The 288358-nt window shown below is 37.0% G+C and overlaps 1 protein-coding gene, 1 long non-coding RNA gene and 1 pseudogene across 2 annotated transcripts; 2 read left to right on the top strand and 1 right to left on the bottom strand.

Moving 5' to 3' along the window:
* Positions 1-24559: 24559 nt before the first annotated feature.
* LOC118581199 lies at positions 24560-39985 on the bottom strand. The gene is made up of 4 exons (XR_004944669.1): positions 39889-39985; positions 33034-33128; positions 30684-30777; positions 24560-24641 (listed from the first exon to the last, which is right to left on the bottom strand). It is a non-coding gene; the product is annotated as an uncharacterized LOC118581199 (long non-coding RNA).
* A 111236-nt stretch (positions 39986-151221) lies between these two features.
* Positions 151222-273319, top strand: Dph6 (diphthamine biosynthesis 6). The gene is made up of 9 exons (XM_036183196.1): positions 151222-151361; positions 154739-154833; positions 157551-157744; positions 228244-228317; positions 230829-230947; positions 253249-253310; positions 267295-267389; positions 271053-271140; positions 272956-273319. The coding sequence occupies exons 1-9, from the start codon at positions 151339-151341 to the stop codon at positions 273007-273009; spliced, it is 804 nt and encodes a 267-aa protein (XP_036039089.1). The 5' UTR covers positions 151222-151338; the 3' UTR covers positions 273010-273319.
* On the top strand, positions 222552-223081 carry LOC118581256 (annotated as a pseudogene).
* Positions 273320-288358: the final 15039 nt, after the last annotated feature.

Here is a 288358-nt window from a genome sequence, read left to right as displayed (position 1 = left end):
ATATAAATCTTTGTTAGTTCCAAGCAAATCACCTAAGTACACTGCCTATCAATAGAAAAAGATTCCTTTATTTTTCTAATTTTCTTTTTTGCTTGTACTAGTGACAAGTCTTTACTCAATTTATCCTTTGGGAGGCAGACATTGTAATCCACCAAAAAGAGATTGATTCCCTGATTAAGTTCTGGCTGGGTTTCCTTTTAGTTTCTTGATGAACACAAATTAAACTTGCAGTTATATTTAGCCCCTCAAAAAAAAAAAGTAGACCTATAAAATTTGCTATTTACAATCCTACAGGAATGGTTAGCAGGCAAAATGTTTTACAGATTGTCATGGCATTTACATAGGTTCTTCTATGATTTGTCTTGGCCTCTATGCTAGTAAACAGGAAATAACCCAACAACAGTAATGAATTAAATCAGAATTTCAGACATGGAAACTGTTGATCTCAATAAAATATATCCAAGATCCATTTCTGAAGCTTTTTAATTTTTTATTGAGAAGCTATGCTCCCAGCTAATTTTCATGTCATCTTAGATTTATTTACATTTAAAAATAAAATACTGATACATTTGTATTTATTTATGGTGCTAAAAATTCCACTTAGGTCCTTCATGTTTGTTAGAGAAAACACTCTATGACTGAGCTCCAAAATACGTTATAAATATATATTTCCTTAAAATGAAACATACACATTTCCAATCTCCCTTTTCAGTCAAATGGCTATTTAAAAATATGACTTTGTCAGCAATTTGCCAAAATTTTACTCTAAGAAACATAAGTATAATATTTGAAAATAATGATTCAAAGGTAATATCTAATATTGAAAATAACCCCCCAAAACTACAGCCTTATCTGAGTGCCTAAAATAGGTATTACCTATTCACCCCATTCTAGGGTTTCTTGTTCAATTTAGAACATGGCCATGAACTTGCCAAACAAAGGAGACCATGCCAAAAACTTAATTTCTCTTAAAACACTTTCTTTCTCCTGACTGAAAATAAAAGATGTCTTTGGTTGGGATTAAATCTTCTTTAAGGGCCTTCAGAGACACTTGAAGCAAGGATGAGCGTTGTTATAATAGTGGAGGTTGGACTAAGTCAATCTGGATGGCGACCATACACTTCAGGACCCAAACTTGCTCATCAAGGGACAAATTGGATGCCAAGTAAGTTCCAGCAGAAGCTGAATGATCTACCCAGACCAGAGAACTACAAAAATGGGCCTGAGAATTTTTTCACTTTGATTTCTAGTCAGACTTCAAGCAAATACATTTTCATTGCTTTCTGAACAAGTTCCTTTTCCAAATTCCATCTCTCAATCAAACCTGGGCACATGGAACATCAAATCCAGGGTCCATTGACTAGTGTCTTCTGATTGTTCAACACTGGGAATTCTAGAGAAAATAAAACAGGCAGCGTATGAGCAACTGGGGACCTCAAATGAAGCTCAGAACTGTGTCTTAAACAGTGCAACATTTGCTCAACAAACCATTCTGCAATAACATTGGGAATTTTATTTATAGCTTTACTACCTCTCAATGTTATATTCCAGAAAATAATAATGAAGGGAAAATATGTAAGTTGCTTTATTTAAATTTGTGTTTGCATTTATTTCATTTTTCTGTTATTGTAATTCTCTTATAAGTGAGGGTCAGAAAGTTTAGCATTTTCTAAGAAGTAGAATTTAAATCAAATAGTATTAAACTTATCTATGCACAATTGCTCTACAACCTGATACCTTAGATTTAGTTATTTTATAACCAAAATATAGGCAAATTACTATAAATTTGTAAAAAAAAATACAAAAAACAAAAAACGAACAAAAATATCAAAACTTGATGTTTGAGTTTGAGATAAACTATTTTTTTTTAAAAAGTATGTCTTACCCTGAGTAATATGCATGTTTGAATAAGTTAAATATTTTCTTCTCTCTGAAGCTATGAGAAAGTTTTTATATTTTGGTTATTTCAGGTAATATCTTAGTGTAGGGTGGCAGTGTCTCCTTCACTGTCACAGTGGCCTAAATATTCTCTATTAAAGCCATTTAACATTAAATTTTATTTTAAAATTATTTATATTTTTTGTGTGAATGCATCTTAATGAAAAAAGAACTAAGTCTCACCTTTTTTAAAAGAAATCATTTTCTATAACCCTTAGCTTATTAATAAGATTACCATGTCTTTTTAAAAAATGATATCAAATTTAGGTTCCCATGAAAGCCAAACAGATACAAACAGAGAAAATAGGATTTGACTCCTTTGGGGATAGTTTTCGTAGCAAAAGTTCCTATTTGTGTTTGATTAATTGCTTCCTATGGTGGTCTTAAATCTGAAAAAATGCAGGCTTTATACATTTCATCCTCAAGAAAGTACATGTATTTCCTACATATACACAAAGATTCATATTATATCAAATTCGGTCAAATTATAAGACTTTAGAAAGTATGCTTTTTTCAGAGAGTAAGGAGAGTGGGCTCCTGAAAGTCTCTCAGATAGATAGCACAGTGGGAGGGAAACAGAATGCCCTTCTGTTTTCCATTAAAGTTATGTTCTGCACCAAGTTTGATTGCTAAACATCTGGCAGTCTTTTCTCTGATAACATACTTAGCTCAGTAGGATGGACAGTGCTCAGCCTTTGAAGCTCCCTATAGCCCTTAAGTGAGGAGAGAGAGAGAGAGAGGGAGGGAGAGAGAGAGAGAAGATGATAAGAACTCTAGGTTTTCCCCTTTTATCAAAAGATGTTTATGACTTTTTCTTACTTTATCTCTGTTGTTCCACTGTTCCCTGTTCAGTGAACATGGGATAGGGAAACTGTTCAGGACAGTCACCAAAACACTTTGTCCACTTCTGATGTCTAAATCCAAGCCTTTCTTTCAATGCTGGAAAAGAACCAAAAACATGATGGAAATTTTTGATTGTGTCTTTAAATGTCTGCATTTGCTGAGAGTATGTGGGATAATGGGATGAGAGAAAAAAACAGAACCATCAGAAATGAGAGGGTCTGAAGGCTCTATCTATTTTGTTTTGATGAGATTATGCACCATTTGTTTTCTAGGTAGTATTTCCAACCTTTAATCACGTTATCATTTCCAACAGGACAAGAAAAGCTTATTTAGATTAAGATTAACTTTTGAAACTCGAAGGAAGTGTGCAGGTCACAGACTCAAATTCACATTTTGGGTAAAGAGTTACTCACTGGCATACAGTTCAATAAGAATATTTAATGAGGTTTTCAAGAAATATATAGTAACTTGCTTTTTATGAATAAATGGGTGTTTATGAAAGCAACTAATACTAAATATATTGATTATAAATTTGCTTTTGAGATATATAGGAATCAATACAAAGAAAAACTTTTTTTGTTGTCCATTGATAAAATGAAAGCAGCCTTAAGAAGCCTGTGGCTTACAGTATGAGTCACACCTAGCACAGATGAATGGCTAAGACAGTAACTTTTGTGGGAATTACATTATCAAATAAATCTATGACATGCACAATTGGCCAGAGAGGTGGCTCAGTGGAAAAGGTGCTTGCTGAACAATCAGAAAGACTTGCCACATGAAAGCTAGGCAAGCATAACTGCTGCCTATAACCCCAGTACTTAGAACATAGAGACAGGGGATCCCTGGGACAAGATGGCTAGCTGGATCAGCCTAGTCTGAAAGTTCTGTGCAGAACTGGTAGTCTCTGCTTCAACAGATGAAAGGGGAACTGTCAAGGATGAGACATAATAGGAACTTCAGGCTTCTGCATGCATGTACATGCATGCACCCACATGCACACATGTGCGCGCGAGTACGCGCGTGCACACACACACACACACACACACACACGTGCACACACCACACACATGGGGAAATGATTAGTTTTTTAATGTCATCTATAGAATATGATAAATTGCAGGAAAATTGTGAAGGACTAAAATAATTTCACTCAAGTGTACTGCACTGAATTCTGTCTTCATACAGAGAGAAAATTTTAATTTTCATGGAGGAATGGACAGACTTGAGGTCTTTTGGTGTCCATTTAATGAGTATTTATTCTTTATCAGGCTGTAATTACAGGTTTTTCACATGCATGAACCAAACTCATTCTTCCAGAAACCCTCTGAGCTATCCACTATGACTTCCCACTATACCAACAAGGAAATCAGGTGCTTGACTTGCCCAAGTGCATGTAGCTAGTGAGGGCAAGAGGCCTCTACCCTAGCTCCAGAATCCTAAACCTCTATGTGCTATTAGCTAGTAACAGTGCCGCTTGCCTCTCTGGCAGGGCATTCTTCTCTTCTGTGTGTCCTGTGTTCATTCATCATGTCTCAACCTCTACAGCTATAAATGAGCAAATATTGATGCCAAATCACTATGGTTTTATGAATGTATGGTGTTGTCTCCCAAGCTGTACAATAAATATAACAGAATCTTATTTTTTTTTTTTAGGCCCCAGATCCATGCTGTGGAGAAACCTCTTTTCTAAACCAATTTTTGCAAAAAGCAATCAACCTTTAGAAATGCTGAAAAGGATGGTTTTCTCCCATCTCTGTAGGAAAATGGAACAAGAAATGCAAGTCAAGTTCCATAGCTTGCAGTGAAATAATTCACCATAGAAAAGGCTCCTGACACCACAGGGGAAGCACTTCTGCTAACACTTCTAAATGTCCCTTAACCATGCTCTCTCTACTTACTTTGTAATGATTGCATGTTTTCCCTTTGGGCCTACTAAAGTATTTAATTGCAATTACACTCATTTACATAGCAGATGAGGCTAATTGCTGGTATTAGTTACCAAATGTATGCTTGTATTGTGAGGGTAAAAAAAAATGCCCTACAGAAAAGAAAACGACTGTGCCTTTAATTAAGGAGTTATGAAGTCAGAATGAGCTGGTTCCAAGATGTAAATATGAAATTGAGGGCTTTCAGAACTCTATAATGGGTTTTTATTACTCCATCTCACTTCCTTGATTACACACAATGTTTAGAGACTAAAGATAAATACAGTGCAATGTTCACATGGCTGACCTGATTGCTAGGCATGTTCTCTCACACATAGATAGAAATCAATGCCGTTGTCTTGTGAGCCTATGATAAATGGTGGGTTATGAGTACCTGGTCTTCATTTACTTGGCTATTCAGTTGCTAATCCTGGCTTCCCTCGTTACACAGCAATGCTCATCCTCTAGTACACACAATTCAATTTCTAGGCATGATTTTTTCACTTGCAATGTCAAATAAACAAAGACAGTATGAAATTGGGTGAAAATTCAATGGGAAAGCCAAAAACTCAGAAACCTAGTTTGTTTTTGTTTTTTTCTTTATTATTCCTTAATCTTCCTTGACTAATTTCTCTGTTAGAATCATAATGTCTAAAAATGAAATTCTGTGGGGACATTCCTTAAGGAACGTGATAATCTCACTAGAAGACAGAATTATACCTCTGAAATGTTCTATATCTGTGTGTATGTATGTATCTATGTATTCACAAACAATGCATATACAACACACTCTTTCTCTCTGTGTATACACACACACACACACACACACACACACACACACACACACATACACACACAGGTGTTCACTCATGTGCACACACACATGCTCCCTACCAATTTTATGCCAGAAAGAATTTACAGCAGAGTGGTAGCCAGCACTAAAATGTGACAGTGTTTAGTACTAACTATAAACCAGTTCAGGGAGTTAGAGAGGTGAGTTGTTGGAAAGAGGAAAAGCTTCTAAGAAGTCCTTAAAGTGGCATCATTGCTTAACAAAGATTTTCAGGGAACAGACAGACCAACTCTCACTCTACAAAGTTGCCCTGGCAGTCAGGTGTCTACAGAAGCTTTTGTCTTGCTTCTCATTCCCTTTACCTCTTAGTTCTGGCTCTCCACCATCTCTCAATCCCATTTTAAAGATAAAATACTGCTTTTAAAAGGGAATGAACTTTTCTGGTTCTAAAATATACTTGCTGTGTTAATTTTCTACTTACTGAATGCTTAGCTGTAATAATATTAGACTGTGCAGTCTATGGTTACCTACACAAGTTGTTTCTTGAAATGAATCTGGCTGTCAGCCAAGCCCCCACCTCCTTTTCTTTTTGAAGGAAAAAAGAAAAGAGGAAGAAAGGGGGAAAAGGTAGGGGGGAGAAGAAAAGAAGGTGAGAGGAAAGAATGGAGAAAACCCTCCCGACTACTGAGTATTGCATTCCTTGGATACCATGCCCTCACCCTTCTTAGAAGCATTCTCTTTGGTAAACCAGTCCCAGGTGGTATGATGACAGGGTCAGCTGAGTGTTATTTTTTAAACTTGTGTGAAAATTCATTTTGCATTCCATCCTATTCTCTGGGTACTCAGGTAGTGCAATCATTAGTCTCTGGTGCCAAATGTAAACAGGATGTCCTTTCAGATAGGGAGGGCCAGCTGTCCAGAACACACACCCTCTGCTTTTTGCCCTGTTTGGGAAAGCAACCCCAGTCCTTTCACAGAGATGCTGGAACAAGGGAAACCTGTCTTCCTCTGTGTGCTGTAAACAGAATCTTTGAGAACATCTTTTTATCCCCATTGTTTTATGTGTTCCTTGTAATCTCTTAATTCTTCCTATGCCACAGCAGCACCTGCAGGCTAAAATTATCATGGATTCCAAGGGTTGTGATTTGTCACAAAGTTGTCATGAACTGGGGAAAGGCTATGGCTTACAGTTCACCAGGGACTCAGAGAGTATGAAGGGCAAGAGGACATCTGAGATCTCATCCAGTACAGTTTCCTGATTTTGCAGCTAATAAGAGGGGTGGGAGAACAGAGGAAAGGCCCAGCCTCTGATCTTCAGATCCATTGTTAGCCTTGGTCCTCTTAGCAGTAGTGGAGTCATAAACAAAAATGAAGAAGCCTTCTTTCAAAGATTCCATCTCTACCCATACATATATATTCCTATCATATTTCTCTACATACAGTTAAAAATACAATAAAAATTTTAAAAAGCCAGGGCTCAGTGCACTAGGTACAAGTGAGAGGCAATATAGGCATTTAGAAGTGAAAAGCATTCATGAGAAATGAAGTCAGGAAATGCTTTCTGGAGTGGGCTGTTTTCATGGTGCCTCCCATTTATATTGACAAAGTAGAGGAAATACTCCACTAAGTTTAAGAATGACTGATCCCAACCCAGATCTATACAAAAGTTCTTTTATTTCTGCTGTCATTTATTTCCTTCTCTTTCACTTTGTTCTCTCATATCCCCTACTCTGTTTAGCCCCACTTCAGGCTCTAGGAGACTACTTTTGGGCATCTAGTCTACTCAGTTGAATGTCTCTTTGGAACCTACTCACAGAAGTTGCTTCCCAGCATGACCAATCTGTACAAAGAGAGGAGATGACATTCATCAAGGATGAATAACCTATTCAAGTGGGAACCAACCTCTGGTCCCAGGAATTGTCTATTGGGTGATAATGGAGTTCAGTTACTCTACACATTCAACCAAATGAAGGAAGCTGAATGCTGCAGGGTGCTCTGCACAAGCCACATATGGTAGAAAAAGAGTATCACCCTGGCTGTCCTGTTTTGAAGGTCAAGCTGTACTTTGCTCTCAAGTAGCAAATAATGTTTCTAAGTTTTCATAATAAGTCCCTCAACTCTGTCTATGTAACTGAATGATTTTCCATTGATGGGAATCAGAATCTTAATTAAAAATCAGATCCTGGACTTGAATGGCTTCCTATTATCTCTCTCTATATAGATGTCTCCTTTCCCAGATTATCTATTTAACTCTAAAACTACTCATTCCTAAGTACTAAAACCATGTTCCTATCAGCTCAGCCCATTTGCTTCTTTTACTCTGAAGATCAGTAAAGTGAACTACTTGGTCAAATTCAAATAGGATTTAAGAAGTTTTAACTAAAATACAATTCATCCTAGTAGTTTTTAAACTATCAGTTAAATTCAAAGATGTGTCCTTTGGAGTCTCCAGTACAGTTTATCAGCTAGGGTACAGACTTATCAGAACAATCTCATTTTACATAAGATACGAAATAATAGTGGCTCTCTCTACACTTACACACTGACATTTATATGATTTACTATGATGGTTTTATTTTTAAAAAAAAAGAAGCATACCCTTACATATAATGTGGCCTAATAACTTAAAGTAAAATATTTACAAAAGTAATATTTTGTTAGATTCCTAAGAAGACTCTAAGCATAGAAAGGATGGGTTGGGTAGGGTTGATTTTGATAATTTAGAAATGGTACAAAACCAGGATGTTCAACTACTCCACCAATACACATTCTCAGCAGTTAAGGTAACACCTGGAAAAAAACCATTTCATTCTTCCAGTGCTAACAATGCTGTCTCTGTACGTTCTCAAAATACACATTCTTCCCACTCCCACCCCCACATTCCTGCATGGCCAACACCATGCTCAACTTCACCACTCTCAACCATAGCTATTTGCCTTTCCAAGTCCTCTTACCTTAAGGCCCTGATTCTTGCTGATAAAATAAACATTTAATTACTACTAATACATTAATTTAATAACCCATAAAGATAATTGTGTTTTCATTTTAAGAAAGTTTCTATAGCTTGGCATGGTGGCACATACCAATAATTCCAGCAGTGTTACAGGCTAGCTTGGGGTACAAAGGAAGATATTTCAAAAACACCAGGTCAAAAACACAAATACTTCTGGAAATGTTTATGAGACAAAAGGCTAAAAATCCACTTTAACACTCTTCTACATATACTAAAAAGGGCAAAAATGGTGCAGAATCCATTGATGATAAATATAACCATAATTCCAGAATAGAATTGATCTAATGTATTGTTATAGTTGTTTTCCCAATGTCTTTCCATCTGTGTCTCCTCTCTTCAGCATATCTATGTGTACATCACAGAAGATGTCACATCAGCCAAAGTGCATTTGACTACAAATAAAACACACATAAGATATCTAGAATTGATTATCTTGTTGATGCATTAGGGTCCCATTTAAGGCATTTGGATATATTTCACCTCAGTTTCCTCCTCAGTCAAATAGGGACATTACTGATCTATTACTCCCCACTGGTAACCACTTGGGTTTTATTTGTTTCTTTTTGCTGTGATTTTTGTTGTTATTGTTGTTGTTCAGATTGTTGTTTTATTTTAAGATAAAGTCTCATGAAATGCAGGCTGTCTTTGAGTTCCCAGTTTCCCTACCTTCACCTCCCAAGGTCTGAGGTTACCAGTGGAGCCAGTACCTCTGGCAGGGGATATTCTATCTGGCTAAAACATTTTGGAAAACTTCCAAAACAACTGTCAGTAAGAACACAGTATCTACTATTCACATTTTGAAAGACTTATTGTGCTTCTATTGAAAAGAAAACATTGTATTATCTGTTATGGAAGATACAAACATGACTAATAATTTCTGACTTTAAAAAATACCTATACAATCTACTGAAAAAATTAATAATCTAGGTTTTTATGTTAATGATAAGATCACAACATAAGCAATAACATTTCTTTAGCTATTATGGGAAAGAAGGAATTATGACTTTTACTTATCTTTTAGAATTCCCCACAAAAGAAGAGATATTGTGAAAACCTCATAAGCCTTGAAAAAGGTGTGACCCAAATAATGTTGGCAAGTATGGAAATAATCTCCTGAGTCTGACTAGGGTGCTGAGCCATTGATCTTGTATCGTCAGAACCGTCCATTGAATGCCATTTGTCTCTGCAGACTTCAGGAATTCACAAGAGAGCCTTGTTGCCAGTGCTCACCTTTTTAACATTAAGTATGAACTTTGGATGCTGCTGGATATGCTCAAGGGGCAATATAACACAGAACTTCAAAGCCCAGGAGACAGCTAAAGAGAAATGAAGATAACAGTCAAGCCAGCAAAGCTGGAAACCTTTCATGGCTCCAGGCAGAGTTCTCCCCATCCACCCTCAAGCCAGCAGAAGGTACATGACGTTGAAGAGCTTTCTGCACAGTGATATTGTTTGATTGTTGTAGCAAATTTATTAACTTGAAGTGGGAGTGTGTTCTACAGAAATGCTGAAATGTTAAGGCTTCATCTACTTTCTCAAAAACACTTTATAAAAATACCAGAAATTTTAAGGTTAAATATGCAAGGGATGTTCTCAACATTTGTTAAAGTTGCCACTGTTAAATCTCAGATAATATGTTTTATTTCTAGTTCCTACTGCATGGAATTAATATATTTCTGAAAAGAATGCCTAGTAAGTGTTCATTCCAAAAAGCAAGTGAATTTAGGGTGAAACATATTCCCTCATCCAGGACTTGGAACCTAACCTTTCAGTTTCTTGCTCAATGCTTTAAGGGGAAAGGATTTTCTTGTTTATGAAAGCAAATAAAAGCATCTGTTGGTTGGACATTTTCCTCTTTGTAAGTCATAGTTTTTCAGTCAGGACATGGACCTCACATCCAGTGCAGCTGCTGAAGCACTAGGTGTGTTCAGGAAACGGCAGTGACAGGGAAGGACATTTTCAGTCTCTGGGAAGGCTAATGGAAAAATTTTTCAAGAATTTTATAAAATGACAAGTAGAGTCAAATGTCTGGAAGTTGGGTAAAAATTTAAACCATGGAAATATACAATGAAATTACTGAGGCACAGAAAGTCTTAGCTTTACATTTAGAGAGGTTAATGCTGTGTGTGTGTGTGTGTGTGTGTGTGTGTGTGTGTGTGTGTTATACTAGGGAGCCATGAAAACATTTCAAGCCTTGGAAAGTTACATTATTTTGTTTCTTAACAACATAAGCTCACATATATTTAATTTAGAAATTTAAATAATTTTATCGCTTATTAAATATGACCTTGCCAGAAATGGTAGGATGAATGAATGAATAAATAAGATTTTCCCCTCTATATTTCCTCTACTCTGTGTTTTCTATGATTATCTCTCTGGCCTAGGACTCCCTATGTTTTTCACTGAGTCTGCTTTACAAATTCAGCACACTATGTTGCACTACTGACTTCTGAATTTTCAATAAGTCATGTTGCATCCTTGCAAAGTAAGGGAATCTGGTTTACTTAAAAGTAAACTCACAATAGCTGGGGCTATAGTTTAGTGGTAGAGCACTTGACCTGTATGCACTGACAGTCTAAGTTCAATCCCTAATGTGACCAAGATAAATAAATATTTGTATACACACACATGCACACACGCATGCACATGCATGCGCATGCACACCACACCACACACACACACACACACACACACGATTTTACCTCAGGAAACAGCACTCAGTACTCTCAGCAGAGATTGCCCCTTGCCATCACTCTGTCTTAGCTAGCTCCCTATTTTTATGATGACCTGGTCTGCAGATGAATTTATAGTGTCAGAATAGCCTGGAGTTTTCCAAAAATGTTGCTAGTCTCCTTGTGTATCTGCTCCTTGTCCCATTCTATCATTTTGTGTTAAAATAGCCGGCTTGTCAAGTGCTTTGGCCTTTCAGAGATAAGCACTAGAAACACAAGAATACATAGATGTCTTTTTATATAGGCTTTTTCTTGCCAAATTTAGCTACAGGGGGATATGAAAGGCAAATGTGTTGACAAATGACAAGATGTTATGTACTGTAAAAAATACTATTTCGTGTACACCATTTCCTGTTATGGTGCATATATCGATTTCAAGTTTGTTCAAAATGAGCTGCTTATTAAGAAAAACAACTTGCCTTTTGAACTATTCAAGTTTGATTTTTCACATTCTCTAGAAGTAGCTGTTAAAAAAACAAACAAACAAAAATCCTTGCCTCAAACTTCATAATAACAAATCGATGTGAATTTCTCCATGAGAGACCACAATTTTCTTTTTTAAAGAAAAGGTTTTATTTGGATCAGAAGTAGGTTGGTTAGAAATAGGTAAAAATTTTCTGGCCTAGCAAGTGAAAGATGACTCCCTGGAGATACGCTGAAGAGCATAACTGCCAACCTCTGCTAAAATGAGTGTTCTTCAATAATGAGGCACAGATAGACACATGGCCATTTGAATTTATTGTCTATATTTCACTTAAGTCAAAATCTTTAAAGTTGAATTTGGCATCGGAAATATCATTCATATTGGCCCTTGGAAATTTGAACATCCTAAGTGTTAATGTATAATTGATTCTAATCTATTGATTATCCAAAGTATATTATTGTAGTTCCAATATCTATGAGTGATAATAAAAGGAGCATACCGTCCAATTTCTTCTTTAGCTAAATTGGATTATCTTTTAATATACAGTATTGGATATTGAAAATGATGTAATCAGGAATTCATATGCAATTGTTATTTTTCATCAAGCCTCAGCATACTTAAATCTAGGTTAATATTAAATCACATGACCATAAGGGATGAACCAAGTTGTAGCTAGTAACTGGAACGAGGAACACTATGAACAAATTTGAACATAGTTTTCTTAAACACTCCAAAATTTTCTAGAAAAAGAAAAAAAAGAAACTAAGTAGGCTTTTTCTTTTTCATAAATTCATGACAAAGAAGGCATCAGATCTCAGCTAAAGTTATGACCTAAATGACACACTCTATGGAGCTAAAACACTTAGGCTCACATAGTGCCCTGTATCTCTAACGCTAATTGCAGTTGTCCCTGCATTACTACCTCTGAAAAAAAGCACAGCAAACAAGCATGTTCTGGGTTAGACAAGGCACATGGTGGACATAACACTGAGCTCATGGTCCAACTTTGGGCCCCAGCCTGGACCAGTCCTAAGTGTGTTTGGCAGAACCACATGTCTAATGATCTTTCTCAATTGAATCCAAACAAGAGGAAATGGACGGAGTTCGTCAAGTCCTCCGTATTCTCGTGTACCCAAGAAAGAGGACCACTACTCTATCCAGCTTTTGAAGTGCTCTTTTTAATCCCACATTTTTCCTACTGCCTTCCCTAGCCTGCCTGTCTATACCAAATCCTTTTCTGTTTGGTCTTCAGGGTAGGGATTCTGTTGAGGTCAGTATTTCAAAGCTTGATACAGGATATCCCTTCAGCTCTCTGAATCCTGGCTCAGGGAAACTACTGATAAGCCAAGCTTTTGCTCTTGATTTCCCACAGAGATGAAGAAGGAAAAAAAAAAGTCTAGCTGAAGTGACTCAGGAGAAATGGGTAGAATGTATTTTCCCAGCCTAGCAAGTTCCTCCAGCCCTCCCCACCGGCTGCACCCACAATGCACTCCCACACACCATCTCTGTTTTTTTTTTTCCCCACTCTTTGGCTTATGCTGCTCTTTTTTGGTCTCTAGCCCTAGTTTTGACAGTTGATTGGCAGAGCTGGCAGTTCCCCTAGTGCCTGGTTAGGCAGAACTCCTCATGGAAGGCTAGCATACAAAACAAAGAACAGACAACAGTGGAGGAAGGAAGACGGAAGAAAACAGAACCGGGAGAGGAGCAATATTGTTTGCTGAAAATATTTTTAAATTTTCCAAAAAGAGGGAGCAAACCTTTAAAAGATTGTTTGAATCATCTGCGGCCCCCCACCCTTCTAACCGTTTCTTTATCCTCCCACAGACACACCACTGTTTGGCTTCTATCTCTCCATCTGTTTTCTTCCTGGTAATCTTATATTTTTTCCTTCACTCATACACTTTTAACAGTAACTTCTTCCTACGCCTAACCTTTGCTAGGGCCAAGCATTCTTAGAGCTTACTTACTTTCTGCCTAGACAGTAGAATTATGATGAGAACAAGTAAAGTCAACATGGCATCATTGTAGGTCTCTTTTTATTGAAAACCTTTCTTCCAGTCTTCCTGAAAACAATATATTATGCTGATCCCAACGCCACCATTGTGCAGGGAACAGCACCCTCTCCATAAGAGACTGTAACACTCTCATGTGATAGCTGTCCTTATTTTCCCACTACTTAAACATCTGTTGAGTGAATCATTTCCCTCACACATTCAACTAAGTTTTCTATCTCATCTCAAAATGTCAAATTATTGACCACTGAAATGATCTTAATAATTAAAATGGTATCTTTGTTGGCACCAGTATGCCTGGTAATGTTACCAAGCTAAAGAAACAAACATCAGATGACAGGAATTCAGGCCTTATGTGCTATTGTCTGATTCTATAACAAAGGCTATCATTTATACTGTTTAGTGTAAAGGTCTTTGTCTTCATAAGAGACAGAATCTGTCTTATATTCCTCCATCTTCTTTGTTCCTGGTAATTCAGGGTACTCTTGAATCTCCCTTTTCATATACTAATGTGTCAAACTCTAATTCAATGCGTTTCTTCTGCCCATTTTCATGTGCTTGGTTTTCTGGGTTTTAAGAAGCCACACCTGCTCCTATAGCTGTTCTAATTTCACAGGTGATTCCAGTATTGTTTTAACGGTGTTATGGTCTGAATCTGAATCACTCATTTGCTACCCCTGATCTTTATTAGGGATGAGCTATTTACAGAAGCTATGGAATGGTCAAGGGCTGAGCCTGCATGGTGGAAGTAGGTCCTTTGCGGGTAGACTTTGAAGTTTATATTGGCCTGGGTCCTACCATTCTGCCAACTGGCCAATGTGATGAAAATAGTCTCCACTACCTGCTGCTGCCACCATGAACTGAGCTATCCTGCCATGCCTTTTACCTGCATCAAGCATACATGGAGAGAGGTCTTAGGCCTCAAAGCTGATGAAACCAGAAACCTTTTGTCAAACTGAGGAAAAATGAACAGATACTCTACCATAGAAGATATACATGAAAATTTAGCACACAAAAAGATGCTATGTGTTACTAGTCATTGTATAAATGCAAATCAGAGTCATGAAATGCCACTGAAGTAGTCAAATCGATAGTATTTACCATGGCAATCCTGCCACAGATGCAGTGGGACTAGAAGTCGCCTGCACAACTGGTGGGAATGCAAAAAGGCCCCGCTTTCAGAAGCAGCTTGGCATTTTATTAAATACATACTTACTTTAAGGTCTGTCTGTTCCATTTCTTGGTGTCACTCAAGAAACATGAAACAATATGTTCGCACAATAACTTAGTAGTGAAGGTTCATGACAGCTCTACTTACAATCACTTCTAATCAGGAACACGCAATTGTCCTCACACAGGTGGATGGATAAACTAATTGAGACAGCTAAACAGCAGAATATTATATAGCCTTTAAGAACAGCAAGGGCATGGAAACCTTAAACTCCTCTTGAAGTAAACAACAATTTCAGCTGTATCTCTGAAATGTTACACTTGTTGTCTAGGCTTTGGGGAGACTCTCATCATCTAGTTATATCTCAAAGGTTATCTACAGACTTTAATGCTTTTCTCTATATGTGTTCTTTTGTCTACTTTTGTACAGACTTGGGAAGTTCCCAGGTCTTATATTTAGGATGGAAAGCAGACTGACACAAATCAATAAATTCCATGCAGTGACAACTTGTTTCAACTGTAAAAATTAGCAGCATTTAAGTAGTACCTGGAGGCCTGGCAATAGATTGTGCAACTTAAGCAGATATCAGAGAATTAGAAGAAACAGGACTACAAATAATTCTAAGATTTTTGGTTATAGAACTAACAGAAGCCACAAAATGGATTAAGTATGAGAAACTAGAGAGTTTGGAATAGGAGAAGAGCTCGGGATTAAAAATGAAGTTGAAGAAGAGTTTGGCAGCCTAGAGAGATGCTAGCTGATCCCTTCAAAACGTTTGTGGGAAGAGAAAGGAGCAATAAAAGAAAGAGGACATAGACTTCCAGCAGCGTGCTTGGTAGGAAAAGAAAGAATCAGTGCTTTTAGTTATAAAGAGAAAGCAACAGGAAGAAAGCATAATGAAACAGTGATTCTGCATCACCAGAATTCGTCTGTGGAACACTTCTAAAATGTCCAGCACACTTTGCTTGAAGTTCATCCATGCACTGGTTACATAGAGCTTATAAAACTCTTAGTGAAGATGCTAGGCAAATAGACCTGCTTAATTATTAATTACATTAGCCATCTTGAGTTGGTTGTGTCAGCATTGAGCACTCAAATATAAGCTAGTTGATAAAATTTAATCCTGTAAGGGATGTTAATCAAATGTCTGTTCTATTTTCTATGTGTTTAAATTGAGTCATAAAAACCATAAACAAGTTGGGGATTTAGCTCAGTGGTAGAGCACTTGCCTAGCAAGCACAAGGCCCTGGGTTCGATCCTCAGCTCAAAAAAAAAAAAAAAAACATAAACAAGAGGCAAGGGGGACAGCACAGTGGGGGGAGTGATTGGCAATGAGTATCTGAGTTCAGAGCCCCAGCAACCACAGTTTTGTGAGAGTGATGGCAGAGATAGGTAGATCCAGGGAGCTTGCTTGTCACGTGGCCTATCCAAAAATGTTGAGCACTGGTGAAAGACTCCATCATAATAAAGTAAGTTGGAGAGAGGTAGAAGACAGCTAACATCTCCCTCTCCCACCACAGGTATGAGCTTTGGTGATCACATCCTCCCAACAGACACACTTAGTAAAAACAGCTTGTTTAATCCACAGCTCATTAATAGAAGATTCCCCATTAAGATGCAGAAGTGTCTAGACTTCCAGGTATCTTTTTACTTGAACAACAAATCACACTATTAAAAACATAAACATTTACATCCTTAGGTTAAAAAAATGAATCTATTTGGTCTATCATAGAAAGGAAGAGCAGATGTGCAGCTGAAACCATTTTGCTACCAACATCTAGAAGCAATGGAAAAACACACCAAAGGTTTACCATGTATCTGAAAGGTAGCGAGTCAAAGTCCCAGATGACAGAAACAGGGAAACTGAACACTCAAATTCTAAGTACAGGAGCTGACTCTGCAGCAGCCTTGGGGATAGACTTAGGGCTTCAAACCACACTTAAAACAGGTGTCAAGACCTTGGGTGTATGTGATGTTAGGACTTAGACCTGAAATTGAGCATAAAGTCAGACCCTCAGAGTCACAGGCTCAGAGGAAAGGAGAAGAGAGAGAAAATAGTCCACCACTCAAGGCATATGATGAAGAAGCTTGTCCATAGTCTCCAGGGAGAAGAAAGTGCAAGCCAGCAACATGTGCAGATCCAATACCAGTCTGAAGTCACAATCTTCATAGATCAGGATTTCCTACAAATGAGAAATGAACTTTTTAAGTTGTGCTTGAACCATAAGGCCTCAGGAAAGGTAAAATTAGTATAGATTGATATTTTGTTAACTCCAGTAGTTTTAAACATGCACACATATCACCACTGCTGCTGCTGCTGCTGCTGCCACTGCCACCCCCCCCCACCACCACCACCACCATGGAAGATGAAATTACAGTTAAATCTTATGAAACATGACAGTAAGCAACAAAACTTGCTAGTCTATCAATTGCTCTCCTAGTACACCTTAAGCCTTAGATTTTACCTTTTTATGTTCATGGTCACCTCTTAAAGGCAGGTGTCTGTATCTTTGCCTGGGGCTTCTTCTAAAGGAGCAGCAGCAGCAGCAGAAGTTTTGCCTACATCAGGCTCCTCAGTTACAAGGAACTAACTTCTCCAGAACAGCCCTCATCCAAAGATTGGTGCATCCCAAGGCCCTCACTCCTGCACAGGGGAGGGACGGGTGATAACTCTGAAGCATGCCTCCTACACTGTTTGCCATGTTTCCCTTGCCTCCCAAATAACACACATGGATGAATCTTCTCAAGGTTGATCTGAGGACACCAGCTTTAAGAGCACATCAGACAGCAATGGGATCTCATTGTGAGACAAGTATAAAGTGTCAGAGGGAGGAAAAGAAACTTGAGTAAAGAAGTAAACAGGAAACAACAGAAGAAATACATTCAGGAAAAAAATGAATAAAGGTTGTAAAATTAAACCTACAGCCACTGAGCCCTCAAGAGATAGTATGAATGAAAGATACAACATAGCCAAGATTCAATGAATGAATAATAGCATAAATCATGGGAAATTATGAGTAATAGCAACGGGACTAAAAAGAGGAGAGGGATATGTGATCAGAGTGTTCTTCTATGCGAATGTATAAAAATATCATACTGGAGATAGTGCATGTGCAATGGAAAGAATTAATACTATAAGTTCATTTTTAATAAAGGTCATGAAAAATATGAAAGGAAAGATAAAAGTTAGGGGAAGGAGCCAAGAAGGCAAATGCACTGATAGAGATTATTTAAAGGAAATGCAATAATGAAAATATTCAAAAATGGAAATGGCCTGATGTATTCCAGATTTAAAGAAAAAAATCCCAATTCAAGATACCCAAGTCCTGAGCAACATAGATAAAATAAATTTAGATTAATAGATATTCCTTGTAAAGTTGCAAAAAATGAAACTCTGAAAGGCAATTAAATAAAGCAGAATGCCTATGTGGGATCATCCAGTACAAGCACTGCACAAACCTCTGGCCACAAACAAGAAGCAGAAAATAGTATGTCTGAAATATTAGGAAAAAATATTTGCCAATCATGAATTCTATGCCCACCTGATCTATTGCTAATAAGTAAAGCCAAAACACAATTGATCTTCAGATAAATAAAACCTGAGAGTCTGCCACTCCTCATCCTTTACAGAAGAACACAAAAGTTAGATTTCCAGAGAGAAAGACATTATGGAAAGGAGAATAAAAGACAGGAAACAACAATTAATAAGGTGATAAATATGCCATAAAACTTCAAGTAAACATTTGACTATAATTACTAAAAAAGTTGGAAAGTATTCCTTTGAAATTAACAAAAGAAAGATAGGAAAGTATAATTAAAAAAAAACTTTGCCAATCTAATATAGAAATCAAGGAAAGAGAAGTAATAATAACAATGAAAATGGAGAACAAATACCATGAAAGCTGATACACATACCCATACATCATTGATCACAACAAAAGCCCATGTACCAGAAACACTTGCAGGCTGGACTCTCAAACCTGATTATTACATTTAAAATACACTAAAAATGATAATATGTGAGCGATGACAACTCTAACAGTAATATGGCAGATTATAAATATATTACCATTGATTTTAAAAGGACACCACTGGAAGGCTAGAGAATATCATTGTTTGTACCAACTAGCTACTGTTAATAATGATGAACCCCAAAATTTACTGGTATAAAATACAAGTATGAGTTTCAGGTTAGATGGGAACATCTACTGATTTTGCTCATGATCAGCTCACCCAGCTCCCTCATGCACTTGTTTGAGGAACATGTTGTCAGGATTATTGTTCTAGGTTGGTTTGGTTGCCATGCTAGCCTTTGGCTGACAAGGAAGAATTTGCAACTTGGCCACAGGTTTCTTATCCTCCAGGAGGCTGGCCTGAACTGTTATAGAATGCTAAGAGAGAAAAGACATGGGGAATGACTCTCCAGGTCTATCCTTAAAGAGGTACACTGTCATTTTTGTTCACTAAATTGGCCAAAACAAGTCACAAGAGCAACCTACATTTAAAGGGTGGTGGAATGGACCTCACCTTTCAAGAGGGGGCCACAGAGTCCTGCCCAAGTCCAGGAATATCCTCATAGATATTTATCAGAGTAATTGATGTAATCAAACTATCACAGAATAGCAAACGCTAACAAATATGATGCTAATGCTGCGCCAGTGTCTGACAAATGAATTCTTAAGGTTAAGTGCACAGTTGAATAGTCAGAGTCAATATGTAATATTAAAAATGAACATGATATCTGAAGCTAAAATAATCAAGCCTACATTTAACAGGATAATGCTAAAAATCTCTCTGGATTACATTAGAAGTATTATAAATTCACAGCTATTGTGACATATGTTAAGTACCATACAAGCTAAAGAAAAAGATGAAGTAATAGGATGTTTAAGATATAAATAACAAAGCAACATTGTTACAATTATCTAGTTAACATATATGGAACTCTAAAAATTAAAGTGTACACATTTCTTTTGAGCTAACATTGAAACATTTATAAAACTGACTGTGTATTTGGCTCAAAGCATTCTTAATGAATACCGTGCAGTTTATATTATGCTACCTGTATCATATCGCTGATCATATTTCACAGGTGAGGAAAATTATAAATATGTATATGAACACATTTCCTCAATATGAACTCAATATTAGTGCTCTGTATAATTTCATTTAATCTCAGAACAGTCCATTGAGCTAACTACTATTATCGTTATCTTTGTTCAACAGATAAGGAAATTAAATTTTAGATCATCATTCATTTTATCAGGCTTCTACAGAGATAGGATTGAAACACAGCCACTCTTAGACCAGCTACCATGTGTTGGGGTATCCTAACTCTGCCTCTCTCTTTACCTTTCCCAGCTGGAAGGAGGCATCCTCTGCCACAAACTCCCACATCATGTACTGTTTCATCATGGCCCCAAACAGTCATAGCCACAGACTGAAACTTTTCAATTGATTTTTCTCAGGCATTTTTGAAACAGCAGTGGAAATCCTACCAGCCTTGGAAGAATCATACCAACATTATGAAACATAAATACAGAGTTTACGTGGTGGGTGGGGTAGGAAGACATGCTCCTTTCTGAAATGGTTTCATGTGACCATTTTTAGACATGCACTTGTTTCACTGCCCTCACACATTCCCAATTACCTATAACATATCCATTTGAAAAACATCTCTGATCCTATCTTGTGTTATATCTCATGGAAGAGGCTTGGTATATGCATCATTTTAGAGCTCTGATGTGTCCCCCTCCATTAAAACATTTCTAATTAAGGGTTCCAACGTGTTCCAAAATTGTTACCATACTTTCTTGCTGCTTTTGAATTTAATACTTTCAATTAGTCTGACAGTGACAGAGAAAAGCAGGTAAATTCACCAGATAACTATACCTTGGAGGCTCCATATAAAATTAACATTCTTACAGACAATCAGAGCATTGGATGGATGAAATAGTTTCTGAGAAACAGTTCAAAATAGCGGAACTTATTAGATTGAATTTTCCAGGTATTTAACTCAGTGAGGTATAAAAGAATAATGTGTAGACCGCCAAGAGAAAATCATCTTTATTAATCTGCAAAATCCTGTATGATTCAGGGGCGAAAGAGATGACTCATAGTTAAAAGCATGTTTGGCTTTTGACGAGGATTCCAGTTCAGTTCCTAGCACACCTGTCAAGCTGCTCACAACCACCTGTAACTCAAGCTCCAGAGGGATCTGCTGTCTCCAGCCACCTAGAGCATCTTCTCTCACACTTGTATACCTAAACACACACACACACACACACACACACACACACACACACACACATACACACACACACAATCAATCAATCAATCAATCAAGCAAACATATAATTTAAAATAAATATATCTAAAATTTATGTGATCCATTTAGACAAACATTAATAATAGGGAAAATAATGGGGAATATTAAAGAAGGCAATTACCCAAAGCATTGCAGAAACCCAATCACTTTGATAAATTCTACAACAAGAAAGATTCCCACTTGTGTTTTCTAATAAACTTTTGAAATGGGAACAAAATACAAACGCTCCAGGTTGGTAAGAAATAGGACAATAGTGACTCAACCAAGGTCATGCTACATGAATCATTGCCTCTATTATCAATCAAAAACAAACCAACAGATCTCTTCTCCTAACTCTTGAACCAATTTATACAAGTACAAGTTCAACTCCATCACTTAGAATCTTCTCCAAGTCCTATGTTTGATGGCTGAATTTTCAAAGTATGAGTTGCACCCAAATCCCAGACTCTTCCTCAATATTTTTTAAGCCTGAGACAAAGAAAGAAAACTAATTATCTAAATAGCTTTTTAATATTCACTTCAAATTAATGATTTTATTTATCTAGTACCAGCAGCACATGTATGTGGCCAGAGACAAATAACACATTGTAAAAAAAAAAAATCAAATTTAGTAGAGAATGCTTTTTTGAGATCCTAATAGAAATATATACTGAAGGAATAAAAGGGAGAATTCATATATTGATTTAAATTTTTGGCAATAAATTACATCTTGGGCTATTTATTTGTAGATACCTAATCACCTCAATGCCCCTTCTTACTACAAAAATAAGGTGGAACACTGCTACTTATAAATGGAAAATGCCTATGTAAGTTCTGTTTTCTGGTGAAAGGATACACAGGACAATTGACAAATGTGGTGTGGATAGTGGGGGAAGCAGGATACTAGTTTGCTTTTCCCAGAGAGGCTATCCTGGGACCTTACCACTTTTCTGTTTGCTCTTTCTATGTTAAGCTAGCCTTGAGTTGAATATTGTGAGATTATTAATAGCAAAAGACACTCAAAATGGTTAAAGTCCAGGACCATCAGTCAAGAATATACTACAGAAAGAGAAGAGAGAAATCAGAGTATGGACTTGTTGGAGGATAGATCTCACACACACACACACACACACACACACACACACACACACACCCCTTTAGAGACCTATTGTCTGTGATAACAAAATATCAGCAAATACAGAAGACTCTGCATGAACCTTAGATTAACCATCATCATGAAGTGATAAACAGGGTTCACATTAATTTTAGTTTTAATATGAGTTCATCTTGATGGATGAGGGGGCAGAAAGTTAATGCACATATTTTGTTAAATGAATCCTTCCCCAAATACACTTTTGGATCATTTGTATTCTAATAAGTATGATTAGCCAAGTATGGCTGATTATCTGGGACATCTCCCACTTTAAACGTATACATTTGTACATAGCACACTATCTTTCCAGGCCTGAAGCATATATCACTGAATCTCTCAATTAGGATTTTGTAATGATAAGACCACTAAGCTGAGCCCAGGATCTCATAGACAGTCTGTGAAAAAGAGATCATAGTGGGTGACCATTACATACAACAATATAGTTACTAAATTTCTTTCATGAAAATATCTATAATTTCATTTAACTGACATTTTTATTTATAATAAAGTATATAAAAATTATAGTTAATCCAATATTCTAGTTAATTTATTTGACAGAGATCACAAAAAATAAATTAAAAAAAATTAGACACTGCATTGCAGTTATAGAAACCTTAACTCATGTTATTCCAGACACAAAACCTATGTAAGCTATGAAAATATAAAGTAGAATTTTGATACCTGACCATTTTAATTATAATAGTGTGTCAGAAAATGTTGGTTAATGAACTCAAAGTGTATGCTCTAAAAGTTTCTTTCTTGAATTTCTTGACTGAAAAGTATAAGCAAAGCATACGGCTCCCTGCTGTTTCTCATAGCCAAGGTGGATTTGATGATAAGCTTCTCTGCATTGCGACACAGAATCAACTCTGTTGAAGAAGAATTTCCTTCCATAATAAAAGGGTGAATTGTCATAGGGGGATGCCTTCTCCATTTCCCTGCTTAGAAAATCACACGGAATGCCTAGAGAACTGGTGGGTGCTGCAAAGTAGTCAGCACCCGAACAAGAGAAGGAGGTATTCTCAGAGATGCAGCCCTGGAGCCGCAAAGCACCCGAACAGCACTTCCACAACCCCGGCCTGGCCTCTTGTGTGGTTTGCAATATCAAATAACCCAATCAACATCAGTTTTTCAGTTTTCTTTCTTTTTTCTTTTTCAGAGTATTATAATATAATAGAACATAATTATTTGATCCCTCACATACCTCAACTGAGACTCTCTTATCAGGTGACTCTAGGCTCTGTCACATTGACAACTAAAACTAACTGGGACAAGCATCCTGTCTAAAGCATCTTCTGGAGTTTGTTAACTCTAAGTTTCAAAAACAGCAAGACACGTCAGTCTTATAATTTAGTAAATTCAAATACAAGTAACACCTAATTTTTTTAAATTATTTGGAATTATGTTTAATTATTTGTAACATTCGAACTCATTTTTTCCTCAGAAACATGACTAAGGCATTTATTTAGGCATACTTTTTCTGTATATTTTAAAGAGATCTCTCTTGCAAGCAGCTCAGAGAGTGGGTGAGGGGCCTTCTTCATGCTCTAGCATTTTTGCCACACTTTGCTGAGTTCTGTCAGTTGTGTGTGAGCCCAGTGAGACTTTCTCATACATCTTTGTCATGAGTGAGCCTAGCCAACTTCAGATAACATTGTAATGTTTTCAGCAAAGAAGCCTTTAAAAATTGCTTTAAAAATTTTTTGAAAACTATATTTTATTCCTTTGCAATTTCACATGTATGTATAATGCATTTTGATCACATTCACTCCCTTCTCTCTTCTATCCCCTGCCCATTCCTCATGGACTACTCCTTCCCAAGTCCCTCTAAATTCATGTCTTGTGGATATGTGCCTCTCCTTCAACTACCTCTCCAGATTCTGTCCACACCCCATACTTCTGCCTCTAAAAGAACTTTTGAAAACACGCTGAAGGGCCACACTGCACTTGGACTTGGCAATCATGGGAGCTGGTACACAAGCAGAAACCTCTCTTTGTTAGCGTGTAAGAACAATGAACCTTTGATACTCTTTCCCCTCCCTGAACAAAAAGAGCCCACAGGGTATATTTGATTTTGAGTGAAATTATTGGCAGCTCAAACACAGGTAAATTTTATCAGTTCATGCAGCACTATTTAAATCCAGGTTATGTTATGTCTAAAACATGAAAAATATTTCCTCACTGTCTAAGACCTCTTTATGTCTTCCATGATCAAAATATTGGTAGGTTAAAAAGTACTCACCTTCACATGCACATGTTTTTGTTCTAGTATTCAGATTACAATATGTCCAGGGGTTAACGAAATTGTTAAAAACTGCAACCTAGAACCTCTGAAAAATAGCAACAAGATTAATGAATAACCAAAATAGATTTTAAAAATGAAACACTGTTTATGAAATGAAGTTCTATGTTTATAAGGCCCCCTGAACTTGGCCTTGTTGTTTGCTATTCTAGTGTATTTTTACACTGGGACAGCAACAAAATTATCCACTGTTCACAAATGGCTATTTGCATGTTGAATTACTATATGGAGGGGAATGTTCTCTGTCTAGTTATCAGTATATCCAGTTCTACCCAAATGGTTTTGCAAATGGCATTTGTCCTTGTCTCATTTTGACCATCATCAGTTTGCAATTCTATCTTTTTTTAAATGTCTTGAGCCATTAGATCAATGCACAAGAGGAAGTAGAGAAAGAAAATTGCAATTGCCATAATTGTTTCATGAGTCTAAAAAGTCACCTATAAGCACATTTTTTGTTGAAAAATTCAGTTACAAAATTGGGGTTGGATGTGGTTAAATTGCACATGTTTGGAATTATTTTATATAAGGCCACAAAATTGTGAGCATCATCGTTCCTTTCTTCCTTCTGAGCAAGCAAGATCCCCAAAGTAGCTTTGAGGATACTTTATTTATGGGCCTGCTAGTTCAGGAGCCACACACCAATTCATCATGCTCCTGCTTTGTGCCATCTGTTATAAATAAATATCCCTGCCTGCAACTTTCTGTCGGGGCATGTGTTTACTGTTATGCAGATGAATGCAATATGGGAAGACATTAAAGTTAAAAAAGAGAAAAATTGCTTATGAAAATGTCTATTGAACGTATATATTCCTACTACTTGTATACAAAGGTTCGCATCACACGGAGGCCTCTAGCCAGAGCAAGCATTAACTCACAGCTCCTCCTTTACCTTGTAACTAACTACCTCGGGGTGGCAAAGAGGCTGGGCCAACACCTCCAGGTTAATAAAGAAGTGTGCAGCAAGCACTCTCTTCCTCTGTCCTTTTAGCCTTTCACACAAAGTACTGCTATGACTTTGCGGGAGGAAGGGCAGAGGGGTCACAAGGGAACCATGTTCGAGTTTTGAAGGCAGCAGTCAGCATCAGAGCTGAGCAGTCAAGAGGGAGAAGCCTCTGGAGGCTCGGCGCAGCAATGGCATGGCCAGAGCTCTCAGGAAGCAAAACAGTTTTGAATAAAAAGTGTAGAAATGCTTGAAGTGGAAGGAGCAGGGGAGGCTGGGAATCAGGCCAGTTGGGGGAGGGGAGGGCGCATGATGGCAGAAACTCTGGGCAGAAAGCACTGTAAAGAGCTTCCACAGCCTGTTACTGAGTGTCACTTAGGACAGTGCGCGCTCTCCTCACAGCATCTTAAGCCTTCACTCTACCATGTTTATGTCAATCAAATATGCTCATTTGACTTTTCTCACATTTTTTACTTGACTAAACTTAAGCCAAGACATTTGGCTTGATTATTTAACTGGTTGATTTTATAAATTGGGTATTAAATGTATATATCAATTGTTATTTCATTTATAGCTCAGTTTATATATGAACTTGCTGTGTTATTTTTCGTACCAATGGTATATAATTAGAAAAATATTGTTTTCACCAGAGAGAGAGAATTTTGGTAACTATCCTAAAAATCTACTTAGAATTATGATTTGTTCTTCATGTCTTATTTTTTTAAAGCTGTGTAGCTTGGTTGTGAATTTATTAGAGCTACTTATAGCCCCGGAAGAATATTTTACTTGATAAATCTATGTGAGGAAGAATACCTACAAATTAGCATAAGAAAATAAATGATTTTCCGACTTCAAGATAAACCACAGCCCTCCTCCTTAGGGTGCCAACTAACTAAGACTTAATGCATTTTCCAAAGAATATTTCTATCAGTATTTGGTATTCTGTGATGTTTTCTGTTAGTCATTTTATTATTGCCTTTAAAGATTTAATTCAGTTTTCTTTGATGTGCTTCTCAGAAGATTAATTACTCCCATTACTTATCTTTAGAGGATTTCTCCTTGAGAACAGACGTAGGTCTTGTCCTTTATTAAACTTACATATTGTTAGTTGAGAATCAGGGAGGTTTCACCAGAATTTAAATAGGAAAACAAGATGCCTTGTGTTAAATAGGGGTTCCATCACCTTAACCAATTTGTTTTGCTCATGGCGTTTTCTAATTTTGAAAATGTCTTGGAAGCTAATCTTAAACTGCCTATTATCAAGAGCATGTGGATGATATGAGTATACTTTTATCGGCTCACTATTTACCGAGCTGTTCAATTCAGAGTTAGCCATTGCTGAAAGTAGTAAACACCAATTAAATGCCGAACAAATAAATGCTTAGTTATGTTTCACAAAATTATTGATATCCAAATAGATGTACAGGCCAAGAATCCAGGCATCGCTGCTGCATTCCTCCAGTTAGAAGTTAAAAGCCCTCTAACAGCTTACACACTTGCAACTTTAAAGTGAGAGAATGAATTGCATACTTCACTCCATTTATAACTGGAAGTGGGCTTTGCAATGAGCAGATTCCATGCTTGGATGAATAAGGTTGAGTGTGCAGCATTAAGTACACAAGGCAGAGCCCAAGAGGGTGGTGTGGAAGGAGGCTAGAACTTCCAGGTCTTGACATTGTCTGCTTACCCGTCAGGCTGTTTCTAATTCTTTTCCACGTGAACTGCTTACCAGATAAGAGATGGCAAACGCTGGAACTGAGTAACTTTCCAGTGAGTCAGAGCAGTCCCTTCTATCTCAAGGGGAAAATGTCAGGTCTGTGAAAGCCAAAAGACCCAAAGCACCCAAGAGGAAACACTGCAAGTGACTCAGCACCTTGGTCCCCTCCCAGCCAGTCTTGTGAGCTCTCAGTTTGATAAACAGCCTTTCCTTGCCCATGAGGTTATAACATGATAATGTCATTCAATAATGCTCACACCCTTTCCTGCTGTTTATCCAGCACAGGAAACCAAGGATTTTCTTGTCGTGTGGACACAGAGGAAATATCTAGCTAGCAAATACCAGGCCCTTGCATGCAAACAGAGCCATATCCTCTTTCCGTCTGACAACTTCCTTCCTGCATGCTAAGAACAATCTACCCTTCACTTTTTTTGCCCCCGGACTTTATACTGACTACCCTGAAAACCCTTGGAGAGGCAACCAATGTAAACTTCCACTCAACATTTAGAGTTTTCAACCAAAATGTTCGCATGGAACATTGGTGAAGGTATTGAAGATGCCCTCTGCTTTTGGCATCATTGCACTGACAATTGCAAACTCACCACAAGAGAGATGTGTGGCATAGGGATGAATATACTCATTGTTTTATACAGAATCAAAATTTTTAAAAATTCTACCATTAGCTGGGAAGGCCTCCCTAGCTATATGACAGAACTGATGTTATTCTGAAATGGTCTGCAAAGCATGGGATGTCAGAATACAGACATCTCAATCTGGAGAGGAAAAGGCAGTAAATCTTAGCCATGCAAAATGTGAGATGAACACATTTTGATTAACCAAGAAAAGTAGGGTGGCCAGAAACATAGATGATCACTATGTCTGAGCTAGACAGTAAAAGCTGCCTGGCTCTTTAACTTCTTGATATTTATTAGACAAAGCCTAGCACAAATCTAGAGAAAAGGGAAAAGACATATTTCTAAGAAGCATTAGCATCCTCTTTAAAAAGAGATCCTTATATTTTGGTAGTTTATAAAGAGAAAAGCTAAAAAGCTCATTAAATATTATTGTCAATATTTCAACTTGGTTTAGAACATCTTATGTCCTGGTCAAACCTAGTACCAGGGCATGCCTCTACAACTAAGGAAGGAGGAGGAAGAAGAAGGAGAAGGCTATCCAATACCTCTGAAATAATAATAATAATAATAATAATAATAATAATAATAATAATAATTTTAAAAATGAACAATATTAAATTCCAGCACTCAGGAGGTAGGTGTGAGAGAATTACCAAGCATCTGAGGCTAGCATGGGGTACAGTGTGAGACCCTGTCTTGAAAACCCATGTGAAACAAAACATTAATAATGGCAGGATAAGACTAGGCATTGCTACTTATTTAGCATAATTGTTGACACAGAAAGTGATTATTTTCCCCCTGTTGAACTTTTATGTTTATAAACTATTCATCACAGTTATTTAAAGATATGACAGTAAGGGCAGTTGAATATTATTTTAGGTGTTACCACCAGCATTCTAATAAGAGAAGAACTAAAACTCACTCTTCCAAGCCCCAACCAATGATTTATTTAATCATACATTTCATTACCATGATTGGATTTTAAAATTCTAATAACATGGAAAATATTCCAAACCCTTATAAAGCATTTGTTTTGTTTGAAAAATACTGTAAGACTCTTACGTAGATGATCTCATTTAAACCTCATTGTAATCCTAAAATGCAAGAATTGTATTAATAGCTGACATTTCATGAGCATTTACTATGTATAACACAGATTTTTGAAAAATCTACTGAGTTAGTCCTAGCAAAACCCTTGTGATCAAAGTGTTATGCAAACTTTTACAGATAGGAAACAAAGGCATAAGACATGAAACCATTCGATCATAGTGTGGTGATCCAACTAGTGAACAATGGGGCAGGATCTGGAATTGGGGAACTAGAACTTAATCACTAAATTTTGAGCCTACAGCTTTGACCTAGTCACTGGGCTTCAGGTCTGAAACTACTCTAAAACTAAGTATCCCTTCCTCCTCACAGGAACATCATCCATAGTCAATGGGAGAGAGTGTGTGAGTAATTAGCATGGAATTTCCCTTACCCTTAAGGCACACAGTCTCATAGGACCAAATGAAAAGCTGAACATCAATTAAACATAAAAGGCACTTTTGTTGGTCTTGTGGCTTTTTGTTTTCACACTTCCTTTAATAATTTCTGACATTTTCACAAGCATGTCCAAATAAAAGGGAACCTTGCCATTCTAAAAACAAAGAACAAATCACTTCATAGCTGATTGGATAGAATGCCAAGAGAAAGAAGAAAAGTATTGGCTATAGCTACAAAATGACCCAGCATTGCTTGAATAGAAGTTACTTGCTTAAAGATGCTGTTATACCAGGTCTAATATTATCTTTGGAAGCAGAGAGGTACTTATTGGCCAAATTTAGTTCAAGGGTTCCTGAGGGAAGCCTGATGGTACAGGGAAGGTGTGGGAGTAGCAGAAGCACTCAGTGTCTCCAGACCCAAATCCTAGGAAGGCTCTTGCACATACTCAAACACAAGGCCCCAGATCCACAATTTAGGGGAACCATCAGGACCTTCACAGGAGCAAGGAGAACAAATGTGCATATTCCTCTGAGGGTTCAAAACTTGATAAAATGAAGTAGTTTTTGGAGACAGAGAGGAGAGAGTTTGTAATTCCACACATCATCTTCCTCTGTTTCCCCTTCCACAAGATGACTTCCTCTTCCATAAAGTGACAATAAGTGATGCTTATTAAGTGACCTCTAATGTGAAGCCTTCTATGAGATTCACAGTATCCCTCTCAAGTCTCAGCACACACTAATGTGGCTAATTCTAATCCTAAATAATTAGGAATTTGAGGAATTCCTCAATGATTTCATGTTGGGAGACTAAGTATAACTTACAAGTGACAGGGTTGTGATAGGAACCCATACAATTTGGTTCCTTGCTCTGAACACTGGGAATCAGTTTTGACACATATTCCTCCCCTTCCACACAAAGACAGAAGAAACAGTAAATTTATTTCATCAGTAAGCCAAAAGATAGGTGAGGCATATTATGGGTGTAATAATGAGCAAGACAGACGTGTCTTATCTCTCAACATGGAGCTTCCCATATAGCAGAGAAAACAGATCTTGAAGTTACAATTTTTTAAGTGCATTGAATCTTCTTCAGAATTAAGGATCTTTATTAATAACTGAAATGGTATATTAAATGTCCCACACTGGTCCTATAATATGGGCTTTATTACCAGCTGATTAGATCATGATAGTTCTGATCATCTCATGAATGGATTGAACCCTTCATGGATTCATAAAATAAGATGGCATAAATTAGTTAGACCTAATTGAAGAAAGTAAGTCTCCAGGAACATACCTTGTAAAGATGTGTCTTGTTCTCTGCCTGTTCTCTTTGGTTCCTGTCTGCCATGAGGTGAGCAGTCTTGCCATCTACACGTGCCTGCTGTGAACTGAAACCATAAGACAAAATAAATGCTTCCTCTTTTAAGTTGAATTTTCTGAGGTATTTGTCACAGCAATGGAAAGTCTGACTAACAAAATCCCACCAACCAACAAAATCAAAACACACCATGAAAGGCTTCAGTTTAGGAAATATCTCAGTTCTTCATAAATGGAACAAGCAAAGACGGTCAAGGAGTTAAATAAAAGGATAGAAAAGATATAAGTGCCTTTCAAAGGCTAGTCTAGTGTGAGCATGTGAGGAGAAATAGGAATATTTTCATGAGATCAAATTTCATATATCTATCCCACATATCATTCATATACAAGTGTTCTGAATTATATAGAGATGTGCAGGGTTATGCTATCCCTTTAGAAACCCACACTCCAGTGAACTCCATATATAAATAGAAAGAATGTAGAGTGGTTAGCTTAAAGAGAGGCCAGAATATGAGGCCAAGGAAGGTATGGAGGAATCTTTTAACTAGTCCTTGAAGAATAAGAGAATGTACTTCACAATGTCTTTTCCACTCAGTGGGAAGGGGGCAATAGCCCAGCAGTTGAAAGTTCTACAACCTCCAGGCCCCTCTTCTGTCCTGAATGTGAGTCAGACCCCAGCTAGGAGAATCAGAAGTCACTACTAAAAGACAAGCTGTGGAGATGGCAGCAGAAGGAGACTCACCAGGAAAGAGGGCTGTGCTAAGTGAATTTCCGCTATTTCTTACAACTTCTTTGTATCTCCTAAAACATGCGGTGTGGGAAGGTTCCAGATTAAAGACAGAGGCAGAGAAGTGACATCTGCATACCATGCAGCAATGTGAAAAGAACCCAGAAAGTAAAACATAGTTTGAAAAAACACCATTGCATTTCAGAAAATAATAATAATAGCAAAAAAAAAAATGTTGTCTGAGGTTATTTGTATTTGAGAACACAAAAGCCATGAGATACAACTAGTCACTGAGTGTGGGGTGTGTGTGTGTGTGTGTGTGTGTGTGTGTGTATGTGTGTGTGTATGTGTGTGTGTGTGTGTGTATAAACATCACAGAGGCAGAAACAAGAGGGGAACATGAACACAGAAAGGAGGAGGTAGCTGCAGCAGTAACCTGTGACTAATAAATAATTATCAACTGCAAGCATAACATACTGTAATAAATAATAAGAGGCAGAAATACACCTGAACAATATGCATACAATAAATAATAATGAATAAAAATATTTGTAGAATTATTTATAGCTCCTGAAGCATGTATTTTGACAAATATTTCAACTAATCATTTAAAGCACCTTGTAAGATAAATATAAATCATGTCAAAATGGAATGCCAGTAGATACTTATCTGTGGAGAGATAAATGACCAAGAAATAAGATTCTAAATGCCTAAATCCTTTCCTAGATCATTCAACCCTTGACAACTTCCCTAGATTTAAAATAAAATGTTCATGAGAGCAGAGAACAATTAATTAGGATCTGAGCCTTGACCTAAGTGTGACACAAGACTGGAATTTCTGTGAAGGGCATTGCTTGACTTAGCACAATAGACTCAAGTTCAGAAAGCCAAAGGAGTGACATATATCACCTCTTGCTACTCTAACCAGACCCTGAATATGTGCTCTTTCTATTACAGTAAAAGAAAAGACCAATTAAAACCCAGGCCAATTAAAAACCTATGGGTTTCAGAGAGTTGTAGAAATTTTCAAAGCAAAGTGTGGCCTACATCTCAGTCTGAACATTAGGAACCTCTTCAAGTCACCCTAACTTTGACAGCCTTACGTCATTAAGAAAACACGTGTCCTTAAAGAAAACTCATCAGGAGCAGGTGAAGGTCATTTGAAGGAATCTCATTAATGTGTGCACCAATCTTTAGCCCCACACAGACTTTTGCACCTAAAATAATTTATAGGTACATTACTTTAGGAAGAAGCCCTCAGGGGTTTCCCTCTATAAAAATACCCACCAATTTCCCTGCCTTATAACTAAGAACATATAAAACTTGTTGAAAAGTGAAAAAAAATGGAATTGAGATCTTCAACTTTGGGCTAAATTAGAACTTTGATACTTCATTAAACTAAATCTTTATGATTTAGTTTATATGTATTGTCAAGTAATCCCTTTGTTTCCATAATATCAACTTTAAAATTTTAAAATTCATTATTAGCATGGATATGTCAGCAGACAGGAAAAAAAATCAAACAGTGATATACTCTTCTTTGAAACATGATTATCCAAGGAAAGACTTGAAACTGAGGACTACAACTCTTGACACTTACAGTTAACTGCTGGTAAGGCGCAGGGAAGCCAAAGATTCAAGTCCACATGTGCTTGGGGAATCTCAAAGCAGGGTTCCAGTTGCCAATCTCAACACCTTTTCAAATGTCGGGGAAAGAATCAGTGTTTGAAAATGTTTTGAGACAAGCTCTGTATGAAGGGACTGAGCATGACCTGCTAACAAGTTGATGGATAAGTTTTGAATGTCACTTTAATCTAATGTTTCACCTCACAAGAGCCTGTTTGGTTTTAATAAAACTCTTCAGTATAGATGGATTACCCTGTACATCATCTCACTTGTTTCTAATTTAATAATTTGATACATAAAAGGATAGAGAGTGTGAAGGAAATGGATCGTGACCTTCTGACATTTGGCACAATTTGTGAGGCTAGTGTCACAGAAGTTCACAGCTACTATCTTGCCAAATCTTATCAAAACCTGAAAGACAAAAAGATTTTTAAATGTACACACATTATAATTGACATCAAAAAGGAAGTCACTTTATTTTTAGTACATTTGCTTTGGAGAGGGAGCCAGCAAATTGGAAAGAGTCCATAATTTAACCAACATCAGATCTTATTGCACTCCCTATTGAAAGTTAATAAATGTTAGTTTCCAGATTTACTGACTTTACAGTTTTCTCCAATTCATGATCAGCAAGCACCTTTCATTATTTTCAGTGAAAACAAAATGAAGACCTGAAACCCTGTGATCATGAATTGATTTCTGGCAGAGAAGCAAAATTGTTTGGTCTATTTTTATGGTTGAAATAATTGTATTCAAAACCCATAAACAATGTACATCTACTTCAATACTTTTTCCAGCTCGTCTTTGGTCATAAACTTTAATTAAAGCAAAACATCCTTTAGGTAAATCAAAGGAAGTTCCATTGAAATAATATAAACACCCAAGAAAACCTTGGGCTCTTTCCACACTCAAATCTGATTAGATGGAAGAGCACCAAGCGCCTGTGTCAGTTGATCAACCAATGGAGTTTGTGGATAAGAGATCTGCCTCTTTGGGCAGAGTTCACGGGAAAAGCTGTGCCAAATTTTGCTATTCCAAGAGATGGTTTTCCACTTGGAAGCTGCTGTATCTGCAAAGGCTATCTATCCTGAGGAGGGTGGCCTCTATTTCACTGTCAGAAGGGCTGTCTGTCACAGAACTTGTATTGTCTGTCCCATTTGGCTGATGGCCGAAGTCTACACTAGAGTTATGGGAGAGAGAACATGTTTTCCATTACGCTCACAACAAAGTGTTGATTAAGGTGGCACATGGTGTCAGACAGGGGAGTAGCCAATGCTGAGGAGGAACAGTATAGACTTTTACAGACACTGAAATTGTTTCCAGAAAGTTCAGCATCCCACTTATCTTTTTGTTCTTTCACTTGGTTGGTTTTTTTTTTTTTTAAGCTAGAAAAGAATCCACAGACTTTTGTGCTGATTTTTAAGCGGGTGCTTTAATCATGTCTAATGTTGACTTTCTTCTGCCTTATTCAGAAGTTTCTGTTGTTTGTGGTCAAGGAATCTTTTGAATGTTTACCATGGACTCAATAAAAGGAAAAGGTTTCAATTTTTATTTGAAATCTGGTGTTCTTTGTAAAGATACTTTTTAAGAAAAATGCTCCTAACATTTATAGGATGCTGAGTGACTTGAAAAAAAAAATTATCAAAACTGTGACTTCTTAGAAAAAAAACTGTAAAATCAAAAACCATATCTGGAACAATTATAGGTCAAAGGGCTTTAAACTAAGGACTTCTATTCTAAGTAAAACCACTACTACTACTGAAAATAATTATAATAAAAGCAATGGTAATAGTAATAAATAAAACAGCTAATAGGCTGAATTTTTACTAGAGGTAGGGATAAGAATAAGATCTTTTCACAAAACATAAACACTGATTTAGACAATGGTGAGGAATTGTTTGATTTTTCACAGTCTAAAAATGTGGGGGAAAAGTCAGAAATTATGTGACATGCCAGCCAAATCTTATGCCAGAGTTCTAAATAGAAGAATGAACTAATTGTAGAAGGTATTGGTTATATAGGACCACCTGTCAAAGTTGCATTGATTTTCTTTGCCAAGATGACAATGACTAGAATTGCTAGTATTAGTAAATAAAATAGTTAACACACTGGTAACTGGTAAATAGTTTTCAGCTTAAATATGTACCAAACATTCAATAAAGCAGCTTAAACTACAGCTTACACATTTAACTGCAGCAATGCTGCAGTGATCCAGTGATTAACCAGTCAGGACACTGGTTGCTCCTGACAGTGAGACCTCTTTTTCTAATACTCTGTCAACAGGAAGTAGGGAGAGTTACTGCTAGATCACACAACACCGTTTCACTGGACTCTTGGGTTGTCATTAGCAAATGCAACCTGAAATGATAATGTCCATTTTGGACATTTTTACCCTAATTATCTGATTCTGATTCATTATTAACTCATTTATTATTTTTCTTGGTCCCAGAAACTTACGTATTTGGCCATCTCATTCCTATCTATTTTGAAATGTTCAATCTTTCTTTGTATGTTCCATCAACCCATTACTACAACATTTACTCTAATGACCCTCAAATCCTTGTTGCTATTTTTTTTTCTGAGTTTGGATTTTTTTCCAAATTATTACTATGCCTTTTGTCAGAAATTAGCTTTCTAAATTCCAATGTAAACCCACCACCAAACACTTATGCTCCCTTTCTTATTTCATGACCCAAAACTATAATTGGTTAACTAAAATCTGCATAACTATATATGTACAACATCTCCATTTTCCTAAACACTGCATATCTTCATTTCCATTTCTTTTTACTGAAGTTCAGATTCTCACATTCTGTTTCTTATATTGTTGTGTTAGTCTTAGATTCAATTCCCTACAGTCTCTTGTCAATGTAGTGCATCTATATCCTGGACACAATCTTCTTCTTTCCTATTCATTGAGTTTCTACAATGGATATACAAAAATAGTTCAATCACTTTCTGTCCTCAAGAAAGATACACTCACTAGAGGATGCAAAAATTATTGGCTCAGGACAGAATGGCATGGTGTACAATATGTTATCATATAGGTGACTATGAAAGAAAAGAGTCCCTCATATCTAGAGGCAATAACTCCTAAAATGAGTTTTATATTAAGTAACCATTATCATCAAACAGAGATGCTGAAGTTTCAGATAGAAAGAAATACTACATGAAAACATAAGTTGATATAAAAATCACATTTTCAGATTCAGTACATCTGAAATACAAGATTATATGGCATCAATTTTAGATTGTCCAGGTTGGGAATGCCACATTAAGTACCTTGTTCCATATACAAATCAATGTAAAGTCTCAGGGCATTTTATGCAAAATGGTGGGATGATCATTTTGTATGATAGTTTCTAGGTAATGAGTGTGGACAATGATATAGCAATGGGATATTGGAGGGACCCAGGGTGTGGCAGAGTCACTCTTGAATCAGTAGTATAATGATCTAAGATAGAGAATCAAGAGCTATTTAGAAGAATGTAGCTTACTTACTAATGGGTTCAATGTGGAAGATAAGAAAAAGTATGTCTTTGACTTATCAAACTTACCCAGTTTTTATTGCCTATAGCATTGAGCTTTCAACCACAGTCTGAGGAAATGGTGTTTTTATTTTGTAGAAAGATCATAGAAACAGTTCTGGTTGCCACAAAAAGAGGAAAAGAGCCTTAACTACTAAATCAGGGATGGACACAAAACAGCTCCTCTCAGCGAAGTTTTCTGCTTTGAAATGTCCCAGTGCTGAAGCCTGTGAGAACATTCTTTAAAATGCTTTACCAACCACTTTTTTTAAACCATCTTCCTATCTCTTTACAAGTGTTCTATATGTCAGCAAAACTAGCCTATTTCTGGCATTTTAAATGTGCCTCTGACTTCCCACCACAACAATTTCCCTTTGATTACTATTAACCCCTCATCTAGGGACATTTCCCCCTTAATCCGTATTTATGTGTCAAATGCTTTTCCTTCCTCCAACAAAAAGTTTTGCATTATTTTACCCCTGGATAAACTCTCTCCCTCCTTTGTGTCTCATTTTGAGCATTCATTACACTTATCTTGTAAATATACCTCTGGAAGATTGGCTTTATCATATTCTCCTTCTTGAAGCATATGATAGGACAGACAAAGTGCCTTCCACAAAGTATTCAAGTACTGTTTGTTAAAAATTAAGTGTGGCCAGGTGATGGTGGTGCATGCTTTTAACCCAAACACTTGGGAGGCAGAGGCAGGCAGATCTCTATGATTTAGAAGCCAGCCTGATCTACAGAGTGAGATCCAGGACAGGCACCAAAACCACACAGAGAAACCCTTTCTCGAATCAACAACAACAACAAAAAATTTAAGTACAATTTGTTAAAATGAAACATTGACTTCTCTTTATGCATATGGGAAATTCAGAGTAGAGAGGTGCTTATGTATAAATGCTAAGCCATATAGTGAGCTACAGCCACTATAGAAATTATCTTTGCTTCAGAAATTAAATATGCTTATCACCACATCCTATGAAATATATCAGAATTATGTCCTTGGGTTCTTGGTCTCATCTATTTGATTGGAAGGGAAAATGGTTAATATTCCTTGTACATCTTTACATATTGATTTATCTGTCTACCAGGTATTCTATATTGCCCTCCAATTGGTCATTTAAAGCTCTTTAATTCTGCAATACATGTTTCAGTGCTGAAATCCTTAGAATTTTTTTTTGGCCTGGTAAAATAAAATCTGCTCCTTATCAGTTTAATAGATGCCACTAAACAACTTCACAGAAATGCTGGAGAATATGAATGGCATTGGTGTCAAGACATTGCTTCTGGATTTTTACCCTACTGCTTTTTGACTTTCAAAAAGCTTACTTACAAACAAGAACTAAATATTGCTTTGTCTACTGAGAATGATGCATTCAGGACCAGTTTTCTGTGTGTTCATGAAAAAATGCATTTTTCAACATCTCTGAGATGATTTGAATTGTTTCCTAAAATTTCTAATGTTCTGCAAAATCTAAGAAACAGAAAAGAGGCCATGAATCACTTTGCTTTACATATGACAAGGATGGACCTGGCAGTGTGGTTGCTGCCGCCAAGTTCAGCAGTGGGAGATGGGAAATAGTCTCAGAAACAGGGCACGGACAAAATCCATAGCAGGAAAGACGATTTAAAAAAACAAAAACAAAAACAAAACAAACAAACAAACAAAAAAAAACAGCTACCTTCTGAATTATAGGGACCTGTCTTTGTTGTACTCAATTTACAAAAGGGAAAAAATGTAGGCAAAACATACTTTTACCCAAAGTGTACGGTTTTGAATAATCTGCATCAAGATTACCTGTGTACCCAGAATAAAAAGCAATACCATGTCTTCTCTATCCCTAGCTGTCCAACCTTTGTGAAAACTGGTTTGAGGAACATAGGCCATTTTGTAAGGCACGTGGTGAAGGATGAACTCAATTTTATTGTTTCACATCAGTCTATAACTAGTGCCAATTAATACTTTAAGAGAACAATTAATTGGGATTGAATGGTATAAAATAAAGCCTAAAGAAGCCAATTTTTCATGAGAAGATTGAAAGTTAGAAAAGTCGGATGACTTGATATTTCCTTCAATTACTTCATCTTGTCAGAATTATACATATTTTATATTCTTCCTCTTCCCTCTGTGTTGCCATGGTGAAGTGCTTTATTCTGCTTTATACCTAATCAAGGCGAGTGTACTCCACCAAATACTCCACTGCAACAGAATCTCTGAAGACCTGTAATCACTGTAATCCTAGTACTGAAGGCAGTGACAGGAGCATTCATTTGGGAAGGGACCCATTCAGTACAGCCAATCAGTGAGTCCCAGGTTCAGTAAGAGACCCTGTCTCAAAAGAAAAAGGGCTAGGGGCAGTAGAGAAAGACACTCTGGTATCCACATAGGCAAGTACATACATGTGCACATATATACACACAGCATACACCTAAATATATACACCACACACAGATAATTATAAAAGCTTGTAATTTCAGGGTTCTCTTGATCATTTGAGGCTCCTTGGAGCAACAAGTAAGCAAAGGAGTGAGCACGCTGACACTAGACCTTTGTAATGAGTAGGAAGATGCCCTTTTATGGGGAATAAAAAGGATGAATGCATCTCCCATCTAGGTGAGACATTTGTTTTCCAGTGATCAATTAATTCAGTGATAATTGCCAAGCACTCCAGTCACAGCCTGGAGTTCATAGGTTCATAACTGAATCTGCTCACCATTTGGCGTAACCCAACTGGCCCAACAAAGTTGCTAACTCATGGTGAGAGAAAACCTTGATGTGTGTACTTGATGACAGTTGAGCATGGATTTGAGTCTATCTCTCAAAACTAAGATGATTGTTCTTGCAACCTTTTCCTTTAAAGTGGCCCCAAGTAGGAAACCAAACAAGTAAGGTGAACTGACTGGATGGACGGATGTGTTTGAGTGGCAGTATGCATTGCCCTAGATGTTATTACTCCCCTGATCTCCTGTAGAATGAACATATTTATTTAACCCCCCTCAAGGTTTGTTCTTGGCTGCTAGGACTTGTCTCATTTTATGCCCTTTCACTGGAGTGTCACCAATGTCTCTATGTATACATGGGCATATATTCTGATTCCAATGACGTATTAATATAAACCCATGATTGTTCAGTCCTATTTCCTCAGTTTGAGAGTGTCATACCATCAGAACCACTGTTGTGACTGCATCACACTTTTACTCTTGCTTTTGCACAGCTCTGCTTCCTTTTGTTAGTCAATAAACTGCCTGCAACAAACCAGACAAATAAGAGTCTGCCTTCCATCACCTGACATTCTTACCTTTGACAGCCAGGCAACCAATCAGATATCCCTTCATCCTTCATATTAGACATCCATAAAAGATGCAGAATTTGTTTTCAGTTCTTTTGGGTTAAAATTTTCCATTCCTGCCACAGACACAAAAGCATGAAGTCAAATGACTAGCTCTTTTCACTCTGATGATTTCAGCTCCTGGATTATGAGCATCTGACTTATTAGAAAACTGACTTTACCATTATTCAGCTTCAATTTCATCTTATGCAGCAGCTTTTTATTTTCACAACAAATATTTTATAAGACTTGTCTGCCTGCTGACTCAGAACCTGTGTGGCAGCAGTCTGACAAAATAGATTGTCATGATCTATTAAATCAATAATCCATGCACTAAAGAAAATTTACACAATGAGCTGCACTCTGTTCTCAACTATGCATGACTACAATGCTAGGGGGAAAGCCAGCTGCTGCAACTGGTGCACAAAGTGGCAATTTCTAGGTCGTTTTTTCCTTAGAAGATACCAGAATCAATGAATGGAATTTAGTCCTAAGGCAGTCTAGTCAATCATACCAAACTTTAGCATCCTAGGACTAGAGAGACTTCAAATTGAATGGGACCTCAAGAGACCAGTTTATACTCTCTGACTCAAAGTGAGGTTTGCTTGAATTATTTCAAATGCATTCATTTTGAAAGCATTCTTATAGCTCTCCGAAGTTACTCATTCTGGAATTCCAAAATCCTCACTGACTAAATTCTTCCACATGTAATAACAGTGCTTTTTCGTTGTTCCTCTCTATTGTATTGAAAAAGCATCTGGCCAACATCTTCTTAATCACCTTTCCTGTGTCTGGAAAAGGGAAAAGATTCTTGAAGTTTGTCTTTCATTTTGTAATTACTTTTATTTATTTATGTGTGTGCTGGGGGAAGGGAACATGCGTGCCACAGTGTGAGTTTGGAAGTTGTAAAATAACTTGCAGGAGTTGGGTTCTCTCCTTCTGCCACATTGTCTTGGGGGAACAAACTTGTGTCATCAGGCTTGGCAGCAAGTTATCTTGCTATTATCTGTCCAGCTATCTCTCCAGCCTGAGTTTCTTTTCATCTACCCTTAGGTGGTGTTTCCTGAGTGTTCATCTAAAATGTTACGTATAGTTAAGTTAGTCATCTTCCATCCAGACCTGTGGCATCCCTTTTGGGATGAAAGATAACAGGAATCCATGAAGGCAGTGATGGCAAGCGCTAAGGTGCAGGGTGGATGATGGAGTTTGCCTTTGGCATTGCCACGCATTGCTCTTCATGAAATGATAGCTTGCCGACTTCGGGTAGATGGGAGGAGAGGACTGTGGCTAGAGAAAATGTTTTCGGTCACATCAGCCTTGAGCTGCATCTGTATTTTTACTGGACAGCACCTTGTTTCTATTCATTGCGACATGACAATGGGTGAGGCAAATAAACTGAAGTTCATGCAGGTTATTTTTCCTGAAAAAAGAATTAGTAACAAAAGCAGTATCTTTCTTAAAGAAGAATTGGTTTTCGGGACCCAAGTCCTTCCTAACATGGTTAGTCACCCATGACTTCTCCTATGACTTCAATTCCAGTGATAAACTGGCCAGATTCTGATGTTTACTTTGTAACCACGGAAGGCAGTCATTCCCAATCTCACTCTGCCAGTGGTACCCATGTTTGGGATGGTACCCCTCTCAGCATCACTGTGACCTTACCCCATAAGCGGCATTGACTTCTCAGGCACTGTCCTTTGATGGAAGTTCCTCATTGCTTAGGTTTCCATAAACAAATTTACTTAAGAATGTGAAATATGAAGTTATTAGAAAAACATGATTTTTCCCCCTGTGGTGATTTCTTTCAAGTATTTTCACAATTAAAAAGAATATACATAGAAAAGGGGACAAGAAAAAATTGGATGGGGAGGGGCAGGGAATAAATTACTGCACAGTGTAAAAAGCTAGATCTGGATTCTTTTAAGCTTTATTGGAAGAGGTGCATATCCCTGAGCTTGTAAAAATATGAGCCATGTCCACTAAAGTTTAATTACTTTTTAGTGTTGACAATGGAAGCAATTAGAATTAGTTTGTTGAGAACATTTAGCCTGTAGTGGTCTTTGCTAGGTTAGGTAAGGAAACCTTTCCTGCTTTGGAAGATGAGCCAAACTGGCTTTATTATAAGGATTCACAGAACACAAGTCACTCACCTAAAAATGCCATTTCATGAAGTATTACTTTTAAAGGATATTATAGTAAAATCACATTATAAGTCATAATTAAAATATCAGTAACATTTGGAAGTTGATCTCAGTTGTAGCATAATTCAACTGGAAGATGGATGTAATTACTTGCCAGCATTCATCTACCTGCCTTCTTTGTCCTTTATGAAATCATCACAATTCTCCCTTTTATTGATGAATTCACTGACTTTATTGAAACATGTAGAAGAACCTAGTTTTTTTCCCAAGAAAACTTTGTAAAATATCATAATTAGATAACAAAAGATGACAAACTCTCCCAAGATTGGTGGGCAATTTATTAGACTCAGACCAACTTAAGGACAAGTTTGTACCCTGCCCAATTCCATCTACAGACTACATAATGAAAAACCTTCTGACAAGTTGATTAATAATACTGAGCTGTTAAAGTTCAGCTGAGTGAGCAATTAAACATTCCAAACAGCAATGAACCTTCAGAAGGTAATTTATGGTAATTTTATGCACAAGAGCTCAGTGGCTTTTTAATTTGATAGAATGTTAGTAGCGCGAATTTCTAACAAGGGAGTGTCAGGGTTCCATACATCACTGAGATTACTTAAACATTTCAAACGTGGCTGATGAATGAAGTTTCTTGAGATGTGGGGAGATACAGAAGGTATTGGAAGGTTGAGATTATTCATCATATCAATTATTGAGAGTGGATGCGCTGACATCATACTCCCAGATCATATTTTATGTTCACAGTAAAGATAAGTCAAGCTTGAAATAACAGACTTGCCTAACTACAGTGCTGCAGGTAATTCAACTCCCTTTACTTGATCCCCATTCGTCCTTACACCTTTCTTCAAACCCATTACCAAGTGTTTAATTCCTACCTAGACTTTTAAATATCCAGATTCATTACTTAGAAAAAAAATCACAGTGAGATGACTGAGAAGAAATGCCAGGATAGAACAAAAACGGTCAAGAAAGAAAGCAAGTAAGAATGACTAAAAAGCCAGAAGCCATTCAGAGTCAGAAAGAAGTCAATGAGGTTACTGCCATTTACTGTTCTCCTTTTCACCAACCCACATATACACATTCACAAAGCACACTTTCGTCACACCACACACACACACACACACACACACACACATCCCAAACAGAGAAATCTCTATGCAACCATAGTCATGGGTACCAGCCGGGCTTAAAAACCCTGTTCTTCAATTAATACCACACCAAATCTCTGTCAGCCTTTCTCATCTGAAAAACAAACTAACAAACAAACAAACCAGCATGATTTGTTTATAGAAAAGGTGATTTTTTTTTTTTTCCTTACAGCAGATCCTACCCTAGTGTCCTTGAATTTTAAATTATATGAAGGTCCAGGAGATTGTTTACCTTGAGGCCCTCACTTTTAGTTCATGGAGCCTTTCAATATGATAATTTGACCCTGCATTTTGTCTTAACTTTTAAAATTTTTCACATAAATGTACTTCTCACGCTCCCACAGTCCCTCCTCCTTCTCGACAACTGGACGCACGGAGCTTCCCCTGGAGCCTGGCTAAGGATTTCTGCATCCACTTCCGTCAGTCACTGGATGAGAGTTGAGCCCAGGATTGGAAAAAGCACAGGGACGAAAGGCCAGACGAACAGAAGCACATGAATTGTGAACCAAAGGCTGTGGAGCCCCCAGCTGGATCAGGCCCTCTGAATAAGTGAGCCAGTTGAATAGCTTGAACTATTTGGGAGGCCCCCAGGCTGCGGGACCGGGACCTGTCCTTAGTGCATGAGCTGGCTGTTTGGAACCTGGGGCTTACACAGGGACACTTTGCTCAGCCTGGAAGGAGGGGACTGGATCTGCCTGTACTGAATCTACCAGGTTTAAAAGAATCCCCAGGGGAGTCTTGGCCCTGAAGGAGATGGGAATGGAGGGGAGGGGATGGGGGGAACGTGGGTGTGAGGGCGGGAGCGGGGAGGACAGGGGAACCCATGGCTGATATGTAAAATTAAAACACAAATATAATAAAAAATAAAAGGGGGGGGGGAAATGTACTTCTCACAACTTGAAATCAAACCGAGCTTCTTTACACACACACACACACAAAATCTATGTTTCTTGCTTGAAAAACTGAAGCATTGGATGCTCCTGATGTGTGTCCCTCCATTCCTGTGTCATAACTGACTAGGGTTAACCGTGTCTTCCTAGTCAAAGGAGCAATGTTTTCTTCAGCAGGTCCTAAGCCCAGGTACCTACTTGGGTCTTATACTTGGGCAGGGTTACTCAAACAAACCCCCTGGGCCATTCAGGGATCTCAGTCTGTGATCCTTGACTAAGATTAACATCTTTGAAATACAGTCAAGAAAACAATGCTAACAGTAATAACACCACTTTAACCAATGTCACCCAGCTACTTAGTAGCAGAACAAGGAAGTCTTTTAACACTTAATCTAGTGTTCCTTTTGTTACACTGTAGCGTTAGCTCCCTTATGTTTCTCATCACTCTGGGTATCTTCTTTTAGTGTAGAAGCAACATCATCAAAACACAATTAACCTGTTCAGAATATGCTGTGCTTCTACACCAATCTCCATCAGCTGAAATAATAATAGGGTTAAACCAAGTGGAATTTCACAAACAGGAAGTGCATGCTTTGGACTCTCATCTTTTGCATCTTCTCATTTCACTGCAGCTCTGATAGAGAATGATAATCTTTGTTCTACAAAGAAGTGTAGTAATTGGAAGTCACATCATTTGAGTAGTAACAAGTAGGAACTGCTTTTATACCTGTTTTTGACATCTGTATATGTTATATATAACACACAAACACCTCAGCTAACAACAACAGCAGAGAAACAAACAGTTCTACTTCTGCTACAAATACAGTGACTCAATACAAATCACCAGGATGATTTCCTAATGCTTTTATTTTATCAAATGGGTTGAAAAACAAAACCAAACAAGAAAACACAAGCTCATCTAGCTATCATTTCTGCAGATGTCATTTCTTGGTACTACGCAATTACAATTCATGTCAGGTAAACAGTCTTTGAGATGAAATCAGAAATATTTGGGCAAATTTCTTCATACCACTCTGGAAAGCTGTTTCCCTCACATGGGAAACTTCTAGAAAGAGCACTGTTTACTGACGCCACGTGCCTCATAATCCTCCTCCGCCTCTTCCCCTCTCTTTCTCCCTCTCCCTCCTCACCCCCTTTCCTTCCTCCCTCCCCAAGCATATGTTTTAATGTTAACACTCCCCCATCTACAGCGACCATCTGCTTATTAAAACAAGTGTTCTTCTCCCTTCTAAGCCAGCTTTTCACATGGAGATTCCTTCCTTTCTGTCAGTTCCACAGTCCATGGATTCAGGGAGAGGGAGAAGACTGAGATCTTCAGGTACAAACAAAAGCATTTGAAGACAGGTGGGAGACAGGAGAAGTGAAAGATTGTTATACGACTGGAGAAAGACAAGGTTTCATCTGATGAATATCTGAAGTTATATTTTACCGATTCCTCCTACAGCTGGGAGACAAATCTTGATGGCCATGTCTGTCTGTATCATGGTACCTAATCCTGCAGGTTCTAGTGTTTAACTTGCAATCTTTCACCTGTGTCCAACCTCACAAATATAGGCTTTGTGGTGATGGGATGTAGATTTTATTGCAGTGTCCTCAGACTTGAAAGATGAACAGGAATCGGTGAGGTCTATAAAAATCACAGTAGAGAAATAACCCTCTGCTCATGCGCATGCATGATTAAACTCGGGACACTCATGTGCACACATACTCTCTCTCTCTCTCTCTCTCTCTCTCTCTCACTCTCTCACACACACACACACACACACACACACGAGAGGGAGAGAGAGTGCTTCAGAAGTGCAAGCTCAGCAATACTTTCTGTTTCATATATGCATACAATGTGTTTGGGCATATTTACCACATTACCTTACCTTGTCTATTTTCTACTCCCACTGAGACTACACTTCTCATCTAGTCTCCCTTCTACTTTCCTCTCCCTCTCCTTTTCCCCCTCCCTTCTGTGAGTGTATGTGCTGTGTGTGTGTGTGTGTGTGTGTGTGTGTGTGAGAGAGAGAGAGAGAGAGAGAGAGAGAGAGTACACGTGTACATGTGAGTGATTCAGAGTTTAACCATGCATGCTCATAAGCAGAGAGTTATTTTTTCCTTGATGTCTTTAAAGCTGGGCCTTCATATAAAGGAGAAGCAAGAAACAAGTGAGAAAGAACTAGTGAAGACATATGAAAAACCTCATAGATACTTAACATTGTGAGCAAATATTAACACCTGAGGGGTGAGGGGGCAATTTACATTTCAGAGATGGAGAAAGAACAAGGTAACTACTGTAGCAACCTTGATTTGGGAGACACAATCAGGAGAATAATCTTGGCACAAAGTCATTTTCAGAATTGTGTGTCCAAGTACACAGGAGTACTGACAAACCTCAGATAATGTCAACCAGACTGTCTTCTCCCACATCTACCACAGCTGCTGTCCCCCAGGGTGTCTTCTACTTCCGCCACAGCAGCTGTCCTCATCTACACTCTTCTCTCTCTGGAAGGATGGGCTGAGTCAGAAAGTTTCATAGTGTGATCTAATGAAATTTCTCTATGGGAGGGCAGTACCCACCAGAAGTTGAAATGAACTTCACTATTTAATAAAAATTAAAAATGGGGAATGGGAAGCCAGTGTGCTACAGAGATGGAAAGAAAGGGAGCCATGTCTTCTGTGGATCAAACCTTGTATGTGCCCCTCTAGAAGGAGAGCAGTGGCCAGGACATGGTACAAAAGCAAGCTGTTAGGATGAAGGAGGTCAATGACCTGATCCAAGGGTACAGTGCAGCTAAGAGAGGAGCTTAATAGCTGGAAGTGGTGAACATGTGGGGAAGCTCCATTAAGAATCACAAGTTAAAGCTGTGGGAAAATAGGCATAATTAACACTCTGCCCGGTGCACAATGGCAAATGATCACCCTTCTAAAACAACATCTGAATTTAGAAATGTTGTCTCCTAACTGATATGTCTTCACTAACCTAGTTCCTATCGCCACCATTTTTCTGCCTTCTTCAATGAAATCATCAATAGCACTATCTTCCGGGGATTTAACACAGGAACCCAATTCTCTTCTTGTTTATTTTAGGATTATATTTACTTTTATTTCATGTGTATGAATACTCATGTACATATCTTCATGTGTACCACATGTGTGCTTGGAGGACAGAAGAAAGAATTGAATCATTTGGACCTGGAGTTTCAGATTTCTGTGAGCTAATATGTGGGCACCAGGAGCTAAACTCCAGTCCTCTATAAACGCATCCAGTACTCTTTAACTCTAAGCCATCTCTCTACCCTCTAAAAGCACAATTTCTTCCTTAGCTCAACTGCCAGCATTATTCTCTCAATGAATTCCCTTAAAGTTTACGTGAATGTTCACTGAACTTAGAAGAAAATGCCAACTACTAATTAAAAATGTCTGTTTAGGAATATAAGCAGGGGCAACCAACATAAAAGGTCTTTAAAAACCATTTGGAAATCTATTACTGTAGAAGAGTCCTAAAAGCTATACATATATGAAAGGAATTTAAATGAAGTCACTACATAATGAGGGAGACAATGACCAAACTAAACATCTTATGTCATCAAGCAAACCCTACGTTGCCAGGAATGGGTTACATCTTATTGAGTCACTGGCCAAAGGGTTCCTATAGACCACCCCTCAAAACAACATAGACTATTGCTAAGAATATTGGTTATTCTCCAAAGTCTGATGGTCAGGCTCTATTAATGAAGATACCACTTATTTATGTCATTGAACATGGAGAAATCAAGATGGTACCCAAATGGAATCTTCACCCCTACTTGACTAGCTCTCTTGATACTAGAAGATACACTACATATTTATGGAGGAGAAAAGCAATAATTAATACCACCCTGCTATAAACCCTCTGATATATAACGAGCAGCTTGAAAGATATGCAGGTGCAACAGTGGCACAAATGTTATAGGAATACACAACCACTTTTTTTTATTGGATTTTAGGCCCACTCCACACAATGGAACCCAAGAATCTGAGACTAGGTATGTCATGGACCTAATGAAAAGCTTCCTGTTATTATTGTGCTAAAGGCGCAGAGCAATAAAATGGCTTCCAACAACATACTGACCTACTGCTATACCCACAGATGGCTACATTGCTCCATCCACTCATAAAAGGTTCTTCTTTCAGCACTTTAGAAATAACACAGAAAACCACCAGGGGAAAATGTGCAGAGAGTAAGAGACAATGGCACATCTGTCCTAAATGGGATGTCTTCATCAAAACCTTCCCCTCCTGGCTCAGAAATCTATATGTAAGAGGAGGTAAAAAAAAAAAAAAAAAAAAAAAACTGTAAGAGTCAGAGGTGGTTGGTGCCTCTGAGGAAACATTATCTTCCAGATACAAGACTGACACACAGATGGACTCACAGAGACTGTGATGGCATGCATACAGACACCAGACAAAAAGCCCAGAACTAAAAGAAAGAAGCTGACATAAAGTCCCACTCCTACCCAAGAAGGTTTTTGCAATTGATAGCTGCTGGAAAAGGGAAAAATCAGTTTTCTCCATGAAGGTTCACTGGGTCTATCAACACATTCTGGGAAGGCCCTATGCTTTGCAGTAGTTGGCCAACACAAAACACATTTCATGTTTTTTTCCCTGTGGGCTTTTTGTTTCCTTTTGGTAATTTTTGTTTAACTAACTTTTTGTTTGTTTTGACTTTCATTGTTTTGTATTTTGAGAGAGAGCACATCAAACTAGGTGGGTAAGGAGGTAAGGGAAACTATGGGGGGGATTGTGAAAGGGGAAACAACATGATTGAAATATATGGAATGAAAATAATTAAATAAAGTGTCTGTTTATCTAGTTTAACAGTTTTCTCACCTTTTTTCTTACATTATCTCTCTTTCTCACTAGTAAGAAGGACATATTGTGTTGTCTGTGCCCAGTTGTCTGTGATCAAGCCTGGTGTTTTTTAGTAGGTACAAAGCTGCTCTTTGGACAAATGTTGACTGTCAACGTATTAGGCACTTTCCCACTACTGGACCCTAGCACTTACGATTTAAAAAAAAAAGAGGAAAGGGAAAATGAGCTTCTATTCCCAAATGCCAGCAACTAAACCATGACCAAATAAATTTCTAAGGACAGATTTTTTTTTCATCTTCTTAGTCTTTGCTTTAATTACCTTTCAAGGTTTTCAAACCTCTGACAAGAAGCCACACCCTAAAAGATGATGGAGAGTCAGGGTGGGGTCCAGTAACGACTCTCCCCCTAAATCCCTGGACTTCATTCCTATCTCTAGTGTTTCAGAGACATCAGCTTGATATACTTTAAACATGGCTAAGAACCAAAACTGGGGCCTGCTGGTGGATTTCTCATAGCTCCAGGCTAAACATCTTTAGTTATCTGACAATCAATATGCACGAATGTAATTATTTGTTTTCTAGGAGTTAGACGAGCAAGATCATTCTAAATTCCTATTATTAATACATGGTAATGAAAGTGAAATATTAATGACTTAGTCAAGTGTATTAAGAATTTGAAGTGCTGTGCAAACTGAAAACTTGCATCTTAGAGAGGGAAAAAAAGCTCAAATGCACCAGATGGCTTGGTGACAGCCATTTTATGTAGTGCAGTCTCAGCAGACATGTTGATGGCCTTCAGGAAAGGCCAGCAACTCTGCAAGGGAGGGTGCTGTACCTGATTATCTGAGAGGGCTCTGCCCAGTGAAATCAAGAGGTTGGAGCTGAGCTTGCTTCTTTGTGTCCCTAGAGTTTGGTCCTGAATGAGATATGAAGGTGTCTCAAGCCATCAACCAAAGACATCTCACTGTCTGATGTTTCACCCCTCCTATGAACTGAGGTGTCCTGCAGCTGGCCCTAGAGTAATGATCTTCCTATATCCTAGTATGTGATGGAGTCCAAAGTGTCATAGACTAGCAGTCAGCAGAACCAAGAGAGCTTCAGGCAGCCCAACTGTGCAGTAGCTAAATGGCCTTGAACAAGCAAGATCATACCTTTGGATAAAGTTTCTTCATCTGTGACCTAAAGACAATCACAACCATGTCTCTGACTTTCTGAAACTACTAGGAAGGTTATGAAAGATAATATTTTATGAGTAATAATAAACAGACTTGCAAAAAGCAGAAGATCCAATTGTTCATGGCTGCCCCCAATTAAATTGTATTTATGTATTTGCTTTTGTGACACAGGAGAGAAGAATGTCATTCAATAATAGTTTCTTCTTGTAATCAATATTTACTCAAAAGCTGTAACCTTCCAATGACCTATACCAGGCACATATGTGTTTACATATGTGTATGCGTATGTGTGTGTGCGTGCGTGTGTGTGTGTGTGTGTGTGTGTGTGTGTGTGAGCACGCACGTGGAAATTCTATCATTTTGATGCATTAGCCTTAATTATTCTGCCTTACAATTTCAATATTAAGAGTATAGAAGTACAATGATAAAAAATAAAAGGAAGATGATGTATATATGCATTTTACTCCCACTAAAGGAAAGCAGTTAATTAAGATATACATATTCCCCTACTCACATCTGAGGCCACAATTGGTACCTTCCACAAACCACCTGCAACGTTGGGTTTCCCCACTGAAAATGGAAAGAACTGGCCTCAGACATATGACAGAGAATGGAACACAAGAATGGCTGGAAATATAGTCCCCCCCCCCTTTTTTTCCATTGGAAAACTGTGTCCCTTCCTTATACTCTTTATTATGCTACCAACTCCGTGGAGCAATGTCATAGAATATCATAGACAAGAAGTTTCAGATATGAGGACACACACCCCCCACCCCGCCCTACGCGCGCACACGCGCGCAAATAGCTGACTTGATTGGGGATTCTTCAATGGATGAAGCCTAGTAAGTTCATGAGAAGATCCTGACAAATTCTTATTTAAACACACATACATTTCCTGATTCTAAGAAACTACAGAACCAGCCGGGCGGTAGTGGCGCACGCCTTTAATCCCAGCACTCGGGAGGCAGAGCCAGGCAGATCTTTGTGAGTTCGAGGCCAGCCTGGTCTCCAAAGCGAGTTCCAGGAAATGCACAAAGCTACACAGAGAAACCCTGTCTCAAAAAACCAAAAAAAAAAAAAAAAAAAAGAAACCACAGAACCAATTTAGCATTCGTTATTAACAAGAGCATTTGAAAAGTAGAATTTCTGCTTGTTCAACAGCTTTCATTTGCTAATTTGGGATTAAAGGAGTGCCACCTCACCTGGCTCTTTTTGCTACCTCTTAATTCCTTTCCCTTCAATAAAATCTGCTTCTCACTCTGGGTTTATTTTATGTACTTCTGTATTTTGTTATCGGTTATTTCCACTGGTGCTGTTCTAATTGTTTTCTTCTGTAGCTGTCTCTACTTCCCTATTTATCTGCTCAGTGCATATTTATGCAGAGCCCAAGCCATTTCAGTACGCTGTGTGCTGGTCTTGGTACTGAGATAGACATGAGTTCAAAACCTATACTCCTAAAGATTTAATAATTAAGTCAGGATTAATATGGTTCAAACAGCTTTAATGGCCTATCTTCTCATCAACATATACAAATAAAATCAGTGTTCTGCAATAATCAGTATAAAAGTGTGATTCCAGAGCCAGGAAAGCTGGAAATCAAGGAGACTTAACACGGTGAAGAATGGCCATTCATGTCACAATATGATACAGACTTCATGGCCTCTAATGTCAATCCCATAAAGTAGACATAGGTTTCTTGTGATTTAACAGTGTTGTCTCATAGTCTTTTATTCAAGCCATGGAGCCATAATCTCTCTCTTGCTTCCAAGAAGAATGAGGCATTGTTCTTTTTCATATTCTATTAGTGTTAATTAGTCACACTTCACATTACTCAACTAAGATGTATGGAGCTTTGGAAATACTGAAGATCACATAGATTTACTAGGATGTTGACATTTCCTGATGGAGTCTTCTAGGAGAAATATGAACAAGCCCCAGACTATCTATCATCTTACTTCATATTTTACAATATACTTAAAATATTAATTTACATGTATGAACTAATTTATAACATAATATATGACACATATGAGGAGTTCAACAAATTTTTGTGGACTATAAAAAATAATAAATAATGGCAGTAGAATAATATTTTATATAAATATCAAGATATGTATGTCACAACAAAATGTCACAAAACATAAGAAAAAAAAACCATTACATCATGTTAGAGCTCCCTTATTCTAAAAGCAAGTTGTAAAGATAACAGATACTTAAGAGACAGGAGCAATTACCCAGGACTAGCATAGGCAAAATGTTATGTTGTTTTGTTTTAAAATGATAGGAGTTGGTTGAAGAATGAGTGAAGATTTAGACAAAAAAAAATTATATCTACTGGAGAACTTTGTGAACAAAGTAGCAAGTATAGGCAATGATAAAGTCTATATGAGAATGAGGGAGGCCAAACAACCTGATTTGGAGGTTGTGACATGACTGTAAAAACTTATTGAAAGAGATTCTAAAATTTAAGAGTAAATGACTGCCACACAAGGGTTTGGAGTAGAACAACTGCAAACTGGGACAGGATGTTCTAGCTCCTACACTTGCCATCAAGCCCTTTCTAAATGTAGTCTTCATACCCAAGTCTTGTCTTCAAACATAGCTCGAGCCTAAGTACAATGAAAGCAGAAGACCTGCACTCACACATCACGGCATTTGCACATATGAAATGTATGGGAGCTGGTAGAAGGAGTAAAGACTTAGCCAAGGAAAAGGGGTTCTGACAGCAAACACAAGATCTGTGTAAAATCAAGGCAGTATAAAAACCTATCATGGATGAGGAAGATGGTCATAAAGTTCCCCTCCTAGCTGAGAAGCTATTAGTGATTGATGACTACTGAAATAGGGAAATTCAGTTTTCTTCATGGATGAACCCCTAGATTCTACCTATGCTCCAGTCAAGGTTCTATATCCATACAAATACTGGCAGTGCTGACTGGACTTGCTAGGTGAGAACAACACAATTAAAATAACAAAACAAAAGAAAATAATAAAATCATGAAGTTAGAATGGAATAGTAGAGTGTTGGTTCTCTCCTTTTACCATGTGGGTCCTGGGGAGCTCAGGTCATGATTCTTGGCGGCAAGTGCCATTACCCAAATGAGAGATCTTGAAGGCAACATTTCTTCTTAAATATGATGGATTGAATTTGAAAACCTGTATTCCCTAGCCATTTGTTGGAGCTGGATACATGGTTCAGTGGTTAAGACCACCTGCTGTTTTTCGTAAGCCAAGTGTTCAATTTTCAGTACCCACATGGTGGCTGATAACTTTGTGAAATTCTGGTTCTGTGGGATCTGATGCCCTCTTCTGGCCTCCACTTGCAGTACATACAGTGAATCCATACACATAAAATTGAATTTTAGAAAAAGAGGAAGAAATTTCTCTCTGAACTCAGATAGATCTATCTATTCCTTCTTGACAGAACAAGCAAAACTGGGTCAGTTTCATTTCATTTATTATACTTACTCTATTTTTTCCCAAAAGAAGATAGATGTTGTCTTTGCTATTTTTCTTGTATGGAATACAACTGAAACTCAGTTCTTTTTGGACACTGCCTTCCTCAACTGGCTTCACTTTCTTGACCTTAACTTCCCTAGTGCCTTTCTGAATAATTTGTTCCATTCTCTGTTTTGCTCCTGAGTCCTAGAACTTTTTTTTATGAATTTTTGCTAATGACTGGGAGAGAGATGGATTCATTTAAGATCTTTGCAGAGGTAGTAAGTTAGTTAACTGTCTCCCTTCTTTACTCTCTGTCATTTACAATGTGACACCAGCAGAGAGTTTCACTCATTGGTAGTCATCTCTTCCAGGGTTCTTTCACTAAGCAGTCTTGAATCTAACTTTCTCAACCTTTCACCTCCCCTGCTTTATATTCCTGTCTATTCTGCTGGAACAATTCTCTTTCTATACTGTCCCAATTCATTCTTCACTGACCCCTGACCTAATTCATTCTCTCTAAATGTCCATTTGCTCTTAGTTCTCAAGGATACTCTTGGCCTTTGGTAAATCCTTCATGTTCTCTTGCCTCACTTGACCTTTCTCCTTGGCATCTGTTCATGATTCTTGATTCTTCAATTTGAGAATGAAAGCCCTGTAGCTATCCTCCTTCATAAGTCCCTTCAGATTTCAGCAGAGTATACACTTTTTTCTCTACATTATTCTCTATCAACCCCCTCCCTGACCAAAAAAAAAATAGTGACCCAGTTTAAGCCAGATTTTTTATTAAGACAGCTTTTTTTTCAGTTGTTGAAATATTAGCTACTTTCCCAGCAGTTATTTCACTTTTTACAAAGTACTGAGCAAGACAGTATAATGTAATAAATATGAATTCTCACACTAAGATAATTAATTAAATGGTGATTTGATTCAGCAAATTTTGACATTCAAAAAAAAATTTATTTATAAAAGGTAAACAATACTAGTTAGTAACTTGGAAGTTTTGTTTCTCTTCTGGGCACTCAATGGTTAGGTTTTGGCTATTTCTCCATTTGTGGGGCAGGTATATGCCATAGAGCACCATAGTACCCTGATTGCAAAGTAGGGCCATGACATTCAGAAAAGAATCACAGTCAAGCAAAAACAAGACAAAGACTTTTCAAATTCTTAAACTGTTGACTATACTTTCCTTCTCTCTACATGAGCTTTATTTCTCCCTTGTCTGTGTGCTGTTTCCTTAAAGGTAACCCTCTCATGTAACCTAGATCACTATTGACCTGCAAAGACAAATCTGGCAGCTTATTAGTTACCAATGTGTTAATGACTTCAAAGTGTTACCGCTCTAGAGATACTGATGGGAAACGAAGAGTAATGTTTAATTCAAATGTGTTACCTTTACTAGGAAAGCCAAGAAATGCATCAGTAAAAATAACAGAAGCAGAGGAGACTTGCATTGTGTGATGCATGTAGTTGATGTGTGTAAGATCACATAAATATGACCAAGAGTCCAATTTGCAAAAGACTTCATTCACTTGCCTCTACCATGATAGCTATATTCCAGAGAGTTTGCATTTCTTATTAGGCATGAACATCCTATTTCCTGTTACAACTTACCCCTCTACAAAAATCTAAGAGGTACATAATCCTATAACTTGGGTATAGTGGAATGTAGACAATAATCTTCTACAGGATTTGATTAACATGTATCCTAATTATTAATTCTGTCATGTTCAATTATTCAAAAAAAGTAATAAAATAGACAAAAGGACATGAATTCCACATAGAAAGAAAGCAACAAAGGTTTGTAGAGTTTTACAATATCCATGTACCATTAACAGTCAATATATAATTTTACTGATGTAAGAAATTCTCAAAGAATAAATTAAAATATACGTAAAAAAAATCAAGAACTGAATTTGTATGTTGTGAATGTTGGTTTGAATGTCAATTTGCCACAAAAAAATGGGGTCATCTGAGTAGGGAAATTCAGTTAAGGAACTGTCTTAATTGCCTTATTTGATGTGGGATGATCACCTCAAAGGTGGACAGTATCTTCCAGTAGCCAAGAATAAAAAGGGGAATGGCAGAAGGAAGATTACTCACCTATTGTTCATTTGGCCTTCCCTCTCAGGACCAAGTGAGTTTAGGCTGCTGCTGTTGCTGATTCTTTCACTGATGTCAGAACCAGTGTTTCTAGGCTTCCACCATAGGTAGACTGAGGACCAGCAGCTCTTCAGGAACCTCCAGGCTTTTAGCACCATTAAGGAACTGTTGAAGGCAACCAGCTCAGTGGACTGAGAAACAAGTAGGTTCTCAGCCTCTCAAGTGTAGTTTAGTTATTGTTACTGTTCCAAAGCTGATTAAATACACACACACACACACACACACACACACACACACACACACACACACACACATATATATATATATATATATATCTCAGTTCTTATCTTCTCGAGAACACTGACTAATGCACATGCCCTTAGGCTTATGCCAGAATGGCATTGGAAAATGTACCTGCGGTTACTAGTTTTAAATTCTGGGTGAATCACTGGTGCGAGCTGTACCATACTATCATTCCTCTTTAATAGAAAGTTTTAAGTATCTGGAATTCACAGGAGTCTGGCTGGCTTCTGTCCAGGACAGGAATGTAGAGGAGAGGTAATCAATATGCCCTAGCCTGTCCTGCAAGGTTTATTTTAAAGATTACTTTGAATTATGGTGGCGTATTTGTGAAATAGATCATCCTTACAGGGTAAAGCATATCTATGGAGGTGTCCTGCATCGGTCTTCAGGGAACCAGAGCAAAATGTCAAGAAGCTCTCAAAGTCTCTGTTTTTATTTTGTGAGGGGTAGAGGATCGATAGCAGTGATTGATAGAGCCCAGATGATGAAAAGGTCTATAACATGGAGGATGCTTCTAGCCATGATTGGCAGAGGGACCAGACTGCAGCTTAGAGGCAAGAATTAAAGTTGCATAAGCAACAGGGGCTAAGCACAAACACTAGATAATCTAGAAATAGCTTTCAGATCAATTTCGGTTGCAAGCGAAGCCTCGTTTAAAATTTCAACTTGCTATATACTAAACTATGATAGATTCTTCAATTTTAGAAAATTGGAGGCAAATTCTTAGAAATACTCTTGTGTAATTGGCATGGTTGACTTCCAGGAAAGTAATGAATTGTCTGTGTAATGATGTGGAGGAAATGCACCTACATTGCTGTACTACAATAGATTTCTATCATTACTCTAAAGGTTACTATTGTTAGGTAATGTAGACATTCTTACAAAGGTTTTTAAATAAATTCTGAAGCAGTTACCTTTCTGGGTAGTACAATATCTACTATAATATCAATGAATTATCTCAGAATTTAGAGTTTTAGTAGATTAGAGCTTTTGATGGGCTGGGTAGTACAATATCTACTATAATATCAATGAATTATCTCAGAATTTTGAGTTTTAGTAGATTAGAGCTTTTGATAGGCGAGACTATATTCTGTGACAATTGAAATAACAAAACAATTATAATAGTTCTGCTTGAGGTGGTGAGAGAAGCAGATGGAGATGATTCAAGTTCTATTTGATCCATGATCCTGACCTCATACATGTAAGGGATATGTATACAAACTTAATTTGAAACTCTAAAAGTAACTGCCTCATGGAGAAAGTGTTTTGGTTCCATTGTATCTCTCATAGCATTTCAACTTGAATCCCAATGCTTCTGCTTTTCTATTATATTAAAAAGTTTTATATATGTAAACTATATTTGCCTCTCTTCTTCTCCTCTCTCCTACCCCTCCTGCATCCCCTTCATTTCCTCTTCTCTCAAATTGAAGCCTCAATGGGGGTTGGAACTTCCAGGCCAATGCTGGCATGGCTATCCACTACACATGGCCTCTTAACTTATTATCAGTATTGCTTAATATAACACATACACACACACACACACACACACACACACACACACACACATGTATACATAACCTAATAAATACATAGATGTATATTTTTAGGCCTGGCTCTTCTATTGGATAAACAATTAACCAATCAGCAGCTCATCCCTAAGGAAAACACATTATCCCCTCTCTGTAGCCATTAACTGTCTGTAGATCCTCATCTATGGGTAGGGCCTTGTGAGGTTTGCCCCATCCATGTTGACATTCCAACTGGTGGTCTTGTTTAGGCAGTCATATTGTTGAGATTTCATGGATGCCCTTTTCTGTCATATATAGAAAACAACATCAGAGAAATGTCCTGGTCCTCTGGCCTTAAGAAAATTTCCATAGCCCTTTTTAATGATGTTCCTTGAGCCTTAGGTGTGGGGGCTGTGTTATAGATGTATCAGCTGGGGTTGGACATCAATTTTTTTTTTTTTTTGGTCAGTTGTGGCTTTCTATAATGTACTCCCATCTGCTGCAAAAAGAAACCCCTTCAATGATAGGTGAGAACTACACTGAGTACAAGGAAAGGTACTAAGAATTCAGTTAGAGATTATACTGGTTTAGGAAAGTGAAATTAGCAGGTTCTCTTCTAGGTTTCATAGCACAGGTTTCCTCTTACAGAGCTGGCCTTAAGTCAAATTAGATAGCTGTTGGTTGCAGCCAAGATAGAAGTGCCACTATTGCATCATTGAGGCCATCTTGCTGTGTTGAGTCACAGCTGGGGCAGAATATTAATTACTTTTCTGCATTGGAAGCTTAATAGCTCCTTCCTAGACTGAGAAAGGTGGACCTTAGAGAGGAAGCAGAAGAGCTTGTTTTTATCTCTCATTTTGCAAACTCCTCCCAGATCCTGCCCTTCCTTGTCTGCAGGGGTCTAACTCACAATCTAGCTTGCTCTGATTTCAACTTCATCTGCAGAATAACTGCTACTCCCCTTTGCAACTCTCCTTCGCTCCATTGTCCCACAGTGACCAAAGCTCTCTAAGCTCACTAATCATTCCCTCATACCAATCTTTGAAAGTTTGTCTGACATTTAATGTTATGTAATGTCTGACTCACTATTGAGAGCTGTTTTTTTTTTTGTTTTTGTTTTGGTTTTTGTTTGTGTGTGTGTGTGTGTGTGTGTGTGTGTGTGTGTGTGTTTGAGACTTCCCGACTGCTGGAATTAAAGGCGTGAGCCACCACTGCCCGGCGAGAGCTGGTTCTTTTCTAACCTCTACAGTTGCCTTTTCTGTTCCTTGATTAAGCTTCAAAGATGCCTTTCTATCCTCAAACCCAGATATCAATCATGGGTTAGTCATTGACTCTGAAAATTGCCTTCTACCTTTTATCTTTCACAGAGTTAATCTATTCTTCAGCTATAAACACCACCTTTATCTCCAAAATACTATATGCAAGAACACACATTCCATATGCCACTATAGTTAATCTGTAAAAAACCACTGATCATGTTCTAGGCTTATGGACCACCAAAGATGCCAGAATTCTTGCCTTCTAATCACTCTATTCTCATTTCCTTAATTACTCATTGTATTATTCTGTACCATTTTTATGTAAATACAAAAGGTTGTGCTTCTTGTACACATGACCTGTTCCATGAAACATATTCTGTCCAATCCCTGAACAACAAGGGTTTTTGTTATATTTCTGTGTCCTAGAATCTAGAATGTGCATATAGGATTTATTATCTATGTGAGTCATCAGCCTCCAAAGACAGCTCCTTCTATGATTACACTCAAACTACATTTTCACAAAGACAAAACTGTCATATCAGTGTCTTCCATGTGTGAGGTGAGAAGATGCTATAAAAACACAACACAAAGGATATTGGAGGCTATTAGAACTGTTCTATGTTCCTACTATAGGGGTCATTACACAAAATAATCCATGCGTTAAAACGCACAGGCTTTCATGAATACAATGATCTTGTGCTATGATTGCATGAAAATAAAACGTAGGGTAATGATTTGACTCCTATAATCAATTTTGAAACTTTGGAATCAAAGCTATTAGCCTAATAGAGTTGTTCTGTATCTAATGTGTTTAAAAAATGTCATTTACCTCATCCATGGTTCCATGAGGGCATGAGCACACGTCCATTGTCCATAAACATGAAGAAGCATGAAGTGATTCTGAATTCTGTGTTAAATGCTATTTAGCCTATTTAGCAAGTAGGCAAAAGTTAAACCTCTACAAAACATTCCAATGGACTGCATCTATATGTTAATATGCCAGCCGAAAGCTGAAGACAAAGAGAAAGGAACAAATTCTCAACTCTAGGAATCATTACACTTGAGAAGTATCGAGTCTAAGTTCAGATTCTGTAGCTCTCCTGTGCTTTTATTTCCTAGCTTGCTAGAAACAATTGCAATAGTTTTTCACGGCCACAGAGCAAATCCAGCAATGACTTGCATCACAGTTTAAGTGGTTGGTAGCACTATTTGACACCTTGTCTTGTTTCAGGGTTCTAATTGTTTACTTCTACAATTTAGGTTCTAATAGGGTGGGATCTATGCACAATGTATCTTCTGTGACTTCCTTATGATGTTGTATTCAAGGCTAATTGCTGACCCTGGCTGAGTTTTGCCAAAACCTCTTCATCTTCAGTAGCCTTGTCCTAGTTTCTCATAATTTTCAACAATCAAAAGTTACCACTTCGCGGACCATGCTTTCTTATCAGGTAGCTAGAATGTGTACTTTTTGTTCGGGGGGATTATTCTGACCCTAGGCTTGATGGAAACACCTTCAAGGCAGAGGCAGTCCTCTTAGCTAAAGTTGTCTGCAAAATATTCTTTTATTGCTGAACACAGCTGGGTATTTTCTTTCTGAAATGTAATCTGCACTGTAATAGCTTTGGCACACTCAGTGCCCCAGTGAACTCTTCAGAGGCTTGCAGCCCTTCTCCTTGGAGAAGACTGGATTAAGAATAAGAGTTTATAAAACATTTACTACAATGTCCCTGGGCATTCTTTGAGACACCTCAGATATTATGTGATAGGCACTTATTCCTCCCCAAGCATGCCACCCAAGGACGTTATTTAAGCTTCAAATGCTTCCTTCCTGGGAACAAAAACCAGCCTTAAACATAAAGCATTTGTGTGGAAATAGCATTCAATCAGAAAGCTAAGACTTGCAGAATGCCCTGTTGCAGGGCTTTGGCCAAGGCAATCACGGTACTAAGAAATACTAAAGAGGTCCAATATAACAACACTGCTTCTTTCTACCTCAAGTAGTATTATATTGCTACATTTACATGTGGACACTGCCCCTAAACCATCTTTTTCATCAGATCTGTGTCAGTTGCTGAAGGATGACTTAACCACCTCCAGGGCCATCTGTGACAGAGTGTAGCTCTATAAACCTGTTAGAGATTTGTTTATGGACAGAAAAGACAAACAGCACAAATCTCCGGTAAATTTTGGGATTACCCTTGACATCCCATTTTCATGGTGAACACTTTTTACATTTGTCATACAGCAGCTTTCTGGTTCTGCAGTGGGAAAAAAAAAGAGCTTAGCAGTCATGGAACAGAAAGACTCTCAAATAGACTCAACTGGGGTAGTAACTCCTGGGCAATCTCTGACTAACAAAGGATGGATACTTGAGCATACCTTTTGTCGGGTCAGTTCTGAAGTACTCACAGACTCTCCTGGATTTCCCAGCTCCCAATGGTGGAAACTTGTTTACTCATTGGTATCTGCTCTTCCATCTCTTACTTCCGCACTCCATTGCATCATTTCCTGAAGTAACAGACTGTACCCAGTTGTTGCCATGCAACTGTTTGAAGAAAACCTGAAGTAATAGTGTTTGTGTAACATTCACAACTGTATTATTTCAACCTGTCTGGTTTTCTGCTGGGTACACTTGTTTGAGTTATATTCAAAAATTATATATTGACTGTCTATTACATACCAGGCCTCTTTTTATTGTGAAGAGCATTGCATTCATGGAATTCTTAGACTAGAGAGATACATATAGATTTATTTTTGTACACATGAATAAATGTTATATATTTATGATTTCTATGTAGAAAGAGGAAGTCAAAGAACCCTGATAGTGTTGAAGGAAGCAATTCTGAAGCTTTGCCTTGCAGTGTTAAAGACAAAGGTGTTCTCAGACACAAGGAGGTGCATGTTAAGTAAAAAGAATGATAAGGGATGATGAATTAAGAAAACAGTGTGCATAAAAAAGCAGTAGTAATTCTATCTGTTCAAAGTAATATATGGAACCTGTAGAGATAGCTCATAAGAACACTAGACATTCTTCCAGAGAACTGAGGTTCAATTCTCAGGACCTGCATAGTAGTTCTCACAATTAACTGTAACTCCAATGGCAGGGACTCTGATACCCTCTTCTGACCTACTTGTGTACCTTGTGAATAGACAACATACAGGTAAAACAGTCATATACATAAAAATAAATGAATAAATAAAAAATTCTTTATAAGTGTAATGAAAGATAAAGGTGAAGGGTTGACTATTGTCTGACCATTGGTTTTTTAGTCTATGTAATTTATTGTGAAAGTTAAGCCATATGTTTGAAAACATTGGGGAGAAAACAGAAGAACATTGTGTTTCATGATTCAAGGTATTATCCATCAAATCCATACCACTTTACTTATTTCTCTCACTGTCCTACCTCTCACTGTAGGAAGGCTACTAGCTTTGTTTACTTTTAGGCATTATTTTATGTCTTGGTTAGTTTTATGTCAACTTGACACAAGCTAGAGTCATCTGAAATGAGGGAATCTCAACTGAGAAAATGTCTCCATAAGATCCAGCTATAGGGCATTTTATTAATTAGTGATTGATGGAGGATGGCCCATCCCATGGTGGGTGATGATATCCCTGGACTGGTGGTCCTAGGTTCTATAAGGAAGTGAGCAAGCCATTAAGCAACACTCCTACATGGTTTCTGCATCAGTTCTTGCCTCCACGTTCCTGCCCTGTTTGAGTTCCCATCTTGGCTTCCTTCAGTGTTAGACTACAATGTGGAAGTGTAAGCCAAAAAAAAAAAAAAAAAACCTTTCCTCTCCAACCTGCTTTTTTATGGTTTTTCATTATAGCAATAGAAACCCTAACTAAGAAATTTTGAAATAATGTTTTTTTATTAATTTCTGTACTTAGTTTTCTCTCTCCTTCAGTGATGTGAACTTCCAATCTATTCAATATTATATACCCAGAGTTTTATAAACAGTATCCCCCAAAGAGTATGTACTCAATTTAGGTTTGCTGAATAAATAAAGGCATGATCTTGTTTTCGTATGGCTCAGATTCTTTATATGGTATTTCTCTGACATAATGAAGCACATTCAATTTTCTCCTCCTTTTATACAATGTAGTCAAGTGCAAATAGAAACCCACAAGAGCTATGATGCTGAACAGTTTCCAGAGCCACACAAACAGGTATGACTTTAATTGTGAGTATATATGACTTAAGAGTACACACAAGGCCTGAACAATTGGCTCTCATACTCTAATCAAGTCAGACAGAGAGCTTAGCTATTGACACTCTCTGTTTATTTAAAGCTCCCAACCTGAAAGTCCATGGCTGTTGAACATGCAGATTTTGACCCTTCTATCTGATAATGTTTCCCTTCAACCTCACAGGTGAACTTGAGTGAAGGAGAAAGCAGGGTAGAATCTTTCTAATATTTAAATGCTTCTGGCTGCTATACCCAAGCCTTTGAACCTATGAGTCCATATACTCCTTGAGTTAGATGCCAGTGTTTGTGGTTGTCATACCAATTTTTAATGCTAGAGACTGAGTATGCATGGTGGACTGTGCATCCCATCTCTAAAATAAAGGATCTGAGTCAATCCAGAGAATAGCATCCCAAGCTTCTCCACAAAACAAAGAAACTCTTGAGAGGACAGGTAGTATTTATGCCAACTGATCTGTGTTGCTCAATTTTCTTTGACTCTAGCCCCATGTTGGGCACTAAAATGTGGTTGGTCCCCACCTAGCTCCCCAAAAAATCACACATGGAGTCGTATTCTTAATTATAAATGCCCAGCCTTAGTTTGGCTTGTTTCTTACCAGCTTTCCTTGACTTTGCATTATCCCATCTACCCTTTGCCTCTGGACTTTTTCCTTTCCTGGCTTCTGTATATCTTACTTTCACTCTTACTCCATGGCTGGCTGTGTGGCTGGGTGGCTGTCCCCTAGCATCCTTCTCTTCTGTTCTCTTACTCTTTTCTTCTTTTTCCCAGATTTTGCTTTCTATTTATTCTCTCTGCCTGCCAGCCCCACCTATCCTTTCTCCTACCTCACTGCTGGCCATTCAGCCCTTTATTAGACCATCAGGTATTTTAGTTAGGCACAGTAACACAGCTTCGCAGAGTTAAACAAATGCAACATAAACAAAAGTAACACACCTTAAAATAATATTCTACAGAGCTGAGCATGGGTCATTCCCCCATCATACTGGACTGCCTATGACAGATTATTATAACATTTTTAGCCACCAGAATACGTTAAAATTGGCAGCTCCACAGACTGTTATCTAGAAATGTGACATGTAGAAGATGATGATCATCTCTACTCAGACCCAGGGTGACATGAACAGGAACTCAGAAGACAACCAGGATAAATATCAGCAGCATTTAACAATGGGCATAAAAAAGAAAAGTGAAGAAAAGGCCTCACAAGCCATGCTTAAATCATAGGGCAAAGACTAGAAAGGGGGAAGGAAGAAGTAAATCCTTGACTTCATTCTGAAAATGCTCAACTTTGAGTCTCTCTGAAGAATTCCATCCTTGTCAGTTTCCAATTGTTCTGGCCCAGTTTTTCAACTGGTTCTGACACTGTTACTGATCTTCATTATTTTGAGTTCAGAGTCCCAAGTGCTTCCCTATTTATCTAGTATCTTTCTCTCCTTCCGTCTATAGTCTGCATCCTCTCTCCCTCCGCTTCTTTTTTTCCTCCCTGTCACACCACACTTGTTAAAATTGTCATTTGCATATAGCATTCATAATAACTTCATATTCTAGCAAAGTGACTTGCCTGGGGAGGCTTTTGATAAATATTCATCGGAGTTGACTTTTCCCTGTCTCCTTTTGCTCTCAGCTCTTCACCCCACTGAGCCACAGAGCCATCGGTCTTTTCATAGGTAGCAAAATAAATGAAGTGCGAGGATTTCACTTCAAGAAGAAACAGAAATGAGGACTTTTGTCACTGACTTCCATGAACTGGGCTCCAACTTTTAAATGTGGTGCATAATTGACACTTTGATACTTTTAGGCTATGGTGTATTCTCACACTCTCATAGGGAAAAAATACTTGCTGACACAATCAGGAAACAGATGGTGACAAAGATCTTATACTTTGGTGCCAATCAATATGTTTTACTTGCCACTACTAAAAATCTCATTTGTGGGACCCAGGAATTTAAAGGAATTTTTCTGTTCTTTTCCCCCCCTATCCTTTACAGACTATTTTTAAGAATCTTCAAAGCTTGAAAGTTTTACTTCATTTTTCATATTCAGTTCTATCAATGCAAACTTATAAAGGTTTTGGCTTCTATATGTCAGAAAAAATAGTGAATTAAAGTATTTTGCTCTTCACCGACAGTGACAGAATTTGTTTTTCCACCCTTGCCCCTCAACATGCAAACACTATTATTGAGCATGGGCTACTCTGGCCTTGGCAAAGTAATATGGAGGATGAGGAGATTTGCAAATGTGCTGTTAAGGCAGTGACAGGAAACATTTTCCCTGTCCCTTCAAACCTTATCATTTACCTGACAGTATTATCAACTAAGCAAACAAAGAAATGTGTTTTAGAAAGAATAAATGATAGGATTATTAAACAGGGTACAAAAAAAAATTGATGGGTTCAAAGTTTACATGGGGAAGCATTCAGATAATGGATTCTGACTGGGAACAGCTCCACCAGACAAGAAGGTTCTAAGTGTCAGGGAGCACTCCTGCAGTCTACTTCAATGTTCATATTGCTTGTCTACAAATACTGGCTGAACTAAGTCTCTTCAAATCAGACGGATTGGTCGACACCTAAAAACTACCTTCGTGTTTCTGTGCACCTAATACATTTAGCCTGTGTTGATTTATAGTTTGCATGACCTAGAATGGATAAGTGAGCCATCTCATCCCATCTCTCTTGGCAACTAGAGAAACTTACTTCATCAGTTATCTTTTCTTTTATTGTACTTTCATCCTCATGTTGAAATCTCCCACAGCTCTTTCTCAAATAACTCAAAAATCATTGCAAAATATGAACACAGTGGGGGATATAGAGGAAAAATATAATGTGTACTTTTACGCCAAGATAAGTATTGTTTGTTTTTTACTCTTTGGCTCTTTTGCGGGACCAGCCACTCAGCTCCCAAATAAATACATGAAAGCTTTTTCTTCCTTATGAATGCTTGGCCTTAGCTTGGCTTTTTTCTAGCCAGCTTTTCTTATCTTAAATTATCCCACCTACCTTTTGCCTTTGGGCTTTTACTTTTCTCCCTTTCTGTATATCTTTTCTTTCTTTCTTACTTGGTTATTGGTTGTGTAGCTGGGACCTTGAATCCTCCTCCTCTCACTCCTAGATCTCTCTTGCATTTCAATCCTTCTCTTTCTCCTTCCATTTGTTCTCTCTGCCTTCCAGCCTCTCCTATTCTTTTGCCTGCCTCACTATTGGCCATTCAGCTCTTTATTACACCATCAGGTGTTTTAGACAGGCACAGTAACACAGCTTCAAGAGTTAAACAAGTGGTACTGAAAGAATGCAGCACATCTTTGCATCATTAAAACAAATGTTCTACAACATAAACAAATGTAACATCTTAAAATAATATTCCACAACAGAAAAGGTATGTATAACTCCTGAAACATTTGTACTTGGGAGATGTTATTATTAATCACATTTCACAAAGAAGAACCAAGAATCAGATGTATTAGATGCCTAAACCCATGAAGATTAGGGTACCTGAGGTATACAATTCTAGTACTAGTGAGAGGCAATGTAGCTAATACAGGAATAGTGATTTTCACTCTGATTTCCTTGAGGAAATACCAAACCTATGCACTTGTTTCTATGATCATAAACAAATTATTTCTGCAAAATTCTATTACTTCTCCAGCAAGTTTCTCAACAAACCTCTGACATGCTAAAACAGCTATTTTGATGCAGATATTTAAAAAAAAAAAAAAAGCAATCCTTTGTAGAAGTTCACAGAGGGTCTATAGTATACCGATCTAACTCTCATACATCAGACTTCTTGGGAAACTTTCTGAATAAAAAACTGGCTACAGACTCCACAGAAACAGATGCATTCTGCAAGTATCACACTCTCCCTCTATTAAAAGCCTTCTGGAATCCCTTTTGGATCAGAAGATACATTCTCTGGCCTTCCACTGGCCCTTCAGGTGCTGCACCTTTGGGGTTCTCCCCTCTTACCTCCCTGACACCCCTTTGCTGTGGATATCACTCTGTATAAATAAAATGCTGATTGGCCAGTAGCCAGGCAGGAAGTATAGGCGGGACAAGCAGAGAAGAGAATTCTGGGAAGTGGAAGGCAGAAAGGGAGACAAGGCCAGCCACCGCCATGACAAGAAAGATGTAAGGTATTGGTAAACCACGAGCCACGTGGCAACTTATAAATTAATAAAAATGGGTTAATTTAAGATAGAAGAAACAGATAACAAGAAGCCTGCCATGGCCATACAGTTTGTAAACAATATAAATCTCTCTGTGCTTACTTGGTTGGGTCTGAGCAACTGTGGGCCTGGCGGGTTAGAGAGATTTGTCCTGACTATGGGCCAGGCAGGACATCTCCAGCTACACCCCTTCTACAATTTTCTGCTTGAGCTATGCTACTCTGGCCACACTGAGACCCCAAGTGTGTTCTCACATATAACTTCGTATGGCTGTCCTCCTTCCGGATGTATAATAACTCCCTTCTCCATGTCTACTTATTTCTGACCCTCTGTCTAACATAGCAACCAAATATGAATGGGAACTATTTGTCTTGGCCCCATGAAGCTCCTTGTTTTATAGACTTTTTCTTTCAATATCTCTCCTGCTCTCAACTTCCCTCCCTCTCTGTCTACCTATCTATCTATCTATCTATCTATCTATCTATCTATCTATCATCTATCTAATCTCCCCTTCTCCTTCCACATTACTTTTTATTTCAGGGCCAGAAATGGAACCTAGGGCCTTATGCATGTTAGGCAAACAGCCTATCAACAAGTCATATCTCCAGTCCCCTTTATTTTTATTTTTAATCAGCTGTATATGGGTGTGTTTGTGGGTGGGTATATGTGTGTACATGTGAGTGTTAACCTAAGCAAGAACAGCTTTTTTGATCTGCTGAAACTAGAGTTACAGGTGACTGTGAGAAGCATGGTGTGGATACCAAGGATTGAACTCAGGTCTCCTGTAAGATCTATCTCTCCATCCCCAGCATCATTTTATTGTAGATTTTATACTAGAATTATTTTTTTAGGTTTGTTATTTAGTGTCTGTGTGACATACTGGAATATAAACTTCTCAAAGAAACAGATTGTTTTATAGTTTGCACATGGCTAGGACTTGGAATGGTGCATCTAGATGTTCTACTCAGTGAGTCAATGTCCATGTCATACATTGTATACTCTTAAATTCTAGAATTCTATACAGGCATAAAACAGTATTAAAACTTATAGCAATTATATGGTTTATGAGTCTGTTTTCAACCCACTCTACATTTCTTCTGAGACAATAATTCAATGAGAATACCTGTCAATTCAAAGATTGATGCCACACACCTTTTACTTTTTTTAAAAATGCATTCCAACACCGTATATTTCTGGTTTTAGTAGGAAAATGACTTCTTTAAATGAGTGACCTCAAGGCCAATATATCAGGGGAAAATATTTTCAGTTAAACTTCTCAGAATTGTAAATGTAAATAGGTCACACAAAACTACTAGCCAAGCTGTAGTTTGTCTTTTCTCTGTCTATCTTGAGTCACAGCTAAGATTCCTGCCTCTTTAAGTCAATGGCTTTCTTTAAGATGCAGTGTTCTATCTCTCCTAGCTCACGAGGAAAAGTCTTCCATCAAACATGGTGCTCCAGCTCAGACCTCCTTAAGCACTGCATCAGATTTATTGCTGGCTTTGTTACTTATCAATAAAACTGGCTTACACACCTTGCTCTATCTCGACAGCCGTCTCTCCAGATGTCAGCGACCAAGGTTTACATAGACTGCTGACTTTATCTGTGTACTGTGATGTACAATATCACAGAAACGACACATTTTCTCTTTGTTCTGAGGAAGCCTGAGCCACAATGTGCCAGATTGGTGTTCATGCGGATTGTGATAGAGAGGAGCATAGTCGAGCATTTTCTCTCCTTTTTCTATTCTCTCTTCTCTCCTCTCTCCCTCTTTTAAAGAAACAGGTGTTGGCATGGATTAGAGAAGAATTACATCATCTCAAAGAGAAGAGGAAGAATGGAAAGGAGGGAAAAATAGGGGGAAAAGTGGCAACCAGACCCAAATACATTTGCACATATAAAGCTGTTCTAATGAGAGCCAAATTGATTTGACATTCAGTGGCAGTTTGAAGCCAAGAAAAGCAAAACAGCCTACAAAAGGCCTAGCTCATTGTTTATGGAGTGTCATACTCTATCATCTGTGAGACCAATAACAGGGGTAGGAAGACCTTTAAAGGCAGGGTGTGTGCTGGGAAGGGCTATGTAGATACCACTAATGTCAGATCTGATAGACGGATTGTACACAGCCCCCTGAGCTGAGACATTTGTCAGAAGTCAAATACTCCCTGCAGATTACACATTAGCCAGCAAATTCACAAAGTGTTAGCATTCTTTGAGCATGTGTGCTATGCATAGGAAGGCATATTTTGTGTTGGTCTGGGAGAATAATCTTCATAAAAATATTATCCCATAAAAGAGTATAATAAATTATATGTCATTTGAATCAAACCACATGCATGATGTTATGAGGGCAACATTACCATCATGAATAAAGGTGGTTTCTCCCACAGTGAGTAGCACACATTGCAGGTGTGCACATGTACACAGTGCAGAAAATGAAGAAACTCATATTAAAATAGGAAAATTTTCCATTAAACTTATTTTTCAAGAGGAGCTGTATAAATGTTTAGTCATTTCAATAACATTAACTGGCCAGGGATTTACTATTCCTGCAGCTCACTGTTTAAAATACCTGGAAAGGAATGAGGTGTTTATTAAATGTCAGCACATGACAAGATGGATTAAATAAGTCTTCCTAGAAATATGTAAAACTCTAGAGTGTTGCAAGCTAGGCAGAAGGAATTTCCCTCCTTCCTCATCCTCTAGCCTCAAGCCTATTCCAAGTATTCTTTTGATTTTAGAGTCTGTATAAAATTCAGTGTTTACTTTGGATTTTATGAAGGAGAGTTGATTCCGTGGGAGGTTACTGCAGAATGAATTGTCCAAAATTTTATCCCCTTTCATTTCAATTTTCTAAGAATTCACAGGACAAATGATAGAATGTAAGTTTAAGTAATGTAGATCTCTGTGTCTCTTTCCACTGCAGATTTTACAAAAACAATTAAAGTCAGAGTAAATACCAATATGCAACATCAATGCATAAGGAATGACAGATATCTTATGAATTTAAAGATATACACTTTTAATAAAATTAGTAAAGATAAATGCAAAATTGTTTTTGATAGTGAAAATAATTGTAAAAATTGAAATTTATTTTTCATATTTATCTTATATAACTATATAATCATAACCGAGTAATATCTGGGTCTTTTCAATGTATGTTAGTGCCTTTATCCCACATGATACAGAGGGTAAAACTTGAGGAAGCCCATTTACCTGTATTCAGATATTAGTTTGTACACTCTCTATAAGGCCTTGAATGGACCTTAGACACTTGCTCTGACCCTGAGGAGAATGTCTTGCCTCTATACCCTGTGAAGGATGCAAGAATCTAGTGTCAGTCTGAATGGGACATACTGTTTAACTCATGATTTATTCCCTTCTATGCTACCACCATGATGAAGTCATCATCAATAACCAATTCTGAAAACATTCATTGCACTTACAAGGCTTCACCTCCATAAACAAGGCTAGTACTTATGCTCTAGAAATTCAGTTGCAGCACCTCAAGCAGTTGTTGGGGATGTGATACCCCCACACTACTATCTGCCCTAGTGCTATGTAGGGAGATCACTCAATGCCAGTGATCAGAATATCCTTAGTAGGTTTCTGATAGAACTGAAGATTCAAGGAATCTAAGAGGAAGGTACAGAAATTAACTTAAATTTCAACCACTTTACCTATTATTGGTCATGTGGTCAAGGAGCAAGGAATCCAAATAGTAAGTTGTAATTAGCTATGTGCAGTGTTTGTTTTCTAAATACTTTCACATATGTGACTGTCTTTGGCAATATATATGAATTTGGTCATTTGTTGGGACAGCTAGAATAAGGATCATTGTGATGAATTACATAACAACCAACCTAAGAGAAAAATTGGGTATGATTTGTCCCAACCCTCATAAAGAGCTCATCCAAATGCTAAAGATTGTGTAGAAAGCTCCTGAGAACTTTGAATGAGATTTGTGTCATTTTTATTTGGGAGCATAATTTCTGTTAAGAGCAGTAACAAATTAGATGTTAAGTAAATTCTTGTCTACATGGATATTCTGGCAAAAATATGATGAAAATCATAAAGATATTGATTAAAGCCCACTGACCTTACCAGAAATGGGAAATTTTTAATTTTTTATTAGTATGTGTTTTCAATGGATATTTCATGTAATTGAATATTTACATCTATTTGAAATACTACGTTTGATTGTTTTATGCTTTTTTGCTTTTGTTTTTATGTTTTGTTTGTTTGTTTATTTATTTGTTTGCAGTACTGGAGATTTCATGCAAAGCTCTACAACCGAGCTACATCCCCAGACCTATAAACGAGATTATACACGGACAGAGCTGAGCAGTTGGCAAAGTTCTTTTGCCATCATTTATACTGCTATCATTGTCCCTAGTACTGTTCATAGGATGCCATGGAGCATAATACAGAAAGAGGGAGTTTTAAAATCATGCATGAGCTTAGTGCTCTAGAGGAGAAAGTTGAATTTGTATTAACTAAGAGGCTTATGGCCCTCCTGGCTGAATCTTTCCTGTCTAGCCAAAACAGGCCCATCTCTCCTGAGGAAGTGAAAGGAAATTGAAATAGGTTACATTTAAACTACTTGAAACTTTTGTTCTCTGATAAACAATTTTATACCACATATTTAATAGCCCAAGACAAAAAAAAATGCATGCATGTGAGCTGGGCATGGCAAACCCAGCAACTGGGAGGTGAGGGCAGGAAGATTGTAAGTTTGAAGTCAGCTCCTCTATAGTAAGATCCTACCTCAGAACAAAAGCTATAGGTTAAGGCTATAACTCAGTGATACAAGGCTTGTTTGGCCATCCCCTGCACTGAAATACAAATCCATCATTGGAACTTACACATTTGGAAGACATCAGAATATATTTATACTTGTTGTTTCTCTAAAGATCCTAATTTCTTTCTTTGTCCTAACTTCTAATTTTATAGTAGATTCAATTCAACAAAGCGATAGGTAAAGACTGATATGAAAAGGAACATTGAGAGCACAAAAATGTGGAGAAATAGGGAAACACACAGAGCCTGATACAATCTCACATGGGACTCTTTAGTGTTGGAACAAACAAGTCTCTCAAGAATCAAGCCCCACAATGGTGCATAGATTGGGCAGTTATCCCTGACAAACTATGACCCATACTATATATGGCTATATTGCTTAAATACAGCATCCCAAAATATGTTGTTCTGAATAAGAAGGCAATTATTTTTCTAATTTATCTCAAGAAATGTTTATTCATAAAAGACTTCAAATTTTGTTTTAGGTTTGATATTTAAGGAATAAGCAACAAAATAACCAGTAAACTCAAACACAAAAAGTTATATACTCCCGCCAGGCTCCAGACTATTGTGGGTTTATTAAATATAATTGTTTTTGAAGAACAATACTGGCACATATGAATTGGCTCATGCCCTTAACAGCTCCCTCTCCACCCACAAACAAAGCCCAGGGCTTTCTGTAACTGCAGCTCTAATACACATTCCAGAAAATATCTCAAAGCTCCATTTCCCAGCTATCCTTCCAAATTCGTTAGCTTTACCTTAGTGTCCCCAATCACTATTCTGTTGCTTTGTGCCTGTGTTGTGTTCCAGTGACCTGCTTTGTTCATTCCAAAACTCTGGCTTCAGCACTGATACAATTCAGAATACTCTAGCCCCATATTTTAGTAGTATCTGATAACTATAATGTAAATGACACATGTGATATCTAGTAGCCACACTAAAAGTAAAGAGATAACAGACAACACGTTTTGTAGCACATTGCTTTTAAATTAATATGCTGAAAACAAGTCTCAGAAAAATAATGAGATGCCTTATTTTGTGGTAGCATGGAATCTTTTCTATGTTAAACATAGATCATATCTACTTTTGGGTGAATTACAATTCAGGTATTCCTGGTTTGCAGGACAGCTCCACAGACCTTCAACCATCACCTCTCCTAGCTATTTCCCAGAACTCTAACCATAGCTGACATATCAGACGCCCACAAAATTATTTGCTAGAGGCTCTTTATATTCATTTAAGTGCATCTCATAACATTAATTTGAACAACTTTGCCATGCATACCTTTTCTACCTGAACACTTTCAGCTCTTCATTGTTTCTTTCTCCAATTAGTGCCCACATGGATTATTTAAGGTAGAGTGTAGAAAGAAAACAATAACCACGTCATATAGATACAGAACTTAAAATTCAACAAAAGTTAGTGAGTTATTTAGGCTTATCCAGGAAGATGTAAGTTCAGTGGAACTTTTGTGATTTTTGGCTTATAGCTTTCAATATGGCACCTTATTATCCTTCAAAAATATAGAGAAGAAATCTATTTAGTCACTGCTAACTACAAGCTTCATAAAAGTGCTAAGTCTGGCCAGTAGTCCTGGCCACTCTTTTGAGAAATGACATCAGATTAAAAAAAAAATGAAGCATGCAACTTCAATGTGCAGGTATCAAGGATAATGAAGTTCGCATGAGATGTGGGAAAGAGGTCTTTCTTCACATGAAAGCAGAAGTAACACTTGGGCAATGATTAAATCATATCGAGAAACCTCAAAGACACATAAAAGGGGAAATTCTTTGGGGGCTTGCAGCTTGTTTATTTTTTAGAAATGAAGTGATCTAAAAAGAGGACAAGCTAGTTCAGTTTGAGCTTTCATATAATTACCACAAACCCTAATGCAAATTAGACTGTAGGTCTGTTCAATGTACACTTCTGTGCTTGCCAAATTATGTTTGGCAATGTGGTCAAGCAAGAACAGATGCACACTGGGCCGAATTTTCTTGGGCTGTTCAATAATTAGGAGGACCATGTATTATAATAAACCACATCCCCTTGGCTAAGATTTGGATGCAATTTGCACACTAATTCACTTCCAAGTTTTTTGGAAGCTCACCAAGAGAGATGAAAATCAGGCATATATACTGTTTACTTCAGGAAATTTGTTTAAAACTAAATATGGTTCATTTATAAGAGGCATAGGGGAACTCCATAAGAAATGTAACAATAGCTTTTTCAGGTTCCACTCAGCAGGAATAAGGACGTGTTAACATGCTGCTTTGAAGAGCTTTCCTGTGTTGTGTGCCAATTCTAACCATCTCCTTATGAATGCACTGGGAGAGCCTAAGTGGAGGATAAACAGCTTCTCATATCTGTAAAATATCACATTACTCAAATGGAGGGTGAAATCAGTTCAGTAAGTGAGACTTTGTCAACATTTTTGCAACTGACAAGCAAGTAGCAGGCTGCCCTGTGGATCAGAGAGCAAATAGATTGAGACTGTTCACAGCAATGCCAAGATGCTCCTTATAATATGAGCCTTGCATCAGTTTAACTGGTATTACTTAGTAATTCAAATACTGGAATATTATAATAGTAATATGACTACTTAGAATGAGCTATTAGAAAATGTTGAGAGTGAGACCTGAAAAGTTCACAACACATGCTAGACTAATTGTGTATCTTCATTTGACCTGTTGTAGTTCATAGCCAATGCCTTCTAACTGCTTTCCTATTCTTAAATGGATAGTGTTGTGGACTTATTTTGTTAGAAAGACCTGCATATTTGATCTTGGGCTTCCTCCAAATTCCATTTTTGTATTATTTTCGTGGGTCCAGTATTAACCCAATCTGATCTAGACCCACATTTGCCAGTTCAGAAATGCATGGTGTCCAACACCCTTCCAGGCAGGACATGATGTCCAGCTGTGGGTCATGAAGCCAGCAGACAGTCATCATCAGAGAATACTTTTGGGATCTAACTCAGCTAGAGGAAGCCATGAGGAAGGCCACTGAGGACAGCACTGGATGACACCAAAAAGGAGTAAACTCTCAAAGCTCCATTCTGCTCAGGAACTCCTCTTTTCATAAAGGCTATTTCCTCAGCAATCCCCCTAAGTTCTATCCTTTGGTTTGCTTGCAAAAACCTATCTCACCCATAACTGTCTCTAAGTGGTTTCCACACACCTGAACCATAACAGAAAAGCTCCCACTTAAACACACCCTCCAGCTAAACAGGACATGCATCCCTTATCTTTGCATCTCCTTCAGGATTCATGATAAATCACTCCTTTCGGGAGAGTCTCCATCTCTTTCACACTTGAGGCAATCAATCTATTATAAATCCTTGTGTAAGTGTTCACACAAGTGGTGAATACAGACTCTAGTAGTCAATTCATTACTTCAGTAAGTAATCACTTTTAAAACTTTTTATTATCTTAAGAAAATTATAGTTTCAATGCACCGACCAGATATCACATGGAGACACCCTATATATCCTTCAATAATGATATCTTATTTAACTAAGTTGTATAATCAATATTGTACTGTAACAGCACATTACCATTAACAAAATAACACTGATACAATCTACAGATGTTATTATTATTCCATTAGTTTTACATTTATTCAGCTATGTTTGTATATGTATATAACCCCATGTAATTTTATACCTTGTGTAGAGTCATGTGATCATTTCAAAAGGAAAGGTACAAAACAGTTCCAGGAGAAAGACTCCAGTGCTACCTGACACAGCAACAGCAACAGTGCTTCCAGCAACTCTACTGGATCCCTCTAAAACTCTAGAATGTCCTCTCTTGCTACAATTGGGTCACTCAAGGTTGTTATGTAGGTAACATGATATAACCTCTGGAGAGGACTTGTTTGCTCAGTACAGGCACCCCGAGAGTGATGACCTGCTTACTCACCCGTCCACTGAAGAACACTTAGTCTTCTTCTTGGTTAGGGCAACAAAGATAAACCTGGTCGAAATGTCAGCCCATATTTCCCTTCATGATTGGCCAAAGTGTATATTCTGGGTCATGTGGTAAGCATGTGCTTATCTTTGTCAGAAAAAAAAAAATACTGTACCATTCTACGTTGACATCAATAATATTCAAGTTATCAAAATTTCCATTACATCACAAGACTTGGTATTACTGTAAATTTTTGTTTAGTTAAATTTTTATTTTTAAAAGATGTATTTTATGTGCATGGGTGTTTTGTCTACATGTATGTCTATGCACCAAGAGCTCACAGTGCTCACAGAAAGCCAGTAGAAGGCATCAGATGCCCTGGAATTGGAGTTACAAAAGGTTGTGAGTTATCATGTGAGTGTTGGGAATCGAACTCAGGTCTTCTGAAAGAGCAGTCAGTGTTCTTAGCCACTAAGCCATGTCTCCAACACATAATTTAACACTTTGATAGGAATCCATGGTAGCCCATTGTTTTAGCTTGTCCTTCCCTAAGAGTTAATGGTGCTGAGAATCTTTTCATGTGCTTGTATACTTGTGGTATGGCAAAATGTCTGCTTGTGTTGTTTTGATTGTTGTTTGTAATTTCCCCCATTTCTAGTTAGATCATTTTATCTTTTACAGTTAGGTTTTAGGAATCCTTTCTTGTTTCTATATGCAAGTTTTCGTCAAATATGTGGCTTGTAAGCATTTTCTCCACCTTGAGAACTTATATCTTAATTGTCAAGTGAGCCCTTGACAGAGCAAAGGGTTGAAATTTTTATAAGATCTAAGATCTAATTTATCAGTTTTCCCAATATAAATTATACTTTTGGTGTTGAGTAATCAATTTTTCAATATAATTTCATTTCTAGAAAATTTGTACTTCTTAGAAAAGAACACATACATGACTAAAATAAATTCAGTCTTACATTAAAGAGCATTCACAAATTATTTTTAAAATAAAAAGCATATATACATATATATATATATATATATGTATGTGTGTGTGTGTGTGTGTGTGTGTGTGTGTGTGTGTGTAGCAAGTTAGGAAACTTTTAGTAAAGATAGCCAGAGTATGACAGTAAACATAAAAATGCTTTATTATAGAATATTTATAGATTATTGATTTCTTCCAAATTCAAAGAAATACATAGTCACTTTAGAAATGAAGGTAGCCTTTATTGCATATTTTGAATAAATATTGATTTGTGTATTTGTTCAAGTAATAGTTGGATAGTTCCTGCTTGTTGTCAAACTTCTCATTTACCTTACTCCCAAGCCTGTGTACTAGTGGTCTTACTACTGTATTGAGCTACATCTCCCAAAAAGACATAAAGTTACAAACTTCTAAGTTTTAAATACATTAAAGATAGAGAATAATGTCTAGTTTGTAGTATAAAATAGTGCTAGGTGTCAAATGATGAAATGATTTACAGCAAGGGCAATTCATATGCTATGTATTTAACTAACTATTCTAATGTGGAAATTATTGTTTCATAGTCTCTAACTGTTTGCAAGTGAGTTTTCTGTAAAGGAAAATATGCAAAGGAGTTTGTCCAAGTGACTAGAACATGGAAGTTTTGAGATGGACACAGTGAAGAGTGTATACTAGAGGAAAACCATTTGAAAACACTGACAAAGAAATGAAGAGATAACAAAAAAGTATTTCACAAGTAGTTGAATGTTATAAATTTCTTATTCCTAGTCATCTATTCCTGCCTTTGAGTTTGTGATACATCCTTCTATCTTTACAGTACATTGCATAGTCATTCTTTATTAATTTAGTTTAGTAATACAAACTCTGACCATGATGAAGTAGTAGATTTAGTAGTCAGTTTCATAAGCATCAGAAAATTAAAAGGAGGGGCTGGAGAGATGGCTTGAAGGTTAAGAGCACTGACTGCTCTTCCAGAGGTCCTGAGTTCAATTCCCAGCAACCACTTGGTGGCTCATAACGATCTGTAATGAGATCTGGTGCCCTCTTCTGGCCTGCAGTCATACATGCTGTATACATAATAAATGAATAAATCTTTTTTTTTTTAAAAAGCAAATTAAAAGGAATTGGACACAGGAAGCACTAGACAATAATGATCCCCAAGGGAAAGAAGCAGAAGCTTCAATCCATCAGAAACATTATATTCACTGCTTAAAAACATTTTCCAGGTCATAGCAAAGGGAGAAGAACTAAATAAAGACTGGGGTTTTGGTGAGTTTAAGGTAGAGAATTCACTGGAGAGGTCAAACTGGCTGAATGCTTGAAAGTAGAGTACCAGAGAAGAGAGAGCATTGTTTCTAAAATAAATAATGTGGGAGAGCTACAGAAACATAGCTCTTAATTCCTTGATTGTGAACTGGCCTATACCAGAGTGAAGCCAAGAATAGAACACCAGAAAAGAAGAGTCAGATCAATCCTGGAAAGTTTTACTGTTCCATAAATAGGCTTTATTCTTGCCAACAGGAGTAGAGAGACTCCTGATACATAGATAATGGAATAAAATTGTATTGCTTCACAAATGTATGATCTCTATAATCTCAGCAAATTGTCCCAGACTAAAGATATTTAGATCATTGCTAACACAACTGGAAATGATACTAATTTTATACCCAGCAAAGATATCTCTTATAAAAGGAAAGTGAAATAAAGGCTTATTCAGACTTACAAAATATGAAAGATTTCACCTTTGTGAGACCAAACCTATAATAAAGATGAAAGGAAATCAATCCTTAATGCAGAAAGAAAATAAAAACAGAGCTAACAGAAGGAAATTACAATCACAAGTATAGTATGTCAAAATATGTAAAACCTCATTTTTCACTTTCAAATATTTAAAACAAACAAATTATGTAGCTTGTGGATTTAGAAGTAAAATTTATGACAAATACAATTAAAAGTCTTGGAAAAACAAAATGAAAACACAATTATATGTGAAATGAATTATTTGCAGCTAGACTGTGATATATTGAAAAATGTATAATTTAAATTGTATAATGATTACTGAAAATGAAAAGATTACAAAATAAATTGGAAAATACTCAGCTACACAGAAATGGAAACATTCAATTATTTATAAAATGTAGAAGGGACAATGCTTAGAGGAAAATGGAGCTTTAAAAGAGACATTATGAATAACTCACACTACTTTTCTAAGTTTTTACAAAAGAAAGAAATGATTAAGCTGAAATAAGCAGAATAAATGGCATAAGGATATAAAACCAATACACAAATAGCAGAGAAAACAATAAAACAAACACTAAAAGCCAGCAAAGAATGAAAAGAATATTGAAAGATGCTTCCTGGACTCAGGACCTAGCTGAGAGAGAGAGAGTACTGACTAAGCACTAAAAACATGAGAAAAGACTTCAGACTGTATCTCAGCATAACAACTAATTAATTAATCTCAAATAAGATGATCAGTGAGAAGGTAAAAAATAAATATCCAATATCACAAATGAAAGATATCATTACAAATTCTATAGGCATTCAAAACCTAAGAAGACATTTAAATATATATATATATATATATATATATATATATATATATATATATAGTTAAATAAATATATAAAGTTGATAACCCATGTAATATGAGAAAATGCTTTGAGTGATTTAACCTCAAATAAAAGTGGTTAAGATGAATGACTGACTGTTCTGCCATTATTGAAATTAATTTGTAGCTTAAAAGAGTTATAATATAAATAAAGCATCAGGCACATGTGGCTTTATAGTGAATTTTACCAAACATATAAGAAGAAATAAAATCAATTCTACATAAATTTATCCAAAAGGCAGGAGGAAAGTGAATGTATGTATGTATAGTGAATATATATATATATATATATATATATATATATATATAGTCAAATACATGCATGCATATGTTTTATTTCTCTCTATGTATGTATATATACATATATATTTTATTTCTATATATCTATACAGATATATATCTATTGTGTGTGTGCACATGAGCACTCACACATGCATCTGGTTGAGTGTGTACATGTGTGCAATGGCTAGAGTTGAAGGTAGGGTGTCTCCTCTACCACCTCTCATCTTATTTTTGCATCAATGTCTCTTACTGATCCTTTAGCTCACAGATCGTCTAGTATCTGGCCAGTGAGCTCCTAGGATCTCACTGTTTGTTCCATTCCTGAGTTCTGAAAATTCAAACTCAGGTTCTTGTATTATACTAAAAGCTTTTGGTTGACTAAACTAAAAGAGAATTCTTTCCAACTCAGCAATAAAATGGCAAATGGCATGATTTTCACACACACACACACACACACACACACACACACACGCACACACACACACCCCACACAAAACCAGAAAAATATAAAATTCTCCCAGACCTTTGGTTGCAGTAAAAATGCAATACACATTAATCCTAGTAAATACAGCTACCTTCAGGCAGCAGGCAGCAGGCTAGTATGAAACTCAAGTGAATTGCTTGTTCAGATTTAGGGCCCATTCATGAATTTCTCACTGTGAGAAACATGTGGAAACAAAGACATGTGAGAACAATGCAAAGTCCCCAAACTTCGGGCACAATGATTAGGAGAAGTGATTCTGTGACATCCTTTACCAGTTAGAAACTAAAAATGGCAGACATGGAATAAATAGACTATCTCAAATAAAATAACATTTAAAGCATAAAAAATTGGGGATATATTTAACAAAGCTATTTTAAGGGTCTTATATTAAAAACTATAAAATAGTATTTAAAAATTAAAGTATCAAAAAAATAGTCATATTCTGGGTTCAAATGTCATAAGAATCAGCATTGTTAAGATATCAGTTCAGAGCCGGGTGGTAGTGGCACTCAGAAGGCAGAGCTAGGCAGATCTCTGTGAGTTCGAGGCCAGCCTGGGCTACCAAGTGAGTTCTAGAAAATGCGCAAAGCTACACAGAGAAACCCTGTCTTGAAAAAAAAAAAAAAGATAACAGTTTAGTTCAAATTAATCTGAACACAGTATAATCTCATTCAATATACACAAAATTCTACATCTGATAAATTAACATAAAATGAGAGAAATTGTTGTTGTTGTTGTTAAACAATAACTAACAAATTTTTAATTAATTGACAAATCTCTTCTAACCTGCACATGGACATAGAACCTAAAATACTCAAAACAATTTCTCAAGGAAAACTCATGCTACCTGATTGTGAGGCTTCTAAAAAGATGTTAGGAACTAGTGATTAAGATATTTTTGTGAAGTAAGTAGACCAGTAGGAGTCCAGAAATGTATTCACACACTGACAAATTGATAAAAAGTGATCTACTGATAATTGATAAAAGTGACAGGGTAACTTAGCACAGAATCTGAGCGACTGTTCCAGTTATTTCCCGAATGCCATCATGCACAGAATACAATGAGTGTGTTCATTGTATAGACAAAATTTACTAGGAATAAATGAGAAACTCATGCTTAAAAGCAACTATGAAGTTTCTTGAAGAATGAACATAGATTACTGTACTCACATTAGTCATTTTTTTCTAAACCCTACTCAAGTTCCTGACTATTAATATGTTCATAACTATTATTTTGTCAATTCCTTGTCTTTAGAAGAACTTAAGAAATTAAGCAATGAACAAACTGCATTTTATTCCAGGCTTACAAAACTGAATCTCCAGGGATGAAATTCACATGACATTCTGAGTTGTAACCAGTGAGAATCACCACCTTAAGTTCTCAAAAGGTCACAAAAATGCCATTGTCCCATATTAGCAGCTATCTACTAGGATTAATAAGTCGTCAGGGCCAGAAAGGAAAGACAAATATTTTCTACAGGAAATTAGTGCATAAAACCAAGGGACAGAAGATTAAGAAGGGATTAATATTGGCCTGTGTGGACAAAACTGATCTCCACGCAATGATGAGTTCAAAACAAAAGTCATCAAGAAGATAGCAAAATAAAAGCTGAATAGCTATTCATAGCATGTTTCCAAGGGAGGCCCTGAAAATGTGCAGTGTCTGTTACAAGAACTTATCTTATAAAACAAGGACAAGAAGATAACTCTCAAAATTTAAATTATTCTTCTGGAGAATGACCCTTAAGTAGTCACTTTGAAGTTGACAACAGTCACTTCAAAGTGCATTTGTTGAGAAAATATCTTTTCATAGGTAGGATGTTAAAAAAAAACAAAATCCCTGTACAAAAACAAATCATCTCCTTTACTCCCTTGCAAAGTTGTTTAATGTTGAAAAACTAAAGCACCTCAGTTCCCCCCCCCCTTTTTTTTTGCCTGCCGGGCAGTGGTGGCACATGCCTTTAATCCCATCACTTGGGAGGCAGAGGCAGGTGGATCTCCGTGAGTTCGAGGCCAACCTGGGCTACCAAGTGAGTAAAGGCGCAAAGCTACACAGGGAAACCCTGTCTCAAAAAAAAAAATCAGTTTCCTTTTTGACAGAGTATTTACAACCTATGTGTAGCAAACTGTAATATTAGAATTCATGTCCCTGAGCATATGCCAAAAACATGTTCTATACTTCACAAGGTGGAAGGATGCTATTCACAAATTAAGTAAAAATCAGAATGATAACCATCTCTTGAACACTTTTTCATAGGGGGTTTGTTTATATTGTGTATTCCAATCTCTAATGAATATTAGAGACTGAAATTTGTATGTCCGAAGGAATAACTCAAAACAGGAAATTAACAGACAATTATTTTATTGCTGCAACAGTGACTCTTGCTTATCTTTAAAGGAAGAGCTAAACATATAAGTTTTCATAGTTTTATGGCCCAAAGTTAATTATACTCAACATTTACATATAATACAGCTATTTATGCACCTACACACAAACACCAAAATGGAAAATATAGGATTTTTGTTCATGAGAAGTAAACAAACTCAATACATGCCTACCACTGCATGTCCAGCTGTTATGCAGACTGAGACTCAACATAGTGGAATAAATGTGTACTCCATAAGCAACATGAATGTAAAGTCCTGGCTGGAAAATATTTTACATACACCAAGTCTGTAGTTTGCAATTTTTGAAACCTGATTTATCTAACTACACCATTCACCATTTCTGTCTCTTCTTATTGACATCATATCTAAACATGGAGACACCATCTTTAATGAAATGTCCAGACTTTACCCACAATTATCCACACTCAAAATTCAGAATTTCTATTTAATTGCAAAATAGATTTTTAATTAGTGGGATGGAGGCGAGAGGTCATAAATGTGTCTTTATATAGTTTATTCAGATTCCTCATTTTGTTCTGAAACTCTTGCAATATCTCAGTTACCTGTGAGAAAATTCATACACAAAGCAATTATTATCATGGCTTTCTCTTGCAGTCCCTTTTCCATGTCTGCAGAGATCCAAAGAATTAGTAATTGCTAATTCTTTATTGGATCTGCCATTGAAAATGTTGCCAATGTGGAACTGGAAAGAGAAAACAATAGGGCTTCCTAAGTGGAGCACTGAGTACAAATCCTGGAATTAGCCCTAATAATTAAGACATCTTGTGAAGGGATTCAATGGTAGGATAAACTCATCTGTCCCTAGCCCAGGACCCATATCAATTACCCTGAGCATGTAGGAGGCTGGTCCACAACAAAGGAATCAAAACACAGACTGACAGTCCAGACAAAGGCTGACACTGGTCAAGGGCAAGCTCTCAGGTGATATCTTTAAGCAAAGGGGTTTTAAATAAGTTTAAATACCAACAGGGGGTTAACTGGAAGTAAATTTGATTCTATTTCTGAATTAATGCCTTTTAAAATCTGCTTTTGTAATTCCTGCTTATCAAGGATTGCCCTTCTGGCATAAAAACGGAGCCAAGACTCAGTTATCAAATACTATGAAGGGTTCTGTTAATTAGATAGTTTATCAGTGATGAGCTGTTGACACTGAGATGGCGTGTGTTAAGTAATTTTAAAATATTCTGTGGGGCACTAACTTGGTGGCTCATAGCATTATTTTCCAATTTTTCAGACCCTGCTTTAAGTTAAGCTAGAATCTCTTAGTAAAAATTAATGTGATGGCTATAGCACATTTCTTCAATATAGAATCATTCATATCTCAGAATTTTCTTTTTGGAAGAATAAATCTCCTGGCTTGTTATTAGGCTGCTATAGACCAGTTTTACTAATCCAGCCTCTATAACATGCTGGTTGGTCTTTAACTGCTCGGTACAGACTGCCAGGAAACTCATCATTGCTGTTATTAAACATAATTCTCAGGGTTTGCTCTTTTCATAGCATTTCTTACAAAAAGCTTTTTTGCTGATGTTTTTCCTTAGGGTTCTCTTTATTCCCCTTTATAGAAGAAGCCCCAGAGAAATGCAATGTTTTTCCCATGGGGTAAATGAAACCTCTTGCTCTGAATGGTTCTTCTGTCAATTTTCCTTTTCAAGTTATGGTTTATAAAAACAGAGGCCAAGAACCAATGGCTTGAAGCCTTAGGGCAAGCTGGTACCTTTGTATTTCTCCAGGAAAAAATGTGGGTAACCATTTTTGCCAAGACAAAAGCCTCTAATTTGATATTTCTTTTTAAATTTCTTTCTTTCTTCCTTTCTGTCTTCCTTCCTGCCTCCTTCTTTCCTTTCTTCCTCCCTTCCTCCCTCCTTCCCTCTGTCCTTTGCTCACTCCCCCCCTCTATATCTTTCTTTCTTTTTTTTTTTAACATTATGGAGCTTTTTAAACAGAGATCTTTTCAGATACTGGGCAAGCACTCTCACATTAAGGTGACTTCCCTACCTTTTTGGGTTTTTTCTTGGTTGGTTGGTTGGTTGGTTTACATTCTGGAATAGCCTCAAACTTAAGATTCTTTTTCATTTTCTTAAAAAGCATACCCTACCTCAGTATTTTTGTCTCACAGACTATGATCTTAAGACTTTAGTGTTTAATTAATATTAATACAGATAGTAGGAACACAATTTAGAAAAGATGATAATTCAGGGCAATGAGCTTTCTGCAAAGATCCTCAAATACACCAACATAGTGAATTCACACCTAGTGTTATTCTGCCTGTGTCCCCAAACTAGTTAGCTGCATAGGTTTCTATAGTGTATTTCTAAGGTGCAGAAATCTGAATGTATGCATATCTTTCCCATCCCCGGTACTACTATTGTCTCCATTGAAAGAACTTGCTTTAAGTAAATACAAAAATGATTACATGCAGATATACTTGGCAAGTAGCTATTCTAAACTATTTTTTCCTAAAGGGAAATTCTGCAGAAAACGAAAACTGAGAAGAGACTATGGTATCAAACTAAAGGAGAGAACACTAAGGAGTGAGGGCTGGTGCTAGTCACAACAGGAACAACTTAGTAATGAGGAAGTAGCAATGACATTTCTGAAGCCAAAGACTGGAGTTACAACTGAAAAACTTTGACTTCTGAGTTAATCCACTATCCATCACAGTTAGACAAACAACTTAAAAAGAAGAAAGGCTGAGACGGGCAGTGGTGGTACACGCCTTTAATCCCAGCACTCAGGAGGCAGAGGCTGGTGGATCTCTGTGAGTTTCAGGCCAGCCTGGTCTCCAGGGCGAGTTCCAGGAAAGGTGCAAAGGTATACATAGAAACCCTGTCTCGAAAAACCAAAAAGAAAAAAAAAAAAGGAAGAAAGATTTTAATTCACAGTTTCAGAAAGTTCAGCCCATAGTCCATTGACTCTGTTGCTTCTGTATAGAGCAATTATTACAGTGTGGTGGAGCACAGGTGCTCATGCGATGATGGGCATGAAGCAGAAGAGAAGAAATAGGAACATGACGGCATCCAAGAATATCCTAACAATGACTCACCTCCTCTAATTAGGCTTCACCTCCTAAATTTTCTACAAGACCCAATATATGAGCTTTATAGAACATGCAAGGTCCAAACTATAATGTATAATTTACTTGAGTCCCTTTCAGTATAAAGGAGTTGTGATCCCATAAAATGCCACAAAGTGTGTGGATGAAGACACTAGAAAGCATCCTTTTACTAACCCTGGCATCTGCATTTTCATCCTGATTGGAGAAGGAATCAAAGAATACCTTGACCCAAACTACCAACTCAGAAACAAACTTATTCTTAGTGACTCTAAGCAAACACTAACAGAGGGTAACTTCCTGTGTCTGTAACTTGTTAGTTCTCATGGTGGCAAACTCCCTGGTACCCACTGTGAGAGTGGAACATTATAAATGGAAGTTTTGCACATATTTCTTTTGCTCCTATTCTTGTATCATGTCTATCATGTAACAAAGAACACAATTAAAACAGCTAATGAAAGTCAACCTATTGTGGATTTGAATGTTAGCCTTGAAAAATAAACATGTAATTTAAAAACTCAGCCCACTACTAAGAATGCACATTTTATTACTACAACTCAGAATCATTAGAATATATGAAATTACTTCTTCTTATCCTTCAGGAAACACCTCTATGTCCTTTTGGCACACTCTATCAGAACTGAAATTTTGCAAGCTTTCAATTCTCATGTATCATAGACCTGTAGTAGAAGAAATATTTTTGTTATTTTTCAAGCTCTGCTTGACTTAATAAAATTGAAAGGTCCAAGTTTCAAAGAGGGAAAATAGTGCCAAAGTTAAAGGTACTAGGGAGGGTAGTTTCCAGATTTTAATGATTTAGCAAATTAAAATATTAAAGCTGTTTTTGTTTTCCTTTTAGGACATCAAGTACTGGACACTACCCAAGGTATAAGCGCAAAAGCAGATGTTACAAACATCTACTCCAGAGAATCAGTTCTCCTGCCTCTTTTCTGCCTTCTTGGATTAAAGCCAGAAGTCTCCCCTTTTCCTCTGGGATGCTGAACCTTCCCCCAGGCTGGACTTCTAATTTCTGCAAACCCTACCTTGAAGAAGCAGCATATCCCAATATTCTTTGATTTAAGCCACAAGACAAAATATGTAGAGTCTGTTCCCAGTTGTTTTGTGGCCCTGATCTACTACCAGGGTCAAATGCTTTACCCTTAGTCTCTTGCTTTCGTTTTCCTTTGATTTATAAGAGAATAAAGAGTGATATTTAAATGCACTTATAGATGCATTTGTAATCATAACCCATTATATTTAGGTCACTTAATTTATACTCAAGGCTTTTAAAATGAATAAACAAGAAATGTGTATTTTAATTTTCATTCACAGAAGTCTTGGTTCATAGCAACCAAATAACTTCCTGTAGCCTCCTACATAACCATTCCTTTTGAAATGAGAAACCAGAATAGAGGTTAAGGGAATTTCCTTAGGCTACATTCCAAATGTAGAGAATAAATTATGAATTCTTTGCAAAGCATAAGTCATTCACTTGCTATACATCTCTGAAAACCAAAAGATTTCCATTGTATATTACTAAAATACATATTGCATCTACCAAGAATGGGGAATTTTTTTCAAACTGCTTATTATTTGGAAATAAATCATACCAGACTATGCTTTAAGGCCTAAAAGGCTCAAGAATTTCAAAACTATTCCTGCAAAATAGACTCCCATGTTGAATGTTGAATGTTGTTTTCATGCCATACTCCCAGGGCTTGATACAGAATAAAGGCTACAATTACATATTACATGAATGATGAATTGTGGATAGCAATAAGGTAGCACCAGGAAGATGTGGAATAAAGTGAAATGGATCATCTTCAGGAATATTACAAAGGTCAAAATAAAATCTGATAGAAAGAAGATATGGAAAATACCTGGAAGAAGGGGTGTGCCTTGACTTATTTAGGAGACCAGATGATGTTATTCAATGAGGTGAGAAACATGAGTGAGAGAAAGGCAGATGGATGAGGAGAAAATGAGCTCAAGATCTTATGTGAGAAATAAAAAATATGAGACACAGCAGGAAATTTACCTGGTGAAATGCTATATATGAGGATTTGAGCTTAACAGAGGTACTTGTGATGGGGGGGGGAGCTCATTATTTTTATATGATAAAGTTACATCATTGAATAGGATACCAGTGAGATGGTGAATTTAAATATTAGCCTGACAAGGTTAAACAACAACAACAAAACCAAACTTGTTCTGGATATGTTTGCAACGGTGTTTTTACAAGAGATTGGCACTTGATTTGGGTTCTTGTCACTAATGTCATCAAACACATTGAGGGTCTGAGTAGAAAATGAAAGACAGAAGAAAAGCTAAACATTGTCTTGTGGCTGAAACATCCACCTTAAGCTCTCAAACAGAATACCAGTTCTTAGGCACTGGTCTTTTGAAATGGAAAAGGAAGATCTCAGGTTTTAGAGGCTTGGGCTGAGTATTACAGTACTTTCCAAGTTTGCTTCTCTAGTTATGAAAGGGTTTATTTGGCTTCAAGTTTATAGCCTATCATCTAAAGAAGTCAAGGCAGGATCTCAAAGCAAGAACTGAAGAGAGACCATGGGCAAATGTTGTTTATCGGCTTATTTCTACCTGGCTGCCTTTCTAATGCATCCCAGGCCACCTACCCAAGGATGCTACAGCCCACATCAATCAGCAATCAAGAAACCCACAAACATTTCCACAGCCCTCCAGTTTGCAGATATTACACTTTAGACTTCTTAGCCTCCATAATTATATGAGCTGATTCCCATAAGAAATCCCTTCTCCAAATCTACCTACCTACCTACCTATCTATCTATCTATCTATCTATCTATCTATCTAACTGCCTACCTAATCTGTACTCCATATATGTATCTATCTCAATCACATACATCTTAAATCATAGAACATGTACAAATTCTCCTATATGTAACACTCTGGGTTTTTTTGTTTTGTTTTTGTTTTTGAGGCATCATTCACTATGTAGCCTTGGCTATCCTGGAACTCACTCTGTAGACCAGGCTGGCCTTTGAATTCAGAGATACACCTGCCTCTGCTTCACAAGTGCTAGAATTAAAGGCATGCACCACCACTGCCCAGAAATGTAACATTCTTAATCATCCCTAAATTGCTTATACCTGAAACTATGTAAATAAAGCATAAATTATTTTCATAAAGCATTTATTAGAGGGTCATGACAACAAAACACTACACATGATCAGTGCAGATACTTTTTTTATAGTTATTTTAAACTGTTGTTTGTTGAATCTTTGAATGTAGAACTCATAAATACAGAGGGCCAAATGTGTGTCAGTATAACTTTAAATCAAGAGATATGATGACTCTAATTTTTTGTTTTTCTTTTCAAGAGTGCTTTGATATTCAGTGACACTCATACTTTCAAATACATTTTAAAATTATTTTTATTTTTATGAAGATGTCATGGAAATTTTAGCAAGGATTTCATTGCTATATATTGTGTTGGATAATATGTACCTTTAACATTCTCTTTTTTCCACTTGTGGTGGTTTGAATGAAATGTCCTTTATAAGTCCAAGCCATTTAAAAACTTAGTTTACATTTAATGACTGTCTTGAGAGGATTATGAGGTATGGCCTTGTTCGAAGATGTGTGTCACTGGGGTGGCCTTAAAGTTTCAAAAGCCTCTGGCCATCCCTAGAAAGTTCTCTTACATTCCTGTTTGTGAGCTGGGATTTGAGATCTCAGATACTATTCCAGCTCCATGCTTGCCTGCCTGTTGCCATATTCCCTGCCATGAAAGTGATAGATTACTACTCTTTTGGAGAACAACATGGGAGGTATGAAAGCCAGTTTTTTTCCAACCAAGACCACGCTGGGGATCTATCCCCATCCACACTTCAACTGCAATATTATGAGAATTTAAATTGACCCAGTTTAGCCATGCTCAGACTCCACAGAACTTAGATGAGAAATGTGGCTAAGTCTGTGGTACATTCGTATTTACTACTGTAAAAGTAACACAACTTTCAAGAAACCTATCTAAAACAGACAAGAAAACACATAGTTATTCAAACAAGTAAAACTTCAAGTATGTGTTTCTATTGGCTTTTTAAAATTCTCTCTGAAGAGAAAAAAACTAGAAAGAAAAACTTCATTTTTACAATAAATTGTATTAATGTAAGAATTGTATCAGAATGGATAATTTAAGTGATTTTTTTCAATATTCTTATGCCCCCATTTCTCCTCAACCCAATCATGGAATTCACCCTTTATTATTTTAGCCTAATATTGTAATTTCTGGACATTATTCAAATGTTCATGAGAAGAACAGTTTAACCTGTTGCCAAACATGTTCACACATAGAAAATAAAATTCTATGTGGGAACTGGGGAGGAGTGTAAAACCCCGTTAGTTTAGCTAGCATCATCCTTTTAAATCTCTACCCTTAACTCTGTAAAGCTCCATGTTTGCTTTACACTAGTGCTTATTCTGATACTCCAGTGGTAAATAGCTACTTATCAGGGATGTGTCCTGAAAAAGTGAAATTTTTCAGTGAACATCTCACAGAGTCAAGCTCATCACTATAATCCCTAAAAGAGAACTAGTACTCAGAAAAGAAAAGGCAAATTCAGGAAGACAATTCCATTTAATTTACAATGCTCTTTATAACTGTGTGGTTCCTACTACATACATAAGCATATATTTGAATTTATGTTATCTAGTTTCTCTCCACAAAATCAACAGTAAGAGCTGTGGGGAAAGAATTAAAACAGAAAGTTCTTACTGTCTCATAATTTATATCAAAATTTACATTAAATAACAATTGTATGGAAAATGTTTTAAAAAGTACTGCAGGCCAGCTCTGCTATATTCCAGGGAGAGGAAGGATTAGGTAGATAAGTCTAATACATAAAAAAGGCATAAAATACAATTATATGATAGAAACACAGCATAAGAAGAGAGAAAGATTATTGGCTAGAGTAATCAAAGAATTGTTGGGAAAAGGAGTTGAAACATTTCCTATGACCCAGTCCTTCTTCAGAACCACAAAAATACTTCTAGAAAAATGAAGAGGGCAGTGATTCAGTCTAACATTCTTCAAATGAGATAATCAGACCTCTGGGTAGATAGACCAATGGTGACTTTAGGTTCCCTTAAGTTAGTTAGTCCAATAGTCTGTGGAATTATTACATTTTTTTAAGATGGTGGAATCAGTTGTACACACATGAAATGGGGATGTTTTCTAATTTAATGGTTTTAACTATTGGAGATGACTTCCAATATTCACTACCAACTTTACACAAAGGGTACATGTCTACTACAACTAGAGCGTGGAAAGTCCTTTCTCTGCCTTGCCTGTATCTATTGAAAACTGGTATCCTTAAAGTTAATGGGAGCTGGGCAGTGGTGGTGCACGCCTTTAATCCCAGCACTCGGGAGGCAGAGGCAGGTGGATCTCTGTGAGTGCAAGGCCAGCCTGGTCTACAGAGCGAGTTCCAGGAAATGCACAAAGCTACACAGAGAAACCCTGTCTCAAAAAACCAAAAAATAAAATAAAATAAAATTTAAAAAAAGTTAATGGGAAACTTGGTACTGGATAAGTCTCTGATTTGTGTGACTCTGACCTGACAATCAGTAAGTTGGTGAAAAGTCAGTCTGTCTGGAGGTAATGTGTTTGCCACGTGGAGAAAGAACAGTAATAGGGATAAGAAAGTAGGAATGTGTCAATATGCTTGGTCTAAAGCACATCTCATTTGACTTCATTTCACATGCATCTAAAAGAACAATAGTAGATGATAAAACTCAGGAACTAAGCTGAGGACTTTGATTCCAGGCTTAGTCCTTGTCTTAGTTATTATTCGTTGGTTGGAAAGAGACATCATAAGCAATGAAACTTCTAAAAGAAAGCATTTAACTGGGGGCTTGCTTACATTTTCACAGGTGAGCCCAGGATCAACACAGCATGGGACGCATGGCAACAGGCAGGCTGTCATAGCACCAGAACAGTAACTGAGAGCTTACATCTTCATTTCCAGAAAAGAGGCAGAGAAAGAGCTTGTGACTGGACCTTTCAAAGCTCACCTCCAGTGATACCTCGCCACCAACAAGGCTGCACTGCCTAATCTTTGTGAAACAGTTTCGCCCATTAGGCACCAAGAGTTCTAACATATAAGCCTGCTGGGGGCGGTCTCATTCAACCTGCTTCAGACCTAATCCTCAAACCTTTCCTTTAATTTTGTTTATTATGTTTGTGTTTTAATTGTACACATCAGCCATGGGTTCCCCTGTCCTCCCCCCTCCCGCCCCCAACCCCACCTTCCCCCCTCCCCTCCATTCCCATCTCCTCCAGGGCCAAGACTCCCCTGGGGATTCATTTAAACCTTGTAGATTCAATACAGGCAGGCCCAGTCCCCTCCTTTCAGGCTGAGCAAAGTGTCCCTGTGTAAGCCCAAGGTTCCAAACAGCCAGCTCATGCACTAAGGACAGGTCCCGGTCCCACAGCCTTGGTGCTTCCCAAACAGTTCAAGCTATTCAATGGTCTCACTTATCCAGAGGTCCTGATCCAGCTGGGGGCTCCACAGCCTTTGGTTCATAATTCATGTGCTGCTATTAGTTCGGCTATTTGTCCCTGTGCTTTTCCAATCTTGGTTTCACGCTCTTATAGTCCCTCATCGACAGTTGGACTCCTGGAGCTCCGCCTGAGGCCTGGCTGAGGATCTCTGCATCCACTTCCACCAGTTATTGGATGAGAGTTCCAGCATGACTGTTAGGGTGTTTGGCCATCTGATCACTAGACTAGGTCAGATCAGGCTTTCTCTCGAACATTGCCAGCAGTCTACAGAGGATGTATCATTGTGGATTTCTGGGGACCTCTTCAGCACTCTGCCTATTCCTGTTCTCATGTGGTCTTCATTTATCATGGTGTTATTCCTTGTTCTCCCTTTCTGTTCTTGATCCAGCTGGTTTCTCCTGCTCCCCTAAGCTTTCTTTCCCTCAAATCTTGCCCTTCATTACTCCCACTGTCGTCCAGGTTGTTCATGTGGATCTCATCATATATTTCTCTGTCATTGGGTGATCCCTATGTCTTTCCTAGGGTCCCATTTTCTAGGTAGCCTCCCTGGAGTTGTGCAGCAGTCTAGTCATCTTTGTTTTACATCTGGTATCCTCCTATGAGTGAGTACATACCATGTTTATCCTTCTGAGTCTGGGTTACCTCACTCAGGATGATTTTTTCTAGTTCCATCCATTTGCCTGCAAACCTCATGATGTCATTGTTTTTCTTTGCTGAGTAGTACTCCATTGTGTATATGTACCATATTTTCTTTATCTATTCTTCAGTTGAAGGGTATCTAGGTTGTTTCCAGGTTCTGGCTATTACAAACAATGCTGATATGAACATAGCTGAGCAAATGCCCTTGTGGTATCGATTGAGCATTCCTTGGGTATATGCCCAAGAGTGCTATAGCTGGGTCTTGGGGAAGATGGATTCCCAATTTTCTAAGGAAGTGACATATTGATTTCCAAAATGGCTGTACAAGCTTGCATTCCAACCAGCAGTGGAAGAGAGTCCCCCTTGCTCCACATCCTCTCCAGCATAAGCTGTCTTCTGTGTTTTTGATCTTGGCCATTCTGACAGTTATAAGGTGGTATCTCAGAGTCGTTTTGATTTGCATTTCCCGGATAATTAGGGAATGTTTATGTGATGAGCAATTATGAATGAATATTTATGAAGAAAATTGCTGCTGCATTATAGTGAAGGCTTGGGTAGATTGTTCCAATAGCTATGTCCAAGTAGCTTGGGAACACAAAGAACTTCACATATTGAAGTAAGAAACAGTTTATCACAAGGTTTCTCAAACAAGATCCATGCCCTCAGGTAGATCTGCTGGTCTATTTCAAAATCTCTGGCTGGATATTTGTTCTACTACTGTTTGCTCATTTTTGATTTACTATTTAATAACTGTTTTACAGTCATCCTGCTCACAATTTTTCAATGGATGTTAAGGATAAGCTAAATAGCTACATTATGACTGAATGTTGCTAAAAAGTTCAGAGCTCTTGCCCTATTTATATTTTGTATTGTTATACTAATAAAAATTTACCCTTTTGTGAACTAATAATGATGAGCTAGAAGAAAATTTAAAAGTAAATATATATTCATGCTAAAGTAAAGGCAAACATTTGTGTATTTATTTGGATATCTTTAAGTGGTGAGGGATTGATCATAAGAACACAATATATCTCAGAGTATTTGGCCCAAAAGTAGAAATGAGTATTGCCCTTTTCCTTTCTACACAACCCTTCTCTGTTCCCTTTGCTTTTTGCTCAGGACCTATTGCTTCCTTGGCCTCTTGGTTTCTGGCTATATTCACCAAATGTGAGTTGACAGGTTATTTTGCTGGCTTTCCTCCCAGCAAGATTCCTGTGAGTTAATTATATCCCTCTAAAAACCCATAGTTTTCCTAAATTGCTCCTGTCCTATAACAAAAGCCCTATTTTCTAAATTCTGATCATTAGTTCATACACCTCTACATTCTCACATAATGGCTCTAACACTATTATAATTCCTCCACTTCTTTAATGTCTTGGAAGCTAGGATATACCTGTCACATGTTTACTTTATCAAATTATTGCCACATAATTCTTAAAAGCCATTATTTTTTCTAGATCCATCAAAACTCAATACCCTTTATTATGCTCATATTTGAAGCGTCAGTATGACTTAGCAAAGCAACACCATCTTTCATGTAAAATTAATGTGTTATTCTGAATCTTTTCAGTTTTACAATTATATTTGTAGTCAATTTACATTTTTAAATTTTATACCTATACCTGTGATTTAGTAAGAAACCATTTATGCTTAGCTTTATGTTTTTATGTTTAAATAAATTAATAGTAATTAATCATGGTAACAATTCCCTTCAACATTAAGAATGTCTTTCTTAAAAAAACTGCACTTTCAAATAAGGAAATGTTTGACTCAAGTTTGTGAATCACCATTCTAGTATATTGCTTCCAATATGGATTCCAAAATATCTATTAAAGCATCATAAAAGTTGTCAGTGTGTGAAATGAACAATTGATGACTAATGCATATCAAATACCAAGAACTTCATAAAGTCTGTTATGACTTCAGAAGTCACAGTGGGAAACGTTTGCACACACTCCCACGAACAGAGGGCTAGCTATGTGAAGATCTATGTGAGCCTGTAGCTTTTTCTAACTGCTTTCATTGAAACTCAAAATGGTAGCACTTCATTTAAAACTCTTCAAGGGAGGTGGTGAAGTACATTCATGACTGGACAAAGTGTGGGCACTTTAGACACAGCAAGTACAAGAAGGAAGTGGGAGACACAGCTGAGGGTTTTTTTTTTAACATGTAAAATGCTAACAAGGATATTTAGAATTTAAATAATGAATTAGTTGACCCAAATTTATCAGAGTGAGCTAAGGCCTTCAGGTTGCCAAATATCAGATTAAGAGCAGACTACTGACAGTACATTCAATTTTAGAAGCACATGTACCCCAGCCACATGAGAACCCAGAACCACTTTCACAAACTGTTGCCAAAATTAGAACATATACTGATAGATGTTGAAGAAGGCCATGAAGAATGAGGAGGGAAATAGCCTCATAATGCCTGAAGAAACTTGTAGTTAGAATTTTCCTGCCTGGCCCAGTCAGGACAAATCTCTCTTACCCGCCAGTCCCACAGTCGCTCAGATCCAACCAAGAAAGCACACAGAAACTTACATTGTTTACAAACAGTATGGCTATGGCAGGCTTCTTGTTATCTACTTTTTCTATCTTAAATTAACCCATTTCTGCTTATCTATACTTTGCCACATGGCTTGTGGCTTACCAGTGTCTTTACATGTTGCTTCTCATGGTGGCGGCTGGCGGTGTTTCTCCCCAGCCTTCTACATCCCAGAATTCTCTTCTCTCTTGTCCTGCCTATACTTCCTACCTGACCACTAGCCAATCAGAACTTTATTTACACAGAGCGATATCCACAGCACTTCCCCTTTTCGTTTTTTTTAAAGGAAGGTTTTAACTTTTACATAGTACAATTACATATAACAAAACAATTATCAAGCAAGAATTACAGTTACAATATTAAAGAAGATATCCTATCTATCTTATATTTATGAGCCTAAGGTTTTATATCTAACGTATCTTTTATCATAACTGAGGAAATTATAACTATCTAGTCTTTAACCACATCAAAGACCTCAGAAGGATATAATATTACCTGAGAACCGGGAGAAGGATGCAAGCAACTTTCGGGAGTCTTGCAGGGTAGACAGAGACAGCTGGCAGCCTGAACAGTCACCTAATGTTCCTTTGTAAAGTTGGGGCATTTGTCTTCAGTCCACAGGGCTAGAGTCTCTCGGTCACTTCTCTCAGTGTCCTGTAGAATGTCTGTCAGTTTCCTCTGTGAAGCAGGAGCCTGAGGACCATTTTGTCAAGCAAAGTTCAGTGGTCACCTTCCTATGGGTCCTGCATGTCCAGTTGATCGAGCAGTCCAGGCAAGAACAGTTTCTTGCCCAAATGGCTATTTTTGCCAAGGTGAAGATAAACTCCATATGAAGTGTCTTCAATGCCCATCCTCCTCTCTGAAGTAAATCGGTGCTGCCAGGAGCAGACATGTCTCACTGTCCAGAAAGTCTAAATTTTAAAAATATTTTAAATGCCATATTCCGAAGGTCTTTGAAGTATTTGAAGATTACCTATCTATCTGAAATATCTCTATGTATACCCAGAAGACTTAACTAACATGGCTATGAGTATGATTATCACAGATGATTAATTATTAATCTATTTTTAATTATCCATTACAATTTTAAATGAGCTATACAAACATAATACCTTAAACACAAGTAGAAATATATACATAGTATAACAAAATTAACTTTAAGTTTGTATCAATAGACTAAAATCTATACCAATGTAAGACATTTTAAACAAGTTGTTGCTCTTTAGAAGTAAGTTCCTTAATCTACCCTTTCATCCTTTATATCTGTATCATTTCCCCTTTTCTTCTTTAGAAAGAGATCTCATTTATAATTAAACTGCTTTAAAGAAAAATATTGGTTTTTCTCTGTCCCACACCATAGGGCTCTTCTGATTTGGGACACAAGAATCTCTTAACCTTTTCTTTTAGCAATATGTCTGGGTTTAGAGAAGGAGTGAGCCAATTCCATCTCCAAAGCCAACTTGATAATTTTGGGAATGTGGGCGTAGTTTCTCTTACTACTTCCTGCTGGAGGGGGTCGCTGTATCTTATGGGGACAAAAAGAAAATTTTAGGATTATGGAGTAGTCCATTAGGGTGAACCTCTGAGCCAGTTGCCTTGAAACCATTCTGGATGTTGGATCATCTGGGCCATGGTGTCATCGGAGACCTTTCAGGTGGTCTTGGCTGATCAAACCTGATATATCTTAATCTGGAACAAATCCACAGCCTCTGGCTTTCTGTGGAAACAAAAGCAGAGACTCTTTTCCAAAGCAACATATCCTTACATCCAAATTTTGAAGTCAAGGTGTCTTTAAAATTTACATATTTGTTTAACTCAACAGATTTTACAATCAAATCTTTTTTTGCAGTTAAAAATCCCAAAGACAAGACAAACCAGATTCTCTGTGTAATATTCATCTTTGTAAGACTGAAACACCTCTGTGGCTGCTGGCTCCGCCCACCTCAGCTTCCCAACATGGCGGTGGTGGTACAGTTTACCGCCAGCTCTGGAGCCATGTGTACCATCAACTATCAGAAGCAGTTCTATTAAAGCAGCGAATAGCCCAGAAACCTTTTTTTTTTTTTTTTTTTTTTTTTTTAACTAGCAAAGGCTAAATCCACCATGCAGCAGAGTAAAGTGTTGCTTGTAGACTCCTCATTCCTGCCACATGGCAGGTCAGACACACATGCCAGAAACCCGCCACAGTAGCTCAAACCAGCAGGCTGCCGCTAACTTGAGAGAGACAATTAGGAAGCTGTTTTTAGCTTTGTCTTAGAATCTTTTTTCTCAGGTTTTAGGTGGAAACTCTTGCCCCACGTTGGGCGCCATTTGTAGTTAGAATTTTCCTGCCTGGCCCAGTCAGGACAAATCTCTCTTACCCGTCAGTCCCACAGTCGCTCAGATCCAACCAAGAAAGCACACAGAAACTTACATTGTTTACAAACAGTATGGCTGTGGCAGGCTTCTTGTTATCTACTTTTTCTATCTTAAATTAACCCATTTCTGCTTATCTATACTTTGCCACATGGCTTGTGGCTTACCAGTGTCTTTACATGTTGCTTCTCATGGTGGCGGCTGGCGGTGTTTCTCCCCAGCCTTCTACATCCCAGAATTCTCTTCTCTCTTGTCCTGCCTATACTTCCTACCTGACCACTAGCCAATCAGAACTTTATTTACACAGAGCGATATCCACAGCAGAAACTGTCATCCATCTTCAGGGATTAATCTTCAGTATTACAAAGCAATGTTAGGGTATTATCTTTGAACCATCTTTTGGGGATTAGTGGAGATGGCAAGACATGGGCAACATGGTATGTTAGGACAGGAGAGCTATACTGACAAAGGAACCTGAAACATCAGCAAATACACTCAGCGGAGTTTTAGTCTACATTTACATCACAGGGCCACATGCTTCTCCTGGGCACCTGTTGTCCAACCATGATTTTAAAATGTACTATGATTTCAGCACTTTCTTAGCTCAGTATTCCTTACGTTCATGGATAAGACAGAAAACATGTTTTCTACTCTGTCCTTACCTAACTTGGGGGTGAATAGTGGTGTGTGTGTGTGTGTGTGTGTGTGTGTGTGTGTGTGTGTGTATGTGTGTTTCTGTGCCTGTGTGTCCATGTGTTATATTAAATATTAAACTAAAACAGCAATGTACTGATGAAAGTACCTCAGGTGTCATTGAGGACAGAATTTTATTTATTTATTTGTTTGTTTGTTTAGGTTTTTCGAGACAGGGGTTCCCTGTATAGTTTTGGTGCCTGTCCTGAATCTCGCTCTGTAGATCAGGCTGGCTTTGAACTCACAGAGATCCGCCTGGCTCTGCCTCAGGAGTGCTGAGATTAAAGGCATGCAACACCGCCATCCACCGAGGACAGAATTTTTGATAGTAGGAAAAGAGGTTAAAAGCCCACTCAGGGGGTTGGGGATTTAGCTCAGTGGTAGAGCACTTGACTAGCAAGCACAAGGCCCTGGGTCCAATCCTCAGCTCTAGCAAAAAAAAAAAAAAAAAAAAAAAAAAAAAACAACCATTCAGTATTCCAGAAAAAAAAAATGGCTTTTTTAGAAGAAGGAGGAGAAGGAGAAGGAGAATATCAAAGTTTAGAATGTCACATTTGAAACTATAATAGAAATATTTTAGCTGCAGATGAATTAAAATACATTAACAAAAATTTTACATCTAAAGCAACAAAAAAACAAGAGATAATGTAACAATGTGTATGAAACACGAGAGCAAGACACTCACTTAGTCTAAGATACACTCTGAAATTATTGCATAAAAATAAAAATAAATATGCCCATTACAGGTCTGGAAATTAGAATTTCTGCAAACACACTCTACTTATGAAAAAATATTAAGGGGCATGCTTCAGTCCAAAGAAGGTAATTATGCTACAAAAATGTGTGAAAACAAATCTAATAAAATTTGAATAAAGAAAAATATCTATTGGACATAGAAAAATAACAAAAGCTAATTACTTGTGCTTTAAAAAAATAAAAGTTTGGCTGCTTTAACAAATGAAAGAGATTGATTAAGAATAATTAAAGTATGGATGGTTCCTTACTTTGTTTACAATTCATACCTTGACATTTCAGTATTAGAGAATATTAGAAGGTGGGGCTTGGATGTAGCACAGTAGTAGACAGCATTGTCTAGTGCCACGATTGCAGACATACACACACACACACACACACACACACACACACACACACACACACACACACACGATATTTATTTACAATAAAGCACAGAGTAGTATATCAAAGGAACAGGAATGACAGTCTTATATAAAGAGTCAAAGAGGTGACTATGCTCAACTTTGAAAAAAGGTTGTTTTTATATTTGCCATGATATATTCCCTCAATCCTATTTGTTCTCCAAACATTGAAATAGAAAAGGTATGACCTAGTCTACAATATTGGGACCTTTTTAAATGTTTACTACTAATCTGTGTAATCAATTATATTTTAGCTATTCATGGAAAGTATGAAGTATAAATGGATTTGAGTCCACATACAGGATCTATGCTTCTTTTGTTAGGGAGAAAAACATAGCTTCATTGCCAAGTTTGTTTCTTGAAATCACACACACACACACACACACACACACACAGAGTAGACTTTACCCTATATTGCCTGTTCACTATTGGTTGAAGGTCTTATAGAAACTGCCTGAGTCATGCAGGGTATCTGACTCAAAACTGGCATTCCTGTCCTAAGTGGTGATGAAAAGAGTCTGAGAGAATCCTTTTCCTGATTCAGCTTCGAAGGGGAAAAGAGTGTGTTGTTGTCAGGAAAGGTGGGGACTGCTGTTTGATATCTTCAGCTCATTATGAGCTTTAGTTTCCATACTTTCTAGGATGAGTAATATCAGACTCTGGGTGTGGGGTTTTTTCCTTGGCAAGGTGCTAGTGGTGATTAAAGAGAAACATCTTTTGTAGACTCTCTGTCTCTGTGTCTCTCTGTGTCTCTCCGTGTCTCTATCTGTGTGTGTGTGTGTGTGTGTGTGTGTGTGTGTGTGTGTGTGTGTGTGTGTTTATAGAGGGTTAGAGCAATTGCACTGAATTCATCTGTAGCTCATTATAATAAGTAAAAAATAAATCTATTACTTAGTGATAAAGACAAAATAATTTTTACATAAAAATAATCCACATAGAGATTATTTTGAGAGCATGCCTTCACCTAGAAGCTCATTGAAAGGAGTAAGATTTGTAATACAGAACACCTTTTGTTATATAACTAGATGTTATGACTATTTTACTTTTCTTTGCCATATTTTAAGCTCAAATTATGTAAGATGCAATGGTCAATTTCCTATAGTTCTGTGGCCTGTGTCACAAGAAAAATGAAAAAGTAATACATTATTGAGCATATCAAAGAAATAGAGAAATCATGGTCTGACAATGTAAAACACTTGGGAGACAAGATTTCTAAAAAGAACATGACTTACAAAAGTTGGGAACTTCTGTTCTGATATCGTGAAGTTGGAAAAATAGTATCTGCAGATTTTAATTCATCTTTCCATCAAAAGATATTCTTTTTTTTAACAGAATGGAAATAGGATTTAAAATATATATGTAATTAATCATTGCCCTTGGAGTCATAATTTGGTTTCTTCTTGTGCTTATAATTTAAATTTAACACTGCCTAAGTGTTGAATTTTTGAGACTCAAAATTCTTAGTTATGTAGGAAGAAAGCAAATATCAGATTTTACTTTTCCCTTGATCAGTTAAAAAACATCTCAACCAAATTAAGCTCATTCTAGTCTTCTCCTACTCACAGTATAAAACTGTCATAGGAGAGATTAACAGTATCTATCTTTAGTTGATAAGTGACTGCTTTTGCATTTAATGTTCTAAGGCATAGAGTGACCAACAGAAGACCACAAAACACACTGAGACCAAAAAGGAAGTCACATATACACACCAGTAGAAGTTGTAAGAATATATCACAAGTCTATAGGAAGATAAAGCTAACAATCCAAGAAAACATGGAGTTTAGGGTCCAACACAAACATGCCAAACAGCACTGGACTCACTCTTGAGCAGGCCTGTTGCCTTCATGCTTCTGCTTTCTGTTAATATTTTATGTGACTGTAGGCAGGCTTGGAAAGAAACGCAGTGCCAATTCAACACTTTGTGTAAATATAGTGTTATAGAAAGCAAAGTACTATGCAGTTAAATACTAGATCATGGGATTCAAAACACAGACCTGAACCTGTTTCATTTTCAAGAGAGGGTAAATGTTTGTTCTTGGAGACACCTAAAGCATACATTAAATTATATTATTTGGATATTGTTTCTCAGGAGGTAGGTATTATGTACAGACCAAAATTATGGTCAATATACCCTTGGGCTCTTGTCTCACCAGAGTCTGTTTACAATAGCAGCTTTTAAAGATTTGTCTAGCTTGATTATTTTTATATTTATTTTTTTATATTTTACTGAGTATATCTTATCTAATTATATGTGTTTTTGAAGATAATCAGGAAAAACTTAAGGATCGTCTTTAGTGACTTTCATTTCAGAATAGAAGAAACAATAGATGGCATATTGGTAGTATAGTTTCACCTCTGAGACAGGACTTTCTGTCTGTGCATGATCAAAAGCAAAACAAGCATTCTGATATTAATATAGGCCATTTTTCTAACTCAGCCTTAAGCTATTTTAGGCTGAAGATTTCTATTTTCAAAGACACAGAGTCTTAAGGGAAATGTATTTTAATCTACTAAGTCACATTGATTAATTTAAAATATCTCTACCTAGGATGCACATCTGAAGCAAAATGCAAGATAGTATTTGTTGGAATCCAGATAAATAAACCCATTAGAATAACATTTTGGACTAAAATATAGGACTTAGATGAAATTTTTCTTATGTTTAGAAGTCATTAAGCATAAACTTTTCCTCCCTTTGTCCTTTGCTTCTTTCCCCCACCTTTTCTTTTTCCTAAGTCAGCTTTTTCCCCTAACTAGTGTTTGTGTATTTATGGTTAAAATTGAAAATGTTGGCATTATAAGTTGTTATGTAATATCTGAACATTTTACTGAAGATAAAGAGGATTTCTGCTCACTGGTCCTTTAATTGCCTGTGATATAATATGTACTAAGTACTCATTACCAGTTTTGAAAAGGAAACAAAATGTCTAATTGCCACGCACATAATGGCGTGGATTCTGAAATAAATAAATTTTATGTTAGTAAAACCACCTCCTCTGTTTCATCACCTCGGCTCTCCTTTCCTAAAGTGTACACCCTACCTATAATAATGATGTTTTTCACTTTGCTAGAAAATGATACATGAGTAAAAATGAGTGGCAAACATACAACAGAGTGACCAGAAAAGTTAAGTCAGGTTTAGGTTACTCCTCAGTACGTCAAAGCTATTCAATAAGTTCTTAAAGAGTTTAACTTGTGTGTGTATATACACATGTTTGGGTGAGTGTTTGTTTCTCTGTGTATGTGCATACAAATGTTTGTGTGGGTGTCTGTTTCTGTGTATGTGTGCATACACATTTGTGTGTGTGTGTGTGTGTGTGTGTGTGTGTGTGTGTGTGTATGTGTGTGCCTGCCTATGCACATAGATGAAGGACAGACAAGGGTGCTTGGTGTCCCCCTATAACTTTCTCTGCCTAACTTTTCTAAGCATTTTCTCTCCTAAACCTGGAGCTCACTCTTTTTTGACTGTGCTAGAAGCCAGAAAGCCTCAGTGAGCCTCCTGCCTCTGCCTGCCTCAGAACTGAGGTTAAGGCCTGAACCAGATGCCCAGTTTATAACATGGTTGCTGGGATCCAAACCTCAGTCTACATTATTGTATAGTGAACATTCATGGGCACTGAGCCATCTCTTGAGCCTCAGTTTTAAATTTTTACCATGTTAAAAATGCATTTTAAATTAAGTAAATCCCTCAAAATGTATCCCACACTAACATATAAATGTCATCTTCAGAAAGCTCTTTTTAGAATTCAGACACATGTATAATCCTATATTTTATAAAACTATACACAATCCAGAAGGAGAATTTGTTGTTTTCTATATCTCATGCTAGCATAATATACTTATTTGTTACGAAGGGTGTGTTATATTTCATTGGCTTTTGATTTACATTTTAAAATAATTCTATTTAGAAATATTTGTCTTAAATCTTGCTGTACATCTGCATTGTAAATTATATACTGATTGATTTTTTACATTTTATTTTTGGCTTAAGTTATTTTTTAAAACTGCTATTTGTACACATTTCTTAAGGTTATTAAAATCCCTTTTTATTTATTTTATGACAATTTTATACATGTATCTAAGCTATTTTGATAATCTGCCACTTATCACCACCTTTTATTCCCCTCCCTTGGAAACTCCTCTTCTCAAAAGTTTCTGTCTTACTTCCAGGTCCTTTGAAAAATGACTCCTGAGGTTTAGTTAGAGAGGCTTGTGTGGTTCTTGCTGGGGAACGGTTTGCAGGAGCACAGGTAGCACACCAGTGGCTGCACTCTTCCAGCCAAAGGACTTTGCTTCCTCCAGCGGCCAATCGCCAGCTCCTCAGCCACATGTGAGATTTTTCAAGACTTTGGATGATATAAATTCATGGAATTTGGTTCCAACCTTTTTATAACTGCATAAATGCACATATCACATTCTCCACAATTTCATCAGTATCACATATTGTCATTTTAATATTTCAACTACTTTGTGAGATATAAAATGAATGCTTATTGGAGGAATTGGCATGTTTTAGATTCTTCATAAGGGGTTTTATTTTCTCTTTGTCAATTTCTTCTTTTTATCTTTTTCCCTATATGAGCTCATCAGAACATTGTATGTATTTAAATGAACTTTTTATAGGTTGTGATTATTAATTCTATTCCACCTTAAAGTTAGTTCTATTTTTTTTTTAGATCTAACTCTACCGTACTATGTGCACATACAAGAGCACAGGTATGATAAGCCTCTTGTATTTAATCATTTTTGCCTTCAAATTTATTCAAGAACTGGGGAGTTGTCTCAGAATGTAAGCACACTTGTTGCTCTTTTAGAGGATCTGGGTTCAATTCCAAACACCCACTTACTAGCTCACAACCATCTGTAACTACTGTCATGGGAGATCTGACACTCTCCTCTGGCGTCCACAGGCACTGGGCACACACATGGTGCAGACATACATACAGGCAGAACACTCATAGGCACACACACAAAAATTATTATTTAAATAAATAATTCGGTATTCCATATCATTTGACAATACAGAGAAGAGGGTCATTATCTAGTACACAATTCTTACTCTAGCAATTACATTCTGTTAATTGGGACTAGCTACTACTGTAACAATCCTGAAGGATTCTACATGATTGAGGGGCTTATTTGGAGGCAGGTAAGGACAATATGCTCCATATGAGGACAAAGAACTTTCTGTGGCATTCCTCATCCCTTAAGAATTATTGGGAAAAACCTATTTATATGTACTATATTCATCCTCACAGTTGTCATAGGGAAGAAAGTTGGAGACTCTTACATAGTCTCTGGGGAAAGCCTTATAGCAGTACTTCTGTGGGAAGTAATAGGAAGACCATGAGTGGTTAACCTATAGAAAATAAGTGAGACAGGCCAGGTGGTAGTGGCGTGCGCCTTGAATCCCAGCACTCAGAGGCAGAGCCAGGCGGATCTCTGTGAGTTCTAGGCAGCCTTGTCTACAGAGCAAGATCCAGGATAGGCACCAAAACTACACAGAGAAACCCTGTCTCCGAAAAAACAAACAAACAAACAAACAACAACAACAAAACAAACAAACAAAAAAACGAAAGAAAGAAATGAAAAGACAAAGAAAGTAAGTGAGGCATTTCCCTTTCTGACACTCCTAGTCTAGAGATGCACAGAACCCAGGCTGACTTCTCAAGAGTTAGATCCTCTGTGAGCAGCATGAGGAAAGGGGGACTCAGATTATGTGGAGTCTGTGAGACCTTAGAGTAGGGGCTTTCTGTGCCAGTGGCTGAAGGACAAGGGCTTTCAGAGCCTTTCTTGTGAAAATCAAAGAAATTGATCTGGGTGTGGTGGGTATTGTGTTCCCTGAAATATTGTGTGTTCCCCGAAATAAACATATCTGGGGTCAGAGAACAGACAGCCACAAAAACAGAGCCAGAAATGGTGGCTAGAAAATGGGAAGAGTAAGCCATAGCAGAAGTTGGGCGGTGGTGGTACACACCTTTAATCCCAGCACTTGGGAGGCAGAGCTAGCTGGATCTCTGAGTTCAAGGCCACTTTAGAAACAGCTAAGCATGGTGACCCACGCCTTTAATCCTAGAAACACAACCTTTAATCCCAGGAAGTGGGGGCAGAAAAAGAAAGGTATCTAAGGCGTGAGGACCAGGAATTAGGAGAGAAAAGCATGTATTTGGTTAAGCATTTGGCTGGTTTAGCGTTCAGGCTTTGGAGCAAGACAGTCCAGCTGAGAGCCATTGGGATGAGGACTCAGAAGCTTCCAGTCTGAGGAAACAGGATCAGCTGAGGAACTAGCAAGGTGAGGTAGCCGTGGCTTGTTCTGTGTCTCTGATCTTCCAGCATTCACCCCAATAACTGGCCTCAGGTTTGATTTTATTAATAAGACTCTTTAAGATTCCTACTATATCTGGCGCCCAACGTTCCTGGTACGAATTCATGAAATAGCCTCTTGCCTGTGGCCTTGCGGGACCAGCTCAGGCCCAAGGTACACTCGGCCGGTGGTGGTGGCACATGCCGGTAGGATTTACTGAAGAAGGCAGAGGCATGAGGATCCCGAGTTGAGGCCAGCCTAGGAGAAGCTACAGAGAAGCTACGGCCGGGGCAGAGACAAAAACAGTGTCAGTGGGACCATGGAGGCAGTGACTGCTGCTCCAAGTTGCCGGCTGCTTCTCATCGTGTTGGTGACTGTGGTGATGCTGCTACCTGGAACAAATAATTTACTGCTGCTTGTTCAGAGAAGAATTGCCAGGACCAGCATGTTGCAAGAAAGCATCGGCAAAGGTCAGTTTGGAAAAGTTTGGCAAGACAAATGCTGGGGAGAAATTGCTGTGAAGATTTTCTCTTCTAGGGAAGAACATTTGTGGTCCCGAGAGACAGACATTTATCAGACTGTGATTACTCCAAACCACAGAGGAGACACACACACACACACACACACACACACACACACACACACAAAGAAGGGAACCATGATCATGCCTAACAGTGACTTTGAAACCTTCAAAAGGATGATGGGACTCCACAATGATGATGCCACATGGACTATGGTAAAGCCATTAACACCATGGAAAGATCGACTCTGGACTACAAACTGCTCAGGACAATTTCGAGATGACTGGCTGAGATGATACAGCCTGACAGACTACTTGAACAAGGACTTGAAACAAGCCCTGCACTTTCTCATTATGCAGCGGTGGGACAAATGATACAGGACTTGACAATTAACCCAAAAATTTTCTTTTCAGGATCCTCTAAAGATGGAAGTAATTTTAAGAAGAAGACGCCCACATCCCCAAAAAGTGGGATGGGAGGTTTTCAGTCGTTTAATGAGTTTTGGATATTGTCATTGTTTATGATGATTGGTTACAAGTTGTTAATTGTTAATGGTCAGAAAAAAAGCTGAACATGAAGATTAGATTCAGAGGTTTTGTTAAAAAAAGAAAAGGAAAAAGAGAAAATAGATATGAGGTAGATCACTGAATCTACCCTGAGAAAAAAGATAAAGAAATAATAGGATAAATGGGTAGATCACTGAATCTACTCTAAAAAGAAAAAGGAGAAGATATAAAAATGACAAAAGGTAGACTACTGAATCTATTATGAAAAGAAAAGATATATATCTGGGATCTGAGCTGCACACCCTAGCTGGCTCCCAGAAACATCATTGTTGGGAGGGGAGGCTAGCAAACATTTCCCAGTAGCTTTCTACTGTGCCAGGAATGTTGGACCTGCAGGCAGCGATGGAGGAGTGTAGATGAGTGGTGTCGTCAATGTGTGTTAAAGCGTGTACTTTGTAGGTGAAGACAAATTGTTTTGGAGAGTATAAAGGCCTTCTTAGGCACTTACAACATCCATGAACACCTACAACAACAGCCTGCATTGTTTAATTCAGAAACACCTTAGTCAGTTCTCTTTTTAGTTTCTTAGCTTACAAAGGATCGGTTTCCTTATACCTTTCTGCCAAACATCTTCCTACATTCTGTTTATGAAAGCTTTGTCAAAATGAAGAAATGATGAATCTGGGAAGAAGTCCAGAAGCTTATTAAAGGTTGAAGTATTTCCAACTCTTAACCACTACTAAATTGCTTACACTTCTCTGAACAGAGAAGTGTGCTCTTTTATTCTAACAGGTCATCTGTTAAAGAGATCATTGTTCCACAGTATGTTGTCAGACTCCAAGACATTTGTGCTTCTCACTTATGCCACTTGTGGTAAGTAAGAGAAAGCTAAGGTTCTTTGTTAAGAAAGACAGCTGACCACACAAGTGCCTTAAATGCTAAGGCTAAGATTCTCTTTTCTGGGTGTGGAACTCCATGACTTGAATTTGAGCACTCTGAAAGCAGAGACGGGATTGAGAATTCCAGGACAGCCTGGGGTAAGGAGCCAAACAAAATCTTTTCTTGCTCAAGATTATCTCCTTTAGGCATTCTGTACTTCCTGAAATCAGAGATTGGCTTTTTGCCAATTATCTTATTAAAAGGTAAAAGAGTCCCCAAATGGTGAAATGCATAAAGTGTCAACTATGAACATTTCAGTAATAACCTTTTATTTCATAACATTTGTGAATGACAACTGTTTATTAAAAAAATTGTTTTGAAAGGAGAGGTGAGTAGAAATTGTCTCAGTAACAAGATGTCTCTAAGTTCAGGGCCACATGAAGGCAGTGACTTTCTTAATCCTCTAAGTTGTGAACATAAAGAATATCCATGTATTTGTTAAACTCCTTTTAAATTATCAATTTTTTATTGATTTTGTGTATGTGTGTTTATAGGTGCCCATGGAGGCCAGGGATATCAGATCACTGGGAACTGGGGTTATAGACATTTGTGAGTGGCTGGATGTGGGTGCTGGACCCCAAACTCAAGACCTCTGCAAAAGCAGTATGTGCAATTACCAATAGCCGTATCTCCAGCCCTGTTAACCTTATTAAAACTATAACTTCTGATTTAATTCCATCATGAGTAAAAGTTCTACCTTATAGAAACATTCTATGTTTGAATTTATTTTTAAAAAAGAGTGCAAAGGAGCCCAACTCAGATTAGTGACCTACTAATTAAATTATCTCTCCTTATCCTGGAGCAGGCACACAGAGTTGCCTGCATAGTATCTTCCTTCACTTTTGCTTTGTCAATAGGACTCTGGCTTTTTGGAGAGGCAGCAATCTGTCCAGCTAAAAATACTTGTTTTCCCAGACTCCCTTGCATCCTAATCAGGTGGCACAGTCCTGCTCTATGAGATGCAAGCAGACATCTGCTAGGATTGATGGGAAAGCTGTTGCTTTCCAGATATAGTCACCATCCATCCCTGCCTCCCTCTTCACTCCTTCATCTTTTCTTTATGTCTGCTGAAGTATTAGCATAAGACATGGCGGGCAAGCATCTTTCTTGGAATCATAAGATGCCAAGATTGAGGGCAAAAGCCTACTAACTGTGCGGAAGAACAGAGACATGGAAAGCACTTAGGCTCTTGATGGCAGGATTGAACTGTACACTTACCCTGTACTACCTACTCCCAATCTTCCTATTGTTGGAGAGAAAGCCCTGCCTGTGGCAGCTTTCTGTTATTTGCCGATCCTCTTTCGGGCCCTATGGACATATCAAATCAGAAAAGACCTTATAATGCCTTTGAGTAATACTTGTTTGGAGTTTTAACCCATGCATTTCTATGCAGACACATACAAAGAAATAACCCCTGCTGTGGTGAAATGCAAATGCACCAATTGTTGGGAACGGTGCTTTCACTGGCATGTCAGAAAAATGTTTATCAGGCCTACCTTCTAGACACCAAAAACACAAAACCTATCCTTTATTAGGTTATATCTAGTTTCTAAAAAAAAAAAAAAAAAAACTGTTTCCTAAAGGAGAATATGTATGTTTATTGATTATAGTGCTGTTGGATGAATACTGTGTTTTAGCTGGTGAACCTGATACAACCTCGAATTCAAAGCATCTCTTCTATATAAATTCAAGAATATGGTTTCTCCTTGATGAAATGCCTTAAACAACATGTCCAGAACACTCCCAGTGGAGCAATGCAGACAATAAAATCGATGCTGCTAGAGGACAAGGAAAGACTGCACACCTAACCTCCCTCCCTCCCTTCTCTAACCCCCTCCCTCCTCTGCCCACCTCCACATTAGGACTTGTACATCCCTTTCTTTCATGGTTGTTCCTCACTTGTACTTCTCAGAATAATCTGACAGTGGCAATATTTTTTAAAATAGAGTTTCTAAAGTGGAAATTATAAGTCTGTGGAAGCAGCCTCAGAGATAGAGTGCTTTGCTAGTATGCACAGGGCCCAGAGTTCAATCAATAGTGCTGCAAAGGCAGAAATAAAATAGGTGAAAGATATCACTAAAGGGATACTGATATTGAAACTTGGAGTTCCAAAAATGAGTGCAGTAAATATCCAATTTAAACATATATATATATATATATATGAGCATGTATATATTAAAGATATATCTATATATCTATATCTAGATAGATAGATAGATAGATAGATAGATAGATAGATATGGCAAAGTCTTTGGAAACCTAGGGTCTTACTGCTTTTCCTCTGTATTGATTTAATCCTGCTATTTGTCTGAATAATTATTGGAGATTAATAGGACAGACTTTTCAAATGCACCAGATAAAGTGTATTCATACCCATGTGGGTGTGTGGAGAGCATTTTGAGATGCAAAAAGCTTGCAAGAATTTAACTACTGAGTCCAGTCTTGCTCAGGAAGCCACAGGAGTGGTAGAGGAGGAGAAAACACAGAATAAGAAATGAGAGGAGGACATGCTGGCGATGGTACTTCTGGCCCCACTGACAAGGGGATCCACTCGGACCGTGGTCATGGCAGCAGTGTTCAACAGCAGCTTCAGCAAGAGGCAGCAATGCCTCAAGGCACCAAGAGTCTCCAGGCTGGGGACAGGCTGCCTTTCCGGCTCCACACCAGATTCACCCAGTCTCAGCTGTGGGACCTGGAATGTCTTTTCCAAGAGACTCGCTACCCGCAGCTTGCAAGCAAGGAAGGATCTTGCAAGATGGATGGATGTGCCATTAGCTGATGTGCTGGATTAGTTTAGGACCAGGAGAACCATTTTCAGGAAAAGCAGTAGACTTCTTGTGCTGTTCAGTGCACCACCTGCTCCCCAGAACAACAATCCCCAAAGATTCTTGAGCAGCACTTAAGTGCCACCTCTGTCCAGGAGCCAGATGTCCTGGAGCCTGTCCCTGCCCTCAATGTCTCGGCCACCCATACTGGCCATGACATCCTTTTCTTCCCTGCAATTATTTCAGCAATAAAGAGGTGGGTTCTCAGTTAAAAAAAACAAAAAAGAGTTTACAGGTAAACAGTTTTCAGACCTGTTTTTGAGAGCAACATACTTTGTGTATTTGCTTTTACACCTGTGGGTACACTGTTCTTAGGCTGGTCCTGAATAGTCCCTTGACTCCATAATGGATGGCCTCTTACAGAAGAGAGCTGGCTTTGGAAGAAGCACAGTGTTCAATAAACCCCATGTAAATTATAAGAAACCAGAGTGGAACCCAGGAACACAGTAAGCCATTCATGAGTAAACCTTAGTATGTACACAGCTGGAAGCACTGTATTTTCAATGATCTCAGCTCCCTGCTGTGATTTAGAGCTAATAGGATACACGTTACTTGTTTGTCCTTACATTGTTAACATGCTTATAATAAATTGTATTGCTATAGGAACACACTAAGGAGCCACTGAATTAATGTTCCAGTTTGGTGGCACCAACTTCTTCCATAAAAATACAAAATGTCAATGGTACTTCAGCATAAAAGATGAATATGTGCACACACATGTGCAGACCTGTAGAATATTTTTTATTAAATTATTAATATTGTTCACACATCATGTACTCAATATGGCATTTATGTAGACATATATATTTGTGCCAGTTTATCCTTAACATTTTCCACACACTACATAATAATATATATTATGTTTTTACTTTCCTCAAAAGAGTATATACTATCTATAAAGGAAGTTCCTTTAGAGACAAAACAAGTATAACTTGTCTAAAACTTGAGGTCTGGAAAGCTAACTTTCTATGAGGCAATGATGATGAGAATGTACAAAGTTGAGGACAAAGTTAAGGCCAAAACAGAGAAACATACACAAGAGTAAATATTGGCTCGAATATATTTTGCTAATAAAGTAAAACTGACTGTAAATACAATTTTTATTACATTGTTCTTGTTGTTGACACCAACATTTAGCATCTTAATCTGGGCCCAATGTTCTACTAAATATAAAACAAACCCAATTTTTTGACTATAGAAAGTATGTGGTTGAGAAGCCTAGAAGGAAAAGTACACCCTGCATGATTTGACAAAAAAGATATATTCAAAATCTGAGCTTGTCCTACATTTTTGAACTAGCTTAAGGTCTTAAGTATTATTTGAATCACAATGTTCTAACTTCAAAACAAGTATAAAACATCTATTGCTAATATTATTGGTGATGGAATTGAAACAGAATACTACATCTTTTAGAGGATTTTTGAGAAGTCAAAGGTAGGTAATGTCTTAGGGAAGTGCATGCCCCCATTCTCCACCCTTCACATAGAGATTCACTTTTACTAGGTAGCTTCAAAATTTACTAGTATGATTAAAATTAGAGGTACAGGAAGGTAGATAATGACTGCAGGAATAATTTTCAAAGGAAAAATATAAAAGGAAGATATAATGAAACCATGTAGTTAAAACAATTCAGTTCCCCAATAGCTTCATTCTGTTTACAAACATAGTCACATAAAAGAACATAAATGCTGAAAATGTTGGACAAGTTTGTAATCCCAACACAAAAGCTAGAGAGAGGAGAAATATAAGTCTGAGGCTGGCCTGGACTATATAGCAAAATCTTATTGAAAATATTAAAAATTTTTCCTTTTGACAATATTTAGTCAAATTGTACGTCTACATTTATTTTTCCCCACTCTGAACACTAGCAAATGTACACGTGCATATGTACACTTTCACAGTAAGCCTCAATGTGATAAATGGTACACGCATCCATGATACTATGATGTAAGTACTAATGACTTTGATGTGGTTATGAATAAGGCATAAAAACAGGAAAGGTAAAACATGTTCTTTTCTTCCCTAGTGTTGTGCTTTGAATGTGAATATTCCCTTAGGAAGTAACACTATTGGGAGATGTGGCCTAGTTGAAGTAGGTGTGGCCTTGTTGAAGGAAGTATGTCACTGGGAATGGGCTTTGGGAGGTTGAGAACCACTTAACTAAAGGATGTACAGTTGTGTAATATCACTGGTATTAAGCTTACTCACATTACTTCAAGCACCCCTGATACTGATTGAATTGTTTTGTATGTTACCTTAAATGTGGACCAATGTTCAGACTAAGGAAGCATGTAGGATTTCAATTGGGCTGATATAGTTAGTGTAAGTAAATAAAACTTCATAATTGACATTTTAGTTTGGGTCATAGATTAAAGTGATGAGCACTGAGTGGTCTTTCAGCTTTCTTTGTTTACCATTTACCTTCTTCACTCTGCATCAACTTACCTAAGTAACAACTCTGAGATAATTTCCGATAATACCCCAAATTGACATATACAAATAAGTACTCTTCAAATCACATAGCGATATCATAATATATAAATATATCTGATAAATAAAATAACAAATAGCAACAAACTTTTCTCATTTGAAAAATGTATAGATTAATTATAAATTAATATAATATAAATTATAAAGTCACAAAATGCCTCCACTTATAAAAACTGTGTATTAATTGACAATAGGAATATCTCCAAATATTAGTCAAAAAAACATTATCAAAAGCCAGGATTTTATTGTGACATTAAAATCTACCTTGTGTGTGGACTTCAAACTGTTATAGCTTACTTATCTTAGTCTTTCTAATATATCTGCTAAATATTTATTTTCTTAAGAAATACCCTCAAATTTGAATATATTTTTCCACCCAGGAGTTTGTAACGGAAATAGGAACTCAGAAACAAAGCCTTTGGTGTTTCCTCTCCTTCTTCTCACTTCTCCTAGATGGGTCTGGCAGTACCTGCCTCTGGTTGGTGGAGGTCAAAAGATTCTGTTAAATACTGCAAACTCCACTCCTCTAGGAGGGGCTTCTAGTGCCATTTCCTACCTTGTAACTTTCACTCAGAATGTCATAGCATTGGGGTGAGGACTGACTCTTGTTCCTTATTCCTTTCCACTGTTTACTCCCTCAGAGTAAAGGGAGTTTTGTTATGTTTTCTCCCCTTTGATGCTAAGCCAGGCTAGCTAGACTTTAAAAACTTGGCACTTTTTGTTAAGTTAATAGCCCTTTCTAGAAAGTTCAGTCTCTGTCATTGATGGTATGATACTGACGGTAAAACATGAAGCATTTTAATGGTGGCTTCTGTAGGTCAGTGATTTTTTTTTCGACCCTCAAGTTTCACAGACCTGAGAAATAACTTAAGATAAAAGACTGGAAATTTTTCATTGTTTTCGACTTTATATATTCCTTTTCATTATTCCCCACATGAGGTAATCTGAATAAATAATTACTATGTTTTATTACCTTTGTGCCATGAAAATGTATCTTGACACCAAGGTAGAAGAAAATCACTAAAGAAAATTTAGCACTCTACTAAATCACATAAATTTGGATTAATAAAATACTTTCTAGTGTTTTTGTGTATTTGCAAGCTAGTATGAACAACATCTCTGAATGCCACCACCTGATATTAGTCATTTTATAAGTACATCCACAATAATTAGTGTAATTCCACTCAGTTATTAATGGTCTATTACTATTTTCTTTGTATTTGTGTATTGCAGCCTAGAAAGTTATTTGATTACAGAATTCACTGACATTTCATGTTTCAGAAATAGGAAGGGTAGAATTTCAGTGGACTCCACTAATCACTTGCAGGTTGTCTTCAGTCTGAGGATGAGAATACGAAGGTCCATGGGACCTGATTTCTAAGAACCACACAGGTAGGGGCCTGAATCTGCTTGCACTCAATGAGCAAACTGCTAAGTTTATATTTAATACTTTCATGTGTAATAATTATCAAAAGCATGTATATACTAGTCTGACTAATATACATTATAACCCTCTGTTGTGGTAGTCCCTTAATACAAATTGGAAAAATTATTTTCAGTTTAACTAGTTCAAGCAGTTCACGCAGCTGCAGAATAATGGGGATGACAATTTACCAAGATGTGCTCCAAACTGATGGTTTTTCACACAGTCAGCTTCAAGATTTTACTGAGTGACTACCATGGGTTCAATACCCTGATAAACACTACAATGAAAACACTAATAGTATAAGCCACAGTATCTTCTGCATTGTGAATTGTGAATACATTGTAGTTATTAAAGACATAAAGAGAAATATACATTGGTGAGATTTGCCTGCTTTGTATTCTATACCTTCATTTGACAACTATCCTATATATAGTACCTTTTACTACATGCACACTCTCAGTCCAAAGAAATTAGACACTTAATGTTTTCTATTAAATGCATTCAGCCTTTTCTAGAAAATTAGTCTTCCTTCATTTAAAGCACATATTCTTCCAGCTGCAAGACTTCTTTATCTTCTTTTCTTTGTGTTGGCTGATTGATTTTTTTTTTTTTTGAGAAAGGTTTTGCTATGTAGGCCTGGCTGGCCTTGAAATCCCTTATGTAGACCAGGTTGGCCTTGAACTCACAGAAATCCACCTGCAGTGACCTAATTTCAACTACATGTTACTTGTCAGACAAGTTGAGCTTAACAAATAATTAGCATTAAAATATGGTGACTATAAGAGTTAATTCAGTAGTAGGTTAATAGTGACATTTGCTTAAAACTTAGAATATTTGGAGATAGAACATTTGAACCCATTCACTCAACTTTGTCTGTTTTGTTTATTTTGAGAGAAGGTCACATTATGTAATATTGGCTGATCTGGAGGTGTCTATCTAGACCAGGCTGGCCTCAAACTCATAGAGATCCACTTGTCTCTACCTCCCAAGTACTGGGATTAAAGTCATGCACCACCATGCCCAGCTTCCATTCACTCAACTTTTAAAAACAACCTGAGTAGTCATTAGTTTTCAAATTTTTTAACACTTATGCACAGCTTCTATAATTTATAATACTTCATAGCATCCATATCAGAAATAGTTTGTTAAATAATTAAGTTCATTTAAATAAATTTTGATCTTTCATAACATTACACAAATATAAATGTGATATATATACTAATCAAAGAGATGTCTGGGTATCTTCAGCAACTCATCTGCAATCTTATTGACCTGGAAGGATACTAACCAACAGTTTAGAAACATCTTTTCAAGAAATCTGTTGTATATCTATCTTTCTGAAAAACAACAATAACAGTACTTACTTAAGGCTTTCGCAAGTAAGACATTTAACATATAAAACGTTTATCACAATTTTCTTCTTGTTTCATCTATTACTGTTATTGAAGAGTAAAAGATGGGGACCAGAAATAAGTGTATATTTAGCCAGAAAAGTGTCAGGGCTGAAGATGTCATTGTTTTGTTAGTGAAACAACAGAGGGGTAGAAGTCAACAAATAGAGGAAAGATGATGGTAAGATGAGCTAGCCACAGGAAAGGAAAGTTGAAAATGGGGGATCTGTCTCACTCTGTAGATCAGGATAGCTTTGAACTCACAAAGATCAGCCTGGCTCTGTCTCCCCAGTGCTGGCATTAAAGGTGTGAGCCACCACAACCTGGCTTGAATCTTCTCTTCTGGGCAATGTTTGAGGTTTCTGCTTTACAATTTCACAAGTCTTTTTATTTTATTTAAATTTTTATTTTATTTGTATTGATGGTTTGCCTGCATGTATGTCTGTGTGAGGGTGTCAGATCCCCTGGAGCTGGAGTTACAGTTGTGAGCTGCCACATAGGTGCTTAGGAATTGAACCCTGGGTTCTCAGAAAGAGCAGCCAGTAATCTTAACCACCAAGCCATCTCTCCACCCCCATTTTCAAACCTATTTTTTGAGATCCTATTTATTTTTACTTTATGTGTTCGCCTGAATGTATATCTACATACCTCAGAATCCTGAAGAAGGTGTTGAAATTTCTGGGGCTGGAGTTACAGACAGTTGTGAGCCACCATGTGGGTGATGAGAATTAAACTGGGTCCTCTGGAAAAACAGTCAGTGATCCTAACCTCTGAGCCATCTCACCAGCTGTACAAATCTTAATACAATGAAAACAGAAACTATTTATTTTTGAAGCTATGCAATGCTCTTTCCTATAAAAACTGCCTCTGGCCAGGCAGTGGTGGCACACGCCTTTAATCCCAGCACTCCGAAGCACAGCCAGGCGGATCTTTGTGAGTTTAAGGCCAGCCTGGTCTACAGAGCGAGATCCAGGACAGGCACCAAAACTACACAGAGAAACCCTGTCTCGGGAAAAGAAAAAAAAAAAAAAAAAACTGCCTCTGGAAGATACCATGATAGATGAGGACATCATGGGAATAGGAAGAGGTATGGTGCTGGGGAGGCTCTCAGGAATCCACAAGGTTGATCCCACCTTGGTCTGCTGGCAGTGGTCCAGAGGGTGCCTGGACTGGTCTACTCTGGTGACCAGCCTAGCAAATAACCTAGCTGTCATCATACAGCCTTTGTCCAGTGACTGATGGAGGCAGATACAGAGATCCACGGCCAGGCACCAGGCTGAGCGCTGGGAATCCAACTGATGAGAGAGAGGAGAGATACTGCAGGCGAGGAACGTTGAGATCATGATGGGAGGACATGCAGAGATGACCGGCCACACTAGTGGAAGCCCATGAACTGTGGACTGGTGATTGAGAAGCCCTCATGGGACTGGACTAGGCTCTCTGGATACAGAAGACGGTTGTTTAGTTCGAACTGTTTGGGGGTCACCCAGGCAGGGGGATCGGGATCTGTCCCTGGTCTATTTGTAGGCTTCTGGAATCTGGTGCCTGTGGTGTGATGCCTTGCACAGCCTTGGTGCAGTGGGAAGGGGCTTGGATCTGCCTAGGCTCAGTGTGCTGGGCTCTCCTGACTCCCCATGGGTGACCTCGATTTAGGAGATGTGGAGTGGCTTGGGAAAGAGGGCTGGGTAGTGGGAAGAAGGAGGAGGGGGGATCTGTGGATAGTATGTGGAGTGAGTAGAAAATTTCTTAACAAAGAAAAATTAAAAAAAAAAAAAAAAAACCTGCCTCTGTATGTGCAGTTCAACCTTCTGGAGTTTGAATTACCTGTGGTCCAAAAATATAAAGTGGACAATTCCAGAAATACACTTATACTATGAGTGTGAGACTTAAATACTTTATTTATTTAAGTAATTTAGGAAGGTAAACAAATCAAAAAGAGTATAAATACCTCTGCTTACAAACAACATTAAATATCATTGTAGCTAGGAAAGCCCTAAAGATTCCATCAAGATCCTATGAGAACTAATAAACAAATCCAGAAAAGGAGGTACAAAACCAATATGCATTGAGTTTCTATAGACTCAAAGAAAATAGCCTTGAAAGGAAATTAAAGCTACATACCCTGTTTACAACAGCATCAAATAAAACATTTCCTACCTTAAAGATTTGCAAACAATATTATTAATGACAAGGTTCTTCCAAATTATCTAGAGAGTCAGTGAAACTCCTGTAAGAAAAGGTGGAATGTTTTACAGAAATGGGAATATATGGTCAGTGAGAAGCTCAGTGGGCAAATTTATTTGCTGCTCAAGTCTGGTGACCTGAGTTCTCTCCTTCTGAGCCATTAAAAGGTAGAAAAAGATCATTGACTCCACAAAGTTGTCCTCGGCCCTCTACATTCCTGTCATGGCACACATATGCCTGTCCTTTTACACACACACACACACACACACACACACACACACACACATTATACACAGATACTAATAATTTTTGTTTTTGAAAAAAGGAAAATAATCCCAAAATTAATATGAAACCATAAAAAACTTGAAATTCCTTCCCCAAAAAGATCCCAAGAAAAGAAAAAAGCTGAAGGTTTCATATTTGCTAATTTCAAAACATTTTTAAAGCTATAGTGATCAAAACATAAAACACACTGATATATAGATAGACATAAAAGCCAGATGCAGCCTAGTCATGAGCATAGAAATAATCACAGGCACACAGAAACAAATGATTACTAACCAGGGTAACAAAACTGCATAACAGGAAAGGGCAGCCTTCAATAACTGAAAGAGAGAACACTGTGCAATTTCATATTGAAAAAGATGATGTGAAAACCTAATCATATGCCATAAATAAATATCATTGCAATGTTAATTAAAATCATAAATGTAAGAGTTGAAGGGGCTTTGGGAACTCTAAAACATGCCTACAGATCCAGATACACAGGAGCTCAGGATCAGATTTTCTTGAACCCATAAGTTTGAGATCATCCTGAACCATAAATATAGCAAGGATCTACCTATCCTTAAAAAAATTAAAATAAATAAGTAAAAAGAAAATTAAGAGTCTTTTAAAAATAAAACATGATGCAAATCTGTACCTTTGACATTGTGGCAATGTCTTGACTCTGATATCAAAAGCATGGGTTTAGCCAAAACAAGAATAAGCAAGTCAGGACCATATGCAGGAAAAGACATACACACACACACACACACACACACACACACACACACACACACGCACGCGCACACACACACGCACATGCACGCACACACACACACGCACGCGTGCGCACACACACACACGCACGCGCACACGCACGCGTGCGCACACACACACACGCACGCGCACACACACGCATGCGCACACACACACGCACGCATGTACACACAGAGGAAGCAAAGAGGACAGTGAGGGGAGGATGCGCTCTTCAGAATGGGGTGGAGGGGTAAATTTGCAGATCAAGTGATTGACATTCACATCCAGAATGCAGAGCAATTCCTACAATTCTGCAGAAAAACAACAAATAATCTGAATTTAAAATGGGCCAAGGACCTGAATTCATGTTCTCCTAGGACATTTGAAGATGGCTGGCAGTATATGAGAAAATGTTTAACGTTACCATTCCTGAAGGAAATGCAAATCAAAGTAATAATGAACTATCAATTTATGCCTCTCAGGAAGGTCAACTATCATAAACAAAACCAAACATGACAGTGCTGACAGGGAGGTGAGGAATTCAGAACACAGGTCCACTCCTGATGGCAATGTAAATTTGTCAGCAACTATTGATTACTGCGTGATCTAGTCTTCCCTTTTCTGAGTAGGTATCCAAAACTACAGAAATTAGTGTCTGGAAGAATTATTTGTGTTCTCAAATTTATTACAACATTATACACAAAAGCTAAGATGAAGAGACAATATAAATATTCATCAAAAGATGATCAGAGTAAATATAATGAATGCATATCCTAAAATATAGTTCAGCCTCAAAAAGAGGGATATCTGCCATATGATCCAACATGGAATTGCTGGGGAGACATTGTGCTAAGTGAATTAAACCAGTCACAAAACATATACAATATGACTACACTTACATGACATATCTAAAGTCAACCAAACTCCTAAAAGCAGGAAGTAGAGGCAAAGAGGAGTCAGTAATTGTAAAGTTTAAATCATACAAGGCAGAAGAGTTGAAGAGCTCTGCTGTATATACCATGGTGTGTATGTACATATACCGCATTATACATCTTAAAGGTTTAGAGATCAAATCGCATGTGCAATTACTACTACTTTAAACAGGGTTCACCATGTAGCCCTTCCTGGCTGGCCTGGAATTCACTAGGTAGACAAAGCTGTCCTTAAACTCACATAAATCTGTCTGCCTCTGCCTCCTCAATGCTATTCCAAAATAATATTTTTAAAAAAGAATTTAGCATAAAAATAAGAGTCAATAATGTTTGGTAATTACAATTATTTGTCAAATTTATGATCCATATGGGTGTTTGTTTATTTATCTATCTATTTATTTATTTATTTATTTGCTTTTGTGTGTGTATGTGTGTGTGTGTGTGTGTGTGTGTGTGTGTGTGTGTGTGTTTTATATGAAGGTGTATAGGTGTGTGGATATTAGTTGTACAAGTAGGCATGCTTGGAGGCCAGACACCAAGTATCTTTCTCTATCGATTTAGTATTTAATTTGTTTTGAGGCAAGGTCTTTCACTGGACATGAAGTTGGTCATTTGGGCTGGACGGGCTACCCAGTGAGCCCTCCAGATATATCAGTCTTAACATCTTATACTGATGAGGTTACAAGCAAGGGCCTATCTGCCTGGATTCTACTTGTGTGCTGGGAATCAAAACTCACATCCTTATGCCTGTATAGCAAGTAGTTTATCTACTAAACCATTTCCCCAGCCCTAAAACTTTAAATCTATATATGTTTCTTCACACATCCATCAGTCATCGACAATCTACCCATTTATTCAGGACATCCATTTGTTTACTGGCATTCATTAACAATCTATGGTGAAATAAGCAGTACATTAGGCACACAGGGACAACAAAAGTGTCTTGGATTTGCATAGCAGTTTGCATTGTCTGATGCTACTTGAAGATATGACTCCTGTATTAAAGAGCCTCCCTGAGAGGACAACAGGTTCCATACAAATTTAACCAAATGCTGTAAGCATGGATTGAAGGCTTATAGAACCGAGGATAAGCATTCACTCTCTCAGTAAAATGGGTTTTGGGGATGAGAAACCTCAATGCAAAAGCCTTTTCTTTCATATGTGTATTGGAAGAATAGGTTTAGGAAGTTGATGAAGAAACAGTTCAAAAACAAACAAACAAACAAACAAACAAACAAACAAACAAACCACAACAACAAAACCAACATGGGCAATGGGGAAAGGGCCCATGACAGCTGCCCACACCTCCACAAGCTCTTTCATTACCAGAGCCATGTATTTCCTATATTTATAGATCTCTGTCTCCTCCAAATAAGGAATAGTCAACTCCCCATTCAAATTATGTCTGTGAAACTTCTAAGGTTAGCATGATGGGCCAAACACTCTGCCTTTTCAGAACAGGGCTGGAATTTTGATATAGCCACGTGTACCTTCATTCATCAAGGATTGATTTTATAGTCATTTCATACCTTTGAGGCAGGTATGCCAGGTGTTATTCCCCAGGGGGGGAAAATACAAAATAGGTAAATTGGGGAACTTCCATACACACACACACACACACACACACACACACACACAAATGATCCAAGTAGGTACAATGCAGTAAGAATTTCAGCGTTAGTATCCCTTTCCTTTCATGGCCTCCTGAGTCTGGCCACCCATCAGGAGCCTTGCTTTCAGGTGGATTTTTTGAGAAAATAAAGCCACCATTTGCTGTCTGTACCCTGGGGCCCCACAGCTGCCAAGTGATAGCTGAACAGAGGTGTGTCAAGAGGCCTGCAGTCAAAAGGCAGTAGGATGGCCAATTGCCATCCATGTGAGCAGCAAGTCTGGCATCTTGGCATCTTGCTACTCTCCCCCTCCCCCAGGTTAACTGCTAAGAGCCTCAGCATCTAACTGAAACTGCTCATGCCACCAACCTCAGCCTGCCGCTCCCTTTCCCCAGCTTCTGTGCATGCCCTGGTAATGAAAGATAGCCTCCCACATACCTGGCTTTGCTGGTGAGGCCACCCAAACCCTAATGTAAATGTTTCTCTCCCCCGCTCCCACACACTCATGGGTAAAGGCAGAATTGCCACATTCCCCCTTGGACCTGATTGCTAGGCAACACTCAGCCATGTGAATTTGTCACTTCTGTTTGGCGCAAATTTCAATTTCACCTCCAACTGTAACAACACTGCTCGATATATTTTAGATGCCACTGTGGTTGGATGGCATCCCAGGAAAGATGTGAAGTGCTACTGCCAGGAATGAATGATTGGCATTGGGTAAAGCAATTCTCTGAACTCAGCCTTGGCATACCATTAATTGTTAAGTCTGTTCTGCTACCACCAACCTCTTGTCAGAAACATGTCTATTGTAAGCCTTTGCAACAAGGGTCCAAATGGTAGAACTCTCTCCCTCTCTAAGACGTGAATCTTGTTGATAACGAAGCAGTGGCTTTCTCAGCTCATAGTATATTACTTTTTCCTACTTTCCATCTATTGGCTGTAGTTCAGTGTGAAAAGAAAATGAGTTTCACATCTGAATATTACCGAGCTAAAAGTCATTGTGTGCCAATTCAGTTTCTGGCCATTAATAGGAGACTCACCTTTCCCTTTAGTTTATTGGGCACAGTCTGTTTCCATTTATGATAACAAGCTGTATAATAAAGACATGAGTTAACAATGAAGATGATAAAATCCATGCCAAATATATTCTTCTGACAATAAATCTAATATCTGACATGTATAATTGATATACCAACATTAGGTCAGAAAACAGGTTACATGTGGGCAATCTCAATTTTTTAGTAAACACATACAATGACAAGCAAGATATAGCATTATAATCTCCAAAGTTTCCAACTAACATTCTATTATCCTCCAGCTTTACTGTGTGATGACAATCGACTGTATATAGATTCTATGTGTTGTGTCTTTCATTACTGTGATCTGTGCTAAATACTCAGAAAAGACAAAGTATTTTGATTCCCCTTCAGTCCCTGTGTCCACCAAATTTTCAGTCTCTATTTCCCCATTCAAATCAAAACCTCCTCATAAGGCTTAGAAATATTTTCGCAGAATAAGTCTAATTAAATAAAAAGGAATCTGTCAGTTATGAATGAGTAAAAATAGCATTTCAGACTTTGCATGCAGCCTCTGACTCACTGGAAACAAAAGGAGTTTCTGTAACCATGTGAATGAACCATGAAGTGTGCATGTTCTTTTAAGAAAGGCCAAGGGTGTAGTTCTATTTTCTTAGCTCTGCTTTCATATTTATGTGTCTCATTTCCAGCTCATTGCTGATGCCTCAGTTGCACTATCCATCACCACTTTTATCCTCCTTGTTCCTCAAAAAGAACATAAAATCCTTTTTTATGTGGTGGTAATATTATTGCAAATAAAAGCAAATACCAAAATCTTTATTAGTCTGCCAAAATAATAAACTATTTAATAAAAGCATGCTGTAAAAATAAGGTCATTTGCATCAGTCAAGTTACTAGCAGGAAATACAGAGAATTATTGGTCAAAAAAGTACAAACTGACAGCAATTATTTCTGCTGTTCTTCTGACACATTGTGCAATAGGGTTAAAATTTGGTTGGTACTTTGCATAATTTCTGGATTTAAGTGTCTTTAATTTTGCTCAATACTGCATAATAGAAATTGATAATAACCAGATCCTCATGAATTACTTGACTTTCTGGTAAAAAGATTTTTGGTAAGGAAAGAGGATTAATTACACTGATCTCTTTCACATACCTTTGCACAAATGTGGGAGCTGACCTTCAGATAACCTTGATGTTCCAAGATTTATGGTCTAAATATTTACCATCTTAATATCTAATATTAATTTTACTTGCTGTGGATCTGTGCTCATGCTTCAGCTCCTCCCTTCTATTCACTTTTTGTCACTTCTCCATGCACACCAATATAAGATATTTTATTTGAGAAGGTTAGTTTAATAGTGAAAGTTAACAATAAATGTGCTATTTCTAAATAAATGTGTAATGTTTGCTCTTTCAGCCTATTGTAACATAAACCCAGTGCTTTTTCTCTTGCAATTTCTATACTTAGCTGGCAGATCTGTAAATATATTATGATATGTTTGTAACATAGCAAAATCAGTAGCTGTGCTAAAGATTAAAATATCATTTGTGTAATCCATATATGCCCAAGAACAACCTGAATACCAATTTTTCTCCTTAAAAGGAAAATGCAATTAAGTCAATATGATGAGTCTTTTCAAAATCAGATGTTCAATATTTCTATGACTTGTTCCATGATGACATTTAAAATTGAGAATAAACTCTTTAAGCCCCATTTATTACATTATCAAATCTTTTGTGTTAATTGTTTGTTTGGGGCACAGCACCCCATTGCCAGTTTTATTGACATCAACTTAACCTAAGAAAATGAGATGCATTTCCTACACTACATGGGGTAACTCAGCTATCTATAAAATTCTGGACAGGAAAGAACACTGTTAAGAGGAAGATAAAGGCAATTAAATTCAGACCCTATGTATTCTAACTCTTACATCTCACAAATTTCATATTTGGAAGTTCTAGATTCCAATTTCACAGATTGAGATTGCAATTGAGGACAGAACATTTAAATCAGCTATTCAGCTTAAATAAAGTCATATGGGTGGGTCTTACTCTTATCTGGCTTTTGGACACACAAAGAAGAACCAGGGCTGCATGGCCCAAAGGGCTTTTCACAGGATGGCATAACAGGGAAGTGGCCATCTGCAAGTCAAGAAGACAAGCCTCAGAGACAACAAACCCTGACAGCCTCTTCATACGAAATGTCAACCCTCTGCACCAGGAGCAAACTACCGTCTGCTGTTTACATATACTAATCTGTATTCTGTTACAGTAGCCCCAACCAACCAATATAAAAAGAGCTTCTAAAGGAATCTGTTTGTAGCATCAACTCAAATATAATATTTATTTGGGCAAAACCCACTTAAATGAATTGGAGATAAATGATACAACTGACTGTGCACTGTGTATTCTCATGTTGTTCTGCGTGTCCTTTGGACAGAACCTTAAAATCTTGCTCATAACCCTGAGTCCATGATGATATATTATAGGCTGTGATTTCTAGCACTGAATATATTCCTTTTAATGAAAAAAAGTGTGTCATTGTGTTTCCAATGAAAAATCTAAATAAGCCCACAAAGTCTACTTAATGTCAGTTGAGATACTATGATAGCTGAGCCATATGTCACTGATCAACCATTAGCTTTGCTATATTGGAAACCTCATTCTTAAGCCACTTAATGGGTTTAAATCTCTGTGAAAAGTTGTATTTCACAGTTTTTTCCAGCTAGGTTGCTTTTTCTCCCCTTGACCTCTTGAGAAGTCCAGGCTCTTGCTATCTTCCCCTGGCCTGAATATGCTTTCAGAAGACAAACTATCTCTTTTTCCTGTTAATTACAGGTATCTAAGATTTTTTTTTACTGGTCTGTATCTTCCAGGCTTGTAGGATCACATATATTCTGAAGAATTTGCAACATTGTAGGGTCTAAGGAAAACATTAACAAACTTGGTACATACTACTCTATGAGGAGAAGAGCCTGAGATTAAATTTCAATTTGGACCAAGTGCTATGTTTTGGAATGGTTTATACAAGATCACAGCTCTTTCTTGATAGCATCTACAAAGGTTAAGAAACTGTCCAAAATACAGCTGGCATCTTCCAACTAACAGAGGGGATTTGCCCGCTGTGAGTTTATCTAAATTATCTTTGCCATCTTCGTTCCCCATTCATCCAATTCAGTACTGGGGATTGTGCCCAGGGGAAAATATGTATGTTTGAGAGAATTGAAGAGCCAAGAGGTAAAATCTGTCTTGTGGCTTTGGTGCCTGGCTATCTACTGCCCAATGTACCACAGGTAAAGTATAACATGGAAGGACATCCTCTACCCTCTGGCCATTTAATCCAAGATCCTACTCTAACTATAGTCCCTAGATGGTTGGGGGTAGTTCTGAAACGAGGACATGAGAATTAAATTCAGCCTCCATCAGCGGGGGAGGGGAGAGCAGACAGTACCAGCAACTCCCAGATGACTAGATGTCAAAGTCTTCTGTGTAGTTGGCAATTCTGCAGTCCAGAGCAGCTGATTGCTGCTCCCTTATCAGGTAATAAGGAAAGCCTAAATTCTCAGAAACTTTTGATGATCTGAAATGAAAAAAAATCCTGCTACTGAAAGAAATGTGGATTTGGAGCATTATAATCTGGTTATAAATATAAATGAGACTTAATTTTTATCGCATATGGCACTGTTTATAAATTCCTATTTCACACAGGAGGAAGCTACAACCCAGAGATGATAAAGGTCTCAAACCTCATAATAGACCCAGACTTCAGATTTGGATGCACCAGACTCTGAATCCACTGCTTTTCCACAGCACCAAGTGTTCCTCATCCGACCCTAGAGCTTCTTGCTGTGAAACATTTGGCAGGTCTCTAGGCTTGTATTAAAATAGCCACAGGAAAGGTGACAGCATTCTATCTTGAAGAGTGAATTAAAGAGCTTTAGATGATAAGAACAGGCACAAAGGTAAAAGTGCCTTCACACTAAATAATCATAGCTCTGCTTGAGTAGGTAAAGGGGTTGTAGTGATAAGCAGAGAAGTGTGATCATGAATTTATAAAATTCAAACAAATAGTCAAAAACAAGATAATCATCCTTTCTTGTATCTATTTTGTTCCATACTGTCTACTTAAGATATAACTGATTGAAGAGACTATGTGACAATGTGTTAGTTTTTTTCCCTGTGGCTGCTAAAATAAATCACCACAAACTCAGTGGCATAAAGCAAGAGACCCTTAACTCTCTTAACTCTCTATGAGTTCTAGAGATCAAACCAAGATACTCACAGGACTGCAACCCCATGGGAAGCTCCAGAAGAACATCTGGCTTTTCCCTTCCAGAGCTGTACTTACTACAATCATTGGCTCCTGGCCTCTATCAGCCAATGCAGCTACCACGTCTTGTTTGGGTCCTTGCTTTGCCATCTACTCTATTTTGCAGTCTCTCTCTCTCTCTCTCTCTCTCTCTCTCTCTCTCTCTCTCTCTCTCTCCTTCCTTCCTTCCTTCCTTCAAAAATATTTGTTATTCTGCTGAAGGCTGCCTTGGATAATCGAGGAAATCTTCTGTCACAGAGCTCTGTTTAGTGATAGCACCTAAATTATTTTGGAGAAATAAGTTATTTTCACAGATTCTAGGAATTATGGTATATCTGCATATTTTGGAGGTGTATTATTTCCCTCCATGTTTTATGCAGAATATTTCCTTATTAATGTATCCTGAAATTTTGAAACAACTATTCATATTTTTGGAGGATTAGTGAAATTTAATGGGGTAAGCTTGGACCACATAATTTTCATGGTTTTTGCAAAATATGTTCAGTTTTGATTTAGAACCCAAAACATAAATGTCCCACATGAAAAGCTCTATAACAAAAGAAAACAGAAATATAGGAAATCAATGATTATTTTTCAGTGTAAAGAAAGAATTTGGTTCCAAGTTTTATTGTTCAGTTTTCAGAGTCAAAAATATATATAATATGGTGTCACCCAAATTGTTATTTTTTTGACTGATGTTGTCTAGAAAATCTGATAGAATAATAAAGAATAATCAAATCTGTATTCCTGGAAGGATAGACTGTGACCAGATGGTCTTGCTTTGAAGAAAACAATTAACAAACAAGACATAGTACAAAAGAAACTTGTAAACACCAAGGGTCAGCAGAAAGAGCCAGATTCTGGTGGGAGATCATTGGATAAGTGACCTCTTATGTAAGAAAAAAGAAACTCACCTTCAATTATTCTGCACAAAGAAGGTGTCTACAATTAATTCTTCACAACAAAGGGAAATGTTACTAGATGAGAAATAATCCCCCCAAACAAAGGAAGAACACTAAATATGGTAAGTTCCAGGGTTATGCCACATTCGTGAAAATGTAACTGCTATTTATACAACCCTCCTTTTCCCACATAATAAGAATCAGACTGTATGCTGGAAGCTTAATACCCTTGGATAAATTCTAATTTTAAAATTCCTAACCGTTTTATGTTTGAATTTTTTCATCTATTTGCAGTCTTGACATATTTATCCTCAACTTGAATCAGTGTCCATTTTCTACATGACTTATTGAATTTACAACGGAAATCAGTTGCTTCCACACCTACAGTGTGATGACTACTCTTCTCTACTCTAGCATTTGAGATTGTCAGTGTAAACAGAGGCAGGATGCTCAGAGCTATACACTAAAAGGAGTGGGGCCTTTTCCATTTTCATAGACAGAATACAAAAGTGGCAAATCAAATTCATGAAGACAATTCAGACAGAAAGACTACAGAAAGAATCTATAGGGGTGAAGAGGTGGGGAGGAACAGGGAGGAGTTGGGGAAGAAGAAACCATAATCAGAATATATTATATGAAAAATCTATTTTCAATAAAATAGAAAATAACACATTTTTAACATTTACACAGGATTGACTCATCTCTTTATTAGACAGAAAAAAAAGTGAATACCTGGGAATCAGTTATTCAAATGGCAGGCATAATATTCCTTTATAACAAAAATTTTCCTGCAAATTATTTCACATTTTAAGCCACAGTCCCTGTGTTACTGAGAACAGAGTGACAATATTTATTGAATGATTACTTTGAGGCAGGCACAGTTCTAAATGTTTTTACACAAGTTATGTAGGATAATGGTAATAAAATAAACTCTGTCACAATAGTTTCTTTGCTAGTTCTGTATTTTTAATTGCAAAACCAAGAAAAACAACATGAGATTTAACCAAATCTGCTCTAGATTTAAAATGCTATTGTTTGGATTTTGAAGAGACAGCTCAGCAGTTAAGAGCATTTGCTGCTCTGGAGAGGACCATGATGCAGTTCCTAGCATACACACAGTGGTTCACAACTTTACTCCAGTTCTACTTCTGACATCCCATTCTTGTTTTGGTAGGTACTGCATGCATATGGCAAACATACATACATTCAAGCAAAGCGCCCATACATGTAAAATAAAATATAAGTATTTTAAATGTTCAAAGTAGCACATTCCTCTATCAAATTGAGTATAAATTATCAAAGTCCTTGAATATCATTTGTTTTCTTTTCTTATTAATAAGAAATGTTCTATTCACTTTACATACCAACCACAGATTTCCTCTTCCTCTTCCCACCTCCAGCCTCCCTCCCCATCCCACCTCCCCCATTCTCACTTCCCCCAAGTCAAGGTCTCCCATGGGGAGTCAGCAGAGCCTGGCACACTCAGCTGAGGCAGGTTCAAGCCCCTCCCTCCTGCACCAAGGCTGTGCAAGGTGTCACACCCTAGGCACTGGGCTCCAAAATGCCCACTCATGCACCAGGGATGGATCCCAATCCCCCTGTCTGCCCCCCCCCCCCAACAGTTCAATCTAAACAACTGTAAGGGGTATACAGTGGGCCAAGTCCAGTCCTATGGGAGCTCCACAGCTATGAGTCCACAGTCCATGGGTTTCCACTAGTGTGGCTGGTTGTCTCAGCGCAGTTTCCCATCAAGATTTCTTACTTTCTTTCTTTTTTCTTTTTGGTTCTTCTAGACAGGGTTTCTCTGTGTAGCTTTGTGCCTTTTCTGGAACTCACTCTGTAGCCCAAGTTGGCCTCGAACTCACAGAGATGCTGCCTCTGCCTCCCAAGTGCTGGGATTAAAGGCCTGCGCTACCACCGACATGCCCTGCCTGCAGAATCCCTCCTTTCTCTCTCTTCACTTGGACTCCCAGTGCTCAGCCTGGCGCCTGGCCGTGGATCTCTGCATCGGCTTCCATCAGTAACTGGATGAAGGTTCTATGATGACAGTTAGGGGAATATCATTTTAATTGTCCCTGTAATTTTATGTCATTTTTAGTCTTGCAGCAATAGCATGTTCTCTGTAGCAAAGTTGTTTTCAAAAGTCGATTTCCTTATTTGCTTGAATGGGTAACAAATAATAAAAGCATAGATCTTCATCCTCCTGCTAATTTTGACCCTCTTAATTCCTGACCATGCTTCTTTCCTCCACAGATCACAAAGGTGAGGACAGGGTTGCATAGGAAAAAAGAGTTTCTTTCATAATAAAGACCTGAGCAGATCTTGGTAGGCTTTGGCATATATTCAGCTTCTCCTATTATCTGACATTTTGTTCTCTGAGAGTCTTCTCTTGTTTTGAAACTCTTTATCATGCCTCATTTTCAATGGCTCCTTCCAGACTCATGGGTGGAAACCTGTTTCCTCTCTCTCTCTCTCTCTCTCTCTCTCTCTCTCTCTCTCTCTCTCTCTCACACACACACACACACACACACACACACACACACACACACACACACACTTTCTCTCTTTCTTTCTTACAAGGGAAGAGCAAACGGGAACATCTAACTGCCATTTAAGAATTTCTACAGATACTTCTCCATCTTTACAATTTCCCCAAACCTCAGGTATGGGGGAAAAAGACAAAATTGTTTTTCAAATTCCTTTCTGGTAATTTGAAGTGCATACCTTAGGTAACAAAAAGGTAAAAGTTTGAGGACACAAAGTTAAATGTGGCCACAGACTCGATGATAAAGATTATAGGTTGCATATTGTTAAGAGATGTTTTCCATTTATCCCAATCATTACAGTTTGTTGTATTTGGGGCTATTTTCTTTCTCACTATATAAGACCATTTAATTGTTTGAGGACTTTCAACTTAATAAACAGAATGATTCTATGGTGAATTTAATATATTATGTAGAGGAAAGAAAACTTTGAGCAGACTCAGGATTTTTAGTATCTAAATTCATGATGGTGTTAATGGTTCTACATTTCTCCTAATCTCAGGCCCAAAACTAACACAATATGGTTGTATTATGCATGCACACCAAGGTTTCCAAAGGAGCCCAGAAATAGCATCTTACTGGTGACTAACTCTGTAATGATTGAACAAGTGATATTTAAATGAAATCTATAAGACAATGTGGGTTATATACATTTATTTCATATACAAGAATGTATGTATTTATGTGTATTTTAAAAAGCTGTGAACTATACTATGAAAAGGGATAATTAGAGCAGGCACTATATAATCATTTTCTAATGGGGTATTGGGGATGTACATACATAAACAAATAAAAGGGAAAATATTCACAAACATTGTTTTTAATACTGTAAGCTTGGAGTGCTTTATAATGCTATTTAACTTAGAACATTATTGAAGAAGAAACAACTGGATGGAATGGAGAGCATGTTCCTTAAATGACTTAGCAGCTTTCAGTAGCATCAACTATTACAGTGCAAACAAAGATTTCTAATCTTAGAACTTGGCAGGTGAGTGAGTAACAGATTTTCCAATATAATGTTTTTATTTTTGAGAAATAGAAGGATGTGGATTTTCTTCTTTAGATTGTTTCACAACTACCATGGTTTTGAAAAAAATTATCTTTGTAGGATAGTGATGAAAATATTTTAAAGCTATTTTCTTTATTAAATGAACAGTTCTCTAGATGTTTTGCTTCTTTGGGGCTCTGTAAGGTAACCAGTCTGCAAGTGAGTACAGCTTTGTTTATGCAGTTACGAGGACACATGTTACATGTATGTTCATCATGGAAGAAGGGACATAGCTAAGACAACAAAGATTTTAGTATTAAAGTTTCTTGTTGAACATTTTTAGTATGGATCACCTACTTCACATTTATTTTCTTAATTGTTTTGTTGATTACAAGCACCAGGAAGAAGGCTCACTGTTTCAGATATTCTTATGCCTTTCAGCAAATCATCTCAGGTTTCTTGTTGTAGTAATGAGAAAAGTTGTTGACACCGTGGCATTAAAATTGCCAATTAGGACAAGAAAACGTACTCCTAGAGATTCAGACAAACAAACAAACAAACAAACAAACAAACAAAAAACCCAACAAACAAAATAAAAAACTAGCTGAGCAATTGGCCTATCTAAAACTACACTTACAATGAATTCTACAGTGATACAATGCTTTTGAATAGACTGGATTCTACCTACCATGCTCTTCTTCTTCATAGTTTCAAATGTTCCCATGTTTACTTACCCACTGCAAGTAACCATACAGATGTCAGGAGGAATTAAGACTACAAATTCATTGCTCAAAAAACACACCCTAAGGCAAAGGGCAGGTACAAAAAATATTGAGCCAGTCAATTTCGTATAAATCACTTGCAAGGCTGTGTAACACATTTTGTCGGCTGAAAACAGATGGTCTTTAGGATTTGCATCATACTGACAAGGAAATTATAACCCAGAACACTAAGAGGATTTTTTTTTTTTTACTATAGTGGCAAAGGGACACAAGCCAACATCACAGAAAATATGGTACTTTGCCCCGACAAAGTAAAATATGAAAATGCCAAATTTCCACAATATTACATCTTGCAGAGTAAGATAATCTAACTTAGTAAATACTTTTGACTGTCCTTTTCCAGTGGGTCACAGTCTCTTACTTAGTGTACATTATTTTTCAAATCACAGCATGTTTATTTTAAGTATTTTATGCTTTTAAATCTCAGTTTAGTTTCCCCTAATTATTAACACAAATTAAAAATTCACTGGTAAATTTTTTTCACAGTGCATGCAGTTAGGATCATCTCAGTTCTAGTAATGGTATAAAAGGAACAACACAATTTGGTTATACTACTAAGCTAATGTATTTTCCATTTTTGCTTTGATAACCTTAGTGATCCCCTGAAAAATAAATCCAGCATACTATTGGTATAAGGGACAATCACAGACTCTGTATGGGTCTGAGGTAAGTCTTCTGCATATATGTTATGGTTGTGCAGTTGGGTATTTCTGTGGGACTCCTAACAGTAGCAGTTGACAGTGGTTTTTACTCTTTTGCCAGCTCTTGGGATCCTTTCCTCCTACTGGGTCGCCCCATCCAGCCTTGGGATCCTTTCCTCCTACTGGGTCGCCCCATCCAGCCTTGTGCCTAATCTTATTGTAGCTAGTTATGCCATGTTTGGTTGATATCCCTGGGAGGCCTGTTCTTTTTTGAAGGGAAAAGGAGGAGTGTATCTGGGAGATGGGAAAGTAGGAAGAATGGAGGGAGGGAAAACTGTAGCTAGGATGTAATAAAAGAATTTTTAAAAAATCTTACTGCTTTTATTTCAGTAAAATTCTCCTTTCTTTCTCTATTAAAAGAAGCAATTAGTACTTTAAATTTATTAGTCTTCCATAAACATAATTTAAATAGCATTTCCCGTAAGATCTTAAGCAAAGCACAAGATGCCTGTTTCGAGATGAATGGAGATTTTTCACAAAATTCAAAATCTCTTTTTTCTTTCATGTTATTCAAACAAGTTTCACTCTAATCTCATCAACTATTTGACATGACATGCCAACTATGTCAACCAGTGTGTGTGTGTGTGTGTGTGTGTGTGTGTGTGTGTGTGTGTGTTTAAAAAACTTCTCCCTTAAAAGATACACATTATTCAAAGTCTTAGTGCAGAAATAAAAAGAAGTTAGTGAAAGAACCACTTGTCGAGGTTTATGTCTTAGGATGTCTATAGCTGTGAAGAGACACCATGACATGGCAACTTTTTTTTTTTTTTAATTTGGTTTTTCAAGACAGGGTTTTTCTGTGTAGCTTTTGGAGCCTGTTCTGGCACTCACTTTGTAGACCAGGCTGGTCTCAAACTCACAGAGATTCACCTGCCTCTGCCTCCTGAATGCTGGGATTAAAGGCATGTGCAGCCACTTCCCAGCCCCATGGTAACTCTTATAATGGAAAAAGAATTAATTTGGTGGCTCACTTACAGTTCAGAGGTTAAGCACATTACTGTCATGGTGGGAAGCAAGGCAGCATGCAGGCAGACATGATGCTAGAGAAGGAGATGAGAGTTCTTACATCTTGATACAAAGGCAAAGGAAGTGTACTGTCTTACTGGGCCTGGCTTGAGCATATAGGAGGCCTCAAAGCCCACCTCCACAGTGACACACTTCCTCCAACAAGGCCACATCTCTTATAGTGCCATTTTCCTTCAGTCAACCACAGTGTAGGTGGAGTTGCAGAAATAGGAAGAGGTATGTATCACTTAGCTTTCTATTGCTACAAGAAAATATGGCCAATAGCAACTTAATGAAGAAAGTTTATTTTGGTTTAAGGTTCCAAAGAAGAGTCAAAAATAAGGGAGTAAGGAATATGGATGGAGGTGGCCGAACGCAAAACTGAGAGATCACATTTCTGTGAGCTTGCAGGAGGAGATAGAAAGAACCGGAAGTGGAGCAAGGCTATAAACTTCCAAAGCTTTTTCCCCAGTGCCATACATTTTCCATCAAGGCTTCACCTCCTAAATCTCCCCAAATAGTGCCACTAACTGAGGACCAAGTATTTATACTTGGACTGAACCCAGGGCCTTGTGCTTGCTAGGCAAACACTCTTACCACTGAACTAAACCCCCAACCCCGAGGACCAAGTATTTAAATACCCCTCTGAGGGACATTTCCATTTAAACCATAACAGAATGTTAATGCATACAAGCACTGGAAAATCTAGACAACCGAGCCATCCCTACTCCTGGAAGTGAAGTGTGAGCAAAATGGTGGCTCTAATACTTGCCAGAATTGAGTGAGGGCTGGAGCTGTGGAAATGAGGCCGTAAGGCAAAAGCTGTATTCACAAAGAGCACAACCATTTCAAAACACTGAATGTAAAATAGAAAGAAAGTGAGAAAATAAATATGCTGATTTCTTTTGTTTCTTCTTCCTTCTATCTAAGTCACCCATCCGCAAAAGCCAATAGAAAAGCAGAGGGACAGGGATGAATGTTACAATCCAGATGGAATCCCTGTTATCACAGAAACAGATAGGATAAAATGGGAGCAATAGAGGCAGCTTCTGAGTCAGTTCCCAGTGACATCTGCTAATATCCATTCCCTCATGTAACTTGGGAGAGTGAGCTTGATAGAATACACTTATGAACAGACACTGTCAAGATAGGTTGTGACTAGCACCCAGTTTGGACATTTCCTTTTGATCACTCATTTACTAACTCTTGTAAAAGCCAGTTAGACTGTTATGAGCATGACCATGATAGAAATAACCAGCCTAGCAAGGGCTTCAGGCCACAGTCCAATGCTCCATGAGAAATGGACTCCTACCCATATATATATGAGTGAGCTTGGAGGCATGTCTTTCATCATCCAAGTCTTTGTGTTTCAGTTCTATGAAAGAACCTGAGCCAAGATACCCGGGGAAGCCCAGCCGGACTCCTACACCAGAATCTGAGCCAGGATACCCAGGGAAGCCCAGCTGGACTCCTACACCCAGAACCTAAGCCAATAAAAAAAAAAAAAAAAGATAATTGTGTTAGATGATAGACTCAGAGTGGGTTGATCTGTTATCTAGCAAGAGATAACTAATATAACAGGGGGAGACAGGATAAGTAGAACAATCTCCCAGTGTTGCCTCATTGTAGACATTGCTCACCTCTAGCAAGAGATAACTAATATAACAGGGGGAGACAGGATAAGTAGAACAATCTCCCAGTGTTGCCTCATTGTAGACATTGCTCACCTTCAGTATGACAGAGGAAAAGTACTTGTCACATGTGAAATGTGACACAAAATCCTATCAGGAGGCCAGTAGACACAGAATGATTTGTTTATTTACTTCTTTCCAAAAATTTAAGTGGTAACATTAATCCCCCATCATAACATTCAATATTTAGTAGCAGAGAAAGTAAGAAAGAAAACTGATTCTCAAGGTGGGCTCCCGGAGATTGGGGGCTTTAGGTGATTAGCCTCAACTACTGTGTCTGTGCTTGTACAACTGTCTCTAACTCAAATCTTAGTCTGTCCCCTCTTCTCAACAAATACTCAACCCTTAATGTAAGAAATGTGAAATCTAATTATAGACCTTAGAGTAAGCTGTCTTGCTCAAAAAATTCATAGAAGATTTGGTTTAAGACAAAAACTTTAGACTTTATACTAATAAAAACATAAGAAAGATCATAAACACCTGATAACAACAATCTTTGGGTCATACTTTATCATCTCCATCTTCTCCTAGTTGGTTTGCTCCAGCTGATACTAAACAATCCTAGTCCCGTTATAGTGTGACTAACTCTTGATTATGCCCTGCAAGGAAATAATCTATGATTCATCTTATCTTCTCAACCAACTTCCACTTGAGTCATTTCATTTTGTTGTGTCCAAATATGATCTCTCCCATATTGTTCCCAAATTACTTCAGTTCTTAATGTTCTTCATAGGAATTCAGAAAGTGGTTTCTGAACTACTTAATGTAAATAGTAATAGTACAGCCTGAACTTAGCTTCTGGGTTAATTTGCTTTAGTACATATGCAATGTATTCTTTCACCCAATGAATATCTTCTAGTATGCCCACTACACCAGGCAAACAAAGAGTAACTGAAATATAAGGCATATATGGTTTCTTATACTCTCCAGAAACAGCTCCTTCATCATTTCTATGCTCTGTGCCCCAAAAAGCTAGATCTCTGTGAATCAGATCAACCAGCTGCTTTATCCACTGACTTTTGGTGGCATTTAAGTCAGTGGCAGGCCCTGGCAGGAGGTAGCATGGCAGATGGAAAAGACGTCATGGTATTCCTTTCCCTGCAACCACCATTTCTTGATGTACTCCTTTAATAATGGCTGTGACCTTCCATAAATATAGATTCTATCAAATAGCCTTCTTTCATTACATCAACCTCTAAACATGTCTAAAGACACCATTTTCCCCTTGTCCTTTTAAACTTATGATGCTACAGTCTTACTAGTATTGATAGTTCCCAAGTGTTCTAACATTCCTAATGAGTCCTTAAACTTTATTGCAACTCTATGAAAATTCCTTTATCAGGTAGCCTTCAAATCCTATCCTCTTGCAATCTTTTACTACTACTTGACAAAGTAGTAAAAGATTTTACATTCATAAAATTGATGATTATTTTTTATTAAATTATTTGAGGAACACAAATAATTTAACATGTTGTAACTGAAAGGTACAAAAAGGCATCTGACCTATACTATGGTATCCAGGAAGGATGTTTTTAAGTGTTAAAGATCAGGTCATCAGGATTGGAGAAACAACTGTATGTACATTTATATTTCAGTAAGTTTAATCCTCTGTATGTTTGTAACAAAGACTGTAACTATAGGTAATTGAGAAATTTGCAAAATGAAATTGATATCTCTGTTCTTTATTAAGCTCTATCACTACTTTTTAAAATAAAGATATAAGAATATTTTATAATAATGAGCTTCTTAATAATTACTATGAATATTTGAGACAAATTCATAATATCCAATTAATGTCCATTTAAATTTTACAAAGAAATTTTTATTATAAAACACTTATTTTTTAAAGTCAGAATGAAAAATTATATCAGCCTACATAAGAATCATAACATTCATGTGTATAATAAAGTGTGGAAAGTTTAAAGCAATGTTTATAAGATGCCAAGAAGATGGTCTGTTGATACTAAAGATTATGCACAGGGGCTTGCACATGTTAGGCAATTATTCTTCTATTGAGCTACAGCCCTAGCCTTGAAGATGGTCTTTTTAATTCCTATAACATTAATATTAATTGTGAAATAAGTTTAAATATTATTAGTATAGTCTACTTTGATTTTGTATAGTATTATCTATTATTTTTATTTTTATATAGATTTTTTTTGCATAATGTCCCATCTTTCATGCTTCCAATTCAATTATCTATATATTGCTATGCATTGGGAATTGTTGAGACAGGGCATTACTCTGTAGTACAGAGTGACCTTGAATTCATGTCTACTCTCTTGCCTCAACCTCCCAAGTTCCGAGATTAAAACAGAATACCTGATTCATGTTTTATATTTTAAATCAATTTAACACTACCAATTAGATATCTTCCTTTTACAACACGCTTATTTCTTAAATGCATATGCTCAAACACATAGGAGAGAAATGAAAAGCTATTCTTAGAATCCTGTACACAAAGAATGCAAAATGAACAGTGCAAAAAATGCAATTTTAATCTATCTGGTTCTACAGAAAGTGCAAAGGTAATATAGGGAAATCTTTCTAATGTTATGAAAATATAGATGAAGTGACCATAATTATAATATTTAGACATTAACATATTACAATAACCATGATGCAAAAAAAAGTCTGTGAATGAATTCTCTTCTCATGAGCTTTTCCAATTTTTCTCAAAAATTGATCAACATTGAATAAAAATGAGTTTTCTATCAAAATAAACTTATTCAAATATGCCTATTGCCATGGCTCCTAGATTTTATTTTGGTGGACTTCTGAAATGATCTCATTTCTCAGAGACATGTAGCTGAGGGATGGAAGCTGTTAGTAAGCTTTTATAAGAGTCAGGAGATACGGCTATGAGTTAACTGCATGGTACCCATTTTCCAAGAAAAAGGAGATAGTAGATGGTCATGGTATTCATAATGCTTTGGATATTTTCAAAGGTATAGTATATCAGTTTGAAATAATTGTTCTACAGCCAGGACCATTGTATGTTTGGACAACATTTGAATAACAAAAGTTTGTGTCCATTGAACCCAACATTAACAGTCTTATGCTCATTTTATAGAGGCCTTCATTTTCTTTATTATTCATTCATTGATTCGTGTGTGTGTGTGCGTGCACGTGCATGTCTATGCATGTCTGTGTGTGCTATGGTACTTTGTGACAGTCAGAGGACAACTTGAGAACATTGGTTCTCTCCATCCACTATATGAAGCCTAGGAATCACACGCTTTAACCTGCTGAACCATCTTGCTGGTGGTCCTTGTACAGACCTTCTTGATGATGATAGTCAGTAGTTGAATCTGGTTGCATTTTTCAACTTCATGCAAAATATTCCTTTTTACTGAGATTCTTGAGAAATAAATGTTAGTGTTATCCCAGCTCAAGAAGTATGGAGTATGTAAGAGTGCATCTCCTCATTTTTTAAATTAAAAAAAAGATAATAGATATATAATTCTGAAGTTTATAATCCAGCTTAAAAATGATGAAACCTGCATTGTGGTCCCAGTGCTGCTACCAACAAACCACAACCAAAAATCAATTATCATATATACATGTTTTCCTATTCTTCCATTTATAAATTGAAAAAAATATTTTCTTCAATGTATTTCACAAAAAATTATTAAAGCACATGAGATAAAATATGTTAAATACTTTTAGTTTGTCAAAATAAAGGAACCCCACAAACCACAGTACTATTAACCAATAATACTATATATGCCACCAGACATGAAGCACATTTATAATCCACAAGAACAGTAATTATAGTTGTTGAAAAAAAAGTTGGAAACTTCTGAAATAAATGAAAATTTAAAAATATAATTTTATCATTTGAAACATTTCAATTCTTCCATGTATTACTGTAGGGAAGAGAAACCTATTGGGGAGATTGGAATTGAGACCAATGTTCAGCATTTCAATATCTCAAACAGATGACAACGAACTATATATTTTTTGTGATATGTCTCTACATTTCTGAGATTATGCGAAGTTACTTACTGATTGAAAACAGATAAGGTGAAAAAAGAAGGTATCAATTACCTTAGATGCTAGCTTGATAGATGTATCCTTAAAGGTCACAAAATTAATAAAATTCTGTTGAATACGATAAAGGTGCAGGGGTCCAGCATTATTTAAATAAATATTCTTCTGATCATACTTCTGAACCAAAATGTGATTCACCTAGCCTTGTTAGCTACAATTTGGGAAGGTGACATCCTTGATGAGGACCTAGAGTTTTTTTGTTTGCTTGTTTTTTTTACTATATGGACATTTTAAAAATGAGATAAATATATATGGAGTGATACAGAATGGTGCCACAGATACATCTGGGGAAACAAAGTACAGAATAGTGAATATAGCACACTCCCCTGGAGAAGTATAAAAGTAATACATGCATACATTCATAAGCTCATTCTGGAGAGATACAGAAAAATGTGCAACCTGACGGGGGAAGAGAATAACTGCATGCCTTGTTCTGAAATGGTCTCATATGCACACAGCCATTCCACTTTTACTCTGAGTAGTATTTGCAGAGGATTTGTTTCTTCATCTTTTTGCTTTTAATATGTCTGTGTTTTCATATTTAAAGTCGGAGCCTTGAAGACAAAATACAGTTGGATATCACTTTCTTGTTCAGCATATCTCCATTTTAGGTCATTTGATACTTAAATCCTATTAACTGATATTATTGGGTTTAATAAAATCAACTATGGCAAATTTTTCTGTCACATGTTATCCTTTTTTTCTGTCTTTTTTAGAGTCACTCTTTTACATGATTTCATAAATGATTTGCTTGTGGTTCATTATTGAATGTAACTTGATTTTTAGAGTTTATTTTTTAAGTGATTGCTTTGAGGTTTGAAAGTGTCAGATGCATTGATAGAATTTATTCCTTGCCTTATTCAGTAGGCATAAATATTCCGATTTTACAGATAAAGGAAACAGATCATGTTGAAATTACAAAAGAGTTTTGTAAAACTAGAATTCAAACACAGATTTGTCTAATTCCCGCTTGTGTTTTGTAAGCTTAGGGAAATATTGGGGCAATCTTTCAGCCTTTGACACAATCAACTGTCTATAAAGGAGGCATGATAGGAAAACATAATTTTAAGTGACTGAATATACATATAAATATTATGAGTAGGTAAAAGCTTCAAATATAATACAATTACCACAATCTGGGAACAAAATAAAGAATAGAATACTGCATATCATCCTTTCTTAGAGAGAATATTAGAACAACGATGAAGAGATTAAGGTACTGTTTTACACTACATTACTGATGATATCATTATTAGATGCAAATTTTCTTTCAAACATTTATAATGATAAGCATCTGATATACAGTAATTGAAAATTAAGTGTCATTAAAAACAGCTTGGAGGGATTTATATTTTATAAGTCCCCAATAATCTGCAAATTTTCCTTCAAAGACACTCATACTTAACTAAAAGTGTGCTTAATATAAGTATGCATTTTGGAATAGGCATCATTGCCTCTACTTTAAAAAAAAAAACATCAATATAGAAATTCTAGAATACCTCATGGGACAAAAAAATCAGAAGAAAAGGATGCTCCAAATAATGGTCTCCTTTAAAGTCTAAAATAACCTGTGAACATCTTGAAAAGAGAATTGATGGAGTGATACTTTTTATTAGACAAAAACTGCATGTAAACATTATCATATAAAGCAAAGTGCTTGTGTTTGATTCTTTTTTCTAGCATAATTTTGAACATCATGCATGATGTTAGGCATATTGCTAATCAGTATTCTATGGTTATGCATGTACCACAAGTTATTTATTCAGTCGTCAACTGATAGAAATTTCATTGATGATGCCCTATCACTTACATGCATGTTTTGCAAGGACAAGTGTGTTCATTTCTCTGGAATGAATATCTGTGAGTACAATTACTGAATCATAGGGAACAGTGTGCTTATACTATATAAGGTGAGATAACACTATGTGTCAAAGAGGCTGTATCGTTTTTGCATTTCTTCTAATAATGCATCACAGTTCCATCTGGTAAATAGCCTTGCCCACACAGCATTGCATTTCTTACAGGTGCATATGTATCTCATTTTGGATCTAATGTATCTAGCAAAGGTTTGATGAAGGAAGTAGCTATACCCAATTTGGGCTTTCCTATTGGCAAAGATTGGACTGACTTACATAGTACATTCTGTTTTATTAATGAGTCTTCCATGAATATGGAAGTCCCTTGTAGTCTGTTCTGGAGTGGTTTAAATCATAGTTTTGAAAAGTTCTGAAAAGTGCAGGATATACTACATATAGTGTGTCTTTATCATATCCATCTACCTTCTATTGCCAAGCCATGGCATCCTTCCCAGTACCTAGTAATCCCAATTCTACTTTCAGATTTTTTTAAGTTTCCACCTATGAAAGACAACATATGGTAGTTGTCTTTCTCTGGGTAATTTTGCTTAACACAATGTTCTTATTTCCTTCCATTTTGCCGCAAGTGGCAGGATTTCGTTTTTCTTTAGTGCCAAATATTCCACTATGTATTTCCACCATATTTGCTTCAGCCACCCATGTTAGGCTAATTATGTATCTTAGATATTGTGAATAATGTCACAACAAACACGAACATGCAGACATCTCTTTTGTATGCTGACTTCTTTTTCTTCACATATATGCCCAAGAGTAGGACAGCTGGGGCAGATTGTAATCCTATTTTTACTTTTCTGAAGAAGTTCCATAATTTTCATAGACATTATACTAATTTGCATTCCCAGAAAGAGTGAATCATTGCCTGTACCAATATCTTAAAGTATCTTCCTTTTATTTCCCTCCAATAGTTCCAGGTATTATATTAAAGTTTTGATCTATTTTGAGTTGCTTCTTCCAAGAGGTGAGAGATTAGGTCAAGTTTCAATTTTCTACATAGAATATCCAGTTTTCCCAACACCATTTTTAAAGGTGGCTCTCCTTTCTCCAGCAAATGTTTTTGGCTCCTTTAGAGACACAGTTGGCTTTCAATGGGTAGGCTTATTTCTGAAGTCTCTATTAAGTTCTATTTTTCGGAGTGTCTGCTTTTACTTGGGTGTTTGGGTCATCATGACCAAATAGTATGTTTGAAATTATGTCAGATTCTGACAGCATTGTTCCATTTGCACAAATTTGCTTTGGTTATTTATGAATATTTTGCTTTCATATGAGTTTTAAGATTTTTTCCCCTAGTTATGTGAAGTATGTCACAGATATTTTGATGAGGATTTCATTGAATTTATAGATCACTTTGGTCAATCTGGATGCTTAAAAATATCAATTCTTCAAATCCACAGATATGAGTGCTTTTCCTTTTTGTATGTGATTGTGTGTATCTTCTTCAAGAAACTTAACACACCAGGCTGGCATAAATTTCAGTGCTTGTTTGGGGCATCCAGAGCCCTCAGCTCAATCCCCACTATAAATAACATACAAAAGAACCCTATATATCAGTTAAAGATACACACAACTGAAAGGGAAAGGGTGGGAAATTTTATTCTAAACAAACAGAATCTAAAGGATATAATTGGAATATCTATACTTTCTGACAAATAGTCTTGGAAACAAAATAAGACATAAGGGTAATTCATCAAAAAAGATATAATTATAAATCTAAATGTGCAATAAAAAGTACTCTCTCACTCTCTCACTTAATAAAACAAACATTCTTGGAGCCAAAGTGAGAGATGGGTTCCTATATAATAACATTGGAGGAATGCAATTCTCTATTTTAACCAATAGATAGACTTAATATCTATCCAGACCAAAAAAATAAAATCAAGAAGTAAACATCAATTGGACATTAGAGACACTCATAGAACATTCTATCAAAGGGTGAGAAGAAAGATCTCTGTATAGGAAATTACAAAATAACTTCAATCATTTATTACAGATCATTCAACTTGATCATTATATCATTATATTATATATGATCAAGTTGTTTTAGTATCAGGCATGCAAGACTGGTTCAACATATGCTAGTTTATAAACAATATATCACATAAATAGAAGGAAGGGTAAAATTATGTCATTATCTCAATAGATATGGAAAAATCAGTTAATAAACTTAACAAATCCAAAGCCAATATCATGCTGAACAAGAAAAAATAAAAATATCTCTTAAAATTGAAGAACAGGACAAAGTCATTTAGTGTTACTTTAAAGTAATAAGCAATGCATAGGAACATCTTTCTTAAACAATGGAAATAAGTCACTCCCTTTAGTAATCTCTAAATGAAGCCCCCCTTTTACTCAAAACACCCAGGAACACAGTCTAGGAACTAAATGTCATGGGCTGGTGGTCTAGATTGGAACTGGGTATAGCCAATAATGCAAAACTGCTTCCCCGAATGTTGTTTTGGGGAAATTCCACTGTTTACCATCTTATGTCTATGAATATTGGATATGCATATGATTAAGATCAGGGTCATTATGGGAAGGAGCATATACAATAAAAGAATATTTGTGTGTATACATAAATAGAGAACTACCCAATGTAACAGGAAACTTAAAAGATCTTATTAATGAAACCAAACCTGAGGCCAGTTATTGGGGTGAATGCTGGAAGGTCAGAGAAGCAGAACAAGCCATGGCTATCTCACCTTGCTAGTTCCTCAGGTGATCCTGTTTCCTCAGACTGGAAGCTTCTGAGTCCTCATTCCAATGGCTCTCAGCTGAACTCTGCTGCTCCAAAGCCTGAATGCTTAACCAACCAAATGCTTAACTAACTACATGCTTTTCTTTCTTAGTTCCTGGTCCTCACGCCTTATATACCTTTCTCTTTCTGCCCCCACTCCCTGGGATTAAAGGTTGGGTTTCTGGGATTAAAGGCATGGGTCACCATGCTTAGCTGTTTCTAAAGTGGCCTTGAACTCAGAGATCCGGCTAGCTCTGCCTCCCAAATGCTGGAATTAAAGGCATGTACCACTACCACCCAACTTCTGCTATGGCTTACTCTTCCCATTTTCTAGCCACCATTTTTGGCTTTGTTCTAGTGGCTGTCTGTTCTCTGACCCCAGATTTGTTTATTTCGGGGAACACACAATATTTCAGGGAACACAATACCCACCACAACCCAACATCTCCCCTAATAAACAACACCTCCTTTTCTTGAACCCCATAGCAGGAAGATGAAACAATGATAAGGGCCTTTGAGCACCTGCATTCAGGTGGCCCAATATTCTCTTACACTATGTTCTGAACTATTTTGTAGATTGGATTTGAATAACATTTCCTTGATATTCTCTGATTCGTGCATGCTTTTATTTAATTCTTAAGTAGGAAGCCAAAAATCTGGAAACACCTATTCCAGACACATTCACCCTCAATATGTTTATTCTTCTAGGGAGGGGGGATTTATATTTTCACATTATCTTGATGGTAATTATCTTTCTTCAACTTATAGGTAGAGCATTCCCTTAAATATCTTTTATAGTAGTGATATGGTAGTCAGGGATTTCCCTTCAGTTTTTGCTTATACTTTGGAAGATTGCGTGTGTGTGTGTGTGTGTGTGTGTGTGTGTGTGTGTGTGTTTGTGACTTTCAACTTCAAATTATAACCTTGTTAAGTGCACTAATAATGGTTTTCAGATTTTTTTTTTCAGGATTTGAAAACCACCCTTCCATGCTGTCTTAAGTCTGTAGAATTTCTTCTAAGAAATCTGCTATTAGTCTAGTGGGATTTTCCTTAAACTTCACTTAGCATGTTTCTCTGATTAAAGAATTCATTGTCGTGCACTTTTAACAGTTTGACTAGAAAAGTTTATGTTGAGGATATTTTCTGTTCATGTCTGTCTGAAGTTCTAGAGTCATTGGTACCCATTTCTTTTCCAAGATTAGGAACATTTCTTTAATCATCATTTCCTCCCCTTTATGTATGCCAATGATGCAGGAGTTTGATTTTTTAATGAGCATCAGAGAGCAAATGATATTGTTACACTTTTCTTCCTTTCTTCATGTTGGAAAATGATATTTCCAAAGGCATGCATTCCTGTTGTATGTGTTGCACCTGTCTCCACCTTTCACTATCATCAGAACTGAGCTTCTTTGGCCTTCCATTGTGGACTGACGACCAGTATTCTCTATAAATTCCCCAGGTCTTCAGTTTCAGATTGGTATTGCTGTGGCATCCTGCTTTGTGAACTTTGTGGCTACATATTCTTAGCTTCTCCTGTGTGAAGACAGATACTGTTGGGCTACCTAGACTATGTCATATGTGTCAATCAACTAAATCTCCTTTTAATATATACTCCTTTGACTGCTTCCTCTTCTAGAGAACCCTAATACACTGACATTCAATTTTTAATCAAGATGAAGAATATTTGTTGTAGTCAAAATAGTTTTGCTTCGTACTACTCATATCAAAGATTATCAGCAATGTGTGATTAGACATGGTGTGGGAGTAGTAAGAAGCAAAACTATTCCCTCTAATGCAACTTTGGGTCTGCTTGCCTAGGAATGGGACCTCAGACCCTTTCTAAACTGTGCACATCTGGGAATGGGGTGATACCATGGAACTTTCCTGTCCCAGAATTAGCCATGTTTAGTGCCTGGTATCATATACAACCTAATATAACACATATGTTTATTTAATATAAAAATCCATGTCTATCATCCAAAAAGGTTGCTTATTTGGAACATAGAAATAGGAGAGGTCAATGATGAAAAGGAGATCAATGATGAAACTGCATTTCCATATGTATCTCACAGAACATGTAGATTTTTTTCGGCAAGTAACTAGCTGCCCATATGGATGGGAAATTATAGTATGGTAGTCAAGGGCTATCCCATCTGGATTTAGATCTTGATTTTGACACTTATTAGCAGTAGGACTTTACAAGGCTGTGTGACATTTTCATTTATAAATAAAGAGCACAGTGAGTCTTAGCCCATAAGTGTGCTGTGAGGATTAAATGAGTTACTCGCCCACAGTAAACTGTAATTAAACACATATATTTATGTATGTATGTGCATATATAATATAAATAATATAATAGATAATATAATTACAGACACTCACAAGTGTATGTCTTTAAATGTAAACTCCACATAATTATTTAATTTCTCTTTTCTCAGATGCTGAGAATTGAGCTCAGGTACTTGTCCATGCTAGGCTAGTGCTCTGCCTCCAACCCATTAATGTCATCTTAAAAACAAGTATTCATTGAGGCATCATTCTGATGACTTCCTGTTTGCTATTTTAGGGAAGATTCACTTAAATCCTTTCTGGGCTGCTAAGGAATAACTACCTGTAGCATTTCTTGCTGTGATTATCTGAGTCTTTATCAATCAGTACATCAGTTAAATATACTGCCAAGGAAGCAGAATTCAGTGACAGCTTGCAAGCTTTTATTACCGGCAACAGTGTTTGGCTGTGGAGAGTTTCCTTAAGTAAACTGGCAAAGGACTGAGCTTTTTGAGGCAAGTTTTCTGTTCACCTGTTGTGTTGGCCCTACAAGCTAAGCAGTATTCATTTTTGTACGTAAAAGTCTTAGACTGTAGAACATGAGCTCACAATGTGTTTGAAGGTGGATCTCAAAGGCGGTTCAGTGAATTATAAAATAAAAATTGCTATACTGATAGGAAACCTTTCAACTTGTTGACATTAACTGGGTTGAAGTTATCTGTATGGCATCTGTGAAGAAAGCTATGCATATAGGGGTCTTGCTAAATCAAGTGTTCTTGAAATTTGAGCAAATTATGTATAGGCAAATGGATAGTAGTTAAAAATAAGTTCTCTCTATTAACTTATGAGAGTTTTAGGAAACACTTTGCCAGGATCCACTATTAGTATGTTAGTTTGATCAACATTAGTACATGTGTTTGGAAGTAAACTAAAGCATTTCCTTGAAAATACTGTTGTTTTTAAGTTAGACATTTACAAATTTAGGTTGGCTTTCCTTCAAATACTATTCTTGGTTTGAATAAATTCTTCTCTGTATGTTTCTTGCTGGATCAGAGCACAATGTGAGAGTCTAAATTTCCTGCTCCTTTTTATGTGGTTTGGGGTGTCATTCTGTTTCATTGTGGCAGGCGTGGAGGAGATGACTGCAAGAGCTATTTTAACATCAGTTATTAAAGCCACAGGTGAGAGCCACCAGATGACAATCTTTGGATTCATCACAGAGTTCATCCAAGCCATACTTTCAAGCTTCTCCTAACCTTTGGCCAGGCACAATAAATGTCCTAAAATCTGGTGTTGCTCTATCTGCCCTATTTTACATGGTATCATTGGCAGAGATCCAGAATCTCACTGAGCAGAGCATACAAAAAGAAAAAAAAAAAATCTCGCTTCACAGAAATGTAAGTAAAGAATTGGGTCAGACACACAGTATCTAAGTAGCACACACTGTGCTGTTTATGGGAAGCTAGCCAACTGAAGTCACATGTAAAGCAGTAGATCAGACAAGAATCTGCAAGGGTGGATGGCCATGCCTCAGGATATAGGCATTAGTGATAAACCAGAGATCTCTACATATGACACTCTTTAGGAAGAAAACATGGATCTGGGAAACAAAGGTTGAAAGTATCTGTGGCCAAGGATCTACTGGGGGACCTTTCTTCTTTGCCTCTCACAAGTTTAGCCAAAAAAAAAAAAAAAAAATATTCTAGGTCTTGGTCTTCAAAGCAGGCTGAGCAAGGATTCATTGAACTTCAGAATACATGGTCACTTTAAGTACCCTATATGGAAGGACCCTTAAACTGGAGTAACTGATTATGTAGAGGAATGAGGGTTTTCAATACACTGGGGATACAGTCACACACATATGGAATGCAGGGGATCCACGTGGTGCCCTTGTCCAGTTGTACCTGTGAAATGACACATGCAGCAGACCAAGACCGAAAAGAATCTAATGTACAATGGCTGAGACCCCTTAGGAATGACAGGTAAACCAGGAAGGAAGGTATGCTAATGTGATTACTGAAGCTGATGGGAATATGGAGTGGGTAGAGAACAGCACAGGGACCAGTGAGGACTGAGGTTAAATGCCTATCAAGGGCTGTCATTTCTCCAGTTAGCCTCCATGCTCATGTCTTAGAAAGAGGAGATTACAGACATCATGGAGCAGCTTGTCACCACCATTCTTATGGACAGTATTCAATTCTCTGGCCATGTGCTTTCAGATCCACTACAAAGATGGCACCAGATCCAACTTTCCCTTCACTGTTCACAGAGTTAAGTACAAATGAGACACTGTAGCTAAGCCACTGTAGCTCAATTTGCAGTTCTTATAATGGACAATTTCGGCTTAGAGTAAAGGTTTGTAAGAAGAGACAACACATTTAGCACTGGTAGACTAGATCAACCAGGAAATTTCATTAGTTGAGAGAACACTGGTTTAAAATTTTGAGAAAAAAATTCAACAGGTAAAAAGAACAACACAAAGGATGATAGGAAGGTGGTAGGGAGAATTTGAGGAAGCCCCTAAAAACTGGTTGACCTTGGTAGATGGTCTCACCATATTTTCTCCTTTATTTACAGCTAAACCTCAGTATATACATACTGTAATAAATATTTTTGCTCAGGCTATCATAACATGAGGCTAACAGAGAGAAACAAAACATAATGCTTAATATGTAGCTTTAAGGAGAGAAAGTTAATTTTCTCTCCCCTCTTGAAAAGTGGCAAGGACTTTTTTTTTTTTTTTTTTTTTAATACTAGAAAATATAAAATGAGCCTTTGGGGAAGTTTACATTTATTTCTTCAAAACCTCAACATGTTAATTACTGATAATTCACACAACCTTCTAGAAATAATGATAAACAACCAGGGTACTCTTCCTAATATTGCAGTTTTTCTTTGAGGCTTTTCCTGACCAGGCATCACCCTGACCTTCCAAGTTATCTTCCCCTCCCATCAACATAACCTCTCCACTGGTAAGGCTAACCTCTTGATGTCTTTGTTTTAAGATGTAACTGCTTCTTCCATCTTTATCTTTAAAGCCCTATCCTATTCTAACTACCTTTCAGTCCAATAGGCTCAACTTCCAATTATCTTGCCATATGCATCACATAAATTATTACTTACAAAATTTTATATACTGCTATGAATGTTTAATTTGTATGTTTTATCTCTAACTACACACCAACATCTCAAACATTTAACTGACTTGGTCAATAATTACAATCACAGAATTTTAACACATGGTTTTAAATACTGGTATTCATACAGATTTTCAGTGCCACAGTAACCCATGACAATTATTCGGGGCCAATACAAACATTGCAGCATGGCAAAATTGGATACTTATGTGTATCCCACATAATCTGAGGTATCTTAAACACACTGCCTTCATTGTTATCATTTCTTTAGCACTCTATATCTGTCTGTTCAATTATATTGGCTTTGTTTTTAAAACAGAACTGTTATCTCTTCATTTCTCACCAAACCCACTGTCTTGTTTTTAGGTCCTATCACCTCTCCTGGATCATTACAAAAGGTTTCTTTTCCAATAGCTGTGTTTTCAACATTGCGATGCTTTAAAACCTGTAGTCCACACAGAACCTCTCTGTTACAAAGTCTGAGGTGGCCCACAATACCTTACATGATCTTTCCTCTCCATCACCTGACTTCATCTTCCATTGTTCTTGGGTCACTCTTTTCTAGTTATAGCAATCGGCTTTGATCCTCTTCTACAAACTTGGGGTTCACAACCTGCGCCCCAAGTCACATCCTTCCACCAGTCTTCAGCTATAATCCAATTAAAAGAGTCAAACTCAAAGTTGAAATCAGGAGAGATTTATTCAGCATGGCTACATGGATTTGGGGAATTTCACTAGCTTGCACTCTCTTTCTCTCAGTGTGTGTGTGTGTGTGTGTGTGTAGTACTTTCCAATTTTTAACATACAATTCCCCTTTAAACTGTATAGTGTATCACCTGCTTTCTTCACTCCTACACACTCCTTGTTCAGGGGTGTGTGTAGGGAGGTTAGTCTGCAGCAGCACCATTTTATCCCAGGAGCCCCATACAGTGACTAGTACATTCAAGACCCTGCGTAAGTACTAAAAAATATATTTGAAATTAGATTTTCTTTCTGGTTTATGGAGTGCAAATTTCTTAGTTACTATATTGGAGAAACGCTGAAAACAGTACACGAGACCTAGATCATGGAGCCTCACTGGTTCACAGGGCTGAGATGGAAGTCACAAAGTTAAAAGTGTCCAGGTAGTAATGGTTTCTTGGGTTGTTGGAAGAAAGGAGAGAGGCCAAGTCTCCTTCCCAGGACAGTGTTTCAAACTTCAGAGTTTGCTTTGACTTGTGAGCTTATTACCCGGGCAAACCCAGCACCCTCAAGCTGCTTAATAAGGACCTTGCCCTTCCCTCGGCAGCTTCACTGCCCTTACTTAGGTGGTCAGGCTGTGCCTAAACTTTTATTATCCTCCCCCCCCCCCCCCCGGGCCAGTATATCCATGTAGCAGGTAACAGGTGCTGAGACTACCTACCCCGTACGCCCATTTGTTCAGCAAGGTGCTGAAGGGGCAGTAGGACGGTCGCGGACAGGCAGTGCCGCAGACACCCGGGCGAGGACCCGCGCGCGTCCGTGGATCGGCTACGGGGCGAGCGGCCTGCGGTCTGCGCCAGCCACACGCACGCGCACTGCACCCAGCATGAGGGTCGCGGCCCTGATCAGGTAATGAGGAGCAGGTCCATCCCCGTCCTCCCGGGTGAGGCTAAGTCCTGACTCGGCCGCTGCAGGTACCTCGGGAATGGCCTCTCCGTGAGCCGCGTGGACGGGTCGGCGCCCCGGACACCGGAAGAGGCGGGACTATCTGCAACTCGGGCCCACTGGCCCTGGCATGCGCGCTTCCTCTCTGGTTTCCTTGGCGGAGCTGAAAGGCGCTGATAGCAGGGTCCTCCTCGGCCGTGGGCGCATGCTCACACCTGTTGGACTTTTAATCGCTCTGCACTTTGAGAGCCGCTGTTAACTTCGCTGACTTGTTTCCAGTTTTCATCCTCTGTAGTTTCCTTCAGTCTTAAGACCTCTTTCCCAGGCTATCACAGGCCTGACACCGCTTCTGAAATCTACCTCATTCTCATCTCAACATCCCACATCCCTAGGTTGGCAGAGATGGCCTTAAGCTCCCTAAATGGCTTGAGATTGCTTTGCTCATACGTGTTAAACACCTACATGGGACCAACCGACTGACAAGATATATTCTCTCGGGGTGAAGTTGAAACTGTGCTAGTTTAGGCTAGATGTTATTGAGCATGTGTTGGATACAAAGAATTTGCCTTACCGGCCTTGGGCAACCTAAGTCATATTGCAAAAGTAGTTTGAAGTCCATCGTAACTTACTTAGAAGGCTAGATACAGTAGCTGATAAACAAAATGAGCCGTATCTGCATGGTTTCTATACCGGAAAACGATAAGGGACATACTAGCAATGTTAGATACAAAGTTTAGAGTCCTTAAATACTTTGAACTTGAGATTTAGACCCCAGTAAAGTGTAAGTTCCATTACATTACTTCAGTCTGTTTTTGAAAGCACAATGAAGCATACATAACTATTCTTGTTTAATGCCTTAGATAACTGATGCTATTTGACAGTGTTTAATAAGACTCATAAAAGGCATATTTATAAGAGGCATATTTCAGTGCCTCTGTAGTGACAGGAAAAAAAGCCAGTTCTGTTAATTCCATGCCTTTTGGGGAAAATTATACTATAATGTCACTGTAATTTAATACATTTTCCCACAAAGGGAATAATGAAGTTTTAACCATGATTATTTGGTGAAGAGGTAACAGGTAAAAGTAGGTGTGGGAGCTAGTAACTGGAGTTTAGTTCACAAAAAGCTCAACTGAGTGATCGAACATTTGAAACTGGAGAGGAGGAAAGATCAGTGTGGTCTGTTTCTCAAGTACTCAGTATGCAGTGTATCTGACTTTGGTAATAAGTTACTGAATAATGAAGTGCAATTTGAAAAAGTTTCCCACATTTTTAAGAACTGTATGTTAGGAGATAAGAATCCAGAGTAAATATACCTATTTTATTGTATATATTTATATTGTGTATAACATGTAAATATACATTTAAGCGTCATTGTGATAAATCTGTTGGCATTGTACATGTGTATGCATGTATTTGGATGTGTGTGTACAACAGTTGATTGGGTATAAGTGTATTTCAAAACAAAATGAAACACATTCTTACATATTATTAGATCAAGGGCTTAAATAAATACCTCACGGAATTTCACTGTTGAATGTAAACTTGAAGATTATCTAGGCAGGATATTTTAGATGTATACTGAAGCATATAAGTGCCAAATACATGTGACTAAGCTTGCTCCTAGATTTGGAAACTAAAAATCTGTTCTGCAGGACTGTTCAAGTGACACAGTGTGCCCAGGTATTTATGGGAGATTGCTTTTAGGACCCCCAGGGATACTCAAATCTTCAGTTACAAAGTTCTCTGTATCAAATGATATGTAGAGCTGGGTGGTGGTGGTGGCAGCAGGGGCGGTGCACGCCTTTAATTCCAGCACTCAGGAGGCAAAGGCAGGTAGATCTTTGTGAATTTGAGGCCAGCCTGGTCTACAGTGAATTCCAGGACAGCTAGGGCTGTTACACATAGAATTATGTCTCGAAAAACAAATAAAATGATATGTATAATCTATATCCATCCTCCCACCATATCCCTTGAGCTATCTTTAGATGACATGATAGCTGTAGAATATAATGCTATGTTTATAGCTGTCACATTGCACCTTTTAGTGAATTAGCAATAAAATAATCTACATGTTCAGTACAGGTGTCTGTCCCTAAAACATTTTTCATTTACAATTAGCTGAATCCATAGATGTGAAACTCACTGCTATGAAGGTTGACAGAGGGGCTGACTGTATTTAGCTACTTTATGGAGTTGTAAGAGGAGAGTAAAGTTGTCAGCATTCCTAAGATTCTTTGGCCTTGAAAGCTATTTGTTCTTTGAGTACTCCATTTTCTGCAGCACACAGCTTGGAAAATCCTTTGAAACCATATTTAAAGAGTTGACATATTTTAAACCATAAAGCTAAGTAGTGATTGTGGCTGTTCACCCTTGAAACTTCAATATATTTTACAACTTTGTTGTTTGTTTCTTGTCTGGGGGAAAGATAGTAATAGGATCTAAAAGACCTACTTAGGAGCATATCTGAAAAGGAGGATCCTAGGCTTTATAATACGCTCCTTTGCCCTTTACCTTTTCCTCTTGAGGAATCCTACAATGAAATTGTCTAGGTAGTGATGACAAAGTACTGATTATACTAATGTTTGACTATTGATGTGTGTCAGCATTTGGATTTTCATTGTATAGAATTTAGAATCAAACATATCAAGGTCTATGATACAGTTGGACTGGGATTTTTAGTATCATACTTTGATGAGTATTGGTAGATTTCATATAGTTGGAACAGATTAAATGATGTTTTACTTTATTTTAAGTTTATGGGTGTTTTGCATATATGTATAGCTGCACATCACTTGCTGACTTGGTGCTTATGGGGGCCATAATAATATTGAATCCCCTGGAACTGGAGTTACAGATAGTTGTAAGCATCTATATGGGTACCTGGAATTGAAGCCAGGTCTTCTGGAAGAACAGCCAGTGCTCTTAACCACTGAACCATCTCTTTACCCCTTATATTTTTTCTTTAATTGAGAACTTACATCCAAGGAATATATGGAATAAGCATTTAGCTAGAATATCATTTTTAATAATTTATTATGTGCACAGTGCTTTTTATCTTACATAAAACTGTCACAAATATACTTTGTTTAGAACTCCCATATTGTAGATGCATATAATCTCATAAGTTTCTAGAAGTAGCAGCCTTAGAAATTCAGATTCATCTGCTCAGTTTTCTTCCTATTTACAAATGTATGTCTTATACTAATTGTGAAATGGTCCATCATGGAGTCTGAAGAGCAAAGTAATAATGTGATAATTTTGATGTCCAGTGATTCTGTGTTTAATGATGATCAGGAGCCTGACATTCATACTTTTCTCTCCACTGACTTGTTTTTCAGTGGTGGGAAGGACAGCTGTTACAACATGATGCAGTGTATTGCTGCAGGACATCACATTGTTGCTTTAGCAAATCTGAGACCAGATGAAAACAAAGGTAAGTATATGACTTTTTTTGGACCATTCTGTAAATGGCTGCAGCTCATCTTCATTATTGTGGTTGGTAAGAAACAATCTGATGCCTCATAGGTTTTTAGTTTACAGTATATGTGTGCCACTATTCAAAAGATGCCCTTAACATCATTAGTTCTTAGTTTACAATGTATGTATGCCACTTTTAGAAAGATGCCCTTAGCTCTCATAGAAATAACGAAGCATGTAAGGCTTCCCTTTGTACTATCCAATAACTCACAAGCCTCTTGAGAGAAGATGTAGTATGTTAGACTTTCCTGAGAATGCTCGTCAGCTCTTGGAAGCTCTGTACCTGCAGTAAGTGTTTATTGGTGGACCCGTGAGTATTGGACTCATTTAAATTAGCCAGTTTACTTATGGTGGATATTTGAATAATTCTGGAAGCGATGTGGAAAGATGGAAATTGGGAGTATTTTATAGGAAGAAAGGAAAATGAGCTTGCAAAGGACACGTGGTAAATTTATACTTCAGGATTTGAGACTGAGCTCTAGTGGTGAGGTAGCTAGGGCTATGGAAGTAAGGTTGTTCTGAGAAGGGCTCCCAGTTCTCTGAAGGTGACAGCACTATGCTGAAGCCTTCTTTGTGAAGCAGCAAACTCCCTTACAGACTGCTCTTACCAAAGGGGAGACTCCCTTTGCTTCAGGTTGTGCAAGTGAGTCTTTTTATCTTTCTTATCTGGCAGAACAGTAAATGACAAGCAAGTATATCTTTTAAATTACACTTATTAATAGAATGGAAAGATTTATTAGAACATTGGTAGTAAGGAAAATGCAACTGGAATATTATGAATTTAAAAGCTGGGAATATCAACTTACCTTGTGTAATTGGTGTAGAAGAGAATAGATTGTTGTGGATCAACAATGGACAGGGTTTGGTAATATTGATTTAAAGTCAGCAGGATGTTGGAACTGTTGAATGAGTCACTGAATGACTTTTTTTTTTTTTTTAAACTCTTTAAATGCTCTGAAAGGAACCTCACTCAGGAACACATGGCTCCATTGAAGAGCAAAGCTGGCTATAATGTATTTACAACATATCATGTTTTTCACAGTATGAGTTTTCAGTAGATACCCTGGGAAAGAATTTTCCCGTCAATGAGGATAATGTGCAGTTGTCAGAACCACCCCTTTAAGTCTGGAATAGGAGCTTTGGTGGTATGTTAATTGAAGTGCTTTAGGCAACAGTGGAGATGTGGTTTATTTGCTCTCACACAGTTGCTGCTGTGTGGCTCCCACTCATGAGGTTGTTGTGGTAAGGACTACGTGGAGCCCTAATGAACATATATTGGGTTTTGAAGCCATTACGGTGTTTAGTAGTAGTACCAATTTCAGGATCTTTCTTGCTATGAAGCTTGTTTGGGGTAATAAATTGATTTGACTAATATCCTTTAGTAAAAATACATTAAAGACTCACTGTAACTTGGTAGAATGGAAGAGTGAGAAGGTTTAGAGTAATTTGACTAAGTCTCTCTTTCATACTGAGTGAGGAGTAGATTTAGAGTAATGTGTGAATATTGTTTTATAGAAAGCCAGGCAGCTGAGGGGGTTAGAAATCTGATGAGCTAAAATGAGATGGCATCATATGATACTACTGATAGTTGAAAGAAATTTACATGGTTATTCATTCCTTTTAATAGAATGTTTCCACATTTGAAAACATACGTGTACATATGTGTCTATCAAAACCATTTTGTAGTCTATTATTTTGTAACTTAACATATTGTAAACAGTTTCAATAACACTAAATATTAGTCTTAGTATCATTTCTCCTATATCTTCTCGGTATAAACTGTAAATGGTATGAGGACCATTTGAAGAGGTAATTAATACTCTGTCCTCTTATTAGAGGAACTAAAAGCATATTAGTCTATGAAAATCTTCAATGAACACATCTACTTAGACTTATTTACATACATTTAAAGTGTATTTGTTGTATAATCCTTTTCTCCCATGTTTTAAACATTAATATCATATGGGATTTGTATTCTGGAGAATAAACTTTAGAAAATGCATCAAAGACTGCATATCATTTTATTGAATGACTATAATATAGTTCTTAATCAATTACAAATAATGCTGTAATGAATGCTTTACCCATAACGATATGTGTGGAATCTTGAGACAACTAGCAATTATATCATGGATTAGATTGAATTATCATGTTTCCAAATATATTGGTAACTGCTCTAACAAATATTGAACTTACATGTATATTTTTTGTTGATATATTGATTATAAAACATACCAAGTATATCTAAATTTTTTTTGCCAAATACGTATTACTTACTAAACCAGTATTTATTTTAAAAAAGTTTTTATTAAAAGTCTAAATGATTTTTTGAATAACCTGAATGATTTTAATAAACTTATGTAATATAACTTCTGAATAAAGTAATTAAAATTTATTGGATACATTACTTTTATCTTTAAATGTTGTATATAATTTTAAAAATACAAATGTGATCCTGTTAATAATTAGAAACACAGATGATTAGAGATGAACTGAACATAATTTAGCTATAGACAAATGTTCAATGCTTATGTATTACTTCACTTATAAATGCAGTGAGATATAGTAAGTTTTTAAGCTTAGTGTTGACTTCTTCAAGTGGTAAAATTTACTTCTTAAAACATGTTTATTTTTTATTCTGTCTTACTAATTATTTCTATTTAACTATTACAGTGGAGTCAGACGAACTGGATAGCTACATGTATCAGACAGTGGGTCACCATGCCATTGATCTGTATGCAGAAGCAATGGCTCTTCCCTTGTACCGTAGAACCATAAGAGGAAAGAGCTTGGAGACAGGAAAAATGTATACCGTATGTGAAGGTGATGAAGTTGAAGATCTCTATGAACTCTTGAAACTGGTTAAGGTATGCAGAGTGACTATACTTTTTGAACTTTGTAACTTTCATTTATTGAGTTATTTAATATTAAATACTTTGAAGATATTCTTTGAAAGGATATTTTATCTTTTGGGTGGAAGGTAACAAAAATTTGTTAGTATGTCTTTATATTAGACTATGGAAAAGTAAGGTTTTGGATATACATTTGCATCTAAGATTGTCAAATGATTTATATTTTTCATTTTTTTTAAAATTATGTCTATGTGTGTTTTGCCTGTGTATATGTATGTGTACCATGTGCATACCTGGTACCTACAAAGGCCAGAAAAGGGAATTAGATTTCCTGAAACTAGAGTTATAAATGGTTGTAAACCTTCATGTCGGTGCTAGGTACCAGCGCTTTTAACTGTTTATCCCTCTCTCCAGCCCTTTTGTCAAATGATATTTTTTTTTCTTCAGGGTATCTAAAAACATAAGTATTGAATCTTTTTTCTTCAACAGATTTCATTTTAAATCCCTATTAAACAAATTGATGAATCCTGTTTCTTTATTAGATTACACTTTGTAGTTGCAAAAGTAAGAGGAGGAGCTGACAAACACCAGGGCTGATGTTGAAGAGTATTGGGAAGGAGTGACACAATGCCAAGGTGGTGGCAACTGATAGCGTGAGATAGTCAGGGAATGTACCATGTGTGATGATCAGTGAGACCTCTCAGATGAGGTTAAGGTTAGATAGACCCAAGTCCAGAAGGAAGGAAGTCAGATGCTGAGCTCTGACTAAATTTGGCAGGATTATGAATGAAATATGCCATTGCATGTATCATTCATTCATGAATAGTTCCAGCACACAAAATTTTGGAGAGAAATGTAGGCTCATCTATCTAGTAGATACTACTGTCAGTGAATGTTGAAGGAGATTATATTGAACAGTGATCATTGAATTCTCATTGATAATCAACTACTTGAGGACAGTCAGTATTCTTCCTAAATACAAATGTTTATTCAGTCACTATACATAGTCAGTTTAGGCATACAGTAAGGCATACTGATGGGGAATTTAAGTTAGTATGTACTGAATATCTCAATATTTGTACGGGGGAAAAAAGTTCCATCATTCCCTGTACCATTGCTTCTTCACTCTGTAGAGAAGTTCGGCTCTCTCCCAAGTTTAGTAATAAACATTTTCTAATTGCAAATATAGGATATTAGTCAAAGCTTTATATTGATTAACAGTTTTGATTAAGAAAAGTACTGGGTACTTAAATACATTTAAATACATTTAAAGTATCTCAATTAAAACAGTTCCTATTTTGTATGTCAGAATATTTTTATTTTAAAAAGAAGCACAGGGAATGGTTGATTTGTAGCTTGCTATTTAGTTAGCTAGCATATGAAGTGGATACTTTGCAGAGACTGTCGTTGGAAGCTACATGCACATTATAACTACTGTGATTGCCAAACAAGGAGGAAGGAAATGACTTTTGCTCCCAATGGTTGTCTCTCCAGAGAGATGCAGCTAGCATTGTTCACTTGGAGATGTAAAAACAGAGTGTAGGGCTGGAGGGATAGCTCAGCCGTTAAAGGCTAGGCTCACAACCAAAAACAGAATGTAGATCTTATATTTTCACATTTGTTTTTCAGAATACACTGAAACTAGATATTAACATTTCAGTATAAATCAATATTATAAAATGGTGGAACTTGCTCTAGAAATAATTGGGTTGCTTAAAAATCACAAATGTGGTAACTTTGAAGAAATCCTCTGATAATAACAGCCATCCAGGAAAGGGAATGATAATAAATTACTAATCAGTTTAATTAAAAGTGAACAGATTAGTAGTAATTAAGAAGAAATCCCCTTTCTCTTCATGCTGTCTTTGGAGAAATAGATGCTTTGCCATTATCTTGATAGTAACCGTCAATTATGACATAAATTAATGCTAATGTTAAATCTTGACAACTTCTGCTTTGGAATTTCATACATGATAATTATAACTATAGTTGAAAGAGATGTTATCAAGTTGTCTGGGACTAAATAGTTCCTTCTTTTCCTGTGTAAAAATATTAATTTTACTATAGGATATTTTAAAGACATGAATATCAGAAATATATTACTTTTATGAAAGAAATTGTATCACTAAGCTTTTAAAGTTAAATCCATTTGTGAAACCCTGGTACAAAGATTCCAGTAGAGGTCTCATATATTCTAATGAATAATTGAGTAATTATAGAAAAAAAAACTAACTTAGAAGGGCTATAATTTTCAAGGTTGTCTCAACTTGTTCTAAGCAAAAGAGCTTCACTTGAAGCTTTTGAACGTGAATGCAGTATTGAGCCACCAGGACTTACATTTGTTTAAATAGTTTATTCCTAACAGGTTATACTCTTGTAAGTGTTACATCTGTCATTGGTTTTTATAAATTTTTCCCTTCAAACATGAGAGACATATTTTGTCTAGGGTGGGCTCCATTTTGCAAATAATTCAATTTGTTTAAGTATCAAAGTCTTAGAATTATAAACTTCAGGAAGTTTAGAATTACAAATATTCTGTTTTGTTGAAGTCAGGAAAACTAACAGAAATGTAACAGTCCATCATATCTCTTCAATAGTTGGGTAGCTGTGAGTCTGAAACACATTTCTGAAGCTGTTTGTGAAACACTTGGTTTTATGCCTTGTCTTTTATATTCTAGTATTGAAGTGTAACTGTTATGCTTTGTATTTTAATATGGTGTAAGTTTCCTTTTCTGAAACCAGTAATTTATGAATTTCGTGTAAGTTTCTTTATTAAAGCATATTAAAAGATACAAATTAGCATCATTGTTTCTGTAGAATCATATTTAAGGATCAATATATATTCTTTTCTCTGCTGATTTGGTGTTGTTTCTTTCTAGATCTGATGTTTCTTCCCAATATCCCCATTTCAGTGAAATGTTTCTTTAATAAGACATTTCCAAATGGGAGATCCTTTCAAATTCTTACACTCGGAAAATGTTTATATTTTGCCCCACAGTTTTTACTGAATATTAACAAATGCTTTCCTGTAACTCTTCTATAATTGCCTAGTGATAAGATATCTCTTGAAAGCTTATCCATGGTTGATGTCAACCTAAATGACAACCTATGTATCTATCCCATTTACAATATGGCATTCTGGCTGTATTGACTGGACCAGGAATGGTTTGGTCCAACAGAATAGAACCAGTGGTAATTGGCAAAAGATAAGTTCTGCCACTTGCCTAGAGAGATGTTGACTATAGGATGTAGATATTTAATAGCCCTTTGACTTTTACTTTTTTTTAATTTTGAAAGAGAAATATTTAATGTCAGCTATAACAGAAAACAATGGCACAACCAGGGGACTTACAGTGTAAGGAAGGCTCTGGGAAGTCCTCTTTTGATACTTGGTTGATAATTTTTTCTTCTTGAATTTCTTCATGTTCATTTTTCATTCCTGGTACTGCCTGGTCAGAAATTACACTTTGTAGAATGAATCTTTATCTAACTTCTGTTTTCCCAAATATTTTTCATGTCTGTGTCATTTTTAAGGACAAGATGTTCCTTGGCCGACTAGAATGGGCTTGAATTCCTAGTCCTGTCTGTCTGTCATGTGTGTGTACACACATGTGGAGGCCGCCTATTTCTTGACATGGAATCTCTGAATTGTCCTGAAGATCACTAATTGGACAGAACACAGAATACCTGGCCAGAAAGCCCCAATAATCTTCCTTTTTTTTCTGAATCCCCAGCATTAGGAATACAAACAAGCTACAGCATCTCTTTTTGTCTTGTTTTGTTTTTGTTTATGGTTTTTTTTTAACCTAGATGCTGGACATCTGAACTCAGGTTTAACTTATGTCTCATGCTTTCCAGGAAGCATCTTACCTGCTGAGCCATGTCTCTAGCTCCATGTGTTTTTGTTATATATTCTTTGAGAGTGCTTCTGTAATTTTTTTTTTTTTATTTGGGGGTTGAGTTTTTTAAAGCAGTATGTCTCTAATAGCTAAGACTTTCTTTATTCATTGAGATTTCTTTTTACATATGGATGATTTTTTTTTCTGTAGTAGCCACATCACCTCCATCATTCCTAAAACATGAGTAAAAGATTTTAAATATTATCTGCTGCTCCCTCAACTACTACTATTTACTTTGGGTCTGTCATATTGTATAATAATAAGAGAAAAGTTGATTGTGAGTATGTTGGTTTCGGTTTTCCCAGACTTAAGGCACGAACTGGCGAAGCTTGAGTTAATGATAGGTGTGGCTTTATCTGGCTCCTTCTTGCCTCGTTCTCTTCCAGGCAACAGTAGATTATGCTTTCTCTGCTGATTCATCAGTTATCATTCTTTTATCTTCTTTTTGTCTCAAGCAAGAAGTTGAGATATTCTGGCTCTAATAGCTTCCTCCTGTTCTTGTTTTGGATAGATTGTATCTTTGTGTCATTTTAATAGAATTTCAGCATCCAGAACCCCGTGTTAACTTCATTCTAATGGAACATATAGCTAAAGTGCTTCTGTAACTTGAACATTCAGTTTCAGTCTTCCTCTTCTGACCATTGTCACTTCTCATAGGCTTAGCGACCCTAAATTCCTTAGTGTACATGTGTAAGTTAAGTATGGTATGAGTAATTGCTTTTTTATTCTTAAAAATGGAATATCTATTGTTGAAAGAAGGCTAATAAATTAATGTTTTTGTTTTGTTTTGTAAAATACAGTACAAAACCCTAATACCTTTGCTTTTGTTTATAGAGAATGTCAGTTGCTGTGTTACATTCTCTGAGAATTTATCTATTACCGGGAGAGAAAGTCCTAACCAATCACTTTTTCTGCTTTTATTAAAAATAGATTTTTTTCATACAATATATTCTGATTATGATTTCTCCTCCTCAATTTGTCTGATAACCTTCCTACCTCCCCTCCTATCCTAATCCTTTCTATCTCTCCTTAGAAGACAAACAGGCATCCAAAGAATAGTAATAAAATAAAATAGGATAAAACAAAAACAAACAAATCAGAATAAGACAAACAGAAGAAAAAGAGCCAAAGAAAAGTATGAGAAACACATGTAGACAAAGAGACACTTGATAGCACACATAGGAATCCCACAAGAACACAAAACCGGAAGCCATAATATATACATAAAGTACCTGTAAAGAAAAACAGTGCCCTGACAAAACCTTATGAGACAGAGAACCTCCGTAGATGCCATTGAGTTCCTTTGGTGTTGGCCATCTCCTGCTGGGCATGGGGCCTGCCCTTGGAGTGGTTTGTATACCTGGAGAGACTGTGTGGGAGAGAACTATTTTTTCATTTATGGTGGTTATCAGTTGGAAATAGCTTATAGGCTAAAGATGAATGCTTGTGTCCAAAACTTCTCTCAGTGCTGGGGTTCCATGTGGCACTGGCCCTGTGTGTGCTGCCACAGTTCTTTGAGTTCATATGTGCATCAGTCCTGCTGTGTTTAGAAGGCCTTGCTTGTTTCTGGGTGTCCTCCATCCACTCTGACTGTTATGATCCTGATCCTTCCCCTTTCTCTTCTTTAGGATTCTCTGAGCCCTGAGGGGAGGAGTTGGCTAGAGACATTCTATTTAGGACACCTGAATGTTCCTGTCTCTTACTCTCTGCATATCATCTAGTTGTGGGGCCCTAATTAGTTCTTATCTATCGCAGGAGGAAGCTTTTATTTTAAAATTATTGTAGTGATTTATTTATTTTTATTCTATGTGCATTGGTGTTTTACTTGCATGTATGTCTATGTGAGGGTGTGGGATCCACTGGAACTGAAGTTACAGAGCAGTGAGCTGCCGTGTAGGTGTTGGGAATTCAACCCCAGTACTTTGGAATAGTAACCACGTTTATGAGAGTTCCTTTCATTGATTGTGTGTATATGCTTAAAGCTTATTCTTTCAGCATTTTATAATGTTCATTGTAAAAGTCTTTTGCTTCCTTGATTAAATTTACTGCTTTGCTGGGCAGTGGTGGCGCACGCCTTTAATCCCAGCACTCGGGAGGCAGAGCCAGGTGGATCTCTGTGAGTTCAAGGCTAGCCTGGGTTACAGAGTGAGTGAGTTCCAGGACAGGCTCCAAAGCTACACAGAGAAACTCTGTCTCAGAAAAAAAAAAAAATTACCGCTTAAGTATTTATTACAGCTTTTTTGAATAAATTTCATTCATTATGTCTTTCTTGGGAATATTATTGTATAAAAATGATACTGTTTTATGTATTGATGTTTGTATCTTGTAACATGATGAATTTATTAGTTCGGACAAATTTTCTGGTAGAAACTTTAGTTTTTTTTCTTTATACAATAGTATGCCATTTGTAGATAATAATTTCCCTTTTCATTTGTGTGTCTTTTTATTTCTTACTTCTTTCTCTTTCTTAGTTGACTGGATTCCTTTTTCAGTACTATATTTAATATGTACATGCATATAATACTACATGTATTTATGTGTATGCAGCTACAGTGTTTGCATCTGTATTTTTACATATATATGTATTTCTTACTGTTAACAAGTTCTTATAGTCAACATTAAAAGCCACTATTCTGAAAGGGTTGCCCAAGGAATGACAGACAGTTGTAGAGTTGAAAGTTAGCTTCAGAGTCACCTGGTTGAGCAATGGTAATGCAAGTAACAGATTAGAGAAATGCGATTCCATAGGTAAGTTCAGATTGCAAATGAAGATTTTGGTTAGCTGGAAAGTCATATGGGTAGTAGCCAGGCAAATAACAATCACAGAAATGAAGGATGTACATTAAAGGGGGTTAATAAAGCTCTTTGGTAGTGTTTCAGTAGTGACAAGAAGTCTATATAAAGTGCATGTTAAACGCACAGTCCCATAGCTAACTTATATAGCTTTTACTGGATAATATTCATAATCAAAGTCAATTATATAGCCATATATCATAAATATTGTGCTCTTAAATTTTATGACATTCTGTTTTCTCCTTAATCTTGGACAGCATGGTATAAAATCTGCTTCATACCATTCTGGATTCATTTACTGAAGTTAATGTTAATAAATTTTTATCTTGATAGTTCTTTTAATTGGATATTTAACAATCTCTTATGAAAAATTTATGAAATATACATCACCTAAAGTATTTAGTCTTTGTTTCTTAAAAATTGTATAAATTCCCAAAAAGATGCAGTGCTTGATAATAATAATTTTATCATAATAGTTTTATCATAATAACATACCATGTAGATACATGGTTCAAATCACTGTTGTGCTTACATATAAGAGTTATTCACAGTTAAATCAAGCAAAATTAGGAGTCACAGGTTTTGTAGCCTTTGAGCATCATAGCAGATCGAACCTGGCTTTCAGCCTATAAGGGATTGCTGCCTTTGTACAGTGTTTGTGAAGTCTCTCCCATAGTTTACTGTCCATTATTTGTTCTACAAACTCTCGTGAAGTTTGGTTTTCTTTAGTGTGTCTAATCACATTTCTCTCTTCAGTAAAAATCATCTTTGCTACTGTGATGCTTAGGATCCCTACAAAACAACTTCTAATTATCTTTCATCTCTAGCTATACTCCCAAAATGAAATTTCTGTTCCTCCTACTGTTTGTTTATGATTATAAGTAACTTCAAAATTTGAAGTTGTAGTATTTTTTTTTTCTTATGAGACTCAACAGTAGTTCTGGACTAGAATAGATATTATATTGCACTCTGTTCATCTTGAATTCCATCATTTTGTCTGCAAAATGTGGATCCTTCTTTCCTTCTGTTTCTCTGCTTTGAGAACATGTGTAAATGCCTCTTTAGTTTTTGTTGTTGTTATTTTATGTATATAGATGTTTTGCCTCCATATATGTCCTTGTACAGTGTGTTTGTGAAGTACCTGTGGAGGCCATATGACAGAGTTGGATCCTCTAGAATTATCATCACAGATGTTTGTGAGCTGCCATGTGGGTGCTAGGAATTGAACCACAGTCCTCTGGAAAAGTAGTCAGGGTTCTTAACCACTGAGCCATCTCTCTAGCCCTATTCTGCCTCCTGAGGTTTCTAAGCAAAGTTGCTAGATTAATCAGGTTTCACGTTCCCTTATCCTTTCACCTTTGTGTTGGTCTCCAGTCTTTCTTCTCTTTTATTCTGTAGTTCCCAAAATAATACATTCAAGTTCTATAAAGTTCTTTGATTTCGTTACATACAGAGTTCCATTGAAATAGTAATGTTAAATAGCTGTTGTTAGTAAATACCAAGAAAAACTTAAGTTCTGTTACACTTAGTAATAACTTATGCACAGGAGAAAAGAATGATAGATATGGGGAAAAACATTTACTATGGATGTATTTATACTATAGTTTGGGGTAAATTTATCCGTATTCATTCTTTGCCCAAGGGTTTTGTCCCTCCTGAGTCTTCTTTAGTTTCTTCCACTGTGTAGTTAATCTTTCTAAGAACTTTGAAATTAATATTTCCTATCAAGTATCCTATGTGAGTGAACTTATGATTGGACTATTTCCACGGGAGATATGGCGGGTTGAAACCAAAGATGGCAAAGGTCATAATTTAATGCCTTTTTACATTGAACTTTATTTTGCCATGTTCTTTTAGAGCAATTTTTTTGGATTTTTTTAGGCCTCATCCAAGTGCTTCTGACTTTGAAAGACCATAAAACCTGAGCTTGATCACAGACATCTAATAAGAATTGAATTAGTGGGTCTTCTGTGTAGGACAGTGTGATTCATTAAGATAGAGTTTCTAAATCTGAAAGTTAAGAGTCAATATTACGTGAACTTTTGTATGTATAATTTGTAGGGAGTGAGTTCTATGTTTTTATCTTAGGTCTACTAGTAGTCAGTTCTTTTTAAAAGTATAAAGCCAAGTTTTTAACCATTAATTTCAGGAAATCTTGGAACCTAGGACTATCATTGAAAACCAGTGGGACTCTGATTATGTGTCACATGTTCTGCTCTGTATCTGGTGATAGAGCCATTGTATGGATAGAACAAATAAAGATGCTGAGGATATGTCTAGAAACCATTATGATCTCACAAAGAAAAGATTAAACAGTGGTATTTTAAGATTTTAGGTATGGAATAATAAGGACTGCCAAACATAATTTTGGCTAAGGCTTCTAGTCCCAATATTTGGGAGACTGTGGTAAAGAAGGTCACCATAAGTCTGAGGTGAACATGAGCCTCAAAATCACAAACAAACAAAAGAAATGATGTGTTGTGGATATTGTGCTGTATATTATGAATGTGTTCCTCTGATTTGGTTGATAAATAAAATGCTTATTGGCCAGTAGCCAGGCAGGAAGTATACAATAGACAGGACAAGCAGAGAAGAGAATTCTGGGAAGAGGAAGGCTCAGTCAGGAGTCACCAGTCAGACACAGAGGAAGCAAGATATAAAAGTACCAGTAAGCCACAAGCCACATGACAACTTATAGATTAATAAAAATGGGTTATTTTAAGATATAAGAACTAGCTAACAAGAAGCCTGCCACGGCCATACAGTTTATAAGTAATATAAGTCTCTGTGTTTACTTGTGTCTGAGCAGCTGTAGGAGGGGTTAACACAGGAAAACTCCAACTACAGTGATGGCGCTGAGGCCTGTGGAAGGAGTTCCTTTCCTGGCTTGGGGACCTGATTGTTAGGAAGTAGACCTATGACTTTATATATTAGAGGCTGAGGGACAGCAATATAAAAGACATCACTCCTGACCTCCCCAATTTTTGTTTTCTATTCTAAGCTTCTGTATATCATTTATGTTGCTTTTGTGAATGATTATTGTATTATGCCATTTTCATCATTATTTACGAAAATAGCATATTCATTCTGTTCATTTATAACTTTTAGCTAGAATTGCCTTTTTCTCAGCTTTGGGCACTCCTCCACATTCATTGTAATGTCCTAATTGTGAGAAGTACTTAACAGTTTTTCTTGTATGTTTGCCCTAAGAATGTTCTTAATGATTTTCATCAATCACATAGTCAATTCTATCACAAATTAAGGGTGGAATTTCTCTTAGGACTTTCTGTTTGTAAACATTTTGCCTTACTATAATTGTTGAGTACTTTTATTATATTAGCTTTGTAAATCATACAGATCTTTTTCCCTCTGTATCATGTATTGAAAAATCCACACTTTTATCCCTATAAACTTTCTAATGTATATTCTGATTTATCCATACATTATCTCATTGGAGCATATTATCTTTAGTTTGCAGACATTTAAACAGAGATACAGGTTCAGTAATTTGTCCATGGTTATACAGCTAAAAAGTGGTAAAAACATGTCTTAGTTAGGATTTCTACTGCTGTAAAGAGACACTATGACTATGGCAACTCTTACAAAGAAAAACATTTAATGGGGTAGCTTACAATTTCAGAGATTTAGTCCAATTATCATGATGAGATATGGCAGTGTGCAGGCAGACATGGTGCTATAGAAGGAGCTAACACTCAGGCAACAGAGAGTGAACTGAAATACTGGGCATGGCTTGAGCATATAGGACTATCCCTCCTAACATTGCCTCTCTTTATGACCTTATATTCAGAGTACCCCCTAGGCTTGTAGTAATATAATGCAAAATGCTTTTAGACCAACTTCAAAAGTCCCAATAGTCTATAACAGTCTCAACAATGTTTTAAAATCCAAAGTTCAAAGTCTCTTCTAAGACTTATGCAGTCTCAAATCATAATCAAAATACAAATCACATACTTCCAACATATGATGGCACAAGATATAAATTACTATTCCAAAACATAGGGAAGCGAGCATAATGAGGAAATACTGGACCAAAGCAAGACCAAACACCAGCTGGGCAAACTCCAAACTGAATTTCCATGTCTGATGTCAAAGTGTTTTTCAGATCTCAAACTCCTTTTATCTCTGTTGATTGCAACATACTTCTTTCTCTTAGGTGGCCTCAACTCCCTGTTGGCAGCTTTCCTTGGCAGGTATCCTACAGCTCTGGAATTTTGGAATCTCCAACATTTTGGAGTCTCCAAGTAATCCAGGTTTCAACTTCACAGCTTTACAAAATGGCTTCTCTAGGCCTGCATTCAGGGACACCCCTGACATATGCCTGGACTTAATGGCTTTCCTTAGTCATGGTGGCAAATTCCATAACCTGTTTCTTCTATCCTTAACTCTAAAGCCAAAACCATGTGGCCAAAGCTGCCAAGTTCTGCTGCTTGCTGGGGCTGGAACATGCTCCTCTTTTTCCTTTATATCTTCACCAGCTTTCTGTTTTTGATAGTCACCTTCACTGCCTAAGCTTGGCTGTCCTTGAATTTGCTCTGTAGACCAGGTTGGCCTCAGACTCAGAGATCTGCTAGCCTCTGCCTTCTGAGTGCTGGGATTACAGGAATGCACCACCATACTGGGCTCTAAACTTTTCCTAGATTCCTTTAAATTGGAAATTGAGCTAGGTGGGATCTTGCCTGGAGGTCACCACTCCCTTTATTCCATTTCTTAATCTGTTTATCTCCTTGAACACAGGATTTATCTATACTCCACTTCCTGGTACTCCTTTTCTCCTCAGCTTGCCCCTTTTCATTATAAGTATGAACAGGATAGAGTCTATACTAGGCTTTTTGAGATTTCCTCTGCCAGTGGCATTAATCCTAATCTCTTTACTTTAGTCTAAGGCAGACTCTTTGGACAAGGACAAAAAGCAGCCACTTTTTTCATCAAAGTATCACAAGAAATACCTCTAGGTAACAAACTAATATTCTTCCCAACTGAAACCTTTGAGCCAGCCCCCACCCCACCCCCCAGTTCAAATCATTCTCAGTACCATTGTTTTCCATGGCCCATTAAGCAATGCTTAAATCATCCCACTCCTTTCTTAACCCAAAGTACCAAAGTCCAGATTCCTCCAAACAAACATGGTCTGTTAGGGGATATTACTTTAAGGTGTGTTACTTTTGTTTATGCTGCATTTGTTTAACTCTGTGAAGCTGTGTTACTTTGCCTGTCTGAAACACATGATGGGCTAATAAAGAGCTGAACAGGATAGTGAGGCAGGAGAAATCTGGGAGAGGAGAGATCTAGGAGTGAGAGGATTAGGACATCAGGGGGCAGCCACCCAGCTATGCAACCAGCAATGGAGTAAGAAAGAAAGGTATCCAAAAGAAAAAAAAAAAAAAAAAAAAAAAAAGGTAAAAGCCCAGAGGCAAAAGACAGATGGGTTGATTTAAAGTTAAGAAAAGCTGGCAAGCAACAAGCCAAACTAAGACTGGGAATTTATAATTAAGAATAAGCCTCTGTGTGTGATTTATTTGGGAGCTGGATGGCAGGCCCCCCAAAAGAGCAAAAACAAACAACAGTGGTCAGGCCTATCTATGCAATACCCAAGTCCCTAGTACCACTTCTGTCTTAGTTAAGATTCCTATTACTGTGAAGAGACACTGTGACCATGGCAACTCTTACAAAGAAAAACATTTAATGAGTGGCTTACATTTCAGAGATTAATGACAGCATGCAGCCATACAAGGTGCTGTAGAAGGAGCTGAGATTCCTACATCTTGACCTGCAGGCAACTGGAAGTGATCTGAAGCACTGGATATTACTTGAAGCATATATGAGACCTCAAAGTCAAACCTCCCCCCAGTGACACACTTCCTCCAATAAGGCCATACCTACTCCAATAAAGCCACACCTCCTAATAGTGCCATTCTCTATGAGTTTATGGGGGCCAGTTACATTCAGACTACCACAGCATATGTCTGAACTTGCATTAGAATATATTTATATCATTATGTGTACAATGTAAGCCAATATGCCCTATAAATTGACAGTGAGGAAGAGGGCAGTTGTATGACTTGGTAACAGGTAATAAGGTACTTCAGTTATCACTATAATCTGTGTGTGTTTGATCTCTTAGGCTCTCAGAGTAACTTTGATTCTGACTCCTCAAAAAGATTTTGTAAGGACTAATCTGGGACTGGTGTGCTGATTCAAGATAAGATATATACAGAATTTGTGAAAAAGCACATAAACCTTTACAGTAGCTCCAATAGATAATTTTATATATTTGTTGAATCTATTAATAAAAATTTAATTTTATGTATTAGGTTTTCCAGTAATTTTATTCATATTATTTATTGTATTATGTTCAAAAATGTATTTTGAAATCTTTACATTTATTTTATTTTATATTTATTTATTTGTGTGTGTGTGTGTGTGTGTGTGTGTGTGTGTGTGTGTGTGCGCCACAGTACACTTGTGCAGATCAAAGGCAGTGGATAGGAGTCAATGTTTTACTTGTATCATATGGATTCCAGGATTCAAACTCATTTGTCCGATATGGCAGCAGGGCTCTTTTCCTGATGGTTCTTCTTTTTACATTTTACAAAACTGTGCCAGTTATGGTGGTGCTAACCAGTAGGGTATGCTGGAGAAGCTGAGTCAGGAGGGTCTAGAGGTCCAGGGTAACCTGGATTACCTTTGGAGCTAGGAGCATAGCTCAGAAGCAGAGGTTTCCTTAAGATACCTGAGACCTTGGATCAATTGCCATCCTCTATATTGAATTAACACATTGTTTTTCTTAACTTAGTATTTCTTCCCAGAGTGGTGTATTTAATTAAATCATTGATTCATGATTAAAAACATGGAGATCTTGATAGCTCTAATAAAACAATTAACATATTAAAATACATTCACATCATTTCATGAAATAAGAAAAAAGCCAAAGAGAATAAGAAAGCATTGGTGGTGATACTACCTGGAGGTTTTTCCACTTAACAGAAAGGAGAGGTAGTTTAAGTAAGATAATGTTTGCAATTCCAAGACCCTTTATCATTTTGTGTGAGGTAAGAAATAACATTTCTGTAATACAGACATATGATACGCATACATGCATATACACATATGTATAGAACTTCTAAACAGTCTTATTAAATAAGAAACACAGAGGCAATAGACAAAGAGGTCAGAGCAATAGCCATGACTAGCCTTATCTTACCACCAGCAGTAGCTTCCACAGAGAGAGCTTCTTCCCCTCTAACCCGTGTTTTATTGCCTTCCTGTTCTGCCTTCTCATTGGCTCTAAGCCAAGCCACATGACTTCCTCATCACCGCCTGTCTATACAGACTTCCAGTTCTCTATGGTTGGTACTGGGATTAAAGGCTCCTGTCACCATGCTTGGCTGTGTCCTTGATCACACAGAGACTCTGTGTGTATTTGGATTAAGGGCGTGTGCTACCACTGCCTGACTTCTGTTTATGGCTATTTGACCTCTGATCTCCAGGCAACTTTTTTTATTAACATACAAATAAAATATCACATTTCAGCACAAATAAGATATCACCACATATATGTATTAAGATGTGCTCACAGTATCAACTTTAGCAAGGTCTCTGAATGCTCTTTAAACCATGCCTCATTGGTGAAATGAGAATTTGATGGAGAGTCCCTTGTTTTTATGTTTGTTTTTTTAATGTTTTGCCACATGTGTCCAAATAATGACACAGAGTAAGAATATGAACAGACATTTTACAAAGAAAGAAATTCACATGGGAAAAAGAATATTAAAAACTACTGTAGCAAAACAAATGATACTGGTCTTGAGATATGGGTGTTGTTATGGGTTTTCAGGAATCCTGTAAATTGGCTCAAGTTTTCTGGAGGATAATTTAGCAGAACTCATTAGACACAAAAATGTGTTTCCACTTGGGGAATTTATCCTAAATAAATAAAATGTTCCTGACAATTTACAAATGACTGGCAATCTAAATTATGATGCATTTATATGGTGGAATGCTGTATGGCATCGGAAGTGAAGTTTTGAAAAATACATCTATATGTATTACTCAGAATGAAGAAACACATTATCAATACTTGCTGTTAAAACATTTTGTAGGATGCATTTGTAAGTGTATATGGAGAATAATACCTGAAGAGTATACTTTAAGATTTTTATAGGGACAGTACTAACAATGTTTGTTTTTGCATTTTTTTGAACCTCTATTTTTGTCTTCCAACAGTCATGTATTGCTTTGAGGCTTTTTTGTTGAACATTTGGCTGATATTTTTAAATATACGGAATGATATGTGGGAGAGGAATCCTAATAACCAACAGGATGTTAGCCATTCCCTGGTCCCTCTGAAAGTCCATGAGGAGCCTGTTTTCCTTTTGGAGCTGGTCTGTGAAAGCTGTGTTTGAGAGATGTTTTTGTTTTGTGTTCTGTGACAAATGCCTGTCATTTTCTAAACAAGAGAGCCAGTGTCCTAGTTAGGTGTGTGGAGTTATTTTCCTTCCCTCCCGGCCCTGTTGTGTTAATACTGGACAAGCACAGATAGCCTGACTGGTGGTGAACGATGGTAGCCAGCCGCAGGGCTTTTTCTGCTCAGTCCTCACCCTCTGATTGCCACGTTTTCCTAATTTCCCATTTCCAGGGCATCTCTAGAGTCACCTTGCTTGCTCAGTATTGCTCTGAATCCCCAAGACTTTGACATGCATTTGGAAGTGGGCAGCCAGGGATTGTTTACAGGGATCCAAATGAACTGTGCACTCACAGCAAGTTTGATAAACACACATTTCCTCCTTTTATCAGTGAGATTGCAGAATGTGAAGTATGAGTTTCCAGTTTTACTCATTCCCCTCAACCCTCTTCCTGTTTAAAAATGTAGACATACTAATTGCATGATGATCTGTCCCTGTTTTTTATTCAGCTTACTGGTAGTTGACTGTTTATCCTGATACTTACCTAGGCATAGTTTGGAAGGCCTGCAAAAATAAACTTTCCATGTATTCAGCTTAAAGGAGATTCATCCTAAGTAATGTAATGTGAGCACTAATTAACGGTAATGACTGCTAATCACTTTGCTTTTTATACTCCTTTAGGAGCACTGCTATTATCCAGTGTAGTTAAGTAAAATGGTTGTATATGAATCAACAAGGCTGCATCCTTTTAGCAGCTATTGCTCACAATCAAGCTTTGCATAAATTAGTTAACGAAAATTGATTTTAATATGCTATGTTTGTAAAATAGTAAACTAAAATATCTTGTTAAAATTCTGACTCTCAAGGGGTATTGTCTGCGTGTTTTTCCAGTCATCCTTGTGGTAGATTCCAAGTACACTGTCCACAGTTTGGTATAGTCTGTCCTTGGTTTCTTTGAAAATACATGTGGCCCATAGTCACAGCAGCACTTTGATTCTGTTGAGAGCATTTATTTTATCAAATCAATGAAAAACAATAGGCTAATGTTTAATTTTTCTAAATTTGTGTATTGACTTCCTAGAGGATCTCAGAGATATTTAAAGTGATACAGTCCATTTATATAACCTTGATTCATGGGATTGCACATTCAACATTCATTAAAAGGGGTTGCTTTATAATGTTTAGACCTCTATAAAAGCTTTCTGTTTATTTACATACATTCAACACACCTACAAACTGCCTTGCCTCAAGAGAAGACTAAGTAAAACTCATAAATTAATAATTTAAGGGAGTACTTCAAGTAGCATTTTGGTTAAGTTAATAAGTGAAAGCCTCCTAGTCAGTACCAGCAACTTTAACAATGCTTTACTTTTGACTTTTATTGGCTGAAAATAACTTGTTAAACTGGGGCTTTTGTACTAAAATGAAATCTTCATGCCATCTAAATCCCCTTCCCCTCTTTTTGATTTACAAGCAGGTTGACGTATTATTGTAGAATTCTTAACACTTTTACAGGTCCGAGCTTTGATCTCAGAGAAGGTGTTAATCTCTCTGGAAGTTGGGGAGTGACAGAATGTGTGGGACAGTGGATTTTCTGGGAAAATTTGGACTTCCTATTAGGGTCCAAGCTTTATCATGGTACCTGTGTAAATGGTGTTGTATGTACCATGGCATGTGGTGGTGTGGTTTATGTGTGCTAAAGGAGTATAGTGTTATCTCTAGTTTCTTGGGACATGATATTACCATTCTCATACTGAATAGATATGTTTCTACAGAGGTTCAGTAATTCAGGACATTGGCTTTAATTATCCAAATGAAATAATTTGATTTCCCTTGAAGTTTTGCTATTGGTGGCATCAAAAAAATTTAAAATTGCATAAATAAGGAAGTGTAAAAGATAAAATGGTGGTATAATAGGAAGCTTTATATCATGTACTAGTTTTACTGTATATATTGAAAGCATAGGTATTACAATTGGCACTCCATGTAATTGAATTTCATGTTAAAGAATTGTGACAGAAATGATGTGAATTTTTATTGAATACTATCCATAGGTAATTACTAGATTTGTAAGGACTGTGGGTAACATTTGCTTTAGATCACGGCACTGTTGTCCAGTAGATGTTTATGAGAAGAAAACTTGCTCTTTAAAATTATGTTCTGATTTTGTGTATTCCTGTGAAATAAAATGTTTTCGAAGGTAAGGATTTCAGTTTTCAGTTTTGACTTTTTTCCAGTGTTTACTTTCATGTGAGAATGATTGATCTGTAGCCGTCATTTTACCCAAGCAGGGGACAAATGGAATTGGCCTTTGAGACAAAAGTATGCAAACAGGCTGCATTCTTTCTCCTGATAGAATTATGGAGGGATTGCACGAGGTGCCACATTCATTTTGCTATTGATTGTGAGGAGGATTCTGCAGTGGGGTGCTGTTTGCAGTGGATAAGGAGGTGCTATGATTAGTTACCTTTCTTGTGAAAGCACCACAAAGGAAAATGCAAAACACGTGCCGTGCTGTGTTCTCAGTTTGACAGTTGTTTTTGTTAAGTTTTTTCCCTCATTGAAGTCCGGTCTATTTTAGAAAAAAATACATTTTTTTCTCCTTTATATTAAGCTTAGTAGATTTCCATGCATTTGACCCTTTAGAGAAATTCTAGAGTTTTTTTCTTAAGGCCTCCATTGTAAAGCGTCAAAGCTGGTGCAACAGTGCCCTCTATAGGCTTTTTAGGCTCACTGAATTAATGTGGATGATTTGCAATGTCAGGTAAGAAGCAGGATATTGAACTTTAATTTCTTTTTGCAAACAAGAGATCCCTTTTTTCTGAGTAGACATTCTTGTTTTTCACTAGTGGCTTTACATTAAACAAAGGGAACAAAAGACCATTCTGAGTTTTCATGTAGAATTATTGGCTGCCTCTTGTTGCTAACCCAGTTTTATCAGACATTTATCAGAGTAATTTGAGATAGAAGGAATCTTACAAGCTGTACGGCCTCTTCATGAAACACCTTTTTGAGGTTGAACTCCAATAAGAGTATTTGAAAATAATTTAATTCTTTAGTACTTGCTTCTTAATTAGAATCTTAGTGGGCTGCCTACAACTTAACTTTTACTTGTTCTGGAATTGGATAACCAAAGCTTTATACATGAGATTATTTAAATTCAAACCGAGGCGGTTACATAATGACTAAAGTATTTTTCATTCATTAGCATTGATTTAAATTGTAGATTTCCTTTCCTTTCTTTGGTTACGTATTTGGTATTTGATTGTCTGTGTTTGAGTGGATAGCTAAGTCTTTGATTGTAAAATAGAGCTAGATGTGAATTTATTAATTGATAATAAAAGCAGACATCATATTCAATATTTTTAGACAAGAAATATTTCAATAGATTGAATTTATTATACCTTTAAATATTCTTTAAATAAAAAAATTTAACCTACATCCTAGATTCTGTAATTTTCATTAAGTAATATGTTAAACAGAATTCCAAATAACTGAACTTGCTTTTTAATCTGTAAAATGGGACTAGCTTATCCTTTGAGGGTCTTGTAACAGATTAGAAATACTGTGTATAGATTGGGCAGGTACTTTTAATTTTTCAAATGGTAATTTTTAAATTTCTTACTGCAAAAGTAAATGGCTTTATTTTTAATAGGAATACATTTTAATATGAAATCTAGAATACACTTAATGCACACTCTTTTTAACACTCCTTTCTTGAATCTTCTGGTGACTATGTGAATCTGAACCTTGGCACAGAATTCCTTGATAATGTTGAATAGCAAAATTCAATGTGCATTGGCTTTCAACTCCCTACAACTGTCATTTCCGAACATCTTAGACTAGTATATTTATCAACTGAATGTTAATAGATATTCACATACTTTGCAATAGCTGAATGCAAATGATAAGTAAACTTCGGGAGATAATAAAATAGAAGCATCTAAGCATTTTCTCCTTAGAGTATTAGAGTACTAAGGATACTTTTTATAAACAACTTTGTTTACCACTAGCTGTAAAAACTACTGATAGGTAAAACAGATGAAAGTGTTTTGTCTGGTTGAAGTGGAGATGAGTGCCTAATGCCCCATTCATTAAAAGAGCAGAGTTTGAAATCCATAGGTACTGTTCTTTTGTGTATCATTTTTGATAACTAATACTCCTTTTATTTCATATAAGGCTTTTGTCTTCCAGCTAGTATTGTATCAGGCACAGAAAAGATGCTCAGTTAAAGGTTACAGCATACAGAATTTTTGAACATCAGTCTTCCTTATACATATATGATTTGAAATTCTACATGTGTAAATTGCACAGTCTAATATGCCTATGTAACATTTCATAATTATTTATCTTTAAAACAAACACACATGCATTATAATCAGAAAATTGTTTTTAATGAATTATTTTAACAAGTAATAATAGAAAATGAATAGTGGATATTCAGAGCTTGCTTTCAAAATCATGCTGATTAGCAGCTGCTGGATATGCACAGTTGGATTTCCTTGAAGATTTAGACATTATAGAAGATGACCCACAGACAAAAGTAGTTTTCACAGAATTTCTGAGTTGAATCTTCTCACCGTTCAGTGTTGTTTTTCATGTAGAGTTTTATGTATGTTTTATGGTAATTTTGAGTAACTTTAAAGTTTATTTAGCGTTATAGTAAGTAACGCTATATTTAGTGAATAGATGGGGTTGAATTGAGAACCTTGAAAGTACCTATTTCATCAATATAATAAAAAAGCAACGTTACACATAGAGAAATGCAAATGATGAAGTTAATAAAATACAATAGTTCTTTTCAAAATCATGACCCAGTTGCATTAAGATGCACATTTAAAATTAAAGAGTAACTTACAAGACTAACAAGATGCTGTCTGCCACAGAGAGAGAGGGGGAGACAGAGGAGAGATTTTTTTTCTTGCATTGAGAGTACCAAATTAAGAATCTGCTTAATTAAAATAGTGATAAATGTAGATTACATTACTGAGGACAGTGAAATACAGCTGCTCTCCTTGGTGATGTCCTGCATAATTTACCAAGAGTGTACAAAGAAGCAAGGGAGCAGCCACTGCAGACTGTTGGAGGAAACATCCTGTTTATTCTACATACATTTCTTTTTTAATTAAAATGTCAATGATAATTTTATAGCATGCCTCAAAAAAATCCATCTTAAATTTTTTCAAGGTGGTAGAAATGAAATGAGATCTTTACTACTGCTGAATGAAACAGATTAAGCCTAAGGAGAAAGTAGAATGCTATTATTTTTGTATTAATTCAGTGTTTTTTTTTTAATTATAAGCTAGTATTGAGTTATGAAATTGTTTTTCACATGAGTGTTGCAAGAGAGAAATGTGTCATAATCTTCGGCTATATATTTTATTTAAAAGTCTTATGAAGCACAAGCAAGGTTTGGGTAGAGCCTGTTGTAATACTGGTTACAAATAAAGGTATAAGAATTTGTTAGGAGTTTTGGGTGCTATTCTCCCTCTGCTCAAATCCTGGGTTGTAAGCCTGGTGATGGTGGTACACGCTTTTAATCCCAGCACTAGAGAGGCAGAGGCAGGCAGATCTCTGTGAGTTTGAGGGCAGCCTGGTCTACAGAATGAGTTCAGGACAGCTAGGGCTACACAGAGAAACCCTGTTTTGAAAAAAATAAATAAATAAAAGAAAGAAACAAACAAAAAACCTGGCTTGTGGTTGGGGACACTCACATGAGTTGAGTGAGATCAAAGCACTGTCTTAATGTAAAAGTCGTTGAGAACCTGTTTATTTCCTTGAATAGTGAACAGTGAGAGATTGCAATTCCATATATGTGAGAAAACCAGCCTTTTAGTTAATAAAAAATGTTTTTAAGTTTTTCTTTGTGTTGCATTGTGATTTTTTTAGTTTAAAGAATAAGAAGGGGCTCAAGGGTTAGACTTCCTGTGTTCTAGGTACCTCCAATGGTCTGACCTTGGTATGTTTAACAGTTCATTAGCTTTACTTTTCATGTTTCTGAAGACTGATATTGTATTTGATGAGATAATATCTGTTGAGTCCATCATGTGGGAATCATCAATAAAGGTTAGCTACTACACTATTTGTAACTTGACGAAACACTTTTTATTTGCATTGGGGCCCTCGAGTAGATCTCATAGTACCTAACTTTGTACTGTCATTGTTCTCTGTTGCATGTGTTTCCATTGTTTTCGGTTAGCTGGCATTGCTTCTGTTTCTTTGGATATTGTTTCATGGAAAGGCTGCTTATTTGCTTATCTTGGTATATAGCCTAGGCTGGCCTTGAACTCATAATCCTCCTGCCTCAACCTCCTCAGTACTAGAAATGCAAACACTTCCAGCTACATTTATTTACTTTTTTACCTCCATATCTGGGCGTTTTTCTAAGTGCTAGAGATGTGTCTTATTGAGGCATGTGTAGGGATGATTGAAGTACATTGCCTGTCCCAAAGTTAACAGTGTTTTAAGGCAGAAAGTTCCAGCTGTAAACTAATAACCTCTGGCCAGTGATGAAAACATGGCTCTTTGTAATGAAGTACATCCCTTACATGTACTGTTTGTCTCACTCCATGACTTGTCTGCCTTTCCTTGTTGGCCAGTGTCACTACACACTGGCATTCTAGAAGGCTCCGTGTGGCTCTGCCTGTTCCTGTTTAGGAATTATGATAGTTTTTTTTTTAATTGGTTTATAATTTGAGTTATAACTTGAAATTATTTATTTATTTATTATTGACAAGCTTAGAGTCTTTACAATTCTTTGAGAAATAGAGTAAGTTTCTCTGCCCTGCACCACCTCAGGACCGAGCATATAGGTATTTTCATGATTTTGAAGTACTTTCACCTAAATATGAAAAGGAGGCTTTTACCAAAATTAACTCATATGGTTCAGAACTAAATTTGCATTAGATATTAGTTATGTGTATACTAAAGCCATGGATAAAAGCTATTTGCTTCTATTTCATATAGTTATTATTTTTTGCTTCTTTGAGATTAGTTGCCTTATGGTGCCAGATACCTCTCTTTGGTCATAGAAGTATCATTGAATTATTCTTATTATTTTGTATATTTTTAGAATTGTCATGAATAACAATACACTAAGGACTTAGGTAACATTCTGTGAACTTCAGTTTTAGATTTAAAGAACTTTGTTTTCAGATGGAATTCTTGGACTTTTATACTTATGGTGAGATTTTTGGCTTTGATTTTGATTTTTTTTCTTCATGTCTTTTACATATGGTTTCTTCTAGACTATTATTTGTGTACATTTTTAGAAAAAGAAAGACTAATAACTAATTTCTGGGGATTTTTCATAGTGATAGACTACCAAAGATAGATTTATACTTTCTGCTTTATGTTGAGATAATTGTAATGAGTCCCTGATATGTAAAATAACTAAATAAAAAAACATACAAGTAAACTAATCAGTACTCATTCACTCAGTTAACCATTTTACCTACCAAATTTAGTATGCCTATAAAGTCCCACACCCTTTAATTCATGCTTTATCAGCTTTGGATCAACTCATTAATCAAACCATGTGTAATGGAAATACTGTAAAGCATTTGTACCCAAACAAGCTTCTAAGTAAAGAGACGAGACTTTAACTCATTAGCCTTAGAGCTGAAATATTTTTTGGTAAAAAGCCAGTTTACTTGCATTCATATTTAAGTGTATACTATTCACTATCTGGGCAAATTAAAGATCTGTTTAAACCGTAATTGTGAAAAGGGAAGAATATTCTGGTTTTTTTTTTCCATAGTAAACAGAATTAGGATATGGAAAGCTTGTTGTCTTATGGATAGTAACTAGTTTATTTCCTTATAATTGCTTCAGATTTAAAATAAGCTGCCTTTAAATAAGGATTGCATATTTTTTTTTAATTCTTCACTATAGGTGATATTTTTACACAAAATGATGATAAATTTTACTATTTGATGATACATTTTGAGTTTGTCTAGTTACTGGATTTCATATAGATTATGTTTCTCCATTATTTTAATTTTTAATTTCTTTGTGTATAACCACTAAGTCTTTTTGGTTTGGGGAGACAAGGTCTCATGTAGTTTATAGTGTCCTCCAGCCTGGTGTAACCAGGCTGGCTTTGAACTTGATCCTGCAGCCTCTACCTCCTGAGTGCTAAGATTACAGTGCCCCAGTGCCAAGCCCCACAAGTTCTTGACTTAGTGGATTAGTTTCACTGTCTAGGGTCCTCATGCTCAGTCTTCATGCCTCTTTCATATGGTCTAAATATTTCTTGGTCTTCTTTGTCATTTAACACAATTTTGTTTTCTAAATTAAAGAAAAAATAAATGTGTAAGACATATGGAAATATTGCTCAAAAGCTAACCACTTAGAGTTAATATTTTGACATGTTTTCATATATATTTAATGTAACACATCTATATACACACATGTGTGCATGTGTATAACTTCGTACATTGTCTTTTTTTAACCAAAATATAAAGGATTTTTCCATGCCATTAAAATCTTCATGAATATAATTTAATGCCTACTTAATATTCTATCACATGGCTATATACTAATTTCTTTAATGATTGCCTAATTTTGTAAGTTAGGTTGGATGTAATTTTTACTATAAATAATAGCACATTAATATGGATGTATAAATTATTCCAATTTAAAATTAATACTCTATTATGTATTTCCAGACAGAATTGATGAATTAAAATTGTTGATATTTTCTAAGATCACTGATATATATGGCATAGTTGTTTTGCATAAATATTATGCCCATTTATATGTTGATTTTTATATTTTGAAATTCTAAAGCGTTCTTCACTTGAGAAACTTTACCTTGGAATCTGTTTTTATAGTCCCTAGGATTTGGAGAGTATAAGCCAGGAATAGTTTTCTGCCCATGTTTGACTTTAATATTATTCTAGAGAGATGTATGTTAAAATTGCTAAGTTATGTGATTCAAAGCCTAAGTGGAACTCCCCCACTTTGTGAAAAGTCAAGTTCTGGTAATTTGATAGGACTACCTCTGAGAAATAACCATCTACAAAGTAGGATGAATCTTAGTGAACTACACACTATAATGTGCACTGGGAGTGGACACAAATATATAAACATGTACATGGAAGTTTTTAAGCATTGTAGGTGTGATGTTACTTATACTTGGTTTTTCTATTAGGTTCCTTTTTTCTGACAGCTGACTTATTTTCTATTAGCATCATTAACTTCAAGAGCATTTAGACATGATTTCTAATTTCACCCCAGTAAATAAATTATGGTATAATAATGAGTTAGTCATAGGAATCATTTTGAGTATGTGTGTTTTGTAGCAAATGTAACATTTTAGGGATAGTTAACATCATACAAATTATTACTATATGTTTAAGCCATCATTTTAGGTCCACTGCCTATCATAGAGAATAGTTTGTGCTTTCCATATTTTCTTGTTAACTTTTATTATTAGTGTTGGCAGTTCTACTTTGACATTAAAAATAATAAAACAAACCCATGGAGCCATGGTTTTAATTCAGTTCTAGACTTAGTCCTATAATCATTCTTTTCATAAGAACAAATCAATGCTTACTTTAATAACTATTACTAAATCATTATTTAAGTTTGAAACACACTAATATATCACACACTTGATGATATAACTACTTTTGACTGTCAGTCTCCAATTCTCAGAACTAGCTCTTTCCATGTTTTCTTGTAGAAAAACTAGAAAACACCGGCTCTGGAGACATGTTTTTAATAATGCTATTCTGAGTAGTTTCTTGCTTGTGATAAAAGTTCTACTGCTGCATGACTTGACTGAGTATGAATGCATCTCCGTGTGTGTGAACATACACGTGTATGAGTAGGCATATGAGCATGCATCTGTGTTGACCTGTGTGTTTATGTGTGTAAGAAAGTGTTACAGAGAAGGAATGGTACTGCTTTTCTTCAGCTGGGTGCCTGAAGAATGCTTTTTTTCTAGTGTTCTACTGTACACGCTTATATGTATACTTACCAACCAGGAGAGCTCCATGCAACTCTTCTTCTTCTTCCTCTTTTTCTGGTTCTTTATGTCCTTTATTTTTCTTTCCTTTTTTCATATGAGCATGTATGTTTACATATACACACATTGATGACTTTTAAAAAGTTAATATATAAATATAAAGAGAGCATGGTCTTCGTTTAATTTCAGTGTTAAAGTGTTTTCTTTCATCACTTAAGATGTAGCCATCTCTGAGGTTTCTGGTTTTATGAGTACAGGTTGTTCTGATCCTGGCTGTTTTCTAACTCTCAGTGAAGAGTAATGGGGAACCAGTTCCACCCCTTGACTGCAGAGTCTTCAACTTTATGCAGCTACATCATTTGGAATCTTATTAAAACATCAGGTTTTGAGTTAGCTAGTATATATGGAGGATTTTTGACACATGCCTCAGTGATGCTGCTATTTGTCTAAAACTTGACATTGAGAAGTCAGGTTCCCTAGTATTAAGAATATTTGGGCTCAAAGGGAAGTTTATTTACACAATAGCTATACATCCCAAGATTTACAAGGATTTTTTAAATACCTGATTTCTCCACCTTCTCAGTTTTCTACAGTTTAGATAATTTTTAACCATAAGGATTTAAATGAAATTATGATTTTTAGATCGTCTGTGGTAAACCTGCATACAATTTCTTGAATATTCTGATGTAGACAATTGATGAAATGAAGTAGTATTTGTTTTTTATAATTAGATATTATGGACTAGCATCACCCATTGATGGCTGAATACTTTTCTAGGGGTTGGAGGGGAAGATGAAAGTGAAAGATTGGAGGTAAGATAGGTAATTGTGATCAGAGATGGAGGTCCTGGGATAATCTGAAAACTAAGCTGTTGCCTGGAATGGCTGTTATTCTTTATCTTTTCTATGATTACTACCTGAAGAATCACATTCAGTCATACTTAAATGAATGGTGAAAGTGAGACAGTCTCCCAGGACACCTGCAGAAGCAGTTGCCTGTGCTGTGGTTTTCAATAAGATGTCCTTGGTGTCTTTTAAATGGACATAGTTACAGACTTTCTTATTCAAACTTGGGCACAACTTGCAGCAATGTATCAGAACCTGCAGTATCATTAGAAGGTGCAGTCCTTTCAGAAAGAGATTATTTGACCAAGTTCTGCAGGTTAGCTTACTCAGAGCAGTCTAATGGTCACATTCAACCATCAGCAATACACCTAGGTCTTTGAGGTAAAAATATGGTTTACAATATTCATGAGAAAAATGATTGAACTCTCCAGTGTGACTGATATCTCGGGTAGCAGATGAGGGCACATATTCCTACTATAAACTCAAAGTAGAAAGACTTGGAGATTTTTCCCATACCAGCAAGTGTTGTGCTTCAAGATTAATTGTACTTTAATTTAGAGCAAAAAAAAAATTATCCAGCATATTTTTTTTTTCCTTTTCGAACCTCTTTTTAGAACTAGATACAACATTTAAGTTATATTTTCAACCTTATTTGTCTCTGTGATTTCAATGAATATAGATTACCTTTTCTTTAGTCAGCCTACACTTAAAAAGCTCATGTTTTGCCATAATACAGTAGAATTATTTGTGGTAATGTTACAAGTCTCTAAACGGCATGAACATTATCCTGCTGTTTTATTGTTTTATAATGTAAAAGTAAATGCAGGCATTAAGAAATGTGCATTGCTGTCAGGCTCCTTGAGGATTTAAGAAAATTGCCCTAACTGTTGAAGAACTGAAAATAATCTTCTCAGGTCGCAGAGAGCAGTTTTTACAATACTGCCTGGCATTTGCTGCTTTTTTTTTTTCTCTAACCGTTGTGGTGATTTGAATCAATGCTGAAGAAACTCAGATTTTATTTGATTTTAGCAAACTGCTATTGCCTCGTAAGAATTACTTATAAAACACCATGGTTAAAAATGGGAAGAAAATAAAGGGCTCATTCTTAGCTCTACCTAAGCCTAAACCACATATCTGTTACTTGTAATTGTACAGCCCAGTTTCTTGATCCCATTTGCAAATTGGATATAATAGACACATATACTAAGTGTTAATCACAGTGCTGTGAAATTATGTTATGCTACAGGCTTTTCATAGAAATGAGAGGAACAGAAGCAAAATCATCGAGCTAAAGCCTTCCCCCAGAAGTTCTTGTGTGTCATTCTGGATTTTTAGAATATAAAGAAATAGGCATTCCTTTTGTCCTATCTGTTTTAAAATATTTCCATTTAAATGCAGATTTTGATTTTCCATCTGGGACTAGGTAGGAGCCATTCCATTATACTACTAAGAGAGTAATCCACTTTAACACAACATTTCTCCCTAAAGGGATGGTCTTTTCTACTCACAAGAAATTCTATTTCTCAGAATGATATTAACATTCATAATGTGGCGATTTTATCTTGATTTAAAAGATGTTTCATTCTGGCAGTAAAAAGGATTAGGAGAACATTGTTTGTATCTGATTGCTAAAACATAGCCTTACCTTGCTTAAGATCAGGTATTAGTAATTTACAAAGTGGTTCGGGGTGCATGTTTGATTCATATTTTATCATAAAAACTATAAGCCTAGTGAAATGGAAATCACTAGATTCATTAAATTGAATTCTTAAACCTTGAATTGTACAGTTTTGTTTTGCTTTGTTTTAAATAAAACAGGTTACATGTTTAAAGATTTCTGAGTATTGTATAGCACTTCTTTCTTTCATTTTCTTTATGCCTTGCATAGAAGCCTTTTGGGTAAGGAAAGTGCTAGTACAACTAGTTACTCCATTCTGGGGCATAGATGTGATGATTTTCCATCAGCCTCAAAATTACTAAACCTTAAGCTAAAGAGAGATTACTTTAATTAAATGGCATATCTCAGGTAGAAGAAGAAAGGCTCTGAAGGCCTTTCGGCTATGTGTTGGTCAAAGTCCTGGGATGCAGAATGTAGCTGTCCAAGGCTGAAGCACATTGGGACCCTGTGCGGGATGCCAGCCCCATGCCCCTAGGCACTCTGTCATTCAGCCTGCAGATTATTAACCAGAGGCTGAGCACTTTTCCTTCAGTCAGCCCATTCTTGACTCAGAAAATGTAAGGTTTTAAAGATCTTGAACAGTGAAGAAAGTGTTTTCGTTTTTGTTTTTCCTTTAACAAAATAAGAGGGCTTAATGACACTTTTTTAGGAACAGCTTCTTGCACACAAATATGTGTTTACGTATTTTCTGTATGTATTTTTTCTCATTGCACACATGAGTGATTTTTAACAGATTAAAAATTTTAAAACCCAACCAGTGTATGTATGACATGCATGACCTCTAGAGAAGATTTTTCTAATACCATATAGCCTTAAAAATTCCTAATTAATGGTTTACTAAATCATGTTGTCTAGAGAGCTCTTAATTATGGTTTAATGGTACCTAATTAATGTCAGTAATTCAGAACTATATAGTATGAATAGAATAGTGTTTTAAATGACTTTGTACTTTTTTGAAATTTTTAGTTAAAAATTGTTTGGTGCTTAAAATCTGTAATGCTAATCTCTACATCATTGTTCCTAGAAATATTCACATACTTTTGATATTCAGACATCTGTCTACAAACTTAGGGGATTTCTACAACAAACTTTACGTATATAGGTATATGCTAGTTTCATTACTATGCTTGTTTGAATTTTCATTAAGATTATTTTTATCTCCATCATAAAACATTTCTACTCATATGCACATAAAATATCTTAAGATGAAATTTTTATATGATGGGGTTTTGTTTAAAATTAAAAAATTTAACATAGCTTGCCAATAAATCCATCTTTATGGTGAGTACATTAAATTTATTATTTTTTTAATTTCAGGGTTTTTTATAATTATCTGAAGTATCAATAGTTTATGGGTGATATTAATAAATATTACTTTCTAAATTTAGTCAAGATATATATTCATAAAATAAAAATTGAACCTTAAAATTGAAGCAAACAAGTAGATAATAGAATGCACTAAGGGCATGTTCTTGTTTTTCATTTTTAAGAGTGCAGAATACAGTTGTCTTTCCCACCCCCAGCCTTTCCTTTTGCTGACACTGTCAGTTTTTTAGCACTCTCACTGGAATTTATTTTGTTGTAGTAAATAAAAGACAAGTCATTATTAAACAGATTTTGTGGTTAATTCAATGTATGATTACCCTTTGCCATAGGTACTTTTAAGGGCTTTTATCCAAAATAAAATTCATTAAAAATGCAATTAAAAAATCTATTGTTAATGACTGCTTGAGTGACTAGCTCATAATTGGCTCATTACAATAAAAAAGCAACTGTTTAAAAATGGTGACAATGAGCTACAGTACAGAGCGAACACTTCATTGTGAGGCCCTCTGTGATCACAGGAGCCTGAAGGTGAAGCAGAAGCCTATGAATGTGAGACTCCAGCACAACTTTCCCTTTTCCAGTACAGTGAGAGCTGAGAGCAGGTCATGACCTAGCATGGGCTGTGCAGTCAGAGCCCTTCTTACTTACAGTGTCCCAGGCTGAAGAGTAAACTTAGGTAATACAGTCCACTTAATGCTGGCATTCAGGCTCTTCTTTGTTTCCTTCCCCCAGAAATCTTTTCAGTTGACTTAAATTACAAAGTTGTAATCAGGAAATCTTTAGTTCTGTTGGGGCAGCGCTAACAAAGACAATATTGTCATAGAAGCAGTCATTATTACCTGCTCCTTGTTAATGTGGGAAAGCATGGAGATACTGTTTTTCAAACTGAGAATTAGTTTTTTAAAACATTCTTAGAGACTTACTTTGTTTAGATATTTTGGTGAGTTAATACTAGTATTACTTCAAATTAATTAATTTTGATTTATTTTAAACCACAAGTTCACAATAAAATAAAATATGGATTTAGGGGATGTAGAAAGAATAGCAAACTGTACATGTTGAGCTTTTTCCTTATCTAATTCCAGTCTTCCTTTCCATTTTGTATTTTCGGCTTGCCAGTGATTTGACACACTATGTAAACTCTGCAGTGTCAACCTTTCTGATGTCAGATGTCAGCTGTTCCCTTTATAGGATAAGATTATAAACTATTGAAAAGTATAAATGAAAATGACTACTAAATCTCTTCTTAGAGTTCCACATAGAAGGCAGAAATCCTGAGTCCTAACAATGGTTGAAAGGGCTTCTTTAATGAGTCCTGGATTTCCAAAATGCTTTTCCTGTTTGAGGCTAGAAAAACAGTAAAAGTTTAAAAGACCCAATGACTCCTGCTTTTGTTTAGTCTACATCAGCAAAATTAATGTTGCTTTGGTGTTTGGTGACTGACTCTGGGGTAATTTTTCATTACCTGTATTAAATGTTGACTTGTTTGCACTCTGAACTTTAGGCCACAGTCTGTGGGAATGCAGAGTGCAGGCAAGGTGATGACATTCTGTCAGACAATGTTGTCAAGAGGAGAGTATAGTGTTTGAGGCCAGTATGAGACATGGAAACATACACACACCAGATAAGGTCAATATAGATGAGGGTACTCAACAGTTAGGTTTTGTTTTGTTTAATTTAACTGAGTTCGTATTTATAGCTTAAAATAGAATAGCTTCAGTATCACCTGTGCTGGCTTGCATTCTTCTTGCCACCTTATTTTGAAACTGTGAGGTTTGTTTTTGTCTGTTTTTTTTTTTGTTGTTTGTTTGTTTGTTTGTTTTTTGCTTTGTTTTTTCTATCTCAATAGAATAAAGAAGTGGCTGCAAAATAAATAACTGTTTATAGCTTTGTGGAATTCACACTGCTTTCTGGTTCAATTTTTCTTCAAAGACCTGCTTCTTCAGTTCCCTTTACTCCTCCCAGCAAAGCTGAGCAGTGCCTTCTCCACATTGGTGGCAGGGAGGAGGTAACAAGAGGCAAACAAGTGTCCCACAGCCTTGTGAGCCCTTGAGCATATGGAGTTGACTTCTCTTGCTTTCTTTTCTTTGATGTAGTTTATTATTATTTATGCAGAGATATCTTGTAGAAGATAGAGTCTTTTATTCCTTTTGCCATGCTACTACATCCGTTTATAACAAGGAATATGTTGGTTTTAACTATTAAAGAAGAAGTGCCTACTTTCCTTCATCAAATGTGTTACATATGACAGCTGTCTTGACTTCATGGACAAGATTCCTAGATGCCAGCATCAGTGAAGGAATGGCCAGTTCTACTGGAACACATTGTCTAGATGATGAATGACCATATAGCACCTAATTGTGGTGGTAGAGTTGTTCTTTTTCAAACCAGTGCTGTGGGAATATAGAAGAGTGAGAGATTGGTTTTGACATCAGGAAAGCACTTGGTGGGCAGTGGGGAAACACAGATGAGAAATGACTTCTCAAAAGAAGATGAATGACTTCTGTCACTGGCATTGCATTTTTCATGGGACAGAAATGTGACAGTGTGGTACATAGCTCTCAAGGTTGCTGTGACTAGACTGTATATAAGGACAAGTAGGAAGTAAGGGTGAGGGGACTTGGGAGTAGTTGTAGAAAGCCATGAATACCTTCTGAGGAGTCTGAAGACCTTCACTGTAAGTAATGTGGAGTCAGGAAAGCTTGTAAGTTAAGCAAACTTGATGGCTTTTGTTCCAGGGACTGGGGTACTGTTGTGATAGTCTTGGCCATGCTTGTGGCTGGAGGAATGTGGACTTTGGGACTTTGTATTAGAAAAGCAGTTGAATGTTTTTAGTGGAGCTTAATGGGCCATATTAGTAGGAACATGGAAAACAGTGGTTTTGAGGGTGTTTTGAACTAATTGTGCGGGGCTTGGCTCAAAAGGTTCCACAGGAGAGGAATGGCCTACAGACTATTATTGTGATATTTTGGCTAAGAACATGGCTGCTTTCTGCCCTTGTCTGAAAGTCTGCCTGAGACTAAATTGAAGAGTTTTGAATTAGTTGCATCAGCAGAGGAAATTTCAAAACACCTTTAAATCCCAGCACCCTAGCTAGAGGCAGATGAAGGCAGATCTCGGAGTTTGAGGCCAACCTAATCTATAGAGCAAGTTTCAGGACAGTCAAGCTTAGGCAATGAAGGAAACTATCAAAAACAGAAAACTGGTGAAGATGTAATAGAATGAGGGGATGATGTTCTAGCCCCAGCAGCAGAACCTGGCAGCTTTGGCCATTGTAGCTCTGGTTTTAGAGTCAAGGATAGAAGAAAGGGGTTATGGGCATGTGTCATGGGTGTCCCTACATGAAAGCCTAGAGAGGCCATTGCATGCATGACATTGTGAAGGTGAGGCCTGGATTGCCTTGGAGACCCCAAAATATTGGAGATGCCAGAGCCATGGGATACCTGCCTGGGAAAGCTGCTAACATAGTTAACAGAACCATTCCTAGGAGAGAGAGAGAAAAAGAAAATGTATTGCAGTCAACAAAGCTGAAAGGGGTTGGAAATCTGAAGAGCACTTTGACATCAGACATGGAGATGCAGAGTTTGGAGTGTGCCCAGCTGATTTTTGGTCTTACTTTGGTTCAGTATTTCCTATTTATGCTCTCTTTCCTCCCTTTTTGAATGATAATATATATCCTATGCCATTATGTGTTAGAGGTGTTGGATCTGCTTTTTCATTTTGAATTTTTACAGATTACAGTTAAGAGATTGTGTGAATCTCTAAGGAGACTTTGGACTTTGGACTTTTAAATAAGATTGAGACTGATGTAGACTATGGGGACTGTAGTGGGATGCCTTTTTGTATGCTGTGAATATGTGTTGCTATGATTGGTTAATAAAGAGCAGAAGCTGCTCTAGCCTATGGCAAGTCAGGTTATTGCCAGGAAGGAAATCCAAGAGAGAAACAGGACGAAGAAAGACAGAAGCAGAAAAGATGCCAGCCTGTCACCAAGGAGCAACACACCAGCAGATTGGTAATGCCACAGCCACATGGCAACATATGGATTAGTAGAAATGGGTTGAATTAAGTTATAAGAGCTAGCTAACAAGAAGCCTGTCCCATAGGCCATACAGTTGGTAATTAATATATGCTTCTGTGTGTTTAATTGAGACCAGGCAGCTGCAGGACTCAGGTGGGAGAGATTTGCCCAGATCTCCAGGCTGGGCAGAACTGGAGAAAATTCCCACTATAGGGAGTTTTTGAAGTTGGACAAAATGAATTTTGCATTATTATATGGCTATAAGTCTACGGGGCCAGGGAGTATAATGTGGTGATTTGAATAAAAATGACTTCCATAGCCAATGGGGGAGTGAGACTATTAGGATGTATGGCTTTGTTAGAGTAGGTGTGGCCTTTTTGGAAAAAGTATGTCACTGGAGGTAGGCTTTGAGGTCTCAGATGCTCAGGCTACATCCAGTGTGGCATTTCTCTTCCTGCTGCCTGAGGATCCAGATGTAGAACTCTCAGCTCCTTCTCTAACACCACAGCACCATGTCTACCTGCACGCCACCATACTTTCTACTGTGATGATAATGGACTAAACCTCTGAAACTGTAAGCCAGCCTCAATTAAATGTTTACCTCAGCATGCTCTCAGGAGGCAGAGGCAAGTGACTCTTAGAGTTGGAGGCCAGCCTTGTCTACAGATTAAGTTCAATGACAGCCAGGGTACACAGAAAACCATGCCCCCTGCCCCAAAAATGTTTTTCTTTATAGGAGTTGCTATGGCCCATTCTTTGCCCTCCATTATCCTCCACCCCACTCCCAGATTGCTCATGTAGATCTCATCTATTTCTCCTTCATTGGGCTATCCATGTGTCCCTCTTAGGGTCTTCCTTATTACCTAGGTTCTCTGGAACTGTGGGTTGTAGTCTGATTATCCTTTGCCTTACATCTAGTATCCACTTATGAGTGAGTACATACTATGTTAGCTTCCAAGTCTGGATTACCTCACCCAGGATGATATTTTTCTAGTTCCATCCATTTGCCTGCAAATTTTGTGATACTGTTTTTTACTACTGAGTAGTACTCCATTGTATATATGTGCCACATTTTCTTATCCATTCTTACGTTGATGGGCATATAGGTTGTTTCCAGGTTTTGGCTATTACTATTACGAATAATGCTGCTATGAACATAGTTGAGCATGTGTCCTTGTGATAAGATTGAGCATTCCTTGGTTATATGCCCAAGAGTAGTATAGCTGGGTTTTGAGGGAGATTGTTTCCCAATTTTCTGAGAAACCGCAATACTGATTTCCAAAGTGGCTGTATAAGTTTGCACTCCCACCAACAGTGGAGGAGTGTACCCCTTGCTCCACATCCTCTCCAACATAAGCTGTTTTCAGGGTTTTTGATCTTAGCTATTATGACAGGTGTAATATGGTATCTTGTTTTGATCTGCATTTCCCTGATAACTAAGGATACTGAGCAATTTTTTTAAATGTCTTTCAGCCATTTGAGATTCTTCTGTTGAGAATTCTTGTTAAGCTCTGTAGCCCATTTTTTAATTGTATTGTGCAGTATTTTGATATCTAGCTTTTTGAGTTCTTTGTATATTTTGGAGATCAGCCTTCTGTCAGATGTGGGAATGGGGGATGAGAACATAAGAAAATGGGAGGGTTGAGCTGGAACATGGTCAGAGTGGGAGAGCAAGGAAAGAGATACCATGATAAATGAAGACATCATGGGAATAGGAAAAGGCAGGGTACCAGGGAAGTTCTCAGGAATCCACAAGGATGACCCCATCTTGGACTACTGGCAATGGTCGAGAGGGTGCCTGGACTGGTCTACTCTGGTGACTGGTCTAACCCTGTCATCATAGAGCCTTCATCCAGTGACTGATGGAAGCAGATGCAGAGATCCACAGCTAGGCACCAGGCTGAGCTCCTGGAATTCAATAGATGAGAGAGAGGAGGGATTCTGTGAGCAGGGGACATCTAGATCATGATGGGAAATCATGCAGAGATGACTAGCCACACTAGTGGAAACTCATGAACTGTGGACTAATAGCTGTGGAGCCCCCATAGGACTAGACTAGGCTCTCTGGATACAGGAGACAGTTGTTTAGCTTGAATTGTTTGGGGGGCTCCCTCAGGCAGGGATATAGGGATCTGTCCCTGGTGTATGGGTGGGCTTTTTGGAGCCCAGTGCCTAGGGTGTGACACCTTGCACAGCCTTGGTGCAGGGGGGAGGGGCTTAGACCTGCCTCAGCTGAGTGTGCCAGGATCTGCTGACTCCCCATGGGAGACCTTGATTGAGAAAATGTGGGGATGGGGGATGGGTTGTGGGAAAAGGCTGGGGGTGGGAAGAGGGAAGAGGGGGAAATCTGTGGTTGGTTGGTATGTAAAGTGCATAGAAAATTTCTTTAAAAAAAGGAAACAAAAATAAAATAAAATAAAGTCATTCTTGTGGAAAAGAAAAAAAGAGTTGCTATGGCCAGCCATGGTGTGTCTAAGACAGAAGTTAGACACTCAAATAGCAGACAGTAACACTCAAAATGTTGAAATCAGCACTGTGTAAATTGATGGTGGAGATCATCAACAAGGAACCAATTCAACTGTATGAGCAGCAAGGCTTATGTGCCGTGATGAATCTGGACTTGGTCGTGTAGTTGCTGTGTAATTTTGGAATTTTCTCATCTAGAAAATGCAGATAAAAACCATCTACTTCACAGAGCTGCTGTGTTAGGAGAGTGCTATGATGGAAAAAGGATTGTCCCCCATGAAGTCTTGATAAGGAGAAGGACATGACTAATAAGTAGCTTTCTAAGATGAAAGAGCTTTAGATATGGTTGTAAACTGTGAAAGTTTTAAACTATGAGGAGTTCTTGATCAGAAATGTGAAAGCTAATTGAACAAGATCCAGAGGTTTTGGAAATAGCAAAAGCAAATTGTAGTTAGTGAGTTTGCTCTGGGCAGAATGTGGTAAATTTAGAGAGGAGAAACAGAAAAATAAAGGCTTGTCCCTCTGACACCTGCAATTTTCCCTCTCCTTGGAGGCAAGAAGATTTACTGTAAATGAGTGACGGTAAGGAAAGGACAGTGAAGGTTGCCAAACTACCCAAAGTCAGAGGGTTGCTTGACTAGGAGCATTTTAACATTAGAATTTCAGCTACAATAAATGCAAACATGTGACTTCTGTAGGTAAGGGCACTTTTTAGGAAGCACATTACTTACTTTTCATATGTTTCCAATGATAGATTTCATCAGTGAAGACACAAATAATGAATTCCAGGGATCATGATGGACTAAGGCAAGTTTCTGCTAGGACAAGTGTCTAAGTTAATTTTCCCTGTGGATAAAACCTGAGTGAGAAATTCCTAGGAAATAAGCCTCTGGGCATGCCCAGGAGGGATTATCTAGGAGTTTAGAGTAGCCTCTGGGCATGAGTAACCAAGATTATCTTGATTAGGTTAATTGAGTTATGCCAACTGTAGATGGATTGAGGTCCAAGAGTGAATAAAAAGGGGAAAGAGAAGGGTGTAGCAATCTTCTTCTCCCTCTGCTTCCTGACTTTGATTCAAGGTGAGCAACTGCCACTATAACTTCTCTACCACAATGGACTATTAACCTGGAGCTGTGATACAAAATGAAGTCCTTTCTCCGTTATGTTGCGTTTGTCAGGGTATTTCATCAAAGCCATGTAAAAATAAGATGACTTTATATACTTTCGATAGGAGAATACAAAATTAGTAGGAATGTAAATGAACACACCTGTTTAAAGGTGACATTTTCAGAGCATCAAAACATAATACAGTCATCTTCATGATAGTTTCATAAATATCAGTGATGAAAAACTACCATGCAGGAGAATGATGTATGGAATCAAAGCCAATGATATCTATATTGGTAACAGCATTAAACAAAAGAGGTACCCACATTCATGCTTAAATGCATTAAAAACCTACATTTGCACAAATACCTTTCAAATACTGATTTTTAAATAATTTCCTATTGCTTATTTTATTGAGCAATTTTCCCACTTGAATAATTGAGAAGTTTTATTAAAATAGTCTGGCCGGGTTGGTTTTGTTTTCTGTTACAAAAGCTGTACCAGCACCAAAGAGTTAACTGTTGACTGTCCAGTATTCTGACTAAAGGAGCACGTATGGTGCAGGCTCCTCAGTTCAGTCAAAACTGAGCAGGAGAGTTTGGGGTGCCTGCAGGAGCAGTGGCAAGCAGGAGAACTTGGGAGATTATGGCCTCACTTCATTCTGTGTTCCTTTCCTTGTGATAACAAACAGGACTTCACTGAATACTTCCTTAGTTTCCTTTCTTAATGTTTGTTTACTTTTGACTAAAGAAGAATTTAGCATTTAGGAAACAGAGAAGATCAATCTTCACATGATCCTCTAACTTCAAAAACATTTGACTTACAAATGTTTAAATTTGAGATGTATGAATTTGTGTAACATCTTGGTTTTGATATGACACTGCCTTTATCTATTTATCTAAAGTAATTGGTGTACTTTATCCATATTTATGAAATACAATATGAAATTTGGATATATATGCAGAGAGAAATGGTCAAATTTATCAATTTTGTTTCCTTAAATGTATGTATAGGGAGTTTTAACCTAATCCTTCACCTGTAATTCAGTTTGGGTCCCCACTTTGAACCCCTTCATCCATCTCTTAGCCTCTGTGACCATTACTCTGCTTTCTGCTATACAACTGATTATCCTGATTCCATATTTCACCAGGCATGCAGTTCATCTTTCTATGTCTAGTTCTTTCTTTTCTCCTTAACCATCTATTTGGGTTTCATGCCACAATGACAAATTTTCATTCTTTTTTTTTTTTTTTTTGGTTAAATAATGTTCCACTGCAATATGCCACTATTGTGTATAAATGCACATATTTATATTCACAGGTATAGTCATAGATATATAATGCTTTATTTAGTTCATGGAGTTAAATAAACCTGGAAGTGCAGACATTTCATTTGCTTTGGAAACATGCCATGGAGTAGCATTGCCAGATCACATGGTAGACTTGATTTTAGTTTTTCAGGCCCTTTCATGCTGTTTTTAATATTCACTGTACTAATTTGCATTCACACCAATTCCACCTCTACCAGCTTTAGTTATTTTTTAACTAAATAAACTGTAGTTTATTTAGGGGCTTTTTTTATTATAGGCATTCTAATTAAGGTGAGAATTTCCCCCAAAACTAGTGACCCTGAGCATTTTCTCATGTACTTGTTGACTGTTACATATTTTAGAGAAATATCTGTTCAAATAATTCCCCCAAGAATGGTCATATGTTGATTATAATCATAGAGAATCCTAGAGCAGCATTTAAAATTGAGTATTGACTCACATAAATAGACATTCAATAGTTACCCCACCCTATGCTTTGAGCATTTAAAAAAATTTTAATTTGAATATTTTTCTGGTCAAAAATTAAAACATCATGATTCTAGATCATTTAGCACAAAGCTTGAGTCAAATTATAAACATCTTCCAGCTAGATGATTAAAAGTGAACTGCTTTTGGAGAGTGCTGGATCTGATCTTAAATTAGATAGGTTAAGGTCAGAGTTGAGGGCATCTCTGATAAATTAAGTAGTCCTTTTTACTCTGGTTAGAAAAACTCCTGAAGTATAGCCACACATAAAAACATGTGAATGAAATTTAAATCAGAATGGCTTTCTACTTTTTCATGAAGATAAAAATTATCCAATACAGTAATTTATGTTTTTAATCTTATTAATGAAGAAAATACAATACAATTTTATACAGAGATTTGTTTGCTTTATTTAAAACAAAACAAAACAAAAGGTAACAAAAAAGAGCCCAGCAAACTCTGAACTTAACTTTCCAGTATTCAGATGAACTAAATAACTTCTAAAGTTTTCATTTTCAGTAGGAATTGAAGGTTGTAATACTCAAGTTTGTATGTGTGAGATTTGTATATGATGGTAAATTCCTAGAAGAATTTACATATGTCATAAGTAGGTCCCATGTTAGTGGTTTTAAGAAAGAACTGAGTGTCTGATACTAGAGCTAATGCCCAAGAATAAACACTTGTGCAGGCAGGAGAGCTTCGCAACCTCCGGGTCCATTGCTGTGCTGCAAAGACACAGAACAGAGTATTAAGAGAGAAAATGATGAAAACGTGAAAGAAATTATATAATGTTTATCATATTACTATTATCAGTCGTCACTATAGTATTGGGGCAAATAATTTACATATGGAAACACTTAAGAGAAAGGGGAAAGGAAGTAACACTTCTAAAATGATAAAATCACATGACTAATCAAATCAAGTCCCATTTCATTTACTATTTTAAAAATTAGCTTTCACAGAAGAAGCCTATATTAGAACTTGGTTTTCAGCTTATTCCTAATAGACAAAAATCTGTACTATACAGCACATTTGAATGTGCATGGTACTTTTTGGGCAGCCCAGTTGTCATTAAGTGAATAAACAATACCAGGGAACAAAGTAATGGAAATTTAGTCTTTGTGTGAACAAGTACACAGAGGCATAGCCCACACTGCTTATACAGTAATTGATTGAGCTATTATTTAAATCACAAGAAGCTTCCTGGGGTGATAGCATTCTTCTAACAGCAGTCTTAACCTTCTCCTTTTCCGTGATCACTGCACTGCATTGCCAGCAAATGCAGCTCTCAAGAAAAAGAGCAAATGTCAATTTAAACTGACTTGGATTATGGTGGAATCCTTGTTAGTCTCCCGAAAACACTGGCAAGATGAGAACAGTTAGTTATCAATGACCCATTCATGATTGTATCTGCTCATAGAAATGATAAAAACAAACAAACAAAGAAACATAGCTTCTGATTAGTAGAGAATCTGTCAGCATCCTGGGAAAAATCCTTTCAGTATCATAAGGAGTAATTCTGGTGCTAATTATGTTGTGGCATCTCATATATTCATTATCCTGAAAAATGAAAATTAGATGGCTTGCTTAGACATCGGATGAAAATGTTCCTCATTTGGGGCAGGAGTGACAAACATCAGACTTATCTTTGTAACCAAATAGCTTCTTAACCAGAACTTGGTGTGGAGAAAGTGGGGAAGCTCAGTCCATTTTTTTATAAGTGCTGAAATCCTTGCTCCAAGATTATTCCACTGACTTTTACTCAGAATTTCAAGTGAAATTGATAGCACAAAAGGAATTGCACAGAAGCATTAGTATATACTATTGTATTATATAACTGGGAAAAAGGAAAAAACATATAATAATAGAACATTGTTGGCTGGCTTTTTCACAGAATAACAACTGTTAGAACTTCCTATGCTAAAGGAATTAACTAGAAATGGCTATCCCAATAAAACAGTTTTATTGCAGCCTTAAGTTCTAGAGTCAGTATGTAAGCACATATATGATACAAAATTACCCATGTGCTTTGAGAGGATCTAGGTATAATAATCATAGGACAAGAGACTAAATGAAAATATGGCCAGATAGCCTGGGCTACAGGAGTCAGTGTTAAAATGCAGCGTGAAACTTTATGGTGTGGTTGAATGTGACTCTTCCCCTTAAGCCCATGTTGAAAGGATCAGTCCCTGGCTTGTACTTTTGAGAGGCCATAGCTACTTTAAGAAGATCCTCGGCCAGGCCCCAGATGGAGCTCCAGGAGTCCAATTGGCAAGAAAGAGGAGGGATTATATGAGCGAGAATTGTTGAGACCAAGATTGGAAAAAGCACAGGGACAAATAGCCAACTAATGGAAACACATGAATTATGAACCAAAAGCTGTGGAGCCCCCAACTGGATCAGGCCCTCTGGATAAGTGAGACAATTGAATAGCTTGAACTTTTTGGTAGGCACCCAGGCTGTGGGACCCGGACCTGTCCTTAGTGCATGAGCTGGCTGTTTAGAACCTGGGGCTTATGTGGGGACACTTTGTTCAGCCTTGGAAGAGGAGACTGGACTTGCCTGTACTGAATCTACCAGGTTGAGCTGAATCCCCAGGGGAGTCTTTGCCCTGGATGAGATGGGAATGGGGGGTGGGGCCTGGGGGAAGGCAGGGGCGTGAGGGGGGAGGACAGGGGAACTCATGGCTGATATGTAAAATTGAAACACAAATATCCATATAAATAAATAAAATTTGAAATAAATTAAAAAAAAAAAAGAAGTGCAACTTAAGGTCCAAGTTCCTTGGGGGCATGCTCTTGAAGCTGGTTGTAGGAACTTGGTCTCTTAATTTATTTTTCTCTCTCCTTTTGTGGATGCCAGGAGGTGAATAGCTCTGCCCTACCACACACACCACTCTACAGCCTGCTTGCTCCCTCACCACAGTGGATATGAAATGGGGCTTCCTAACCATGGGCTGAAAGGTATAAAACAGTGATACTAAATAAATCTTAACTGTTTTAAAGCTGATTTATAGTGGGCATTTATAACAAGAACAGAAAATTAACCAATAGACTTGGTAGTAAAAATAACTAAAACACTTGAGAAATGTCCATTGTTTAGAATTAGGTAGGAATGTTGAAAGATGCTGTTGTATCTACTCCCATTGTAGAATGAGTTATCCCATAAAGGAAGAAGCAAGTCTTTTCCGTTGGTGACAGTTCCTTAGCTGCACTTCCTGGGATGTAGAGAAATGTGGAATGGGCGAAGGGAAGGACTAGAAGAGTCCCAGGTAGTCTTAAATGAATGCTTCATTGATATGTTCATAACCACGTCAAAGCTCTGCTCCTTACGATAATCGAAGAAACGAGTGAATTTAATATGTCCTCCCCAAAATGGGTTTGGTTTGTCTAACAAAAGTGAAGAGAAAGGGGTGAAGAGACAAGGCAAGTAGAAACTAGGACCAATATGTTAAAAAAAAAAAAAATAACCCACAACAGAGGGGGGGTCTTATCACCATTGTTGAATGTTTTATCAGCTTTTGTCTATTTTAGACTATGTTTCTCTGAAAGCCCCTGGGCTCTTTGACATGGCTAGGGAAAAGGTTTAAGGAAGTATTAAGAGTGCTGACATTTTATCTTGGAACTGGTACAGGACATTGCCCTCCAGAGGAGGAAGGTGACAGTCATTAACATACTGAAGATACTCTACTTAACAGTCTTGCATCTGCTCAATTTATAGTCACTTGTGGAGGTTTGCTTCTAATATTGAACATAAATGAACATAGCTCAGTAACAGACATTACTTTACAGATGAGTATTAACAACCATGTGTTAGATGTCTTGTCTAAACTGTAATATGACTTTTACACTCCTGTAATGTTAGGATGCTAGAATTTGTTTAAATGTTTACTTTTAGCAAAATATCTACAGAGCAAAGAAACTGATAATGTGTTTTGTTTCTTTGCTTTGTTTTATTTTGATTTTTGCTTTGTTTTTTGTATGTTTGTTTGTTAACTAGCACTAAATTAGTTATCTACAGAAATGTGTTTACTCAATTTATAACACACATATGACTATTTAAAAAACAAACCAAATATAAAATACTTAAGGGAAACACACATCAGACAAGAAGACTTAATGCAAAAGACCATGCTTTAGAGAATAGAGCTGATTCTTAACCCTACTAGATGATACTGTATTTTAATTTCAATGGTAGTTTGCCAAATATGTATGTTGTGGAATAATCTTATTGTAAACTGTGAATATGTGTCACTTGGATTGGTTTAATAAAATGCTGAATGGCCAATAGCTAGGCAGGATATTCAGGGCAGAAAGAATACTGGGAAGAAGGGCTGAGTCACAAGGAGTCAAGCAGCATGGGCAGTGCAGAGTAAAAAGGTAATAAAGCCACAAGGCAGAAAATAAATTAATAGAAATAAGTTAATTTAAGTTATAGGCACTAGTTAGAAACAAGCTTAAGCTATCAGCTGAGCTTTCATAGTTAATAATAAGTCTCCATGTGGTTATTTGGGAACTGGTCGGCAGGACAGAAAAATCTGCGTACATGAGTAAATAGTTGTAAATTCGCTATTGAGAACCAGTAATAATTGAAACTGTAGTATAAAGGGAAGCTTACTAATGCTTTTATGCTATTTTATGGTTTGACTTCATTATCTTTTACTTTATTCATTTTACAAATGTTTGTTGAGGACTTATTGTATAATAATCCCTCTGTTCATTACTAGGGGGATGATAAGGTAAAGAGATGCACTGTTTGTGAGCATCTGCTTAGAGTCTAGTAATTAATGTCTATGTTAATTACCAATTAATTACATAATTAGCCATGAGTGTCTACAGACATTCATCAAATAAATTATCTAACATAAAATTGCAGTTAAGTGAATTGATCCAGCAAAAATGTAGAAGCTATGAGAATGACTTAAACAGCTCAAAGATTCCAGATGCTTCTGGAAGTTAGGCTTGGGCATATGAGGTTATTCCAATTCTGGTGACATCCTAGTAACTATCAGCAATACATCTCTGTTTGAGAGATGGGCTTGAACCCATCTCTACCAGGTGTCTATCAGAGAGAAGAGCCTAGTGTGAGTAGTTACAGGTCTAGAAGAAAATAGTGGGATTGTGAAATGTAGTGAAACTGATGGTGATATGTAATCAAGCTGCAGGTGGGTAATGCTTGATGATAGCTAAAAAGATAGCTATATTTCTAGGTATTTGCCAAGTTACCACATAGACACTATTTTCTATGGATGTATTAATTTGTTAAGAACCTTTGGATTGAACATCATTGTGGCTCCTAATTGTATCCTCCAGATGACATCATGAGCCTTCTTGTACCAGCTTCCAGTGACCACTGTCTCTTCTCCAAAGACACCTACTGTTCTGATTTCTGTACCCATCACTTATTTTATCATGGTACTAGATTGTATGCAGTTGGACTCATAATGCTTGTAAATCCATGTTTGTTTCCTTTATGCATATGGGATAGTTCTTCCTTAGTATGTAGAAATGCTCCATCCATTTTTATTGTCATGTAGTATTGAAGTGTGTGAATACATTGGAATAACACAGAGATGTTCATTTGGACTTTTCCAGTTTATAGCTGTTACAGAAACTATGCCTGTGAATATTCTTGTAGATATCATCACATATCATATTGGTATGTTCTTGTTTCTGTTAGGAAGATACACAGGAGTCTGAATCAAAGTGCATGTCATAGGTACAGCTACATAGGTTTCCAAAACAGAACAGTATGCACTGTCACCAACAACAGAATCCAGTTGTTTCATGACCTTGGCAGCACTTAGCATTGCCAGTTAATCGTCTGGTATGATCCTGTGCATTTGGGTTTTAATTTGCATTTCTCTGGCGATACTGCTCTTTTCTGTTTTGTTTTACTTCTGGGAAAGTGCCTTATCAAGAGTAAACATGAGTTCGTTAAGATTAGTGAGAAGAAACTCCCAGAGTGGGAGAACAGGAACTCCATTGTTTCCGTGTGGTCTTCTGGGTGTGTGAGCATGTTACCATCCTATCTGTTCTTCTAAGGATTCTAGTGATAGTGAAATAGAGTCCTTGTCCTCATTTGCCTTGATTTGAAAGCCCTAGCTCTATATTGGTAGGCCTCATTTATCCCCTTACCCTTAATTCACCTTTCACTGTGCAGAATTTCAATTTTCCAGTTAACCAAAAGTAGAAAATTACCCTAAATAAGCTATTTATGAGTTTCAAATTGCAAGCCACTCCTGATAATGTGGTAGAAACTTGTGTAAGTCCAGCTCTGCCCACCCTTTGTGCAGTAATCAACACTGTGTACTCCGTCTGCCTTCAGCTACTTAGCAGCTGTTCAATTGTAACATTCTAGAATGGATAATCATAACTTTTACATCTTCTAAAAATGCACGAAATGACTTCCCAGGTATCTGACAATATTCCATTCTACTTCTTTAGCTTCTTTTCTGTAAAATCATTTCCTTTATTACATATTAATAATTGAGGTTAATAACTTCTTGTTTTTAAATAGTTATTTTTGTTACTTTTACTTAACTCATGGGTTTTAGTCACTACTTTTTAGTACTTTTCACAGGTATATATTACTAAGTAGGGTAGTCTAGGAACTAGCCATTATTTAGTAAATTAGTATGGGGTTGAAAGTACATAGCTTAATGGTAGAACTCATATTTAAATGCAGGAGGCCCCAGGTTTACTCCATGGGAAACCCTCACCCCAAATTCTGTAATAAAACCTAAAGAATAACATAAATAACCTAAAGAATAACATTTGTGACTATGTTATTTTGTGTGCTGATGTTTGCATATATACTTCATGTAAAACACACACAGACTATTAATTATATATTTAGTTGTTTAAATGCCCCAGCCAGGTTTTCTTGTGGCTGTTGATATGCTTTTCAATCAAGGAGAATCACCTCAGTGTGTTTTATTTTATTGTGAATGAAAGACTATTGATCAGTTAGTATGAGTGTAAGATGCTTACACAAGTAGCTTTAAGATGGTGGTTTTCCCAATAGTAAATAGAGCCATACCCTCTGTTATGTAAAAGATAACACTAAAAATGAGATTGAAGTAATATGTACATTTGGCTCTGTATTTATAAGGTTCTATCTTATGCACAGTGTGCCAGAACAGAAGATTTCATTTCTCTCCATGCCTTTGCTCTAATGTACTTCAGTTCCAAGATGACTTGGGAGCCACCTGCCAGGATTCAGATCCTGGTACCATATGGTACTTAGAAATTGAATGTTCTCTAAAAAGTTACTTCAGTCTTCTACTTCAGATTTCTGATTTGTTAATCAGAAGTAAAAAAAAAAAATACACCTTATGTATCTAAGATTCTTTATAAAGATTGCTATTAACAACTCAGTGATTGTTCTCAACCCTAGAGTGATCGATCAATAGTGAATGACAGAAATCATCCTTTTGGAGAAGACAATGTATCTGATTGATTCTTAGGAAATCCTAGAGATTACTATGACCAATAAAGAAGAAAGGAACTTCAATGAATTATCTTCTACCACTTGATAGATAATTTTCATTTATTAGCTGGTAGATATTTGAAGGGATGAATAGAAAATTTGAAGAAGAAGAAGGAGGAGGAGGAAGAGGAGGAGGAGGAGGAGGAGGAGGAGGAGGAGGAGGAGGAGGAGAAGAAGAAGAAGAAGAAGAAGAAGAAGAAGAAGAAGAAGAAGAAGAAGAAGAAGAAGAAAGTAAATTATTATCTTTCATGATATCTAATTATTTTGTTGTCAAGTTGACACACCTGAAAAGAGGGAACCGAAATTAAAAGATTTCCTCCATCAGATTGGTCTGTAGCCATGTCTGTGGGGTCATTTCTTGATTGTTAAATGTTAGGGATGCCAGTCCAGTATCACTCCTGGCAGGTGGCTGGGGCTTATAAGAAAGGTAGTCTAGGAAGCCAGGGAAACAAGCCAGTAAGCAGCATTCCTTTGATGCCTCTGCCTCCTCTTGCCTCCAGGTTCTTGCCTTGAGTTCCTGCCTTGGTTTCCCTCAATGGACTATAATCTATAAGCCAATGAAACCTTTTCTGCCCAAGTTGCTTTTGGTCTTGGATTTTATTCCTACAATAGAAACCAATAGAAAATGAATTTTATATACCAACTTACCTTGAGACAGATAGGTGCTTTCTGTGCATGCCCTGTGTTTTTGATGACATTTATGAAAAATATGAATCCCCACCTATGAACCAGATGTCATTCTTGCCCTGCCCTTTTAGCTCTTCATTGTCTACTCTTTAGACTTGGATGAAAATCTACATCAGCTCTCTGATTAGAACAACCATTGCCTCCCTGGCTGTCAGTGCTTCAGACTGAACTCTGGTCTTCCTTAGTTCCTGCTTTTAAATGGTAAATTATGGAACTTCTCAGTCTCTGTTATCATGTAAGCTAGTGTGTTATAGTTAAGTCACTTTATATATCTGTATGTATAGTAAAAATGAATATGCACATATATATTTACATTTATATAGACTTATGCTTCTGTATATACATACATGCACACATTGCATTTTTCCAGAAAAACAAATACAATGATCATATATTTGATGTTGATCATGACAAGTCATGTCACATTGAAAATTACACTGGGAAAGTAGTTGAATTTGCTTTAGAAAACTACTTACATGGTCTACTTTGTTTCTTTATCTGTAATTCTAGTCACTGCCCTGTTGACCAACCAGGTAGCCAGCTAATCTTACTTGCTTTACTGTAGGTACTATATGAATATGCTGAATTAACTTTCTCTTGCCTATTGTCATATGGCCTTTTGTAAGTCTTCGTTCTTACACTCTTGAACGTGTGTGTGTGTGTGTGTGTGTGTGTGTGTGTGTGTATCTTTAAATTCCCTAAGCAAGCTGAGATAGCACAATGTGTTTAAGCAATGTAACTTTAGTCAGACATCACATTCTTCCAGATATATTTTTCCAAATGGAAAGATGGCTCAACGTTTTTCTATTATTATTTTAGATGAAATGTTCTTCAATATGTTGTTGATACCATACTGAAGTAAATACTGTATGCTTAAGTCTCTCAGGGACCTTCTTGAAAATGAGATGCATGTCTCAGGAGGCTATCTCAAAGAGGAGAAATTCTGAATAAAATAGCCTGAATGAAGAGGCACACATGAATTTACAACAATAATATATTCTTTTGTATAATCCTAGACTTAAAGAAAATGAGATGTTACTGCAACAGATTGCTTATCACTATGTGGCTCTGTGTGGTCACATATGGCTTGAAAGCTTTGTAGTTCATAATTGTTCCTTTTTTGGTCAAATAGACTCAGGGAATTTTGTGTTACAATGAGTGGTTATAACACATTTCTGTGTCTTATATCCTTATTCGTTGAGTCTACTACAAACCTCTCTCTTTATAACTAACAATTCAGCTATTCTCTTCTGCTCTGCTCCCTCCCCCAGTGGAGTGGAAGGAGTCACAGGACTCTCAGACTTTGCTGCTAAGTGAAGTGCAAATTAAGACAAAGACTGACATGCAGTTGAAAAAGCACCAGTGAGCCTAGTGTAGACTTAGGCTGAATAAGGAGATAATTACTCCAATAGTTCTCTTTTAGCCGTGGGCTCTTTTCTTTAAGTTTGGGTGCCCTTCTGTATAAAGGGCTTTCCTTCTGGGCTTAGGTATTTTCAGTAGGTTTTCTTAAAGTTTATTTTCCAAAAATACCTTCGCTACTTTTTTCAGTGGTAGTCATTATAGGCTTTTTAATTCAGAAAAAATGTGTGTGTGTGTGTGTGTGTGTGTGTGTGTGTGTGAGAGAGAGAGAGAGAGAGAGAGAGAGAGAGAGAGAGAGAGAAAGACAGAGACAGAGTGAGAGAGAGATTGAGATTATGAGCTCATATTTTTAGAAATTTAACAAAACTGAAATCTCTCTATTCCTGAATTGAAGCGTTATGGTCCCCAACTATGGCTACTGAGATCCTGCCACTCTCCATCAAGCAGTCCATAAGGGATTCTACCCAGTTACCTGAGTTCAGCAGTAGCTCTTGTTCAGGTGATACTCCAGATGAGTACTGCCTGTGTGGCAGCATGAGTACAACTTCTTTAGAGACTTTACCTCAGAGGTCTCCAGCCATGCTGTGCTTAGATTGCTTAAGCAAAGAACCTGTGAAATAATACTTTGCTTAAGCCAGTGAATGAGGTCATTTCTCATGTAGTAATAGGTGATTATGTCAGTCCATTTTCTATTGTAACAAAATACAAGGGATGAGGCTATATATAAAGAAAGGAGATTTACTTAGCTTTAATTCTAGAGGTATAAATGTTAGATTGCCACATCTGCTTGGCTTCTGGTGGAGGTCATGTGCCATATCAACCCATGGTAGAACTTTGAAGAGAGAAAAAGGCATCTGAATTGTAGTGGTGAACCTATTCCTTCAAGGAAAACATTAATCCCTTTAGTACCCTAAACACCACTTAGAGAACTGCCATTACCACTTCATTGGATATAAAACGTTTTTATGAGTTTTGGTAAGGACAAACCATATTAAAACCACAGCCATTAATAAAACATCCAAATTTAGAAATTACTAGTTGTCCTGAATATGTGCATACTGGACCAGCTGCCAAAGGATAATATAGGAAGATAAAACAGGATCTGTCCTGAATGTGTATAGATTTTCTCTTGTCATTCCTGAAACAATAAACAGTGCAGTGGAACATCTACTTACCTAGTATTAGGTATATAAAAACCCAAGAGATGCTTTTATGTATATAGGAGGATATGTATAATTTATATAGAAACAGTAAACTATACAAAATACTTGAGCATCTCAAATTTTTCTACCTAAGGAGGTCGCAATGGCCCCTACACCTTTCAGTTCCTTTTAGCTTGTTAAATTCAAACCCATATCAACTGTTTGGGAAGATACAGTGTATAAAACTCAATAATAAGTATATTATTTAAATAAATGACCTCATTTTTCTTCTGCCCAACTTTTTAAAGTATATTTTATTGTGTGCATGCATGCATGTGTGTGTGTGCATGCGTGTGTGCTTGCCTGTGTGTGTGTGTGCCTGTGTGCCTGTGTGTGTGTGTGTGTGTGTGTGTGTGTGTGTGTGTGTGTGTGTGTGAAGACCAAGAAGAGGGCATCAGATCCCTGAAACTAAAATCCTCCTGATATGAATGGAACTCCAGTCATTTTAAAAGCAAGTACTGTTAACCACTGAATGCTCTCTTCTGCCTCTTGGCTAATTTGAAAGGACAGACTTAATGTTTTTATTGCATTAAAATTGAAGCATTTTTTTTTTTAAGGAAATCTTAAAATGTTTCTTCTAGTTATCATTTGTATGACACTGTGTTTTTTATTTTGGCAATCTGTTAACATTGAAGCATACCTGTGAAATTGTGGTTTGTGAAGAGAAAGCTTTGTGACTGATTCGGTGAGGGATGCAGGTGTCAAGCAGTCCATTAATCATTAAAACCAATGTTGTAAGAGAAGACCAGAAAGCTTGGAGATTGCTAGTGGCAGCCTGAATCCACCACTTCTTGACCAGTTGGATTTTCATTGCATAACCCAAAGATAGTTTAAAGTTACTGTTTGATGAACTCTGATTTATAGAAGTCTTAGTGAAGTGTTAATTAATCTTTTTTTTTTTTTTTTTTTTTTTTTTGGTTTTTCGAGACAGGGTTTCCCTGTAGAGTTTTGCATCTCTCCTGGATCTCGCTCTGTAGCCCAGGCTGGACTCAAACTCACAGAGATCCACCTGCCTCTGCCTCCCAGGTGCTGGGATTACAGGCGTGCGCCACCACCGCCTGGTTTTAATCAAGGTTAAAGCTAGTCCTTAATAGATCTCAGTTTCTCAGAGTATATCCTAAAAAAGAATCTTGTTCAGAACAGATAAGAAAGGCACACCTCTTTCTCTGCATCTCATAGACCCCTTGATTAAATGGTGACATCAGTGGGCCTTTGTTAATGCTGTCAGTGTGTGGAGGATCAAAACTTTAAGATGCAGTGTAAGACAAATTGCTAAATAGTCTTATTAATAAAAACAAACCAAAACAAAACCAAAAAAAAAAAAAAACAAAACAAACAAACAAAAAAACGGGAGCCAGATATTGGGGTAAAAACTGAGAGGTCAGGGAAGCAGAAAGAAGCCAGTCACTGTCTTACTACTAGAAATCTCCAGCCAGTCTTGGATTCAACAATTCACGCTCTTGCAGTCCCTCCTCTTTCTCGACAGTTGGACACATGGAGCTCCACCTGGGGCCTGGCTGAGGATCTCTGCATCCTCTTCCATCAGTTATTGGATGAGAGTTCCAAGATGACTGTTAGGGTGTTTAGTCATCTGATAACCAGACTAGGTCAGATCAGGCTTTCTCTCGACCATTGCCAGCAGTCCACAGAGGATATATCATTGTGGATTTCTGAGGACCTCTTGAGCACTCTGCCTATTCCTGTTAAGCACAGGGACAAGTAGCCAATCGAAAGAAAGCACATGAATTATGAACCAGCGGCTGTGGAGCCCCCAGCTAGATCAGGCCCTCTGGATCAGTGAGACAATTGAATAGCTTGATCTGTTTGGGAGGCACCCAGGCTGTGTGACCAGGACCTGTCCTTAATGTATGAGCTGGCTGTTTGGAACCTTGGGCTTACACAGAGACACATGCTCAGCCTGGAAGGAGGGGACAGGACCTGCCTGTACTGAATCCACCAGGTTGAAATGAATCCCCAGGGGTGTCTTGGTCCTGGAGGACATGGGAATGGAGGGGAGGGGCTGGGGGGAAGGTGGGGGTGGAGGCGGGAGGGGGGAGGACAGGGGAACCCATGGCTGATGTATAAAATTAAAACACATAATAATAATTAAAAAAAAAAAAACAATGGCATAGCACCTAATGCATAGAAAACAAGTACAGATTCACTTGGAATAGTTACATTTTGCTTCAGTCTCCCCTCCCCCCATTTGCTGCTTGGTGACCAATATACTCACAATCACACCTGGTCATGTACTTCTTTGTAGTGCAGAGGTGTAGCTGGAGAGTTCTCCAATCGTGCCGGGGCCACAGCCACTCAGACCCAAGTAAACACACAGAGTCTTATATTACTTATAAACTGTGGCAGGCTTCTTGCTATCTAGTTCTTATATCTTAAATTAACTCATAATTTTTATTTATGTTTAGCCACATGACTTGGTACCTTTTCCCAAAATAAAAAAAAAAAAATTAAAAAAAAATAAAAAAGAAATCCCCAGCCAAAAAGATACCTACTTCCTGTGTACCCACACCTATATGCTTTTCTGTCCCTGACCTCTTACTTCCTCTCTCTGCTCTATCATTTCCTATCTGTCTGTACAGACCTCCATGGTTAGTGCTGGGATTCAAGGCTTGTGCCACCACACCTGGCTCTGGTTCCCAGTGTGGTCTTGAATCACAGAGATCCAGATGGATCTCTGCCTCAGAAATGCTAGAATTAAAGGCATGTGCTACCATTACATGACTTATATGTTTAATATAGTGGCTGGCTTTTTCCTCTGATCTTCAAATAAGCTTTATTGGGGTGAACAAATAAAATATCACCACAATGCAGTCATCCCATAAACATGAATGTGAAGAAATATGAAATTAGTCACTTTCCTTAGTTACTGTGAGTACCTGGTGTTTAGGAGCCTGTTTCTGTGTAATCAGATGTGCAGTAATCTCCTCTGTGATTGGTCTACTTTCTGCAAGTTGCACTTGGTAAAGAAGAATGAGAATCTTGTCACAGCTGAAATGTTATCTGATCATAATAGTAGAGCAGAATAAAGATGGTGGGGTATTAATTTGAAACTTTCTTTGTGAGAGGGTTTAGGATTTCTGTTCTGCTTTATAAATTGATTGTTCATAACTTCTGCCCATTATGTCTTTCAAAGATAATAGGATTCCTATTCTTTTCAGATTTCGTTAGTTCCTTGCAGTGAAAACTCATAGATCAGTTTATAAAATAGCTGTCTTTTATAGTTAAAGCAATCTTAATTAGGAATCTGAGAATGCTTTAAAATTGTAATATTCTCTGAAAGTTTAAGGGTTTTTCAGAATCCAGAATTAGAGTAGGAGCTTTTCAATCCTCTCATTAAAACAGCCAGGACTTTGATAATGTACATTGTTTTATCTGGTAATATTACAAATGATTCATTGTTGTAAGTTAAAACAATCTTAATTAATTAAAAGTTTTTGCTGTAGTTATTGTCTATCCCACATATGAAAGAAAACTAATAGAATTATGTATGGTTCATTTGAGGTACTAGGAATAACTGTGCAGATACATGACCTTAAGTTCATATAGACCTTGTCTCAACAAAGTACTGATCTATATTGTGTAAGTGTTGAAACAGCCCAGTGTAAGAAACATTAGTCTGATGTTCTTTAACAGGGAAATCTCACTGAGAAGGCTCTTTTAAGATCCTTCATTCTAATCTAGTCTATACTTCCAATGTTTTTTATATTGAATCATTTATGTATTTGTTATGTGTATGTTTATATTTATATGGATAAAATTACCTTAGTCTTCTCTACATTACACATTTTCTTAAAAATGTAAAAGGTAATTTAGATGTTGAGCATAACATTCTTTTCAGACATTGCTTCATTGGTAGGCAGCTCTGTTTAGTTCTAGCTTATCAGTAACCTTTGCACATAATGTGATATTGTCTGAATGTCTTACTTTGTTCAGGCTTCTCTGGCACTGATGAAGCCTAAGGCTGCTGTTTCTTTGAGTTACTGATAATTTTTTATCTGATTAACTGACACATTTAGTTGAAATCAGACACAGCCCTTAGGCTGGGCATGGATTTAATTTAAAAAGTATCAAAGGTTTACTCTGTGTGCTATTTAATCATCATGTTTATCAGGCAAAGAGAAATTACCGGAAGGACCATAGGGAGAGGGTTATCTTAAGGAGCAGTAGCTTGGGAAATTGATAATGGCTACAAGGTAATTTACTGCTAACTTTTACATTCATTAATATAACATTTCCCGCTAATAATTACAGTGTATGTAATATACTAATTAAATTGAAAGCATTATCACTAATTTTCTTTTTTGCTGAACCCTAAGATAGCTGGATAAGAAGTGAGAATGTGAAATTGAAGAAAGCCTATGTAGTCACACCAATTTAAATAGTTGGATACTTGGACAGATAAAATATTTTTAGAGATGGAAAATGAAACACTACAAGTCTTTAGGAGAATTCATGTTATGCTGTGACAAGGAAATGAAATTTCCAAATGAATGAAATTACTAGGTACTGTAGGTTTGTAAAATATTACACTGGTCTGACCTGTAACAGTCATACATCTACTAGGAGCCGATGCGTCACTACCTTTGTTGAGGATAATGACACCACTCTAATGAATGAATATGCCTGCATGATGGAGTACACTGAGGCTGTGGGCCTTCGCAGTACCATGCTTTTATATGGCTCTTAACACTGCAACGTAATTCATTTTCTCCTTGAAAACCTCATGCTATATAACAAAGCATAGTATCCAAGCTAATATTTGAGAGAAAACCTATCTCCCTCAAAGATTCCTTAACAAAACACAATCAAATAATTTAAAAGGGGATGTATTTCAAATTTTATATAATATTGACAATAAATGTTACACTTTGATGTATGGTTATATAATTGTACATTTTAATCTAGCAGTAAGCCTCCAGGGTTTCCTCCTACTTTCATTAATGATATGCATAGGGTATAAGAAAATCTAAAATAAAATAATCATTTTTGCTTGTGCAAAAAATAAAGCCCATGAGAAGACTTATCTTCATGGCTATAAGTATTGGGCCACTTGCTAAATGCCTTTTGCCACAAATCACAAAAAGCGTTTCTCATATACTGTACTCATTTTTTTTTTTTTGTCAAAAGTCATATACTGTACTCATTCTTAAGACAGGAAACTTTACAGGTTTTCACGTAAATAAATATTAAATATTACAATAATAGATATGAAAAGAACCGTAAACCCCTTATTTTCCACTAATGATGTTGGAATCTGGGCAAATTAGACATATTTGTTAATCTGCCACAGCTAGTTATTATCAAAAATATATATGTAGCAAGGATTTTATCAGGAGACTGAATCAGTCAAAGCAATATTGCATTTATAGATTTTGTAAAGTTTTCATAATTTGAATTACCTGTTTATTTTAAAGCATTTAATTAAAATTTAGTAAGCCTTAATCTATACTAAGAATTTTTGTTTTATTTGGTTTATATAGTTTGTAGCCAGTCACAGAAATATTTGCTTATTTTTCTAAAATTTTTGTCACTTAGTACTTTTTATTATTAGAGGTATATTCATTTATTTTAATTCAGCTACTTGAGACTAGAAACTGTGGCTTATATTGCTTTTTAACATTCTTCCTATTTTAATTTTGTTTGTGTCTGTTTTCACTTGTGGGTGAGTGCATGTATATGTATATAAACATGCATGTGGAAATCTGAGGACAACCTTGGATGTCATTGTTCCCAACTTTGGTTTGAGATGAGTGTCACATTGACCGGCAACATAACTGAGTAGGCTTGGCTTCCTGTCTAGAGAGTTCAGGAATCTGTCTTTGCCGCCCATCTTATCTTAAGGGAGGGATTACAGGTGTGGGCTACCACTGCAGGCTTTTTACATTGGGTCTAAGGATCTATACTGAGGTCTTCACACTTTCAGGACAAGCATTTTACTGAGTTAGCCATCTCCCAGCCTCCTCTTAATAATTTTGTTGATTTACAGTTTCTTTTACTTTTGCTCTGCCACTTTTAACCTCATTTGTTAGCTTTCTTACTCTTTTTCATCCAGTCATTTTTGTTTAATTTTTGGTCCATCTAATATTAGATGTTATAATGGTGAAATTTTAATGTAAGTAGCAGTATACAAAGTTCCTGATCTGACCTAGTCTGGTGATCAGATGGCTAAACACCCTAACTGTCGTGCTGAAACTCTCGTCCAATAACTGATGGAAGTGGATGCAGAGATCCTCAGCCAGTCCCCAGGTGGAGCTGCAGGTGTCCAACCTGTCGAGAAAGAGGAAGGTCTGCAAGAGCGTGAATTGTTGAATCCAAGATTGCAAAAAGCACAGGGACAAATAGCCAAACAAATGGAAGCACATGAATTATGAACCAAAGGCTGTGGAGCCCCCAGCTGGATCAGGCCCTCTGGATAAGTGAAACAATTGAATAGCTTGATCTGCTTGGGAGGCATCCAGTCTGTGGGACCAAGATCTGTCCTTAGTGCATGAGCTGGCTGTTTGAAACGTCAGGCTTACACAGGGACACTTTGCTCAGTCTGGAAGGAGGGGACAGGACCTGCCTGTACTGAATCTACCAGGTTTAAATGAATCCCCAGGGGTGCCTTGATCCTGGAGGACATGGGAATAGAGGGGAGGGGCTAGGGGGAAGGTGAGGGTGGGGGCGGGAGGGGGGAGGACAGGGGAACCCATGGCTGATGTATAAAATTTAAAACACATAATAATAAAGAAAAAAATAAAAGAAAAATAAAAGAAAATAAAATAAAAGTTCTTCAATGCAACACCAAAATTCCATTTCTTTAGTAACTACAGCAGAAAGTCTGTTTTTCCATAATTGATGACAAAATATTAAGAGCTTTCCCCCAAAACTACATAATTCAACTTAATATGTTCACACCAGCATTGAAGCCTCTTTAATTGGCATGGCTAGTTGACTGGTCATTTTAGTCAATGCTTGGTCCTGAAAAAATTTAGCAAGAAATTGGAAAAAATAATTTTGATAGTTCAGAGGAGCTTAAGATACATTGAAATACACAGCTATGTGGTGTTTTAAATAAAAGTGGCCCCCATAGGCTTACATATTTTAATGTTTGGTCCCCAGTTAGTGGAACTGTTTGGGAAGGATTAGGAAATGTGGCCTTGTTGGAGGAGGTGTATCAATGGGGGCGGGCTTTGAGATTTCAATACCCTATTATTCCCAATCTCTTTCTTTCTCTGCCTCCTGCTTGTGGATAAGGATGTAAGCTCTCAGCACATGCTCCAGGACCATACCTGGCTGCTGGCTGCTGTGGTCCTCAACATAATGGTCGTAGACTCTAACCCCCTAGAGCTCAAAGCTTCAATAAACTCTTCTTTAAGTTGCCTTGGTCATGGTATTTTGTCATGGCAATAGACAAGTAATTAAGATGACTTACAAAACCATTTTTGACCCTTGGATATATTTCTATATCTGCCCTATAGCTGATACATGATGTTGAACCATGCACAAAAACCCACTCCATCAAGTGTCTTAAGTGTCTTGATCTCTTGGCTACCCCCACAGCTTGACTAATTGAAAGAAGACCTATAGAATACCATCTCCATACTTTGTTAAACTCTTAATCCACACTGGTGTTTATTTCATGCAATATCACAGATTTTATCACATTAGTGGATCTTAAATTTTATACAATAATAAAATATATATATATATATATATCGGTGTGTGTGCATACACAGAGACATGCACACACACACACACACACACACACACACACACACACACACATACACACACGGTCTACCAGTTGCACAAAGTGAGCTGGATGTGAAAACTGTCCAGGGAGGAAAATACTAATGGAAGAGGGTGGGAAAAGCAAGGAGGTGAATGTACAGGAATCTGCACTGTGTAGTGCATTAGTGATGCAATTATATTAATCACAAAAAAAAGAAATAAGAACTTTTAAAACTGGTAATGACAAAGTCTTATGAAGAATAATAGAGTATGTATCTTATTCTTTGTCTTCTTGTGAAAATTATATATAAAAATGTATTTTCTCAATTTGAAAAATAAAAGTAGCCTAATGGAACACTAAAATGTATTGATTTTATGTTAAAGAATAAAACAAAGACTTCCTCGAGGACTAATTTGACCAAACTGAGTCCAGATTTTTTTCCTCTACTTCTCCCTGCATCTTCCATCTCTCTGTAGTCTGTGCTACTGGCCTATTTGTAGTCTGCTCCTGTTGAAAATCAAAGGGCTTTGCTTGGGATTCATTGAAATGTAGAGAAAGCATGACTGGGGGAAAGAGTGAGGAAGTCTTTATACAAATTTTTAACTGAATTTTACAAGAGGAGAAGTCGTTTTACTGACACAATTGACTCAAAATAGCAAACAAACACTATGAAACTACATCTGCACATCACTTCCAACATTTATGGGGGAATGTTTGTTGGATGTTTCTTCGAAAATATTGACTGCTTTTAGTAAATAATTACCAAAACACATACATATGTACACCCTGTCTCAGGGACATGGAAGAATATATAATTTAAGATTAAAGCTGTGCATTAGCTTAGGTTGGAAGAGCTTATTGCATGGGAAATCCAAAGCATAGTAAATCTGGTTGTTATAGTGTTATCTTAATACCAAATTAAACTTAAAACAGAAGGATAGCAGGTTAAATATGTAGTCATAAGTGATCTTGAGATGTATTAACATTGCTGTGAGTTCTGTCGATAACAGTCTCTTAATGTAAGAGATATTTTCATAAAATTCTGTCACTACAGACATCAATATGATCAATGTACACAATACACTCATGTGAAAATCTTTTTATGTAACGTATTACTATGCATAATGAATATGCCTTAATAAAAGTACTTATTGTTGGGCTAGCGAAATGAGTCGTGGTTAAGAGCAGTTGCTGCTCTTGCAGAGGTGCTGGGTTTGAGTCCCAGTACCCACATAGCAGCTTACCACCATACCTAACTCCAGTTCCAGGGAACCTGATACCCTCTTCTGACCTCTGCGGGCATCAGGCACAGTACTCGTACACAGACATACATGCAAACAGAGCAATCATAAACATAAAATAAAACAAATAAATCTTTAACATTGCATATATTCATTAAAAAGTATTTACTGTTTGGCTATAACCAAAGTCACTATACTTAGAAGAAAATTTTTTATTGCATCAGCAGTGTATAGATTTAAGGTATTAAGTCTAAAAGAGGTGTCAAATCAAGGATCTTGTGATGGTTTATGTATATTGTGAACTTTACAGAATCTAGAATCACCTGGGAGACAAATCACTAGGCACATCTGTGAGGACTTTTTTAGATTAGGCTGAGGTAAAAGACTGAATAAGAAGGAGAAGTCAAGTTGGATAACTGCATTCATTGCTCTCTGCCTCCTAACCACAAATGCAGTGTTAACCTCACACTCCTGTTACCATGGTTTTCCCACTGTGATAGACTGTGTCCTCAAACTGTGCACCACAATAACCCCTCCTTCCATGAGTTATCTTGTATATAATTCTTGATATGATTTAATTAATCACATATATAAAAGAAACACTTATATACTGTATACAATGTTCTTTTCCTTAATTTCCATTTAATAATTTATTCTGAAGGTTATTTAATGTCAATAATAGAGTAATGGTGGAATAATAATACCTTATGTGGATATGTGATCATTTATTTAACCATCACTGTGTTTAGGCTTTCTCAATCATTTGCTATTACCATGAATATCAGGGTAGTTATTTTTCATGTCTGTAGATATAAACTTCGTTTTGTTTTGTGTGTCTGGGGAATCAAATTTAGAGCATACCTAATTCATGCTGTGTGGGTAGAATTTGATGTCCAAAGGAATAGATTTGTTATGTGAGAAGATACTATCATAATCTGAGATCAGAATTTCTTGAGGGTTGTGCCAGTGTACATTTCATATCTATTTTAAAGTTCATTCAAAAAGATATGCTATGTGTTGATACTTATTTTATGTTTGATATAGCATTTTTTTTAATCTTTTTTATTTATACCATGAAAGTCAGTGGACCTCCCCACTAAGTCCTCCTTGATCCATTTTTATCCATTCCCCCTTAATATTACCTGCAATCTTATCTCCTCTCTCTTGAAGCACTCTCTCTGATGGCCCTTGCCCATCTTCTGCCTTGTAAGGTTAGTTTCATTTAAACCTACATATCTAAAATTCTGTTATCCACATATGAGAGAGATCATGTAGTCTTTGTCTAGATTATCTTATTCAGAGTGATTATTTCCATTTCCATCAATTTTATTACAAATTTTATTTTTGTAACTGTATATTATTCCACGGTGTACCACATTTTATTGTCCATTCATCAGTTGATGAATATATAGTTGTTTCCATCTGGCTGTTGTGAATAGAACAACAGTGACTGTGAATGGGCTGGTGTCTCTTATTGATGTCTTTGGGAATATGCCTAGGAGCAGTGTAGCTGAATCAAATGGCAAATCTGCTTCTAGCTATTTGAGGCACTTCAACAATGATTTTTTCATAGTGGTGGAACCAGTCTCTACTTCTATTGATGATGAATAAGCATTCCTCTTTCCCCACCCCACATCTGTTGTCATTTTGTTTGTTTGTTTGTTTTATCTCACCCATTCTTACTGGGGTAGGAGGAAATCTTAAAGTAGTTTTAATTTGCCTTTCCTTGATGGCAAGAATGTTTTGTTTTGTTTTCCTTTCATGGCTTGTTTGTTTGTTGTTGTTGTTTTACATCTTTTCCTTTCATTGAAAATAGATTCTTTTCTCATGTAATGTATCCCTATTATGGCTTCACTCCTTTCACTCATCCCAGTTCTTCCTCACCTGTATTTCTAAACTGTTTCTCAGCCACTGACTTTCTTCTTTTGAGAATTCTGTTTAGTTCCATGTCCCATTGTCTTAATTATCTTTATATTGCTGTGATGAGACACTATGCCCAAATCAACTTATAAAAGAAAGCATATAATGCGGGACTTATACTTTCAAAGTGTGACTCCATGACTGGCTTGCTGGGGATCATGGCGGCAGGCAGGCAGACATGGTGCTCTAACAGTAGCTGAGAGCTCACATCTGACCCACACGCATGAAACAGAGAAAGAGAGAACTAATTGGAAATGGCTTGGCCTTTTGAAACCTCAGTGCCAACCCCTAGTGACACACCTTCTCTGTCAAGGCTACATCTCCTACTCCTTCCCAAACAGTTTCACTAACTGGGAACCAAAATTTTATTCAAATATATGAGCCTATGGGGGCCATTATCATTCAAACCACCACACCTGTTTTTAATTGGTTTATTTCCTCAGTGCTTAGGGTTTTATTTATTTATTTTTAGCTCTTTTTTTATTATAGACATTAACCCTCTATGAAATGACTATGTAATAACCTTGTTTTCCCATTCTGTAAGCTGCTTCCTCACACAAACGATGATGTCTTTGGCTCTTCACAAACTTAATTTTAAGAGGCCCCATTTATTGTTTCTTAATCTAAATGAATGCACTACCTTGGGTCCTATTCAGAAAGTCCCTTCCTGTGCCTGTATGTTCAAGCATATTCCCTACTTTTTCTTCTGTCAAATTCAGGATATCTGGTTTTAAATTGAGACCCTTGATCCATTTGAAGTTGAGTTTCTTGCAAGGTGAGCAACAAGAATCCAGTTTCCAGCTGGGGGCTCCACAGCCTTTGGTACATAATTCATGTGCTTCCATTCATTTGGCTATTTGTCCCTGTGCTTTTCCAATCTTGGTCTCAACAATTCACACTCTTACAGTCCCTCCTCTTTCTCGACAAATGGACTCCTGGAGCTCCAGCTGGGGCCTGGCCGAGGATCTCTGCATTCACTTCCATCAGTTATTGGATGAGAGTTCCAGCATGTCTGTTAGGGTGTTTGGCCATCTGATCACCAGCCTAGGTCAGATCAGGCTTTCTCTCGACCATTGCCAGCAGTCTACAGAGGATGTATCATTGTGGATTTCTGGGGACCTCTCCAGCACTCTACCTATTCCTGTTCTCATGTGGTCATCATTTATCATGGTCTGTTATTCCTTGATCTCCCTTTCTGTTCTTGATCAGGCCCTCTTGATAAGTGAGACAGTTGAATAGCTTGAACTGTTTGGGAGGCACCCAGGCTGCAGGACCGGGACCTGTCCTTAGTGCATGAGCTGGCTGTTTGGAACCTTGGGCTTACACAGGGACACTTTGCTCAGCCTCGATAGAGGGGACTGGACCTGCCTGTACTGAATCCACCAGGTTTAAATGAATCCCCAGAGGAGTCTTGGCCCTGGAGGAAATGGGAATGGAGGAGGATACGGGTTTGGGGGAGGGGGGGGGCGGGGACGGGAGCGGGGAGGACAGGGGAACCCATGGCTGATGTGTAAAATTAAAACACAAATATAATAAATAACAAAAAAAGAATCCAGTTTCATGATCCCCCCTATTGAAAATAGATATCTTTTTCATATAGTATATTCTGATTCTGGTTTCCTCTCCCCCAACTCCTCCCATATCCTTCCCACTTCCCTACCTACACAAATCCACACCCTTCCCTTCTCTCTTATTAGAATACAAACAGGCATCTAAAATAATAATAATAGTACATAAAATAAGATGAAATAAAAACAAACCAAAATAGGACAAAACAAAATAAGCCAAAGAAAAAACACAAGAAACACATGCCAGCACTGGGACACACACATTCTCACACAGAGAAAAACTCATAAAAACAAAATTGGGAACCATAATGTTTAAGCAAAAATACATGTAAGGTTAAAAAATGCCCAGACAAAGCATTGTGAAACCCAAAATCTCCAGAAATATGATTGAGTTCATTGTCTGTTAGCCATTTACCGCTGGGCATGGGGCCTGCATTTGAATGTGGTTTGTAATCCAGTTAGCCTCATCAGAGAACTCTAAAATTTCCCTTGTGAGTGATTATCAGTTGGAGATAGCTTCTGGGTTAGGGATGGGGCCTTGTGTCCACTTACCATCACAGCACTGGGACCACATCTGGCTTAGATCATGTGCGTAATTCACACTTCCTATCCCATTTGTTGTTTCTTTACTGTGTATTTCAGCCTCTTTGTCAATACTGGTGGCTACAGGAGCATGGATCCTTGATTATATTACATTGATCAGTGAATCTGTTTTTATGCCAATATTTTATGCTATATTTATTACTGTGATTCTGTAGTGTAACTCTAAGACTAGACTAGTAATACCATCAACAGTGTTTCATTAAAAAAGACTATCCTGAGTCTTTTTCATTTCCATATGAATTTTAAGGTTTTTTTTTTTTCAATTTCTGTGAAATATTGCATTGGAACTTTGATGGGAATTATATTGTAAGGGAGTGGAGCTGGGTGGGAGGGGAGATGAGTATGACCTGGCAGGAGTAGATGGAGGGATATATTGTGTGAGAAAAAATATATTTTAAATAAAAGAAAAAAATACAAAGATGATAAATCAAATTTCACATGTTTCAGTGTTCATTAACTCACCTTGAATTTGTCAACACACTATTTGCAAGTGCTGTGCTTATCATTAACAGCATTCTCTCACTGGATTATCCAAACATTCCTTCAAGGGAACTTCATCATCAAAGAAACGTTCCCAGTGCCTCAGTTTTACTTCAGTCAGAATAACTATCATCCAGAAAAATAAAAATGTTTTTGAGACTTCACACAAAAAAGGATTTATTATACACTGTTAGAAGGAATGTAAATTCCTAGAGCCACTATGGAAGTCAGCATAGGAGGTTCTTCAAAAATATTAACAATAAACTGCCCTATCCTCTCAATAAAAAATGGGCCTTAAAGACAAACACCAACAATTCTACAATTCTACCTTTCTTTTCAGACTGATAATATAAAGGAATTTGGGTTGAAGTGATGTCATACTATCACAAATAAGATGGAGAAACAGAAGTAAAGTAATGCATTGTTTGTTTTTAGATGGAAGTCACTGAAAAATTATTTTGATCTACGGCAATTTCTTTGTCATTTAGTTTTCAGCCTTAACAACTTTTTCCCTTATTTTATTGAGAAATCTCACAAAACAAGATGATAATACTGCAAATTAGTGACCTAATACTTTGTCTTGAGCTCAGTGTTTAATGGGACAATGCCATATGGTGATCATTTTCCATTTTAGAATGTTCCTATTGATCATGCTAGGGAAATAATATTTTTTAACTTAACAAATATTTTTAGTGAATTTTATTTGGGAAGTCTAAATGTCACATAATGAACTATTTCACTTAAATTTTATGTTTCCATGCTTATCTTTATCTTTCTACACTAAATGAAGAATTAGCAGTTTAAAGAAAAGGCATATGATACTTACCCAGCCATATTAATATCTAGTTTAGTTATCTAGGTCACAGAACATCATTGACATTCATAAGGATTTCTTTTTTACTCAATAATGCTATGTTGCCAGAAGTCCAAATATTGCCACTTAAAGGGTAATGCAAGAGTATGCCTTTAATGAATGATTCATATTAGAAATGTTAGAATGCCTTTCAGATGAAAAACACTTTAAATTCAGCAGATCATTTTTTTTCTCAACAGGCAAGAACTCATTAGCAGAATAATACTGATAACTGAGGCATTTTTCAAAGAAAACAGTATCGCTGATAAATGCAAGATGCATAACTTCTCAACTTTAGAATAATTAGGCCTCATTTTCATCTACAAAAAAAAATTGGTTCCAATTCAGGGGACTTCATGAGCCAAATATTCAACATTGAGTCAAGTGAATATTAATGAACAAAATCTTAACTGACTTTTAAGTTTCTGCCTTTAAGTCTGCCTAGATTCTGTTTAAGATTATAACTATTGATGTATGGTCATATGTTTTCATCATTGTAATCCCTGTCTAGAGCTTTGTATATGAATAAGGACACACAGCATTAGCTACATATCACAGAAGAATCCACATCTACCCTTGAATGTGGATATTCTTGGTGTACTGTTTTTAAGAATACTTAACAATTCATGGGTACTAGGTCATAAACTCTAATAAGTAGATTTAGGTTTATACTTCCTTCCATGCTTAAATAATACCAATGGTGCCACATAATCTATTATTTGCTTAATATGGAAAGTGTAGCAGTAGCTACAAAGTGGAGACTGGCAATTAGACATGTTCATATTTGTTAGCACATATGTTATTTATAGTTTTACAGCCAGATTTTTTTTTCCCTGCGGGGCTTTATATATAAATGCTGTGTTAGTGAGGTTACAGGAGAACAGTAAGTAGACAGTTCTGAATGCCTAGTATCTGGAATATCATTTTTATCTTTAAATAGTTTCTAAGTTAGACATGATGGTACATGCCTGTCATCTCAACACCTTGGAGGGGGAGGATCAGAGCACAGCTCAAGAACAACCTGAGCTTCATGAGTCCTTGCCTCAAGAAGCCAAAATTAGAGAAGCAGTTCATGTTACTCTCCATCAAGGTAGCCGTTGTTTGTAGTCTATTAAGCTTTACATAGACATTCAACGGTCTATTTTATTCCCCAATATTCATCACCACAAGATTTTAATTCCCTAAGGATACACACTATGATATTTTTAAATGTTTCTCCCTTCTTAGTATAGTATAGAACACCAATGATCCTATTGTTATCATGGGTCCCTGCTCTGCCTGGTGTTAATGATATTTTAAGAACAAGCTGAACTCAGTTTCACTTCTGCCAAAGTGTCTCTGATGCTGTGATCTGCCTCTCTTGGGACGGAAGAAGGCAAAAATTGATAAATTCACAATTTGTAGCCACATGGTATCAGATGAATATGAACAACTCATTTCCAAAGCCCTGGAGGCTGCCCATACTTGTGGCAACAAATACATGGTGAAGAGATTTGGCAAGAGTGAGTCTCATATTCAAGTGAGGCTCCAGCCTTTCCATGTCATCCGAATCAACAAATTGTTGTCCTGTGCTGACTGGCTCCAGTCAGGTATGCTTGGTGCCTTTGGAAAGCCCCAGGGCAGAGTGGCCAGGATTCACATTGGCCAGGTCATCATATCCATCTGCACTAAGCTGCAGGATAAGGCACTTGTGATTGAGGGTCTGCACAGAGCCAAGTTCAAGTCCCCTGGCTACCAGAAGATCCATATCTCAAAGAAATGTGGCTTCATTAAGTTTAACACAGATGAATTTGAAGACATGGTGAGAAATGGTTCACTCCTGATAGCTGTGGGGTCAAATATATCCCTAGTCAAGGCCCTTTGGACAAGAAATTAGTCCTGTGTTCCTAAAGGCTTCTATAGTGCTCTCCTGTACCCTACCAAATCATGTTTAGTAATAAATCTCACAACCAGTCTGCTAATATCTATGTATCTATGTGTATGTATGTATGTATGTATGTATGTATGTATATGTGTGTGTGTGTGTGTGTGTGTGTGTGTGTGTGTGTGTGTGTGTGTGTGATATAGGACACATGAGAATTTTTAAAATTGGTGTGGGTAAACATGTAATTTTGCCTCCCAGTTTGCTAGGACATACAATAAAAAGGTAAACATGTATGTATCTATTATGTGTATGTATGTATGTGTATGTATATATATATATATTTATCTGCATGTAAACTTTGAGTAATTTTCCTATGATTAAGAAATAATAATATGTTTGAGGAAGTACAAAATTTAAATAAAATGGCAAAAATGAAATCTATTATTAGGAAATCATTATTATCAACTTATCTATTTCTTTTTCTATATCTGTAGATTTTCTAACTCATGTGTTTTTTACTCCATGTATATTTCCTTGAGCTAATTTTCAGTCATAAATAGTTTCATGTCTTTATATCCTTGGAAAATATGTTTTTCATGACTGCTTTGATTTTTCTTCATAATATAATATGATTCATTCAACTGTTTTTATTTGGGGATTTAGGATTTTCCAATTTTTGTTCAAATTATATGTACATTATAAATTTGATGGATATCCTCACAATAACTTGTTTATAGTTACTTCCACTAGCTGTATTTCTTGATATAAACTTAAAATTGTGAGGTTTGCGAGACTAGGATGATACACATTGTGAAATTATCCTTCAGAAAGCATGTGTTGTAACTAACTCAACACTATTGTTTAATAATGCTAATGCATTTCTCATACCCTCATCAGCACTGGATGTTGATTATATTTTTAAAAACAAATACTCAATTTATAAAATGTGTCTAGTTTCAGCCTGTGTTTATATTTTTTAAGGAGTCTTGACATCATTTGTATGTATTCTTTTAAAATTGCATATTGCTATAATTTTGTCATTTTCCTACTGGTTTGTTAACCTATGTCTCACTGACTTAAAACAGAGATATATACTTCTGTCATGTGAGTTACATAATAGTATCATCGTTTTAATTTTGTGCAGGCCTATTGCTGACAGCTACTGTTGCTGTGAGATCATGATTGCATTGCTGATCATGCCCACAAGATATATCATATCCCCTCTGTCTTCTAACTCTTACATTTTTCGTGCTCCCCTTTTCCATGTTGCTCCCTGAGCATTACACATCTATAACCTCTTCTGCTGTGAATTTTTAGCTGCGTTTATGGGACCAGGAATGGATTTCTTCTTATGGAGCAGACCTCAAAACCAATCAAGGAGCACTTGATTGCTCTTGTGGCATGCATTCTGTTGTTATATTAAAAATCTTACATAGTGGGTTAATATTGTATGCCATAGGTTTTTATCTGGGTAAGACTATTAATGCCTGATACCGTAAACCTGGTTTAAAACCTGTAGCTGATGAGATCGTAGATGTGTGGAGTGGGTAGGAAGGTACTTATTATTATTGACAAGCTTCTTCTAAATACTTAACTTTGTATTCATACACAATTGCAACTCTCAGTCTTTTTTTTTTTTTCTTGGTTTTTTCAAGACAGGCTTTCTCTGTAGCTTTGGAAGCTGTCCTGGAACTCACTTTGTAGACCAGGCTGGCCTCGAATTCACAGAGATCTGCCTGCCTCTGCCTCCCGAGTGCTGGGATTACAGGCATGCGCCACCACCAGCTGGCTGCAACTCTCAGTCTTAATTGGCAAACTTCTGTTAGCAATAAAAGGCAACAGGTCCAGAGATGAATGGCTGCTCAGCCAGAAAAAGACATTCACACTATCCCTCTAATGTTTTTTGATTTGTTATTAGGTCTTCCCCAGCAGTTTGCATTGTGTCTTACAGTACTATGTAACCTGACCACCAGGGAGGAAGCCTCTAGTGAAGATGAACAGTCTTATTAAATAAGAAACACAGAACCAAATGCAGAGTTAAAAGCCCAAGAGGTCAGAGCAGTAGCTTAAAACTGCCTTTTTACCCTTCCTGCTGCTGCTGTCCTTCTCAGCAAGCTACCTACTTCCTGTGTATCTCTCTTTTTATTGACTTTCTGTTCTGCCTTCTCATTGGTTGTAAACCCAATCACTTGACCTCTTCATCACTGCCTGTCTATACAGAACTCCAGGTCTTCTATGGTTGGTATTGAGATTAAAGGTGTGTCTCCATGCTGGCTGTATCCTTGAACACACGGAGATCTGCTTGTCATGTGATCTGGATTAAAGGTGTGTACCACCATCACCTGACTTCTGCTATGGCTTGCTATTAGCTCTGACTCCCAGGTAACTTTATTTCTTAACATACAAATAAAATCACATTTCAGTACAAATAAAATATCACCATACTCTAGTTCAGTTCTAGTGTTCTATATCTTTCATCCAAGGTGTGTAGTATCTTTAGCAATAGGATCTGATCAGCTTGTTCAGATGGACAGCCATGAAGAATGACAAGAACCCCTCTTATTTTAGGAGCCCCTGGGACTTCCTTGACTAACAGCTCATCAAGGGGTATATCATACCTGGCACTGGGATTTTGAGTCAAAAATGCTATATATGACAAACATTTAACCAATATCCTAAATGAAGAAAAACTCAAAGAATTCTCACTAAAGTCAGGAACAATACAAGACTGTCCATCCTGCCTATTTGGAGTTCAATATAGTGCTTGAAATCCTATCCAGAGCAATAGGACAAGAAAAGGAAATAAAAGGAAGAAAGGAAGAAATTAAAATATCCCTATTTGAAGATGGCACGATCCTATACACAAGACCCTAAAGACCCCACTAAAATGTCTTAGATTGATAACTACTTTCAGCAAAGTGACAGGACACAAATGAACATACAAAAATCAGTGGCCTTCCTATATACTGGTGACAAACATTCTCCCTTGTTTCTGATAGCTGTTATTTCTAGCATTTGATGACTACTCACACAAAGTTTTCTACATCCCCTTAAGCACTAAACTTATATTCTGTGTGCAATTATAGTCTCATCTTCTTTAGCTAGTATTTCAGACTTTATCCTGTAACAACAAAATTTCCACATTGAAGTTGTAACTCTAAACTGGTGAGCCGTCTCTGAATGTGCATTTTAAATATATGCACACTTTGTCCCATATTTTATGACTTGATAAAAGAAATCCTCCAGAGATTGGCTCTCAGTTGACTTACAAAAATGGCCATAAACTGAACTTGATTTTCACAGTTCTTAATATGTTCTAGATATTAGTTCCTTGTCTGAAAATAGCTGGCAAAGTTTGCCTCCCATTCTGTACGCTGCCTCTTCATGGTTGGTAGTTTCCATTTCTGTACAGAGCCTTTCAATTTCGTGCACTCTTATTACCAGTTCTTGAAGTTTTTCTTCTGCTATTGAAGTTGTTTACAGAAAGCTCTTGCCTATGCCTGTACCTTGTGTTTGTTTCCATAATTAACAGAGCAGTAGATACACATGTATACAAGTATGCATATTTAATGTAAGGTATATATTATATACCTTACCACAAGTGCTACAAAATTTATTAGGCTAGAACTTCAGAGATACGTTACAGGAAGAGAATAAAATGTTGATCTATTAATGAGAAACATAATGCCTTGACTTTTTCTGAAGAATACAATGACTTTTATGAAAAGAAAATATTTAAGAAGGTTATATAAAGGTTAAAAGCCTCACAAAGTTGCTGATGGGGAAATAAAGGCAATACCTCTTTTCCTGAAATGTTATCTGACAGAAATAATCATTTTATTTGGGGGCAGATGGAGAAGATATTTTTCTATAATTTTAGTGGGTATATTTTAAGTTCTCCAGAGGCAGGAAAAGTTCCTGATGCATAATTCTTTGTTTATTTCCTATGGTATACTTTTAGGACTTTTTTTTTTCTTTTTGGTTTTTCGAGACAGGGTTTCTCTGTGTAGCTTTGCGCCTTTTCTGGAACTCACTTGGTAGCCCAGGCTGGCCTCCTCCAACTCACACAGATCCTCCTGGCTCTGCCTCCCGAGTGCTGGTATTAAAGGTGTGCGCCACCACCGCCCTGCAAGGACACAGTTATTTCAGCATGTTGGGATTATTTCGTTGTCCCTGGAAGCATGGTTTGTTTTCTTTGAAAAACTATTACTTCTATTGTCGAGTTACCATGGTTGCTAAGCCAATGTATTACCAAAAAGACATCTCTCTGGAGTGATTTCTTCTATTAGCCTGTATGCTAAGATGGATTTTCTCTGAAAAGTATTCAGAGAATTTCTACTCAGAACATATTAGTAATTACTCATATTCACTCCCTTCATATCTGTATCATAAATGACATTTCCCTGATTCATATCTATGGTGTGTATTATTCCTCCCTTGGTTAATTATATTATATTTCTGTACATTAAGTTTCATTTTAGACCTGTTCTTTTAAATTCCTAAGTTGCCTATATGAGTCTTCATACTTGATTGATCTTTACCTTTTGATCCACCCTAGCCTTGGGCCATCTGCAAACATGATTATATGTGACTGTACATTCTCAGTTCATTAATGAGTATGTTGGACAAAGTCTGTAGCCCATTGGACCATACTGGTACTCTCACTTGTGACTGTATTGATGAGAATCCATTCCTTCTATGTGTGTTAGGATTCTTTGTGTACTGTATTATACTAGGCAGTACCTCAAAGTTTTCTGCATTCTAGATGTCTCTGTACTGCTCATCTTTTTCTAAGATATAGATTAAAAACCATTGTGTAGTATATCTGTTGGTACTACTGTGGAAATGTTAGAAATTAATCCATCTAGGAAAATATTATCTTTGCTAGAATTTCAGTATCATTAAGTTTATAAATGTGAAAACATCTTGGAACTGCTTCCAAGTCTTTTCTTTCTCCATGAAAGTAGGTCTGTAGTTAAAATTTAAGTAAAGGAATAATTACTTTTCTTGCCACTGGGAGAATGATTACAATATATGTACAGATAATTTTCCAAAGTGTGTATTTCCAGGAAATTACTTTGATTGGAAGGTGGCCTCTTAGATAATGTGCAGTTCATGTATAATTTTCAGAGTATGATCCAAATCACATGCCTATTTTTAATGTATATGTTTTTTTTTTTATTTTTAGGAAAAAGAAGAAATAGAAGGGGTATCAGTAGGTGCTATACTTTCTGATTATCAACGTGTGCGAGTAGAAAATGTGTAAGAGAACATCATTAGAACTGTCTAATATTTTAAAAACATAAATTATTTAAAAATCAGGATTGAGGACTAAGCTTAATATCAGAATGTGTGGTCAGAATGTGCAAGGCCTGAATTATAATCCCAAACTCCTCCAATGGGGAGGAGCGCAGCTTAGACTCCTAGCAGTACTGTGGCTAAGTAGCCTGAATTGGCCACATCTTGTAACCTGATTAGTGCCTAACCCTGTTGTCATCAGAGAGGCATCATACAGCAACTGATGGAGGCAGATGCAGAGACCCACACCAACACATTAAGTGGAGTTCGGGAGTCCTATGGAGGAGGAGGAGATAGGAGTGTAGGAGCCAGAGAAGTCAAGGACTCAATTAGAAGGCTTACAGGGTCAACTAACCTGGACCATAGGAGCTCACAGAGACTGAACTGATAATCATGGAGCCTACATGAGACTGATCTAGTCCCTCTACATACATGTTACAGTTGTGTAGCTTGGTCTTCTTGTGGTATTCCTAACAGCAGGCACAGGCCTTGTTATCTGATTCTTTTCCTGGCTTTTGAGAAGCTTTTGGCTTCTCATACTGGGTCACCTTGCCCAGCCTTAATACATGAGAAGGTGCTTAGTCTTACTGAAGCTTGATATGCCATGTTTTATTAATACTCATAGGAGACCTGCTCTTTCCTGGATAGAGACAGAAGAGGAGAGGACTGGGGAGAGGGGCAGCTGGGGAAGAGGAGCTGGGAAAGGAGGACTGGGGTGGGAGAAGCTGCAGTCAGGATGCAGTAGATGAATTTTAAAAAGAATGTATAAATAAATAAATAAATAAATAAATAAATAAATAGCATTGTTAGCTGCAGTCAGGATGTAAAATAAATAGATGAATTTTCAAAAGAATGTATAAATAAATAAATAAACAAATAAATAAATAGATAGATAGATAGATAGCATTGTTAATGAATAGAAAAATAAATAATTGTACCCAAATCATAAGCACATCTTTTATAGATACCATATAGAGCTAAACATATGTTTACCTAATTAACAAAAGCTGTATTTGTTTTCTATTTTTTAAACTTTTGTCTTTGAGAAATTTATATGTGTATACAATAAACATTACCATAATCCCACTATTTCTTCCTACCTCCTCTTCTCAGAACCCACAAGTCCCCTGCTCCTCCTCTTCTCTTCAGTAGCACACTGAGTCTGAATAGTGCTGTCTATATGCACATGCTACATGCTCATCCACTGGAACATGAGCTGCTTTCCAGTGACCATATCCCCTTGATAAGTCAAATCACTCTTAGAAAAATAAAAATATAAATTAAGAATATGAATTAATAATACTTTTAATTGGTGGCTTAAGATATAGGTAATACATCTCCATGAGCAAATCAGTCATCTAAAACCTAGTCAAACTGTTTGAAAACAGTGAGGAATCTTTCACCTCCTCTTCTCCATCGACTTTTAGTGGATGGAGATTCTGATAAACTTGTAAAATGTGAGATCATCACACCTCTGCCCATACAACTGTACCTTTCTTTAGAGAAATTTCTAAATGGTCTTATTAAATAAAAAACACTGAGCCATATATAGGGGGTGAAAGCCTTGGGGATTAGGGAAATAGGAAAAGCCACCAGTCAACCTCACCTCACCAACTCTGCAGCTTCCAAATGGGAGCTACTTCCTATCTTCCCACGCCTTTATATGCCTTGCTTTTCTGCCCTCTCATAGGCTTTTAGCCTAGCTACCTCACTTCCTTGTCACCGTCTGTCTGTACAGACATTCCAGTTTCTATGGTTGGTACTGAGATTAAAGGTATGTGTCACCAAGCTTGGTTCTGTTCCCTAGTATGGCCTTCAACACACAGAGATCATTACTGCTAAGTGATCAGATTGAGGGCGTATGCTGCCTGATTTCTTAAAATGGCTGACCTTTTCCCCCTGATCTCCAGGCAAGCTTTATTTATCAAAGCACAAATAAAATCTCACCACACCTTTCTCTATTTGCCAACCTATGGAAGTATTGAAAATGAGAATGATTATTAATTGTCACAGTATGCTTTTTGACCCTGATTTCTAAGCTTAAACCTTTACTAAAGTTGATGTTTCTAGTCTTCCTGGAGATTAATTTATGTTTGGACATAGTCCATAGAAAATTGAATGTGAAAAGGACTTTTACATTTTTTCCCCTTGTGTTTGTGTTTGTGAATGTGTGGATATATACATCCCATGGTGCATACATGGAGTTCAGAGGACAACTTGTGGGAGGTGTTCCTCTCCTTTCACCGTGGGATTTGCAGAATTGAACTCAGACAGCAAGTACCTTTATCCTCTGAGCCATCTCTCTGACCCCACAAGGCATTTAAAAAAATAAGAGGAGGAAGAAAAGAAGAAAGAGCATTTTAAATGTTAAATTCATTGAAAGAAGCATTATGTTTAAAATCAGATTGCTGGGGACCCTAATATGGAATCATATCATTTATTTTGTTGTTTTTGTTTTTTCTTTTTACTTTGTAGATGTAAACGGCTTAATCTCCAGCCTTTAACTTACCTTTGGCAGAGAAACCAGGAAGACTTGCTCCGAGAGATGATAGCATCAAACATTGAAGCCATTATCATCAAAGTAGCAGCTTTGGGTATGTAACCAAATTTTCCAAGCTGTTGTCTGTTGCCATATAGATAATCTCAGGCCACTAATATGCACAGAAGAAGGGTCGATGATTTAGTTACAGATATGTGGAGTCACAAATAAAGTAAACACTCTGTGTGCGTGTGTGTGTTTGTATGTGACAGAGAGACAGAGTATGTGTATGTAAGAGAGAGAGTGTGTGTGTTAGAGTGTGTGTGTGTGCGTGTGTGTGTGTGTGTGTGAGAGAGAGAGAGAGAGACAGAGAGAGAAAGAGAGAGAGAGAGAAAGAGAGGGGGAGGGAGGGGGAGAGAGAGAGGGAAAGAGAGAGAGAACATTTCTAAATCGCCCTTTTCATATTTGCCAGAGAGAATAGTAGTGAACTGTAGTTAGAGTTTTCCTGCCTGGCCCAGTCAGGACAAATCTCTCTTACCCGCCAGTCCCACAGTCTCTCAGACCCAACCAAGTAAACACACAGAAACTTATATTGTTTACAAACTGTATGGCCGTGGCAGGCTGCTTGTTATCTACTTCTTCTATCTTAAATTAACCCATTTCTATATTAATCTATACTTTGCCACATGGCTTGTGGCTTACCAGTGTCTTTATATGTTGCTTTTTCATGGCGGCGGCTGGAGGTGTCTCTCCAGCCTTCTACTTCCCAGAATTCTCTTCTCTCTTGTCCCGCCTATACTTCCTGTCTAGCCACTGGCCAAACAGCATTTTATTTGTATAGAGCGATATCCACAGCAGTGAACATCTCATTTTAAGTATATACTTGATGATAAAAAAAATGATATTGTAGTTTTCCAAGTTTCTGTATAACTGGGAATTAAGATTAATGTAGAACAGAATATATAGGAATTGTTGGAGGTGGTTTGTTTGGTGTTTATTTTTTTGGAAGCGTCTTAAGATACATAATTAGCACCAAATATTTACCTTGTGTTTTATCATTATGAATATTAAAACAGAATGCCTTTCTCTGTGTTATTTTTAAAAGAGAATTATTTTTTGTCAAGGATCATAAAAAAATCAGATCTGAGAGTTTTCTTTGATATGTATGTACACAGTAAGTTTGTTGTTTTGATTTTATATCTTTGTTTTCATTTTTGAGACATGTTTAAGGCCAATGTATTTAATCCATGAACCCTTTACAGAGAATGCAATGAAGGTTCTGGGTAGCAAAGCCTAAACTGTTTATCATACTTCAAAGTGTTCACTTTACCAATCTCTGAGATGATTTCATGAACAAATTCATATTTTCATATAGCATTTAAGAAAGGGTGGGTTGGGAATTTAGCTTAGTGCTAGAGTGCTTGCCTAGCAAGCGCAAGGCCCTGGGTTCGATCCTCAGCTCAAAAAAAACAACGGGTGAAGAGTATGCAGCACTTAACATTTCTTCATAAACATTGCTCTGCTCTTTTTGCTGAAGTTAAAGTATAAAGGGCTTGGTTAGTGAATGGACAGCCACTCTCTTTAGAAGGATTGACAAGATTTTCACTTTTATGAGAAAAATGTCTGCTGGCCATCTCTTCCATTAAAATTTGCACTGGAGCTATATTTACTGGTGCGGTTCTGTGTGAAGCTGTACAGAGTGTGCTCTGTTTCTTTCCAGGATTCTTAAAGTCTCCTGGATTTTCTAAGATGATACAGTGCTGTGCTTATCCCATGCCATGCTGGAAGATAATGTGTCTCTTTTACTACTAGATCTTACACTGTATTAGGACCTCATTGGAAGGACAGAGCCATAGAATTTAACATTGCTCCTTTATGATAATATATAACTAGTGTTGTGTGCCTTTATTTAGTTTGGGCTTCTCATTAAGGGAATAGAAGTGGTGAGTTAATGCTTTTAAACCTTTGGTTAAAAATACAACTGAATTAATTTATTTGTCTTGTGTGTCTACATAACAAAAATTTAGATCTGATTTTAATATGTACAGCATGTGATTTCTGTTTACTACTTGAAGGTATGCATGTGTGAAATTTATTCTAACACTATTGAAGAAAACTTTCCTGAGGGGTTACAGTCCCTTTGAATTCATAGAAGCATATACATGATACAGTATAGGTTTCTTATCCACTTTCATTCATTAAAATTATCTGAAAAAATAAATAAAACTCTTTTATGCTTAAAAAAAGTCCATTTTCTGCAGAATGGTCCCATGGTAGAAAGACTCAGTTCTACATGGACATATAAGATATTCCCAATAAGTACCCTGTATAATCTTGGGGTCTATATTTGCCAAGTTTCTGTTGCTGCATTAAAACACTATGATGGAAAAGAAGCTGTGGAAGAAACAGCACCTATTGTAAGAGTCTGTCATAGAGGGACATCATGGCAGCAGAGGGCAGGCATGTCAACAGGAGCAGGGAACTGGAGGTCATGTCAGGAAGCAGAACAGATGGGCAGTACAGAATTGTATAAATTCTTAGTACATCATACATCTTCAAAGGAAAGGTGTCTACGTATTTTGTTTTCATTTCTCTAGCTCACCATCCCCTTTCCCATAGCTACTAATGTAAGTGATAATTGATCATCTCTCAGAATTTTTATTAACATAGTTATAGATATACTTTGCTCTCTTGTTTGCTATTATATGAATTGCATCTTTTTCTACATATTGATCTGTAGCATACCTTTTTTGCTTTGCGTTTTGTGTAAGAGATTTTTTCCATGTATATAATGTAGTTGTATTCATGTTGTATTCTTTAAGAAATTTTATTGAAGTATAACAAATACAAAAATACATCAATGCTAAGTATTACTTTGATCAAACATAATACAACTGAACCAAACTCCCTAATTTAAATAGTATTATTATTGTTCTCTATGATACTTGTTCTCCCAAAGTTAGCAAATCCCCTCACACCTAATTGTGTTAGTTTTTCTTACTTTTAATCTTAAAACTTTTGAAGGGAAGGAAGGGAGGGTGGGTCTCCCACATGCTAAGCTACTGCCGTAACCGAGTCACATCCTCATAGTGGATTTGTAATGTTTTATAAACAAAAGGATATTGTATCCTTTCGTTCTGTGAGTTCTTTGGTTGAAAATGTGGTTGATGAGTCATCCACACTTTGGAGACAATAGTGTTTTGTCCATTCTCATGACAAGATGTTCCATATAATAATATAACTTAACTGTCTTAGTAGTTGACACTGAACTAGTCGTTTCCATTTTGCACTATTACAGCAGTGCTGTTTGTATCCTCCAGTTTTTTCTTCACTCTCTGATGGTACACTTTGAAACAGAAAGCTTATACGTTTTGGTATAGATTCATTTTTGTAAATCCATCGTTTGAGAGTGTGTGTAAGAAATCGCTGCCTCTGTCCATAGGAACTTCATACCTTTAGCCTTCATGATTGCATAACGATTCCATGTTCTTTTTCCTTGCCCACTTTTATCTGAACTTTTTTCATCAGTTGTTTTGGTACAGAGGTCCTTGCCAGTGCAGGGGCATAGCCCCTAGTGGACAAAATGCATGTGCAAGATTTTAATAATTCTTACTGAGACTTTTGCTATTATGATGTACTATAAATTCAATTTCATTTAATTGCTTTTGATGAAAAGACTATGTGAAATAATGTTGTGAAACAAAAAGCATTGAGCCAAATATTGTGGACCTGGAATCTGGAAAAACAACTTTTGTCCCCTCCATAACTCTTGGAGTACCAAAAGAGAAATACTGAGCAGTTCAGGGAGGAATGTAAATGTCTGGTCTATAAAGTCACCTGAAGTTTCTTTGCTGTGCTTTCTGAATGGACCTGGTCTAGGTGCTCAGGAGTTCATAACAGCAAGCTGTCCTTAACACAGTTGTATTTGGTACATGTCATTTCACAGCACTAAGAAACTACATATTTGCTGTTTTAAAACATGTGCCCCCTGGAGGTAGGATCAGAATCCATCCTTGGTGCATGATCAGGCTTTTTGGAGCCTGCTACCTATGATGGGACCTCACACAGCCTTGAGGCAGGGGGAAGGACTTAGGCCTCCACCAAATGTATCTCACCACAGGAAGCCTTACCTTCTTGTAGGAGGGAATGGGGGATAGGTTGGGAAGGGGAGGCTGGAAGGGCGGGAGGAGGGAAGAGGAGAATCTTTGATTGGCATGTAAAATGAATAAAAAATGTTTCTTAATAAAAAAGAAAGTAATTAATCTAAAAAATAGACATACAATATCAAACTGTTCATTAAAGCAGTCGTTTACCTACTCACTTTCAAGGAGTCTTAAATCTAAATTCTCATTTTGTTGATCAGACAATTTGTGACCATTCTTTTGCACATCTCTACAAAACTATGGTAATTTTCCTCAGAGAGCATTGTTAGGAAATAAAGAGTGATTCTATAATTCCCCTTTTTTGTAAATGTTAGGGTCACCTTGTGTACACTGCTGGGACCCATGATAATGGCTCTAATGAGTCAACTTCTCTATGTATTGCTTGATTCGTTTGCTTGGCCCTATTTAGGACTTTTCCATTCATATTTATAAGAAGACTGATCTAGAATTTTCTTTCATAGTAGTGACAGGTGTGGGTAATACAGTTTTATAACACAACATTTGACGTGCTTCCTCTTTTTCTATTGTCTGAAAGATTTTCTTTGAGATTAGTAGTAATTCTCCCTAAATGTTCCAAAGTGTTTGTTACTTAAGCCATCTGGACATAGAAATTTCCTTGGGGGTAAACTTTCATTAGAGATTCTTTTTCTCTGTTAGTTTAGACTTTATCAATGTTTATTTCTCTTAGCTAAACTGTTTTTCTTTTTAAAAATGTGTTTCTAAAATAACTTCCTTTTTATTTCAAATTTTATTTTATTTTTTATACAGATATTTGTGTTTTAATTTTCGTATCAGCCATGGGTTCCCCTGTCTCCTGCCCCCCCCTTCCCCCGAGGCGCCCCCCCCCCAATCCCATCTCCTCCAGGGCAAAAACTTCCATGGGGATTCAGCTCAACCTGGTAGATTCAGTACAAGCAAGTCCATACCCCTCCTTCCAGGCTGAGCAAAGTGTCCCTGTGTAAGTCCAAGGTTCAAAATAGTCAGCTCATGCACTAAAGACAGGTCCAGGTCACACTGCCTGGGTGCCTCCCAAACAGTTCAAGCTATTCAATTGCCTCACTTATCCAGAAGGCCTGATCCAGTTGGGGGCTCCACAGCTTTTGGTTCATAATTCATGTGTTTCCATTAGTTTGGCTTTTTGTCCCTGTGCTTTTTCCAATCTTTGTCTCAACAATTCACAATCTTACAATCCCTCCTTTTTCTCAACAATTGGACTCCTGGAGGTCCACCTGGAGCCTGGCCAAGGATCTCTGCATCCACTTCCATCAGTTATTGGATGAGAGTTCTAGCACGACAGTTAGGGTGTTTGGCCATCTGATCACCAGACTACGTAAGTTCGGGCTTTCTCTCGACCATTGCCAGTAGTCTACAGTGGAGGTATCATTGTGGATTTCTGGAGGCCTCTCTAGCATTTTGCTTCTTCCTGTTCTCACGTGGTCTTCATTTATTGTGGTCTGTTATTCCTTGTTCTCCCTTTCTGTTCTTGATCCAGCTGGGATCTCCTGTTCCCCTAAGCTTTCTTTCCCTCAAATCTTGCCCTTCATTACTCCCACTGTCATCCAGGTTGTTCATGTAGATCTCATCCATTTCTCTGTCATTGGGCGATCCCTGTGTCTTTCTTAGGGTCCTGTTTTCTAGGTAGCATCCCTGGAGTTGTGTAGCAGTCTAGTCATCTTTGTTTTACATGTAGTATCCTCCTATGAGTGAGTACATACCATGTTTGTCTTTTTGAGTCTGGGTTACCTCACTCAGGTTGATTTTTTTTCTAGATCCATCCATTTGCCTGCAAACCTCATGATGTCATTGTTTTTCTCTGCTGAGTAGTACTCCATTGTGTATATGTACCACATTTTCTTTATCCATTCTTCAGTTGAAGGGCATATGGATTTCCAAAGTGGCTATACAAGCTTGCATCCCCACCAGCAGTGGAGGAGAGTTCCCTTGCTTCACATTCTCTCCAGCATAAGCTGTCTTCAGTGTTTTTCATCTTAGCCATTCTGATAGGTGTAAGGTGGTATCTCAGAGTCATTTTGATTTGCATTTCCTGGATAATTAGGGATGTTGAGCAATTCCTTAAATCTCTTTCAGCCATTTGAACTTCCTCTGTTGAGAATTCTTAATTTCTTAGCCCATTTCTTAATTGGACTGTTGGGCATTTTGATGATTTCTAAATGTTGAAGATTATAGGGATAAGCCTAGTCTATAGTAAGTTCAGCCAAGCCAGAGCTACAAAGTGAGCTCCTGTGTAGAACAAGACAAAGACCAACCTACTATTAATTGCACATGGATTTATTTTGTGGGAGACTGTCCCTGTAGAAACTCTGTTGGTTTTATAAAATAGCTCTTAGTTTTCAAAGTTTCCTGACAGTGTTGACTGAACGAGCCTTCTGTTGGGGTTTTCATGGTTTACTTTGTCCTCAGCTGTCTTCTGTTCTACACTAATCTTGGAAGGATTCTGTAGTTGACCTTTTGTTTGTTGATTTCAATTGGATGTGGATTTATATAGTCAAGTTATGTTTATCTGAATTATAAAAGGTATTTGATATGATTTTCCACCTTTTTCTTGACTTTTATTAATCTGCTTCCATTATTATATTTATTAGCTGACTAATAAAATATTATTTTCATTCTTGTCTAGTGGTTACTGTACATTAACTTTCATTCTTTCCTGGACTTGTTATAGTTACCTTTCACTTTAATCTACACGTGTCTGTCTTTACAGTGTATTATTTTCTTTCTAAACATTTATGTATATGACCTGTGTTCTCCCTCTCACTGTACTTTATTCTCCTTTAATGTACTTGTTTAACTCTAGGATAGCTTCCTACTGCCTCAATAACTCACGTTAATATTCTTCAATGTAGCTTTGCTGGTGAGAAATGCCTTTCCTCTGTATGACTAATTTTTCTTTCATTTGAAATCTATTTTCATGGTACTATGGAGATCACAGCATTTATCATCATCATAACTATATTTTACCTAGCACAAGCCTTGACATATTTTGACTCACCTGCCTCATGATTTATATGCTATGTATTAGAAATGTTTATATTTTAATAATGTTTTTATGTCAGTTCTATGTGGGGGAGTGGAGTGTCATATGCTTGTGTGTTTGTTTGCTTGCTAGATAGCTTACTTGTTTGTTACCAGGTCTTAATAACTGGGTCAGGCTGTCTCTGAATTCATAGTCACCTCCCTGGTCCTGGGATTAAAGCTACATACTACATTGTTTTGTTTTAAATGTCACTATTGGCTTGATATTATTTTGATTATTGCTACCCGTTTTATGTAGGTAATCTATAGATTTTCTAAAGGTTTAGTTATAGTTCTGGCTATCATTCCTTGTAGCATCTCAGATTTTCCTTTTGATTGTGACTGTGGTCTGGGTCCTGCCCATTGGGATCTCCTAGAGAGGCTGTCCAAGAAAAGTACATTTCTTATTGTTTTTTTCTATTCTGTCCTCTTTTGTTTATTAATTTACTATAGATGAGCGATCTTTTTTGATACATCTATAAAAGTCATTCCCTAAACTGTGGAGAAACCTTGGGGCTTTTGTACTTCAGTACTTCAATGCTTTCTGTACTTGCCAGCCTCACAATCTTACTTGTGTTGCTAAGGATATTTCCAATAAGATACAGTTCTCTGTTCTAGGAAACTGTAAGCAGGGTTCCTATTTCTGAATCTTAACATTTTAAACTAGCTTTAAAATGTTAAACTTGAAAGATGTAAAAAATACATTTGTAATTGACATTGGTAATGGCTTACATTGGTTACAGTGGGTTTTTAGAAGGAAGTGTTTCCATCAGACACTAATTATAATGATGTTTCACAAAGCCCAGCTTTATAAAGGTCTTAAAGAGCAAATACAACAATAGTTTTAGATAGTAATTGGATTGGAAATCACTGATTTCATTTCATTTCTTTTTTAGCACCAGTATTAAAAAAAAAAATCTTATCAGAATGCATTTCTCACCTGCCTTGGGCAGGTGTAATTAGGCACAAGCAAATTGAATGGTGCCAGTGTGCTCTGGGGTCATTCAGCTATGCTTCATAATTGCATTTTTTTTTTTTTTAAGTATGAAGGTTGTTTAACATATCAGGTAGCAAAAAAGAAAGTTAAAGTAAAGGTTTCCTGTTTATCTTTAGGTAAATTTCCACTGCTGTTGGCTTTAGCACACAATGGACTGCAGACAGGAAGAAGGAAGGACTGGTCATAGGTAGTGTGTAATGTTCAGGTCTGCCTTCTACATTTGCCAGCATCCAGGAATGCAGACTACTTATGTCTCTTCCCCTAATTCTCTTTCGCTGAGAACATTCCCCTTTCACATAAGCAACAACATATTTGAAGAGATCTGAAAATTTTGAACAAGTTTGAAATATTATTTGTGATCACTTTCAGTTCATTTCCAAATTAAGAGGGTTAACTTACTCTTAGAGTCAGTTCCAAAATAAAATATTAATCCCTAACCCTAAACACATGGTGATGAGGTTTTGTTCTTTTCTCCAATAGTCTCCAACTCCTGTAAAGTGACTATTTTGGCTTTATAGTTGTAATTTATTAAATTTACATACAGGAAAATATTTCAGATTGCATTCTTATATTTTTAGTTGTGAGCCTAGCTTTTAACAGCTGAGCCAGCCCCAGATTACATTCTACTGCTACTGAAAATGTGATTTAATGTGCTTATACTTTTCAGTGACATTATCCTATGTGAGATCAGACTGTTTTACCTAAAACATATAAAACAAAGGAGCCAGTAACTTACACAAATGGACATAATAGGAACTTTATAGGAAGTCAGTGTCAACTGTGGAAGGCCCTATGATACTGACATCATTATATCTTTATATAACCCTTCTTGCTTTTTCAACAGTTATTTGAATGTGTGCTTGAATCTCATGCCTTTTAAATTGTTGATGGCTTAGAGGTTGTTGAGATTCTAATACTTTTTATAATAGAATCAGTCTTGATTCATATTCATTGGGTAAACCTAGCTACTGCACCTGCCCAGAGAGAGTGCAACAGGGGTGTGTGTGTGTGTGTGTGTGTGTGTGTGTGTGTGTGTGTGTGTACATATATATATTGTGAAATAGATGCTGTTAACTGCTAGCCATTGAGAAACATCGTTAGCAGTTTTCTGCATTATGTTAATTTGTGACAATTGTTCTTTGAGGTGGCAAAGAGGCTAGGCACATTGGCAGTGTGGAATTAATAAGTTAATGTTGAGTATTGTGTTTTATGTGTAGTAGTTACCTTTAAGTTTACTGGTCTAGTAATGTAGGGGCAAGATGATATAAACAGTTGGGTCTTTTCAGAAGTTATTAATATTAAAAAACACCACCCTAAACACAGAGATAACAATACATTAGCAATAGAATTTTCCAGAAAGTATTAACATGAAAACAAACATTAAGGTTTTTTTTCTGTATTTCCTTACCATGATTTGAAATTGCTTCTTCCAAAAGTGTGACTGTTTTGAAAATGGTACAGAGAAACAACTGTAATTCAGTGAGCAGAGTTTCCATAACAATGGAAGGACAGCAATGGTCCCGGATGAGCACTATTGAAGGATTTGTGTGTTTGGTCTGAGATGGAGGCAGCAGTTTACTGTGCCAAAGAGAATAAGAACTTTTAATAGCAATCTACAATATTTGAAAAGCTGTTGGTCCTTTTTGTGGCTTCGCAGGACAGTGCTAAGAGCAAGGAAAAGTTACAGGTGAGAGAAGTCGTGGTTTGTTCTGGGAGCTTTCTAACATTTGGTGCAGTCATATAAGCTTTTTTTTTTTTTAATGGATTTCAGATTTCTACTTCTGGCCCTTGTTTTTTCCCTCCATAATTGTGCTCCTTCTTGAGACAGAAACAGTAAACAGAAGTTGGTCAACTGAAGGATGAAGACTACTGGCTTCCTTTTTGTAACTTTTGCGTACTATACACTGGCTTCCCTTTTGTAACTAACTTTTGAGTACTATACACTGGCTTCCCTTTTGTAACTAACTTTTGAGTACTATACACTGGCTTCCCTTTTGTAACTAACTTTTGAGTACTATACACTGGCTTCCCTTTTGTAACTAACTTTTGAGTACTATACACTGACTTCCCTTTTGTAACTAACTTTGAGTACTATACACTGGCTTCCCTTTTGTAACTAACTTTTGAGTACTATACACTGACTTCCCTTTTGTAACTAACTTTTGAGTACTATACACTGACATCCCTTTTTGTAACCTAACTTTTGAGTACTATACACTGACTTCCCTTTTGTAACTAACTTTTGAGTACTATACACTGACTTCCCTTTTGTAACTAACTTTTGAGTACTATACACTGGCTTCCCTTTTGTAACTAACTTTTGAGTACTATACACTGACTTCCCTTTTGTAACTAACTTTTGAGTACTATACACTGGCTTCCCTTTTGTAACTTTTGAATACTATACTACTGGCTTCCCTTTTTTAACTTTTGAGTACTATACTATTGGCAATGAAGATAGTTCTACAGAATTATTTAAATAACCTGGTCATGGGCAAATAAGTGTGTATTATTCAGTAAATATACTGTAGAAACTGAGCCCATTGAGGGAGACAGTCCTAATTTGATATGTAAAATCAGTCTGACAGTACTAACAGCAGTGCTTGTTAGTTCTCTTTTAAATCTGTTGATTATACTCAGCATACTGATAAGAAACTTAGAGTGAATTGGGGCTTTCAGATTCTAGTTCACCAATATAAACTTTGTTATCTGCTTCTTTCCCTCTGGTGCCTGATGGACTTTTGTTTACTTCCTGGATTTGGGAGCCCAGCTTCCTTCCACACTATCACCAAGCCTCTTGGCCCTGCTAAGATTCTTCTTTTCGTAGTAGGAAGGAAATCTGTGTTGCCAGTGACCTCCATTTCTTTCGTCAGATTTTGAATATACACTTCAAGTTTTTCACCCTTTTAGCTAATGTTAAAAGATACCTATGACCCAATGCTAGGGAACAAAAGAGAAATTGTCCCTGAAACCTTGTTTTCCTTACTTAGCAAGTTTTACAATTAATGGCTGAAGTTTCTCCTGTGGCCTCTCTTCCTGAAGATTGTGCTTATTTATTTCCCCCAACAGTCTCATGTGACCTTGTTAAAAGCTTCATGTAATTCCCAAATAAATTACATTTACTGTTTTACTTCTATCTTGTATTTTATTGACATTTCCTGATAAGTTTAATAGGATGGAGAGAAACAGTGTTCTCTTTATAGACTCAGTAGGTTATTTGACCTCAACCAGTTAACCTTACCCTGATGTAGAAGGAAGCTATTCTTAATTAGACTCTATCAGTTTCTCCATTATCAACACAAGAGCTTCTCATCTATACGTCAATAAATCTTCATTTTATTGTTGCTCTCTCCAAAAAAAAAAAAAAAAAAAAAGCCTTCATATTAGCAAAACAGCACTGTTCAGAAACAGTTGCTGGTTTTCGGATGCTCAGCCATGTCACACTTTATTTCCTTTAGAAACTCTCAGTTGAACACCATCTGGCCATGGTGATTTATTGCTGTGGAATTTCTCCAGTTGCTCTCTTCTTTCCCCCTAGGATATTGCTCTTTGCTACTGCTCTGCTAGTTCTTCTCAAAGTGCCCTTGGAGTAGTCCTTTCCCCACAGGCTGTGCAGTTGTGCCTGGCAGTGCAACACAGCCCCAGTGAAGTGCCCTGCTACCCTCCTCTCTGCCTTGAGTCCTCGTCCTAAGCAGCCCAGTGCTTCCACTCCTGCACCTGTTTTGGCTTCCTGTACTCTTTGTCCTTTTTATATTTCAGGTTCTTCTTTTCCCAACCATACACCTCTGGTATTTGATTTTTAAAATACTATATTATAAGATGATGTAGACGCTTTCAACAGATTCATGAGCAGTTCTATGGAGCTGTTTCCAGTTTTTCTTTTGGCTATACACAGACTTCTCCTCTGACCTTTCAGATAATGCCATGATGCATAATCATAATCACTGGTAGCTACTGTCCTCCTATTTCTTTTAAGTAGCTTGAATTGCTTTTAAACTCTTTACTTCTCTCTCAAAAGACCACTAACTAGAATTTTCTTTCCAAATTTACTGTACCCTTTTTAGTCTCACCTTTGGGTTCACAGTAAGAGATGCCCATACTAATTAGACCACGTGCTTTAATTGTGTGGCCTTCCCAATTGCTAGGTTCCACTCCCACGCACACTCACTTGTGGTAGTTCTATACATTAACTTAATCTGATTCTGCATCTAACTGCCCAAATAAGCCATGCTATGGCATGTTAATTATTGCTCCCTCTCATTGTACTCTTCTGTCATTCATTTGGATAATAACGGACATAATTAAAATCATGCATTGTAATAGGCTTTCTAGAAAGAATGCTTAACAGCAAAGGTTAAAATCAAGTTATGTTATTCTTTTATATTCTATAGTTAACAATTTTTATACCTGAACTTGGCTCAAATAATTATTTTGTTAAAAAGATTACTTAATATGATTTAAAGTATAGTTAATTGTGATTTAAATATATTCTGTCTTCACTTAGAGTAATTTAGTACAGATTTTTAAGCTTCAAAATTTTACCATACCCAGCTATATCATAAATTATTTATAATTTTCAACTTACGAAACAAAATTAAGGATTATATCTCAACTTTTAAGTATTTTTTATATAATCTTCAGTTTGAAATACAAATACAACTAATCGTACAGCTGGCTGTCTCTGAATAGAAGCATCGTTTTCTTAGTTTTATAAGTGGAGTTACCAATTATAACAGAAGGGAAAAGGAATGCTGATTTGATTTATTTTAATATTAGCTCATTGTTCCTTCATGTGAGGCAGGCTCTTTTAACAAAAGTAAACCCTTCAATATCTGATTCTGATGTGGATATGTTCCTTGAACTTTTTAAATAAATTGATATTCCATACCCAAAGTACTTTGCACATATATCTTCAAATATATGATATATAGGGATATTTATCTTATTTATATATGTATATATAGGGATATTTGTACATCTATATACAAATTTCAAGAAATGTCTATTAAATATTCATACATTATATGTGTGTGTTCATGTGCACATGAACTGTATGTGTGCACATAGCTGTATGTGGGTGTGTGTGCTCATTTACGTGCATGTGTATTTAGGATGGAGAAGAACTGCAGTGTCGTCTTCAGGAACGGCCATTCACCTTCTTTGAGGAGCAGCCTTTCATTGGCCTAGATATGACCAGTTAGGCAAGACTGCCTGACAAGGGAGCCCCGTATATCTTCCTGTCTATACCTCCCAACACTGAATTAGATGTGAACCCCAACATGCCCCGCATTTTTATATGAGTTTGGGGAATCAATTGCAGGTACTCATCATACAGAGCAAGTGCATTACCAACTATGCTACCCCCCTCGGCCCTTAAAATTTAGAATTGAAACCTGTCATCCTTCACCTCCCTCAATAGTTATCCCTCTTAAAATTAAAAAAAAAAAAAAAAGTGAAAGGACCCTGTAATAATGCATGCTACTCTAAAAGCTAACCCTCTGTGTCACACATACAGATATGTCAGATAGTAAACAATGTCCATGATAATATATTGTAGTTAATTGAAAACTTGTTCTAAAAGAAGTCAGCTAGTCATCTTTTTTTGTGTACAGCTTATTATTTAATGACTATACGAAAATGTATGTTTACTATTTCCTATGATCCATGATAGGTAGTGTGGTGGTTTGAATGAAAGCGGCTCCCATTGTCCCATAGTGAGTGGCACTATTAGGAGGCCTGGTCTTGTTGAAATAAGTGGGGCCTTTTTAGAGGAAGTCTGTTACTGAGGGTGGGCTTTGAGGTCTCAGAAGCTCAAGCTAGGCCCAGTGTCTCACTCTCTCTTCCTGCTGCCTGCCAATTCAGATGAAGAACTCTCAGCTCCTTCTCCAGCACCATGTCTGCCTGCTTGCCACCATGCTTCCCATTGTGATGATAATGTACTAAACCCCTGAACCTGTAGGCCATCTCAAATTACATGTTTTTCTTTATAAGAATTGCTGTGGTCATGGTGTCTCTTCACAGCAATAGAAACGCCAAGACAGATGACAGATAGATAGTAGGTAGTAGATTCACAGCAGAACATCATCAAATTGGGTACTCAAAGCATTCTGCAGATATAGGTAGACAAGGCACTCAGCTGGAATCCCGAGAGTGTTGGGCAGAGCAGAATGAGCACTTGCGTAAGACTTCCAAGTAAAACAGTCAACAGTAGAAAGTTAGCAACATCAAATCAGGCTTACAAACACCCAGCAGAAATCAAGTGGGGATGTCAAGGCACTCAACTGGACTTCCAATTTAGCTTTATCTTCATGAATGAACTTCCAATTTTCTTTTATACTGTAGGCACTTTTATATCATGAGATAAACAATAGGAACATCTGTTAGAAATGGTTTACCTTCAAGCACTTGTGAAGGATACAGTGTTTTTACTCTGTCTGTTTTGCTGTTTTGTTCTTTCTCTGCCACAGAGTCAATGAGGCCAGCCCATCTCCAGAGGCCTTGGAAAACACTTTGAGACAAAAATGTTTAAATGAACAAATAAGATGTTTCAGGAAGACTCTGCTTCCAGAGACAGCTTTGCAGTGAGCTCAAATAACATGTGATAATTTACCAGTGTAATATACATAATATAAATATTCCTTAGTTGGAGGGATTGAAAATGAACTATCCCATTTTAGCTGAGATCATAACATAATGTATTAAAACTGTAGATCAAAAATGTGTTATAACATGTATAGGACTCTTAACATATAAAAGGTATTTTATTGTTAATCTCTCATCTTAAGCTAACTAGAAGCAAGTGAAGTCTTACATATCATAAGGAAAGTTCTGAGGTAGGCTGTAACCAGTGTTTTCCATTTATGTGTGCTTCATTTTCTAGCAAGTTATTCTCATACTGTACAAGTCATAACTACAGCCCTTATAATTTCATATTCTATATTCCATAATCCATTGAGGAATGTAGGATAGTGAAGAAATGTACATGATTGAATGCTAGTGCTCATATATTTATCTTGAAAAAGTGTAACAAGACCACAATACAAGGTAAGGCTGCCTACTCTTACCAAGTCTAGTCAGCATAATACTAGTAATCTTAGTCAAAGCAATTAAATGAGAAAAAGAAATAAAGAGCACCAAGTCATAAACAAACCAAATTATTTCTGTTTGTAAATGGTATCCTGATCAAGAACATAGAAAACTCTAAAGACTTAACAAAAAGTTAAGATTGACTACCCAATAAAACATCAGCACAAAAAATCAGCATACTAAAAAGCAATTGTATCTCTACATACAAATAGTGAACTATCAGATAATGAAATCAGGAAAACAATCCCATTCAAAATGGAAACATGAATAAAATACATAGGAATAATCTCATCTCAACCATAGAGATGAGAGTTTGGGTCACTAAAAATTATTTTTAAAACTGGAAAAGGAATTGAAAATAAAAAGAGAAACAAAATTGATGTTAATGATTTACAAAAATTAAAATTGTTAAAATGTACATATTATCCAAAGTTAATGAGCAAATTCAGTGCAACCTTTATTCTCCATTGGCATTCTGGTTGATGTCCATCAGAGGCCTACTTCTTTTTTTTTAATAGAAATGGAGGAGGAGTGGATTGAACCAGGTTTTTTCTTTTAGGCCACCAACCAGCTCCCAAATCATGACATGGAAACTTACTAGTTTTGAATGCTTGGCCTAGCTTGGGCCCCTTTCTGGCTAGCTCTTTTAAACTTAAATTAACCTGTGTCTCTTTTTCTACCTTTTGCCTCAGGCTTTTTTACCTTTCTGTATATCTTACTTTGCTGCTGTTTCTATGTCTGGCTGGTGGCTTCCTGGCTCTGGCCCTAGGTGTGTACCTCTCTTTCCCCATTCTTCTTCTGCTTCTCTCCTCTTCTCAACCCTGGATTTCTCCTATTTATTCTCCCTGCCCAGCAGCCTCTCCTATCCCTCTTCTGCCTAACTACTAGCCATTCATCTTTTTATTAGACCATTCAGGTGCCTTAAGCAGGTGAGGTGAAAGAGCAACACATCTTTTCATAATTAAACAAATCCAGCAAAAACATATTGAACACATCTTTAAATAGTTAAATGTATCACAAGTGGATGGGAGTAAGGGGGAAGTTGGGAAAGGAATTGGGAGTGGAGGAGGGAAGAAAAACATGGAATGTAAAAAAATAATGAATAATAATTATTATTATTATTACTAATATTATTATTATTTAAAAAGAAGTGGAAAAAAGTCCCCAGAGTCATAGGAAAGCACAGCAGGTCAATAGCTACATCAAATGTAAGCAGTAATAAAGCTGTGAATTATACTTAATGAGTCTAAATATAAATCTATAGCATCTTTTTATTTTATATTATCTTTCAATATGATGTTACCATTAAAAATCGTATAGACCTGTGGAACAGAGTATGAAACAAAGAACCCAGAAGCAAACCCATGCCTCTGTGATCCACTCTTCAAGGGTGCCAGTAACACATAAGAGAATAGACAATATTTTCAATGAACAGTGCTGGAAAAAGGAGAAAGACCTTGTTTATATGACCTTGTTTATATGTAGAATCTATAGATGTGAAAGTTGTGGGGGGGGGGGGAGTACAAAACACTTAAGGAAGGAGGGTTTGCATTGTGAGTTCTACAAAATGAGTAAATTCTGGGGACCCGTGTACAGCATATTACTGTAGCTAATAATACTGCATTGTGTACTTGAACTTTCTAGTGATTTTATAGTTTGTTAACTTTCAGTTTTTATTTGGGTAATGGTTTTAACTTTATATTATTATTAACTGACCTATAAAAGTTGTGTAGACTCATAGGCTACAGAGGGTAAATCTTTACTTTTCAGAGGAGCAGTTGAAAGTGTCTCACCTTGTTGTTCAGGCTGGTCCCAAATTCAGTATCTAGCCTAGGGTAACCTCAGATTTGTGGGACTCTTACTGTTTCAGACTCTTGAATATAGGATTATGGACCAACATACCTTGTTGAGTAAGGGTTTTTATCATGTTGAAAATCATTAAGTAGGGCTTGGGAGATGTAGGGCAATGGTAGAACACTTGCCTAGCATCAGGAGAGCCTGGTTTCACTCTTTAGTACCCGCTCCCCAAATAAATACTAGTTTTGTGAGGTGATAGAAAGTTAATTAGCTTGAATGTGATGAACACTTAAAAGTGTATACATATATGAAATTACTAAATCGAATATATAAGGATACATGGTTTTTAAACTGTCAAATATAGTTCAATAAATTTGGCAAGGAGGGAGGAGAAAATAACTTGATCACATTTGCATTTTACGCTGTTCATTCTTACTGTCATCATTAAAATCTCTATTCCTCAGGCTCTTTCCTGTATTTTTTTTCACTAACATTGAATGTTGTCCTACAGTCAGTTCATCTCACAGCTTCTGTTTCTATTTCTGTATCTCTAGTCCAGACCTCTCTGCTGGGCTCTGACCCCATTTACCTCAATGCCAATTAGACTTCTCTGGTGAGTCTTGGGAAAATGCAGCATTCTCCTAGAAGGATATTTACCCTGTATTTCCTTTCCAAATTTTGCATATGTTTCGTGGCTTTGTATCTGAAATAATGGTAGCTGGTACTATTATCTTCTAACTTGCTCCATACTGAAAGCCTGAGAATCATGTAGACTTTTTCTCTCACCTACATTGCTACTACTACAAGTACTGTCTGTATCCTGCCTACCGTGTGCTGCTCTCAAATTTGTTCCCTTCCTTTCTTAGCAATGCTTTTGTTCTAGTACAGCCTCCCTCACTTACACCATGTGTGCCCAGGTCACTCATGTTTCCAGGGAAGGAAGTGGACTGAAGCTAGAATGTCCTTTCTAAATTTCAAATTGGATCAAAGGTCGAACTGGATCTTCCCACAGTCGGCTAGAATCTGTCAGTCTTCTGTAATTCAGAAAGAAACTCTCACAGTAAAAACTAAAAACATAAGGACCTGGCATTTATTTATTTACTTAATGCATCTTTGCGCTTAGCTCTTTGATTTCCCACAACCTCTACCCTTACCTGGCTTCCAGGTTCCAGTAATCCTCATGTTTAAAACAATAACTCTTAGGCAAATTTTCTTAAAGAAATATTTCCAGTAGCCCATTTCTGTTGTTCCCATATCTTTCACTTTTTATTTGTTCTTTACATGTTCAGAATTGCACAATAGTTTTAAAGTAGAAAAGAGGAAAATTTTGTCCATCCCTAGTAAGTATTGATAACTACAACTGCATAATTATACTCAATGTGATTTACTGGCTATTTATTTAATATATACCATAGATTTTAAAGTGATTCCATAAGAATGAGTCAACTTGATTTGAAAAATCTCAGTTTATAGATTTAAAAAAGAAGACTCATATTAAGACAGGCCTTGACACAGTGGCTAAGATAGTTGAGAATTTGGTGGCCTAATTAGAGAAATGGAAAGTATAAATGTTAAAATACTGTCTTTGCTCTAATATTCACTTTCACATGTCAGCTCATTTTTATTTTAGAGATTACATAACTACCTTTTTAACCTATCTGTCATTTTTAACAAATATTTTTCCAAAATGCTCAAATATGTTATGCTGGTGTAGGTTTTATATCTAGGAACAAGTGAATGTTACATTTATTTAAAAAAATAAACTTTACAAAATGAGATTACTTGTTCTGGTAACTTGTGAACATGACAGAGACAGGAAGAGATTATGTGGTGTGTGTGTGTGTGTGTGTGTGTGTGTGTGTTTTAATTGTGAAGTTATATCAGATTCTCAGTTCCTGTTTGCAATGGATTAAATGAAAATTATAGGCAGGCCAGAAATTGCTTCTCAGACTGAGTATGCCTTTTCTAATATCGGTAGTGATTTTTCAGTTAAAAGTGTACATTGCTAAAGTTAAGATGGGAACAAAATTCATTTCCTTTGACCCTGTTAAAAATAGCATTGTCAACTACTTTGTGATGTTTCCCTCTGCATATATTGGGTTGTCCTGAAGAAATAAACCTCCACTTGCTTTCATGACAGTAGATAATAAATTAGCTGATAAAATTCAGTTAAGATGTTGAAAAATGCATTGAAAATAACGGGGCATAACATTTTAGGGTTAACATTTATTCATAGATGATGCAATTAAATAAAGCACGCATTAACTTCAAGGTCAGTCAGTAAAGTAATAAAATTGAATATTTTAATTGAATTGTAATCGTTTCTCATTGATACATGCAACTAAAGTAAAATGGATGTCAGCTCTGCAAATTATAGTTCTTCCTCCTAATTAATTTCTTAATTCTGCATGGAGTTATCCAGTGCCTAGGTCTTGTTGTGGGTTTATTCACCCACCCAGCTCCCATCATGGAATGTCTGTAAGATGTGATTGAATGGTTAGATGGCAGGATTTACAGTAAATCTTCTCCTGAAGTTTGGGGAAAATCTTGTTAGTGACTTAGAATAATCTCATGCCTGCGTGTTAAAGCATGCTAGAAATGAAATGAGTCCTCCATCCTCTGGACTGTTGTCTTCTTTGTTAATCTATTATTTCTTGAGATCACTGATTATATCAACATTAGACAACATGAGTCCACTGAGACAGCATTGCATAGCTAACTGTTGGAGAAGATAAACTAAAAGAATTCAGTGTGTGTTCACAACCTAGGATTCACTGGATCACAGTCACTAAATGGAATGAATCCAAACAAGTAATGTCTCTCTTGAGGAATGAGATGAGTTGAAGGCTTTGGATAAAGTTTGCATTAAAGAGTCCATGAGCTATTCTGTCTTCTTCATAATCATCTCAAAGTGTTTAATGTAGCTTTACATAAAATAAATGAGAAACATGTAATCACAAAGATGTTTTCAATTACACTGACATTGTGTTGAGTATAGATACTATATTTTTAAGAAGGAGAATATTGTATCTTTTAGACTAGATGCATTAGTCATTAAGTAACTTCTTAAATATTTTTTTTTAATTTGACTGTATAAGATGGATTTGAACATTACCAAATTCTCATTTTTAATATACCTTCAAATAGTTCCACATAATAGAATCCTTTTAGCACAAACTAAGGTGTGTATCAGAACTACTGTTAAGTGGTCCCCTCTTCCAGCAAAGCTAACAAGTAAAACTCACAAGCTATTCTTACTTTCCAAGGTTTGTATTTAATTTGAACTCAAACATTGACTTGATTATTTTAAAAACTTATAAAAAATTCCAGTGAAGACTATATTTTGTTGATGCTAATCTCACTCTGAACTTCAGTCCTCAATTATAAACATTCCTGAATATCAGAATTCTCTGTGAGTAATATCCAGTTAGAAATTCCTAAAACTTGGAAGGAGTAGAGGGAGAAGAATTTGTAATCAAGATATGTTTTGTGAGAAAATAATCTATTTTCAATAAAAGAAAAAAGTCATGAACACACACTGCATATTTATTGAAAATTAGATGGTAATTTAATACATTTAAGGGGATCCATATTAGCAAATATTTATTTTAAACACATTCTTTGTAAGCAAAAGTAATTATATATAAACTGCATGTAGAATGGTAAAATGTTTCTGTATAAGCAAAATTTAGAAAAATACGTGAAACTGTAAGAAAATTAAGAATTCAATTATATTGGTATTCATTTGCATGTTATTAATAATTTATAGAGTGATTGGTGCTCTAGGATTGAGAGCTCTTTTGCATCCGAATATTGGGGGGGGGTAGGACAGATAGTCTTTCTATTACATCCACAACTAATAATGCCCCTGTAGTGAAGCCTGGACTGATTTAAAGATAACAATAATGAGAGGCTTAGGCCATTGCCTTCTCAAGAACATTAGCGTCAATCCCTAGAGGTCTCTGGCTCTTATCCAAGAAATGTTTTGTAAAAACAACCTGAAATACACCTCATATGGATAGTCATCATGAGGTCCCTAATTACTGGTCACTTTCTAATGGACAGAAAACAAAAATCAAGCAAATGTGGAAATAACTCTGATGGAGTTCTTTGGAATAAGAAGTAAAATTCCTAAGTAGACATTATTGAGGACAGTGCAACATATAAGTTGACATAGTATTATTAATATTGTCTAATGTAGAAAGATCTATTCAGAAAAGTACTTAGATTACCATATTGAGACACATTAACTACTAAAACCAGGGTATTTTTGGTAAAGAATTATAGTCTATTTAAATAGACATTGTTTTGATAACTATGATTTTATTTCTTAATACGAGTGTATCCATATTGTACTATTAAGTGAATTCATTTTATAGGTGTAACAGTCTAACACCATTTTCTTTTCTATTCTGATTCTATAATTTTATTTAAAGTTAAAATAAAATAAGAATAAAACAAATTCTCACTGTTCCCTTTGGTTGTTTTTTTTTTTTTTTCTTTTAGGGAGCCTGCCACCCAGCTCCCAAGAAAATCACACATGGAGACTTATTCTTAATTATAAATGCCCAGCCTTAACTTGGCTTATTACTTAACTTTAAATCATCTCATTTACCTTTTGCCTTTGGGCTTTTACCTTTCTTTTATGTCTGTAAATCTTACTTTCACTCTTACTGCGGGGCTGGCTGAGTGGCTGGCCCCTAGCATCCTCCTCTCCTTCTCTCTTGTTCTTTCTTCCTCTCTTCCCAAATTTCTCTGTCTATTTATTCTCTTTGCCTGCCAGCCCCGCCTATCCTTTCCCCTACCTCACTATTGGCCGTTCACCTCTTTATTAGATCATCAGGTGTTTTAGACAGGCAAAGTAACTCAGCTTCACAGTTAAACAAATGCAACATAAAAGAATGCAACACATCTTTGCATCATTAAGTATATATTCCACAGCATAAACAAATGTAATGCATCTTAAAACAATATTCTACAACAGTCTTTAAATATAATAAGCCACAACTAAAATACTGAGTTTTTGCATTTCCTGTCTTTGAAATTATGCTATTTTCATCTCAATTATAATTCCCTGAAAAAGAAAGTCAAATTGAAGGAAGCATCTGCCTATTGATGCAACTAAAATAAACTAAAAATTATTTTTTAAGAGTAAGAAATCAAGTTATCTCAGTGGAATAGGAAAGTAAATGCTGGCAAAATACATTTAACTTGAAAATCAAAACACTTTAAGATACATATACATTGCTTTCCTCAATGAGGAGGGGTCAAGGGAAAGGAAATGTCCCTTTACAGTTCTAATCTGACACTTACCTAGCAAAATTTACCCTTTTCTGACAGGCTTAGATCCTGATAAGCATCTTGGGAAAACCCTGGATGAAATGGAGCCTTATCTTTTTGAGGTAAGAATTTATGTTCATCTTCAAAATATCAATATCTGAAAAAGGAAAATAATACCATAGCATAATGACTATAACAATGATTTTATTTCAGAAAAATTTAGATGCATTCATTTTATTATTTGTGAAGGAGTTAAACTTCATAGTATATGTATGTAGAAGTGTGTTTAAAATTATATAAAATGATGGCCAGTTTGTGGAACTCATTCCAAACTGGAATGAGTCTGTAATTGCAAGAATAAGTAAACTCAAAGGAAAATTTGTGACGACATGTGCTTTTGTTAAAATGGACAGGATGTGCTGCATGAATATTGATTGTTGTATTACTGACACCTCTGCAGTGTTTCTCTCTGACTCAGACTCAGTGTCAGGCACGGGAGTGGGAACTTTTGGAACTTACTGAATCTGGTCCTCTTTACAAAGATGAATGAACATTCCAAGAAGCAAAGGAATTATCCCAACCTTTCAAATAACCTCCTTCATCTTTACATCATCAAGTCCAAAGTGTGTTCTACATACTAAAATAATATTGATTTTCATTATTCCTTTCTCTTAATTCTATTGATTTGTATTTGAGATTGAGGGCAAATGGTGGGTTTGATATAGCACTGGTTCATTCACTGAAGCAGTGTGATTGTTAGATTGTGAGAAGATTATTAACCTACAATCTAGATAGAGATAGACAATGAATGTTTCTATGGAAGAGCATTGAGTTACCTCAAGCTCAGCTATCGGAGACAATAAAGCTCATGTAGTGGGCTGAGTGAAATCAGCATGCCACAACTTCTTCATACAGAGAGTGGAAGCATGCAAGGATTTAGTCATTGACTTTCTGCAGCACACTGACAAATAACAAACTTTAGCCCTCTGCCTGATCACCTCCATTGCACTTAAGTCTCATTGGTTAAAAACATTTGTCTTCGGGTTATATGTTATAACATAAAAGCTAGTCTGTTTAACATCAAGCTTGTCTTGGTATTTTTGTTAAACCCTGCTGCCTTTTGTAATAATAAGTGCTTCTGATTTCCTTCATTGTGTGTGAATAATTGTTGATTCTTCATTTTCCAGCTTGTGGAAATGTTGATGCCAATGTCTTTTCATCTTACTATCACAATATTTCCATATAGTGCTACCACATCTGTTTCCTATAACAGTTTCATGGACTTTAGTTCCAATTTTTCCTCTCCTAATCAATGAATACTGCCGCTAGACTATATTTCCTCACCTTTTTTTAATAACATGAATCACTGTTGAAGAGTCCTCTGAATCTTATTATTTCTTATCCTAAATTGGCCCATCCCTGAAGGCCCTTCAACTGCCCTATGTTTCCACCTTACCTTTTCCTTACCAATCTATCAACACCAGTTTAATTTCATTTAGATCAAGTTTCCTCTTGTCTTTGTGTGTCTTCCTGCTAATGAGTCTTCATTCATATCGATTTACTTTGTGGCCACTGCCCAGGTAAATTTCACCCATCATTCAAATCTGTTTAAGATCTTTGATCAGCTAGCTACACCAAGACCTGTGGCCCTATTCTTTTTTTTTTGGGGGGGGGAGCAGTTCTTTATTATTATGTGTTTTAAATTTTATACAGCAGCCATGGGTTCCCCTGTCCTCCCCCCTCCCACCACCACCCCCACCTTCCCCCCAGCCCCTCCCTTCCATTCCCATGTCCTCCAGGATCAAGGCACCCCTGGAGATTCATTTAAACCTGGTGGATTCTGTACAGGCAGGTCCTGTCACCTCCTTCCAGACTGAGCAAAGTGTCCCTGTGAAAGACCAAGGTTTCAAACAGCCAGCTCATGCACTAAGGACAGATCCTGGTCCCACAGACTGTGTGCCTCCCAAGCAGATCAAGCTATTCAATTGTTTCACTTATCCAGAGGGCCTGATCCAGCTGGGGGCTCCACAGCCTTTGGTTCATAATTCATGTGCTCCCATTCGTTTGGCTATTTGTCCCTGTGCTTTTTGCAATCTTGGATTCAACAATTCACGCTCTCACAGACCCTCCTCTTTCTTGACAGTTGGACACCTGGAGCTCCACCTGGGACCTGGCTGAGGATCTATTCATCCACTTCCATCAGTTATTGGATGAGAGTTCCAGCTCGACTGTTAGGGTGTTAGGCCATCTGATCACCTGACTAGGTCAGATCAGGCTTTCTCTCGACCATTGCCAGCAGTCCACAGAGGATATATCATAGTGGATTTCTGGGGACCTCTCGAGCACTCTGCCTATTCCTGTTCTCATGTGGTCTTCATTTATCATGGTCTGTAATTCCTCATTTTCCCTTTCTGTTCTTGATCCAGCTGGGATCTCCTGCTCCCCTAAGCTTTCTTTCCCTCAAATCTTGCCCTTCATTACTCCCACTGTCGTCCAGGTTGTTCATGTAGATCTCATCCATTTCTCTGTCATTGGGTGATCCTTGGGTCTTTCCTAGAGTCCCGTTTTCTAGGTAGCATCCCTGGAGTTGTGTAGCAGCCTAGTCATCTTTGTTTTACATCTAGTATCCTCCTATGAGTGAGTACATACCATGTTTGTCCTTCTGAGTCTGGGTTACCTCACTCAGGATGATTTTTTCTAAATCCATCCATTTGCCTGAAAACCTCATGATGTCATTGTTTTTCTCCGCTGAGTAGTACTCCATTGTGTATATGTACCATATTTTCTTTATCCATTCTTCAGTTGAAGGGCATCTAGGTTGTTTCCAGGTTCTGGCTATTACAAACAAAGCTGATATGAACATAACTGAGCAAATGCCCTTGTGACATGATTGAGCATTCCTTGGGTATATGCCCAAGAGTGCTATAGCTGGGTCTTGGGGGAGATGGATTCCCAATTTTCTAAGGAAGCTCCATATTGATTTCCAAAGTGGCTGTACAAGCTTGCATTCCCACCAGCAGTGAAGGAGAGTTTCCCTTGCTCCACATCCTCTCCAGCATAAGCTGTCTTCTGTGCTTTTGATCTTAGCCATTCTGACAGGTGTAAGGTGGTATCTCAGAGTCGTTTTGATTTGCATTTCCTGGATAATTAGGGATGTTGAGCAATTCCTTAAATGTCTTTCAGCCACTTGAACTTCCTCTGTGGAGAATTCTCTGTTTAGTTCTATAGCCCATTTCTTAATTGGACTGTTGGGCATTTTGATGTCTAATTTCTTGAGTTCTTTATATATTCTGGATATCAGCCCTCTGTCAGATGTGGGGTTGGTGAAGACCTTTTCCCATTCTGTAGGCTGTTGCTTTGTCTTGTTGACCATGTCCTTTGCTCCACAAAAGCTTCTCAGTTTCAACAGGTCCCATTGATTGATTGTTTCTCTCAGTGTCTGTGCTACTGGTGTTATATTTAGAAAGTGATCTCCGGTGCCAATGCATTCAAGAGTACTTCCTACTTTCTCTACTATCAGGTTCAGAGTAGCTGGATTTATGTTGAGGTCTTTGATCCACTTGGATTTAAGTTTTGTGCACAATGACAGATATGGATCTATTTGCAGCCTTCTACACATTGACATCCAGTTATGCCAGCACCATTTGTTGAAAATGCTTTCTTTTTTCCATTGTACATTTTTGGCTTCTTTGTCAAAAATTATATGTTCATAGGTGTGCAGGTTAATGTCAGGGTCTTCAATTCTCCCTATTTGCAGATGACGTGTTAGTATACATGAGTGACCCCAAAAATTCAACCAAGGAACTGATACAGCTAATAAAAACCTTCAGCAACATTGCAGGATACAAGATCAACTCAAAAAAATCAGTAGCCCTCCTATATACAGTAGACAAACAGGCTGAGAAGGAAATCAGAGCTACATCACCCTTTACAATAGCCACAAATGCTATAAAATACCTAGGGGTTACACTAACTAAGCATGTGAAGGACCTATACGACAAGAACTTTAAGTCCATGAAAAAAGAAATTGAAGAAGATGTCAGAAAATGGAAAGGTCTCCCATGCTCATGGATAGGCAGGATTAACATAGTAAAAATGGCGATCTTACCAAAAGCAATCTACAGATTCAACGCAATTCCCATCAAATTACCAACACAATTCTTCACAGATCTGGAAAGAATAATACTCAACTTCATATGGAAAAACAAAAAACCCAGCATAGCCAAAAGAATCCTGTACAATAAAACAACCTCTGGAGGCATCACAATCCCCGACCTCAGGCTCTACTATAGAGCTACTGTAATAAAAACAGCTTGGTACTGGCATAAAAACCAACATGTGGACCAATGGAATCGAACTGTGGCCCTATTCTATCTAGCAACTCCTGCCTGTCCTTACATTAGGAACCAGGTTGCTTTGTCTGATGCAGGCTATTAGGGTTTTTATTCCCTTACTTGCTACAGTACACATTCCATGAAAAACACAAAGTGTTCAATTTGTTTTCTTCCCATTTCAGCAGTTTGCACAGAACAGGTAACATGGGTTGATTCCGAAAATACTCTATTCAGTTCTACAATTATCACATAACAGTAGATACCAAGAGCTCATTTTCAATTTATATTCAGAAAAATGTGAGGGCCACAAATTGGGACTGCTGGGAACTAACAGGACTTTTATGCTTCTCTTTAAATACAACAACCAGGTACTTCTGGTCAAACTCCCTATAACAATTGTTCTCCCTTCCTGGGAAGTCTTCATTTACTCAACAAACAAGTGTCACTGGTCCATCTACTTATGATAATTGTTCTCCCTTTCTTGAAAGTTTCCATTTACTCCTGAATGTTTAGATAATTAATCCTCACTTACTTCAGTATTCTAAACATTTCAATATGTAGTTTTAATTTCCCAGAAAAGCTTTGTTTAAGATATACTCCAAAGAAAGGAGACTAATGGCTGAAAACCTGTTTCTTCTGCCTTATGTGTTGGAATATCTAAAATTTTAGAGACCATAAGTGTTTGAATTTTTAGATTTTATTTTCAGTTTTTGCAATCTTTGTATATACATAATGAAATATTCTGGTTTAAGCCCCAATATTAAACATAAATTTGAGTTTCATATACATATATGTATCATAAATACACATGGCTTATAGGTCATTTTTGTATTTGAATATTATATGGCAATAATCAGGTTTACCCATAACCAATATCTTGACACTTCCTAAAATGTTATGTGCATTTTATTTTTCTTACGTAATTAAAAATACATTTTAAAAAAGAAGCATGCAATTGGACATACTAATGGGGTGTCATATAATACTTCAAAATACATATATATCATATAATATTTAACTAGTATAAACATACCTATCTTCTCAATTATTTATATTTTTATGTAAAGCATCCAGATTCCTTCATTCCAGGTTTATGAAATACACAGTACATTACTAGTACCTATAGCCACCCTACTTTATTGGTTTTTCTACAGAGTCCTTCAACTCATAATGTTAAAATCTAGAGAGGGCTTGAAAAAATATTCTTTTATCAAGGCCACAGTCTCTCACTTCCTTCCTTTCACTTTCTAAAACTTGACTTCATTATATATCAATATTGCTTTGGGAGAGAGATAATTTCAATCTGGGGAAGTGAGTAGATATGACTACAAACAGAACCATGGCCATCAAACAAATGGTTGCAAAATGCTTATGTGAACACAGAAAGCAACCAAATAAAAACTCAAATGACACCAATTTCTCTAGATACCAAACATAATATGTTATAAGTGTATACTCATTCCATTTTTCTTTTAATCTTTACTATGTGTTTGTCATATAACAAGTGTTTAGTTTTGTTTACTCAAAGAAGGAATTAATATTAGGGACTTTTACTACACACACACACACACACACACACACACACACACACACACACGTATGTGTGTGTGTGTGTGTGTACCAAAGGACAGTATGAAACCCATATGTTATTGTGGAGAGCTGCAGCTCATGCCATAGTGCTCTCCCTGACAACACCCAGAGACACAAGGAACTGAGCTATAGGATAGGACACTAGGCATACCGTGTGCTAAGTGGTCTTCATGCATGACTAGTTAATTATCTAACAAACTTATGAGGATGCTAGTATTAGTGTAGCATTTTCAGTTGAAGCATCATTTCTGAGGAGGACTTTTCCAAACTCGCATGACTAGGGAATATCAGAAATAAAATTCATGTCTAAATATAGCTGATTTCAGAGCATGCACTGTATTCTACTCCTAAGTTATTCTGAGGTATAACTAAAATAAGAATAGCCTTGCCTTAGATATAGAACAAGTAGTGTGAACAGTAATATTAGCAACAGAAGAATGGCATCAGCCATGGCAAAAGCCAGGAGATTCATTCATGTAAGAGGGAATAACTGATAAAAGAGCATACTCCAAATAGATCCATCAAGGGGTGTCTGTAACTTAGGAACAGCAGTAGGAAAAAGAATGAGAAAAGAGTATCTTCAAAAGTACAATAATACGGAAGCCCATGGAAGGCTATTGGAAAGACATGAGAAGTGAATAATGTTACAGGCTCATAAACTGGAAAGCTATAGAGTAATTGTGTTCTGGCAACAAATTGCTAGCAGTAAGTAGACTACTATCCGCTGAGTTTCCTAATGTAGAAAGGTGGAAATTTTCCTTACTCAGTAATACATGCCATTAATCATTCATGCTGATGGCATTCAAAATTGATGTCTCAAAACAAGGCACCTTGACATTTGAGCAGTGCCAAAGGAAGAAGGTCACTCTGACCTTCTTCGCTGTTGTCCCTAGAGCAGGCAATTATGGAATGCTTTGACCTTCCTCTAAAGTAAGCATGAGACTTTCATTGTGGATGTGCCATCTCTCTATCTGGAGGAAGAGAACATCACATAGAAGCACAGGAGAAAACCTGAATAGACAGTCAGAATGCTGGTTTTATAGGATCTGTCTGTCTGCTCACACTGCACACCTCTAAACTAAACCAATGGTAGTAGATACCCAATAAATAAGTAAATCCTCTGAATCTTTTTATGCAGCCTGAAATGATATGTTCAAAGCACCACTTATGAAATGAAATTGTGGTGCTTTGTATAAACCCTGTGATCTTCTTTAGGTGAGAGTGTATGAGAAGAAGTCCATTTGATTTGGTTCCTCCCATCTTTGGATTTAAAATGAATAACAGATAAATTATATTTGTTTTAAAAACAAAACATCATGATTTAATAAGAAAGTTTTACAGTCAATGTTAATACTATCTGTTAAGGGGATAAACATTTAAATCTGGAGATTATAAACCCCTTAACATTAGTTCTGTAATTACTCATCTACAAATAACATTATTGTAAATGTGCATATGTAAGTAGACATGCCCCCAAAACAAATTCATATAAGTCATTTCCTTTTCATATGCTGGGAATTCAGTTTTAAAATGCTGAGCTTCGAGCATTTTTCTAGAAACCATTAAATGGCCCAAGTCAGCCACATCTGCTCAGTTTTTTTTAAAAAGCTTACTCTAATAATTAGATGGCAAACCAATATTCTCCTCCAAAAAATCTTATCTAAAAGAGAATATGATTTAGATATCTATGAAGCATTAAGCATGCTTTTATATAGTGAAAATTATATTAGTATGTATGCAAAAGTTATCTTCTTGCCTTATTAAATACAGTCTGTTTAGAAAACTAGCAACTTATTTCTTCACTAAGTAAATACAGACAAATAGCAAGTCATCTTACCCCCTGGCCATCAGATCTCCATAATTTTGTGTGTTAAACTTAATTCCACAAATGATTAAATGTGAGGAAGAAGGAAAATAGTGACATCACCTATTCAGTGACTAGTAAGGAAAACATCAATTGTTCTCTGTATTAGATCTCCAAAACTGGAAAATTTGTATCCTGTACCCAAGGTTAGAATAAAAGACATCAGTGACTTCTTATCCTTGATAGACAGGGGCCATTTGTTTCTGGCTCAAATTGAACTTGTCAGCACATGCCAGTCAGGTTTTTCTTATGGGGGCATGCTCACATCTGAACCATAGCAGGAGGGCAGTTGATTGTTGAGTACTATGTGTGAGATAATGCTCAGAGGGCATGTGCAAGTGTCCAGAAAATGTAAAAACATAGAGTCTGGTGGCATAAAAAGCCATGCGTGAAAAATTTCTACATTCCAGAGGTAACATAGTATTGAAATACAGAAACAAGTCTCAGAGCAGAATAAGGTACCACAGCCTATTAAGACTGACTGTCTATGTTGAGGAGAAATGTAGATGAAGTTTTCTCCAGTCCTGCCTGGTCCACAGTCAGGACAAATCTCTCTCACCTGCCAGTCCCACAGCGGCTCAGACCCAACCATGTAAACACAGAGACTTATATTACTTACAAACTGTATGGCCATGGCAGGCTTCTTGCTATCTAGTCTTATATCTTAAATTAACCCATTCCTATTAATCTATAAGTTGCCACATGGCTCATGGCTTACCAGTATCTTAACATCTTTTCATGGTGGAGGCTGGTAGCATCTCTCTGCCTCAGCCTTCCACTTCCCAGAATTCTCTCTCCTTGTCTTCCTATACTTCCTGCCTGGCTACTGGCCAATCAGTGTTTTATTTATTAACCAATCAGAGCAACACATTTAACATACAAATGATCCCACAGCAGAAAAGGAAACTCATTGGGGCTTATGTTCATCACTTCAAATTTTATTATATAAAATTACCCTTTTAATTTTCTCAAGTCAATCACCGTCTTTGCATATCTGCTAATCACTCTAATGCCTACATTCGTGTGTAGGACAGGAAGAATACTGGAAGCTTTTGGTTATGACTTAAATAGTTCAGTTTTACTGAGTAGGCAGTGATTGGCCACCCAAGATTTTGAGCAGAAGAATGCTGTACATGCAGTATTAAGGAAAGTTAGTAAGGTTATAACATGGTGGAGAAATTGGGAAGGTGAATATAGAAAGCAAGAGTGGAGCTAGTTTTTAGAGTTGAAGTGCAAAGTTGTCATCAGAGCCTTCAAATGGAAGATGTGGTACATTCTCTGCCTTCTTCACAGCTGTACTTTTTAGTGTACATAATAAAATCTGCAACTACGTTCTGAGGAAATGACTGTTCATAAATGAGTTAAAGAACTTAGAAAATTAACCTGCATGTAGAACAAAAGCACAGAGTTAAGCTCTACACTAGTATTTCAAGCCTCTTTTGCATTGTCATATTTAGAGAATTGGGGTGCAGGGAGTTAAGAACGTTGTTTTATTCATATTGAATTTGAAAGAAAGGAAAGGAAAGGAAAAGGTAAATCTTAAAATGAGATGGGAAAGTATAGTCAGAAATTTCTCCATTCATGCCCGGCCCTGCAGTCTGGATGAATCTCCCACCTGCGGTGGCATAGCCACTTATAAAGTAATCACATAGAGGCTTATATTAATTACAAACTGTATGCAAATGGGCTATGGCTCAAGCTTCTTGCTAACTAGCTCATATAACTAAACTCAGCCCATTTCTATTAATCTGTATGTTGTTACATGTTCCATGGCTTTACTTACCTGTGTGCCATTACATGCTGTTATGTGAATAGCGTGATGGTGTCTCCTCCACCTCTGCCTTTCTTCTTCCTTTCTCTCTTTGATTTCCCTCCTGGCTATAACATGACTCATCATAGGCCAGAGCAGCTTCTTTATTAAGCAGTCATAGTAACACATATTCACAGCATACAGAAAGACCATCCCACAGCAGGAAAGAATAACAAACTTTCAGCATGAAGCTAAACTAAAGAAAAAATTCATTTGTTGTTTTTCTTACAATAAGCTAACAGAACCTTATTAAGGACTAATTAAGTAGAGCATATGATGATCCCAGTTTTAAGATACAGCCAGATCCAGAACTAGAATGTATGAGGACTGTTGCTGCTTACTGTGAACAGTGTGAACATGATTTACAGGTCTTAGAAAAATAAATTAAAAGATATGCTGCATGAATATTTCTCTGGAATGTGTACTTTTGGATCCTAAACTTATGAAAACTTATGGAAAGCGACATTTTCTATACCATGCATATTTCTTGATTTATACTACAAGAGGCTTTTGTTTTAGTAGCATGCAAATTAACTGAACAAAGTAGATATGATTAGCTTTCACCTCTGAAGAAGATACTACCATGTTATCAAAAACCTTACAGCTGATGTTTTTAACTCACTTATGTTATAGCATTAGCTTAGAAAAGCAACAGAACTCGTGATCCTTCTGCTTCCGCCTCCTTCAGCAAATCCTACCAGCATGCGCCACCACTACCAGCACTAGATACAAAACAAAGATGAATAGACTGCTACACAACTCCAAGGAGGCTACCTAGAAAATGGGACCCTAGGAAAGACACAGGGATCACCCAATGACAGAGAAATGGATGAGTTCTACATGAACAACCTGGATGACAGTGGGAGTAATGAAGGGCAAGATTTGAGGGAAAGAAAGCTTAGGGGAACAGAAGAACCCAGCTGGATCAAGAACAGAAAGGGAGAACAAGGAATAACAGACCATGATAAATGAAGACCACCTGAGAACAGGAATAGGCAGAGTGCTGGAGAGGTCCCCTGAAATCCACAGTGATACATCCTCTGTAGACTGCTGGCAATGGTCGAGAGAAAGCCTGATCTGACCTAGTCAGGTGATCAGATGGCCTAACACCCTAACAGTCGAGCTGGAACTCTCATCCAATAACTGATGGAAGTGGATGAAGAGATCCTCGGCCAGGCCCCAGGTGGAGCTTCAGGTGTCCAACTGTCAAGAAAGAGGAGGGACTGTAAGAGTGTGAATTGTTGAATCCAAGATTGCAAAAAGCACAGGGACAAATAGCCAAACGAATGGAAGCACATGAATTATGAACCAAAGGCTGTGGAGCCCCCAGCTGGATCAGGCCCTCTGGATAAGTGAGACCATTGAATAGCTTGAACTGTTTGGGAGGCACCCAGGCTGTGGGACTGGGACCTGTCGCATGAGCTGGCTGTTTGGAACCTTGGGCTTACACAGGGACACTTTGCTCAGCCTGGAAGGAGGGGACTGGACCTGCCTGTACTGAATCCACCAGGTTTAAATGAATCCCCAGGGGAGTCTTGGCCCTGGAGGAGATGGGAATGGAGGGGAGGGGAGGGGGGGATGGTGAGGGTGGGGGCAGGAGGGGGGAGGACAGGGGAACCCATGGCTGATGTGTAAAATTATAACACAAATATAATAATAATAATAATAATAATAATAATAATAATAATGAAAAAAAGGAAAAGCAACAGAAATACCAAGATTCAGTAAGAATCCTTATTCACTTGTCAGTCTTAGAGACCATTGGGACTTTTATCCAAATTTCTTAACTGGGAACCTATATTTCCATACCAGTAAATTAATAATAGAGGAGGAAAGGAAGTTCTAAATGTTGTTTAATATATGCAACATTACTGTTATATCATTATTTTGTGGTACTACAACATGAATGCATTATATTTGGAGAATTTCAAGAACTGAAGACATTGTCTTGTTTTTTATCTTTTTCATCTCTCAAGGCTGCTCAATAAATACTTGTTGAAGAGATGATTGATATGATAAATGAATATTAAGAATATTTTGTGCAAGCTAAGGCTATTTCAGGGCATGTTCAGATGCCCTTGTGTACCTCTTAAAAGCAATGTGGAATTAACATAGCAGCTTATATTACTTTACAGGAACTAACAGAACCACTTCCATAGGGTGTAACAGCCACACAGACTTTAACACTCCAGTTATTCTTTGTATTACAAAACAATAGAGAGCTTCAACGAGAGATTTACCAGTAAAGAAAAGCTAAGTATTGATGGTATATACTCTCCACATAGACTGGCCATGAGTCACAAAGATGAAAGTAGAAGGTCCATGGTGAGAAGTTGTTCGAAAGTCAGTAGAACATCAAGTGCAGAAGAAATAAATACCCTGAAATCCATATCTCATTATTATTGCTGTGTGGTGTTTATTGTAGAAAAGATATTAATTTAATTCAGTTTAATATGGCAAAGCAGTCGTGTCCTATTATTTGGTCCCATAGGGACCACCTGTCATAATTTGGCCTTGCAGAGCCTCTGCTTTATAACCCAGGCAAAAGTTTATCTACCTTGCCCCATGGACCCCTTATAGAAAACACTACCTAGTTCTCCTTCCCACACTCTTCCTGCTATTTGTCTTTACAGTCTGTCTTACTTAGGGTTTTTATTGCTGTAAAGAGACACCATGACCATGGCAACTCTTATAAAGGAAACATTTATTTGGGTGGTGTAGTAGAATATTTTATGTTGTGTTACTTTTGTTTATGTTGTATTTGTTTAACTCTGTGAAGGTGTGTTACTGTACCTATGTAAAACACCTGATGGTCTAATAAAGAAGTGGCCAATAGCAAGACAGGAGCAAGGATAGGCGGGGATGCCAGGCAGACAGAATATATAGAGGGAGAAATCTGGGAGGAGCAAGCAGCCTTTGAAGGAGCAGGACTCCAGGGACCAGCCACCCAACTACACAGCAAGCCATGGAGTAGGAGTAAGATTTATAGAACTAAGAGAATGGGAAAAGCCCAGAGGCAGAAGGTAGAGGGGATAATTTAAGAAAAGCTGACAATAATCTAAGCCAAGATAAGGGCTGGCATTCATAATTAAGAATAAATTTCTGACTGTGACTTACTTAGGTACTGCGTGGTTCCCCCAAAAGAGAAAAAACAACCAACAACAGGGTGGATCACTTACAGTTTCAGAGGGTCCGTCCATTACCATCATGACAGGGAGCATGGCAAAGGGCAGGCAGACATGGTGCTGAGATTCCTGCATCTTGCAGGCAACAGGAATCAACTGAGACACTAGGCAGTATCCTGAGCATAGGAAACCTCAAAGCCCACCCACAGTGACATATTTCCTCCAACAATGCCACACCTCCAAATAGTGCCACTCCCTATGAGATTATGGAGGCCAGTTATATTCAAATTACCAACCACACAGTGTCATTCACATCACTTATGGCTCTCAGTGTAAGGAGTAGAATGCTCATAGGTCCACACTGAAGCCACATAGTCCGAATAGTAGCACAACTACAAAATTCTCAAATAAGCTTGTAACTACCAAGGAAAGCTGAAGCCTTAGGAAGCAGCCACGTCATTGGCAGTAAGAAAAAGGAATCCCTCCTCTGAGCTGAAAAGATTTGGACTTGTGGCACCTATGAGTGTGAAAAGCTATTGCTTTCTGAACCATGGAGCCATAACCTTGTGATGATAAAACTTAGACAGAGAATCTAAAGATCTGTATCAATGACAGCTTGTGAAGTGACGTCAACACTGATGCCCATTGTGTAATCCGCCAAAGAGTTTTCACTCTCAGTACCGAAATCATCACACAATTGCTTATAGTTAAAACAAATAATACAGAGAGTCTTGTTTGTTTATTGTCTTGAAGTTTTTTGTTGTTTGTTTTCAGTTGTTTGCTTTTTTTAATTTCATATTTTATTAGATAACTTTGTAAACTGAACCTTCTTAAGACTTAGAACCTTTTAAAGACTTTCTACAACTTTGGAAGTTAACTGGTTTTTAGTACCCTATAATATTCCTTAAAATAACAGCCACTAGCATAATGTATGTGGTTTCTTTTTGTTTATAGGCCTAAGAAATGCCTTTAAGTTCCTTTGTCGGATAAATTATCTAATAACATTTTTGCCCCTTCCAAGTCAAAGGGTAGGAGGTGTATGGTTAGGCCTTGTCTGTTCTCATTGTAACTTAGCTGCCTTTGAATCTAAAACAAGCATCAATGCTAAAATTTATCTTGTCTTTAAGTTTTATTCATTTTAAATAAAAATTCTGGTTCCCTGTAACTTTTTACAAGAGTTTGAGATTATTGTGGTGCTTCATGGAAATATTTTCAAATGACCTCTTTAGACACATGTCTTAGGCAAAGGTAATTTTGTGTAGCCTACAATATATTTTAGAATCAGTATCCTGCATCAGTTTTCAGGAGAGGATAGCCTGCTAAATGAGTATTTTGAAGGTACCATTTTAATGTTTCTTTTTCTTGGTTTTTCATGATTCTCAGCTTTCAAAGAAGTATGGTGTCCATATATGTGGGGAAGGTGGTGAATATGAAACATTCACTTTGGATTGCCCTCTATTTAAGAAGAAAATCATTGTGTAAGATACCATTTCAGTGTCTTTCTTTTTCTTAAATTTAAGTAATAGAAGCAACTCAGCATTTAGCTTGAGGCAGCTTTGGTTAAAAGAAATAGAACATGTCCCTTAAGTTCACAAACACTCAATTTGTTTAATCCCAAGGAAGTTGTGTGAATACTTAAATCAATACCTGACAAGACGAGACCTTCATAGAAGGCTGTAAACTTTTTAGACATTGCACTTTCGTTTACTTGCTGATTACGGCCTGCAGTAAAACTGGTGCCTACACACTGACACTTTTATCCTTTCCTGAAGTGTGAATTGCCTGTATTATTTATCTTTCATTATAGCTACATTTGATAAACTGCCACATCAGTAGCCTGTGGGTTCCATTAACTCCATCCTCTTTTTCCTTTCTTGGCTTTAACAAGTTAGAATGATGAGACTAGACATTTCTCTTCAGTTATTGGGGGTGGGGGTGTATTTTTACATATAAACTTTGTTTTGAAGCAGATTCAGTTTATGGTGAGTAGTGTGGTACTTCTGCCATAAATGGTAAAAATTAGTATAATGCAAAAATGGGAACTTCGTCTAGTTCATCAACTTTATTAGCTGTCTTCTGCATTATGTCACACTTCCTGTCTCCTGGAAGAACATTTCTTCTGTTGTTTTGTTTTTGTTTTTGTTTTCTTTTGCTTTGTTTCTCCTAAGCTCATGCTTCTTGAAAAAGATTGTCAAAATGATGCTTAATTGAACGAACAGCTTTGATTCTTTTCAACATTAAGCTGGGCTGAAGTGGCACACGCCTTTTAATCCCAGCACTCAGGAGGCAGAGGCAGGCAGATCTCTAGGAGTTTGAGGCCAGACTGGACTACAGAGTGAGTTCCAGGACAGCCAGGACTACACAGAGAAACCCTATTTCTGAAAAACAAACAAACAAAAAAAGACTTGAATTCTTTGAACAATTAATAATGAGTAAGGGAATTATCTGGGACTTTAAAACTAAAACTGTTTCATCCCCAAATTCCGTATTTGTTGCTCTTGCTTTCATATTCTCTTAAATTCTTTCATATTAATAATTAACATGTCACTAATTTATTGAGTTCCTATTCTTTCCATCAAATTCTGCTGGTCACTATTAATGCCTGTTGCTTCTACCTTTATAAGCTTGAAGTGAAAGCATATCTGTGCATTAACTATGATAGAAGATAGCAAAGTTATTTCCTAGAAGTTTGTAGATGGGAGAAATTTTTTTTATGGCCATGCTGATCACAAAAGAATTTTATATACAGGAAATGTACTTCCATGAAACAGTGCTGTTTATTATTAAAGAAAAAATACATATTTGAGTCAACTTAGAGTGTAATTGAAAAACTAGGGATATATTTACTGATTAACACAAGATTAACCACAAGAAGGAAGAACAAAAAGCAAAAAATGCAAAGTAATGATACGCCACCTGCCCATCCGACAGATGGATGACTCTGAGCACCCAGAGGTCTTCAGAAAACCTCACTGTAGGAAGTACTGCTTTTCTGTTTGTCATGAAAGGATCTCAGCATCCTGGTGCTTCGACAGTGAAACCGTTCAACAGCTTCATTTTGTAGCTCTAGAAACTCAAGCCTGATGCAGATGACTACACAAAGGATGTTAGTGCTGCCATTGAGGAAAGGTGTCAGAAAAGGTCTGTTAATGGGACCCTTCTTCCTGAGAAGTTCCTCTCCTGTTTCTCAGTGTCTCTGTCTGTTTGTCTCTGTCTGTATCTGTCTGTCTGTGTGTCTATATCTGTCCGTCTGTATCTGTGTGTCTGTCTCTGTCTGTCTGTCTGTCTGTGTCTGTCTGTGTGTCTATTTCTGTCTGTCTGTGTGTATGCCTCCGTGTCCGTGTGTCTGTCTCTCTCTCACACTCACTTGTGCACTCTCTCTCACCCACTCACTTGTGTTCTCTCCCTCCCTCCCTCCCTCCCTCCTCCTCCTCCTCCTTCTTCATCTCTCTCTCTCTCTCTCTCTCCCTCCCTCCCTCCCTCGCTCCCTCCCTCCCCCCCCTCTCTCTCTGTGTCTGTATATGTATCCGTGAGAGAGAGATGTAGAGAGGGTAGACAAGCATCATAGCATGTGTAGAGATGTGAGAATAACCCTTCTTCCTGTGTACTTTGTCCTTCTCTGCTGTCTCTCTGTCCCATTTTATCTGGAGGCACCTTTGGGTTGATGGAATCTATGAAAGCTAGTTATGTCTTTTCATAAAAATCTGATTCTTAAAAGGGTCAATTTGTATAAATGGCTTGTCTTCCAATATTGTCGTTTTAATGTTATTTTATGCAAATATGCAAGATTCATATTTGATAGTAAAGATTCATGAATATATATTGAGTTTTTAATCATCATATATACAGTTTTAATATTTTTTACATCTTGCAAGTAAAACAAACATTTTTGTGAAAATTTAGTATTCTGGACTCAAGTATTTTGTTGTTCTTTCTATTGACACTACATAACTTTCTAATTAGAAAAACCTTATTCAAATATGTTTTAAGCTAGTTGCAAAAAGTTCAAGAGTCTGTAGAGATGACTCAGTTCAGCTGTTAAGAGCATGTACTGCTCTTACAGAGGACCCAAGTTCAGTCCCCACTACTAACATCTGGCAGCTTACAGCTGCCTGTAACTCCAAACCTCCACAGGCATTGCAATCACATGCAAAAGATACACAAATTTTAAAATCAAGTAAAAGCACAAAAATAATTTGAATTTAAAAAAATTAGAGTCAAAATAACTGAGCTAGAGAGATGGTTCAGCATTTAAGAGCAGAGAACCCAGGTTTGATTTCTAAAACCTACATGGTAACTCAGAACCATCTTTGACTCTGATTATAGGGGATCCAATGCCTTTTTGTAGGCTCTATGTGTACCAGGCATGCACATGGTGTGTATATATATGTATATATGGACTAAACATTTGTACACACAAAATGAAAATTAATGAATCTTTTAAAAAAAGTTAAAGATGAGCTTTCCAATCTTGCAGTGGCCAGGTACTAATATTAATATACCCAATGAAGGTAATTCATGAGAAATTAAAAGGGATATGAGGAATTTCATTTTTACATTTTTAGTTGAAATGCAAAGCATTGTTGATGTCTTAATAAACAAAAAATCACTAGTAGTTATATATCACAGATGATCTTGGTTATTTATAAGTTCTTTATAGGGTATATTTATTAAAACTTGAGTAAATTTACATGTTACCCATATAGTGGCAGCAAGTAGTTCATACCATGTTACCTGCATGTGGCGATTACCCTGTCAAACAACCAGTGTTGATAGTAGTGATCCTACAGTATGAAGAATTCAGCCAGAACCTCCCACCACACCAGTTTGCTTTTGTAAGGGATTACTTAGACTGTGTAGGAAGCACTGAGTCTTAAAAGTAAAGGCGCACTGAAGACCAAGCGATGACGTTTAATGTTTAGCTCATGCCAAGTGCATTTGTGAAGTACGGTTGAACAGCTAAGGTCTCCAAATCATTCAGGGATTTGCAGAAACTTGGAGTGTGAGCTGTGGGTCCCTTTACATAGGAAAAGTGTCAATGTCTCTTAGTTGGGAGGATTTCAGGTCTCTTTTCTCAGCAGAAGGGGTAATTAGCCACAAGGTATGGACTTGGTAAGTACACTAAATTATCTGTGTTACAGGGACTCTTCAGAAGTAGTCATACACTCTGCTGATGCATTTGCACCTGTGGCTTATCTGCGACTTTCAGAGTTACACCTGGAAGAAAAGGTAAGTAACTGTCAGAGGTATAAGTTCTGTTGTATGATCCTCTAACAGTAGGCAATGGAGCAGAAAAATAGGTTTATTCAGTCAACAATTAATATTTTACAAATACCTTATAGTTTTGAGTATGTTGTGTAGCACAAAAGGCTTTATATCCTGGAGAGATTGAGGTTAATTGAAAAAAGAATGATAGATACTAAGAAGACAAGGAGAGTGCCTACCTAGCATGATAATCTGGTTGTAGTGCATAAGCATTTGGGGAAAGACTTGATGGTTAGTTGGATTTTCAATACACAGGCGTTTGCAAGGGGGATAAAAGGGAAGAAAAGATTTCTGGAAGCTATAAATGAAAGAAATGGCAAAAAGATGGAAAATTAAACAAAATGCAATACAATCAAGCAAAGAGTTTTATTTTAAGTACATTGGTGATCAGGATGGAGCAGATGCCTGCTCAGTCTGTCTTTGGGGGTAAGTGAAGATCTATATTAGATGTTTATATGAAAGACCTAGAGAGGTTGGTTACCCTCTGTTTTCAATGAAGTTATGTATAGAAAAAGAGAGTCAAGATAGAAAATACAAATAATAAGAAAAGGTCTTGTGTCTTATCTTCTTGCCCACTTCCTGAGGCACACTCATAGCTGTCTGTGTGTGACAGGGAATCATAGTGATGTTTTCTGATTAGGGCAGCATCTCTAAAAGTAGAATGAAAACAGTGATCCCCATATCTCAGGATGAGTCAGTAAGAAAAAAGAGTACTTACTAGGGCCAGCAAGATGACTCAGCAATTGAAAGTGAAAGATTTACCATGAAAGCCTCATTCTCTCTCTCTCTCTCTCTCTCTCTCTCTCTCTCTCTCTCTCTCTCTCTCTCACACTCACTCTCTCACTCACACACACACACACACACACACACACACACACACACACACAAACACATAATAATTTTGTATGTTAGTTTCCCAAAAGAATTGATGATGAACAAGATTGGATATCTATAGATCATTGGACTGAGCTAAAAGTAAACATTGGTGACCTTTTATCAAAAATCGGTAACATCAAAGGGTGACATTAGGTAAGGGTCTGAGAAAATGGTGAAGGAAGACCCCAGACTAGAGCAGGTTTTATTTTGTTTGTTTTTGTTTTTGTTTTTACCAGCATGCAGGGTCAAACACTGGTACAAAATGGCCACAACCCTGAGAGGGGTGTACATGTCATCTCAAACATAATTGGTCAAGCAAGTAGCAGATACAATAATTTTTTTTGTGTTTTAATTGGCTGAGGTTCAGTTTTACCATTTTTGCACATACTTGAGCAAATGTGGGCAAGTCCAGAAATGACTCAGAAGGAGGTAGGGATTTTCAAGATTTGTTCTTGAGACATTGTAGGGCTGACTCAGCCTTGTGCTCTCTCCCTCATCCCTGAATGTAAGAGTGTTGTTGATTAATGGCCCTTTGTTGGTGGAGAAACCTGTTTTGCCCCCTCAGAGAATGGAAACTTAAATCCCGTTGTAAAAGCAGGAAAGTTGAAACCCTTCAATTTTTCTGTCCAAACACCTTCCAGATGCAACAAAAGAGCCCCCTACTTTATAGCCTCTTCTACTTTTGCTGCCCTGAGCACAGCTAAGAATCCAAAGCACTGGACTTCTCCTTGAGCATTCATCTCTTCTCAGCTTAGCTTCACTGGGTAGCTCCCTAGGGTTCTCCTGGTGTTTCATTGTCTTCACAGGCCATTAGCCCACTGCAGATAACCATTGCTTCTTTGAGATATGATACTACTGATATTAATACATATGTCACATTTTCCTTCTCTTGTTTCCTTGTAGGTGTCTTCAGTACCTGGAAATGATGAAACAATTAATTATATATACAAGTCTTGAAATTTATGCTGCATTTTAAAAATTATGACTAACTTTCCTCATTAAGTTTTTGTACTTCTTCAAAAAATATAATGGGACCATTGATTAACTGGAAGAATTTCGGTGAACTCTTCTCTAATATTGCCAATTTTCTCAACTTTCTTTCCTTTAAAAATTTTTTTCTTTTGTTTTTTGAGGTTACAATATAATTACATCATCTCCCCATCTTCCTCTAAGCCCTACACTATATCCCTCCTTGCTCACTTTGAAATTTATGGCCTTTTTTTTATTACTATTTTTACATACCTCACTCTTTCTATGTCTCTCTGTTTCTTTCTGTCCTTGCCCCTCTCTCTCTCTCTCTCTCTCTCTCTCTCTCTCTCTCTCTCTCTCTCTCATTCTACACACAAACACATCCCCCCCACACACACACACACACACACACACACACACACACACATACACACCAAACACTTTCCTCAATATATAAATACAACCTGCTCAATCTGTATAACGTTGCCTGTATGTATGTTTTCAGGACTGGCCATTTGGTGTTGGATACCAATTGGTGTTCTTTTCCCTGGGGAAGACAGTTCCTTCTGCTCTCCATATTCCTTGGTTGCCTGGAGTGCTTTGTGCATGGTTGAGGCCTGCGAGCTCTCCTGTTCACTTCAGCATGTCTGTTGGTGTCCTCATTGTTGAGCTCATGTTTAGGCAGCCATGTTAGTAAAACGTCATGGGTGCAGCTTCTGAGATTCTGGCAAAAGCAAACTCCCTGACCCTCTGGCTCTTACAATCTTTCTGCCTCTTCTTGGCTTTCTTTTTTGGTAACAAGTCTCATGACCTTTTTGTGGCATGCCTCTTTGTTACCCGTCTGTATCACCCAGCTCTCTCGTTTTGACATATCTTTTTACAGTTGTTTCCTCCCTTTTATTCATACCCCATCTCATGGAAAAGAGGCATCAGAAAAGAAGACTCTATCTAGACAATCAAGCTTACTATAATCAAGTGTCACCACGTGACTTATATTTTTTAATTTTTAATATAATCATTATTCAAACTTTCAACATTAATGGATAATGAGAAAGAATATCATAAATGGCTGGTTATTTTATTTATTATTGATTTTTTTTGTGTGTGGTGCTGAATGTGATTTGATGAACTGTGGGTGCCTGGATCAAGAAGTTTCAGAGAAGAATATTAATGTGGCATAGCAATCACTTTTGTGATATTTTGGTGAAAATGTGGCTGTTTTTTGCCCTTGTCTGAAAGGTTTGCCTAAGGCTAAAGTGAAGAGTTTTGAATTAATTCCCTTGGCAGAGGAAATCTCAAAACAGCCTAGAATAGACTCTGCTGTGTGGTTACTAGTGTTAACTCTAATGAAAAGGTGCAAGCTGAGCAAGAAGAAATATTTGGGGAGAAAATGAACACCACCTAAGTCCTGTGTTCAAGGAGATGAACAGATTAAGAAAGAGAATAAAGAGAGTGGAGACCTCAAGGCAAGATCCCACCTAGTTAAGTTTCCAACTTGTGAAAAGGAATAAAAGAAAAGCTTAGATCCCAGTGTAGTGGTACTACCTTTAATCCCAGTACTCAAAAGGCAGAGGCAGGAAGATCTCTGAGTCTGAAGACAGGCTAGCCTACAGAGCAAGTTATGACTGATTCTTTAAAATATATATATATATATATATATATATATATATATATATATATATATATAACTTTTATATACCTTATGCATTTTTTTAAAAGCAGACTATTTTTCTAGAATAATTTTATATTCACTGCAAAACTGAATGGAAAAGCAGAGTACCCATGTATATTTTCTGTCCCATAGGAACACAGCCTGCCTCATATCAACATCCCTAGGTATTTTTGTTGTAACTGATAAACTACTTTGATAGATCCTTATCATCAAAGGTCCATAGTTAACCAGGAGAAGTGGCTCCCTCTTGTAATTCCAGAACTTGAGAGGTTGAGGCAGGAGGAATGGTGTAAGTGTGAGGCCTGGGTTACCTTGTCTTAAAAACAAAGAAAAATATCATAGTTGATATAAAGGCTCACAATTATATATTTTTTCATGGGATTTAACAAATGTTCAATGTTGTATTTCTATAATTATGGTCCTATAACACAATAGTGTTGCTGTTGTAAAAATCCTGTATGCTCCACCTGTTCATACTTGATCTGATTTAGATCCTGACAACTACTGATCTTTATGCTCTCTAGTTTCACATTTTCCAGATAACATGTAGTAGCAACCCTTCACTTATATTTAGTATGTATTTGGATTCCCTCATGTCTTGTTGGGGTTGTTTGTACTTTTTGGTGACTATAAATAAAGCTGCTGTGAACATTCATGTACAAGTTTTGTGTAAATGCAAGTATTCAGTTCATTTGTAAAACTATCAAAAAGCATAATGACTTGATCGTGAATGTTCTAAGTTTATTTCCATTGCTATTGTAAATATTCTGACAAAAGCAACGTACTGGGGAAGGATTATTTGGTTTACAATTCCAGGGCATATAATCTGGAACTCTGGCAGCTAGTCCCATACATCTGCAGTAAAGAGCAAAAAGCTCCTTTATATTGCACTTCCGTATATCTCTTAGATCATTCCATACTCCTGTCCATCTCCCTTTTCCTGCTGTCTTCCGCAGCTTCTTTTGAGTTGCCCCTTGCTCCTTGACTCTTTGTATGAATTTCGCTGCCATGTTGCTTTCCCTATAGCAGTGGTTCTCCAACATCCTTAACGCTGTGACCCTTTAATACAGTTTCTCATGTTGTGGTGACCCCCCACACACACACCATAAAGTTATTTTTATTGCTACTTCATAACTAATTTTGCTACTATTATGAATCGTAACATAAATATCTGTGTTTTTCGAAGGTCTTAGGTGACCCCTCTGAAAGGGTCCTTCAACCCCAAATGAGTCACAACCTACAGGTTGAAAACCACTACTTTGTGCTGGTTGCTTCTCACAGTTGTACTTGTTTTCTACATTAGGGAGATCATCATCTATGAACTGGAAGCCATGTGTCATAATGTTGTAAGGTCTTTCATCAGTCTTGGTCCCAGGGCTCCCTGTGAGCATCCTTGCTTAGTCAGACAGAACCATTTGATACTCCCTTGTTTTGCCATAACCTTCCTTGACCTTTCTTTATCTGCCTTAAACACTTTATGTAAGAATGATAAGCGATGCTAGTTACCAGCACTGGCTACCATGTGGAAAGGTCACGGTCATGACAGAACCCAGTATCAGTATCAGAGCTTTAGTAGGAGGAAGAGAACCAGGCCTGGGGAAGGAGCTTGTGCAGAGAGAGAGATGGTGGGGAGAAGAGGGAACCAAACAGAGAGGGAGGGTGGGGTCTGCGTCATAAGGCGCCAGTGTTTACACGTTATGCACATGTGCACAGATTGTGTGACCACGCCACCTATATGTAATCCCCAGTGCACACTGATGACATAAGATGCAAGACCCGTTGTCTAGCTCCTGAACTGCGCATGTGCAGTCGTGCACCTGGAGCGTGGCAGAATCCTAACACTTTGCATTCTTTTTTCTAAACTGTTTCCATTCTACCCACGAGCAATGTTGAATTCAAATACTTACATTTAACCACACAAGTTAAATTGCTCCAATGTTTTTTTTTTCTTTTGCTGTGGCAACTTTATTCAGCTGTTTTAACCATTTATCATTTCTACTATTTTACAAATTTCTTGTGGACTGGGCTTTTTTTTTTCATCCTCGTCATCTGAATCAGCTATTAAATCTGAAAGTACCAGATAGAACTTAAAAAATAACTTTTAAAATGAACTGTCATTTTCAAACCTCATTTTTTTCTTCATTAAGAGTTTTATAGATCTTTCCATTTCATATCATATACAAGTTTATCACTTTCCTTTGTTATTATTAGATAGAAATGTCTAAGAAAGCTGTAGTGCAAAATACAAAATATAGAGATTGGTAGTGAACATTTTAAAGGTGATATTTAGACACCTTATAATATAAAATGACAATTTACTTACTTAAATTATATGTTGTTGTATCATAAGTTATTGATTTAAATATTAAAATGAGACCAATTAGCATGAGATCCCAAACAACAAAACTTAATAATGGAAAGACCTGGGCTAAAAATTAGTAAATCATTAAAGTTTATTTGGGTCCCTGGCTTTATTGTTTATGGCAACTTTGATGCTAAAATGTACCATACATCACACAATGGCAAGGTTTAGTAAATGAAATATACGAAGCTTTACATAAACCAACTAAAAGATTACATCAAAATGCCTACAACTTAACAGAGTCAAGGCTTTTTACTTGTAACTGTTCAGACAACCATCTCACATAATGGTCTCAAGACCATTAGCTCTGTGAGAAACAGTATTCAAATTGATTTTTGGGGGGAAAAAAAAGAGCATACTTTAAACAAAAAGATGTGGCTGAGCAGTGAAGAGCACTCCACTTCTAGAAGACCTGGGTTCAATTACCAGCACTCACATGGCAGCTCACAACCCTCTGACCTTCAGTTCCAGGAGATCCAATACCCTCTTTTGGCCTCCAGTGGTATAATGCACATACCTCATACACAGACATGAATGCAGGGAAAACATACATACACTTAAAATTAAGTGTAAAAGAATTTTAAATGGTCACAGAAATTTAGTCTCAATTTCATTACTTTCTCCCAAGACCAGTTCACTCCCCCCCTTTTTTTTTGCTTCCTGTAAAAATAGCCTTTTAGTACTAATGTATATGTTGTTATTTAATGCTTACTGTTTTTTTCTGAAAAGAACTCATGGGAACAAATTGTGTTTTATGTAATTATAAGAGCTCCTATTCCAACATCTTGTAGCTTTTCAAGACATTATTCTTCCCAGTCTGGCTTTGCTTTTTTCATATTAATGTTTGGTATTATTTCAACTATATCATCAAATATCCCCAAAGCATTGTAACACTAAACCATCTATGTTAATTTTTCTCTTTATCGTACCTCTATCAGTACTTTGCTTTGCCAAATTATTCTGGCTATATGACAATCACTATAAAATATAGTCAAATTGCAAAATAATTCTAATTCAATATTGTGGTGCAGTTACTGTCCGTAATCATTACACACATTGCTTTTTACAGTGGCAGTCACTACTAGGTTAGCCAGTCTGAACTTAACATGGCCATGGTATACTGTTGTTTCAAAGTGAAGAGTAATGTTGAAGTTCTAGACCTGTTTTTCTTGATTAGGAATGGAGATAAAGAGTTATAGGTGTATGTATGAATGAAGATAATACCACAAGTATCTCAGCCCTAGATTTACACTGTATTGTTTAGGAAGATGGAAGCAGATTAGTTCACCAAATTTCCATAATTTTTTCTTATTATAAAGGCTTATTTTTAATTTAAAAATAAAGTTACTTGGAAGTGAAGCAGTACAATGTATTCTACTTCTTAATATATATTTCATACTATTCTGTAAATTTGTTTTGTCTCAGTCAAAAAAGACACAGTAGAGTCCCTTTCAACTTTAACTAGACCTCAAGTGAAAACAGTTCTCACTGGAGCCTGAAATTTCATTGACTTTGAAATAAAGTCTGAGGAGACACCTATGGGGAGAAACTGTTACATATAAAAGATGATGAAGATTTTTGGAAAAGGGTAAAGATTTGGGAAACGATCCCTTTCACATAGGGACACAGTCACAGTTGTCCATGACCACTTGAGTATATCTACTTACAGACAAGGTAAAGATGCCTTCACCAGCTTCTGGCTTAGCACCACTTCCTTACTCCATCCCACTTTCTTCCAAGCTAAATAGCAAGGTATCCATTGAGCATGGTAATTAGAGTCCTTAAAACACAAACCTGTAAAACTAAGTGAACCAACTTACTTGTGAAGTAGATCACTCAGACATTGAAATCACCTGGGCTTAGAGTGGCTTCCCTCATGTGTGTTCCTAGTCAGTAACCATAAAACACCAGAGTTAGGAAGTCTAGACAATTGATAAAAGTTTTTGAGCCTTGGATATATGGAAGGCTTATCAACTAGGGAAAGGAAATAGCAAAAATATAAAAGTTGTTTTCCTTCTCTGCTTTCTCCCCACCCCCTTTTACTCTGATTATGCTATTACATGTTTTGTTGTTATTTTAAAAATTCATGATGTTTTATGTTTCGTTAGTTGTTCTTGGGTATTTGTGACAGGGTTTCTCTGTGTAACCCTGGCTGTTCTGGAACTTGCTTTGTAGACCAGGCTGGCCTTGAATACACAAACACACACACACACACACACACACACACACACATTTTCCTGGACCATCTCTGCCACTATTTAAGCACTGGAATTACAATAGTAAATTAAACAGCCAAATATTATTACCTTCAGAGACCTTATATCCTGTGAAGTAAACCAGGCAAATAAATCAAATATTTGAGATAGATATGATGTTGGAGAATTTGCCTTAGTGCCCAAACACATGGTGATCATTTGAGGAAGTGAATGTGATCCTCAAATACTAAGCTGGTTATGGTACTAGTTTTAAACCAAAGTGAGAAAAATAATGTCAGTCTTTCTAGTCATGTTGGCAGGTTGTAATTTGGATCTTTTAGTACAAGAAGTGGGGTAGAGACAGGATTAGAGTGTTACCAAGAGCCTGTAGAAAAAGCCAGAGGGAATCAGTGAACTGCAAAACTAAGAAAAATAAAATACTCAGTGGCTGTGGAAAGTCCTCTGTAAGTAAAATGCCCACCTGATAAACATGAGTTCAGTCCCCAGGACCCACATCAAAAGACCAGGTGTGATGTCACACACTTGTAATCCCAGCCCTGGAGAATCATGATAGGTAGTTCCCTTATGCTCATATTGCCATCTAGCCTAGCCTGTTTGACATGCTCCAGGATACTGTTTCAAAAAGAAGGTGAAAAAGTACCAAAGAATGATACCTAAGATTGACTCATTCCATCCACGTGCACATACTTGTATGTTCATACCCACATACATACATACATACATATATACATACGTACATACATACATACATACACACACACATTGTAAGACTAATTCAGCAAAGTTGCAGAATATAAAATCAACACAAGAATCTATTCTTATATTTCCAGTGTATAATATAGCATAATACAATGTACATTAACAATGTATAATATAAAATGAAAAGTAATAGAAAACTTTTGTTTTCGATAACATTCAAAAGAATAAAATATATTTTGGATCAATATTACCAAGTAGGTAAAATATTTGTCACTATATAACCTTGTACAAAAATAGAGAACATCTATATGTGGTGATATATTGTGTATCCTAATAAAATTTACCTGAAGATCAAAGAACATAACAAGCCACTAAATTAAACAAAGAGGCCAGACAGTGGTGGCACACAGCTTTAATCTTCGCACTCAGGAAGCAGAGATCCCTCTGTGAGTTCAAAGACACTCTGGACTACATGAGATTGCCTCAGTCTAGGAGAGTAAAACAGACCCAGGCAGTGATGGCACACACCTTTAATCCCAGGAAGTGATGGCTGGGCAGAGAAAGATATATAAGGCATTAGGAGCCAGGAACTAAAGGCTTTCGGCGGAAGTTTCCCTTCAGCTAGAAGCTCTTTTGGCAGAAGCCTTTCCAGCTGAGGAAGCTCATTTGGCTAGAGGCCTATGAGCTGAAGCCTTTTCAGGCTGAGGAGTTGATGAAGTGAGATGTGGCAGTGGCTTTTTCCTTTGTCTCTCTGGTCTTTCAACATTTACCGCAATATCTGGCTCAGGGTTTTTTTTTTATTATAAGACCATTTAGAATTTTGTGTTTTACATCTGGCATCCAACTTGTAGGGCACAAATTCATGAAAAAGCTGCTTGCCTATGGCCTTGCAGTCCCTGGCTCAGGCTCGAGCTGTGTGCAGCCAGAGTCTCCACCCCACTTGGGCTGGAGTCCCTAATCTACTGGCTAAGTTTTCATTGCAGCCTCTCTGCAGCAAATGCCATAGGATTTTTAGGCTCCAAAACCCACAGGAGTTAGCCACTTTTGCACACTTCCCTCATTCAGACAGCTGGATCTTTTGCTTCTTTCCTCATCCAGTGGGTTGTGGCTTTCTCTGGGCCCTTTCCTCAGGCCACTGCCACACCATCATCTGAATCTCATTGTCATCAGATTTGGTGAGTCAATTGGGATTTCTTAAAGGGGAGAAATTAGTTAAAAGAAAGTTTTTTCCACATTAAAAAATAGGAAACATTTTTACAATGGTGGGAGTTTGGTCTCTGTTTGATAATACATTAGACAGTCTAAAAGTGGAACAATTAAATGAGATGATAATTAGTGTTAATGGTATTTATGTAATGTCAATCATAAATATTATTTGATAATTTTTATTTTATCATTTAAAAAGTTGGTTTATATGAGTGACAAGATAAAAGTTTTAGAAAAATTTATTAAAACATATCATAGAGATATTCAGACCCAGACAGAAGAATTTAAAGGTGAACCAATCTCAGCATTACATTATAAGGTTACAGAGAAACAGCCCAAGGCTTTGAAACAGGCAACCTTAATCTATTCAGTAACCTCACAGGAATTACCCAGTGATAGATATCCTCAAGGCTGTATAAGAGCTGACTAGAATCCTATGCAAATGTTAGATTTAAGAAGATTCAAAGAAGCAATGGTCTCATATGGCATCTACTCATCTTTCATGAAGCAGATGTTAAACTCATAGTCAACTTGTAATAGAATTATCCCCCAAGACTGGAGAGATTTGGTTACAGCCATCTTAGAGGCTGATCTCCAATTACAATGGAAGACCTGATGGAAAGATGAGGCTAAGACCATTGAACAATGAAGTAGGGCTAGAGGTATGGAAAATTGCCAAGGTCGACTTCTTGCAGAAGATAATTATGCTGATATACAAAAACAATCTTTGAGCCAGATGGTAGTGTCACACACCTTTCATCCCAGCACTCGAGAGGCAGAGTCAGGCGGATCTCTGTGAGTTGGAGGCCAGGCTGGTCTACAGAGCAAGATCCAGGACAGGCACCAAAACTACACAGAGAAATACTATCTTGAAAAAAAAAACAAACAAAAATACAATCTTTATATAATGACCACACCCTGGCTTTATGCCGCATGGCAACCTTGAATGCTTGGGATAGAACTGAAGAAGTAGGAAAGAAAATTGAGTCATTTACAAAAGTTATGCAGGGCCCAAAAGAAACCTTCACTGATTTCTTACAAAGACTGGCTTCAGCAGTAAATAGAATAATATCAAATTCAGAAGCTAGACAGAAATAGTTGAATCCCTGTCTTTTGAAAATGCTAATGCACGATGCAAAAGGATAATTGGGCCATTAAAGGCAAGATCAGCACCCTTGTAAGAGTGGATTCAAGATACAATTAATATTGAATCTCATGATGATGCTTGGATAGGAGAGGTGATTTTCAGAGGTTTGGAGAAAAATAGTAACGTCAAATATTTCAGTTGCAGTAAACAAGGTCATCTAAAAAGGAACTGTAAATAGGGCATTTTTGAAATAATGTTTTCTCAAGGAATAATCTCAACAGAATGCCCCCTCCCTTCTGGATTATGGGGAAGGTATGGAAAAGGCAGACTTTGGACTAATAAATGTATATCAACAAGGGACAGACAAGGTAATCTTTAACCTTTGCCATCAGGAAATTCGAGGGGCCTCTCACAGACCCCATGTCAAATTCAGTTCAGTCATTTCCTGTCATTGTGGAAGAAACTCTTTCCTAGAGCAATTAAATAACCAAATGCCTATTGTTAAAAAAAAAAAAATTCTCAAAAACTTCTTTTTTCTCATTTGAACAAAGGCAGATAATTGAAGTCACCACTTTAGAAATAAGTTTGCCTCAGAAGTACTTGCTCTAGACCAGTTTGAAAAGTGGCTGAAATTCAATTTGAAATAAGGTAAGGACAGCTATTTGTGTGTATTCTTTAACACATAATTTAATATGCAAACAGAATTTCCCATCAATTTTTGCTACTGACAAGTTCAAGTAGAGGCAGGAACTGCAATAACCTACTTTTATTTGGTTATCATATACTATTTATTTTTTACTGATCCAATCTGACATCTTTCTTTATTTATTGGACTACATACATGAATATCTAATGAGAAGACTTTTGTAATTTCTAAGTTACACTTATAACCAAAACAAATTATAAGTTAAAGGTCATTTCTATTGTATATAATGGGGCTTTCTTCTTGGAGCAAATATTTTTAAAAGGCAGAGTACATTTGTAATTGGATCTAGGACCCAGGATTAGAGATTCATTTTCTTCTTTGTGCTTCCTGCCAGCCCATCATCTTTTTTATCTGATCTCTTTATCACCAGTGGTACTGATAACGCACCTCATAACTTAACAGAGACTTCATGCTTCGTACCTAATTACTCCAGGTAATAACCTCCCTTAAACACAGTTAACTATTATTAAAGATGAAGGGTACTGCATGTCTATCCAGGACCAAACTAGGTTCATGGGTTTTATCTCACTGGCGTTATTTGAGTGGTTCTGCCATTTCTTATTTATTACCCAAGGGGAAAAAACATATTTTTCACAGGTGAAATAAAAGTTAAATATTTTTAAATTTCCCATTTGTTAAATTTTAGAATTTATGTGAATCTTCTTTGGCATATTCTTACAGTTCTATCAGACTAAATTAAAAACTTGATAAAAAGAGAGATTATTTTTCCTATTGACTGCTAATGTCAACAGTATATATGTCATACATAACAGTACATTTAGTAGCCAGTCAATAAATGTTTACTATATTAAGTTGAATTGACTTAGCCTTTAAGTATGTCAAAGGATAAATGATTTATCTATGAACCATCTCTGAAAGTAGTCTAGCATTCTACCTATTCATCACTACCACAGATAAGTAGTTAGTGGAACAAGAAGCAGAATATAATATGAAGTGGAGAGTCATGTTTACTACTGGACTTCTGTGTAGTGTCCTTAGAGCAAGAGCCAGCATCATCCTTTCTTAATTTATGTGAGTAAATAAATAGAACTTAGAGGTACTTATTCATAAAGGAACCCACTAGACTAGTTCATTTGTAAATATAACCTCATAATGTCTGAATTCTTCTGACTTCTTAATAGAAATTAAATCCCTTTCCCCTATTTTGGTTTTGTTTAATGTATTTATCTGATGACAATTTGTATGGAAACAGCATTCAAACAATTACTAAGTGAATCTTAAAAACTAAGGCACATGTACAGATTAGCTAGGAATTTGCTCTGTGTATTTGAATTTGAGTGTTTGATATGTCTTATATACTGTACTTCATTCAATTTTGACATGAGAATTTATTGAGTACTTTCAGTATGATAATAGAATTCAGGTTGCATATAAAAAGAACACCTTTTCTTACTAAAATAAATTCAGATAGGCACTATGAAATGGGGAATTTTTGTCTGCACAGTTGCAGTAGGAATAAAGGTCAGAGGGCAGATAGAAAGATTATCCTTGAACAGAAAGCTAGTAAAGCCAGCTGGTAGCAGGGGTATACTTAGTTGACTTCTCATGTGACTGTATTCAGGTATGGAAGGAATTCAAGTAACCTTAGTTTCCACTTAAAAATGCAGAGGAAATCCTGATGAAAATGAATTAATCATCTTTATTTTTCTAAAATATTTAATTTATCAACTAGTTTTATAGAAAACATTTAACATTCTCACTAAGATTCATGTTATGAAAACTCACATAATAATAATATATTTTCATAGAAAAATCCAGCTGAAAGCCCATTTAGAAATTACTTTTAACAATGGGGAAATTCTACTTTATTTCACAGTTATACAATATTTATTTTCAAAATTGTGTATCAACATATTTGAAACCCAACTTTGTTTGAAATTTGTGCTTGAAACCATGGCTCCATGGTAAAGAAAAGAGCACTCACTGCTCTTAGAGAAAGGACTGGTGTTCCATTCCCAGTATACACAAGGTGGCTCACAAATACCTCAAATGCTGGTTCCAGGGCATCCACTGCAACCCTCCAGCCTGTGGGTTCCTTCATACACATGTGCACATAAACTCATACAGGCATGTACACACATGCACATAAATTTTTGTCTTTAATGCAAAAGAATATCAAAGAGTTCGTTAGAGTAACTGATGAAAGTTACTCTATAAGGTAAACTAGTTTTCTTTTTTGAAATATTGTGTCATTTAGTGCTGAAGTTAAAAGAAGGGAAAATTTCCTTTCCCATTACACTTTTAAATACAAAATTAATTTGACGGATTACAAATAGATATGGCTTATCAGTTTGGTGCCTATTAGATCCTAATGTTTTTGCACTATCCATTGTATCACATTCAACTGCTGATTTATCCCGATTGATATAAACTTAACTTCTTAAGATATACTCTAAATTTGTCCATTTGTGTTTTATGTTACCTACTTCAGACAGTCTGATTAATGTATTATTAATTCATTTATACAATTATACTTATTTTTACTGGTATTATCCTATAATTTTTGTAAGATAAGGTCTCATTATATACCCCAAGCTGATATTGAACTCACTCTCTAGCCTAAGCTAGCCTCAAACCCATAATCCCCTGCTTTAGTCCCCTAAGTGCTGTGATCATATGCCTGCTCCACCACAGTCATCTGGCCCCTGACTTTTTAATGGTGAGCCACTTCTGCTTAACCAACATTCTTCCTGTGGCAGTGTTTTCACTGATGTGCTTTCTCTTTGTCTCTTTTGTCTTTAATAGCTATGATATTTCCTCCTCTTCTTTGAGTTGCACAAAGCCTAAATACATGCAGTTAGACTACGCTTTTGATCTTTGTGTAATGGCCATCTCCTGAGAGTGTGTGTGGCTGCAGTGTGACTTCTAACATTCACATTGCTCATTAATCGTTTGCATTGTCAGTATTTACTTGTTTGCCATTCTCAGATATCGAGTTTTACTGACTAGATAAGCCTCTCACTTCTCCTTCATGTTTTACTTTGAGTAGATGCAAATTGCTCTTACCTGTCAGCTTCCTTAAATTTCCTGATTCATCATCTGTTATCCTGCCCAATGGCTTTTTCTTGGCTCTTAGCATCCTCAAACAAGCTGTTCATAAGTAACTGCTCATATGAAGTGAACTATATTGAAACAACACATTTAATATTAAAAGACTGCTTTAGATTTCCCCATAATGATCTTGATGCCTTTGCTTATATAATCCCTCTTCCCTTTCTTCGACTGGACTCTGGAGCTCAGCCTGATGCTTGGCTGTGGATCTCTGCATCTGCTTCCAGCAGTTACTGGATGAAGGCTCTATGAAGACAGGGTACTCACCAATCTGATTACTGGGGTAAACCAGCTCAGGCACTCTCTACACTATTGCTAGTAGTCTAAGCTGGAGTCATCCTTGTAGATTACTAGGAACTTCCCTAGCACCAGGTTTCTCCCTATCCCCATAATGGAGACCTTGCCTTTTTGGAGGAGGGGATGAGAGGTGGGTTGGTGGGAAGGCTGGGGAGGGGTAGTGGGTGGAGATATGAGAAGGGAATCTGTGGTTGGTATGTAAAATGAATAAAAAATTTCTTAATAAAGGGAAAAAATAGAAAAAAACTGCTATGAAATTCTATTCTTACATGTAAAAAATATGGATTCCTTTTGTAAAAAAATGGAAATTTTACTTATATGTTTACTATATGTTTGGATGTTTTACTTACAAGTATGTCTGTGCACCATGTGAATGCCTGGTTCCCTCAGAGACCACAAGAGGACATCCTTCCCCTGGAACTTGAGTTACACTTAGTTGTTAGGTTCCATGTGGGTTCTATAAAATCAAATCCCATTCTTCTAGAAGAACAACAAGGGTTCTTAACCTCTGAGACCTCTCCGCCCCCCTTATATTTTCTTTATTTCATTATAGTACAATTTTATGCTAAAGTTGCTGTTGTAACTTCCTAATTCTTGTGGAATATTATCAGTAATAATTATCACTAAAAATGCTCACTATTTACTATGAGATACACACTTGTCTGAGGGATTCAGAAGTGTTATATATTTCAATCTTAAATGAAAATCACTAACTATATTATTAAGCACTGTCATATCTACTATTTTGCACACCTTATATGTTGTAAACTGGGAACTGAAATACAAGCATCTGACCTAGACCTAAGCAATTTTAACCATTTTGCTATATGGGTTTTAATATTTTTGTGCAATTATTTATTTATGTGAATGTATGTGTGTAGGCATGCATGTGGAGGAAGTCGGGATAACCCAGCATAGTGGTTTCTGTCCATCCTGTACATTCTATGAATTGAACTCAAGTCATCAAGCTTGAAGCAAACACCTTTCTCACTGAGCCATCTTGCAGGCCCTAAGAATGTACTTTAAAAAGATACATCAAGATAATGCAATTATGTTCCCAATTACAAGCTTCATTCCTACTGAATAGAATTTATGTTGCTAGAATGGACTATTCATACTACTTGAAGAGAAAAGTAGTCATCAGTATCATACAACCACAATACCTGTGACCTGAAATTGTGACCTTCTTACAAGATATCCTGGTATAATGTGTAAATGTTATCATAGTAAGAAAACATTTTTCTATTGCAATATAGGTTCACTCCATGAAATGAAACCCATACCTGGCACTGCTAAAATTGCCAAGAATGTGAAACTAGATAGGTAATGGGCCTAGAGGAAAATCTACTACTATTATTCTGCCAAAGCAGTAGCTCTCAACCTGTGGATGGTGACCCCTTTGAGGGTTGAACTACCCTTTCACAGGGGTCACATATCAGACATTTATATTATGATTCATAACAGTAGCAAAATCACAGTTATGCAGTAGTAACAAAATAATTTTAGTTGGGGGTCACCACAACATGAGAACCTGTATTAAATGGTCATACAGCATTAGGAAAATTGAGAACCACTGTGCTAAAGGAACATAATAGAATGACTAAAAATGATGTGTTGCTATACCCTTAGATCAGTTTATCACTCAACTCCAATCAAAGAATCTTCTTGCTAGAGATAGTAATTATAACAGAGATCACAACTGGACAACGTGCAGAGAGTGAGAGACTTTGGAGTACTTAGCCCTAAATGGAATGGAATGTCTTTATTAAACCAGTAGGATGACTCCAAGGAAACAGCATGTTCCAGACAAAACAGGCCTGATGAACGTATGAGCTCACAGAGACTATGGCAGAATGCACAAGACCTGTGCGAGCTCAAGCCAGACACATGGAAAAGAAAAAATGAGCACAAAGTCCCAACCCTAAACAAGAAGCTATTTGCAATTGATACCTACTAAAAGAAGAAAAATCAGTTTTCTCCCATGAGTGAAACTGGGTGTATTAAACACAGTGCATTTGGC

The sequence above is a fragment of the Onychomys torridus genome, chromosome 4 (genome assembly GCF_903995425.1).
Source record: "Onychomys torridus chromosome 4, mOncTor1.1, whole genome shotgun sequence".
In the NCBI taxonomy this organism is placed as follows: Eukaryota; Metazoa; Chordata; class Mammalia; order Rodentia; family Cricetidae; genus Onychomys; species Onychomys torridus.
The sequence above is the reverse complement of the archived record's forward strand: the minus strand, read 5'-3'. Positions and strand labels throughout refer to the sequence as shown.

Bases quoted from the DNA above. Each gene is read 5' to 3' on its own strand.
- Dph6 (XM_036183196.1), top strand. From the start codon at position 151,339: ATGAGGGTCGCGGCCCTGATCAG. The intron at 157,745-228,243 runs GTATGCAGAGTG...TTTTATTTTTAG, and splicing joins AACTCTTGAAACTGGTTAAG to GAAAAAGAAGAAATAGAAGG. The intron at 228,318-230,828 runs GTAAGAGAACAT...TTTACTTTGTAG, and splicing joins CGTGTGCGAGTAGAAAATGT to ATGTAAACGGCTTAATCTCC.